The sequence below is a fragment of the Phoxinus phoxinus genome (genome assembly GCF_949152265.1).
Source record: "Phoxinus phoxinus genome assembly, chromosome: 22".
Taxonomy (NCBI): domain Eukaryota; kingdom Metazoa; phylum Chordata; class Actinopteri; order Cypriniformes; family Leuciscidae; genus Phoxinus; species Phoxinus phoxinus.
The window spans coordinates 20,330,097-20,589,079 of NC_136897.1; the positions used below are offsets into that span (position 1 = coordinate 20,330,097).

General features: G+C 37.7%; 6 protein-coding genes across 9 annotated transcripts; 3 read left to right on the plus strand and 3 right to left on the minus strand.

Annotated features, from left to right (window-relative positions):
• Positions 1-3,214: 3,214 nt before the first annotated feature.
• dhrs3b (dehydrogenase/reductase (SDR family) member 3b) lies at positions 3,215-11,294 on the minus strand. Its single transcript, XM_079598110.1, has 6 exons — positions 10,570-11,294; positions 5,272-5,415; positions 4,883-5,002; positions 4,424-4,662; positions 3,730-3,855; positions 3,215-3,612 (listed from the first exon to the last, which is right to left on the minus strand). The coding sequence occupies exons 1-6, from the start codon at positions 10,762-10,764 to the stop codon at positions 3,528-3,530; spliced, it is 909 nt and encodes a 302-aa protein (XP_079454236.1). The 5' UTR covers positions 10,765-11,294; the 3' UTR covers positions 3,215-3,527.
• Positions 11,295-12,307: 1,013 nt separating this feature from the next.
• On the plus strand, positions 12,308-15,893 carry aadacl4 (arylacetamide deacetylase-like 4). Its single transcript, XM_079598109.1, has 4 exons — positions 12,308-14,012; positions 14,455-14,680; positions 14,769-14,832; positions 14,928-15,893. The coding sequence occupies exons 1-4, from the start codon at positions 13,767-13,769 to the stop codon at positions 15,709-15,711; spliced, it is 1,320 nt and encodes a 439-aa protein (XP_079454235.1). The 5' UTR covers positions 12,308-13,766; the 3' UTR covers positions 15,712-15,893.
• Positions 15,894-16,482: 589 nt separating this feature from the next.
• cfap107 (cilia and flagella associated protein 107) lies at positions 16,483-20,537 on the plus strand. Its single transcript, XM_079598303.1, has 4 exons — positions 16,483-16,722; positions 18,419-18,529; positions 18,951-19,125; positions 19,877-20,537. Exons 1-4 carry the CDS (start codon positions 16,612-16,614, stop codon positions 20,131-20,133), a joined length of 654 nt encoding a protein of 217 aa, XP_079454429.1. The 5' UTR covers positions 16,483-16,611; the 3' UTR covers positions 20,134-20,537.
• Positions 20,538-21,604: 1,067 nt separating this feature from the next.
• Positions 21,605-24,975, minus strand: klhdc7a (kelch domain containing 7A). The gene has a single exon (XM_079598304.1). It carries the CDS (start codon positions 24,681-24,683, stop codon positions 22,410-22,412), a length of 2,274 nt encoding a protein of 757 aa, XP_079454430.1. The 5' UTR covers positions 24,684-24,975; the 3' UTR covers positions 21,605-22,409.
• A 2,247-nt stretch (positions 24,976-27,222) lies between these two features.
• igsf21a (immunoglobin superfamily, member 21a) lies at positions 27,223-235,735 on the minus strand. 3 transcript variants are annotated; one of them, XM_079596919.1, is made up of 10 exons: positions 235,183-235,735; positions 143,292-143,404; positions 100,496-100,617; positions 93,511-93,629; positions 59,935-60,050; positions 45,836-46,316; positions 39,102-39,202; positions 34,908-35,100; positions 32,618-32,656; positions 27,223-28,567 (listed from the first exon to the last, which is right to left on the minus strand). In XM_079596919.1, the coding sequence occupies exons 1-10, from the start codon at positions 235,319-235,321 to the stop codon at positions 28,491-28,493; spliced, it is 1,500 nt and encodes a 499-aa protein (XP_079453045.1). In that variant the 5' UTR covers positions 235,322-235,735; the 3' UTR covers positions 27,223-28,490. The 3 variants fall into 3 exon arrangements, with proteins under 3 accessions (XP_079453045.1, XP_079453046.1, XP_079453047.1); XM_079596920.1 differs by having other exon boundaries at positions 39,117-39,202; positions 235,183-235,705; XM_079596921.1 differs by lacking the exon at positions 235,183-235,735 and adding an exon at positions 224,279-224,636 and having other exon boundaries at positions 27,229-28,567.
• Positions 56,447-73,431, plus strand: LOC306990287 (uncharacterized protein). Of its 2 annotated transcripts, XM_079596924.1 has the most exons (5): positions 56,447-56,702; positions 67,653-67,764; positions 67,958-68,042; positions 68,424-68,465; positions 68,771-68,917. In XM_079596924.1, exons 1-5 carry the CDS (start codon positions 56,656-56,658, stop codon positions 68,887-68,889), a joined length of 405 nt encoding a protein of 134 aa, XP_079453050.1. In that variant the 5' UTR covers positions 56,447-56,655; the 3' UTR covers positions 68,890-68,917. The 2 variants fall into 2 exon arrangements, 1 of the variants encoding a protein (XP_079453050.1); XR_013795846.1 differs by lacking the exons at positions 67,653-67,764; positions 67,958-68,042; positions 68,424-68,465; positions 68,771-68,917 and adding exons at positions 72,773-72,862; positions 72,946-73,103; positions 73,218-73,431.
• Positions 235,736-258,983: the final 23,248 nt, after the last annotated feature.

Genomic DNA, 258,983 nt, shown 5'->3' on the forward strand with positions numbered 1-258,983 from the left:
GATCCGTGTGAACGGGGATCGTTGTCGTCTGAACGTGGAACTTTTTAAAAATGCACAGGAAAAACGTTTCTGTTTTTAGTACACCATTGTCGTGTAAACGTACCCTTAAACATAAACCATTATTAAAACCTTGACGTTCATCTCCTTGTTCATGAAATTTCATGAGTGTAATGTGTGAGCGAATCATCCTGTTGAGTCGGATCTTTTAAGTGAATCAGAGGATCCAGTTCTCAAAAGTGGTCTGAATGATTTGTTCACAACTGATTTGATTCCTGAATCAACTATTTATTTGCATTGTTTTGCCCATTAGAGAAGTTGTTTGTCATGTATAACTAACAAATTAAATGTTGTCACGCAAAGCTGTTATATGACTTACATGTTGATTGAAATGTAATTTACCCCAACACTATTCCTTTAAAATTATACGATATAAATGTTGGATTTGGTGAATTCAGTTGTATTGAGCAGCTTTATACCATTATATAAAAGCTTTTCTGTCTTGGCATAAGGCACATAACAGTGCCGGGCAAAGAACTTGCAGTTAGCACTCTCACTATGCATGACCTTTAACCTCATGCCTCAGTTGCCCATAATTCTCAGTAGACAGGGCAACTGAGGCATGGAGTTCAGCCCCTTGCTGGGGGTCAGCAAAGTCTCATTTTGTCAGATCAGCTGCTGAATGATGGATGAATGACATGCTGAACTAGCAACAGTGCTAATCAGGAGTGTAGAACCATTTACAGTGACTTCCGTCCAGTCCCAGGTGTCAGGAACCTCCTAAGGGGAGCTGATAGGATTAGCCATAATTTTCCAATACACTGAACACAATAATTACAACTAAATCATTTTTTTAAATCTTGGTTTAAGACTTGTTTTAAAATCTATAAATCGTGCATGTTTAATATATTTAAAGCTAGTTGAGATTCAAATATTTGCCTTGATGATTTGTTTTCTCTTATTCAATCAACCATGACATCGCTCTTTTAAAGTGCATATTTAGGATTTCTGTGGCTTTTTGAATTTCCTCATAAGCCGCCTTGATCCATGAGCCAGGAAATATGGATTGAAAAAATGGGATTACAGACTATTATGGAAACCAGATTCGGCAGAAAGTACCGCAGTTATAAATGCATAACCGCAGACCTGTAACATTAAGATTCCCACTCATGAATCTGCAGGGACTGAGTCTATCGGAGACATCGTGAAACATGTACAAGAGCCCTGAATTGAATTATCAGTACTCTTACTCTCTCTGCGATGGTTTATGAGGCTTCTCTCAGGGAGATTCACATTCGAGGAGTAATTAATAAGCAGTGTTTCGTGAAGAAATGTCTCGTCTGTGTTTGGGAATAATAAATCCTGCTGCGGGTGGGGAAAAAGTCATTGTCTTTTTTGTTGTTTTGTTTTTCTGTTCCACATGTGTCTTTTTACATCTCATAGGGATTCTGATCAAAGTCTGATCACTGAGGATGGATTGCAAACATGGTTTCAAGCAGGCTTTGCAAGCGATTATGAATACAGTGAGAACTGTATGAGACGTCTATGATTTATGTTGTGGTCTGATTTATCTTGTATTTAACTATCCCTGGTCTGAACCTTCCCGCTGGGGTCTGAACCCTTCTCTCTTCTAGCATACAGCTCCCCAATTTCATGACTCTTATCCAACTTCACGTTCTTCTTGCAGCATTTCTAACGGCCCACTCTGGGCCAATAAAAACCAGTCCCCACAAGAGAGTCCTATTTATCCTTTAACTGAGCATGTTCTAATTTATTTTCTACTCCAAATCAGGATGTGCAGCATCGCTGTAATTGATGGGGAAGGTGCTTGCGTGGTTCATTGTAATTCATGTGAATGCTTATGTGGTTTATCTGGCAGCCAGAGGTCAGAAAGATCCCACATTTCTATTTATTTTTCATTATTACTTGCACGGAGAGTTGAACTTAGTTTTTGCACTTCAGATGTGGGTGAATTCATATGCTATCTTGCTCAAACTTGATGTTTGCACAGTACTTAACACATTGAGGGAATGCCAATCGCAGTGTTATTTTATATGGAATATATTTAGAATGAGCTTTTATTTTTATATTTTCAGTTTTCGTTTTTATTTTTTTATTTTAAGGTTTAGTTATTTTGTACTTTGCCATTTCAATAGCTTTTTTTTATTTATCTTTCTAAATATTTCTGCTTTATTTCAGTTTAAGTAGCCTTAGTACTTAAAGTTATTTTTATTTCATCAGGCTAACAATATCTTATTTTTATTTAATTGTTTTAATTTTTCATCTAATATTTATATTTAATTTAATTTCAGCTTTATTAATGCAAATTATTTTTAATAGATTTAGTTTTAGTAAATAATATAACCATTGGTCAGTTAAATAAGTGTCTAGTTCATTTTCAATGGGAGACATGCGTAAAACGGTAAAATGTAGGCGGTTTTGCTGTCGGCGCACAAGCACTCACCCAAAGTCTTGCTTTTTAATTTTAATATTAAAATTTAATTAATTCATTGAATAGACATTGTATGGGAAGGTATGATTAAATTGCACTTTTGTAACAAATTTTTTTTAATAAGCATGTTGAATTGAAAAACATGTAATTTGAATATGTTTCTAAATCAACAGCCATTACTAAATAGCCTCTCAGATCACATCGTGAGTGCAGTGCTTTCACTGCAGGAGTCATTTTAGCAAGGCACATGTGTATTTTTACAACAGTGGGATGGATTTGTGGTTAAATATTTCCAGCTTGCCATAAAGCAAGCCCTGTGATTTTTCCCTGGTCTCCCTGTAACTTTGTGCTTTCAAAATGTTGTACTTTGTTCTGAGAACAATTACAATCGAGCCAAACCTTCAACACAAAGATAAAGTTTGAGGTAACTCAAGCCCTGCTTTGAAAATAAACCAAGCTCGCATCTTTGTTGTATCTTCTCAAAAGAGACAAGACTAAGAAAAATGAAGTAAAACACATCTGACTTATTTCACTTCTTTCCACCAGCAGCACGGTGAATGTTTCTGACAGGGGAACGAGTCGGCGCCCGTGCTGGAGCACCAGGTCAAGCCTGTTGTGTTGGTGAGTATGAAGTGCTGAAGAGGCATTCACCGCTTGTGGGACTTTCCAAGCGTATAACGCCCAGGGCTAGTCCAACTACAGCTTTACTTTGTGAGCCTGTTATTCGCTGATTTTTTAAATAAAACATCCGAATAGAAGACTTTTGTATTTAGAACTGCTTTTTATTCAGATGCTGTATTTACAGTGACAGTAGTTAAAAGGTGATTGATAAAAACTTTAAAGTACACATACAGTACAGCGTTCGATTGAGGCTTTTTCTGTCCATTCTGTGTTTATCCAACAATTCAACCCACAGGTCATTGATAACCTTAAAATGGTCCTGGAAATGAGGCACTATGTGCTCTGGCGTGCCCGCCTTTTTCTTCTAACTCATTTCTTCTGGAATACTCCGTAAGAACTCCATAGCTGTTTGACTATAAAAACATGTAACACTTGTAACGTGTCGTTTCCAGACCTCTCATGTCCGTCCCTTGAAAGTATTCATGCAGGTGTAGCTTCCTGAGAACTTGTGGATTTCTTCAAGGGCACTCTGCGGTAGCATACTGTTTGATGAGTAAACAAAGTGATTAAATGTAATGAATGAGGGTTTCCGACACATATTTGCTGAAATAATTTGCTTTTGAAATACAATTTTATTTGTAAAATGAATCAGACTGTACCTTTTGAGGATAACGAGTGCATGCATGGTCCAGGGTAAGTAAACAAAAGCTGTATTGGTCCTAACAGCATCCACTGTTCTCTGCGCTACCACCTCTGGCTTTAGAGGAGGGAAGAGTTGGGGAAACCTGCAGAGAAAAACCCCAGTTAAATACACTCGTGTTTGTTGGTCGTCACACTTACAAATATTGTATTTGTACCATTGTATTACATTTAAAGGTAGGTGGTCCAGGACTTTATCTATTGGGAATTGATTGGATCATGAAAAGTGGGCGTTACACACCAGAATGAAGCCAGACCAAATGTTAGTTTGCTAAAACAAAGGCTTAAAAGAGATTTGGCTTTTGGTCAATATTATGCAAAAAGTCTGACTATGTGAAAACTAAAGTTGCTTTGGAGGAAAAGAAAATTATTATTATTATTAAAGATTATGAAGAATTTTTTTTTGGAATAATGAGAAATCATTCAAAATAAGACTACAACCACGCATTAGCAAGGTAAATAGATGTCACATTGACGTAAAAATACTTGAAATTATGTTACTTACTGCCAACTGAAACGAGAAAATATGGGGCAGAATTTCATTTTAGCCATCAACCATTTACATGATTGTGGAAAAGCTGTCTATGTGTGTTTTTAATAGTTAATCCAGTTGTGCTGTAGCCATGTGCTCTGCAATTTAAAACTTCAGCTCACCTGACTCTCATGCCCTGAAACATTTCAGTGTTGGTGTGGAACGGGAGGACAGTGGTACAGCCCACGCCGGGGCAGTCCAGCAACCCCAGAGTGAGGCTTTCCATGAAGGCTAGTGACGATGCTTTAGAGGTGCAGTAGTCTATAGCACCAGGGATGGGTGACAGAGACAGGATGGAGTTGACACACACAACATGGCCGTTTTGCAGTTCCAGCATACGAGGCAGGAAGGCTTTTGTGGTCTGTGGATGAAAGGATCATTAAAAGGGGAATTAAATCCCTGGAAGTAGGCACTTGGAAAAAAATATGAAAATTGTTCATTATTGAACATAATATGTAAATATCTGCATGAAACCGAAGTTTGCAATCATATATTCTTCCCTATTGTAATGGATATCCAAGTAAAAAAGCTTCTTGAATGAGAAAAAAACAATTAGGGCGGGACTTGATTTTTGTACTTACCCAAAACTGTCCCATTGTATTGATGTGCTGTGACTTCAGAAGAGCATCATCATCACTGTCCAGCAAACTCTTCCCATGCACCACTGCAGCATTATTCACTAGAATGGTAACATCTCCCACCTACCATCAGAACAAAATACCCACTGTGAGACATTCTTTCCTAAGCAGATTATTCCTTTTTCTTTATGGCTAGTTAGCTCAGCCATTCTGCTGGGCCTTATCTAACCCAGACATTTCATGCGAGGTGTAATCTCTATCCAGGCTACGGGGGTGGAAGGCAGCAGAGCTGAGGCAAAGCCAGCACTGGGGTTATGAGAGGTTATTAGAGCCAACCAGTTTGAACTAATCTTATTAAGAAACTCCTCAAGGTATGATATTATGGGACATACCTTTTCTCTGACAACCTTGGCTTGCTTGTAAACTTCTTCTCTGTTGGCCACATCGCAAACAAAGTAATGGCACTCTGTCCCCATAAGGGCGATCTCCTCGCACGCCTCCTTCAGACATTTTTCTGTCCGGCCCCACAGGATTAGCTGTTTGGAGATAGGGACCAAAGGTCAAAGGTGAAACAGAACAGAAAACCGACCAGAAACATAAAGGTTTACAAAACATAATGTGATCTGCCACACTGGCAATAAATCATCTTTCTGGAAGCAAAACCATACTAGGTCACTGTTCAATAGCGCAGATAAGTGCTTAGTCATGAATTAGTGTCTCAAAGTAGATTTAATTTGCCTGAAAGTATTTCATATTGTTAGTTCTTGTGCTTGATCTTGTTCTTCAATTTGGGAGTATACTTGTAAACACAAGAGGCTATGTGGCCTACAATTCATGCCAAAACTTTTGACACAAAAAGCATGAGTCAGAATATAATCAGTTTTTTTTTATTTCATTATGTCCCTTTTAAATTAAAAACACATTTACTTATAACTCTATATGAGGAATAGCGGGAATATAGCACTCCACAGAACATTTTAAATTATATTTTAAATCAGAATTATGCAAGTTTCCCCCAAAAAACTTGATCTTTTTCTGAGGAATATATACCACACCAACATGTGAAACATAGTTATAGTAAGAACAGAAGAGGCCATTTCATTGGAGGAACAGTGGGGCTATTTTTCACAGGCCACTATTAGTTTGGGGAAGGATTAAGAGAGATGACTGCATGAATGGATTGGCTGGGACAGGGAACACGGGGGGCAGTGATTGGTCAATTAGATTTTTCAGTCTGAGAGGTCAAGGAAAGGTAATGAAATCAGTGATGCTGCCTCATCATCTCTCACAGACACATTCTCATAAAGATTACACAGCCTGCTGGGCATACAGACCCGGCCATTTTCTGCTCCAACAACCACAGAATAGTGTGTGCACAATAGTGTTGGTTAACTTGGCTATCCTTTCTGTACAAGTTTGGCTGCAGAAGCCAAACTTGTTTTTATAGTATATTTATATATTTTATATATTTGCCATTTTTATTTTAGTTTAAGTTTTAGTATTTTAATGTGCCTTTGCCATTTTTATTATTTTTATTTAAATATTTATTTAATTTTTCTATACGGCTTTAATTTTATTTTATTTAAGTTAGTTGCCAAGATAATATTTCTAAGACTTTTAAGAGTTATTGAATATTTATATTTCATGTTGTATAAAAACTAATATAAAAAAATATATTATATTTTTAGTTTGAACAAAAACATGTCCAAAGTAATTATAATTAACTTTATATAAGAACAATATAAGTCTATTGTGTTGTATATGTAAATACGATTTCACACATAAGTACAAATATGTGTGTGAAATCTGTGAATATATCACAGACTTGTGGAGAGCTATATAGAGAGTGCCATTATTGTGATATTTTATAACACCGGCCTGTGAAGGGGACTTAGCCTTGCCTTCCAATAACATTCAATTTGATTAGAGCCGAAATATTGTTGTCAGCTAAACCCAGGGTCTATTTTGAAGCTTTTACTCTTAAAAGGCCTTGTGTTTAATAGCAAAAACTGACGGCAAAATACTGAAGTGGAGAGTAACCTTGTACACACTGCTGGCTGATTGTGAAGAATGATACACGTTAATTTGCTACAAGTGCCTGTAAATGGTCCAATTCTGTTTTTCTCTTTTTAAAAAGGGTTTGTGGAAATTTCCAGTCTCTCTGAGCATGTGGTGTGTTTGTTTCATTAAGTATTTCATTTCAGCCAACTCCTATGTGGAAAAGTAGGGTCAATCTGAAATGTAAAGAGATATATTCTTTAAAAAAAACCCGGAAGACTACTTTACTCAGTGTTTTTCTAGCTAATTTCTACTCGGATAACAATGTAATGCTAGCCATCCTAATTATCCTAAAGCAATCTCTATCAGTGAGGTTTGCTGATGAATTAGGCCAACGATGGTCTGATCTGCAGGTGGTTTCACCTCTTTGCCTAATGGACGTTTATTTGATAAACCTGCCTGTGTGTTTGATTGGGTCTGCTTTATATGCATGGCCTTTGAGCTAATTACTGGGAAGGTCTTGATTAAGCTTATAATAGGATTTCACAACAATCTTGATATTTCTGTCAGAGAACAAGAGCTCACAAGGTGGTCTCCCATACAATCACACTATGAGCTTCATCTGCACACATCACATTTACAAGTCTTATCACTAAAGTCCTTAGAGTAGCAATGGTTGAGTGCACCGCATTAGCATATAATATGCGAAAATAAGGAGCAAACAAACCGTGCTTAATCCGGTCCTGTGAGGACACATATTGTGTTTCCTTCGAGATAAACACACTGTGTATATGAAGCGCTTATGAAGGAACATAAAATCTATTGTTTAGGTGAAATGCATGATAAAAGACCAGTAGTTTAACCGATTTGCAAGCTAAAGGCCTGTTCACACCAAGAATGATAACTATAATAGTGTCCACATCAGTCGGCCATTCTGTTTATTTAAGCACACTGCAGTTTTTGGTAAACTCGATGATAATGCTCGAGCTCTTTAAAGCGGGATGGATTCTGATTGGCTGTCAATGTTTTTATCATTCATCAGCTGGAAAAAATCATTCTGAAAGTGAGGTGTTATCGTTATAATTGTGGTATGGACTCTGCTGTTCTTTTATATTTAGAACGATTTTTAAACCTATATATTTATTGCCATATTAAGGCAACATCTACATTAATCCGAAATACATTTTGAAAATGGTGTTTTCATTTCAAAACGCTCTCTCCGTACACAATCATTTTCAAGCGTTTCCTAAAAGTTTGCATTCTAGTTTGTATTCCACACAGAAATGTTGAAAAATGCTCAAATTATCTTACTGTGCATGAATAAATACGTCTAGGTTTTGCTGCAGGACAGAAATTGCGAATACATTTTCTGTCAACTTTGCAAGAATGTATTATGAAGCAACGTTGTGAAAGTGAACAGCACATAGCAGACACACACTGGTATATACATATTTATCAATCGGTACAATATGTGTCACACGACTAAACGTCATTGTTTTCAAATATTTCTGTTTTCACGGTCCACACTACAACACAAAAGTTGGGAGAGCGTCTTAAAAACCTCAAAAACAGTCTCAGTGAGAACAGAAGGCCAAAAAATATAGAAAAAGATGCGTTTTCAAATGGATTAGTGTAGACGTAGCCTAAGTAATCCACTTTGCTCCCATCGGAAAGGGTCTGTATGTGCATGGGGGCACAAGGAGTTCAGGAGGCAGTCGCCTGCCGCTGTCTAATTAGTGTGGAGACAGAAGGGTCAGCCACAGGGCACTGCCCAGCTGGGAGCTGTATGGTCCCTGCCACCCTCCCCCGAACCTATACACATACAGAAAGTAATTTACATAGGGCTCACTTCCTTCACACTTCCTTAAGCCATCAGCCATGGGACCACATGGATGGTCACCGATGATGGTGCTTCTGTAACGTCCAGAATTCTCTTTCTTGGTTCTTCAAATCATCGTTTAGGGTTTGGTTAGCGGGCGATGATGTAACTTTTGCAGAATATTTCCATGTGTTGAATTACCATGCAGTAAGAACTTGCTGACCTCTTGGACGCCATAATAACGGCCTGCTTTCTGGAAAATTACAACCCCCACTTAGAGGCAAGGGTGGTCAAGTTAACTCCTAGCCTGTGCATTTATGATTCATGCCTTTTTAGCATTCCTTAAGAATGGGCTAACTGTGAAGATTGCCACTGCAGGTGTCTTTTCCAGAGTCTTCACACCTTGACAATGGCTAACAACGGGGTGTTGGCAAGCACGATGGCTTCCTTTAGCATACTGCTGCAAAGCTGCTTCTTTCAAAGACCTTTGCCCTGTGATGATGTAAAAGGTGACTTGTGTCAGCGAGCATTCAGGGATCTGAGGTCTCCGAGCTGTTTGCCGTGTGAGGTTTGCGCTGCAACTTTTACAATGGGTTTTTATTTAGCCCCATACACACAAGCTTGTCTGGGGGGAAAACGCGTTTAAATCAAAGCCTTGGGTGTAACGCCGCCAAGCATTGGGGCCTGTGTCACTGTGGTTACAGAAGTTATTAAGCTCTGTTTATTACAGTTGGGCCACTGGGTCTATTTATATTTATAATGCAATGTCTTGTGTGGGTGAGGCAGCTGAGACATTTCTTCCCAGCTCTTGACTTTCAGCACACGTCACTCTTATTTGCAATCTTACTGCTGAGGCACAAACAAATTAGCCTACACTACTGCCAATGTGAGATATTTAATAAAGCCATTGAATACTGCAGATAGAGCTCATAATACAGTAAAAATTCATAAGAAAGGTCAGACGTCTAATCTTTCAAGTGTTTAGCCAAGGTCAAAGTTGCTGGCACCATGAATTTCTTGGGTCACTGGCCTCTGTAGAGGGGTTTTCACCCAGACCAGTGTAATAATTTGAACATGAGAGCTGTCAAAGTTTGAAAGAAGGCTGTTTTTCCCCAAAATAGCTGTTTGTTAGTTGACCCAGTTTGTTGTACAAGTTGAACCAGACATTGGGATCCAGCTCTACATTTCGATTGGTCTGTTGACCGTAGGGGTCATGACCTATGCACTGTTAAGACAATGGGTTTATGAAGAGGACATTATAATGTCTCTAGGGAGGAGTAGCCCGAGTGCTACTTTGCGAAACAAAAAAACCCTCATCCATTACTAGACTAGTGATTTGTGTTAATAGCTTACCATGATAACCACAGTTACTTACTTAAACACAGCATACTTAAACATAGTTTCTTCAGCTATGATTATTAGCTGGGATGGATCTGGCTGGGATGGGATCTACACTGTACAATTGTTTTCATCGTTGTTGAAACAACTTTGTTTCCATTACTTATTTTTTAAATTGATATTCTTCATCAGAATAATTAAATTCAGGGAATTGCAATGTACTGGCATCATTTAGATTATTTATTTTATTTTATTTAACTTAATAGGTGCATATAAATGATGGTAACATTATTAAATATAATGTGTTTATATTGATAGTAGTTGTTTTAATCATTATTTTATGTTTTATATGCTAAATACTGCTATGTACAGTGAAACTTTAAAATGATCAGTCATACTGCCAAAAAGAGAAAGAAAGAGTCAGACCACCTGGTATTGAAACTATATAACATTGGCACTATTTATAAAAAGTGTTGAATAGAAATATTACGCAAATACAGCAACATGACCAAGAGTAATGATAGATCATGTTTACCTTTTTAGCTCCACGCACGGCGAACTCCTTAGCCAGGTGACGGCCAATGCCCCGTCCGCCACCCGTGATAAGCACCACATCTCCGGTCAGATCTCTCCGCCTGCTCGGTAAGACCCAGCACACGGTCGCCTTGACAATATAGTAGAGTATCTGAATAGGTAAGAGCACCACGCAGCCCAGCGCCTTCAGATCCATTTCACTCCGTCTCAGTATCCGCTTATCTCAGTTCTCGCATGGAACAATTGCTGAACTAATTGAATCCTTGCTCGGAGCGATTACCTTTACTCCTATTTATATGAGTGGTGGATAAGGCAATTTGCCTTATTTTGCAGCGCTGACGCACACTAAATAGATTGAAATGCATCTATCTACCACAATCCAACTCAGTTTATGTGTGCCTCGGCGGAATATCTGTAATTTTGCGCACCTTTATTCCACATAAACTCTTTATCCACGGAGCTGTTTTCTTGCTGCGACAAGTGTGCGCTGCTGCTTTGAACCGGAGACGGAGCCCTGTCGCGACTGACAGCGGCCAGAACCCAACTATGACGATACCTCAGGTCTGATAGGGGTTTTAAAGAGACCATTTATCTTGATTGACAGCTGGAGGACTGACAGAAGTATTATCAAATGTTGGCGACGTGAGGGTTCGTTTCTTTATGACGCTTAAGTCCCCTCCCCCAGAAGTGGTACCACAGGCAATTTCGTTGCCTCTCAACCTGTGTGGGGATTTTGAGTCATTCCAGTGATTCAGACCTTTTGAATCGGTTCACTTAAATTACATTTATCATTCACTTTATTTAATTACATCCATTCGACTCTTATTTAAAAAAAAAAAAAAAAAAAAAAAAAAACATACATAAATAAATAAATAAATAAAATAACGAAAAGTGTAATTTTGCATAGGCCTCTTCCCGGGAAAAGAAAGCCAGTAATTTTCCTCTATTTTTTATCAGTCACTGTGCATGACTTTAATAATTCGATACAGAATAAATAATAGCCTAAATAAATTATTAGTTTATCGAACTTAAGTCATTTTAATTGTGCATGGTCAGAATTCATATTCTTCATCTCTCTTCTTCTTCTTCTTTCGACGTAGCCGGACGAACGACTCGTTCAATCGGTCAGCGGATAGTAGGCTACAGGCTTCTACACGAACGAGTTCAACGAGATTAGCCTATCTAGTTCGGTTCGTTCACTAACACGTTTTTCAGTAATACGTTTCCTTGACATGAAAGATTCATTCAAAACATATCGAAACGATAATTAATGCTCTTTTTTTAATCGTTTTGTATTGTTATACTGGCACGTGGTTGCAAGAATTACTGGGTTGACTTTTTCAGTAGCCTAACAGCCTAGTTTTTAAAGTGCTTTATTCTCTTGTGGCCGAATTTGACACTGTTTCAATTCAAAACGCTGCCAGCTAACACAAGTGTCAACACGACAGAGGACTTGTTGAACTGTCTAGGATAAAATGAACCGGTTTGTCAAGACATGTTTGTATGAACAGAAAATATATATTAGTAGGATAGGCCTATTAGCCTGTCCTACATGAATTAAATGTTCCTATACCGTAATATATAAATTCCTACCTTAACCGCATGGTGGTAAACAATGGGCGTGCCTACGGATATTATACATAAGAAAGAAAAAGAAAGATTGATCCTTAAAACTAAATCTAGGCATTGTTTTTTTTTGGAAGCTTAATATTCCTGTCATTTATTTTTATTTTAGTTATTAGCCTATATTTAGTTGTTTTTTTATGCCATTGATAGTGTCAAGCTATTGTAATATTGATGACTGCAAGTATGGGTTATGAGAGCAATTCAACTGTTGGTAACGTTTGTAAAGGTTGGTTTGTAAAATAAATATTATTTGTTCGCAATTTTTTCTTTCTCAATTCAAACTCCTAGTTGCAAAGTCCACCACAACTTTTTCAGTGTGGTGTGTGTAAGTGAACAGGTGTTTAGTACTGTTTGCCCAATGTTGTTACACTTGGTCTCCTGTTGCTGGTTTCAGTCCACAGTGCTCAAACTGGAAGGATTCCTGCAGACCAGTGCACCTCCAGAACATCGAGACCTTTGTAAACGGCTCTTAAATTCACGCAGTAAACCCAGGAGCCGTTGTGGAGATTCCAGACTGTGATTTTTGGCCTGGCCTCTGCTTCTACTGCTTAAAAGCTGAATAGAGGGCTGCTCAGACCGGACTGGTTGAAATGCAGCCTCACAAAGACTGCTTTGTGCTGTGATGTGCCTCTTAGTAATGGCCCAGCAACTCTCAGAGAAGGCTTAATGGTTGTCTGATGGGGGGAAAAAGCATGTTCCACTTAAATTGGTCCATTTCTGGATCTGTTGATCAAACACAGGCCAAAATCACAGATGCTGATTTTATTTACTATTATCGCAGAATACTGTAAAACTATTATCCTCTGTTTTTATTTGATTATGAGGCTTTATTTCATCTTCCACATTTTGTTGTGGAAATATAACAGCAAGATGATGCTCAACACAATGGCTTTTTCTTTTCAGTTAGAGTGTCACTGCCATCTACAGATCAATAGTGAAAGTTCACTAAATAAATCAAATGTATTCTCAGTGGGAGCCATAGTGCTAACATGGCCTTTCATGGAAAATAGTTTTATCATTAATGTTCATTTGCATAGTAATAGGATTAAAGGAACTAAGTTATTTTCCAGTTGGAGAATATGCAGTGTTTTGTCTTCTCTAAATCCATGCCACCATCAATTATCTCTATGTAAACAATCAGCCAGGATATTTTCTTGTTCGTTGTTGATATTACTAATTAGCTAATGTGTTATCTGTTCAGTTTGAATTGTGGTGATAAGGCATTGTCAGGATCTCCAGAATAGATTTCCTTTTATTTGTAGACTGGTTAGGCCTAATATTTGCTAGGATAATATAAGTGCCATTGTGCTATCCTATAATTTAAATACACTTTTTTGAAGTAGCCATCCACTTAGGCCAGTCACCCATAGTTAACTTATTTCTGCTGACACTATTTTTTGCAATCTCACTGTATTATAATCACCTTTATCCTGCCACAAAAACTCCATACAAATCGAATTTGTGCAAAGCTGTCTCAAACTTCTGGAAAAAAAATCAACACTCGACCCATCCCAGTTCTGTGTGAAACCTGTAGACTTGGCAACCTTTGCTCTCCTTCACTTTATATCTGCAATGAAAGTGGGAGGGAACATGTATTTGAACATGTATTGCTGTGTGTGTGCAGCATATATTCAAACAGCCATGTACACTGCAACTGCAATTCTGGCCATTGTGTTTGCAGCTCTTTTTGCTGCTTTTTGTTTGTTGGTAGTTGTCCTAGTATACTTGGAGCTGAGAAATTCTAATATTCCTCCTGGAGTTGCTAATCCTGGGAAACTACATGCGATTCATTGTGCTTATGTTGGGATAAACGTTGTGGTGAGTGTTCATGCTGTTTGTGTTGCATCAAATCATATTAAACCCTGCATTTCTTGTCCTTAATTCCTTATTTCTAAAAAAGGACTAATGATACGTTATGTAGGATATACTCTAATTCTAGTTTTTATTCTGAATATTTTAGCACAAAGCCTTTTTGAGTCATATTAAAGTGCTCCATACAAAGTCCATCTCAGTTATTTAATAACTCTTCAGTAATGTTTGATGTATTAAAACTGGGCATAGCAAGTTCAATATAATGTTTTTTAGTAATCACTAACTTGATATTCTCTCAAGGGCAAAATAGAGCCATTCTGCTTATCACAGAACATGTTTACAGTACCTCATTCAAAAGGCCAAGTTGACTTTACTCCCTGAGTGGCTCATTTAATAAGATGTGAATAATATGAATTGGCCAATCATTTACAACGAATCTCTTTTGTAGGGCCAAATTCTGGAGCGATTGGGGCTGTGTCATCAGATGAATTTTACACGATGGTGCAGATTTTTTATCATGGCCAGAAAAGGTCCAGTGCCCCACGGGCTTCGTATTAAGGACTTGACCTTCAGTGGAGTTCCAGTGAGGGTGTATGAGCCTACAGCTGCCTCAGGAGAGAAAAGAAGGGGCCTGGTTTACTTTCATGGTGGCGGATGGATGTTTGGCTGTATTGGTAAAACTCTATATGCATGCATAGACAGTAAAATACTGTTGAGTTGATGTTTTAAGTACTGATGTTTTAATTGTTAGTCTTTCCACAGATGATTACGATGAAGTGTGTCAGTATATATCACTGGAGAGTGACACCACAGTTGTGTCTGTTGGGTTAGCTGACTTGGCATTCTCAGTTTTATTTATAAATTCTGTCTGGTTGAATTTCATAATCTTATTCTGTCGTTTTCCTTCTCTGTTTCCCATAGTTACCGTTTGGCCCCCGAGCACAGGTACCCTGCCCACTTGGACGACTGTGAGGTCGTGACTCGCCACTTCCTGTCAATAGCGGCAACCGATTTCGGGGTGGACCCGCGCAGGGTGGCAGTTGGTGGGGACAGTGCAGGGGGGAACCTGGCAGCCGCTCTCTGCCAGAGGCTGTCGAAGACACAGGATGGGCATCTGCCATCTCCCTGTGCCCAGGTTCTCATCTACCCAGCTCTACAGATGGCAGATTTCCACCTGCCCTCATACCAGCAGAACCACTCAGTGCCCATATTGTTCAGAGGCCGAACGGTGTTCTTTTTCCTGCAGTACCTCAACGGGAATACTTCTGTGAGCCAGCAGATTCTGGAAGGCAAGCATGTTCCTGCGGAGCTAAAACGTCACTATAAGAAATGGCTGGATCCAGATAATCTTCCACCACAGTTTAGAAAGGGAGCCATAAGTCCGCCAGTTATCGCAAACCACGATGCTGACGTCTATCACATCGTCAAACAGGGCCTAGATCCAGAGTTCTCCCCTTTACTAGCCGAGGACAAAGTTCTTCACCTCAATCCGCCAGCCTTCGTCTTGACCTGTGAGTTTGATGTGCTGAGAGACGATGGCATTCTGTTCCAGAAGCGACTGAAGGATGTAGGAGTGGATGTCACGTGGGAGCATCTATCTGATGGCTTCCATGGGATCATCAGCTTCTTCAACCAAGGCTGGATGACATTTGAATCCTCTCAAAGGGGTATGGACAGCATTGTAAGATATGTAAAGACTCTCTGAACGGGAAGTCAAAAGATTTGTCTGAATGATTCAGAATATGGCCTGTTAGAGGTTTTTCAGGACAAATGAATGAGCAAAAATACACTTTAACAAGAACAGTCGGGATCTGGAATTGAACAGTCTGGTTCATTTGATTGTAGTTCACTTCTTATCATCATTAAATCCATTAAGTACACAATCTTACCTTTGTCTTGTATACTTTTTTCTTCAAATCAAACTTTGTAATGTGATTACAAGTCACATCTCGTAGATCTCGTAGCTGGTTGGTTTGGTTTATTCTTTTTTTTTAAATCCCTATGGGAACAATGAATAGGAAAAATACTTCTGTAACAATGGCCGCTGATAAAGTGTTGCACTCTATACCAATTTTCTCCTTGAAAGATTCATTGTCATCCAGCAATATTCTGTGACTAAACCTAGTAAGAAAAAGCAGTCACATTAGATTTATCATAAAATTTTGTATTTGATTTGCAATGTTTTCGATTGATGTAAGTGTTAAACTGCTTTTGTTATGTACAAACAATGCTCAATTTGTCCATTGAATCATGAATGATATTTTAGTATGTGACACACTTAGCATTCCTCCCACATCGCATGTCCCTTGTACAGCCTCATTTGTATGAGACTGCAGTCTCCTTTGGTGCTACAAGTGAAGCTAATTATCATCATTCAGAGTGTTAGTCAGCATTTGCGTGGTGCGTTTAAAGGAATCTGATGAAACTTCTTTTGCAGCAGCTGCTCCCATAGCGGCAGCAGTAGTGTTTGGTGTGTCCATGGCAACGGAACTCTAGAATGTCTCCTGCTTTGACGATGTCATGAAGGAAGCCTGCATCATAACTGACCATATATGTTGGTGGTTTGCAGAGTGTGAGATAGTGTTGCATTTGAAGTAACTACAGCATGCAAAAAATGGAAAACTTTCATGACAAGTGGAGCCAGCCTGGTTGGAGAATAGAGCAGAAATATAGCAACAAAGTACTTATTGGTAATTGGGCAGAGGAGAAATTACAAGTAGGTATATTTTTTTTATAAGATTATTGTGTTGTGTGGGTATTCTTAACTGATGATAAATATCTTTATGCACTAGTATGCATTACTTTTACTATTTCTGCCATTATTTATATTATAACAATGAACTATAGTATGCTATTCTGAATTTAATTCTTTGAATTAAGTTTCATCTCGATACACCAAGACACATGCAAATTAAAATTCAAAATGCCTGACGGACATTAGCCTATATCTGATCCAGGAACATTGGTTCTTGACCAAAAGCCTAACTATTTTAAAGTCGACATTAAACGGAAGTTGCGATAAAAGTTTCTTCCATATTGTGACTTGTATCTGAGAAAAACAGCTTTGTGAATGAGCAATGGTGTATGGCAGTAGCCTTGATTTTGTCCATCGTGGATATTGTCTGGATCTTTTGTTAATTGCGGTGATCAAAAGCTGTAAAGTAACATTATTCAAGAACCACTCTAAAGCCAAAACAATCTGTTACCTTAAATTATACGTTTATCTCTGTAAAGCAGCTTTGAAACAATCTACACTGTTAAAAGCGCTATATAAATGAAGATGACTTGACTTGACTTGACTTGACGTGATCTAATGCTCCAAACACTGGTGACTTTAAAAGTCTGTAATGATATATATCTTACCAAGAGTCACTTAAAAAACCCAAAGAGCTGCAAATATCAAACCTAACTTCCTATTGAGCGACTACATCATCAAATACTCACGATAAGTGTAAATGATTTAGGGGCCGTTTACTCAACACCGTCTTCAACTAAAAACGGGAAACTTTTTTATGTGTTTTGTTTGGCCGTTCATTTACACGACAATGGCGTTTTGGGAGCCTGAAAACACAAACTTTTTAAAATAGGATCCAAGATTCAAGTTTTTGAAACGATACCATTATCATCTGTAAACTACAAAAACATGAATTTGTGAAAACGGTGACATCATGCTCATGCTTATTACATGTTCCGTCTACTGGCCGAAATGTACAAGGCCAAAACGTGTGAAACTAACGTGTTACAGGTAAGTGTAATCACGTGTTTCACACGTTTTGGTCCTATTGGCCATCCATATAATACAGCGTCTTTCGTCGTTTTCATGGATGTGAACGGGGATCGTTTTGAAAACTTCATCTGTACGTGAAAAGTACATCGTTTAGTACATCGTTGTCATGTAAACGTACACTTAGTGAGAATCTCAGGAAAACTGTTTGAGTTAAAAAAAAATCTAAATAACAGTTGGTTTGGAATTGAAACTAATTTTGTTTCTAGGCAATTCAAATCCAACATTTTTTAATTAAAAGTTGCCAATTTATTTTAATATTACATAAAAAAATATTTTTGATAACATATAATGGTGATTATTTAGAGACCTTTTCTAATCACTCTCGTTTCGAGTAGTTAACACACTACTTAAGCACTTGTCAGACTGCAATGTTTAAACCCTGAAAGGGATGCAGTTCCTCAGACAGTGCTCAGATCTATGCAAAAGAGATTAGCGCCGCTGATCAGCATGGTCAGCACCGACTGGAGGCAGACAAATGGGATTGATGCAAGTCGTGCTGCAGTCCCCTAGTCAGCAACAGACCTGAGAGAGTACATCTGCGATCAATAAGGGACCGTGAGCTCTGCTGAGCGTGGGATTTGTTTACTGAGTGTTTCAGTGTGTGTGTGTGTGTGTGGTGAGACAGTTCGCTCGAGAGTGCAAGACAGCAAACAGCACCAACAGGCAGGACTACACGCCCCACATGTTGCACAGGCCCGATGTTGCCATGCGGCGAAAGGCTCTTCACAGATCTGAGGTTTGGGACAAATCCATCAGTTCATGCATCATTTACCAAACATCACAAACACACCAGTGGGTAAATCATGTTCGGTTTTGAGGACAGACGGCAGGCATACATAGATGTGAAACTCCAAAATATCAGTCCACTGCATATTGGAGCTCTGAACTGTCACTGTAAAACTCTGAATAATAATTGTGATTCTTTAAAAGTCACTTGAAGAGATCACAAAACCATAAAGAATTATTTCACTTTTAAACCAAGTTAGTGTTGAGGGAGACACTTCTTTGCATGCTAATGCAAACTTCACTTTGAATTTGACTAAACATTAAACATGTTACCTGTTGTAAGCATTGTAGTTAGCTGTACGTTGTAAATGATTCGTCCTGTCCTTCACTGGTCTGATAAACCGTGTCCATGGGTTTAATCCATGCTTTAGGGTGTTCCCACAAGGCTGTTACTTTCTCATCATGACGTTCCCTCCTCCCACTACCTGGTGACACTCTATGATGAGTCGTACGGGCGGCAGGCCTCCTCCTCTCTGCCCACACTGCGCTCCTGGCATCCTGACAAACTGGCCTGGGTCCCGGAGAGGTCAGACCATCCAGTCCAAGGTATTAAGCATTCCTTTCACTCCAGATGGGGTTTAATGCAGTTCGGCCAGCGTTTTGAATTAATGTTGGAGACCATCTCTGTAAATCATTGTGGATATCAGTTATTTTAATACGTTGGCTTTTATTATTAGTCCAATGTCTTTATTTTTTTTTCTTTTATTTGAGCATACAGAAATTACAGTGCTTAGCATAAGTGAACACACCCATGCTAAAGTTGACTAAAAAGAGGAATAAAAAAATAATCTTTTGGAAATTTATATTAATGTCTTATTTTTAAAAAATTAGGAAAACTCCAACCATTAAGGATACCAATTTTCGTTGTGAATGAATAATGTATCGTACATAAATAAATGTTCTTTCTTAAAATACAGGGTGCATAAGTCAGGACACCCCTATGTTAAATTCCCATAGAGGCAGATATTTATTTTTAAAGGCCAGTTATTTCATGGATCCAGGATACTATGCATCCTGATAAAGTTCCCGTGGCCTTTGGAATTAAAATAGCCCCACATCATCACATACCCTTTACCATACCTAGAGATTGGCATGGGGTACTTTCCATAAGATCATCATCTTTCAACGCAAATCAAACCAGCTATTAGGCTAACTGAAATAAAACCATGCCAATCTCTAGGTATCATTTCTACTACAGTTTGGTGACGCTAGTGGCACCGAAACGACATACAGCCTGCATGTTTTTTTTTCATGCCTCTCTTTTTTCTTTCTGCCTCCCTCTGTTTCTTACACACAGGCCCTCCAACTAAGTTTGGCTTGGCGGAATCTTGGCGGGTTCACATGCAACAACAGCGGGCAGTTGTGCCCACACTAAGCGTGTATAAGGCTTCATACCCTCTGCACCCCATCAACACCTTCTGTCATTCCCGCCACGTCAGCATGCCCAAGCGGCTCTCCAGCAGTCAGCACCCTGCCAACCACAGCAACAGGGACCTGGCACTGAAACACAGACCCTGCAGGCAGGTCTCCAGTAATCCAGCCAGCCTGCTGTGACCCTTACCCTTTGTCTCTCACCATCTTCAGCCCTCCAGTAACACACAGACTGGATTCAACCAGGAGAGGGCTTATTTTATTGATCAGTGACTCTTAAAAACTGAATTAGGAGCATTTTGGTGTTTTTGAGCCAAGACAAATAAAAGAGATACAATACTGCAATGTGGTCCGAACGTTACAATTCAAATAGGTTTAGAATTTAAGTGAAAGTGAGATCTGAAGGACAAGTATGGCAACCCATACTAGGAATTTGTTCTTTGCATTTAACCAGTTTGCTGTGGCACCCGGGGAGCGATTGGGTGTTAGGTGCCTTGCCCAGGGGCACCTCAGTCATTTCCTGCCGCTATTGAGAATCGAACCCACAACCTTCGGGTTACCAGACTTTCTAACCATTAGGCCATGACTTCCCCATTTAACGCATTAGTTTTATATTACATTATATTTTCTGCATGTCAATTAAAGTGAAAAGCTGAACAGAAACATCAACATTAATTTCCAAGTGTCTTAGTATTTGGTTTGTCCCATTTTTATATTTGAATGACAGCAGCAAGTTAGTATAAGACCTGATGATCCTGTTTTCCAGCATGATTTGAGATTGATCTAAACATCATCTTGTGCTTCCGTGGAAGAAAGAACATCTGAGTTTACATGGTCTCAAACTTTTGTACCCCACTGAAATAATAATGGTCTATCAATATTTAAGACCTTCATAGATTTTCTTCATAGACTGTTCTTTCTCTGCTTACTACATGGTGGTGTGTATTTGCAGGTCTATTTTTATGCACACTAGCACAATTCACTGTGCATTTTTTTTTTTTACAGTACACGACATGCTCCAATATCATGCGCACACAGAATCAACAATTCATTTGGACCACAGCGCTAGTTTAGATAGCCGAGTCATTTATCGACACTCTAAGGGGACTTTCATAACTCCTATCTCATTAAGTGTTTAATTATGTTGAATCAAAGTGTTTAATTACACGGAATCGGATGCTATATTTGACGTCCAACCATCTGTGTTCACACTTCTCCTGCTGTGTAGGTTTTATCCCACTGTGTTCTTCTGCTAGCCTCTGGAACGTTCCAACTATGTGTCTTTTTGTGTTTGTCACTGAATTTTTTTGTGGCGTAGTAGTTCTGTTGAGACTCCATCGGACCTTGAAATCTCCCCCACATGATGGTGCTAGAGTTACACAGAGAGCAACGATACATCACAGGGAATTGCATCACAGCACACTCTCCTCTGCATGCCACCTTCTTTGATCACATATGCATATTCGATTGTCACGGTGATTGTATTGTATACTTTCATTAACATAAACTGAATATGTGATTGCTTTGTTTTTGACAGCATAATTGCATTTAAATTTAATTAAGATCCTGGTCACACAAACACCTCCTGCTGCACATTTTGTCAGAACTCATTACTTATTGAAGTCTAACACAAGAACCAAGACTTATTATAGATGAAATCATTTTATTCCTAGTTCTTCAGAAGATACAGAAATGTGCTTGAAGAGGCAAAGCATTAGGTTCTTCTTTCCTTACCCATTAATTCATTAGTTCTCCCCATTATGTTTAATGGTATTCGCACAAAAAAAGACAAGCTTTTCCTCTTGACTGTCCAAAGTGTTTCTGTGACTTGCAAAGAACCATAAATCCCATTCTCGTGACTACAAGATTTGTGGAAATGTCATGAATAAATACAGTAAAACTAAATATAATACAACAATAATTTACATTACATCTTATCTAAAAAATATGCTGGTATCATGTAAGATTAATCCCGTGTGATATGCAGAGAAAACAGCTGTGAATGTGTAAAGAAAAAGCTATGCATATAATTATCCAGCTTACATAAATTGAAGTAATGGCAGCCATTCATGTTGTTTATGATGCCATCTCCGCAATTGCAGTTCGGCTTTATTCTACACACAGTATTGATTGGTTAAAATTAGCCACAGTGTTTCAAAAGCGGTATATTTACTGAAACATTTTAAGCACTTGCACAAGACATTTCCAGGATTTAAAGGTTGATTTAGACATCAGGCCCAAACCAAACAAATAGCCTTTACTGCGACAGCAGATTTATTTATCAGTAAGTGCTGTGTAATTCTAGCTGAACAATAATTCAATGTAATAGCCTTGATATTCAATCATCTCAATTGCCACTAATTAAGGAAAAGTACATTCCACTAACATGTGCATAATATGATCCTGTTTGAGTGTTTGCTCTTACCAGACAACTTCCGACTCGAAAGGCCTGACCTTATTTAAACACGAGTTTGTTGAGTGGTCCTGTCGGGCAGCACAAGGATGATTGGAAACAAAATGCCTTTAGCCGGAGATAGCACTTTCAAATCCTGTGCAACAAAGCTAGGAGACACCTCATCTGCAAGAAACCTCAAGGTAAATTGACGGCTCACGCAATAGATAATGTTGTCCATAGTCACACATTGAAAGGCAGTGCAATGGGGGAGACGTATCGAGGAGCATTCATACCACAGTCGGGCCACCACGTGGAAACGATACACGCTGATGCCAAGAGGACTGATGTCAAAACGGTACAAGAAGTTTCTCACAGCCACAATTTCTGCAGTCTTGTCCTTACTACCCACAATCATGCTCTCTCGCCATGTGTTGGTTTTGGGATTGTAGCGCAAGAGGGTGTACCTCAATGTGCCCCCTGCAACAAACAGTTCATCATTGCAAGCTGTGGCCCGGTGAGCTACGGCAAACGTCTCATTAGGAAGGGGTGCAACAAAGGTCCATCGGTTTGTCCTGGGGTCGTAGCGCTCAACTGTTGAAAGGCATTCCCCTCCGATGGCATAAAGATGGCCCTGCAGAGCCACGAGTTTGCAGTGAGGCCTTGCCTCATTCATGGGGCTTATTTCACTCCAAATTGAAGTCATTGGATTGTAACAGTACACTTTCTTTGAAGGGGTCGCTTCACGGTCCAGGCCTTGGAAACCCACAGCGATAAACAGATAATTATCCATGGTGCACATGGCACAACCTTTAGATAACACCTCCTGGGGAATGTGGGAATGAAGATGCCATGTGTCCTTATAATCATCGTAGTAATACATACCGCTGGATGTCTTAACTGATTCAGACTCTAAATCTGTAGACTGTGACAGACATTTACTCCAGTCGGGGGACTCCATATCTGCAACCACTAACCACTTCCTTCCTCTCATGCGTTGTGTTTGGATGTGATCACGCTCCCCTGCTTTCAGCCTGCCAAAGAGGCCTGGGTCTCGGAGGACCTGGAGGTAATTATCAGACATGACACGGAGAGCAGCTTGCTGAAGGGCAATGTGACCGTGTTTTTTAGCAAGTGTTAAAGTCTCCAAGCAGTTGCCTAAATCGAGCTTTCCTGCTAGACTCTCGAGTTCTGCATTCCCCATGTTCTCTGGAAAGTGTAAGAATTTTGCTCCGGCGACAGTTTCGACTTGTGGTTCCTCTGGCGCATCCATGTTTGCTACATCAGAGTCTATCAGGCTTGAAGGGATATCACTGGGTTGTGCTGGAGAACAGCTGCGAGGTGTTGAAGCCCTCTTTGTGGGCAAGGGGATTGGAAGCTCTGAGTCAACGGCAGCAGTAAGATAGCTGTCTTGGCGGATGACTACTTGCCTGCGGTACCTCACAGTGTCCGGTTTGAAAGTTGAGGCAGGCTCGTTAGTAAAACGTGGAGCAATTTTAAGATCTCTCATTATGAATCTAGAAGGTTGTGGACTTGGTGATCGGGAACGGTCCTTGAAATTGGGGAAGTCCAATGATTGTGATTTAAACAAAGTGCTGCTTTCATTTTGACGATAGACTGGACTGACAGACCGGGTGCGGCTTAAATCTGAGATGAAATGAGAAGAGGACTCTATGTAGTACTCATAGATCTTTCCGTGGATGCCTGTTCTACAATTCCCTTGCCCATCCATGATAAGGTCAGCATTCTCTACTTTGATTTCTGCTTTTGACTGAAAACTCGAGAACATACCCTGGTGATCAAGGTGATCCTGCCTCAACTCCCTGCCAACACCTGGACCATCTTCCAGCTTCTTGACCAGGCACGGGGATCGCCGACCGCTTGGACTTTCAGGACCTTTTTCGGTTCGATCAGGAAGTTGTAAAGTTAACCTCGGTTTGACATTTTTTGCCTCAATTACAGCCTCAGTTGAGTTGCTTGTACCTGCAGGTTCCTCTTTTGCACAATTGTGCATGATTTCAGGGTGAGCCCTTTCCAATGCAAAATTTTTAAGGCTTTCTTGCAAGGTTTTCTCTGGAGATGGTTGAAAAAGATTTTCCCTGTCAGACACTTTTTCCGATTCACTCTGTGGTTCTTGCTCAGCATTGCAGGTGCTGTAGCTTCCTCGGGTAGCTTGCACTCCCTTTTGTTGAATTCTTTCACTTCCCTGCCGTCTGTTTCGTGCCCTGGAATTGTAGAATCTAAAAATCAAAGAAACAAATAGCATGGTGGCCACAGACAGAGTCAGTTTGCCCAGGAGCTGCATGTCAAAGTGCACTCCGAGCAATTCTGCAATTTGCATCTCTGTAGTGAAATCTATGGTGGTCCTCTGGACCTTGGATTTTATTTGAAGCCTCTTCTCTAGCGTATCCCAGCCAGTGTAGGTTGTAGTTTAGTATCTGCAAGCAGAAGCACACTGTCAGCTTTCTCTCCTCCCTCAGGGTGACTAAAAACCTGATATGTACAACAAGAGCATTTGCATCCAGTGTTCTCTAAGGGCGGGGACCAGTATCATTCCACCTGGTGCAGGTGATCACTATGAAAACACATCATCAGACCAAGGTTTTGGAGGTTTATCTAACTCCCTACTTTGCTCCAAGAACTATTATATTGATAATTGAATACAAACTTTCAAAATGTTATCATTTAAAAATTTTCCAGAGCAGGAAAATGTACAACCCACCAAAACAAAACATAAGACATGCAAATTACATTGCAAATGAAGTGATGACTGTGTTAATACCAGAATATCTTGTTTTAATTGGTGATATGTCTATATAACTATGAAAATAGATACCATACCCTGGCTATTGCAAACATAATCAGTGAGAATGGTCAATGTCATTTACTTAAGAGGTGGAGTTGGCTGATATACTACACACATTACAATCATAATGCGATATGACCAGGATGCTGCTGTTTGCACAGTAAATGCTGAGGATCAAAGTTCTTTTCCATGAACATATGACAACAGTGTTGCTGATTAGCAAGGCTTTGAGAGATGATGTGAGGTAGCTTTGCATTCGCCAAAGGCATTATTTGCATAGGCTACTCTTAAAAAACACACTATGTAAAATGTAAGATATCATAACCTTTAATGCCAACAACTGTAATATGGTTGACTTGCCATCAGAGAAAATGATCAGAATAGCCATAAACACTGAATGCTGTTCTTGTGAGACACAGACTTTGTTTTGCTATGTGATAGCTGTCTTGTAGCTGCACTAAGGAAACATGAACCAGCAAGCTTACTCCTGAATAATTGACAGAGAAGTCACAAAGGTCCACTACCCCTCTGCCCCTTCTATCATGTGTCAAGTGAAGAGTTTTGGATCTGCAGACGCAATAGATTTGGCAACATGCTGTGGAAAAGAATTGTGAAATAAATAATAGACTGAAACTCATAGTGAGTGTCAAGTTAATGTCAGACCAAACTAATCCAGATGTACTTTAGCCTTGTTGTTGATAGTCTGTGCCAAATTAATTTGTACTCGAGGGAGATACCTTCCTGGCTTGTTATAGCACAACTATTGCAACCTAAACATATGAATTACAGAAGATTTAATAGACTATGCCAAGACATCCGTCATGGACTCCTGGTGATTTAATTTTCTCAAGCAACCCAAACAAAGTAAATAATTACTATTGCCTTCCATTTTTTAACAGCATGAGAATGAGTATTCAGAAAAAAAAAAAAAAAAAAGTTTAAATCTAGTTTATAAACTTCCATTACTGTAACTGACATATTCATTATAAAAGAAAAGAAAATTAATCAAAGAAAGGTTCCAGGAAATCCTGAAGATCTGTCAGAAGCAGCTAAATATATAATATTCATTTTAAATTATCATGAGTAAAACATTTTAAAGTTGGTTTTACAGACAAAATCAATATAAATGTTATTATTATTTTAAAAGTAGTTGTGTTATAATAACTTTTCCAATAAACATGGGAAGTGAGACCTAAAATAGCAAGGGCCTATCTTCCTGATTTTATTAAGCCCATAAAACCACCTGTCCCACCTAGGCTGTAGACATAATCCTTTAATACATGGTGTGTCTAGAAAAGCTTGAATTGCAATTCATGTGAATGTAAAAAAGGAAAGAGATTACTTTGCATGAGGACATCCAGAGTAAGTCATGGTGGCAGAGGACAAACCTAAACAAGACCATCAAGGGCTGAGCCGCAATCATAGCTGAAATATTTTTCTCTAATGACTTCCATCTCATGAAGCATTGCTGTAGGTATTCCTACAAAAGAAGTTTGGGAAAAAAAGGTTTTGGTTTATAAAGGCAATCAAGACTATTTACCATTGCATGTTATACACAACATCTGAGAGAGAGAAAGAGAGAGGGAAAACAGTTTGCAAGTTGTCAGGTGTAAAAAGGGCAAATAAAAGAATATGAAGAATCAGTAGGCAAAAATATGCTAATCAAATGAAGGGTAAGACCATGCATATGTGTTACACCCTGTTCTTCCATCATCCATTGTGGAATCCCATACAGTGAGATCCAACAGTCTGAGACTACTAGAGGATGTACTTTTGAATTACATAAATTTAAAATGTGGGCAAACAAATTAATTACACACAGTATGTAGGTTAATATAAAAGTGTTGGGGTGTATCATTGTGCTTTTGTGATATAGGTCCTGTCTTCCACAATGCAGCTGCTGAAAGGCCCTTAGACAAACATGATTCTGGGAAACGTCCCTCCTCTGTCACTAAAGCTGAACCTGATATAACAGAGAAACACAGTCATTGAGATTGTCATATAAGCAGAGTCAAATTGGACACTTATAATGATTATTATTTCATTATATCATTGACTCAAAAAAAGACAAACGGACAATCACACTCCAGTCATTTTAATTGATCATCTCCATTTTTAATACAGGTGATATGAAACAAATGCAACAACCCTGTTTACACTTGGCTTCATTTGAGCTTCCTTTGGGGGATGGAGGGGCCATAATGGTGGCTAACATGATCCTAGCAGTAACTGTTAGATTAGAGAGAAGGACTGTACACGATGCAGGTCACTGAATATGCGACAAAAAACTTAAGGACAGGTAGGCGACAAACAGATGAGGAGGGGAAATCCTCTTTGAACGTCACATGCACCAACAACCCCAGAGAAAAGCTTTTCCTCTGCGGTTGAAAACAGTCACACGGATGTCATAGATACTGAACGCATGAAATCAGATCATAGAAAGGCCACTGATTTCACAGTTTTTCTAAAAGCCTGGGTTGGATTTCGGTTGGGGATGACCAGATGCACGCAATAAAGCCATTATCTGCTATACCCCCTTGCATCTTCCTCCCAAACCCGTATTAATTATTATTTTTTATTTTCTGCTCTGTAATATACTTTTCATTATTTACAGGGATGTACACAAAATACACTTAAAAAGAGGATCTTCCATTTCTTTGCAATAAAATGTCACAGGACGTTTAGTATTGTCTCTTTTTTTGTTACATTCCAGCCGCGAGCCATTCAAGAAAACAAAAGGGAAAAATATTGTGACCAAAAAACACAAATGGCGTAAAACATGGTCCTTAAAAAGGGGGTGTGATCGAGTCCTGTTTGTGTCAGTGTGCAGTAATTCTATGGAGGCAACTCAAGGACGGCTAGTTGGAGTTGAAATGACAGCATTGTCAGCAACCCACAATTCCTTAATGTCTTTTCTCCACACGCATGAGATTTTTGTTCACCTCGATATTTGTTCAAACCCCAAATGCCTTTTTGCTTTTCCAAACGACTGGTCTCTGTTGATTGACAGCCAAGTTTAAGGGGGAAAAAAACGTTCTGTGTGGAAAGGGGCAGACGGTAAGGTGGTGTTTTTTCTCATATTCAGCATGTTATTTTCATTTCATCTTATTTTTTAATCAACGATATTATCATCATCTCCATCTGGATCTTTTTTTGTGTTCACAAAAATAGGATGGTGTGCCCCCTGTTGGGGGGTTCAGGTTCTCCCACAGATGAAAGCAAGGTAGGTTTAGTCATGGTCTGGAGAAGGCTTGTGTGCCTGTGTGTGAAGTGTGTGCATGAGTGTGTGTGTGTGCCTGACTGGAGAGGAGGCGTGTTTGTGAGCGGCTGATTCATGGATATTCACGTCAATTCAACAGTCACTGTGAGAATAAGTGGTAGGCATATCAGTCCAAACTTGTGCAAACCAGGAGCTCCATCTGAAAGAAAAAAGAAATAAATACAATTAGTATTTGGCAGGAAGGCGATTATCTAACCTTGGTCTAAATACTTGGTTTGTTAGGTTTGAAACAAAGACAGCCCTGTCTTAATGGGATAGTTCACCCAACAAAATTGAACTGTCATTATTTACTAATGTCAACACACATGTAATTTTAAAACGTTATGACGTTTTGTGTGTGTGTGTGTGTGTGTGTGCGTGTGTGTTTAGCACAAGAGAGAGTTTTGAGAAGTCTTTATGCTCATTTAGTTCAAAAAGGAAGAAAGATAAAAAAAATAGTGTATATGATTTGTGTGCTATATAGATTAGTGTAAGAAAAAACAGACTAGCATTTATTCATCATTCAATCTCAAATTGAATAATTCATACAAATCATTATGCAGATCTCAAATAAAATATGCAAAACATTGGATGTCATAACATTTGATGTTATTGATTGATCAAGACCTGCATAGTCCAATGGACTACTTCTATAGTGATTTATTTTGGAGGTGAGCGTGAGTAAATAATGACAGACTTTTCATTTTTGGGGGATCTATCCCAAATGTAAAGGATCTGGCTTATAAAGGAGAAGCAGAGTTCCTCACTTTCTGCGTGAGAGACCCTTCTAGCAGAGGTACAGTGGGCTGTCTGAAAGCTGTATGAGCTAGCTAGTTTTCTCAGGTACTTCGCTGTAATTGTCTAATGCACTCTAAAAGGTTTGAACAAGCTGTAGAGTAGTGGTGGATCAGCGGGGCCAGAACTTCCATGCACACTACACAATGGTCAATAAGCACGAAACGATGATGCTGTCATAAGTATTATGAGCAATATTTCTTTAGAGCTAAAGTCATTTTATTACCATCGCTCTCATTTTCATTGACAAAACAAGTGGTAATATATAACATTACTTCTACATGTATGGCTTATATTGGTGTTACTGCTACAATTAATATAACATAAGTACCACTTCATATCCACAATATGAATATTTTTTCTTTTCTTTTATGGTTAAAACTCAGTGGTTATATTCAGAAAGGAATACTACCATACCACAGAACAGTATATACTGTAAACAGATTAACACTTTATTTTGATAGTCCTCTTTAGACATTCTACTAACTATAAGTAATGTTGCTGCAACCCTTTCTCAACTACATGTCACCGACAAATATGGGGGTAGAATCGTTCCTGTGGTTCAAATAAATTAAATTTACAGATAAATAAAATGAGATTTGTCAATAAAAAACATTTTCACAAATATGTTGTTATGTGACGAACACAACTCAGAATCAAATAGAACGCATTATAATCAGTGACGCTGTCTACACTGGACGTCACGCTGTGCGCTGCAAGAAACGAAAGACCCACTCTACTTCTAAATTACTCCACACTGGAGCTACTTACACAAATATAGATCATAATACCAAGTATAAAACCAAATATGAGCCCAAATAACCATCAGTGATGTAACAATACGAATGCTGTGTGTACAGTGGGTTTGTGAGTGGAAAATGCAAATAAAAACCTTGCTATGCTGAAAAAATACAACTTTGCATTTATTTTGGATGCAGTAACAATCAAAAACTATTGAGTCTGATTCATATGAAATATTATTTGTGTTATCGAGTGTTTTAACCAATAAATAAGTATTGCTTATCTGTCTGCTGGACAGTTTACTTTTAAATGCATCATCTATTTGAAATTCAACAACCTGTCACGTTTAAAAACAACCCACGTATATCTTCTCTACAAATGACGGGAATCATTTTGTAATGCATTTAATTCATGTTTAAGATATTACTTATAATGCTTAATAGATCATTAGATCCACGGTTTTGCGCTCCGTGCTCGACATGTAAAGTATAGGCTACTGCATGTTTTGGCAAATGCATTAGGCCATCTGCCAACTCCATGCATACATACAGAAATTAACATACTGTGCAAAGTATTAGAATATGTATGTATGGTAGTTTAGCATTCTGAACATACCCAGCATTTTATTTATTTATTTATTTAAACTAAGGATACAGCAGTAGAATTCCAGACTTCTGGCCATTTGTGAGCACTAGAGTCTTTAGGGTGTTTTTTTTGTGAGTCGAGAGGGTGTTTGAGATTCAGACACACGTCAGACATGGCGACCTCCAGAGGCCTTGTTCTACAAGCCATTTGACTTGCATACGAGGGGCATCTGAGGCTCGACTCAAGATCAGCGCTCACGTTGACCTGATTCTGTCCTTGCTCTCACACACCTGCCCTGCCGCATTTGCATATTCAAATGTACATCCGTAGATGCGGCGGAGCAGAGGAAAGAGGTGTGGTGAAGGGTTTCGGGTGAGGCGAAAGAGAGAATGAATAAAAGAAAAAGAGAAAAACATAAGTGGTAAAAAAAAGGGCAGAGGCCTCATTTCCACCCGTCTGCCTGACAGTTCTTCATCTTTACATATGAGTCTCTAAGAAACTGTAAATGAGCCAGCACTGAATGTATAAAACAACTGCAATCCATCACTGATTTATATTTGCTGTGGACGCGCTGGTGCATTGGTAAGTGATGGCTCACTTCTAGACTCTAAATGATGAAAGCAGCAAGCCTTCGCAAGACACATGGCCTCTTGAGAGGAGGAGAGGACGGAGAGAGACCAGAGACAATAAAAACACAGTATGCAGCTTTAGAAAATCTCAGACAGGGAAATAATTAAAAAGTAAATGAAACCGTACCATTACGGCATGTCTCTTTCCCTGGATAGTATCTGAATAGCAGTGTTCTACAGCACCCTTTCAATCTACAAAATAACTGGTTATTGGATCTCTTGTATTCTCCTATTCTCAGTATGATTATAGATAAAAGTCTATACTTTTACTTGCTGTATAACTGTAATTTATCAGACCACAGTTTAGCAATTTCGCAATTATACCATGCGTAGGAAGAAACGCTGTTTATGAAACATCTAGCACTTAGACAAAGTAGGCTATACTCTATATGATGTGCATTTCAGTCAATGGTGTCTAGTTAAATCATGTTTAAAAAAATAGTACGCAATACAGTCGTCACATGACCCATGTTGAACACAACAAGTGGTGTCTATTTATGTTACAAAATAAATTTGATTATTTGGCAGTTTAATCTAAATTTACTTCAAGTTTACCTTTTGGCAGTCCTATCAATTAATCAGTCAAGACAATCTCTGAGGTTGAAATAACTTTTCATTCCATTCACTGTTGAAATGGAAGATCATGTCGAGCACGACATAATGGGATGGTGTATATTGACCTTGCCTTCCTTCATTATTGTGTTTATTAACACTTTAGTTGAAGAAGTTGTGAAATTACACCACCCGTAGGAAAAATAACCTCTGGAACTTCTATACGTAAAAATAAATAAATAATAATAATACAAAATAGTACTGGTATACTACACTTGTCACATGACCAGTGTTGTTATTGCTAACTAAAACTAAAATGATTAAAGATAGTTCTTGTTAATTGAAATAAATGTGGAATAAAGTTGAAAAATAAAATCTAAATAGAAATATAAAAGTAATAAAATGACAAAAGCACATTAAAAAAATCCTAAACCTTAAACTAATATTAAAATTGAAAATATAAAATAAAAGTTAATTCAAAATATGAATAAATCCTTAATAGTATATAAATACTAAAATAACACTGCACATGACCGTACAATGTTGCTTATTTAATTCAACAATTGATGTCTAGTTATTATCTCAGAAATAGTTATTTGGAAAATGTTATCTAATTTTGTGTAAAAAAAAAAAAATGTTTTGGCAAATATTCAGTCAAGGCGATATTGCTTTTGGTTCAAAATGAAAGATCAAGTTGAGTGTAATGCATTGTAGGAAGCAGTATTCTGATCTTGTGGCATCCCGCTGCATATCTGCATATATCTTTTTTAATTTTAGTTTAGCACTCAGGAAGAAAACACTGCTGCTCTTTTGTCATTTTTAATTCATCAAAGAGTCTTCTCAAACTAGAGGCAGCAAAAGGCTCACACAACCAATGAACATAATCACAGAGGCGTTCAAATACTTACTGTTTGGATTCTGTGTGTTTTTCATCATACTTGGGTTTTCTGCAGAACAGAGGAAGAGGTGGAGAGGGAGAGAGAAAGAGTGTATTATTAGATAATACAAAAGATAACCATCATAGGTTTGTGGTCTAATGAAGGATAAAAACCTCAAATCTCACAGAGACAAGACTAGAATACCGCCAAAGAGCTATCAGCAGCCAAAGTTCATAAGTTCACCCTTATTCTTGGCTGACTTCAATGTAAAATCCACCAAAGACTGGAACCTTTTGAACTTTGAGTTCTCTGTGAATGCACAGAGAACAAACTTAAAAAAAAAAAAAAAAAAAAACACACCAAAATCTTTCCCAAGAATCCTCAACCGTCACATCGACTGATATAGCAGCAAAAATCTATTAACAAGCTTCCTTTCTCCTAAATGCTAATCTTTGTTCTTTAATACAGCTGATGGGCTTTAATGAATGGCTATTGAAACAGGTCAATAGTAGCCCAGTTCAAAGGCTCTAATCACCATTCTCCACTCTCTGCCACCCGTGTTCAGACTCAAAAGCACAAGGGTAATTTGAATGAGGTGGATGACGCAGGGCACACTTGGGTGTTACATAGACATTAATGCTCTTCCACGTGAACCATTCCCCAGGTGACGTCCTTTCCAAAGAACCACTTCCCACCAAATGGCCTGCTGTGCTCAGCCCAATGATTTGTAGATGTGTCTCAATGTAAAGAACGGCAGAGGAAATGTTTAAAAGGAATAGCTCATCTAAAATTGAACATTATGCCATCATTCAATCACCCTCATGTTCTTTCAAAGCCACATTCCTTCCGTGAAACAAAAAAGAAGAAATTATTTTCGTGCAATTACAGTGAATTAGGAATGAAGCTTAAATGGTCCAAAAAGCATACAAGTTTCATGCAACTTTAAGTCAACCACACATAACTGATCAATTAAATATTCACTGAAATTCTTGACATCCACCAGCACATTTAAATCATTGAGGGCTTCTTTTAATAATCGGTTGATTCAGTTCACAAAACCAGTCTAAACTCACTGATTCAATTATCTGGTATTAAATAAGTAAATTTTCATCTTTTTTCCTCACATGACCTATTTGTATGACTTCAAGTTGAAATACTGTATTTTGAGCTTGCCTCTGCATCTCTGTAATTTTTCAAAACTTTAGCTGTGCAATTTTGGGCAAAGCCCCATACAGCTATTGTATGACTGTATGTCATTTAAGGATGGACCGACCACTTAATCAATGGAACATTTTTATGATCTATTTATTATTCTTTTCCATCCTTTTTGAAGTTTCAAAGCTCCAGTCACCATTCGTTGTAATCATATGGCAAAGAGTGACCAATTCTTTGAAATTTGGAGTTTGGAATGACACAAGGGTGGGTGAATGAGAACATTTACATTCAGGACAGTGCCCTCTCCCTTTTAGTTTAGCAAAGGTTGTGCATGTGTCGTACATGATTGTGCATTATTTTAAGGAATGTGAAAAAAATAGTTTTCGCATGTGGTTGAATCTGCTATAAACAACTGATTCAATTGATCACAAGTGCAATAGTATGTTCACGGCTGATGATGAACCGTATATGCAGCTTGTTGTCCTCAGCCTTGGGTGTCATTTGGATTATCCAGAGGAGCACCAACTGTCCTTTCTCTTCCAAAACACATCTTTGATTAGATCTGCGCTCACACTATAGGCAGATCTCTCATAAACCCTGACAGCCTTGAAAACTCAGGGGGGAAATTAGTCCAGGGGCGACAAAGCGCGGGCACACGCACAGAGTCAGCAAACAATTTCTTTCTAACATCAATGAAAACAAAAGCCAAGACTTAGTGGGCACAGCATCTGTTTCAGCAGCAAAGGATGGCTAGACAAAACCACAGGGGAATGAAACTATCACATAAAAGAGGCAATTTTTCTTTTAACAAGATGTTGACAATTTGATATTAGTGCTAACAAAAGACAATATCCCTTAAGGAAAAACATTCGTGACCCAAAAAGGTTTGACGGTCATGTGTAAATGTAGTCATCTATCTTATGTTACACATTTTTTTCCAGCTTAGTTTCAATTACTCTTTATATTTAATATTCGGTTTCATTTTGCACTTTCTTGTGAACAAATATGTTATTTTCATTGACTAAAATTAGAGTGAATTTTACTCAAATTAATGCATAATACATATTGACTTTTTACTAGACACAATATAGACAAAAACAAAAACTAACAAATAACTTTTGGTGCATTTAGGATAGAAAAAGGAGTTACTGCTGGAGCGACTCACCAAAAACAATGAGGCGTGTGTGTGTGTCAGTGGAGCCCAATGGATTCTGGGCCGTGCAGCGGTACATGGAGCCATTGAGTTCTGCAGGCACTCGCTCCAACACCAGTTCCTTCCCATCTTTCTCGGCACTGCCGTCCAGCAGTCTGCCGCCCACCCGAGTCCAGGTGAACAGAGGCTCAGGAAACACCTCGTTCTGCAAGTAGTGTATGTGTGTTTAGTTAGTACACAATAATGTGTAAATTAAGGAAAAAATATGAAGATAAAAATAATCTGTTGAACCCCAAGATCCAGAAAGGGATGCACAATAAAATGATACTGAATCAGTTATCTGCCCAATATTAGAGGGGTTTTTTATATTTCGGATATTAAATTGTACATGCCTTCTCCTATTTTTACATTTGCTGTCATCTAACTACAGCTAGTTTTTCTTTTTTACAGACATTTATAAAAATTAATAACCATTTTTTATACTATAAATTATAATACTGTGAACCATAAATTCACTTGTAGCATTTTAAAAAGATTTTTTAAAATGTTTTATTTTTTAATTTATTTAGTTAAAATAATATAGATTTCAATATAAAAAATATATAATTTTACATAATTATCAGCTTATTGGTATCACCAGGATATTAATAGCAGTGCACCCCTTAGAAATACAGCGCATTTTAAAAAAGCATCTTAAGATAAACTTGTTTAATTATGAATAATTTAAACCCATTTCGAAAAACACTTGTTTAACTTGTTTAAAAAACAATCAATAATCAATACCTTTTTCAGTTTGAAGAAAGGACAAAAAATAAGAGATATAAATCTTGTACCAAGTTACCAACTCATCAACAATATAGGCATTTCTTGTTATAGGCTTATCCAGGAAGAGGAATGTTAGGGTTTTGATGGTTTTTAGCGGGGCAATGAAAAAAATACCACATCAAACAGGTAGTCCACAAGAGGCAAAAGAATATAAAATATTCTTATACACTCCTTTACAGAGGTCCATGGTGTATAGCATTGTCTGCAACTACAGTATGCCTGGAAGCCCACTCACACAATACTACATTCTTTCATGTCTATTTTGAACAAGTCCTTTAATTTTAATACTTGTGAAAGCTCACTATACGATTGTTTGATTCCACACAAAAGGACAGGTGTGATGAAACCCAGAAACAAGGTAGAACATCTCAGTGCCTGAGCCAGGGCTACATCCCGATTCGTTTTAGATCCATCTTTCCCCTGCTGATCAAACCAATCTACCCATGGTCTAGGTGTGATAAGTGACTGGCTGGCACAATCCATCTAACTTCACAAAATCATGTGGCTTCACTGGGTGACCTTTGATAATGGCTCATTGGAGAGTGTGGCTTGGCTGTGTGTCACTGGACTTCCACATTCACACCATGACTGCAGTGAAATGAGTTTGCACTTGCTGGTGGAATTAGGTCAGATCCAGATCAAAAATATCCCCCATGGCACTCACATGGTTTAGATCAGGATGTACTGTAATGGTAAGGCAAGCTCTTGGAGAGCATAAATGCCTTTGTACTCTATTCAAATACAAATTTCAAATTAGAAAGGAAGGAGACACCAATGTAAAGTCAAAGTAAACCAAAGGGGATATTGAATCTGTTTTTTTTTTTTGTAAAAAAAAAAAAGGGGCAGTATTTAGTTTTCTGTGTTAACATTTATCTATCTACATGTGAAACCCAGGGCTCTGGAGCAGCTAGGGATAAGGGAGACGTTCTTCCAAATAAACCTTCATTGGCTTTAAAATCCTCTGAAATCCTGTGTAAATATTAAGATCCAAACTGGATTTATGTGCCCGTCAAGCCTGTTTATGGTGACCATTCTTTCTATTATTTAAAGGTGTACTTCAAATATGTAAATTGTGGGTGACAAACACACAGATCTGCCAGACAAACTGCCCATGCACCAACCAACTCCCTCCACCTTCGCAGGTTAGTCCATCTAAGTGTTTTTCATATTCAAAACCCAAAAAGAGAGAGCATTCTTGTTTAAAAAAAAATCCAGTTTAAGATGATAGCTATGTTTTGGAACATGGATTCTAGCTGGTCTGAACTTGTTCAGGCTGGTCATTAGTTGGTCTCACTAGACATTGACAGCTTTATACTGGGATTGTTGCCCATCTAACTGGTTTTCCAGTCTGTACCTGCTAGTGACCAGTGTTCACCTGCAAATGGCCAGATTAGATCTGCTAAAACAGTTAAAATCTGGAAATTACCATCTAATCTGCTAATGACCAGTATAGACCTGCCAAAGACCAGTAAAACAACAGGATGGTTGTGAATGGTTTGTTAAAAAATGATTTCTAAAAAATGGTCTGTTTTAACCATCACCAAGCTACCTGGATTTTACAGGACGGATAAAACAGAACTACACTAACATTCCTTTAAATTCATGACACAAAACGATGAAATAGCGTAAGGTAGATTCAGTGATGATAGCATATCGGGTCTAATTTCTTTCTACCTGAATGCTGTTGGCTAGACACATCTCTTAGTCAGACCTGTCAAAAAGATTGGGTGGATCATCACCAAACTGTGCTGTGTTTATCTGCTGGGGGAAGATTTTTTTTACCTCTTGGCAGACGGTGATAGTTACACTGAGACAATCTCCCTGCTTCACTAGGTCTGTGGAAGCTGACGGACTATTGATGCAAGTATAAATTTGGCGCCGTTGACAGTAAAGCGCTCCTGGCTAGCTCTGTGCTCGCACCTGTTTTGCTAGCTAGTTTGACAAGAACAAACGAAAGCAACAAAATCCCTAAAAGCTGCAGTGAAATACATCAACAAACAGCTGATTTGTTTTTTAATCAGATGCTCTTATGCCTTCTGGTGAGAACACAAAACAGAACACAAACACAAGTGAGAGGAGTTTAGCATTAGCAAAGAGAAGCCAAATGTTAGCATAATAAATCACTCTGCCTTATTTCTGGGGCTATTCTTATCAAGCATAGGTTTTTCACTGCAAAACAAAAAACAAACAAAAAAAACATCTTGATCAGTTTTAAAGTCTTGTTTATACCATTTCATGGAAAACATTCTTTAAACAATATACATTTATATTAGACGCAAAAATGGCATAAGTTATTAAATCTTGTTTGTAGAAAATATACTACTTTATACTAAATTAAACTAACACACTGTAATACTAATTAAGTTTATTTTTGATAATGCTTCTTAACTCAGTTTTAATCAAGCACAAATATACTGTAACACAATTTAGTAAGATTTTATGCTTAAAAATAGGAAAACTCTATTTGACAATGGGCTAAGAAAATAAGCTTAACTTGCTAGTTGCTATTTATTCTCTGAAAGTCTCACAGCATTTAGAAGTAAAAGTAAATGTGTATTGTTTTAAGGATGTTTTTACATCCTAAATTTCTTCAGATATTCTTATTGGAAAGCAAAACCAAATTATTAAGATTTCTTTTCTTTTTGCAGTGCTCTGAAACCCCAATTATTTCCTTTAACGGCCAACAGCAGGCAAACCGGATAAACGTCTAAATGGAACAAAAGTGAATCATGTTATCATTTAGTAAATTTATGACTCATTTTAAGATATTTATTAAATGCAACAGCAAATTAGTTTTGTTCCTTTTGTTCTGTGTTTATGGAGATGACAATGAAATATAGAGCCCTACAGAAAAATCAATTAGAAAATAAAAAAGACAACCGCAACTTAAATGGCATTTCATCCATTTTTGTCTATAGACCATTTACTAAAGCATCCTTATTCTTTTATTATACTCTTATCTTATCTCACAGCCGATATGAACCCAGTCCTTCCCAATAACCTTGAGGGCTCAAGGTCTTTTTCTGAGTTGCAGCCCTAAGTGTTTATCAATAGATCACTTTCAAAGTTTTTTGTTCTCGTGACCTTTAAAGGACTTTGAAAACCCTCCATTTTGATTTCATTGCAACTTAAATGATTGAACGGTTTGAATTTGTCAGATGCAGTGCAACCCTCCTCGGTCAGGCTGAACCATTTGGATTGATAGCTCATGGATAGCAGCAGCGGGGTCAGGAGCTGACAGATACATGTGTTGTATTGCACACTCTTGTAAGAATGGTCACCATAGCTTTACATCACACAGGCTTAACTGCACATGTGGGACAAACCTCCTCGTATCCAAAACTGAACTCGGCCCTGGTTTCGTAACCCCCATGCACTTACCACCGGAGATCCTACCTGGAAACCTTGGACGGTGATGCGAACCGTATCCCCTACCTTTGCCCTGGTAGGGGATATCACAAGTCTGGGGCCTTTAGGAGCCGCTATGAAGGAAAACAAGAAAAAATAAATTGCATTTTGTTGGGTAACATTAAAACAATAGGACAGTATTAACAGACTAAAGACATGGTGTTTGACTAGGAGGTCAACGTGGAGACTCTTGGTTTCCTTCATTGAAATTGCTGAGGAGTATTTATTTCCCAAGAGGGACAAGGACCTAAATTGGGTAGACACTCATTACTGAAGAAGAAACAGAGCGTGCAAGGCAAACGGTGGAGGAAGTAAGATAAGAGACACTTAGAGAACTAATTCCCTTGTCTTGTGTGGACCGAATCTCCCAGATGGGTTTAATTTGGTCTCAGAGAATGGCTGGGATGTGATGAAGGAAAGGAAGGTTAAAACATCATATTTTGACCTTCTCAGGCACAGAGGATTTCTCTTGTGTACTCAGGGGAAAGATAAGAAAGTGATTTTGAACGTCTGGAAAGTGAGACCACAAGTTTCTCAAGCGAAACTTCCTCTATTTGGCAGTACGAGCAAGACGCTTTATAGCAGTGTGAAAAAGCCTCCGACTGGTCCCATGTTAAGTGGTTCTGCATCGTTTACTATGATTACCAGCATCCACTCTGCATAGCCCTGAGAACCATAAAACAAGTTTTGTGAGCCATATGTTTGAACACATAATTCCAGAGTGAAGCTTAGTAAAGGCAAATCAGACTTGAAATTGTTCAAAAATACATCCCACTGTGGCCTTTTTTCAACCCTCATTACGACTAATGCTACGCTTTGGCTCCTACAACACATACAGATAATCCAACTACTGAGAACTATGTGAAACAATGGCTAATCATGCTTTTAGCCATCAATCAAGCCACAGAGTGTCCAGCAAAAGCTAATGAGGCATCAGGCCAGTCTTAGTCAGTTTAATGATTACCCCCTGGTGCTGCTTAATGGATTATGATTTCCGCTCTTACATTTGTAATGGGTCCTGTGAATGTGCATTTCACACATAAATCAAGTTATGGCAGGACACTACACTGAATACACAGAAATCCTCTTTTGCCAGCTTTCTTATTATGGAAATGATTTGGGATATTAGCGGCCAGGCTCTGCGGAGTGGAAAAAGAGATGTGAAATGCAATACACAAGAGAGATTAAGAGTTTGTCAAGGCATGAATCATGACTCAATGACTCCATTGATTTCCCCTAAGAAAACAGTTGAAAAACAAAAGTAGACCATTGATAGGGCCTGTGTTCTGACAGAGCAATGGACACTTGAAGACTGACCCTGCCTTTTCCGTACCAAGTGGATGAATTAACGGATCAATACATTGGATTGCCTAACCTACGTCCTAACCACAGGAGTTGACAAATAAAAAAAATTCACTGAGCTGTGACATTTTCCTATCCATGATGCCAGGTAACCATTCAGCCATTTCAGTCTCTTTTTTAAAGAAAACAAAAAGGGTAAAATTGCACCAGTTAAATTGAATTTTTAATAGAATGAATTACCCTGAAAAAGCCTTTACTTCTGAAAAAGAAGTAAAGTGATGGCCAGATCTCTGGAACCAACTCCAGGATGTAACTGAGGGCCACAGAGCTGTCGACTTTTCAGGCATCACTATGTTAGAGAACTACAAAGTTTCAATATCTAGTTTAATATTATACGAGTATGAAATTGGGACCTTTAGGAGCTGCTATGGAGGGAAATAATAGAAAATACTGTAAGCTAAGATTGTGCTACCATGTCAAGTGTGGCCCATCATTTACCCAAGAATGTGGAACATTCTCATCAACCAATCAAATTCTTTAGTTAGGTTTGATTGTTTGCTAGAAATGTTGTTACAGGACCAACAAAGGATGTTTGTTATCCATGGCCAACATGTATAAATAATGTCATACTTGAGCCTGGCTTTCTTTTCAGACTTGTTTGACCAAACCTTCAAATGACAACGTCTCTCGTGCTTCAATGGTCCACCGAACCTTGAAGCCACTGAAACTCTAAATGGAGATATAAGGATGTTTGAATGTGCACAGATTAGTTCACACTCCCACAACCCACCCACAATAAACATCTGTGTACTTATTATCAGTCTATTGGGTAGAGGAACTTGGCGTGCAGCATAGATCATCTCTAGCCTCTGGATGTGAAAATATAACTCATTCCCCTTCTGTGTTTTGCTGAATCAGTAGCACCTTCACCCATGCAAATCCTCACTGCTGAGCCTGGCTCAGCTTTAATTATGGAGAGGCACTGACTGAATCACTGCATATTTGGACATGACTGACAGACAGCCAAGTCAGGGCAACAAGCCCAGCCGTGATGCTCTGAGGTGAGGACAGCGTTCTGAGAACACCGCCTCCATGGACCAACCGCATCCATTTAGGACACCGCGTGAGACTCGCCTCATGAATATTCAGTGAATGTAATACAAATTTGAGTCACTGTAAAGATGTTTCTGTCTCATGTGAAAATATTAAAAACTGTGAAAGATGTATGACTTGTGAAGGCTCTTATGACTTGCCTTTCATTTTCGGAGTACAGGTTAGTGGATCACCTGCACCAGAAGTGTCAGGATAGAAACTGGAATAAATAAAACAGCCTTGTTCCTTAAAGTCATAATGGAACATAAGTTGGGACTGACTTTACTTCCATATGTCAAATAATCACAGTTTTCACAGAAATATTAAGCAGCATAACTGTTTACAACATTAATATAATCTGAAATTGTTTCTTGAGCAGCAAATCAGCATATTAGAATGATTTCTGAAGGATCATGTGACACTGCAGACTAAAGTAATGGCTGCTGAAATTTCAGCTTTGCCATCACAGGAATACATTTTTTTTAAATATATATATATATAAAAAAAACTGTAATTTCAATTGTAATAACATTTCACAATATTACTTTTTTTACTTTTTTTTTTTTTTTACCAAAAACAAAACAAAACAATTAAAACCAATGAACTACATATTTTGGGTTTTGTATTCTTCGGGTGAAAACAAAGAGAAGCTGAAATACTTCATCTTTTTTTTCTTAAGAAACCGAGGTGCTGTTAAATTTATGGATCGAATTGTTGCACAGACAAGGCCTTGTTAAAATATAAAAATCGAAAGTTACCAAGGCTTTTCTAGGCCTGCACTCTAGCGAATTTACTTCTCTTGCTCTCACTACCATGCAAGCGGTGATTCAACACCCTCCTTTCCTTGCAGCTTCAGAAACAAACGTTCCTGCTCTCAAGACAGACATTAAAAAAATAATAATCGCTTTGATGCTGACACCGTGCACTTGTTAAATTTGCACATGCATTTTTGAAGGAAATTCAATGAAAACATGGTTTATATTCTAAATTGTAAGGCCTATGTAGTGAATTAAATACGTTACAAATAAAAGCAATTTTCTTCTTGTTTTATTTAGAACTCTGTGGATGCAAAACAAAATAAAAGCTTATTCATAACCAATGAACAAATCTGGCATCAGTGCAAAAACAGCTTCACATTAAATAAGACTAGAGTTAAAAAAATATATAAAAAAATGTAGATCTAAAAAATTATAGTTAAAAAAAAAGTTTAATTAATGTTGCATGTTATAATGTTGCCTGGCAACCATAAACAACTAATCACCACTTTGCATTATACCCCTTTGAAAAGTATGTTCTTGTTTGTCTTGACTGGCTTTGGGACATGTCCCGCACTACATGTTCACATTTCTCCATGTATCATTATTATGTGTAAATAACAAAGCAGTCTTGCCCACTGAGAGCTGTGAAATACAGTGGGGAGAACAAGTATTTGATACACTGCCGATTTTGCAGGTTTTCCCACTTACAAAGCATGTAGAAGTCTGTCATTTTTTATCATAGGTACACTTCAACTGTGAGTGACGGAATCTAAAACAAAAATCCAGGAAGTCACATTGTATGATTTTTAAGTAATTAATTTGCATTTTATTGCATGACATAAGTATTTGATACATCAGAAAAGCAGAACTTAATATTTGGTACAGATACCTTTGCTTGCAATTACAGAGATCATACGTTTCCTGTAGTTCTTGACCAGGTTTGCACACACTGCAGCAGGGATTTTGTCCCACTCCCCCATACAGACCTTCTCCAGATCCTTCAGGTTTCGGGGCTGTCGCTGGGCAATACAGACTTTCAGCTCCTGTGGCTAGGCCACTCCAGGACCTTGAGATGCTTCTTACGGAGGCACTCCTTAGTTGCCCTGGCTTTGTGTTTTGGGACGTTGTCATGCTGGAAGACCCAGCCACGACCCATCTTCAATGCTCTTACTGAGGGAAGGAGGTTGTTGGCCAAGATCTCGCGATACATGGCCCTATCCATCCTCCCCTCAATACAGTTCAGTCATCCTTTCCCCTTTGCAGAAAAGCATCCCCAAAGAATGATGTTTCCACCTCCATGCTTCACAGTTGGGATGGTGTTCTTGGGGTTGTACTCATCCTTCCTCCAAACACGGCGAGTGGAGTTTAGATCAAAAAGCTCTATTTTTGTCTCATCAGACCACATGACCTTCTCCTATTCCTCCTCCGGATCATCCAGATGGTCATTGGCAAACTTCAGACAGGCCTTGACATGCGCTGGCTTGAGCAGGGGGACCTTGCGTGCGCTGCAGGATTTTATTTCCATGACGGCGTAGTGTGTTACTAATGGTTTTCTTTGAGACTGTGGTCCCAGCTCTCTTCAGGTCATTGACCAGGTCCTGCCGTGTAGTTCTGGGCTGATCCCTCACCTTCCTCATGATCATTGATGCCCCATGAGGTGAGATCTTGCATGTTGCCCTAGACCGAGGGAGATTGACCGTCATCTTGAAATTCCTCCATTTTCTAATAATTGCGCCAACAGTTGTTGCCTTCTCACCAAGCTGCTTGCCTATTGTCCTGTAGCCCATCCCAGCCTTGTGCAGGTCTACAATTTTATCCCTGATGTCCTTACACAGCTCTCTGGTCTTGGACATTGCAGAGAGGTTGGAGTCTGTTTGATTGAGTGTGTGGACAGGTGTATTTTATACAGGTAACGAGTTCAAACAGGTGCAGTTAATACAGGTAATGAGTGGAGAACAGGAGGGCTTCTTAAAGAAAAACGAACAGGTCTGTGAGAGCCGGAATTCTTACTGGTTGGTAGGTGATCAAATACTTATGTCATGCAATAAAATGCAAATTAATTATTTAAAAATCATACAATGTGATTTTCTGGATTTTAGATTTTTTTTGATTCCGTCTCTCACAGTTGAAGTGTACCTATGATAAAAATGACAGACCTCTACATGCTTTGTAAGTGGGAAAACCTGCAAAATCTGCAGTGTATCAAATACTTCTTCTCCCCACTGTACATCTACAGCAGTATAAACAGTGAAGCAAAAACTCTCCCTGTTGATGCATTTCTATTGTTGCACAGTTTATGCCCAACTGCATATAGTAAAACAACGTATTGATGTGTTATTTGCCAAGCTAAGGGATTTGTCTTTGTCATTTAGCACAAACCAATTCCTCAAACATAGAGATCCCATGATTTGTTTTGGTATATCGTGGCTATATACGATAGAATTTCACTCTGCTGTTATTTTCCCCTGTGGTTAAAATGATTATTTCATAAACACAAGAAACTATGTTTGAGAGAAAATAAAATCACATCTCTTTATCTCTCATGGTAAGAGGCAAACATTTGTAAAAGAAGTAGATCCTCTTGCGATAGGATTGCAAACTTTTGTCTTAGCAGCCATGAAACGCACAGAGGGAGATCATGCTGGAATGAGACGTGAATGACAGAACAAGTGAGAATGAGAAAGAGAGAGGAATATTGAATGGAACTTCTAGACCATCCTTCCTTTCTCCGTCTTATCCCGCGTTTTTTGTCCTTTCCCCTCGTTCATCTCTTTCTGCACTGCTCCTCTACCATTAAGTGTGAGAAATGTCTCTGTTTATCTTGTCTTGCGTCTCATCACTCGCCTTTTTCTGAGGGCTGATAGCAGAGACTACAAGTGAGTGCTGCCTTTGAAGTGATAATGGGATCATCAGGCCATCTTTGTTGTAGCTTTAAAAGCAAAAAAATGCACAAAAAAAGCCTCTCATCCATGAAAATACAAAGGTATGCGAGCATCCTATTCTTTTTTTGGGGTATTGCTCTATGACTTTTATTACATGTAGACAAGTGAAAGCAAAAATGGAATTTCACTGACAAATATAAAGCGCAACATGCATTTTTACATATCCTCGCCTTAGTATATCAATTAGCGGATGTTAAAGCTTTTTTTACAATTGAGAATGGGTTGCAACAGTGAGATCCAACATCATTTTAGTGCACTGCGAGATTCCCTTTATCCTTGATTTCTTTAATTCAGGTTGACTTTTTCAATAACATGGTTAAGTTAACTCAATCTACTGCACGGACAGCTCAATGAATTGGCCTGTCACTCACTGTAAGATTTTGCATTCTGCATTAGCAACTGCAATCTACTTGCCTGTAACGCAATTAAGCAACAAATAGAAACCAGTGTTGGTCTCGCTGCATCTGTCAGATGGGGATGTAAAGGGATTTACCCGTGATCGGGCGAGGGGAGGTGAATGACTAGGATGAAGGTCAAAAACAATTCTTTCAAATCGATCTTAAGATCTATATCCTGACAAATCAATGGTAAAGCCAACAAAAGCAAGACTTACCCAGTATGACCTCAGTCTGCATAGGCATAGAGAGAGCCGGGTGCGTGACCTCGCAGCTAAACAGGGCGTCGTTGTCCAACTGTGGATTCAGCGTCCAGGTAAGCTTGGCCTGAACCAGCACAGACCCATCACTCTGGGGAATGTGTGTGTTGCTGAAGAAGTACAGGGGGTCTGTACTCTGAACCCAGCGAGGGAACTCCCGGCTGACCACTGTCTCTGGGATGGTCTCTGTGGCTGGGCTAGGCTCTTGGCCGGGCTGTCTGGCCATGTAGCTCCGCCCAGGGCTCTCCGTGAAGAGGCGTCCGGGCTTGCCGTCCGGACCCAGCAGAGATAGAGACTTCCTCAGCTTAGTGTCATCCAGATCCCTGCTGATCAGAGGTCTGGCTCCACGCACACCAGCGGAGCCGGCGCCCTCGTAACCCACAGTGGGCGAAACGTAGGATATCACCTCTATCAACTCTCCGTCCCGCTTGAAGTATACCTGGAAAGACACACAGAAAGTTAAAATGTGTGCGAGTTTTATCACCTTCAGTATGTTTATAAGCACTGAAAACGTGTCAGAAGGACTGAAAACGAACAAAGTCCAACCTGCTTCAAAAATATGCTGGTATAAAATAAACAAATAACTATATATATATTAGGAAAACAGTATAGTATGTGTCACATTATGATGAGGATGAAGATGCGAAGAAACATGCTTAGCATAGCAGAGCTAAATGTAGCTTTAAACTTTAAATTATAACAAAACAAAAGAGTGACATCCAACACAACAATAAAACAAAACAGTGTGCGCCATACACAGCCAACACAAGAAAATCAACTCAGAGAACAAAAGACTATATATTCACTCAAGATAATGAGCTAATACAAACTAATAAAGAAAACAATGAATCACCATAACAACAAATTAACACAAACTAGAAACAGTGACAAGAAAGTAATGCGACAAAGTCCACAAAAACGAAACCAAAACACCAACATAATGTGACAAAATAAACTGTGCAGTTTTAAATAATTAAATGAGTAAATAAAAATGGGTTGGAAAAAACAACAACTGCAAACGGCCCTTAAAATATGCATGGCATAAAAAAATAAAATAAATAAATAAATGGTATGAAACAGTTTTCATATCATTTTTATTTATCATTTATCTTTATACCAACATATATGTAGACGGGTTTCTTGTAATCAAACAATATTGGATGCGTGCACATTCAAGAGGCAAAACCGCTAACAGGTGTTCAGCATCATCAATCCAGTCTTCAGTGTCACATGATCCTTCAGAAATCATTCTAATATGGTAATTTGATAAAACATATATTTTTTAAGGATTCTTTGATGAATAGAAAGTTCAAAAGAACAGCATTTATTTGAAATAAAATCTTTTGTAACATTATAAATGTCTTTACTGTAACTTTTGATCAATTTAATTCAGCCTTGATGAATAAAAGTATTGATTTCTTACATTTTAAATCCATCTTTTTGGCGGTTAGTGTAGTTTACAGCACAACAGCTCCGTGTCATCTCTGTCTCTGCTAGAAATGCTGTAAAGAGTTCTGCTTTCAGCCGCCGAGTTGCACTGAAACCTGTCTATACTGTAGGTTATGGGCCAGCTGAAGCCAGATTTTGTCCCACTATTTTGTATTTATTTATTATTTTTACCAGCCCCTAAAGTATGCTATAAATAAATAAAATCATTTTCCTTTTCTGTCTAAAATAAAAATATTATATTTAAAAAATAATGTGAACTGTTTGCTAATTTTTTTTTTTTGACTGTTGCATCAACAGAAAATCATGACTTCATAAAGATGCCAGATCAAGTGACTTTAGATGTTTAAATATGTTCTTAACACTAAGACTCGCACTGATGTGCTACGATTAGTTGGCAGGTCATGTATTACTACTAGTACAACAGTCGGTACGTCTGCGCTTGACTGTCACCTGGATATGCAGGCTGGTTCTGAAAGTGCTTTGCTGTCTCCATTCTCCAGCATTAAAACCAGCATAATTTTGGTATAAAAAGGGTATGAGGAATAGAAAGTATCTGCTGCAATCAAAGTAAACTGTGAAATTACCTGGCTTGTGATTGGCAAGTCTAAGCAAACGTATCTGGGAAAATGCTAAGCGTCATTCAGCCCTCAGCGCTGGTGAATGGAAAATAAACGTGACACAGTTTCTGCTTTGTGTTTATGTTCCACCAGCACATTGCTGTAACAGCCTCTCTCCACTACAGTGCATTTGGGTATTAAGATTCCCGGCTGGTAAATCACTTGACAGGGAATTAAGTTCCCACTTCAACACACAACCTCCAGATATGTGTATTAAATTCAGTAGGCCTAATGCCTGTAGCATTAATGTTTGCACAGTGCTCTGCTTGTACCCCTTTTACTCTCAATCCCTCCCTTACCCTCCACTGCTCCACAAGAAGGAAAGAGAGGGATTCGGGATAAAGCACTGTGTGCTATATATATATATATATATTTTTTTTTTATATAATCTGCTTGTCCATTCAGGGACCTTTGGACTCTTTAAATTCCGTTTGCACAAGATCAAAGTGTCATTGCATTACACAAGACCTTTCCTTGCACTGTAGCCCTTTTTCTGCCCTTTCTTTATGCGTGTGGTTTTGTCTGGCTTTGATTTGATCCCACCATTTATGCCCCCGCACTCTGCAGGGTAAATAAACATAATGTAACAAGGGTGAATTAAGCTCACGTCCTTGAGAAGTCTTGTTTCCTGCAAGCAATGTCACAAGAATTTAGAGAGATAGGAAGTGAGAGAGTCTTGTAAGGGACAGCGCTCTTTTCCTCCACGCGAGGACTGTTTTTGCGGCTAATGTGCTCTAAAGTACACACTTTATCTCTGCTGCTGAGAGAGGTTAACAGCATATACCACACTGTGGCTTTTACTTGCATTATCGGACTATTTGCGCCTGCAGCCACAGGGAAGGGGAGACAAAAGCAGATGCATAGTGGAAACCACATGGTAATAGCTTAGGCTTCAGACAACAGCTAATGCCTAATATTAGCGGCTGTGTGAGATAACGAAACAATGGCTTGACTACGGAGGCTTTTTAGAAAGGACAATGCAATAATTCATGCTACGGCTGAACAGAGGCTAGTTCAATTGCAACGTATGGAGGATCTACAGGCAAGTCAAATGAGGGAGTTATCCGAGGAAGCGTATGAGCAAATGCCAGTTTGTCACGCCTGTTTGCCATGTAAACACACAATATGAAGGTTGCAAATTGTTTTTATTTTGCAGTATAAACAGTAATATTGTGACATGATTGCAATTTCAAATTACTGTTTTCTATTTAAATACATTCTAAAATGTAATTTATTCCTGTTTTACCACAGCTAAATTTTCAGCAGCCATTACATGGGTTAGTTGACCCATGAAGTAAAAAAAAAATTACTTCCCTTGCTGTTCCAAATCTGTAAGACTTCAGTTCATCTTCGAAACACATATGAAGATATTTTAAATGAAATCTGAGAGATTTCTGTCCATTCATTGATAGTCCACGCAACTACCACTTTGTCGTTTCAAAAAGTTCATAAAGAGATAGTAAAATGAATCTACATGGATTGATGCGGTTTATTAAGCGGTCAGTTGTGCTGTTTAATATTTCTGTAAAAACAGTGATCCTTTTTAACAGGATTTTTTTTGAAAAACAAACAATCATAAATGGTAGATAAATTAAATGTTTTAGAGTTATAAAGTGTGACAAGCTGAATTTACAACCAAGTGTCACTTTTTTAAGTCTGCAAAGCATAAAATTGCATACACATGATCAAAAATGTAAGATATAATGTTAGCCTTATTTTTGAACTTTGAACTGCGTCAGGTCAAGGGTTACTCTTTTTCCGTAAATCGATGCGTACGGCTGTCTATCTGAAGCTAGTTATATTACTTTGTAAAGTTTTAAATGGACATTTTTCTTACACAAACGCATTGCTTCGCTTCAGAAGGGCTTTATTAACCCCCAGGAGCCGTGTGGAGTACTGATGGATGGATGCACTTTTTTAGGCTTTAAAATATCATCCTCCATTCACTATACACCAGTCATATACACCAAGGATGGCTTGAGAGTGAGTAAATCATGGGGTAATTTTCATTTTTGGGTGAACTATCCCTTTAATGTGTCTGCATTACCTACATGTCGCCAGCATGTGGAGCTATAAATCCTCTTCCTCAATCTGAGTTAGATATGAGAGAGAGAGAGAGAGAGAGAGAGAGAGAGAGAGAGAGAGAGAGAGAAAGAGAGGGGTAGGCTGCCTCTGCAAATAGTGCACAGAACTCCTATTCATAGCCATGCTAATCACCAAGGTAACGGTCACACAACATGCTCAACTCATTCCAAGCCCCATTCTTTGCAAACAGTCTCTTCAATTATTCATACTGTAATACAGCTCCCTGCAGTTTGAACAGAACGTAGTTTGTGTACTTCAGTCTTCAACACAGTCTGAACGCTCTCACCAACATGTTTCTAAAGAAATGTGGTAACACTTTACAATAAGGCTTTATTTGTTAACATTTGTTAATGCCTTAGCTAACATGAACTAACAACAAGCAATAGATGTTTAAAGCATTTACTAATCTTTTTAACATCAGTAAAAATCGGTTATTTAAAAATCCTTATTTGTTCACGTTAGTATACACACTCTATTAATTAATGTTAACAAATACAACTTTTTGGTGTTGAAAAATGTATTTGAAAATGTATATGAAATACACACACGCGCACGCACACGCACACACACACACACACACACACTTATGTATAATATAACATATTATAATACTGTTAACAAATGAAGCCTTATTGTAGATCGTTACCAAAATGTGATTCCCACAGTCAACATGTGCAAGTTTTGTTTAAAACTGCTTAAACACGTTCCATGTTATAATAAAAAAGACGATATATATACATTTTTATCCATTTTTTATTACAGTTTTAGTTTTAGTTTGAAATGTTGCCTTGCCAACTAGCTGAAATAAAATAAGTATATTTTATTTTAAAGTTTATTTGTTTTAATTAACGAAAAAAATATTTTAATGGTTTTAGTTTTAGTTTCAGTTATAATAATAACCTTGGTTATAATAACTACTGTACATTACAGTAAGCTCCATTAATCATTCCAGCAGAGCATTGCTTATTACTGGTAATGTCTTATCGCACCACGAGCAGGAAAGAGCTCATTGTTTCTTTTCACAGGGGATAATCAATTGTCCTTATATTAATTTCTCTCTAATGTGCCTTCAATAATTGCCTTGTATCTACAGCCGTAGTCACAATGCTCATTTCCATCAATACAAATGAGATATCAGACATGTATGATGCACCGTTGATGGGCTGTCTTTGATTGGTTGTTGTCTGGGGAAAAGCAGAGTTTCTGAAGTCCCTTTTAGGGGGATGTCGGGATGTCACACGTCTTAACTCCCACACAACCATAAATAGTTCCGCATGAATGCGGCGCTCATGTCTCACGCCTTAGTAAGGAGAGTAATTACACAGCAGCCAATGTAGAGTCTATCCAAGCAGGATATATTGCACAATAATGCAGTAAGTGCTGAAATAAGCCAAAATAGCATGTAGTACAGTGCCCTTGAAGTGTTTTTGGCAGTTCTTAGATCCACCACATTACAAAAGAAAAAAAACCCCCCTTAGTTTCAGGTCTTGAATGCATCAGTGTTCCAACACGCTTTACACAATAGAAGCGCACAAAACATGAATGCGTGCGCCCCCACCTCTGCGGATCTGAATGAGCGCAGCAAACAAACAGCGATGTAATTCCGCGAGCTCGCCACAGCACAATGCTTCACGCCGACAGCGGAGCGATTTGCCCATGAATGGACGCTAATGAAAGCACCTGCATACAGCCTATTGCCAAGCACACTATTTTGAGTGGAAAACTCATTTAGAGACTTTACAATAGCGCCAGTTCCTTTGGCCTCCTTTTCTACTTCCTAACATTGTCATATTTAATCACTGGAGTGTCAAAGAAATGATGGCTTTACTTCTGTGGTTAAAATGCGGGAGTGAGAGCCGAGCGAACTTAATGACAGATAATATAGGGGATGATTATCTAGCCCTCTTTCAATCAGCATCAGATTGTGCAGAGGACACACCAGCCTGGCCTCAGCCCATGGACTGCTGTGTTTTTGAATGCTGCTCTTCCTGGTATTTAAAGATAAGAAAAAACCCTTGAAGTCCATTTGCCATGCGAGGAGACTAACAAACAAAATGCTTAAAATGTTACACTTTAAAAACAAAGAATGCTTTTGAAAAATACGTTTGTGTACATTCACATGAATCATATCATTGGCCTAGAGAAAGCTGATATATTTAAAGGCAACTTTGATTTAGTTCAAAATAAGAAAGTTTTAACAATGAGACAATATATCATCAATCCTTCTTTCAAAACATGTTTTTGTCTTGCCCTGATTTACTATGGTAAGCTTATTATAGGTGTATTTTAGGGCTTTATGGTGTGGGAGTGGCATAAGTTAGTTGTCACAACGAGTGAGAAAAGTTAAGCAAGCTAAATCTTGAACCTCCGGGGAATCGCCTGTTTTAAAAAGAGCAGAAAAGAGGAGAGTATACCGACAAAAAGAAAGTGCGACAGAGCTTGTATAAAACGAGAATCAACATTGGCTTGAGAACTGAGGGATTTGTTTACGCAAAATGGAGCAGTTTTTATTGAACAGATAAATTGGCATATATAGCTCTCAGAGTTAATTGTAAAGCACTATCTATTGTGAAGGGTCATATACATATGATACACATGCACATGAAGCACAACCAAAATAATGTTCTTCTGCAAAATGCATGCAGTTTTGTTTTTTTAACTTCTAGGGCCAAAAGTTGCATGATGTACCTTTAATGTAACTTCCCTAATGTTACCAAAAAACGTGTGATGCTACAGGTATAATAAAGTTCAGGACCATCTTGGCCAGTGAATGAGATACATTTTTTTTAATGTATAAAGTTAAATGTAAAATTAAGATTTTGTCATAACTTTTTGTTGCTCAAATAATGGACTGCCATTTTAACAAAGCAAAGCAAAACCAAACAAAACAAGTCACACAGCTTTGTGAGGAAAAGACTAAAATGTAAGTTATTCACTGAGCTGAGAACAATTTTTTTCTATCATTTGTGAAACTTAACAGCTTAGTGTCTCATTTCATTTTTGGATGTCTTTAAATTCAACATCCAAATCTGTCAAAAGAATTCTGTCTGCCTGATGAAAGACAAAATTGTTTGAAAAGAGCTGAACGGTGACAAAACGTAGACAGCCTTTTCTAAAAGCAGAGAGATGATGAACATGCCTGGTGCTCAGCTCACTGTGGGAATGATACAATGTTTTGAACCGCAAGCTATGCACGGTGGCTGTTAAATTGATTTCAAGAGGGTGTTAAACTGCAAAGCCATGGCATTGATTTGACTTAGTAAAGATTGTTAAAAAAGGAGAGTAAACGCATGAAAAAGAAAATAGAAAATGTTTTGGATGATTTAGAAGAAAGCCATGGGGCAATGACACCAGCAAAGCCCAAATGAGATGAATCATAAGACAGTAAAGGAGAAAAGCATTTGAAGTTGCAGAAGAGAAATGCAGTCCGATGCTGATGCCCTGGAGCACAGCTGTATCTGTTGAGAATAACATTATTTGATTTGTATACTTAGTAAAGCAAGAGGCAAACATGTGAAAAATCATCCTGCAATTCATTATTAATATTAGTTTGGTTTTAAAACTTGCTTAGTGACTATTGTTAGCTTTATGATTTTCTTAAAAGCATTAAGATTGCATTTTATATTTGATTATCTGATTAAAAAAAATATATTTTTTTTTTTTAACCCCATGCCATTTTCATCACTTGTCTTTGTCATTAGTTGCTATTGATACAGATTAGAATATTGCTTTTGTATCTAGAACTAAACAACCAACTACAAAAAAAAAAAAAAGAGTTGTATCTAGGTCTAGGTCAGTGGAGACTTCACAAATAAATAACTAAATAATGCCCCAAGTGTTGCAGTACATGTTTGTTTGTTTATTTATTTATTCATTTATTTAACAGTACAGTCGATTACAAGGGGACTTTGACATCATTGTTCTCCCTTAATGGGGCCGTTTCAGTTCCAGAGACACCAAATTATTTCTTGAATACAATTAATTTCAAAACATTGTTTTACAGAGCTTCTAAGGTTTGAACACAGAATAAGGGTATAAATCCACATGAGATGTAATATAATTTGGCAAAATATTTTTTCCCCATCCAGTTCTGGTCCCATTGAGCCTTATCAAAACCCATGAAACTGCTCCACCCTTTCCCTATTTTTCAACCACATAATTAATTACCACACGATACTAGAGTATATAGGCCTACTTAAGGAAGTTAATTACATTCTATCCTGTATGATACAACCTTAAAATGCTTTTGTTTTGATGAGGACAAAAACTTATTTAAAACTTAAAAAATAATCTTATTTTCAGAGCCCAAATAGCTATCAAGATGAACTCTTTCCCAGCCATTGAGGGAAAATTCTGTCATTTATGAGACAACGCTTCCCCGCCATTAACGGAAATTTCCGGCTTTCCGTGTTTTCACTGTTATAAGGTAGGGGGCACTATTACACATCTTCTGAAAGAGTACTGAATATCAAAATACACTGAATATCAAAACACAGGCGAAGAAGAGGCAGAAACAAGCGATAGCATGTAAGCAGATGCATATGTAAAATAATGCAATTATCAACATTAAACAGCATATAAATCAAAACTGCCTAATGTTATCGAATGAAATGTCGACCCAGGCCAAGCTTTAGGACTGTGAGGCTTTGGGGGTGTTGATGGACTCAATCTAAGTTTTTATCATCGTTCTGAAACTGATCCAGACAAAAATAATTTTTCTCTGTTTTTTGCCCAAAATGTTGCTTTTTATGAAACTTACCCACATTCAAGTGTTGATTAAAAAAAAAAGATTGCACAAAGCTAGAATAAATTGATGTTTTTTTTTTTTTTTTAAGCAAAGGCTCTGTTCTTTTTATATATATAAAGAGGCATGTTCAGATATTCATACAAATATTCTAGGGGCAAAGAACATTTTGTGAAAATGATCAAAAACACTGGCACTGGCTTTTAAACCGCTGGTGGGGAAAGAGTTAATAATAAAAGAAAAGAGTACCACACTAAAATAATCTCTGATACAATTTATAAATAATGTGACCTTTTTGTAAAGTTTTACCTTATTTATAACATTTTCTATATTTATGTGCCTTATTTTGACTGTGCACCTGCCATAATCTCCAACAGATTCAACATTACTGATGATAATGTGAGAATCAGGAAGATCGCGGTTAACAGACTGTTTACCTGAACAAACAAAAATCTCTACCACAATCTTTTTGACAGCAAGACGTTTTAGAAACACGTTTATTTCTAAATGTATTCACATGCTATTGAAAATGTGGAAAATACTGTCAAACATTGGAAGTGAGAATCAACCTTTATATCTCTGAATAAGTTGTCTTTCTCACATCCAAAAGAACTGGCTCATTCGCTATTGAGGACGACACAAATCAAGCCACATTCAACCACCAGCCCAGATTTGAAACTCCTTTGAAAAATATTATTGCAAGAGCCTCATCAGCCTCCAAGACATCCAGGAACCTTTGACAAAGATCTTTTCAGCTCTAATTTAACTGCTGTTTCTTGGCTCATGTCGCTTGTCTGCATTAGCGGGTCTACCTGGGTGTTTGATGAGGAAGCGCAGGCTGTCTTGTGTGAATGAATGACAGTGGATTGGCTGGTAATGAGAGGCGGAGCGGCGGTGAACCCTCCTTGGGACTTGCACTCATGGGTTTTGTGCTAATGAAGGCCAGAGCTGGTCAGCCCTAGTGCTCAGCAATGTGACTCTTCAGGTAGGGAGGTGGAAATCATTTTTACACCACATGCCTATCACGCTGGGCTCTTAATTGCTGGAGATGGGGGTAAGATAGATCCGGAATACATTACGGAGCGCCCACAGAGCGTGATTAATGGGCTCGTGGGATTTTCACAAACTACTGGTTGAACTCAAGCGGAGCTGGTGTGAATGACATTCATAAGGTTGAGGTGTGTGAGCCGTAAAAAACACCACTGACTTCAATGAAAAGACTCAAAGTTATAGGGCCTTTGCACTCTACCATTATTCACAATCACTGTACAAACAGTGAATAAGAGTCGTTTCAAACCTGTATGACTTTTTTCTGTGAAATACAAAAGCAGATATTAAAAAATAAATAAATCATACAATTCAAGTAGGGGGTAAAGTGTTGTTTAGCCTTCATTGTATGGACAAAACATTGTTCTCTTACACAGGACAAAGAAAGTCATTCAGATTTGGAACAACGTGATGGCGATTCAATTATGACAATTTTGGGTAAATTATCTCTTAGGTTTATGCACAAATGATCTTCTACTGTTTTGATAAAAGAGTCCATATAAAGTCAACAATGACATTGAGATCGAAATTGTCAATTGAACAACCAATTGACCCATCGCTAAGCCCCGCCCCCCTTAGTTACTGTTGCTACGCACCTGGCACGTCTATTACAGTATGTATGCACCGGTGTCAGACATTCCCAAGGAGAGTTAGTTATTTTTTGGTGAACAGGTGAAATATCTGAGAGAGCAAGACAAAAAGGACTGCAGTATGCATTCGAGGGATATATCCACGACATAATATGGAACCGATTAGAGAATAATTTCATCAAAATTGAAGCTAAAGCCTTTAGGTCCCAGCGCAAGCAGCAGCCGCCTCATACACTGACCATTCAAATGGGAAACACACAAACTGAGGAACAGCTATGTTCATGCACAGCAGGGTAAGTGAAATGTGAAAATAATCTAATAATTATAAATTAAACAGCTTATCCATGAATCTTGTGGAATAACACTAACACCGCGATCGGATTGGGGTAAAGTTACCCAGCGGTAATGTTAGGCCGTCGATTAACAAAATGCTGAAATATATTTTAAAGTATGTCAGTGAGCCTCCTTCTTGCCTTTAATCGTCTTATTTTACATTCAAATATATGCATTATGAACAAAGAACCGTCATTATTTCCAAGCAATAGGCGTTTTTGTTAATCCTGTCGACATTTAGTTGTGAATGGGGTCTCCCACACCGCTTGATCCACGCCCAGCATTTCTCCCCTTGGCATTTAGGTTTCGGGAAGGAAAAAAATTCCACCTCACCGTCCAAACTCTTAGGATCATGGGTATCAGATTTGCACAATCCATACGCACAACGCTTCGACATGTTTCCCTCGCTTGAAAGCTTGCAGGCCTCCCGTGCCTTGCTAAGTTACGGTTATTACGGTTGCTAAGCCACGATTGGCCAGTGGCGGGTCAATTCAATAGCACAAAGACTTCCTATTGGTAGGAACAGGTCAAAATGGTTTGAAGGAACAATAACCACTTTTCCACTGTCGGGCCAGTAGCCCTAGAGCCCTGCACGGGCCTCAAATCTAGGCCCTAGCCCGGCCCGTGTCTGACAGCTAATCAGAATTATCAGCCCGACCCGAGCCCGTATTTTCTTTTTTTTCATTACACAGCGGTAGCCTGCCCTAGGGCAAAATAGCTATTTGCAGCCATTAAAATAGGTCAGTTTTGTTAGTTATGTTTCTTTTCATTTCTTTATTAAGTTAATTTAGACAAATGTTCGAATTTGTTTACATTTTTTATGACGACCAAGCAGCCGACAGCGAGTTAAACATGTTTGATCCATTTAGCCTCTCAAATCAACACTTTACTTGGCTACAAGAAAATCCATAGATATAAAACACCTTAAGCTTATTACACGCATACAGTTAGTTTAAACATTTATTATCATTTTTTAAAAGCTGAGGGAAACTGCTCTGCTGCTCACAGTCGCAACAGCGCTCGCAAACGAAATGAGCTATAGCCTACAATCTAAACAAATCAAATAAATGACATTAAATTAAAAACAAACATGCAGCTTATCTTACCTCAAAAATCAAGTCTTCACTATAGAACATGGCCATTCTTATTTCCAATAGTTTCCAACAGACTAATGAAAATAAAGTCGTTTTCAAGCGAAAAACAACAAGACAGCGCCTAACATGGCTAAGAACAGTCTCTTACAGAGCATCGTGGAGAAAAATCACAGCATCCACAGTGGAAGGATTTAATCCAGTCGTACTTTTTTCTTGAACTATTCCAGCTGCGCTGAAGTCACGCTCGCTATACTTCTGCTGCTGGCGGGGACACTAAAAACAGAGCGCGCCGGTCGCGCGAATCTTGGGCCGTGCCGCCGGGAAACCTGTGTGTGTGCGTGAGCAGACTGTCATGTGTCAATCATATGTCAGTGTGATGGGTTATAAAACGTCTTTCTATGTTTGTTTTTCCATCGTCAACTTCTCATATTTAATTTTAATACATGTCTAAAATAGGCTATAAAAAGAAGGATAAGCCTAAAACAGGCCTGAGGCCCGGCCCGCGTGTGAACTATGACGTGAAAATTGGCCCGAAGCCTGGCCCTAGGGGCGTAAATAAGTCGGGGCCCGTTGGGCTCGGGTTGAAAAGCAGGGCTCTAAGTAGCCCCACAGCACGGCCCTAAAACCCGCCCTTAACACACCTCCATAAAACAACTTCACACAACTCCACTGTTTCACCAGCTGACTGAAAACTAGTTTCACAAACTAGTAGATCGCAAAATGAGCATGACAGAAGCGAACGCTTGGTCTTTACTTAAAGACTTAAGATTCCAGCATCGATATTTTACCAATATTTTTCAGTAAAAATGTTACAGTGACAGTAATTTATTCATTTGTGTCAGGAGTGCACATCAATCATGCTGAATCAAACTGGTATTTACCTTTTCACATAAAAAGAGAACACACTCTTTTTCACCTGCGCCTGCTTCCATTTATTTGCGATCACAAGAATGCACAGAACAACTCCATTAAGAATTTTTAAAGGCTTACACATTTAGAAAAATATGGCTAAATATTATGTTAACGTCACATTTCTTTAGAAAGAAAGACTGAACATTTCTATACATTTTCCACGAAATGATGCGATCTGATGAGGTTTTGAGTGATCTCTCCCGTCTCTAAACTGTTGCAGGAGTGTTTATGTATACGAGTTAACCAGAGTGCATGTTTTTTATGACATATGCAGATGCATTAGTCCAGTGTCAACAAAGCCACAGGGAAGAGACAAATAAAACATTAAACTAAAATACATGATTCATATATGATTTGCTATATGTTTCCATAAACATGTGTATTTATTATAGCAATGGTTTGCATAAGTAGCCTTTTGCATCGCATACAAATATATTTCTGCTTCATCCAGTGATCAGAATCCCCCTTGGATCGCATAATGGTTATTTTTAAACTCTCGCTCGTGTCTAAAAGTGAGTTTTGAGCTGATTTTTTTTTAAATGTCTTAAATGTGCAAGTTAGCTGGTAGCATGATATAAAAACATGGGAAATGAGCAGAGGTGTTTACCGACTCCTGTCTCAGTTGGCTCGCTTTGGACCAAGGTACTCGGCGGGCAAACCCCTGGCCAGTGGCCCCGAGGGAGACCCGATGAGGCGCGGTTAAGCCCCGATGAGTCCCGGTTAAGACCCGGAAGTGACAGTGCAAACGCGAATGGCCCTGGCACGCTCGCTTTTGGCCTGACAGTGGAAACACTTCTAATTAATCAAGCTAAACAATTCCAGGGTTTAAGAAACAATTGTGACCTATTGACATACTGTATTACAAGTGGGGACAAATTTGCAAGCATTTTGGTTTGTGGTTATGAATATTGTAACAAGCTGCGAAACAGTGACTGAAAATGTGAAAATCAGCAAAAATAAATAAATAACACATTTCAGTGCCAGAACACCCCTAATTAAAACATAGATGAAAGAAACTGCTCGACAACTGGATATGCCTACTCCGCATTATTGCCGTAAGCTACTTGATAAAGTGGTCGGGACAAAATCGACCATGGCAAAAAAAGTCTTGGGGACATCTCTCAACTGTAAATGATGCCTATTTATAAACAGCATGTGTTTGTGTATAACATTGCCAGGGACTCACCGACGGAGCAGGTTTGCCTCCTTTGGCAATGCAGACCAGAGTGAGGTTCTGGGCCTGGTAGCGGCTGAATGGTGCTGGCGTGTTCTCTGCCACCACTGAGATATTGTTGGGTGGAGCTGTGGGATAGAGAAAGACATCGATAAACATTCTGGAGGGCCCTATGAAATCTGTTCTTTAAAAAAAAAAAAAAAAAGTAACTAAATTCAGAATTCAGTTTTTCCTGTTTTAATTTTTCTGGATTCCGTTTTAGATTTAAATTTTAGTACTCCAAAATAATGTATAATCTATTGAAATCATGACACTTATACAATTTAACAAAAAATATTTGTTTACATTTTTTTATTTTAATACAACTTTATTCTAAACAGGTGGTAATTAAATAAATGCACAAGACAATTAAATTAAATTAAATTCATCTTTTCAAATGTAATTAAATTAACTGATACTGTATTGTATCTATTGTATATTCTGAGTACATTCTATAGTACATATCATTTCTGTAAATTATTGTAATCGATTTTTGACACAATTTATTCAAGTTAAACCAAACTTTTAATTGAAATTAAATGCTTGTGAAGTGAACTCTCAGAGCAGCTCTGGTGATCTCAGGAGAGTGAAGTTCATGGAGCGTCCTCATATAGTGAGTCGGCAGACACTGAAAACAACACAAGCATCACACGTGTTTAAGAATGTGCATTAGACGAAACTGCCACGTTCATTCACACAGACACACAGAACAAGCAGGCTTCAGATATAGAGCTTCAGATCAGCCTTATTGCGGTTTAATATTCAAAGACACTAGTCCATATTGCATTTTGATTAATTGTAGCCCTACTTTTGATTTCTTCATCTTAAATTGGCCAAATTTTTGTGACATACCACATTATATAGTAAATTCCATTTGTATAAATGATTCTGAACTGCATTTCAGAGCTGCATTTCCTTCATAATGACATGCATAGTTATTCCCTATTAAGTGTTTGAACGCTAAATCTCCATACCAGCTTTAACATTCTTTGGTCTTTGAAACAGATTCTGAAATCTTGTGTATATCCAATGCACTTTCAAGTGGAGATGTGGTTGTGCATGGTTGGGGGTTTCGGAGCATGTCAGCGTAGCTTTATTCTGTCAATGGGAGCCCGACTTCTCATATGGGCCAGTTCAGAGTAAAGAAGCAGTGTTGTACAGAAAACTCTTAAGGCAAAAGAGGAAGGAAGCGGAAGTCTGGAAAGATGAGAGGATCGTGGTAGGGCCACAGGGAGATTCAAAGCTGGGTTTCTTAGTCTGCGAAGACTCTGACCCATCGCATTGAAATGAGATACAACCACCTACGATGCAGAACCGCAAATGTACGGTCCTCGGGGTGCTGTTATAGTGCTCGGCATTCCAGCAGCTATCTGAAACATAAAAAGCACCGGTCGTAAAGGCTGTGTGTGTGAAACCGGAGTTGTTTAAGACGATGTGCGAAGCTTTATGCATATAATATCAACCAACTCCTGCCAAGCTCCACTGGGGAGCCACGCGAGCATGTCATGACATCGGAAAAGCAGAAGCGTATATCTTGACCGCATGTGGGGATCCATGGGGAAGACAAAGACGGACTTCCTGGTACTTAACGTAGAAAGGATATGACGCTGGAAGGCTTGAAAACAAACCCCTTCCCAGTTCTCCATTTGAATAGCCTTAATTTAGGCCAACCTGTCAGACGGACTGAGCTGACTTTATCAGCTGTTCAGGGATGAAAAGGGGTGTGGGGGTTTATCACAACTGCATTTTTTTTTACAAGCACCAAGCGATTTATGATCCCCTGTCAACGCGCCAGCGTAGGTGGGCATTGACTATTCAGGCAGCTGCATTATCACATAAAACACTTTCTGCAAATTCCCTCTCACACCCTGCTGAGACAATTGGCTGTTGCTTCTGCTCAGTTAGGACCTGTGTTGAGTGTTTTTTTTTATTATTTTTTTGCATGTTGAAAGGATGACAAAAGGCATGTGATATCAGCAGGGGATTAGAGTGTTAGTTCACACCCCAAAAAATTAAAATTGTATCAATTTATTCGCCAAACAGACCATAAAAGAAAGAAAGGTCGCTTTTTCCACGCAATTTGCTTTCAAGCTTCAAAAAGAAGGAAAAAGTGTTAGAAAACTAAACTAAACTGGTTTATATGACTGAAACCATGATAGTTTGAGGGACAAACAGACGGACAATTTTGTTCTTATTCACTGATCATTTTCCCTTCCTGTAAGCCCTGAACCACTGGCACCAGATTAGTGAGTCAGTGAACTGAACTCAAGAACCACATGCATTTGATTCGTTAATGAATCATTCAGATGTTTTTTTGTGACCTGGATCAACTGCTTCATCAAAATGATCAGACTCAAGTACTTTACAAATCAGACATAACTTTTCCCATGTATTTGTGAATGGGGAGACAGAGGTTTTCAGCAAATAATGAATCATTTTTGGTTTTTATGCAAAACTATTGTATGGAATATACTTGGAATACAGCATTTATGATTCTTTTATGGTGTTTTTTTGTTGTTGTCATTTTGGAGGTCGACAATGCCAGTTCTTGTTCACTTTCATCATATTGATCATACTAGCAAGGACATTCTTCAAAAAGTCATATTTTGTGCTCCACAAAAAGAAAAGTAAAAAAAGAAAGAAAGAAAAAAGGAAAAAGTAAAAGAAAAGAGAGAAAGCCATACATGTTTGACGGTAGTTTCATTTTGGGTGAACTATTCCTTTAAAGAAGAGCCCTTCAGGACATCTGCTATGAATCACTTGATCAATAACCCTTGCATACTAAGCAGGCAGAGGATGAAATAAAGATTGCATATCAGGAGGCCAAGGGTAATAAAGTTTTTTCAGAGTGTCACTTTAAGTCTAAATCCATGTGCCATTCTCCAATAAATGTGCAATTGAAATTAATTGATTAAAAGAAAAAGGATGGAAGAATGTGTGAAGGTTTAAGAGCTTTTGTTTCCTCACCACCTAATTGCTTATTGATGGCAGATGTATGGAAGGAAATTAACCTTAGCGAACACTATTAGCTCTCTGGGAAACTGAGACTTGTCCTAAATTGGAGAATGATATGCTGTCAATTGATATTGCGGAGGGGACTATAATACGCACCTGCACGCACAACCAGGACGCAGAACGCTGGCTCTGAATTGATGGCGTCCCAGAGCCATAAAAGAGAATGTTAAATGTTCTGTTTGTTAAATGCTCACAGTGGTCTTGATGGATGAGACCCCGTGGTGTCTGTTTATAGCAGTGGCTAGTCAAGGCTAATTAACCATGTGCTCTCACAACTGCTTCACGAAATGAGCCAAGCATACCGATACAAACCAATCCCAGTCAGAAAAAAAAACTATTGGCCTTATCATCAGAATTAGCCAGACTAGATTTCTGCTTAACCCTTTTACTTAATTCAACCTTATAATCAACACCCAATTAATTATAGATTTGATGTCAAAACGATAGTAAGGTTGATTGCAAAATGATTAGAGATATGCCTAGCCTACTGTGCAAGGTAATTCTGATAAATTCTCTCCTGCTGTGATGGCAGGTCTCCTTTCAGTCAATATTCACGTTTCAGTTCAAAAATTGTTGGTCATTTATAATGCTAACGTAACAGTAAAGACAAACACATTCAATAATCCATTGATGAAATGTTAGTACATGATTAAAGAAGTTTTAGGACTGCGATTGAGACACAGTATTGCCAATTACTTGTCTGTTTTTGCTCCAATGATGACGAATGTATTATGTATCTCTAAGCAACAAAGTGAGGTGGTGTTAAATTCCATGAATGAATCTCTTTTAGAAACAAATTGGTTGAACGAATGATTCAATGACTCACTTAAAGACAAGTCACTTGTTTAGGCTAGTTCCTGAACGAATCAGTGATTTAAATGAATCGGTTGAATAACTGATTCAATGACTCCCTCAAAGACAATGGCTAAATAGCATACTAGAATTATACTCTTACTATTTCTGCCATATACATATATAGCAGATATTGTAAGAGTAGTATACAATTTCAAATTCAACCAGTTTAATTCGTGAAACAATCAGCGTTTTTTAATGAATAGGTTACATGATTGATTCACTCACTCACTCATGAAGACAGTACCGTAACTTGCTTTGTTCTTATATAAATATGCGTTTTTGAACAAAAATGCTGCCTGAATGATTACTTGACTCACTGGCATCTATTGGTGTAATGTTGTAACTTGCTAAAAGAGTCACAGAAAAAACCCACCAATATATCAGTAGTTTTATGTGTACATACATATAGTTGTATCTGCACATTAAACTGGAAGAAGGTACGGTATTTTAACATCCATGTTATAATCACAGACACAATAGGCTTCTAATTGTACCCAAATAATGAGCTTTACACTTTTTAACATATGGGTGAAGGCACTGAAGAAATATGCAATATTATCAGTAAATAATACTATGGCAAATTCATAATAAACTACAAAGGCAGTCTGGGAGTTTATCATGAGACTCATCTCAACTCCACAGTTTGCGTTGGAGTTTATAAGAGAAATTAGAGCTGCTCTGGATGTTGTCAGTAGGGAAATCTATAAAGCCAAGACTTTAGAATAATCCTTGATGGAATGTTTGAAACGATTAAATTCTATGGCTGGTATGCTTGGCACACAACAATACCTTGTTTAATCCTTTAACAGATTAGGAATGTTGCACGATGCGATGGAATTACAGCTTTTTCACACTCAATTTGATTAAACTATCAAGGTTCTTGAGTGTTTTTTTAAGTACAATTTTTCATTTAATTTACATTAAATTGAGACTGAAAACGCATGGTATTTTCAAAGAGGAGGCCATTTTGTCAACTTCGTCACACTTGTCTCCCATCGTAGTAAGTTCTTAGTCTTATTTTATCACTCAGTCAAAAAAAGCTGATATATTTATAAAAAAATAAATAAAAAAAGATTGAATGTTTACTGAATGAGTCATTTTTATTCTCAGATGATCAAGTTGGAAAATAATCACTGCTGTTGTGACCACTTGCTATTTTATTCCTGCTGTAAACAAAGCTCCACAAAAGAGAAACACACTAGGAAGGTCACTATAAACCTATAGGTTTTGTTGTGATGTTGATGTATATAAAATAAGAATCACCAGAGTTGGTTCACTGGTCTCCTCACTGACCCTAAAGTAAATCTTTTTCATTTCATTGCACAAGTCTCCTAAATCTGCCACAGGCACTGAGATGAAGCCTTAAAAAATTCTCAATAAATCTGATTGATTGGTTGGTTGGTTGGTTGGCAGATATAGTTGTTCCTTGGTGGCTCTTAAGATGAATTATTATATGTGAATGGCACAATGTTACTGTTAACTCAAATCTGAACAGAACTCATAACCAAAGTCAGTCCGGGCAGCTGTTAAAAGTATGTAAAGTGTAATTTTGTGCCAATTTTAGTTTGAAGGAATATTTCACAAAAAAAATACATGATAGTGTTGAGTGAGAAACAAACCAAAATTTAAGCTGTTATCACAGACCACTAATGTTCACCTCTATAGTGAGTTTTAACTGCTGCAACTGGATCACTGACTCTGTGAGTTGATCTCGAGAAGCGAATCGGTCCAATTAATGAACAAACAAATTTAGCCGAAACATTAAGCCAATTCATTCAGCCGATTAAAATTAACAATTAATACGTGAACCAGACATCATACTTTTCTGGTGAACTCTCATGGATGTGCAATATTTTCAGTTTAGTCTGTTCTTCACACAAATCGGTCTTATAACTTTACATAAACTGAAACATAGCGCAAGGGCCATAATGGACAACTTTTCTAATTCACTTGTGTCCCTTCTGAAGCTTGAAAGCTTAGGTCCTCAGTTAATGTAATTGCATTAAAACATCAACCAACACAGTCTTACACAACAAAAGATAGACAGTCTTACAGGTTTGGAATGCCATGAAGGTACATGTTGATAACAATTTTAATTTCTGGGTAAAATATCCCTAATATAATATGCTCAGACAACAATAAGTAAACCCTTTGTAATTAATTCTCTGAAAAGCACAAACACTGTGCAATACCAACAAAACATTGCTCTATTTGTTTGAACATCCCAATCAGCCGCACATAGCAACAGTGGCTCAGCCAATGACGTGAGTTGAGGGCGGGGCTACCTGCTTGACTGACCAACAGCAAATGGGGAGATTGGTCCTTTGTAATATAACAGTAATTTTTGCGATTCCATTTGGTAATTGCACAGAAATGACAAAAACAAAATGCTCTTTATAAAAGAGCATACAATAAATGTTTCACCACTCCACTGTCATGTTTCCAACCCATTCCCCTCTTTGAAAACGTGTGTGAACATTCTATCCTCTCATAAGCCACACCGTCAAACCACTGATCCTAATAGGAGCAGCCATGTTCCTTTTGCAGTATGATAGCCTGAAGCACCATTACATTGCTCTCTTTAAAAAATAACTGCAAATACTTTTTTCCCCTTTATTTGAGGAACAGGGACATTTATCCGAGAGTTCCCAGTAGACACATCTCGTTGGCCTGGTAATTAAAGGATTTAGTGGCCCTATGAGACAGGGAAAGGAGGGGTCTACATCCCTTCTCACCCTCCTCTGACATCTGTTACTAAGATCTATTGGGTTCTCAGTCAAAACGCAGGGGACGCCGATCAAATTGGTCTCTTTTTCCGGGGAAGTCATATACTCATAACTTTCCTAATGGATTATTTTGGTGTCTCTTTAGTGGTGAGCCACATGTTACATCTTGAGACTAATCAGCCAGTGTTTGTAGAGGTATTCATACATTTGAGTCTGACTAGGGGTGTCAGACTAGGTTTCATCAAACAGTTTATCAACAGTTTTAATAGGCGTAGAATAAAGGTAATGACATAATCACACAAAACCATTGATGCATTTGATTAAAACCTTCCTGATTAATTCAATGAACTGCTTTAAAGAGCACTTATCAACAAGCAATCACATTATCTAACTTTGGTCGAAATTTATGCTTGCACAAATCAAACAACTCATTCAGAAATATGTGGGAAGGTCCAGCAGTCAAGAATTGGATAGGTATGATACAGTTTTGGGGTTCAGAGATCTGGGATTTGGACAGTTACAAATATAGTCCTTCTGTATCACCATTTCCATTCAACCCAAAGTTTCTCCAGAGGGACTCACCATGAAATTAATGTATTATGAGCCGCTTGGAATTAGAAGTGAATATTAAACTGCATGTAACCTCAGAAAATGACCTTTGTCTACAATGTCTTCAACAGCACGATCAGACTCTCACATGGTTTCTCTTCAAGAATACACTTTTTATCACTAAATAAGTACCTAACATTGTATATAATAAATACAATATTAATCATATTTTATATATAGTAGAATTTCTGAAATAAAATTTGATGAAAAACTCTTTAAAATAAAGTAAAATTAAAATAAAATAGATTAAAATAATAAAATGCCAATTTATACATCTCATCAACAACTGTTTTTTTAATGCTTAGTTTCGAAATGTCTCTTTCAATGGGTTTCAATGGTCATATGCTCTCGGGAGCCAATAATGCACTGTACAGAAAACATTGTGGTCAGTGCAAACCATGTTTATCCTCATTTCAGATGGTATTAAATGTAATCCGAGTCATATTTTCTTTTACCTTGCATCACATTTCTTTCATGGTTTTCCAGGACGATAGCTTCTACCAAGTGGCAGACGAATTTGCAGCTAAATACTGTTGAGTTTGATTGGGCACACGGCACAAAAGATATAGGAAGCGTTTTCATCTCCCTTCAAAAGCTGGTAAGCCTATTTAATTTGCTACCCATGTATGATTAAATGGTTAGTCACATTTTATTATTTGCATTTAGCATTGCTTCTCCCTGCTGTGTGCAATAGTGTGAATTGCAAATGAATGCTGTAATACTATTAGGTCGATTTAAAATAATGATCAAGTCTTTTTATGTCTGCTTCTTATTGTGATATGCTTAAACAGGACTTGTCTAGCTATGTTCTTCTTACGGATGCAGAACTTGTAGCGGCGGATTACGTATTCAAGGTCTTTTCTGCACTCTACTATGGTATGGCAAATAAAAAGGCTTCATTCTCAAGAGATCATTTGATGTATCCTCCCTGTGAAGTAAACACTAGCATAGGATCATCTGAACAGCAATGTATTATTCACAGTCTTGAATGACATAACCGTTCATACTTTGAAATGAGGCAGAACAGATACTTTCATTCAGTTTGAACCTAGACACACAGACTTGCTCTGAGAGACCGCAAGATTCTGCTCTGACTTTAAACTAGTCAAGCGACCAGGCATCAGAAACTCCATAACTGCATCTGAAGAAGCCAATAACACACAATGGGAAAGTAGCATTGCTCTCTTTCAGATGCGCTAAAAAGGTTTCATTGCCATGTACAGAAGTCAATGGTATCAATCATATCCTACTGTGTAGACAACCAGCCTGCTGATCTGTATCCATTGTGGATATCATCAGGTACTTTAAGACAAATAATCAATTTGATGGATCTGAAATTTGATAATGCACACAAAAAATGTCTATTTGGTGATACAGTGGTAATGACAGTGAATAGTTCAAAAATTGGCATTACTAGCCAAGTAAACTAATCAAATGTATCAAGCATTTCCAAATGCATTCTTAAAAGATTCTGGATTTCAATAGAGTCCTGATTGTAAGGATGATACAATATTTTTAATAAAACAAACTTTCAGCTGTACTGTAAGTCAGTGGATGTACATCAAGAGTGATGCACTTTATTTTGTGATATCATGGGAATGGAGAGCGGATTGCAGATGAGAGCTGTGCAGGAGAGAATATTGCCGCTCTAACAGGATCCACCAATGATGACAACCGCAGCGAGCATGCAACAAAACTCCAGCTCTACAACTTATCTTTATGAGATACATCCTTGCTGCGAGTAATCTCTTCAAAAAAGTGGTGGTACATACATAACTCCATTGCTGGAATGTTTACCAAATCTGTGGTAATGTACAATTCACCTGCAGTAGCCTAATAAAGTATCCAGTGTTAGTCATTACTGCAACAAGAAAGAGGACAGATATACAGTAGGTATGGATTGATAGATTTAAAAATAAGTAAAAAAACAAAAACAAAAAAAAACACAAACATTATCATAATGTCAGCTCAAACTTGACAAATTGAACTTTAATAAACATTGAATTTTAATTATTTATCAATATATATATATATATATATATATATATATATATATATATATATATATATACTTTTTTAATGTCTACTTTTTAATTTAAATTAATAATTTAATCTAAATCATGTTCAACAAACAAAGATATGAATATAACTTTCTGAATACAAACTACATGATGATGTGGATGACACAACATTAAGCAAACATTTTCATAATGTCAACACATTGCAAATGATCCCCAATAATTTATTACCACAATTAATTAATAAAGATGCTCATTAAATATTGAAATCTAAATTTGTTTTTGTTCATTTAAGTAACAAAGATTGACATGCAAAGTATACTGTAGATTTAAAAATAGCCCTTTTCAATGTCGGCAAACTACCTTTATGCAGCACTATGGTTCAATCTCAAATGACACACTTGATGTGTACTTGACTGTCCCTTTGCATTGTCTTGTTGAGCCTGTATTGATGCAGACTCCACTGCTACCTGTCATTATGTTAGCAAGAGGCCAGTCTTTGGGAAAGACAGAAAAGGCAGTAGAAAGAAGCTCGGAGACTGGAGTCAGCTCTTTGAAATACTGTTCCCAGGACGAGCAGTGCCACGAGATAAAAGGCTCTAGAGCGCATTTTAATCGCAAAGCCCATTGTGCTTTTAGCATTTGCATTTGCCCCACGCCCTTTTCATTTGCATTCGTCATTACTGTGCTGTCAGCTCTTATCGGGGTCGCTCTATACTTCCTCTTAGGGGAGGAAGGGAGCAGCTTGACGTTGAAAGTGGGCCTTTGCAGTGCCATGAGATTGCAGGGGCTTCAAAATGCACTTTGTCTGTTGGGCGGGAGATGGGACTGACAGACCGTGCCAAACGCTGGTGTCACTCTGTACAAGTTCACCAGTTACAGAGCTCATTAATCACACTGATGTCATTAAGCGATGTTGGTTTCCATGTGGGCTCGTGCATGCTCCCTTCTGGACCCATTCGTCCATTTGCAGCCGTATGGTTTCGTTCACACATCACCCTGTGGTGAAAGCTGTCATCTGTGTGGCTCTTTTGTTCGAGCTGCGCTTCTATAGATACTTAGGAATCATCAAAAGTCTCTGGCGCAAAACTGAACTTCAAGGCCCACGGCTATTGTTATTTAAATGTCATGTTAAACAGATACAATTCTTCCCAAACTTTCTTCCAACTTTATTTTACGAGTTGGGTCGATTTGTTTCTCGGCTTCCCTTAAACTTAAGCTTGGCCACACAATAGCGACTCGCGAATGATAGAAAATAAGATGCGTCATGGGTATAGGCGGCTTTAACTGTCATTTTCCCCGTCGTCTTTGAAGCCCCTGGCTGCTAAAAGCAGGCTTGGACTTGGAACGCACCAGCTTTAATGGAGACGAGTGGGACGCAAGAGAGGATTTAGAAGAAAACCGACGGAGCGAGGGGACAAAGAAGAGGGTTTTTGCTGAAAGAGTGCAGGAGAGCAGCAGATGGGCACCCAGTGCCCGTCACAGCTTCTGTAATGCAACGACTGGCACCCGTAGCCCTAAAGTCGGTGCATATCTGCCGGGAGCCCCCGTCACAATCTGCTTGGATTTGGCCTCTCATACCCTTCCTTAAAGGCAGCTGGGCAGTTTACAGAGCCTCTAAACTCCGGTCCTTTTATGGTTCCCCTGAGGTTCAAATTGGTTGATCAGTAGACATGATCCAGATATCTTTTTTATATCACCAAATTTACTGACCAAAGAAAAATGGGGCCATAAACTTATATGAGGTTAAAAAGAGTTGGACCCGCTGGTATCCATCATTCAATTCTCAGTGCTGTCCTATAGCTACACACACCATATGAGCGACGCTCTTCACGGCCCTACAGAGGAGTGACATCACATACCAGATGACAGACGCTTCCAAGCCCCCAACCTGTCAGCATGTAAGCAAAGCTTTAGTGGTACAGCTGAACTTCCATATTTTAGAGCACCATGCCAAGAGGCTTGGTGTGGCCCACACAGGATTTAGACAGATGGAGAATGATGCTTTTCTGAAAGCTTCCAACCACCAGAAAGCTCCATTTGCTTGCCCCAGAGCACAGACCCAGTTTTTCTAGTCGAGAGCAGGGGAGTACGGGTTAGACGTTTCAACTCCAGGGCCAGCATGACAAAACAAATACAAGCCTTGCTATTAAATACTTTTCCCAGAGCTGTTTTTCAAAAGCATGTTTAAGTGCGATCTTCTTGGAACAGTTTAATATTTGTGACCTATACTTTAGTAAAATAGTTTACAATAATTGTATAATGGTTTCATCATTTTATAATAAATAAAAAAATATTTGAAGTTAAAATGTAAAAAAATATGTGTGACAATTTTCTCAAATTTAAGCAAACATTGTGACATTTTCATCAAATTAATTTATGAAACAATGAATGCATGGATATATAAATAAACAAAAAATAAAATAATTATATATTATTTGATTTGTAAACGAGTTGTACTAGAACAAGTTGTACTAGCATTTATTTATAATGATTTTAAATAAAAAAGCTAGATACAAAACACTTAAAAATCCCATTTCAGAATCTATAATATTAGAATCAGTAATAAGAATCACTATTGACAATAATTGGAATTACATTTAAAAAAATCAGCAGTAGAACACCGACACACATTATTACAATTACACAAATAAAATGTGCTCAAGTCATCAACAAATCTAAAAGGCACTAAAAACGGTTCATTATCTCCATGGAAAATATGATTTTTTAAATTATTTCCACTTTAAATCCAAGAAAACTGTTTTCATTTAACAAACTCCAGTTAACTGCCTCCTCAGAAGAACACAGCTCCATCTTGATCTAAACTCTGTCTCTGTCATGCTGAGACTTAATAATTTATCATGAACTTTAGCATGACAAGATTTCTATACAGAGACGTTCCTTTTCCCAACTGATGAGTGCTGTGTCAGTTGGCATTCATGCTGGCCAAGTGTCTGTATTGTGTATAGGAAAACAATCTCTGCAAGGTCAATGTTGATGTAATAGAAAAACCATCCTGCATTTTATCAGCAGGGCAAAAAGACAACAGTTGACTTCAGGAACAACTGCAAAAGGAGGATTAGATAAGGTTGGCAGCTTTAGGTTCCATTCTTTGAATTCACTGACATTATGTACTCATCTTTATGTCTCTAAACCTGTATTACACAAAAGGAGAACTTTTAAAGAATGCACTGGTCATGTAATTACAAATAATGAGGCTTTCAAACTTAAAAAAAGATGCAAAGGTGGCCAATACAACTTCTGAAGCAATACAATAGCTTTGTGTGAGAAACACAATGAAATTTAAGTTATATATATGATAGTTCATGAGAGAGTTTGTGACAAGTCAATTGTTTAGAACAACATGATGGTGAACAAAACAATGCAGAATTTTCGTGATTTGGGTAAAAACGTGTGAAATTGGAAGCTCGGTCTTGGAAAATGGCATGTTTTATTAAACTCTGTATCTTGTTATATACAGACATTATGAGAGATTCAACCGAAAAAAGCAACAAAATTATTCTGAATCGGGTGCACATTCACATGGCACCTTCCCTCATTATTTTCTCATTGTTCCTCATTTCACAGAAAGGCTGACCCGAGCTCGTATACCGCGGAACAGCACGTAGCAGGGGACATAATTACTAGTGGCGCACCAAAGACACATGAGAAGTGAAGGTTTGTCCAGCACTGTGTGATAAACGTGGTTCTTGAGTTTTGAACAATGTGAGGGGAGGTGATCAGGACTCTATACTGTGCAGATCTGAGCCGCCGCAGGTGTTTTTGGCAGTGTGGACCTCAGTCTCTGCCAGAACCACACTTCTGTGAGACCGGCCACATGGTGCCCACTGTTGGCCTGCTTGAAACACTACTGCAGTGGAGTCAATGCTGTACTAACAAGCTGAGCTGTTGTTTAAATGTATGTTTTTAAATTTTTTTAAAATTCAAGACCTCTAATGCCAGTATACTACGCAGAAACTGATGTGAATACTAATTTATACCTACATTTGTGTTTTTCTCATTGATTATGCAGTTGTATGAGGATGTGTTTGCTCTGTTATGCTGCAAATAAGCTATCAACATGGGGACTGAAAGCAGCTTCATCTCCATTCCAACCTCTAATAAACACGCCGATGGGCAGGACCTCTTCCTCTTTTCTGCGGCTCTAAAATTTTAATGGATAAATATGGATATTTCAAACTTGATTCTTGGTTTCCAATTAAAACAATGTGTTCTGTGCCAGCTCCGAATTTTCTTTCGATTTTGATACAAGATATACCAACTGTGGCATATTATTATAATATATCTTATATATATATCTGTAAAGAATTTGTGAGGGGATATTGTTGTTTACAAAGTTTGTTAAAAAACAACACTGAAGCAATATAAAAAACAATTGTTTACATCCACTTGAACCACCACACTACGTATATATCAGCATAGAGCTTCACATGTTTCATTTCCCGATGGGTCCCAAGCTATTTGAAAACAGTCACAGGGATTGTATTAAAAATGACTTAGTCCAAAGCTCAGGAGTCTGTAAACATCATCTATTTGAGCGCTCCATAGAATGGAGGGGGCAAAAAAAGAAGCTATTTTCCACATGGGATATTCTGAATGCAGTGGATTGCCAAATAGGCTAAATTGAATCTGAGAGGTTGCCTCTGGACACTAGTCTTTTTTTCTTTCTAATACCGTCTATCATAACTCAGCAATGACACAGCCATCTATACATTTCAAAAGGAATGATGAGCCAATAATTACCATTATTAAAATAACTTCTGCTAAAGACACAACCCCAGCTCATTTTGGATTTGAACTTTATTCTATTCCTCGCGTAAAGCTGTTGTATGGTTTCTTGGAAGATACTTGTAATACTTAGAATATACACCACAAGTTATTTGGTCCACTATTTCTGTAAAGCCTAAAATTTAATACAAATCTCATTGGTTTGTAACGGAACAGTTTATTGAACCTTTAGACAATACATACATATACAGTGGGGAGAACAAGTATTTGATACACTGCCGATTTTGCAGGTTTTCCTACTTACAAAGCATGTAGAGGTCTGTCATTTTTATCATAGGTACACTTCAACTGTGAGAGACGGAATCTTTCAATTATTCAGAAATGTTCTGCACAGCCTTGAAAGAATGTGCTAATGTTAAATGAATACTTATTAAAGCAAGAGTGCAGATCATCACTACACTAATTGGAGAAATAAAAAAAATAGTTGCTTCAGTCCAGTATGACTAACAATATAAAAGTTATTCTTACAGTTACATCCACCAGCTGGAGTGCCCATGATATCCATCAGAGGGCACTCCTCTCGACTCCTTTGCTTTCCCATCATGAACTTCATTTCCCATAAACCATTGCCTGTACTCATTATGGTGTGATGCTTGTCTATATACCGACAAGCCCTGTGTTTTCACTCTCACTTGGCAAAGTCTTGTTTGTGTTTATACTGCATTTCTGAGTGTATTCTCTGGTTTCCCGTATTATGGTTCTGATCTTCTACCTAGTTTCATGGATTTCCCTGTTTGCCTGTGTTTCGGACTTTGGATATTTGTATTATTTGCCCTGGGTTTTAAACATTTTCCTGATATGTAGATTATGATTGTGGATTAACCCTAATAAAGCTGCATTTGGATCTCTGACACAGCAAAAAGACATGTGAACTAAAAGGCCTTTTTACTTGCTACTGTTTTCTGGTCATCATGTTGATAATTTAGAGGCCTTAGAAATGCGTGCATCAGATACTATAGTACGCTTTATAGGGTTAAGGGTTATTGTATAGTGCTTTTGTAACATTTTCTCTCATCAGGGGTGAGTAAATAATACCTGAATTTTATTATTGGGTGAACTGTCCCTTTAAGACAGTTCTGTGGCCATGATGACAGCTTCATTATGTGTGGATGATTCGAGGAGATTGAAAAAAACCCTCACATTTAGTCACTCAAAGTGAACAATGGAAGCAAATACACTTCACAGGCTGACCTGACATCCGCAAGTATCTCTCTCCAGATATTATAAAACATGAGCCTGCATCTCAAGGCCACTTTAGGCTCCGGAGAGACTGTGTAAATATCTGTAGCCCAGGTTTCTTTAGTGTCCAGCCAACACATGCTCACATGAGCCATAATTAGACTGTCCAGACTGCTACTCGGTGGGCAGACGCTGAAACACTGACATTTACTAAGTGTAGTTATTTGTAACTCATTAAATGGCAAGACGCTTTTCATCAGCAGGTCAACGTGCTTCCAGTGATGTCTCATTTGCATAGAACATTAAAAGAATAATTCATACTTATTTCCATATATTAAGAGACAACAAGGGAATCTCAAACAAACACAGAAGCTCAAGAGGCTCTGAAAGTTCAAAACAGACCTGCTTTTATAGGGTCCAGGTTTAAAACCAGATCAACCCTATAACAAGATCTACATACTGTTTTTATGATGTCTCAGCCAAATTAATTGCATACTAAATAAAGGTTTCTTCATATTTTGATTCAATCAATATTGAATCAAGGACCCATTTCATAATCCCAAACTATTTACAGGCCCCATACAAGTCACAGTTACCATGAAATTTGATTAAAAAAAATACAGTACAAAGATTAATATTGTGAAATATTATTACAATTTAAAATAACTCTTTTGTATTTTAATATACAGTAGTCAAGATTTGAAGTGGATCAAAAAAGTTAACTAAAGTTGTCCTAAGACAATAACGGGTATTGTTCAAAATTCATGTATAACTTTGACGAAAGGTTTTGATCCACTTCAAATGTTGACAACTGTTTTTTAAAATGTAATTTATTCCTGTGTTGGCAAAGCTGAATTTTCAGCATCATTGCCTCATGTCGTGTCACATGATCCTTCAGAAATCATTATACTAAGCTGATTTGGTGCTCATTCAGCATTTCTTATAATTATCAATGTTGAAAACAGTTGTGCTGCTTAATTTGTGAGGAAACAATACTATATTTTTTTTCATAATAGTTAAAAAGAACAGCATTTATTTAAATATAAATCCTGTGTAACAGTATACTGTAAATGTCTTCAGTGTCATTTTTGCTCAATGTAATGCACCCTTGGCGAGTTAAAGCCTTAATTTCTTGCAAATAAAAAAACAGTTTGAGCTACAGGGATGCTTTATGGAATACTAACGGACACAATTAATGGCCAAATCCTTCAAGCCCGGACTGTACATTATCTCACTGTGTGTGCACTATTCTGGAATGTTCTGCACACCCTGAAAATACTGTGCTAAATGACTACGTATTAAAGCAAGATTGCAAAATTACATCACCACTACAATTTTCATATTTGGTCTTTTTAATTATTATAGTGCATTCATCAGCAATCATATCCTCTAATATCATTTTAGCTGCAATAATCTTGATTCAAGCACAAAACGTACATTTTAAGGATGCATCTATATGGATCTTTTCCAGCAAATTATCCAGACATAGGCAACTTTCCTTTTTTTACAGCCGAAGGCTTTTGCCGACAGCTCTGCTAGCTGTAGGGCTTCACTTCAGGCTTATTTAATGCTGTCACTCAAGCTGTTTACTGCTATTAACATCTCATCCTGCAGGGTTTAAATGAGATCGCTCCGTACCTAGACTCCTGACAGCAGAACAGCGCTTCGTATTCAGCAGGATATAAGCTGACCAAGATACTTCCATTGTTGTCCTTGATAATGCAATCCGCATACATGGATAGCGCACACGCGTTTACAACTCTAAACACAAGCTTTGACAGAGACCGAAATGTCTCTACAAAACACGCTGACACCCTAATTGCACCATGCTATTTCTGACACGACTCGTTCGCATCTTGTCCTGCCACTAAAAGGACATACTCTGGCAGGTGCCAAGTATCATTTAGTTGATTTAAAAGGGTGATGATGTGCACATTATGCTGTTTGTTTATTTGTTTACAGCCAAACGTAGCCGAGGGCCGCTATCCAAGTTTGCCCTCAGGCTCAGCAGTGCAAAATAACAAATGGGAGTCAAGCACATGTTTAGAAGGTCATGCTAATGACAAAAAGCTTGATTTCAAACTAATCGTGCGAACTGAAGTGTGTTCTCATTGTCTATCCTCTTTGACCAAGCTATTAACGGTCTATCGATTAATGCGCCGTACATATGAAGTGAGCGATTCTGACAAAGTACAAATGGTGTTAAGCTAGCCATATTTCTGTTGAGTAATTACCTGTCATGAATAGATAACAGGTTTGGCAACAATAATTCATGAAGCACTTCCTGAGTCCTGCCAGAGAGAGAGAGAGAAAAAAAACTGGGGGCATAATGTATCACCATCTACCTTTTTACAACACCATCAGCCACTTCAGAGACTTAAAATAACACCAGGCTGTATACAGTAGATGCATATCCAAATCCCGCCATAAGGACACAGATTCCAGAGCATTAATCACAGACAGAGCTAAACAGACGTTGTGCTTTGTCTTTTCAGTTGAACAGACCACAGAAACTGTCCAGAGATAACCTCCCATGTTCCAACAGAAATAGTCCTGCTATAATTGTAACTCAGGTGGAGACCTCGTTTCCTTTTTACAATCGCTAAGTCACAATAGGTTAGATGAAGTGACTTAGAGCTTTCGGGCAAAGTCACATTCAACGGAACGAAACGATGGAGTCTTCGTTTTGGAGTACAAGGTGTCATTTATAGTGGATTGTCCCCTACACAACACATGGTTAGGTTTAGGTTACATGGATACCTAAAAATCATTTCATATTTACTCACTCTATTGTAGTTCCAAATCTGAATGAATTTCTTTTTTTTGCGGAACACAAAATAAGAACAGCTTTATCCATAAAAAAAGAAGGTCAAAGAATATCATACAGGTTTGGAATGACACAAAGGTGAGTAAAGACAGTCATTTATGGGAATGTAGAATTAATGTAGAAAACAAAATAGTTAGTTGCAAATAGTTGCCAGAACACTGTTTTTCTGTCACTCTATGTGGATCAAATATGACAAAAAAACATTATAGTTATTGTTATGAGTCCTTGATTCCATTGTGTTCTGATTCTAATTTTGCCCTAGCTCCGTGGGTGTATTTTTATTTATTTAAATATTATTTCTATTGTTTGTGAGCTGTGTTTTGTTAAACTTTCAGAAATAAAACCGTGGGAGTACAAGGTAATTTGTTTAGTAAATGAAAGGGAGAACTTTCCTCAAAAGTGGACCTGTTAAAAAAAATAAATTGTCTTCCTGTTAAAAAAGATCAGTGAAGTGAGCCACCTTCAGAAATTCCACCATGGAATTTTTTACTTTGTCTTTCCATCATGGTATGATAAAAAAGTATATACACACATTCACATTGTTTTTAAATATTAAAATGGTAATATTTTAACTGCCCCTTTAAATCAGGTCAGATTACATGAGTTAACTGCTTACTTATGCAGGATATACAGTATGATGCACCAAAGCATGTTGCACTGCTGAATGTCAAATGCTTCGTGCTGATTTTGATTACCGTAATTAATTCCAGACCATGTACAGTTCACACACAATTAGAATTGGAATGACACAATGTACAATGTGGCATGTTTTAATTTATTCCCCAGAAAGCCTGATATACAACGTATCACACTTTCTGACTGTTCAATAAATTGAGAGTCTGAGATGGAGTGACATGAAGGTAGGCTACTGTAAATTTCAACAGGAGAAGTAAAAAAAAAAAACAGGTTGGTATATAATGCATTCTAAAGGAGGCTCATTACAAATGTGCCTCCACAAACTGCCAGCCACTGCCTCAGCATCCAGACGGTATACATGGCTTTTCCATTTACTCAATTAAAAAACACCAGCCTGGTGGGGGAGAGTTGTTCAGGAGCAAACCTGACGGAGTTGTGGGAGGAGATATGTCAAATCCAGTGTGGATTCCAGCTCCTCTTCTCTAATTTGTATTCAAACTTCAGGAAAGCTGGCAGAGTGAAAACAAATCCATTAGCTACATGCCTATGGGCGGCATCCATGAGTCCTTGAACCCATATCGCCATGTGTTTGCGAATGTTTGTGTGTCACCGCCAGGCAACAGCTGCCCCTGTGAAAGATGCAATGGGACTGACTCCAAAAATACGTCTGCCTCACACATATTAATTTCAAGCGTCGGCCACGGAAGGTTGGCATATGACATGTGACATTCGCCAAAGTGACACGCTCCCTTTGAGAGACAAAATCTGGACTTTGTCGAGCTGTGATGTGATGCGGTGGGAACTTTTGGGGTCGAGACTTGGCAGAGATTAGGCAGGGTCTGATGTTTTTGCGTTTCGCATTATGGATCGAGTGCATGCATGCGAGCAGACTCGAGGGAAACAAAAAAACGAAGCTAAAGCGCTCATGCATATAATACATTCCCAATGCACATAGCTAAAATCAAGGACTGATGTACTCGCTATATGTTTTGCATTATATATGCCTGCATATGTCTTGGGGGTTGAAAAGTAACAAAGAGCTTTGAACAAGGTGTATTTTCAATAACTTGCGTCACCACAGTGGGAGAGGGGAATAGGATTTTTCCAGCTCATCATCTGTTTCAATCAGCAACTCTCTTGGGAGGGGATGTTCTTCCTCCATCAGGAGAGGCCAACATGAGGAGAGAAGCCCAGTCTGTGAAGATGGCCTGCTGGGAGATGGGGGTGTACAAAGGGAGCTGCTACAAGGTGAAAGCATCTAACCACAACAGGAGAGAGCTTAGAAGATGGTCTATATGGAGCAGAAGTGAGTTCACCCAAAAACAAAGTGAAAATAGCAATGCTGATCTTGTCAACAAAGTTACTGACCAAAAATGTTTGGTTACACTTTATTTTCATGCCCCCCCTTTAGACATTCTGTGTGTTGCCTATAAGTTACATTGCACATGTCAAATAACTTGTGTATTTGTTGAGTATTAGTAGACTGCTAGGTGTAGTAGAATAAGGGGGTATGGTGGTTAGTATAGAGTAAGTTGACATGCACTTACAAAGTTACTTATACTAAGTAGAAAGTATTTCGGGAGCATCTAAATAAACTTAGTACATATTAATTAGTCAATCTACTAATACTCTAATGAGAGTTAGTTGACATGTAGGTACAACGTTCCTAATAATCAACAGCATGTCTAAAGGGGACCATCAAAATACCAAGTGTTACCACGTGTTTAACTTTTATTTTTATTTTGTAAATGACAACATGGATGATGACCACGGTGATTGAATGTATGCCTTTCCTGTATGGAACACAAACGCAGACATTTTAAGAATGTTTTTGGTCTGTTTTGGTCACTATGGTCCAAATCAACATACATTGTATGGAGAATGTATGAACAAAAAACACAGACATTCTTCAAAATATCTTTGTTTGTTTTCCACAGAAGTAAGTAAGTCATACAGGTTTGAGGGCGAGTGATTGATGGCAAATTTATTTACAGTTGATGGTTGACTAAAACCTCAAACAAAATAAATAAATAAAATAATTTTCAGTAATTGAAATAAAGCTGAAATAAAATGAAATGTACATTTTATATAAAAACTATAAATGGTAAGAAAAAATAGAAATGAAAACAAAACAAAATTAAACTATGTTACCTACATTTATAGTATAAATTAAATACTAAAAATTTAACTAAAATAAAAATAATTTAAATATGTACAGAAATATTAAAAATACAAAACTAATAAAAATGACAAAAAAAAATTACTAAAACAAACTAAAAATATGATGAAAGTGGATAATAGCAATGTAAAAAAGCTTATCTAAAATATTAATAATTACTATAATAATATATAAATAATACTAAAATAACACTGTTTACTAAAAAAGTATTCAAAAAAGGACAAACTTTAAAATATAATCTATAATAAAATATAATGAACCCCCCCCCCCCCCCCCCCCCCAAAAAATAAAATAAAAATAACAACACTAAAAATAGTAACAATGTGTTAACAACATTAGCACTATGCTAGCTAGAGGATAAGATATAGCTTGCTTGATGGTTAACTGAAAAACAAAAACAAAGGGGTGATAATGAAGGGGTGAAATGAAAATATGACTAATGTTACATACATTATAATAATATTTTATTCACAAGACCACGATAAAATGTAAAATATCCAGGTGACCAAACATGTGCTCATTTTCAAGGTTATTTGTCAAGTCTTTTAAAGTTTTCTTAGTGTTTGAAGATGGAACTTCAGAGATTATTAAGCAGGTTTCATGAATATCTCTCAATTTGCTGAAGGTCACAGGTTTCAAACAATGTTTGCTCTGAACACTTCAACCCTTGTTCACCTCCTAATGTCACCATGCTGAGATTTCTCTTCTTCATACACACTCAGGGAATAACTGGAGTAATAAAAAATTGATTAGCCAATTTAAATGTGGGATTGCAACACAACATAGTTTTTAAAGCAGCTTATGAGATCCTGACTCACTTTACACAACTCAAAGAAACATGTATGGAAGTATGGAAGCCGCAACAGAATAAAACATTTTAAATGCTAATTGTGACACTTAATCTCATGGCAAGTTTACATCTCGCAATTGTGACTTTTTCTCAGAATTGCGTGATATAAACGAACAATTGCGAGATATAAAATACGAATTGATTGATATAAACTTGCAATTGCGTGTAATAAAGTCAGAATTGTGAGATAAAACCTCGCAATTGCGAGAAATAAAGTCAGACTTGCGAGATATAAACTTGCAATTGCATGTAATAAAGTCAGAATTGTGAGATATAAACTCGCAATTGGAAGTTATAACTTTCCAATTCTAGGGGGAAAAAGACTGAAGCAGAATAAAACTGCTACTTTAGATCATGCAATTCTGAGAAAAAACCCTGAATTGAAAGATGTAAAATTCGAAAGTAAAAATAAAAGTAATAATTGTGTGATAAAAAGTCGCAATTACCTTAATCTGTTGCCTATTTCAACTTGCTGTCATTGAATTTTGGTTTTGGTTTGGGTTAAGCCTAAACTATCACCAACTAGTTTCTTTAAAGGGCTTCAAACCGTTTAAGAAAATGTTAGGAGATCAAATATGCAAAATAATAACCAATGCTATTTTTAGGCCACTTATTCAAAATTTAATTACCATCATTATATATATATATATATATAACAGTTTGGTGAATACAACTATTTTTACAGCATTTATTAATTTAGGCTGACTGACTAACTAACTAAATCATATTTATGACAATTTCAGTCACAGTCTGGGGCCCTCAGTAAATCACATTCCCATTACTGAATTGGCTAATTATGCTTTTGAGTGGCAACAAAGATTCTTTGTCTATAAAAATAAAAGCCTAGTTTTAGCTTACATGCATGCAGTGATGGCCAAAAGTTCAAATTCAATGACGGCTACAATATGTGTGAAACAGTCCCCTCTAATATTTCGCAACAAACTCAAGTACCCTTCCAGCTGTGCATGGCAGCAGCTGTAATTTTCTAAAACATACATTATCCAGACAACTCAGGGTTACAAAATAATGAAACGATCCCATTCAAAAGCAATATCTGATGAAGTCCAAATGCACATTATTGGTCACATGCCTTTACCATGCAGGGCATCATTTGCTGAGCAACAACCAATCCTCTGCAGGAGTGCATTTGTCCAGACTCTAATAAACAGCTCTCGGTTCATGCAGGGAAAATAATAGCAGATTATTGCACACTCAATTCTAATGTAATCTACGCAATAGCGCAGCATGGGAGAGCAAACACAGTGTGTCATTCCTTTGGCTCCTCTATACTTAAAGTGAGAAGTCAAGTGAACACTTTGAATGCATGGCATAAAATGACACGGGGGCCACGACCAGAAAAGTGCTGCGTTGTTCCGACATCTGCGAGCACTTCGGGGCCTGCTGGCCCATTTATACATGCTTGTGTGAGAGCATAGTGTTTGCTCATTAAGCTGTTGTGCTTGTTGAGGGGATGATTTCCGTACTTTGTCATGAGAATCTGAACACTCTTAACTTGCTTGTATGTTAGATGGGCATTCAGGTTTAAACAAAACCCATAGAATAGAGCCCATATGGAGGCCATTACTTAACTTTGATCGCTTGTAAGTGTTGCTCTCTGCATAATGTCTGCTGTTTACTGCTGTTGAAATGCGGTCATGTCATAAAATGTACAGATACACCCTTATCCTGCACAATAATTATAACCTATGCGCACATTTGAGCTTTTTTCAATTACTAAATAGTTACAATGCGTGAAAAAACTGAAACACACATTTATTTGACTTGCGAACCTGGAATAAAAGAGTTAAAGTAGAGGAATCACGTGAGTTCAGGGTAATAAAAAATCCCCTTCAGGGTAATTATAAAGCTTGAGCCTCTTTGGGGTTATTTTACATCAATTGACTTTTGGCTTACATTATCCTTTACATAGAAACCCAGCATGTAATTCTCTATAGTGCTGTAATTGGGGGTTAATGAATCATTTTCTAATTAAAACAGAAAGATGGGTTGACATCACTTTATATACCCATACTGCCAGGTGGATAACGGCTACTGAACGTTCCCCAGGTTCATTCTGCCCTTGATGGTCTCAGATGATCAAAGGTCAATTAACACCTCTGGCCTCCAAATGCAAAGCAGGTTTACATAGTTTCCCAACCAGATGTGGTGGGTTTATATTTGTCTGTTTACAATGAAAGCAAAACTGTGACACAATGGCAGCCAATCCCAATACAATTTGTGCGCAAATTACAATTGTGTGGAGCTGGATTTTGGTCCAATGAAACAGCACTGTAGGCGGTGCTACAACATTTAGCTGTCAAATTTAGCTTGTCATGGTCATGCCTGGGTAGTTAAAAATCTGATTTATATGGCACAGATGGTAAGAAACGGTGTTAATACGGTTCTTACACTTTACATCCAAAAAACTGGCAAAGATTGATTTTTTATGATGCTAATTTCATAAAAATAAATTATAACTAAAATTTACATTTTAATCTTGAATTTAAACATCACACTATTATAATGTACAGTACACTGTAAAACAATATATTGTTGGTTTAACTTAAAGTAAACTGGTTGCATTAACATTTTAAGTTCATTGAAGAAAAAAAAAGTTAATACAATTAAGGAGATTGGTTTAATCAACAGAAACTCAACATATTATGTTATCTGAACCATACAAATTATATAAGTAAATTGTACAAAAGTAAAAAAATGCAGTGATAACAAATCATGAAATGATTGAAATCATGCAAAAATGCCCGTTAACACCTTTTGTTTTAATCTGTCTCTTTTGTCCACTTTCAACCACATCTGTCCTGATTTCTTGGAGGGGAGGGTCTATATGGCGGGTCATATCTTTCAATCTAATGGAGGAAATAAGCGTGAAAATTTACATATGAACGTGAAAGGAGATGATGGAAAAACAAACAGAGTGCAGGAGTTTCCACTCTGATAGCCACAAGACCACGCTGAACACTAAGTGCGTGTTAGAAATCAGGAATGGTGAGAGAACATTGTGCTTGCTATGTTTTTTGTCTTAACTAAACCAAATTTAGGTCTTTAGCTTTGCAAAGTTTAAATCCCATCTGGCTAGCATGCTTCCCATTTTGTGTATGCATTAGGTCAGCAGACGGAGAGTATGAGGTATTTTGTGGTTCAGGGCTCCAGACTAACTTTTTTCCCTAGGAGCACAGTGGCCCCTAACTGAAAATTTTAGGAGCACAACCAGGAAATTTAGGAGCACACACCGTAAATCAACTTACTAACCAAATATTCACATTTCTACTAATTTCCAGTGTATTACTAATAAATACTTTGATAATAGATGCAGAAATTACAATGCCTTTGCGCTCTGATTTAACGTTACAGCCTCTTGTCTTCTAAAAGCAACCGGCAATTGATTTATTAACACCGCATACTCTATGCTTTGTTATTAAATAGAGTATTGTGTTTAAACTGTGAAGTGCCTGCACTGTCGGCAAACTTCGTGTTCCCCGCAGTTATGGGGTAGCGACTGCAACATTCGCAGTTCATGGTATTCGTCTCCTTACAGTACTACCTCAACCAGCTGAATTCTCGCAGCCAGTCTTCCCGAAAATGGTGGGTTCGGCCTTTTTTGCCACTAAAACCTCTCACTCTGAATCATCATCCGACTGTGACACTGTACTAGGGCTGCAACATTTCAAATAGCTCACAGTTCAGTTTGTATCACGGTTTTAGGTTCACGGTTTCGGTACGATTTCGGTGTTATGTTCAGGGGAAAAAAAAGACTACTGTCAAAAAAATTAAGAAATAATCTAACCACAAGCAAAAGCACAAATAAATACAATAGAGCAAAGATAGCCTAGCCTACTAATAAAATAAACTATGCTTTTCAGGTAGGTCTAACATGAGTTTTTAGGTACAGAAATTGAATAAAATAATCAAATGTAAAATAACATTGCATATTTGACTGTATAAATTAAAGATGAATCCTTATTAAAGTTACAAAAGCTATTTAATTCAGAGCTGATTCAGTAGGCCTACACCGATACTGTGAGTGTCTTTCTTCATACATGTTCACTTAAGGCATAACAGATACTATGTCTGCTAGGATACTCATCAAGACGGACATGTTGACATACTTTTTGTGTGAATTTGTCCATTCAAGAGCAAAACTTGAAAGATAACTTGAAAGATAATATTTGCGCGCTGTCCGAGATGAGTAACGCATACACATAGACACGCGCGCGCGCACACACACACACACGCGCGCACAAATGTAGACGCGAGTTCTCTTTCGCGTCTTGCTCTTGAATGTTTGCATTGGCAAAATAAATGAGTTTAGTTTAAACACCGATGGTAACGTCTGCAGTTCAGGTCTCGCCTGCGCTTGTGCGCTATCAACTCCCGGGTGATGACGGCGTAAATGACAGGTCATATTCGAGCATTTGGCACTCACATTGAACAATGCACAAAGAGTAATCGTTTTCTTCGTTTTTTTTATTATTATCGCTGTTGTAATGTTTTATTTGAGAAGCCAGCAAGTGAATTTAACTGGCACACTAGCCGCAGAACGAGTCAATAGTTCGCTTGCTCGTGGCTCAGACGCACATAGCAGATTGTGATATTTGTCTCCGTCTCCTTCCTACAGACGTTTAAACGCGCACTCGATTATCTCTAGGACCCTCCCCCTCCACACATTAGTCACTTACAGTGGCCATTCCCTATTCTTCTTGCACTGCCACACATTCCGGATTCATTAATAAGCCCCTTCCACGTTTAACGTGTAAAAAAAAAAGAAAAAAAAAGGGACTAATTTACTGGTCGCACATGTGCGACTGGATGTAAAATTCAGTCGCACACTCTCAAATTTTGGTCGCAAAATGCGACCAATTGGTCGCAGTCTGGAGCCCTGTGGTTGTTTGAATGCATTCGAACACATGAGCATCTACACTATGAAATCAATCTGTTTACAATGTCAAAGTCATCCATTGTGATTGGACTGACAAATAAGCTTCTTAATACCAGGTGTAAACAGTGCCTATAAGACGGTATAGAAAAAAAAATGTGGAAATTAGCATATTTAAACAATAAAATATCCAATGTCGGCAGATACAAATAAAGTAAAAAAAAAAGAAAAAAAACCTAGCTTATCATTTAAAATAGGATAACAACATATTCAGTCACTTTACATTCTAGAATGCTTTCTTATTTTATTCCTTTTTTCATATAATCTTTGTTTCTGACAAACAACTACTGCAGAAACTAATCTACTAGACAATAATCAAGGGATAATACAATTATTGCTGAAATCTGCAACATGATCCGATCTCTACAAAAACATAAACTTGCAAGTGAAGATATATTGACTGTCTATTCAGAGGTGCGAGGACCCTCATGATGTGACCTCGGGGTCACAGCTGATGTTTATACCTCTCAGTTCTCCTCATGCTTTCTCTCTCAGCAACACAAAAGCCAAATGTTCTATGTGGACTCAGAGAGGTGACAGGGCAAAGTGTAGCAAAAACAAATTATTAAAGCTCACCTCTTCACTATTTCAGAGGCTTCGATCTGACAAGACACCAAGTATGGTTCTCTGAAGACCTCAAACTTGAAAGGAGACAAGAACAGACCACAACATATTTAGTTTGGAAATCCTTCGAGAAGTTGATGGTTGTTTATTTTACACTACGGTTATTACTCCTTTTTTTATGTTCTCCCTCAGACAGATTCAATAATTCATTCGTTTTACAAAAGCATCACTCCTGCTAAGCTGTTTGGCAAAGAACTAATGGCAGGAGGTCAGACATCAGGTCTAAAATGATACTTTTATGAATAGTATCATGCTTTTCATGTGCTTTTTTAAACCATTGATTTTATAATGAAAAATAAGTAAGATAACAACAAGGAGGATCCAGCCGGAAAGTGCGGATGCTGACCTGATGGCCTCACAAGGAAATGGGTATTGAAGCACATGGATTTAGAATAATGAGTTTTGCTTAGAAGACAGAAGACTCAAGCTCCACGTTAACCTTGCGTACATTCTGCTGTGTGGAGATGGATATGATGAATGCAATATCCTGGCCTTTTGGCACAAACATGCTTCCACGGTCTCAGGACAAGGCCTGGGACTCTTGGTCTGGGCCCAAACATATGAGGATCACTGTGCACACACACACACAACAACAACTCTCATAAACGCTCTACGGCTATCCATCAACCCTCCCCACCTGCACTGCATCTGCTCCCGCACCAAACGCAGTCTCCAAACTCCTTCATGTTTGTGCTGCAGCAAGGTGTCATTAATCCCTCCATTTATAAAAGCTGCACGGCTATATATACACTAACTGCTTGATTAAAGTTGGGCGCCGTAATTGAAGTGAATACCCGTTTATGGGATGAAGCAGTAACTGCTCCCCAAGCACCCCATAGCTCATCGTTGTCTTTGCCTCCAGCTCTCTCGTTTTCTCTTTTTTGAACGTGTATATACATATAGGGCCCTCTTGTCTTATGAAGGATGTCCTCTCAATTACCTCCTTGCACTTTTCAAAGGTTAAAACAAAGTATTCGCACGCTTGCGTGATGTGAACACAAAGTCGACATATAGAGATGTTTAGGGCAAGATGGTCTAAGCAGGTTTACTGCTGTGAATATTTTACTGTCTGCCCTAAACTGAACTGAAAAGCAAAATCAGTTGGTAATTGCAATTTCCTTCCTACAGACATGTTTGCTAACAGGAAGGGTAGTGCAGCCTAGTTCTGCTGGTTAAAGATCTTTATTGGTAACCAAAAGATTTGAATTAGCATAGATGATCCTCGAGTACTAATTACTTTTGTGCCCTAGGGGGGAATTCACTAAGAATGAGTTGCGCACTCACTGATAGTGTTGTTTGTTTTTGTGCTCTGTCCGTGATGTTTTAATGCCCGCTTCACTAAAGGAATTATGTAAATCAGATCACTGTGCAAACACACCCAGAAATTTTGCGTGAACACAATCTGTACTCCACAATCTCCATTTTGCAGACCAGAGTGCTAGATTACAAAAGAAGCCACCACAATTTAGCATACTATGCTAAACCTGTAAATCATTGTTCCCAAAATACAAGTGAGCTCAATCTTCTCCATCATTCATCATTCGATGAATTACTGCTCCGTGATTAAGAGAAAACATTAACTTTATTACATTAACTTTACATTACATTTACATTACATTTATTACATTAACTATTACATTTAAACATTATTCTTTATTAAATAAAACTAACTTTACGGATTGCTTCAGGGCACCTTAGTCATTTCCTGCATTTATTGAGAATTGAACCCGCAATCTTCGGGTTACCAGTCTGACTCTCTAACCATTGACAACATGTATACATTTCTATTTATATAATATTATATCTACATACAATCTATATTTTGGACTGTATGTAGCCAGTAATACATACATTTTGTAATATGTAACCTAAAGCGCACTTTAGTAACCCTTTTAGTTTACATTGTCTTCTCCTCAATTACTCTTGGTTCATTAAATTAACTTTATGTCAGTTAAAAGGTGGTAGTGGACAAAAGAAATTAATTAGGCTTGATTCAGATGAGCTTTTTTCAACTTTAAGCCTTTACAGCCAGAGGGACTGCTTTTACTGAATATAGCATTTAATTGAACTAATTACTTGCTCAGCGGACTTACTTCACAGGTTTGTCTTAGGTCATCTCCTCTGGTATTAAATGCAACTTTAAGTGCTGCAGTTTAGCGTAACGTTTAGCCTCAAGAAAGGATCTGTATGCATCAATTTCAAATAAATAAGTGGCTAGAAGTATAGACGAGTAAATGCTGACATTGGTGGCCTGTCAGCCTAAGATGCGTCGACAAATGCAGTTGGAGATATGTGGACCAGACTTATTATGAAATGAGCGAGTACAAACATCATCATTATAATGAGATGAGGAAATCTCTGTTTGTTGATGATAAGACAATTGATGGCCCCACAGCCGCGAATGACAGGACAAACATAAGCAGTGAGAGAACAGAGCACATTTTCAACACTGACTAAAAGGGAATCTGCTAATATTCCTTGTATTTCACTGAAAGGTCATGAAAACGGTTATATAAAAAGATACCATCAAACTAAGCTGCTATGTACAGCTGCATACATGTGTTGTGCCACTTTCCTGTGACCTTTGCCAATTAGTTCCTCTTCTTTTTTGAACGGATAACAAAAAAATATATAGTTTAGCACAAAATCAATATCTTATCCGCTCACCACCTGCAAAATCATTTAACCAGGTGTAAAATGCACCAAAATAGTGCTGTGGTAATTCAAATTTAAATAATTGTCATTCTTTTTAAATGCAAAAATGCCTCTTTTTCTATATGTAAATGAGACAATATCTGCAATTTTTACAAACATCAATGCTATCTGAATGGCAGAAATTCATGTAACACTACTTGAAAGCAAACATATTTGTTTACATTTCCTATTGATCATGGACTAATTCATCAAATTATGTTTAAATTAGGAATTATTATTGATTCTTAAGGCTAAAGTATATAGTTTTTTTTTCATAGTACAGGGTTTGCAAATGTAACCCATCCAGTTTTACTTTCACCGCTCCGAGTGGCCGTTTTCGGCATGGGAGGCGGGCTCACTAACATTGACGTTAAACACCGCAGCCTCTAGCATCAGTCTCTACGCGTCTCTTGAGGGCAGGGAAGTGAGGTTTACCAGCACAGCTCTTACTAGCTGGCCTCCGTTACACTCACCCTCCCATCCGGGTCACGGCACCAATGTAACCCCTCCGGTTGTACTCGCACTACTCCGAGCGGGATTCCAACTAACGTTTCCGGCATGGTAGCCGTTACACGTACAGTGCATGTGACGGAAATTTCATCATCAGCATATTAGTGTTCACTTTCACATGCTTTCAGTGTCATTTCGTACATTCAAATTCAGCCTTTAATTTGACTTAAATACTAGTCTGGCTAACGTCAGACCTCGTCTCGTTGAGACGTGGTCAGGGAGCCACATGTTAATTTTCTTGTATTTGAGGCGTGGTTTACAAATGCCCAGAGCCGTTTATTGCGCGCTACGAATGTCCATCAAATGCGCCTGTACGTAGCTCATAGCCAATCGTTTCAATTATACTAGATGACGTATATAGAGCGACAGAAATTCGACGAGGAAGAAGACGATGGGTCATAGATTTATGTGTACACGATGGCGTTCAGTGACTATTTCCGTTTGTGCAAGACAAACATGAGGGTAGAAGGTAAATCTGCAGTGCATATGTTGATATAAACAAACTGCTTCGGTGTGTCGCATAGACGTCGTCATCGTCTTGCTGCTCCCTCCCCGTTCTGTGATTGGTCCCCTCGCTGAGCCGAAAATCTAGTCCATGGAATCCAGGCTGCCCAGCAGCGTGAATAAAATCGTGCTGCGCGCAAGGCAGAATGGGGAAACCCAGGCTACTAAAATACTCACATAAACCATTTCTTAAGTTGAAGTTCATGGTAGAGTCAACCTAGACTTTTGAATTAGCATGAAGGTGAAATCACCCCCAATAATTTGAAGTCTAGGCTTAAAAAGCAAATTATTGAATTTCTAGGCAAAAATTCATTAAAATGGACATTCTTATTTATGACGTCCTTTAGCAAATTAAAATACCATCTGCACAAGGCTTCCTACTAATGAACTTTTTTTCACTCGTTTTATTCTCTTGCTCGTCATGTTTTTTTCTTCTTCTCTCCTTTACCCATTGAACTTGCCACACTAATAGGTTATGAATAATTCTGTTTCAGCTTAGATGGCAATTAGCCACAATGCTAGAGGCTATCCTTCTTCCCATGTAGAGGTGTAGGGATTTACGTGTGTCAGCTAGACAAGGCACACACACTTTCTTTTGGTTCCTAAGCAATTACAAGCTAAATTCTTCAAAACATCTCATATTGATAAAGAGCAGTCCATTAACATTAATGCTAACCATCAACATGGCTTCCGACTGGCAGTGTAATTCATACATACAGCTTTGTGTTCTCCAGCTGAAGGAACTGGAATTGACGTCCTTTATTCAGAGGCATGTTTATTCACGTCACCCCTTCTGGGGCTTTTCACCGACTTCCAGTCTGTCTTATCAGAGAGTTCAGCAGCTTTCCAGGATAGAACTATCAGCCTAAGGACCACACACTTTCTTATTTGTTCATTTTAACAATGGGCCGAATGATGAGGTTCCTTATTAACGCCAAGCAGCATCTCAGACCGGTGGATGAACGTTGACATACTCAGATAGGCTGGCTGTCATTAGGCTAGTGCCTGGATAATGGCTATAGGGAGAGTGTAGAGTGTACATAAATGTCTGGAGTCCTTGTTTTAGACGGACGCAGAGGTTAAAGCAAGAGATGAAAAGGAACATCTTCGAACAATCATAAACAATCTCTCTGTCGCGGCTGATTTGGAGACAGAGATAATTATTAATGAGCTCTATCTAACCAAGCTAGTAATCAATGGTAAAAAAAATGTAAATGGTAACACTTTAGAAGATTATCTTGAAATATGAATATGAAAGACATGGTTATTATAGTTACCTAATAATAAATTATAGTTAACTAAAAAGAAACATTAAAAGGTGTGTTGTGTAATATTTAGGAGGATCAGTTGACAGAAATGCAATATCATATACATAACCATGTTTTCAGAGGTGTATAAAGACCTTACTTTATGAACTGTTATGTTTTATTACCTTAGAATGAGCCATTTCTATCTACATACACCGCGGGTCCCCTTACACTGAAATGCACCGACATGTCTCTACAGTACCCCTAAACGGACAGACACGTTTCGTCACTATGTTGAACTTCGTGCAAAGAAGCAAGCGAATAAAACACTGACATAATGATGTACAAGTAACAATAACAGTCGTAATACCATATAATTTTACTGAATAATTAAGTACACATAATTTATTAATATATCTTTGTAAAGAAACCTCATTGCTTAACTGTCTACTCTCTGCTGTCTCAGACGACGACATCACAAATAAAATCTGATTCAAAATGTTTACAAAAACCCTAATAGTATATCAATGATACTAAGATAACATTGATAAAATTTTTTTTACATTTTAAACTACATTTATGATCCGCAAAACAGTAAATAATGTTCTAATAAGGTTTGTTTGTCTTATTGTTATTGTCTTATATAACATTAGGGAAGCTCTTATAAAGTATTACAAAAAATAAATAAGAGATAGAAACATGCGTATAATGATTAAAAGCAAATCAACTCTCTTTGTAATCTTTGCATTTTCATCGCCTCAGAGTTTTCCAAATGATGCTTTACAGCACAGCATGAATATAAGCAGCGAGTGGGGAAGTTCAAAGTGAAGTGCCATGAATACACACACACACACACACACACACACACACACACACACACACACACACACACACACACACACACACGCTACTCTACCTCCCATTCAAAGGTCCTTATCACATGGAGACAGTCAGCCGTAATGATCAGCCCATTCTGGCCCAAATTCTCAAGCTCTAACAGAGAAAATACAGCAGACATCCAAATAACAAACACAGGATAAAGTACTTCAAAGCCACGGGCGGCGAGTTAAAGGACAACGCAAAATATTGTAGGTCAGCTTCTGGGTGCCACACCACCCTTGGGTCAACATTTCTGCCAACTACATAATGCCAAAAGTTGATCTTTGCAAATTATGGTCTACTTAATCCTGAACATACGGTTCCATCCGTGTTTATCCCAATTGAAGATGGCTTCAAATCAGCACACACTGTTCCACACACCCAATGGAGAGAAAATACAGAACAGAACATTTCTGCAGTGCATTTATACTCACACATGACCGTGAGCAAAACGTTCCCTGATGCCAGGACGACCTTCTCCCGTGTTGCCCGGTCATAGATTCCTACATGGCATTCATAAGGTCCGTTGTCTGAGATCCGGACCTCTGGGAGCCTATGAGAAAAGATAAAAATGTATTTACTGTAAGACATTTTCAGTGACTCAAAGACTGAATATGATTTGTGTGTGTGTGTGTGTGTGTGTGTGCCAAGCTCCCATAATAGAACTACTATTGAATATTCCACTAATAATTATAAAGAATCAGCAAGTAACACACTGAATAAACGTAAAACAAATTAAGTACAATGACAAAATAGCATTTTCTAGTAAAACATACTCCAATAAACTTTTTTTTACAGTGTACAGACATTGAAGCTAGATTTTAACATGTTTATAGCGAATCAGAGCAGTGTTTGCCCATGTAAAATTCCATATCATTATGCTAGGGTGTTCATCACATTGTTAGATGGTTGCCAGGCAGTTATTTAGTTTTTCAAGGCCTGCCCTCAAGACTCTGTGATATTATGGGCTACTGTATATGGTTTTGATTCTACCCTCAAATTATACTATACTCCTTTTTTATCTGCAAAGTGAAAATATTTTTTTGGAAATCCATTTGTTTAGAAAAGTAATACCACATCTCTTCACGACTCCAAAGGAAATGATAAAGTATACAAAAGGAAATGATAAAGTATACACAAAAGGAAATGATGAAGTATACAAAATAAGTGTTTATTATAATACAGACTTCTCCAAAGAGTCGAAGGCTTTATTTTTTATTCTGAACACGGACTACAATGCAAATCAAAGTGAGATTTTTAGCTGCAGGTAGCAGATCAAAATTAAGGACAATTGTCCTTCCTGGCCCCCCGTAGAAGACGAGAGACTGCAGTGAAGCTGTAGAAACTGGGTGTGCTGTCATACTAATGTGCCAGACGAAGGAAAAGAGAGACCACTGCCTAAGAAAACCTTTGCCTGTCTGCTGGCTCAACAAATTCATATAATGCCTCACTCCATCCATCCATTTCTGTTATCCCTGGAGCCCACAGAGAGGGGTAGACTGCTGACAATGGCTGATAGAGATACACAGATGCTCGACCCTGTGGTCCATTTTTGTAGCTTTTACTTATTTCATTCTGTTACTCTCTTTATCTTTGTATCTTTCTCTCTCACGGCCCCAAATAAAACAAATAGGAGACTAACTGTACTGGCTGGGTAAAAATGGCTGTTGCTGAAAACCATAAAAATAGATTAGAAAATGTAAGTTTCATCTTAAAAACAATAATGATGCCTAATTTTGAGCCCTAGACTACAAAAGTATTTTTTTGTCTTGGTTTCCAATTTATATATATATATTTTTGTGTAAGTTAATAAGTAATACTGCATCAGACCTTTTATTTATTTCAAATTATGTGATTTTTTTATGGTAATTTTATTTATTATCTTTATCTATTATCTACAGATGCAGACCATTCAAAACTTTGGGGTCAGTAAATTTTTTTTTCATGTTTGTGAAAGAGGTTTCTTATGCTCACCAAGTCCATTTTATTTGAAAAAATAATAAAATAAAAAATATTGTGAAATATTATTACAATTTAAATAATTGAGTTCCATTTTAATGCATTTTCAAATGTAATTTATTATTTGATGGCAAAGCTGAATTACTCCAGTCTTCAGTGTCACAGGATCCCTCAGAAATCATTCTGATTTAGTGCTCAAGAAACGGTGGTACATTATTGATAAATTTAATGTATACACGCTGAATATATTTTTTTTTTTTAACTTTTGAACAGGAGTATCATTTATTTTAAATACAAACTTCCGTTTCGAAAGGGAACGAGACACTGCGTCGATGACGCTATTGGGGAACGCCCTCCACGTGAACCGGTGTCTGAAAAACTATCCAATCACGGCAATCGAAATCGGGTGATGAGGGTGAAGAGGATTTACAATCCGAACCCTCACAGCCACCCTGCCCCGCGTATGATGAGTTGTGAGTGTTATGAAACACGCTCAGCGAGGCTTTGCTGCCGTAGGAGTGTGTAGGCCACTCATCTTTACGAGTGACGGGTTTCTTTCCAGCCATAACGCTCCAGCTCCCGTGAGACTTACATTCCTGCCCGATCTACACAATGAGATCGAAAAGGCATGGAAGAACCCGTGTTCAGCGCGCATCAATCGGCATCAGCGAGCAAACTACGCTGATGTTGACGGGATGCGCGAACACGGGTATGTGTCGATGCCTCAATTATCGAGAAGTTTGCGAACTCTCGCGGTTGTTGAGACATCGACACGAAGTGCTCTGGCCCTGCATTTTAAACAAACATCGTGCTTAAATGGCAGGGCATACACGATGGCGGGTCTGGCTGGTAATGCCTTGCACACAATGGCTGTGGAGCAAGCACACCACGCTGATCTGCTGAAAGATTTGGACCTGATTAGATCTTCTAAACTAACAGCCGCCGTGATCGGATGAACTCGATGGCGGCGATGGTGGCCGGTGAATTTCGATTGCCGTGATCGGATAGTTGTCAGAGCGTCCTCGACGCAGTGTCTCGTTCCCTGTTCTCATGGAACAGAGGTTACAGTCGTATCCTAGGCGTTTTCAAAGCTCTGAAAAGAAAGCTTTTATATTGCCCTGTTTCTGGCTTATATTGGTCTATATTTGTTTGCAAATCTTCTTTCAGCTCATGTTCCACATTCTGGATATCATAATTTTCTAAAAGTCTCATAAAAAAAAAATCTCAGCCTCTATCTTTTCGCTTCAGTCAAGCGATTCTTTAACAATCCCAACATCGTCTGCATGTGCTCGGCGCCGGTCGACAAAGTCCTGCTGCTCAGCCCCTTTAAAACAAGCAGAAAACAGCTAGATTGACTGAAACCAAGCTCATTTATATTGAATGAGGGCAGCGGGTGAGTTCTCAGCACAGGCGAATAAGCATTCCTTTCATGTACGCCTCCCCACCGTGGCTTTCTTTCCCCCTGCACCTCAGATAGCTCACTTTGGCTTGATGAGTAGAAACACAGGCAGTTAATTGCAGTGCGTTCACCATCATGGCGATAGCAATGGCAACAATACAGTGGATGTAAATAAAACCACTCTGCCATTTCTCCTCACAGATGTCTATAATTTTAACCTAATCTATTGGCAGTTTTTTGAGTTTTTATTGTTGTTGTTGTTAGTTTACTCCCCTACTTCCAGGGCTGCTTGACATGCACAGACCGTGATGATTGGATGAGAGGTTTGGCTCCGGCTTTGTACATTGGCATTGGTCTCACGTTCTACCCTGCAAGTGTCCTCTCTCTGGATGAGCTTTACTGCCCGGGTCTCTGAATCCCTGCCAGCATATTTCTCAATTCCTGTCTATCTTACCCTCTTAGCTCTCCACCTCTCCTTCTCTCTGCTTTTCAACACTCTCTGTCTCTTATTCGCTCATTCTCTCCCCTCTGTTGCATACTTCCTCTTTGGATTGCTGAAATGCGGGCGATGTTGCACAATAGTCTGGCTCGCTCTGGCATTCAGTTCTTCAAAATAACCTAAATGGGACAGAAACTCCAGCTCCTTCACAGTCTTTCTCAGTTTCACCCCCTCTGTATTCTCTCCCTCTCTCACTGTGCTCTAAAAATGTAGATGGATTGCTAATCAGAGAGTAATAAAAAGCCGATTAGCACTAAATCACACCGAGGCAAGGAGGGATTTGCCTAGCCAGGTCCTGCCACTCTGCAGTGTGTGTAAGTGTGTGTGTATGCTGAGAGGGACAGAGCGCTCGCTGCCAGGAATATAACATTCTGTAATTACAGAAATGTGCCGTGAATTTCTCAGCTGAGGCCTGTTCTTATTGGCGTTGTGGGCGTATGATGTTAGAATATGTCCAAGGCTGAATTTATGGTGTTGGAATATTCACAATAGCTCATGATTTCATGAGTCATCAAACACAGAGGTCAGCTGAGGTGATCTCTTACTTGTATATTCACTCATAGGGCCTTGAACATCAGTTTAAAAAAACAAAACAAAACAAAAAAACAATTACATTCAATGTTGCCATTTATGCATGAAATGATTTGTGAATGATTTACACACACCACAATTTAAAAAAAAAAATCCATTGTGTGTTGCTTGAATGAGATTCATTGTGAGTGCACTCATAGTGGTCAACCAATACGGGCTTTTCAGTGGCAGATGTCGATATATAAAGTGCCATGTGCATGGCAGCTGAAATTACATCTCTGAAACCCCTTTAAAAAAACGGAATTATAATGCGACTAAGGGGCCTCTGAAAAATTTCAAAGGATCAGCAAGATGGATAAACAAAGAAAAGGAAAGCAAAACAAAACAATAATTAAAATCCCACTCGGGGGGTCTCTGCAAATGTACTCACTGACAAGGCCGATGATAACCAAATGGCCAAATTGTAACTAATTAATTGCCCTGACTGATACATTAGTCTTTACTGTAGATTTATACTAAATATATGTTTATATAATAATAAAATAAAAAAGAATAAATAAAAATAACTAAATTGTGTAAAATACATAGTGTTATATACAAATCCCACTACAGAGTATCCTTACTTCAAGACTAAAAAGAGAAATCACATGCCTCAAAGACACACAGCATATTTCATGTCTCTCTTTTAACACTGTTGTCACGTTTCAGTGAAGAGGCATGATAAAAAAAATCTGATAGATGTGCATGATAATCAGGGGCTTTTATTGAAGAACGGGCTTCTCCTGAAGGGCCCCGGAGGGCCCGGTGGGCGTAAGTGCTTTTGTTTCGGAGTATAAAGTTGAATGTTTTGCCAAGAGCATTTGGGTCTCATAGGAACAGGTGGAGAATTGAGGTGTCCATGATAATGAGAGAAGAGGGCCAGGTCGGAGTGCAAGGGGAGGGTCCTGTGAACCTGTTCGAGATTTGATTGGCAGCTCAAACCCACCATCTTAATAAATTGACAGCTTAGTGACAAGGAGAAGCTAGTGAAGAACAAGAAGAAAGACCTAACATTATGACTTATATTAAATATTAAAGAGAAACCGAATGAATTTTTCAAACACCTTCAACAAAATATCATCCTTAAGGGTGGTTGTGAGGGGAAAGTTAAGAAAAGACACAGAATTTCAATTTGGCCTGTAATAATTTGACACCTTGTGTTGTGTTGAGTTTTCCAGGGAATTTAAACCGTCATGGAAAATGATTCGAAGTAAGCAGTTCAAAATGATGTTATTATTTTCCATAACTCTAAAAGATGTGCATACTTCTGAGCAGCATGCAGACAATAATCACTGCTTTCTCAGTTTAATGTGAAAACAAGTCGACTTCTATGGCCCAGCTAGAGGCAGACATGTCTATCTCTCTGCTTTCGGTTTCAGAAAGATCCTCACTTGTGCCTTTATTTACAGGCGGAAGGGTGAGATCTGAATTAGAGTGGCAAGGCCTGCTGGTGTGGTGTTTTGCCACTCTGGAATGAAAATGAGAGATAATACCTGTGAAATATCCTGTTTGGGTGCTCTAGATCTCCCACTGAATGCTGTGTCGGAGGCTACAGGAAAAAGGATTTGAGAAGTGTATGCTCGTGTGTCATTGTGTGTGTCATTCAAGTGTATGTGCTTCATAAAAGTCCCATCTATGCTTAAAACTACATTTCAGCATTTCAGAGAATAAATCTTGACTTAAGTAGATTTTCTTTTTCCACTGTAAAACAAAATACTGTAAGAAAAAGATTTTCGTAACAATGTGTGTGCGTTTATACTTGGGTGACTGCACACGAAGCTTGATGGTCTCTGCAGTTGCCATCTTACTTTCCGAGCATTATGTGAGACTGTGAGGTCAATACATGTGATCCCTACTGCTGTTTATAGTGTGACAGTCAATTTACTTCCAGCTGGGTAGGAGTGTTTGTCTCTGTGCGTGTGCACACAGCATACAGTACACTGTCCCACTATCCAGGCAAAGCGAGGAGGCAGGGTAGCCTGTAACCTGAAAAACTCTGATGGAGTTATTACACACGTGCAGATACAGTATCTGCGCACAGATAAGTGCAGCTAGTCTTGCAGCAGACAAAACCTTACTTTTTTCTCCTCGCCATCTAATAGTTTGTACCAGCTTTTGGTCTGACAAGAAACTTGTATGTTTTGGTGAGGAGCAGAGTAGATATGACAAAGTATTTCTGGGTCTTGCTTTTGCTTTTCTGCCTGAAGCTGAGCCTCAGGTATCAGGGGTGACTTGGGGAACACGTCTGTTCCTCAGCGGGTCTATGAAACACTAAAGCAGATGTTCAGAAAGGGGAGGCTAAAGACGATGCTATCTGAATGGGGAGCAGGGAAATTGCAACTGAGGGCCCAAAGCTTGAAAAGCTTTGCTAGGGGCTCAGTGAGAGAAAATACCAGAACGTACTGGATAGTGAGGACAAGTCTTCTAATCAGGTCAAAGATTCAGATTTACTTACAGTGTAACTTTTTTAGGCCTTTATGGGACAAGTTTACAGGACACAGAACCACTAGATGGAGCGCAACAGAATTAAACAAAAGGTCATTAGCATATACAGTATGCCAATTAATACTCAACACACCTGAGATGGTAATCCCACTCACACACTTGCCCAATTGGTCTTTTACAAAAAAAATCTGATCTGAGTGTCAAATGTTGATATAAATTTAACATGACAAGACATCTTAAAAATGTAACACTTATGATGCAAGATACTGAAAATACTGTGAAATGCATCGACAAAGACGCTCTTCTGATGCACTTCATAATTTAGAAGGAACAAGGAATTGCTCTTTATATTAATGTTGAAAGCCAATAGGAAATAAATGAGAAGTCATATTGGCCACATTAGCACCAGAGCCCAATGCGCTATGGCTCCGACAATATGCATCAATATTTTAAACAACGATTAATCTGTCACTGACCAAATTGGGCACCTCCTGTGATCAGATCACATAACTAATACATTTTTTGAAAATCAATTAATGACTCTTACCGGACCGTCGATTGATACACCAGATCTTCCCGTCTGCGGTAATCCTCCATATGGGAGTAATTGGTATTGAACATAGCATCGTACGTAAAAATCTTCTGCTTAATAGTACCTCCGTCAGTAACCTGTAAAGAAAAAAGAATTAAACATTAATAAAAAGATGTGTCTTATAATGAAGTGGATATTCCATAGACCCCAATACATAAATAATGAGATGAGACAAGAGCAAGTACAAGAGCTCGATGCCCACAGGCAAAGTTAGTTCTCACACTTTAAAACGATCCCATTGATCCATTTAGAGTTATTATTGGTATATTATTTAAGAGCTTGTGAAGAGATGAATTTAAATGAGCGCTCAGAAACCTGCCGAGCATGATGAACTCAGCGAGACACTTACATATATGGCATTAGGAATTAAGTGCACTATAAGAGAGCGATTTAATGATGACTGACGTTTTTGCTGCATTTTGTTGGTCTGCGGCACAGGAAAGGTAATGAAATGTGAAGAGATATTGCAGAGGTGAGGGATATTCGCAGCACCATTGGCTCATTTTGCGTCTTTTTCCCCTCCCTGACGTTCTTGGCAAATGATGGAGCGCTGCTCTTTTTGCGCTAATATCCACAGGGGAGAGAAAGTCGCTTAGCATTTGAATGACTGCGATTTCTCTTCAGAGCACAGAGAGAAGAAGGAGAAAGAGGGGTGACAGATTTTAATGGAAGTGTTAATGCCTGCTTTTGAAGCGGTGGAATTGTTGGCGGGACAGGTGTCTTTCTTTCGGCGAACACTTGAGATGCTATCTATGGCCTCTTAATCTGGTCCCCAGGCGCCGTAAATCAGGCCTAGGTGGATTTGCGATTGGTTTTCCTCAGTGTGGAGAACAACAGCGCCACGGGGACAATGTTAAATTGGTTTGATTTGAACAAACAATTCACGCTGCCCTCACAAATGAGTGTAGGACAGCCACAATAACCTCCAGTCCTCTAGAGATTCACACTAAATGCCTGCAGCCACTACAACACACAATGATTCATAATTGCTTGAATTCTCTTTTAGAAAGGAATTATGGGCACAATGAATACAGGGGATAAACAATTCAAGCGTATAGGATAATGTTTACATAATGCATATCTAAAACTCACAATAACAGCAAGCTATTCCAGAGCAATTTTAACATGATTTGATTTAAAACACCTGAAACAAGAGTCTTTAAAAGTGTCAAATTGTGTGGGTTAAGAATATTTTCTAGCCCTTCCATCTCTTCCTCATAATGCAGATACAACATGAATGTTGATACAGTACATGTTGATGTAACAGAAAATATTCTTTGCTGCAATGTATATATATATATATATTTTGAAAATAACACCAAAAAGAACACACACACACACACACAAAAAAGTTGTTAATTTACGCAAACTTCCAAAAATGTTTCCACATTTTATATATTATTTTGGGAACAAATATAATGATGACTATGATGAAACAAACTGTACTAAACAAAAAACTGCTTTACACTTAGCAACTAATGAATGGTGAATATATGTTTTCAGAAAGAAACGCGTATTGCCAATCAAGAGTCTCAGAAACAGGTCAGCGAAATGCTCATTTTGTCAACCACTTGTGACAGCACTTAAAACGCATCCAAGAAACGTTTCAGCATTGCACTCTGAGCACGAGGATCACTCTGACCATCTTGCAAGCATCCGACGATGCAACTGCTACAGGTCCCACTACATTTTGCTACAGGTTCGCAGGAAAGTGGTGACATTGAAAGGTCAGCCGCTAAAAGCAAACCTGTGTTTGATAGTTGTGTTTTCCCCTCAGGTTGATCCTGGTTGCTTTTGTAGTTGACTCCAATAATGCTTTCAAATTCCTTTAAAAGGTGAGATGCAAGAATGTTTCTGTCTGACATGTCTTAGAAAACGTAAAGTGCTCCCAGTAGCTGAATACAGATTCCTTTGGTGGTTTCGGCTCTTGACTCAAATTGTTGCTGCATTGTTATGGACAGCTTGAGATGCTTCTACCAGTATTTCTTCAAGTGCAACCCAGCCACCATTCAAAATGTTTATGAAAAACTCATTTATGCCCTGTAATGTACAACCATAATGCAAAATCACCATCTTGTTTCATAAATCACAGTGAACTGCATTAGAGAACCACAGGGGAAAGGAGAATGAGAACATATGAGGACTTTTATTTTTTTTACTGAAACTGCTTTTTACCCCCTAATGGAGTATGGAGCAAAAATCTATAATTGTGGAGAAACACAATGTGAAGGGTTTGCTCTGTTTACATGTATTATGAAATGAGAGGGTGCTTGTGTTTATTCAAGCACATATGAAAATATTCGATAAGCAGCGAGTGTATGCTAAAAACGCAGAGTACATGATTAGTGGGAGAGGCAGAGTAAAGGTTCTGACATTCTCTCCGATAAATAGAAACGCGAAATGGGCCTTTCGAAAAAAAAAAAAAAAAATAGACACTGTCACCCACTTTGTCATCATGACAAGAGAAGAGGACAGTAATGAGAACATCAAGCGCATAGTGGGAAACACAAGGTGCCACTGTACAATGGAATCTAATAAAAGGAGAAAATGAAGTGAACAAATGAATGAGTATGATGGGAATTCTCTTCTCATACAGATGTTTGATAGAACATCTCATAACCCTTTCAGATCAAGGTTTAATGTGGCCTTTCTCTGTTCACTCAATACTTCATAATATATATAGAAAAAGAAAATGTAAACATTTCGTACAATTTTTTCCAAGAGTTTTTCTATATTTTGTGTGGGTGTTTCCACAATTAAAAGTGTCAAAGCAGCTATAATTAGCTTTATTTTAGAAAACAACAACATCATCTTCTTTTTTTTATTTATGTCTGAAATATTTCCTTTTAATTGTTTTCTACAATATCATGATTTGGCAAAATATGGCCATAATGTATTTAAAGATATTTTTTTATTTAAACATGAATACATTTATTTAAATATATTAGCAAAATATTGATATATTTAAATATATAGTATATTATATAAAAAAAGAAAATCAGGAAAAATATGAAAACAAAAAAATTAAAAATGCATTTTCCTAATACATGGTATTGTACATAATACATTTGGTATTGTCATTTATTCTTGTAGGCCATTCATTTAAAATGCACTATTGAAGAAGGCCATGCATATCGCTGTGGTGACGAAGGAAATGAGACGTTCAGTTGGCATGGCACACACGTGTGGGCCTATAATGATTTTACCTCCTAATCAAAATGGACCTGTACTCCCATGTGAAAGAATATCCATCATGGATGACTGTCCGCCCTGTTGTCTTGACGACTACCTCGGCTATGAGAGTGTGGAAAGAGACAGGAAACCAGATAAATGTGCTTTTATTAAGGAAAAAGGCCACATGGGGGAAACGCACATCCAGCTCAGGGTAGTTTATTGAATCTGTTCCACATATTACCGCCAAGACACTGGAGTACAACAGAGTCTACCATCTGGAGAGGAGGAAGAGGATCTGGGTGGGCGAGAACCATCTCCTCCTTCTAAGTCTGTCTATGTACCCACAACAAACCTCGCTGCCCGTAACAGTAGGATACCTTGTTCTGAAATGAAGAGGCAAAGTCCTCACTGATTATTATTATTATTATTTTAAAACACAAATGTAAATTTATGTTCCAATACCACTTAAATTTGACATCTACATTACTTACTGTAAAAAAATACAATTGTTTGATTTTTCATTTTGACATTAACAATATAATTCATGTTTAATTTATTTAAAAAACAACAAGAAGTATATTTCTCATCAAGGTAGTGCCTTTTACCATTTATTCAAAAGTAATAACTAGAAGAAAGCAGTAACAAATTTAAGATTATATCTATATTTTATTTGGGTAACACTTCAGTTTACTGTCTTATTCTTACGATTAACTAGTTGCCTATTAGCATACATATTACCAGGATATTGGCTGTTTATTATTACATATTAATGCCTTATTCTGCAATACGTAAACTTAACAACTAACTTAACTATTAAAAAGCAGTAATTATAAGTTTATTAAGGCAAAAGTCGTAGTTAATAGCTAGTTAATAGAGAGAAATGGACCCTAAACTAAAGTGTGACCTTTAGATGTTCAGCTGTTCTTTTAACACTGAACTTATTTTCAGATCATCAGTCATCAAAACTGGGTAAACACTGCACTGATAGTCACAGACAAAAAATACCTTTAATTTCACAAAGCTGATTGCTCACTTAAAAACTTAAATGATTGTGCTTTCAAATCATTTCAGGTTTGATTTTGACATGACAATGCAGTGATATCTAAGTGATATCTAAGTGCGTGAGTTGTTACTCACTTATTTGTAATTTGTCTTCCCATTGACACCATCATTTGTTCATTCTGACTCATTCGTGGACATGGAACGCACACAAAACTATATAGATCAGACAAAAAGATCAGACTGTACTCCAACAAACAAACAAACAAACACATACAACTATTATTTAAAACTATGATCATATAATCAGAGTGAATAAATTCCAATATTTAAATAAGATTTATAAAATACTTAAAAAAACATTAAAGGCATAAAAAAAAATCCTACAGACCCCAATATTTTGAATGGAAGTATACAGTATATGTACAGTACATACATAAATTGCATGTTTATATTGCATGTTTGTATATATAGTCGGAATTCCTATGTATTCCTGTCGCACTACATCTCACTTTTTACATTCCAACTACCCTCAGATGTCAGAAATCTACTCAAATTCATTATATGACAAGCATGCCTGAGCTTTAATCAGTCAAATTTGATCAGTGGCACATTATAGAGGAGTGCATCCAAGCAGGCAAACAGGATCAAGAGGGGTTGGAGAGGGGTGCAATCTACAAGTGTATGAGCGAGTAAGGTGGAGGATCCCTACAGAGTGTAAACAATGCACGCCGTCTGCTGCGGTTCCACATGGAGGCCCTGGCCTTCTCCCTACCTTCACTCAGCTCACTTCAGCAGAGTGGCACCCCATCCCTCGGGGCTAACTGAGCTGTGGTTATTTATAGAGCACTCCTGAATCACTTCCTGCAGCCTGAGGATGCACACAGGCACACACATACACACTCACATAGACACTCAATGGCTTAATCCCATCGTGACCTTAGATCACTGCCACAGTCGTGCTGAAAATGAGGCTTCAGGTAGAAGCAACCCTTGTCAACATACTGTATGGACACCAATTAACTTGATGTTTAGTTGAACAGAGACAAAAAGATCAGACTGAAAAAAACAACAAAAAAAATAAATAATAATACTTAAAACTATGACGATATAATCAGAGGGAATAAATTCCAATATTAAAAAAAAAAAACATTAAAGACATCAAAAATATACCCTCCCCCCAAATTTTTTTTTGGAATGGTAGTGTATATGTACATAGAAATAAATTGCATATTCCCAGGAGACACCCACTGCTGTCATCCTTTCAGATATGTGGTCAAAAACTCTAACGCTTCGTTATTTTTTTTCTTCTATTCCCTCCTCCGCCCATCACTTAACAGGAGTTTTGTCTCGCTCTACGACCACCCCTATTCTAAGCCATTATTCCATAACCTGAGAAAGGTTGACAGGCCTAATATTAGCGATTTGACAGCAAAATAACAACCTGCATAGCACATACTTATGTCATACGTATGCCAATGATGTGACAGACAACTATTTATCGGCTCATACAGCAGCACGTATCAATAAACTTGCTCTCACCTTGTGTCTTCTGAAGATTTAAGGTATAGTCACTCTGGATATACACCGTGGATGTCACTCTCTTGAAAATGCATGAAGCGTATTCAGCACTCTAAACAAACATAGCCATATGGGGTGCACAGTCCCTATAGTAATATTTACAGCCACACTCTTGGGTCTTCCTTTGTATGTTCTCAAATATTGCGCGTCCAGCAGTCAATCCAGTTCTGTGTGCAAAGTATACAAACCCGGCAAAATATGGTGTCTCACCCTGGGTAGGAAAGCTTTTGTAAATAACTTTTATTTGCCATCGACCTGCTTTCATCTAGTGAATGGTGACCAGACTACATAGAAACTAGCGAACAGGCGTTGTGTAAACTGAAGGAGCACTTGAGCCCAACGTGTGGAACATGGCGCTAACACCAGCAATGTCATGTGTGTGATTCCCAGTGAACACATACAGTATACTGAAAAATACAAATATTAACAAAAGGATGACAAGAAAAAGCTTTTTGTGGGGTCAGTATGTTTACAAAATCAATACTTTTATTCACCAAGGATGCATTAAAGTAATCCAATGTGACAGTAAACACATTTACTGGTCAACTGAGCTTTCTATTCATCAAATAATCCAGATTTTTTTATCATGATTTCCACAAAAAATATTCACCAGCACGACTGTTTACAGCATTGATAATAAAAAAAATAAAAAAAATTCTTGAGACCCAAATCAGCATGTAAGAATGATTTCTGAAGGATCATGTGATACTGAAGACAGGAATAATATATATTTCAACTATATTTTTGTTGATCAAATAAATGCAGATATAAGTTAAATAAGAGACTTAAAAAAAAAAATCGTACAGTCCCTAAACTTTTGTAAAAATAAAACCAGAGTGTAGGCTAAGTTAAATATATCAGTCACTTTGTATATTTTAAAATCATCAAAGCATTTTCTTTTTCATCTGTGTTATTTTAAAGGTACTGGCATATTGCACCACGTTTTGCTGTAAACAGCGAGCAAGGAGTTAATTTATTTATTAATTGCAGTAAATTAACACGTAAAATCAACTCTTATGTAAATGTAAATCCACAGAGACTGACTCATTAAAGCGTGATGTTTTACCAGAGTCCCATTGTTCAACTTTGCAGACTGGAAGATGGTGGAACTCGGATTTAATAAGATTTATTGCAGTTCTTAGTATGAGCTGACGTGTTGATGAAATTCGAACAAAAAAGACGTGATCGGCGCATTGTACTGATCTGAGTGTTATAGAACAGCTCATCTGCATGGCAATTGGTTTAATATTGTGCTCCCACAATGGGAACAATGGGCGCTCTGAAAGGAACACGAAACAGGACCGCTGTACCACTGGAAGTGTGGCCGTTTCCTCAACACCAGGGGCTCTTCATTCTAAACAACACCAAAAAATCTAATTCAAAGCTGCGCTGTAATAACTGTAACTAAATCACAGCCTCCAGTGTTTCTCCAGTAGGTCCCTGTGATATTTCCGCTATGTCTCCACAGGACGCAGCTGTGAGCTTAAACTGCTCTACCTGCTCACCTGGGAACCCACGGTGAGCCGAGGTCCCCGCTGTGCCGAGTACAGTGAGAGGCGTGCTGAATGAATTTCACGCTGCACATGTCAGATGTCTCCTCCCTTCCGGCTATGACACTGAAAGGGATCTGCCTCTCTGCAGGGCTTTCGCAGATGCCATGGGACGGGTTATCCAGTTAAACAGAGACACACAACCACCCCACCTCATGCGGATGATAGGTGCCATTACATAAATCACGTCTTCAAGGTGCAGCGCTGTCATGTGCATGTCTTGCATTAGAATATTTGTGACAGGCTCTGTTTATTTTGTGTGTCATAACAAATCAAACTACAGTAATGAGGCACATAAGCAGTCAAAAGTACACATTTCATATATGTACATCTATTCAGGGTGCCCACCCTGTTAACATTTTCCAAAAAGGTCTCTGGATAGCTTGATATCTGCCTGAAAAGGTAAAACCCAAAACCGTAATGAGGAAGTGATGTGCATGCATGGAAAAAAAAGGAAACAAAAAACCCAAGATGGCCATTGGGGTGATAAATATTCCTCTGCCCCGATGTGAGTGTCACATGCTCTAGGCATGCTGTCACTCATTTCCATTCCAAGACCACTAGGGAGGACAGAGCAGTGATTGGATAAGGCATTCTCTGGCAGATTGCTCTGGGATTAAAACTCATGCTGCCAGACATGTTCCAGCTCCAGTTGAACCCAATTCAGGGCAGAGGAGGACATCTGAACGGCTCTGGATTCACAAGGTCAAGTCAAAGGCCAGATAGTGGTCCCAAAAAATATTTGGATGCCTAAGCCACACTTGAAAATGTATGAATGTCCGTGTATTAAATATCAACCCAAGTAACAATTATTTGAAATAAAGACAGCTTACAGCCACTTAAAATGACTTCGGGACCAGCTGGTGAAAAGTAATGGCAAAAAAGTGTCAAGCGAGTTTATTCGCAATGTTTTAGAGATGCGACTTGGAGTGATACAGTGTGTATATGTGTATATATATATATATATATCTATATATATATATATATCTATATATATATATATATATATATATATATGGCAGCGAAATATAAATAGTTATTTCTAGTGGCTACAACACAAAACTGCTTTAGATAAAGCAATGGTGTGAGGCTTATTGTCTTCTAAAGAGCTGATAAATAAACAGGAAGGTTGAATTTAATACGGAAAAACATCCATGCTTATAATGCTGGGGATTTGCTGTCTGGGGCATACATTAACCTACTGCTTAAGGACAATAAATACCAAGGGGAGGACTATGAGAGGTTGTCTTGCTCTGCCAGAAGGACATTACACATGAGGTCCAATTTCCCACAAAACAAAGGAGTCAGGAAGCATTCCCTGGCCCCATGTTAACAGTAATTGGGGACTTCCTTACAGAGACTTTCACTCATTTCCTGTCAACTGAAAGGCCATAGGGCTTGACGACACGAGAACATCTCTAGGAAAACTCAACTATACACAGCAAACAACAAACCTACTCATCCATTTCCCCACCCATATCCACTTAAACAAAAAAAACATGTTATGTAAGTTTTAGTCAATGAGGAGACAACAACACATGTTATGTAAAGCCTCACTCGGCAGTCGAAAGCAATTCTTTAACTGAAGGACAATGTGACAATGGGATAAATGGGAACAAAGAGGACACAAAGACCTCTGGGAGAGTTCACCCTTAATCATTTGGGTCAGAGAGAGATAAGCATAGGTTATTTGAGTACATGTAATCTAGATTTCCAGAAATTAAATTCATATTTGAGTGTATTGTACTATGCATACTTTGCACCAAGGTAGGAAGTAATGGATTGGAAACAAGGGATTTCCTACCATGATATTATTTTACAATATAAGCAAGTAATCTAAAAAAAAAAGAAAAAAAAAGGAAACACACACACACAAACACACACACACAAACACACACACACAATTATATATTTTTTTCTTCTCCGCAATCGTGCCATGTGGGAAAGCAAACAAAAAAATTGTTGCACCGCTACACCATGGCATCAAGACAATAATTATACAGTTGATCTGTCATTTGAATATTTCATTTTATCCATCTACAGATGCGAACAGGCAGGGGTGGGTGCGAGTGCCGGCAGACAGATGGTCCAGAAGACATTACGGGCCACAGCAGATCCTGTGTGTCTGCATATGTTCAGAGCGTTCCAGAAAAGACTGTCTCTTTGCACTACACCTGCCCCTTTGGACAGAGACTCTCACCATCTGGATCTGGTGGTGGCATTGCTAAATAAGGAGAGACTGTGTGAATTATGCAAAGCTAGCGCAAGTACGATAATATTAACTTTAAAATTGTCGGTCTCAGCTGAAAATACTGCACTTCTTTTAGCAATGATAGTGCTAAATAGGTAATAGATATACTATATATAATATAGCAACTGAAATATTTGTGATTATAGAAATAATGATGTTTACATGTTCTTTGAGTATTTATTTTTGTTTATTGTTTCCAAATACATTATTTGCTATATATCATGCCATCAAAACTGACAGTCTTTACAAGTTCCTGGTCTTACTGTAAACAATTTATGCATGTTAATCCAAAGAAAAAGAACATTTGGGTAAACGTACACTATTGTTTAAAGGTTTGGCAGCAATGACATTAAATTGATCAAAAGTGACATTTATAATGTCATTTCTGTAAACCCTAACACTCAAAATATATAATTGGTTTGAGTAGAGCAAACTTAAATTAAACAAAATAGTTCAAACAAGTTAACATTTATGAGTATTTAGAACTTTCTTTTATATTTGAGTTCACGAAACCTACACATTTGAAGTAATCTGAATTGTTTAATTGTTTTGAGTTTAATGAACTCATTTCTTTTAATTTAGACTAACTTAAATCGAACTGAAACTGGGCTGGGATTTATATTTCCCAGCATGCTTTGCAATGGCACTCAAAAGGGAGAGTAAATGCTAAAATTTACATTTAATTTTATTACATTTAAATTTACAAATTGACACAATAAACATTACATATTCTATTTATCAAAAACATCCTGGAAAAAAGTATCATGGTTTTCACAAAAATACTAAGCAGCACAACTGTTTTCAACATTGATAATAATAAGAAATGTTTCTACCAAACCAGCATATTAGAAGGATTCCTGAAGGATCATGTGACACTGAAGACTGAAGTAATGGTTGCTAAAAATTCAGCTTTGCCATGACAGAAATAAATTACATTTTAAAATATAATAACATTTCAAAATATTACAGTTATTACTGTAGTTTTGATTAAATAAATTCATGCAGCCTTGGAGCATAAGAGACTTCTTTTAAAAAGTAATTTTATTTACAAAATTTTGCTGACTCCAAAGTTCTGAATAGTAGTCTGAATAGTGCAACTTGTGCCACCTCTGAAACGACTTTCCTATTCCGCTGACGTCACAAATCCACCATTTCCATTCACCTAATTTCATCCGAGCATTTAAAACCCGCTTTTCCTGATCCAATCAATTGCTGATGGATAAAATCAAGTCCAGACTAGCATTCTTTTTCTCACTGAATCCTATTGGACTAAGACAGTAAAAAAGCAATGCAAGTGGCATTTCATGTTGACTTTAAGACAAAAAGTTCAAGTTCCGTTTATTTCTAAAGCATATTTACTACCGGCCACCGGCCGACCAAAGTGCTGTACAGTAATCACAATATAGATACACAACAAAAAAACAATCACAATCACTTAATAAAAACAGGATAAATTACATGTTAAAAGCTGAGACAAACAGGTGAGTTTTAAGAGCAACTTTAAACTCAGACAAAGTGGAAGCCATTTTAATTTGGGTCTGGAGATTATCCCACAGAGTGGGGCCAGCCACTTCAAAGGCTCTATTTCCCCTTTTTTCAAGCGGGTTCTGGGAATGTGAAGGAAATTTATTTCCCGATCTAAGTCCTCTCTTAGGAGTGTACAGATGAAGTAAGTCCGTCAAATAAGATGGTGCAAGATTATTTAAGGATTTGTAGACAAGTAATATAATTTTATATTCAATTCTATACTGAACAGGTAACCAATGTAGAGATCTCAGAAGGGGTGTAAAATGATCACTTTTCAAAAAGCTCTGCATATTTCTCTATCTAGTGTACATTTCCAGTTTATTTGTATATATATACATCTTTTGTCAACTACAATTCAAATGACATCTTTAAGTGTGTAACATCTCTCTAACGTGCTAAAACAGCCCCGTAATGCCATGTTAAACAAGAGACAGAAGCCATTTCCAGCTCCACCATGAACTTGATGTGTACCATCCCAGTTTTATGTTCCACCTATTACTGAGACGACAGAGGCATCATTCAGAGATGGGCTTATCAATAATCCAGAGGAGGGATTTGGCCTTTATTTTCTGATGACGAGGTGTCAGGCAGGTTACCAAGGATTAACATACAGATTTGAAGTAATCAGTCCTCTTGTTTGCAGGATAACGGCGAAAAAATAAATGAATAATAAAAAAAAAGTCCTTATCCTGCGACGCAGCCTTCAAAAATTCATCAATCTCATACTGAGCAATGAGGCTTATTTTATACTTCTCTTAATACCAAGTGTGGTGTGATATTACTTATTTATTTACTTATTTTAACAAACCTCACAGAGGGAACAGATGGTGGCCCATTACTTACAAATCATTTAGGTTTGCAGTGTGACTTAGTCTCTGCCAACCGAACTGCGCTTGACACAGTTAATTACAGAACAAAAACCTTCATTCAATATTAAACCTCTCCTTGTCTTTTGATGCAAGTTTTCCGCCATGTGTCAAATCTGGTTTTCCAGCGTTTCTCTGTTTGTCATGTGGTACCGACGCCGATGCACTAGCTGGATCGTAATGTGTAATGGCAGCTGAAGGGAGGCTTCAAAGGGAACTTCTAAAAGGGAGTGTAAGAGGGCAGCTTTCAAAGATAAACCAAAAACGTCACCCATATTCAAAGAGCGTGTGGAAAAAAGCTTCTGTCATGAACGGCTTCCTTAAGACTTCTCTTTACAAAGAGGCCATGAGGTGTCATGTTGAATTTGATCAAAACATTTTTTAAGCAAACGGTCATGACCAGAAGACAAGTTTTCAAATGTGATTCTCTAATAACCGCTAATTTTACCAATTCAATTTCATTTTGATTCATACAACTGTAAGCTACTTAACATATTCCTTTCGTTAAAAAGTTCAAATTAAATTAAAACAAAGGCATTTGGCCTTCAAGCATTGCTCAGTCTTTACCTCATGATTTTAGATATAATAGATTAATAGCCTCCTGATTCAATGAAGAGAGGCAGGCTCTTTATAATTAAAATTAGCTGTACCAATTTCCTTTAATTTTTCTAGGCCTAATTTTGTGTTCATGTTTGATTCTAAATAGCTTATTACATTTATCCAGCCAAGAGCCATGAGTGGTTTCCTCTTTTTTTCTTGTCAATATTGTAGTTTGAATAATATTAGCAACATAATAGACAGCAGTGGGCCTATTAGGCTGCTTTTACATTGCATGCTGTAAAGATTTAATATTTTAAATATTTCAGTATTGCGCACTATTCAGTATGAGAGGCGGCTCTCTGTGCGCACGCTTTGGATGTGGGTACAGCACAGAAAACAGTGTGTTAGTCTTCTTGTGCTTGAATGGTTTAAAATCACATTAAAATCACTTTTTCTGTGCGCACACTTTGGATGTGTGTGCAGCACAGATAACAGCGCACGGGTCTTCTTGCGCTTGAATGGTTTAAAGTCATATTCAAATGCACACAAAGGAATCGATAAGAGGAATAATATATATTTTTGACAAGTATCCGATTCATGACCTTAAGCAATTAATTCCAGAATTGGAATAAATTTTCGATTTCCAACCCTACTTGAAAAATACTGAAGCTGACTGTTTACATTAAAACAATCACTAAAATATACCTCTGCTCTTTAAGGGATTCAATAAAAAAAGAAATACAGCTAAATTAATTGACATTTACTAATATATTTAATTTACATTATAATTATTTTTACAAATGAAATGTATTTATACATATGTATTTATACACAGCATGCAGTCCTTGTTAGCACACCTGCCTCCCATACCTTCCATGCTGGTTTGAATACCGCTTGTGTGGTATTGGAGCAAATAGAACCGGAGTTGTTAATAAGGCCGTGTGTCCACCAAAGTGTTTTTTTTCCCGAGGCTAGCGTATTTTTCCAATTGTTTTCAATGGAAGCGCTGCGTGTTTAAAACCCCGGCTGCATAGCGAGGAACTGAGCGTCTATTTCACGCTGAGTGCTTCAATGTTTTTTTACCAGTCGCCGAGAGTTGAAGAAGGATCAACTTTGGGTAAAAGAAAAAGAAAAAAAATGTTCAATCGCCGACAGCTAGGCGGTATCGGCAGAGCGCCTAGCATTTTCAGCTGACAAAAATAACCCCGCTTTAGTGGACACACGGCCTTATTGACCTTTGACCTTCGAACTTCAATACAAACATTGCATTAACCCTTTGTGACTTCTTATACAAAGATTGTTGTGCTGGAATTCTCACTAGTACAAAATCAAACCTCTTTAAGGCGCCATGTTTTTCAGCTCTTTTTCTCAGAAGGCATTACAGCAGCGTACAGACATTTTTGACAATGTTAAAATTGAATACGTAACCCGACAGTTGTTAAAACATCACAGCTTCCTGCCACATGCCAGGTAAATTCTGTAAATGGCACCCAAATTTGAGCACTTAGTTGGACACTTTAGCAGCTAATAAAATGGCTGTTTCGCAGGTAGGATTGAGTAAATGTGTTCTCTGACAACTAACACAGCACCTAGAGCACTACCGCTCCTCCCAATTTACCTCTATTATAGACTTTGCCTTGATTAAAATAATAGTTCTCTGGTGGCAAGACGCTAATTAACAATATTGGACTTGAGTGTGGTGACTTCTCAGCGCACACAAGCTTGACAGGTTTAACAGAATATTAATTGTTTGTGGGAATTTACATGAGTACAGATTGAGCAATCTAACATGTTAACCAATGCAACTCGGACGTTTACCCAGGCGCTGTTAATTAGCACTGTCAGGCTAACACTATTGAGATTATTTCAGGTGCACCATTCAATGTGCCAGTCACATTTGTTGTCCCTTCACGTTTGAGACATGTGGTGTATTTGCATTCTGTGATATGGGTTTGTAGCCTCACACAGTAATTTCCCTACGGGGCTTGACTTAATGTCCTATAGCCACACTACGGAAAAAAAAAGAAGGAAATGCCATAGCCTGCAGATAGAGCTTCAGCCATGCTGCTGTCAGAAACGCATAATGAGTCCTTAGTCACAGCCGAAGAAGTGCTGTGTTGATGTCCTTCACAAGAAGAGCGTCTCTTTTGACTCAGACTGTTTTTATGTGCCTTATTTATTTCACCTTGAATTCTATTTGATTACTTTGTATCTTTGACAATAAAACATTGTATTATATTTCTATTTTCTTTGCTTTCGCTTTCTGCCAGCACATTTCCCATATTTATGTAAATTTACTTGTGTGTCTGTAGCGTCTTTGCACGTACATATAATATCTTGGATTTTCTGAGGCATACTTTATATTAAAGTCTCCGAGGAGACATGTGGCATGCTTGGCATTTTCCTCGGCACGCATAATTTATGTTCCTCCTTTTCTCATGAAAATATAAGTAAATGAAAAAGAGAGAGAAAAGAGCCATACATAATGAGGAAAAAACATAACACCCTTTGGACTAAGGAGTCTAGAGAGTAAAAGTGCATGACCATTAAACGGAAGAAGAAAAAAACACAACAGGAACTCCCAGAATTTGAAACACACAGGATATCTTGGGCCAGAATGGTCTATGTCTATTGGATTTCTGACCCAGGATGATTTAGAAGGCTGGCAGTCACATTCACACCAAACAATGCAACAAAAGCTGGTACAAGGATCTCGTTTTCATCGGCAGCCATCTTGACAAAAAGACACTTGTTATATCTCATCAAACCCCACAATCTTAAATATTTTGTGTCGTTCTGCTTCCAAACCCCCCACTGTCTCTTTGCGGCAGCTAATTTGTTGTCCAGACACGAACATTTTTGGGAACCCTTGTTTAAGCAGTTGTGGTGTGGAAAGCTGCTGAGAAAAATGTGGGTTAATGGATTCTGGTTGGAGTGGGGAACACTAGGGAGCATGTCGAGGCATAAATGTTTACGTTCTCGTGGCATTGGAGACAGAGGACATGGCCTTGATGGTTGCAACTTGTGAAGTGCTTAAAAACCAGACTAGCTCACCACAAACCTCTCATTATCGTTCTGACGACGGAGTGAAACATGAGGCACATTTAAACGAAGCTTCTGGGCTGAGGGGATTTCAAGGCCCTGTGATCAGGTGCCGTGGCTTAATAAACCAAGCGACGACGGCATTGCATGGTATCGTAGAAGCGGGACGGAGGCACAGGGTACACGGATACCCCCTTCTAAATCTCCCTACTTCCACATCTTTTCTCGTTATTCTGCCTCTTCATGTAGAGTGCCTCTCTTGGAGTCTGCAGCGGGCGAGGCGAGGGGGCTGTCAAAAGGAAAGCATGAAGAAAGCTATTGTTTCCTCGCTGTGCACATGCCCAGGGAATAGATACTTGTATATGCAAGAATCACAGTCTGAAAGAGTGAAAACCCACATAAAAAAAGAAAGGAAGGATAGGAAGGAAAAATAAAGAGCATGCCATCAAAAAATGGGTGTTATTTAAGTGTTACGTGCTGTTGGGCTTCTACTGGCCTACATCTTCAACCCCACACACCAGGGCTCTGTTCCAAAACTTGCCTACATTGGCTGTGTTTAAAGGAATAATTATGCTGTCTTCTGAGATACCTTTTTTATTGCCCAAGGCAATCATCAAAAGGCAACATTGCATGAAGTACAACTCATCGATAATCCCAGAATACATTGCAGCTAGACTGTTACACAAACCGCTGTATTTTAATTTGAATACCGCTGTGAGCAAGATAGACATGCTGCTAATATAGCGTACGTGAATTACTCGTGGCAGATCTATACAGGTGGAGCTGGGGAGGGTGAGGGGTTTCCGAAAGCGCTGCACTGCTAAGGAGAAGGCTAACCGAGCATTTGAAAGTTGAGCATGAAAGCTCATTGGCTACTCTCATCAGCTGTACCCTATAGGTAACGATGTGATTGCAAGCATGTTCAGTTAAGAGTGTATTATTAGCCTGCGTCATCTAGAGTTTCATGATATAACTTTGTATTTATGTTAACACATAATAGAACATATATACAAACATAAACACAAATCACATTTGTCAAGGCAGAAGAAGATGATGGAGGAGCAGGGAGAGGTGGATGTTAATATCATCCGATTAAACTTAACTAATAAACAAAACAAAGAAGATAAACCAAAATACATGCATCATAGAAGTACAAAAACATAAAAGCTTTGGCTTAAAGTCAAAAACATTTCAGGACAATGGACCAAACTACATCAGGGCTTAAATATACAAGACAATGGCAAACTTAACCAGAACCCGGAGTGCAACATAATTACAACTAACCATGAAAACAAATGCAGAACAGGGATGTGGGGAACAAAAGAAACCGGAGCAGAACACGGGAAAACCAGGTGATACAAACGTAAGTCCATAAAACAGAACATGAAACTGACAACTTTATTTTTTATGCTTATTAGAATATTAAAAATAATACTAATTACTGTCAGATGTTGATAATTTAATTTAACTGGATTAAAAATTTTGAATGTTCATATCCAATCTGAACCAAACTTCTGACCGTGTTGCCTGAATCATAATCATGCACCGTTCGTTTGTTGGCTAGAGGAGAACTTTTCCCCTGACTGAGCCTGGTTTCTCCAAAGTTGTTTACTCCATTCTGTCACCTGATTAAGTTTGGGTTCTTTGTCACTGTTGCCTCTGGCTTGCTTAGTTGGGCAAACTTAATATTCAACAATATTATTGATCTGACTGCATTGACACCATTGTATAAGAACTGAACAGAGCTGAACGATGACATCACGGTTTTCTCCAGAGCTGCTTTATAGATAAATTAACTAGGCCTAAATCAAAAACTAATGATTTTTACCATGGACATGAATCAGCCCTGAACTTACTTAAGCTGGACAATGAAACTATTTTCTTCTTGATCTACTGCACAGCCAAAGCAAACTCTGTTGCATTATTTTCCTGTTATCACCGTAAAGGTGCTTTGAAACAATATGTATTGTAAAAAGCGTTATATAAATAAAGATAACTTGACTTAATAGTGCAATATTGTTATATTAATACAGTACAAAATGACCACTATAGATATGGGACATTTTTTTCTCCCCCCAAAGAGACATGTTATGCTTCTGACATAGAACAAGCTATAATAGCTTCAATTTCACCATTAAAAGAACAAAAACACAACAGGAACATGATGCTCACAGCATTTGAAGCACACAGGATATCTTTGGTCAGAATGGTCTATGTCTATTGAATTTCTGACCAAGGATGATTTAGAAGGCTGGCAGTCACATTCACACCAAACAATGCAACAAGCTGGTACAAGGATCTCTTTCTCATCGGCGGCCATTTTGACAACAAAACACACGCTTGTTTTATCTCATCAAACCCCACAATCTTAAATATTTCGTGTCGTTCTGCTTCCAACTCCCCACTGTCTCTTCTGAAGAAAGACATAGCTAAATAGCGATGAAAGCCAAAATATGAAATGTAATGGATGCATATTTAATGAGTAATCCACTTTTTGTAGAGGGGGGTCAAAAAGATAATTTTCACCTGAGATTCGGAGCCAAATTACCATAATATTATCATTAAAAATTACTTTAGAAAGATGGCAGCATCATTATTAGTCTATTAGTTGAAACTGGTTACTTTAGCAATCTTTGTTGTTGTGGAAAATGGGTAAAATTCAACAATTCAAACAGAGTTGCATTGGGATCCCCATATCTATGCGATTGAACCATTTAGGACCTTAAAAATAAAGATTACAAAGAATCTGTTAAGATCCAGAATCTAAAATCATATTGAGATATCTTTAATACTTTTAGAGTTTCAGGCATGCAAACTTGAAAAAATTATATTTATGACACGGTATGTTTCTATGCAATTGTGTTGCAGATATTCCTCTATAAAATAAAACAAATATCAACTCAACTGTATGCAAAGTGACGTACATTTGGTTTTTGACCACTACATTTTTTTTTACTAACTACCCAATTTACTCATGAAGCTGCATTCAAATCTCCATATCTCTGGGAACGAACCAAATAGGGCCTTTAAAATGAAGATACCAAAATAAATGTTTGTTAAGAAATGTTTGTTACAGGCATTTTCTTTTTACTTTCACTGTTGGCATATAATGCAACAAAGATAGCTGAAGTCAAAAGATTTAACAAATAGACCTACCAATCTATGTGTAAAAATACAATAAGGATGCTGCCATCTAGTAATTTCTACCCCCAGTAAATTGGCTCCAAATCTCAGGTGAAAATTGTCATTTTGACCTACAAAATAGTGGATTTTTAAGTAAATATAGATCCATGACATTTAACATTTTGGCTGTCTTCTTCATTTATGTATTTCTTTCACCAGACAAAATATTATTAAAATCAAAATCCTTTCGATTTAAATCTTGAAATATATATATATATATATATATATATATATATATATATATATATATATATATATATATATATATATATATATATATTTTTTTTTTTTTTTTTTTTCTTCTTTTTTTTTTTTTTCTGCAGTTTGTTTGGCAGTTTTACATTGTGACTTCATGCTGAGGACAGGTTCATATTTATTAGTCATAAGTATAAGTATAGAGCATGTATTTAAAATAATACTAAATAAATTATTTAAAATTAAAAGCAATACATGCTATGAGTATCCCGATTTCCTTTAGATGTACCGGTACTTATTAAGTATTTTTATTTTGATACATTTCTTTATTTTTAACATAAAGAGGGCTTTTGTGTGTTATGTCCCTTATTCTATATACCATTCTAAATCAATCACTTTTGAGGTTCCAATGCAGTTAGCATGATGCCGTAAAAAGGCAACGGAGTGATAAGATTTAATAACATGTCGCTTGTCATTGACACATCACTCATAACAGTTCAAGCTTTGTTGTTTTCTCAAAGGTTAATGGCTCTATGAAGAATCGATACGCAAAGCATCTGGGTGATATGTGATAAAGTGCACAATCCGGAAGATACAGAAACAAAAGAAACATGACCCTCGAGGAATGGGACTAACTAACTGTCCCTTGCAAGGCTTGCAGCAATAATGAAAAGCTATCCTGAGTGCCCCTCTAAGACACTAAATAAATCACTCTCACTACTACGACGAGGCACCACGCCGGCCCAGAGGGAGAGAGAGAGGGGGAGACGTGCATTATTTACCAACAGAAACTGCAATATCAACTGCTTTTCCCTGCCCTGGATCGGTTTCAGCTGCATTGTGCTATGCCAAATGTAGAACACCGAGGAAGATGTGGGAGAGCGGGAAACGGGAGAGGAATAGAGATATGTGGCTAAATGTGCTCTGCTCTTGAGAATTCGGATGTTACTGTCTTTGTTTATCTTCCAGAACAAGTCCAGGGAGGATGACCGCTACTCTATTACGCCATGTCAGATGTCTTAAGTGGCACAGCCGCAGATTCACAGCAAAATCAAATCAGACATTTTAGACATCTTATTTTGTAAGATAATTTTTTTCTTTTTTTTAGTTTGTCACCATTTCTGTACAAGCTTACATTAGGCAATATAACAAGCTTACTATTTATCTTAAGATTTTCTTTTAGTTGAAAACATTTAACAATATGTGTCAACAAAAAATGTATAAAAGCATTTAAGCTCAAGCAGCGCGCACAAAAAAAAAAAGCGTTAATAAAGCAGACTGCGCAGTTATTGTACTGAACGTACCTGCACTCGAGTCAGCATTATCGTGTTTATATTGTTTCACGTTCTTGTTGAGAAAAACAATAATATCCACATGCTCTGCGCTGACAGACGTTGCAGAGACAGTGTGCAAAGCGAAGTTACTAACATGTCTCCTCGACATGATGCTGTCCAGTATCCACATGAATCCCATGCTAATGTTTGTCTTGACGTCAAAAACGAAACAGCTTATGACGCTTTAATGAAAAACGATTCATTTCATTGACTCAGAGTCGACTCTTACTTTTGAAAGACAATAAATGTATATACGGTGCACTTTCAGATTTAAAACTTTGCAGGATGTTTTCATTCACTCAGAGCTATGTTACACACTACATGAAAGGTCATTTTCAAAAATCCATAATAGGGGCCATTTAAACAAGTGATATTTATATCTAAACTGAAAAAAGTGATCACTTTCAAGACTACATACAGAAAAGTATTTATTTTTATTTAGCCAACAAACAGTTGATGGTTAGCCTATAATAAAAATGTACTGAGTTCAAGGCCATAGGAGCTGTCCACTCCAGGTTGGAGTGGCTAATGCTATTTATACTTGCACTTTATAGTTCTTATCCTCCCAGTGTTGAAGCAATTAATTTCACTGAACCAGTGAAAAGAAAAAAACAATGACAAAGCCAGCCCAGATAGGACAAACTGCCATCCCGCAAAGCATGTTTTACATCACACACTTACATGCTTGAGTGAATCAAGAAATAATGTCTTCTAGAGAGAGTCAGTGCCGGTGAGTCAGATTTCATGCCGAGTGCCAAGGCTGATAGGAAGAAATAGATGCTAAGATGTACTTTGTTTGCAGAGTAAGACATCACTGACCTTAGCCGCTTTCAGAGAATGTGTGTCTGTTCGTGGGGGAAACTGGGGAGACTGAATCAATCTCTTGTGACACACACATTCGGTTTCTGAGTCTTCACTTTTCTTTTCGTTTCTTTCATCTGCAACTATGCTCAATGTTTCGCACAAGTACGTACTGTATACTAAAAGAACGGCAGCAATGATCACGCTCTGCTTTTTGTTCCCAGACTAGTACAGACTTAAAACATCAAAGAATGTGTATCCTCAGTCTTGTAGCATGGACTGAGCGAATACAACTCTGCCTGGCTCCTTTGCACCTTACTGTGGCCTCTAACAAAGGTCAATTGCAACTAATTCTCTTTAGAGAAATCTCTCAAACAGGATCAAAACCCACACTCAGACAGACATGAAAGTCAAAAAATAGCCTAGAAATCCCCCTATTGCATGTATTATTTAACTGTGCAATGCAAAACAACAACAACAACAACAATGTTCCTGTGAGTTGGATTTGTGTTATATACAACTCACCTTTATAAATATGTGTGTTTCTGTGTTATACAGAGTATATCAATACTTCAAGTGTGTCTGGTCAACACGTGGGGGAAAACATGAAATGAGCATCTGCCACACACACACACACACACACACACACACACACACACACACACACACACACACACAACAGATGGCACAATAGATATTCCTGAATGTTCAAATGAGCACCTCACCATGTTACTTTTTTCAAGGACTATTGGAATGGGAAAAAAAATGGTTAGGAAGCAGAAAAGCCACACAAGCAAAGACTCTTCTCCTCCATCTGTGCAGCACTTTGAAGTTTTTTTCAGACATCTAAAGAATCCTTGATCGCACCTTACTCTCATATCAATTCTCATATTTCTTTGCTAAAACACAGGTGCGCCAATAATAAGGAGCACATTAACTGTTTGAGTCTCTACTGAGAGCTTTTTCTATCTTTAGAACTTGTGCGCCATCTGAACAATGTATGGAGAAGCTCAAGGGTTTTCAAATAGCCTCCACCACAATGCCCTGAACACACATTAAGCACTCTCATCTAATCAATTCTATCCGAGAGTGTCTTTGATGGTGGCGGCATTGTGTTCCAACAGGTACCTTTGGGGATACGGGGGCCTTGGAACACACAGGCCTCAACAACAAATCAATCGAGCTTTTCTTCACCAGGAGAGGCTGATGTCACGGCCCTATCTTCATAACCCAGCTGCTCTTCATCTCAGCTCATCTTCCTGTCACTTCTCTGAATTTGATTCATCAGTTTTTTTTTTGGGATGTTACCATTCATTTATCGCTCCAGCCTGATAGCGAGGGAAAATGGCTTGCGTCTAAGATACTTTAACAGCCTGTAAAAACGGCTTAAAGGAGGCCTTTGACAGATTTATCCGATACTATGAATTTTCTCTGATGTTTATGTATCTCTGGCTTTTATGTGAATGAGGTAATTGAATCGGTAAACGGCACGCTACAGTGAATGCTTGTATTCTCATTCCACAGCAGCCCTTTCATGAGGACAGGAGCATTATAAATCAAAATGATGTGTTTACCATACCTGATTGAAACAATAAATCAGGCCATGCAAGTAAAAAGCAGAATAAAGGGGCTTTTATGCTTTTATGCTTTTGGTGTCAGAGTTCGGTTTGTTTGGTTGTTGTGAAAGCGAATCAAACTGAGACCATTTGGAAAAGCTCTGTATACTCTAACATTGTTCACTATTGGATTTAACTTTCAACAGCTACTGATGACACTTTTTTTCCTGCACTGAAAATAAAGCGCCATAAAAATAAAATCATATTTTAGCTGTGAATGTAATTGTGCCATCTGTACTAGATGTCATGTAATAAAAAAAATATAATGCCATATGTACCGCAAAATAATAGCCAGACATTTTTAATGAGTTTTATTCTTGGACGCCACGCTTATATGAACCGGTTATTTACAGAATCAAAAACCTACAGCACAACCAGTGTTGTCTCTGGTTACCAAACTAATTACGATACGGGTCGTCTTAACTAACCAAAAACATACTGCCTGACTTACTGAGTCTAGACTGACACCAGAACTGACACCCGAAAAATTTAATACACAGCTCGACCAGTGTGGACGATTCCCGAAAGAATGGCTCATGTTCCAATTCTTTTTTTTTGTGAATCAAAAACACTCAACCAGTGCAGCACGATTTTAAAACAAGTGTTTCTTCTGACGAGTTAAAGGGATAAATCATACAAAAATGTAAATTCTGTCATCATTTACTCACCCTCATGTTGTTCCAAACCTGTATGAATTTCTTTCTTCTGCTTAAAACAAAAGAAGATATTTTTACCAAACAGTCGATGGGGCCCATTGACTTCCATAGTATGGAAAAAAAGTTAAACTGTCAAGCAAACTGCATATCTCTGACATCCAAAATATGATTTTAAGCACTGCTGGATTCGACCACCCCACAACCCCCCCCATCAAATGGTATACGTGCTTTACTCGGAAGCAGCGCTCGGCTGTGATGTGAGACATCCAGTTGACAGTATTAGCTGGAGTAGCTTGATTTGATCAGACCTATTACAGAGATAACAATGTGATCTGGGAGCTGGGACCAGCACAGATAGTCTCCTCACCCACATCTGCAGCTGACTGATTTAGCGCATCAGTGTACATGTCAAGACTGTTGTGTCAAGGAGGTCTGGAATGAGATTAGGACATGCAACTTTTTTAATTGAGAAAACTCTGGTGATGAGGCTGGCAGTTGGCTGCTGTTATAAATCTCATTCATGCTTGGCAAGAGCATTTGCAGATCAATGTGATCAAACACAACTCGGGCAGCCGATTTAATGCAAAAGGGTCTGTTTCAGCTAACAGGCTGATTTTGTCACAGATTACAAGACCATCAAAAATGCATTAAACGCTGCAACTGGGGGCCTGTCGCTGAAAAGACCAAAACGTCTCGTTTATGGATGAGCCCCTTGGTTAGCGATGCCCTCACTGCCTGGCAATAACATCAAAGCCTCTTGGGAATCTTTCTGGAATCAATGAATAATTGCATTAGTGTCATAGGTTGCATGTCAGTCTGCTCCAATCCTTTCATATCAAGAGAATGGCAGATCATTAAAGACAGCGCTTTAGTGTCTAGAAAGGGACAAAATGCATTCAAATGTGAAACGGATTTTATGAGAAAGGCTTGAAAGACAGAAAATCACCATTTCCTCTGAATTTAATTATGTTGAATCTTAATCTTCCTGCCTCTCCACAGTTGCAGCTTTTCTGAAAATCTGAACAAAGCCGTTATGAAGTCATCAAGGCCATCTATACATCTAAAATCAGTTATTTTCTATGCACGCTAAGAAAGTGTGCAAAATATATTATGTGTGTTTGGGGGTCATTTGCATTGCCAACCATATATAGTGAAGAGAGATATGGGACAGCCCTCAGAGGACACCCGAGCACTTATTCCCAATAATATGGCATGTGTACAACACAGTATGAATTATTGTCAACAATTAAAGCTGTGAAGAAACACAGGGTGCTCGTAATTTGGATATGTTTGGCAGAAAAGAGGAAAATGAGGGAAATTTCCATTTTCTCTGATGCCACTTGGCTTATGGTGGTTCAGTCATTAGTCCAATGAGAAAATGGTTTAACTAGACCACAGATAATCCAGACCAGGAGAAGCCAGCCTGGTTTCCATCCTGCAGTGCAATTATGGCAAAATATGTGGATTTCTCAGAGAGAAAGAGGCTATATCTTTGAAAAATAAAAGCAGAAAGAGATGAAAACATCTGGCTTATTCTTATTATAGTTCAATGGAAGCATAATTATAGCCTTGAAATAGATTGGAAAGATTTTGGGAGGTGTTGTTTGACTTTTTAGTGTACCCCTGTGACTTAAGCATATCTTGAAACAAACAGGCACACACTTTGTAGCTAAAGACAGGAGATAATTATAATTATGTTAAGCAAACATTGTAGGATATATTCAATATTGCAAAAAAAAATTATTTCATCCATGTTCTATTTTAGATTAAAACTTAAATTACATAATAATTGAGATATAGCACCTTCAAATAGTATCTCACTGTCTTTCTTGAATGGAAATGGCTTATTTTTAACCGATAACCTCTAGATAAGTTCACATCTACTGCCAAAAGGATTCCTCCTCCTTACTACACTGTAAAAAAAATGTTGGTTTAACTTTAAAAAAAAAGAAGCAAGTTACCTTGTTGCCTTAACATTTTGAGTTTGTTGTAATTAAACATTTGAGTTAATGCAATGAGGAAGAATGGTTTAATAAACAGAAACTCAAAATAGTATGTTATCTTCACACATTAGTTATCGAAGTTGATTTGACAAAAGATAAAAAGTTGTGATAACAAATCATGAAAATATTTTTTTACAGTGTAGGACGTGAGAAAAAAAAAAACTTTCATTGTCTATTTATTTTTGTTCATGTCTAACTGTAATGTAAAATAAGCTCCAAGTAGGTCTAAAGGACCTGGAGATTGCCCAAGCATACATAGAAATAAAATAAATCATTTTGAAAGGTTTTCAATGAGAGGTTTTTGTTTTGTTATGTTTTTGCAGTCAAATGGTGTAGTTACGCCATCAACCAGCAGGGGCTAACAAGGCCATCTAACCAGCCAACACTTGAGCGCTTTGTACACAGTCAAACATACTTGAAGACAAACAAAATCATACAAATCCAAGGCTAACAGCAGTCTTTCATCTTAACTGGGACACATTTTAATTGTTGCATTTTTATTTATTAAGTTCCTGGCTTGGTCCTAATTAGCTAAATGCTAGCAGCAGGAAACTTGAAATTCATCTTTAGTTTGTTAACGTCTTTATCAGTTCATTATCCCCCCTCCTCCTCAGTGGGTGATGGGGTTTTTTTTACCCTCAAAAACAAACAACATAAATCATTAAAATATGCTTTCATTAAAAGAGCACCGAGACACCTTATTATTTTTAGAAGAATGCTGAGAGAATCCTGATGACACCGTTTTAAAACTGACAGATGCTAGACCTCTCTGGCTTTTCATTCCACTCGGGCCAAGCATTTTGCAGTAAAAAATAAAACTAAATAAATAAACATTAATATACAGGACGGGGTGGGGGGTGGGGGGGACACCAGTGAGAAGAACACTTTCTGACGATATTACATAATTTCCCTGGAACACAGGTGACTTAGCTCAATAAACGGTTGGTCTTAGCAAGGGAGCCATGTGTGATGAGAAGATATATTGGTAAAACTCACAGTGACACACTGACAGCAACACTGCATTACATCACCACCCTGCAGCACTGCCCCCAGGGCCAAGCTGTTCTGCCTGAATAAAACACCAGCCTAAAGTCCATACTCTGTGTTATCTCAGCATACAATATGACAAGACAAAACACAAACACAAATACACTGTATGGTCACCATCGAGCATGAACTTCGTGTACCACTGTGTCTAAAAGACTATATATTATATTAGAAGTGAAAATGCTATTTTTCAATTTTCTAATGTAAGAAAATGATGTGTAATAATATAATATAAAAGAATATAATAATATCTGAATAAACCTTAATAAATTGAAATGAATTTCAGTTTTTGAGAGGGTTTTATTTTATATTATCTAATAAAAATGTACAATTTTCAGAATGTTCACGTTTAATGTCACGTAATTTAATAGTGACCTAAACATACTGCATAACCTTATAAAACATTATCTTATTGATTTTGTCACCACTGACCACACTTCTTGTTTTATTTTATATTTCTAAAATGTTCCGTTTATTTTTAAGGTTTAAGTTTAAAATCGATTTTAAATGCCTGATTTTGTGGTCTCAGACGTTTGGAGCTCACTCTATGTATGTGTTGTACATGTTGGGTGTGATTTGTCTTGTCTACCCTTTGATTATCTGCCTATCTGTGCAATGCAATGCTATAGGGACAAAATTGTTTTCCAAAGCAATTTGCAATTTAGACAAAATGTCATCAGCGCTATTGGATCAAATTACAGGCATTAGTCAGCCGCCATTTCAATTCACACCTCTCATTTGGATCTCATGTCTATAATTCTCAGCATTCAAGTCAAGTCTTGACGTAATTCATTTTCTTGCCAGCGGTCTGCGAGGTCCAACACTTCCCTTGAGCAAGTCACTGATACTGACAGAGAAAGCAAAGCACAGAAGTGCTGAGCAGACTGTCGATATCCTCAGACCGTGACAATCTGCATGCAAACCTAATGCTTTGTCTTTTCAGACAATCGATTATTAGCATGTAAACATGGGCAGCATTAGCAGAGGACAACGGCCTGGAAAGACTAAAACTCTGTTCCTTCCAATAACTAAGATGCCACACTGCCTTCAAAGAAAGCATCCTAACCATCATGGAACTTCAAGTGACTGATTTGGAAATTATTTTGAGGAAAAAAATAGTAAAAATAGTAATAATAATGAATATGAATATTAATTAATTGAAATACAAACCTATTAAAACAAATACAAATATGATTTAAATACATAATACAACAGTAATGTATTATAGTGAGTAGAACGCCATAGTGAAACACAAAAACTTTTTCCAAATAATATTTTACACATATTTATGTTATACATTTATAAAACACCTGCTATAATAAGCATTAAAAATACATTGCATACACAAATATTGGGTAAAATAACGTTATAAATCTTGAGCTTTTAGCAGGGATTTGAGCTTCAGATAGACAGGCTAGTAGAGCTGAAGATCAGCTTGGCCAAACTAGGAGACCAGCTAAGACCAGCAACCCAACTTAGAAATTTCAGTAAGGTATTTACTATTACTTTTCACTTCAATGCTTCCTTAGAATTGAGTCATAATTCTAAAGGAATGTGTCTTTGAAGGTGGTATAATATTATATTGTAGATCAAGACTGCAGCACTCTAACTTCTAAAAAGTTGAAATCCTCCTCTTGGTTGCCCTAGTATGCCATCAGTATCTCCCATTTCACAACGAAGGTAAGAAAGACGAGAATTGTCATCAGCATTAGTTGTTGAAATGATGTAATTTTATCTGGGAGTTGAACAGCACTGCGCCATTGGCGTTATGCGAGCAGTGACTTATGGGAAATAGCATGGCTATGTGTTATTAGCACTTGTTGAGTTATTGCTTTAGATACAATCTCATAACTGTCATAGCCACCATAACAGTGTACTCAATGAAATTGCTCAAAATCTCATATCTTTTCTGCTCTTTGTTCCTCTTAACGTGTTTCCTTTCTGTTCTTCTTTTTAGCTGCCACTCTTTGGCTTCAATGTACTGTGAATCCATATCTGTTGTTGTTGTTAAAATACAACGCTATCCAGTGTACCTTTGTTCTCAAAAATCACACCTGATTAAGTGGTGTTGGTCGAAATCCGACAACCCTCGGATTATACGTTTTGTTTGTTCTGGCCAACAAAAGAAAGGAAGATACTTATCTTTCCCTATTTGCCTCACTATAGACAGGCTTCAAGAAAACTGGCAGATTTTTCTTTACCCTGAAGATGTTTTATCTGCTTTTTAGTAAATTTGACTTTGTATTTTTGTTTTAAACCTATGTAACAAAAGTAAATGATCTCTAATGACTTGGAGTGAGTGTTTATTGATATTTCAGGTACTTCATGTTTGAGCAAAGAAGTGTGTTTGCTGCATTTCTTAATTTTACCGTCTTGATGAACATAGACTTCTTTCAGAAACATAAACAAATGTTTTACCAATCCAAAACTTTTTAATGGTAGTGTAGCTAAATATATACACTCACCGACCACTTTATTAGACACATTTCTAGTACTGGGTTGGAACCACTTTTGTTTTCAGAACGGTTTAAATCGTTCATGGCATAGATTCAACAAAGCGCTGGAAACATTCCTTAGAGATTTTGGCCCTTATTGACATGATAGCAATACGCAGATGCGGCAGATTTGTCCACTGCACTTCAATGATGCGAAACTCCCGTTCCCTCACATCCCAAAGGTGCTCTATTGGATTGAGATCTGGTGACTGTGGAAGCCATTTGAGTATAGTGAACTCACTATCATGATAAAAAAAAAAAAAACAGTTTAAGACGATTTGAGCTTTAGGGGCCTTCACACCGCGTACTTCTAGGAACTTAGTTCTAGGAACTAGTCACAGAGAGCTAATAGTTCCCCTAGGAAAATTTTCCTGGTTGCATTCTCACTGCCAGTAGGAACTGTGATGTACTGTAAGTGATGTAACCCACGCTTGTTGTCGTCTGCCGGACCTTTATTTTTACGCCGCTGAGAACGCCAGAGGCTGAGCATATAGTGCTCACATTCTCAGTGTTCATTATTTTACAATCTGACTAACAGTCCTGTCTAATATGTTATTAGATATAACTCTTATACATGAAAAGTAGACAGTATATGAAAAGGTATTAGTGCATGCCGTGTGGTTGATGTCCAGTGTTGCTGAGCAGAAACACATGATCATGTTTGGTTTGCTCCCCTCAAAGTTGCGTTGGATTTTCTCCTTAGCGTAAAGGTTAAGAGGCCCATCTATCACTGGTTTCCATGTTCGTAGAGTTAGTTTGTGGAGTGAATATTTAGGCTATAATCTGTGTTTACACAGCTTTTTTTATTTTGTTTAATGTGGGAGCTGGTGTTTCGTGTGCATTCGGCCAATCAGCATACACTAACATCACTGGTCATATAATGGTTTAGACCCTACTCTGAAGTAGAAGCTAAATTAGTTCCTCCAAAAGGAGTTCCTAGAACTAAAATCCTTCCTAGTTCCTGCGGTGCAAACATGCCAAAATCTGGGTACTTTGTAAAGGTTCCTCCGGTGCGAAAGCCCCTTTTGTGACATGTGCGTCATCCTGCTGGCAGTAGTCATCAAAAGATGGGTACACTGAGGTCGTAAGTTCAAAGTCACTTAAATCACCTTTCTTCCTCATTCTGACGCTCAGTTTGAACATCAGCAGATTTTATTGACCATGTCTACATGCCTAAATGCTTGATTGGCTGATTAGATACATTATTTGTGCTGTATATACATATAAAAATATAATAAAATAAATGCTGTATTTATGAACCCATAGATCACCTGCTGAACCTTGGATCCCCTAAGCTAAAAACCCTGAGGAAAGGCTTAGTTTTGATTTAACTGTCCAGTGGAAAATAAATAAATAAAAGATCAAATTTATGTATTTTTTCTTTGAAACAGACTAACGTATATTCTCTAAGCTTCGGGGATTAGCCATAACTATCCTTTATACATCAGATGAATCATAAGATGGAGATGTGAGTGAACATCAAAGATGAGGAACATAAAAAATATAAATGCTCCAGATGGGAACAGCACCAGGAGTGCAACCTCTGCACAATGCTCTCTCTGCAACATTCCAGCCCTATCCATCAACTCCACCAATGTGAATCACAAGCTCTTTCTTGCATAGTGTATTTAGCAAACATACTGGCAAACAGTCAAGTCTGTAGACTTAAAACATGCTCAAGGGCACAACATTCATGGAGCGGGACTGTGATCCTAGTAATTCTTCAGTTCCTACTTAACCAGCATTATTTATGTAAGCAGCCCAGAGTGGGTCATGTGATCTCACGTGTGAAAGTTGGCAGAAAAACAGTGATAAAATATTTGCAACCCTGTTACCTCATGACTATTATTATTATTAGTAGTAGTATTAGTAGTAGTAGTAGTATTAGTAGTAGTAGTAGTAGTAGTCGGACTAGTAGTATATATTACAGTAGTGGCCAAAAGTGACGTTGATATTCGTTTTTAATGACCCTACAGTTTCGATTAAATCGGAAAAATATATTTTCCATATGAGGGAAGAACGAAACAAGGCCCAAAAATGGCAAACTACATCTACAGGTTTAATTTTACTATGCAAAAAAAAAAAAAAAAAAGTGTGCTGGAAAAAAAGTAACCTACAGTATAATCAGTAAATTATATTTCATTGGTTCTCTCTTGTTTTTGCATGGGTTCCTATTTTCTTTTTAATGACAGCCTGGCCAAAAATGTCATTGCAGTATCACAAATAAAACAATTGACTACAAGCACAACTACACAAAACCTTTAACAAATTATTTATAATATTTGGATAAAGGGTTAAGATGTTCCCTAGGCCGGACATAACTTTTGGCCATGACTGTATATAAATAAAATTAGACATGTTTTAACTTAAGGTAACTGGATTGCAAAATTTTAAAGCCACATATAAAATGAATACAAACTAAAAAGCTCATCTAATATTTAGTTCAAGCTCCTAAAGCGCCTTCTTTCAGTGACCATTTAATAACACACACACACACACACACACACACACACAAATCTACCCTTACATCAACATTAAGTGGCACACTATGCTATACCAAGGATAACATAGTGCATCAACACATCTGCCAGGAAGCCAAAATTGAATGATAACACAACGTGACTTAAACCACGACTGGTCACAAGAGACGAACAGATTGGAGAAGGGCGAGGCAAGGTTGGGTACAGATTAGAAGTGAAATGAACAGCCCTTGGAAGGATGAATTATAACAAAGATAGAGGGTTTGAGTGGTTAGGGAGGAAGAGGGGGTGAGATGTGTCACTTTATGGAAAGATAAGTGGAGAAGGGTTTTATCCCACTGCTGTACGGCTGAAAGTCAGCCTTTTAAGTGCAGAGTGAGGCTGAGAGTGACCCATCCATATCAAATGCCACTGCTTAAAGTGGCACTCAGTCATATTTTCCTCATTAACAAGGATTTACACAAAATTAATAGCACTTTCAACAAATATGATTAAAAAGATGTAAACTCACACAAGATCACTCTGTACATATATAGTGGTTCACCCCGTCATGTTGAGATCACATGACCAGCCTTGTTTCTATAACCACCATAAGCTTACTTTATATAGTGCTACCCCAGTACTCAGGGTGCTTTACAAAATGCACCTAATAAAATATATAAATCATAATAATGTATAACACAAATTATGTAAAAAAATATGCACAACATTTTACCTTATGCATTTTGTATGTTTTTTTTTTATATATTCCATATATCTTATGAACAGTACATTTTGTGCATTGTGTTTGTTTTGTTGATATTTTTATGAACAAAATATCTCAATATACAATCAAAATTCATAAAATATGAACAATATGCATGAATACTTGGATGTTTAAGCATTTTAGGTTACATATTAGTTGTTGTTTTTTGTAATGGAATACAAAAATACATTAAAATGCATAAAAACAAATAAATAAACGGTTTAGTATAAAATGTATAAATAACTAAATATATTACAATGAATTTTGTGGATTAAATATTTTTTGGTGAATTTTGTAAAAATGACCAAATACATAAACAAAATATGTATACACGTAACACAATGCAATAAAAAATGCATACATATAAAAGTACATTAAACAAAACAAGCATGCCAAACAACTTAACAACAAACACACACATATGTAATACCCAACATAACAGTCGAGCCTGAGTCAACAGCATAGTCCTGAGAAATTGTATAGATCAGCATGTCTGCAATTCACTACACTATACAGAATATGAGTGGAAGAACAACATGTCTGCAAGCATGTAGGAACAAACTGCAACAAGGGGAAAAAGCCCCAGACAAAATTAACAAAACATTCTACTTCATGAATCCAATTTCGATAGGAGTCAGTCCAAGATAAGTGGATGCAAAAAATATATACAAACTTTTATATGAATCCAGACACATTTAAAAACATTGCTGAAGATATATAAAAGCCAAAACAAACAGACAAAGCCATTTCTACATAACATAATTGTTTGGATCTAATCGTGCTTTTAAAAGTGCTTTTTTAGTGATGGCATGAATGTGTTTTTTCAAAATCAGGAGCATGACTAACATCATCACTGAGTGATGGGTAGAATTAAAATTGCTCCGAACCCACAGGGACAACGCTGCCCTCGCCTCTCCAGATGCCTTTGAGCTTGGCGGACTCAGAGGTCAGCGTCTCATTTTACACCGACAAAAATCTATTACAAAACCCATCTTTCCGCACAAAGAGTTATACCCAGAGGAGGAGAGGGAGGTTTCTTTAATTGTTTCTCCTCTGCCACACAGCTGACCCAAATAGCTGGGGTCCGCAGCGCAAAGATAAGCGCAGGACGAGAAGTAGTGGCCATTGATCTAGCTCAAAACTTCAGCCACTGGAGGATTGAGAGTCAGAAAGGGCAAGAGAGACGCTTCATTTCGACAGTAATGACCATGTTCCACGATTGATTTACAGTTGTCAAAACCACTTAGAGTTACCACAATATGTGCCAACTGTGGAAAAATCTGCTATCCCCGCATGACCACAAAGTTGCTAAAGTGATTTTAAACTTCTTTTTTGTGCTGATATTTAAATGTGCTACATTTCCTCATATATATTTTATAACTATATTTTGCCTTGTTGCAATGTTCCTTTGGCTGGATGGAGAACTTCCCTCGTGTTGTATTTTCCCTACCATTTCAACACACTGTTTGACACCTGCTGGCATCTGTTGGAAAAATGTGTTTCAGAGTGCAGCGTGGTGCCCACGTAAACCCCTTTCTAAAATCAACTCAAGGGTGCACTTTTCTGGCACAATCAGCCTCTCCAAGCTTTTGCCTCTTTCAAATGGCAAAGGCCACATCGCTGAACCTTTCAGACGTACATCAAGTCCAGCCAGTTTGTTCTGGGTGCTTCAAAAAAGAGGAATAGAAAATATCTGGATGGCAGCAATGGGGGAACATTTGATTCTTCTGAACAAAGACAGGCGCTGTCTCTCCTGGACGTGCGTTCGGTTGAGAAAACTTTCTCCCTAAACTGCAGTGTGACGAAGCAACAAAAACACACAAAAACACTCAAGGTGAATTGGCCTTTCTTTTTTTTAATCTCCACATTATTTTCATATTCCTAAAGAAAACACACTTTTGGCAGGGGGCTATGACAATGTCGGCCCGAATGAAAATCTCTTTCCTATTCTAATGCAAATGTCACAATCAGCCTTTGATCCACTCCTAATCGCTCAATAAACACAGCCTTGTTTGATCATCCTGTGATAGCAAGATAGAAAATCTGTTTTGAGACCAACCATGTCCTCAATGTCATGAGAAAAACCTTATAACTTAGTTTTTACAAGTGTCCTAAAGAGGTTTCGCTTTCTTTATACAGAGTTTTGCTGCTACTCTAAGATTGGTGACTGATTTCTAGTGACAATAGAAATGAACACTCAGAAATCCATGAAGATTTTAAGAGTGCATATTTTCAAAAGTTGTCTAGAAGTGGGAGTTTATTTCACTAATTTTGGCTTTAGTACATTTTGAATAAACAATATAAAATATTTAACATTTCATTTAGCAAAGAACAGTCTGTCTTTATATTTTAACAAATAATGTTTTTTGATGTACACTATAGGTCTTTACATGAAAATGTATACACTACCGTTCAAAACTTTGAGTTTGGTTTCCACAACAATATTAAGCAGTACAACAGTTTTCAAGCTGTGATAGTAAGAAATGTTTCCTGAAAGAATCTTATATTTAAAAAGGGGGGCCCACTGTAATCATCGAATTTGGGGGTCGTTGTAATCAACTGGGTTGAAAACCACTGCCTTGAATAATTAGGCAACAAATTGGTCTTAAAGAAGCACAAAATCATTAGGCTGAATTCCAGATTGATCAGACACATTTTTTGGAGTGCGTTCACATAACACACGTTCTTACATTCAAAAAATGGAATGGGTCTTGAGAAGGGTTTTAAAAAGCGCCACTAGTTTTAATTTGAAATGCTGTCAAAAAAAAAAGGGTGCAAGATGCTCTAAAACCTGTCCAAATATGCCTGTCTGCACATGTATGGTGGTAAGTGCAGCATGCTGTCAGCCTGCAAAATAAAGAACCACCAAAATGTCACGACACGCACACACAGGGGATTAGAGATCCAAATGCAATGATATTTATTGGGTAATCCGTACTCACGATCAGTCCAGGCAGGGGTCAAATACCATGTAAGCAATCCAAACATAAAAATAAACAAACGACAGGGAAACAGGCTCAAAGCACAACGGAAGTGTGGGGACAATATACAAGGACTCCGTGACAAACACTGAAACAGACAGGGTATACACAAGTGCAAACAAGGTGACGAGAGACAGCTGAAGGAAATGAACAATCAGTGACAGACAGGATTATGGGAAGTGTAGTGAAAATGCCTAGACACCGTGAAAACTGAGACCTCTAATGTTAAACCCAGGGAACCACCAGACACTGTGACACCAAAATACATAAAGAAGATGACAAAACTCAAAGCTCACTAATCGACCCCACTACTCAACTAGTCATTTATCATGACCTTTCACTAATAACAGCAACACTTCAACTATTTAACAAACTATAGCTTTTCTTAATGTGTACACAGTATTTTAATAGCATACTGTATTATACACACTCAACATAATGAAAACAGTCAATGCATAATGGCAGTCAGCGTCTCTCAATAAATGTATGTTGCATTTGGCATGTTGTTCCACTTTTTAAGACATTCAAGATGGGGACAATCAGATGCCACATTTTGAAAAAAACAACTCTGAAATGGATAGGATGATCATCATTTTCCTTTAAAAACCCATGTAATTTAATGGGACACAGCTTCTGTGAGGAATATTAAACAGTCCTAGAATGGAGTGCAGCTTGAAAAATACTAACAAGTCTGGTTTGTTTGATTTTCGTAATTAATTTCTTTATTTTCACACCATTTCATCTGCCAAAACCACAGTACGTTTAATGAACGAAGGTAGATGCCTTTAAAAACTAATTGAGAAGAAATTTTTGTATTTCATTTTTTTTTTTTTCATTTCAGAGATAACACAATCTCAATGGCAGTAATTCTCTAAGCAAAATCGGTCTTTTAGGGGCTCATTAAACAGCAACATTACATTTAGAGCATCATTTGCTCTGGAGAGTTTGCTTGTGTGGATATAAAGAAGTTATAATCTTTGCTTTTTATTTTTACATCTGAATATTGTTTCAAAGCTTTCCAGAGCCACATTCAGCGTAAATATCAGAGGACATCAAACAATTACGTGGACCATTTGTTTGATTATTACGATATGCTGTATTACCCTTATAAGCCAGAGTTACTTGGCAATAATTTGCTCCTTGTGCAACATCCAGCGTATTTAAACCCTTGTTAAATTATTAAAACCGCATGTTTCTCATCATTTCGTAGGTCATCTCACCTCAGTGCCTTAATCTGAAGCTTTAACGAAAACCCTAATAATCACATTGTTTTCACAGTCTTTACCTCAGACAGCCTACACAGCATAAAACACCGCCTTCAGAAAGCAATCTAGATTCTTTAGAGTCGTGGGAGGGTAAAAATATCCAGAAAACAATATTTTTAGCTACGCTGTGCAACTCTCAGCGAAGACTAAAGAGCCTTTTTTTTTCCCGCCCGGGAAGCAAATTTGCATGACACAATTACACAAGGGCTTCTAAAATAGCAGAAAGAGTGGCATGTGGGAGCCCCACAGGAGTGCAGCAACTACACAAAGTGAGAATGCACAGACTCCATCCAACACTTCTGTTACTATAGCAACCAAGTGTAGGAATTTCTCAGACCAGGAATCGGAATGCGGTGCCTCGCAGGTTTAATGTTAAGAAACCGTTTTGTTATTCAGTCTGAGATCACCACCTCTGGGTCCAGAGGTCTTCTGGAGTTGACAGTACACATAGCACTAACAAACAAAAAGAAAGTGGTTGAGGTAGCATTCCGTTAAGGTGGTCCGAAAGACAGGCGTGTTAATCTGCACACTCCTCCACTCCTTAAAGCTGCATTATCTTGCCAAGAGCAAAGTCATTTGCATACTGTAATGGTGTGCTTCAGTGTCAATACTGGTAATGAGATTTGCGAAGACGTGGGCTACAAACTAAGCCGGGGAAACAACCAAAGTGTCCGGAATATTAGAGCTGAGTGGGAGCCAGAATGCCGAAGTTGTGCACATGAGAGTTAAAGGTTGACCTTCCTTTGAAAAACATAAAATGAGCTTTCTGAGATGTTGCTGGGTGATATTCACATCTTTCCAATGATGGCTCACTTTGAAATAGCATTATGTTGATGACTCGGCAATATCAGCCATTTTTCAACCACTATTTCAGTGAAGCCTTGTTCCTTATTAAAAATAGGCCTACACTGAAACAATTTGGTGTAGAAAAATGTTTTTACTCAGACAATTTTATATTGAATTAAAAAGAAATGGCAAGTAACACTTGATTAAACGTAAAAAAAAACGTTGAAAAATAATTTGATTACAGTGTATATTAAAGGCACACTGCAGAACTTTTGGCCACTAGGGGTGCTAGACCTGTAACTTTCGCGTCTAGCGCCCCTAGAGGCCACAAGCGCCGCATCACTGTCTCAAAAGTCAAGAAGACATCCACTTAAAAAATGAATTGCACAAAAGTGCACAGAAAATAATGTCTGGTCAGGTAAGTCGCATAGACTAGGGGTGCCCAACCCTGCTCCTGTCTGTCCTGCACAGTTCATCTTCAACCCTAATCAAACACACCTGTCTTTCCAAGATCGACACTTGTTTTTCCTCGAGCACGATCCCTCTCGCGTTTTCTCTTTTTTGCCTCCTCAGAAGCAGTTTTAAACTTTTTCCTTGCCTCAGCCATGGCCAGGAGTCAAGCAGGCGGAAAAATAGTAGCAAAAGCGTTAGCTCCTTGAGTATATCAGAACTTGTGGTCACGTGACGGTCGTAAAGTGATTAGTTCTCCAGGCATTCTCCAGGTCACATGACCTGGCCAAAGACGGTGCGTCTTCTCCAAACTTACATAGGCGGTATTTCAAGCGGGCAGCCCCGCTAGGAGCATTGATAGTGTCAAGCGCTGTATATTGGCCTGAGGAATCATTTAAATAACTCATATCCTTCAACTCTTTAGGTCACAAAGTCCGCGGAGTGCCTTTAGGAACTTTCTTAAACAAAAAAGGGGAAAAAATAAGCTTTATCTAATGCTAGTCTGTCTAATCTGCATGGCCTATACCGAAGCAAACCTTTCAGTGAAAAATAATGTTACAAGCCGCATCCGCATGAGTCCTGAGGGCAAATCGGTGTTAAACTCCCTCTATTGGGTGCAAACCGCTGCCCAGCATGTGTAAACCTGCACTCTGTGAAGAGTAATGAGCAGCAGAGGGTTAATCTGGTGAGATCATAGGTAATTCAGAGTGGCACTCAACAGGCAGTCAGGCGGAAACTCAGCGTTAGCAGCCGTCACCGTGGAGCTGCCCGGTGGGACGGGGCCGAGGCTATCTCTTCATTAGAATGACATAATCAGTACAAGCACAACGTGAGATGAACTGCCAGGCGTTTCATTGAGGAAAATTCTCCATGGGCCTTCCCAGGATTCTAAGCTTGCGCCCAGCTCCATGGGCGTAATATAAAATAGCTTCAAAGTGATTTCTAAGTCTATTTTTAGCAACACCCATGGTGCATTATCAAGGCATCAATGGTTTGTCTGTAGTTTAATATAAGAGCATTCTAATGGTCTCACTGGGAAACAGGGACATGTATGTGATAATTAAAGCTTTTTTTGCAACATTGCACTTACTCAGGATGCTTTAATGCATTTGCACAACTATTTGCATTAATACTTTAACTAAAGATATGGCTGATAGGTGGGCTCCTCCACGACTTTAAAATCTGTGCTCAAGAACATTATAAAACTCAGGACAGGGAAACCACTTACATGAATAAAAGAAAAACCTTTTCAGCTATGCAGCACTTGAACTGTTCACATTATCCATCCTCAGGTTCCATTAGTAGTGTAGCGATATGTGTATTTATCCCGGACCGTACATTACGGACGTCACGGTTCGGTCCATACAGTCACAGGCGATCCACACTCCAACCCAGAAGGGGGAGCGCGCGGCAATGCAACACTGTTTTACACCAGTAAAAAGCGCAGAAGAAGAGACGATCACTCGATATGTTTACATCTCTTAACCAGTGATTCAACTGCGGAAAGATATCAATAAAACAGCTTGAGAAAAATATCTCATGTCTATCAGGCATTTAGTGTCGACATCAGGTTAGTTCGCTGGAGAAATTAACTCTAGAGAGAAGCGTTTGGTATGAACTACATCAGTCTATTCATTATTTTTACTTAACCTGTTAGTAATGTCTTGATTATGTTAAAAAAATCATCATCATAAAAATTATGACAGGCAGCCACAGTGTAAATTATTATATTTCAAAAATTAATTGAAAATTGATTAATTAATTGAAATAGAGTAGAAAATGTACTTTATAATTAGATTCAGAAGTTAATGCAAAACCTGCCGATTTATATAATATGTGTATATATATATATATATATATATACACAGTAGTCAACATTTGAAGTGGATCAAAACCTTTCATCAAAGATATACATGAATATTGAACAATACCCATTCTTGTCTTAGGGACAACGTTGATAACTTTTTTGATCCACTTCAAATGTTGACTACTGTGTATACAGTATATATACAGTATATCTGTTCTAAAACAGTCTGTGACATCATTTTTTGCATTGCCTCAACAAATGCCATAATCCAACAATTGTTGTTTTGTTGGAGAGGTATGAACTAGCTTTCATTCATCACATATTATGCATGTAAAACACCAGTGGATATTGAAATGCACACTCCACTCAAAACTTGATTTGCTGTTGTCATGGACCTGAAGTAGAGGCAGCTATTGAGAAGAAAACGAATCCTCCAATCAGGGAACAAGCCTCAATTTGGCATGAGTGCTTTTTGGCAGCGCTGGTTAAAGAGCCTCTCCATAGCAATATCCTTTATCTGAGCAGCAGAGGAAGCGCCTCAGCCCGACAGAGAATCTTAAAGGAGAAGTCGGGCTGTGGTGTGCATTACAAAACCCTCAAACTGGGCCCGTCAAGATAACAGCATCCCCGTAATGAACAACCCACAGCTGCGATCTTTTATTCAAACAGCCTCTGTGTCATCTGCCAGAGCTGTTGATTAGATATTGTAAATCCCAAAGGTGGATATCAACCAGGGTTACATTTCGAACACAAGCAAAAATTGAGAAGTCGACAGTTCAGTCAAATAAAAACCTGAGATTTAAGAAACTTTATAAGCCAAGTGCAGATAATTGATTTATAATGTATTAAGCCCTGTGCTGATCAGCAGTCATAGGAGAGCGAGTTGGTTCATTTTACCAGCTTGTGGGTTTGATCATACGCCAATAGGTGATTTTGACAGCTCTGCCCGCAGAGGCATTTCCCTTAAATTGCGGTTGTCAATGTGCAAATAGACATTTCTTCTCAGCTGTTAAGGCAATCAGAAGTGCGTGCTTTGCATCCGTTCATTATCACACGAACGTGTTCTGTTGCAAAAAAAAAAAAAGGCTGTGCTTTTTGCTATTTCCACAGGCACATAACTCTGAGGATATGAATTAGGATTTGAATATTATCTTCATAAAAAATGTATGTATTCTCAATCGTTCATAACTTTTCTGTCAAAACCCCCCTCCCCCCACCAAAGTTCACTTTCATCTGAGCAATAAACAGCCAATCATGCAGGGAAGAGACCTTGTGCAAACAAACAAGCTTCCTGGAACCTGTACTGATTCAGTGGGACTGTCCAACCGTTCAGTATGATGTATGAGACTATAGCTAATATGTAAAGTGCTATTAATCTCTTTTTGTTCTGTCTGGAAAGGTCAGCATTTGCAAAGACAAGTATGGAGACAGTAGATGTGTCGCATTTGTGAACAGAAGGTTGAATCAAAGACTGTTTTGCTCTTAAACAGATATGTCCTCAACCATCTGTCTGAACATGATCAGATCACAGATTTTGACTGTGTATTGATATACGGTACATCCACAGCCGAGCTATGAGATGTGTCCATATTGGTTTTACTACATTATACAGATTTTACTTTAGGGCAGTCAGTTCATATATATTACATGTGTGATTTATGCAGCTACTGTATATACTGTATAATTTATTCAGAAATGTCTCTTGCAAAAAATGCTTAAATAATCCATTCGCTTATTGCTAGGCAAAGCGCTAATAGTGGGTGGTAAAATGTGAAGCATCCAGCTGGGATCCATTAAGACAGGGCCATCATGACCAGATGAATATTAAAGATGAAGTATTTCTGTGCCACTATCATCAACAAAACAGAATTGTAAAAATGATTCCTAAACACTCCCCGGTCTGCCATTGGTCAAACAAACAGACAGTCCCTCCCCAAACGCACATCATTGGTTGAACCAATGTTGCTGGTCGGAATAGACTAGGACTGTAGAGTTCTGGAAGTAACACTCTCATTCATTTTCTCCATATAGGAATAGATTTTTAATGATAACTTATTAGCTGTTAAAGACAGACCTACTGAGAGCTACAAGGTTGTTAAGCAGTGGTATATGCTTTTGTCGAAGCAATCAGCCTTTATTTTTTCAACTTATTTTAAAGAAATCATGTTTAACAATTATCCTGGGGAAAAACTACATTGCCCATGATTTTGCAGATAAATCTTTACCAATCAGAGAATCACAACAAGCTAATCTTGTTAAAACAACACTTTAGCGCCCACCACACTCCCATGAAGCACTTTGCAATGCAGATATTTCCTTTATTAAAGGGATAGTTTAATATCTAACTAACATCCCCCCCTCCCCCCCAACAAAAAAATATTGTCATCATTTACGCACCCTCAAGTCATCCCAAACCTGTATGAGTTGCTTTCTTCTGTTGAACACAAAATACAATATTTTAAAGACTGTTGGTAACTAGACAGTTGACGGTAGCCATTGACTTCCCTAGCAGAAAAAAAAATACTATTAAAGTCAAGGGCTAAAGTCAATTGTCTGGTTAACATTCATCATAATATCTTCTTTTGTGTCCAACAGAAGAAAGAAACTCATACATGTCTGAGGGTGAGTAAATTATTACAGAATTAACATTTTTGTGTGAACTATCCTTTTAAAGTCATTAAGTACACAATCTTGTATCTTTGTATTCTTGTCTGATTATCAAATACTTATTTCCTTCAAATTAAAGTTTGTAATGTTGTGATTCACCTTGTAACTGGTTGGTTTGGCTCATGGCTTAGAACTCTTTAAAGAGACCTAATCATAATCCCTATGAGGAAAACCACTCTATGGTCAAAACATACAAAGCACTGTTTTAACCAAATAAATAAATATATTGATATGAAATAACATTTTGAAATATAATTTTACCTTAAAGTTTGTGCTAAAATAAAAACAGTCAACAAAAACAATCAGCCTCTAAGGCCGTTTTCACTCCATAAATGAGACGCTAGATTGGTGGCAGTTGAATTTGTATGAAACAACAGCGATCGATCGAGCTAGTCAACAGTGCGATGCCCAAAACATGAAAGTAGCGGTGGGTTGTGTTGATCAGTCAGTGTCTCCATGGACAACAGTGAATATTAATGCATGAGCCTATCTGCATGCAATGCTGCAGCTGACAAATAAGAAGCAAGTATTTCACAGAGAAGTTTAATAATTAACATCTCTATGGCCTCAAGATCACAGTTTAAAAGACATAACTTTGACAAGATATATTGCAATAATAGGTCCAATCAGAGAATAAAATAACAGGTTATGAACTTAAACAGTACATTAATGATGAAATATTAGCACATATGCAGAAAACAGCAACTTACCCTGTACCAAACGATCTCTCTCAATCTTCCATCTGTCTTGAAGTTGCACTTTAGAGTCACCGTTTCTCCCACAACAACTGGCAGCAAGGGCTCTATCGTTACAGTCAGATATCCTGCAGAGGCAAAGTGAGACATCACTGGAACCATGTTCATTTTCACACATTTAAAAAAGAGCCAAATGATGACCAGATGGTGATACACGGGGTGCAGGTTGAAGAGCTTAACATAAACCATACCACTCCATGGCATCATTTATATTATTCAGAATTATTACAGAATGAATTGAAACTAATTAAAACACTTTTGTTTCTAAGGAAACTAAGACTTTCACTTCAAAATAACCAAAGCGTGTCTGTCATGCTGAATCTGAAGTCTATAATGATCATGAATATAACAAGGCCACAAACACATTTGCACAAGTAAACAATAAACAAAGAATAAAATAAAAAAAACCACAAAATAATATTAATTCATTCAAGATAAAATATTAAGATCGAAGAATCAACCTAAACATACTGTATTCATGTATACCAACAAAATATATTTTTATGGGTGAAATCAGATAGAAATAGGCCTAGCTCTTTAAAGTAACAATTGCAGGTTACCACATTTTATAGTGTAACAGGTTTTCTTGCAGTGCTTTGCTGTAAAAGTGTTTAACATCACATCCACTTCTGAGATGAACCTTCAGTTTGATATTAAATTGCATATGAACTATGGTATGCATTTGTTGATAAAAAAATAAGTAAATGTTATGTAATGTTTTTGTCAAATTAGTTATGTAAATGACATGTAAATGTTTAAGTGTGCTCAGTTCTAAAGAACTCAAGTTATGCTAATTTTGTGTAATAATTTTTTTTATAAGAAATCATATTATTTATTCTGTTCTAATATTCAAAGATGTGACAAAAATATATGAACACGAAACAAAAAAGGCTCCACAACTCTGATCGGCTCTTCAAGTTTTAAAATTTAATTAAAAAAAGTACAATGTGACAAAGTTTTTATTTTTTCATTAGAGCCACATTCTCGAACTCAGATCTTCTCACCAGCACATCACACACACTCAGAAGTGTGAAGGAGAGCTTCCTTTGCTTCATTAATTACACTTAAGCCATGGACACTTTGCCATCTGTTTAATTTAGTCTCCAAATCAGCTTGGCTATGGCAGTCCCACCCCACAAATAAACTCCTGCTAGCCACAACTATAACAAACAATTAGCCTGCGTCTTTACAGCCTTTTGAGAACCTGCGCTTCATCATGGCTTATGGCCGACCTTTTTATGCATGCTATATAAACGCTTTTTTTCTTGTCCTAAAATGCTTTGTAACAAGTTTTGCATCATTTCATAAGAATTATATGGGAAACAAATGCTTCCACATTAGACCGTGCATCTAATTCACATATGCGGATCTCTGGATAATTTCTGATTAACCAAATACGTGCTCTCGGTTTAGGGAGTTAATGAGCACAATTACAAAGTTGATCACATTTCCGACACACTGGAAACACATTTATCAAAATGCTTGGGTGCAGACATGAATGACAAATGGAAGAGCTCTCGCCTCTTAAGGATAAAGATGGGAATGTCCTGCTCTAGTGAGCGCTCTCTCTAGCTGCCTAGCAGGTGGCCTGGATCCTACTGACTGCACAGTCTATCCATCTAACCAGTCAATACTCCTCTTACCACAGACAGAGAAGAGGAGGGACAGCCACAACATCAATGTGAGGAAACTTCTGTTTATTAAAAACAAATATACGGTATATACTAAACTCATATGTGTGTGCGTGTGTGTTTTTTTCTGTGTATAGACAGACAGACAGACAGACAGACAGACAGACAGACAGACAATATATAGATGTACTGTATGTTTTTTTTAAATTAAACAAATCTTAGTATGCCCCTAAAGCATTCATTTCCTATTACAGGAGGGAATAATAACTGCAGATGTTTCATATTCATCTGGAACATCACTTCATAAGGAGATATCCAATCTTACATGCCAATGCATGCTGGGAAATTAAGTCCCTCATCGTGGGGGACAAATTAAAATAAAACTCCTTAGCGCTCCCTGCCAATCTGCTCATTTACCTTAAGAGATAAGACATTTAATTGAAGACTATAGACTACAGCAGATTTATTGAATATTGATGTAAAATGAAAAACATGGCGTTTTGAAAGCTCCCTAGGGGAGTGATTATTACCTGGAGAATTAAATATAATAGCCAAATCTATATCCATTGCATTCATTACATTCCACCTAATAGTTATGCGTCACATTAGATATTAGTCTTAATTTCAACAATTCTGTAAATAAACACAATTTCAGGACCATAGACAGCAACACACAATAATTTCCCAAGGATTCCACAGCGTTTTTAGACCAACATTGCTTTTAAAACCCATTTAATGTTTTTAAGTCTCTGAATGAATTATGCATTGCACCCAAAACAACAATTGTTGTCAAGTGCTCAAACAAGTATGTGAGCATGAATCATTATGCCTCAGCGCAATCTAGGAACGTAAAATGAAATGATTCGCCGGACCAATTCCGTGCTTTTCAATAATCTGTCCATCTTGAGGTCTCAATTAGCTCTTGTCAGACAAAACAGCTCAATTGCTCACCGCATCGGCCAAGGCCTTATCACTGTGTCAGACTGACAGAATTGACTTGGCAATTCTGTACATTTATCTCGGTGGAAGACTGAGGAGCTCACTCTAAGCCTCAAGGGAAATAAGGGAGCAAGGATAGGAACAAATTCCAGCCGATCTGCGACCCTCACTTCGTTTCAAAATTCCCAAACTGTGATGGAGCCTGAACCCCAAGAAATCACTTTCTTCCAAACTTTGCCTTCTAGAAATTGAGTCGGTTCTTGGGTCCTAAAGCAAGACGTATTGAGAAAACATATACACATGAAGACATTGACAATTATAAATTATGACGACTGATTTATATCAGTCCTCTGTCGGAAAGAGTCGTTCTGAAATGTTACGTTCCTATTGTAAGGTGGCCTGCCAATGCAACACATGAATCATTCTCTCTGAGATCTAGCTGCACCTTGATGTGCTTGTTAAAGAATCTTAATTTAATCATCACGCTCGAGGGATCTTTACGCCAGAGGAGATTTGAATGGATAAGCCTCGAGAGCTACAGGTCATTAAAAGGAGCTGAAGCTCTCAAATAAAATCCCTTCCACTTAGCACCCATACGTCCATAAAGAGCTTTGAAAGTCTCGAGAAATTGGTGCAAGGGAAGCATATGTTCATATGTGGTATTTTTATTTAAATGTCAAATCATTAAGTAGGGTAAAAAAAACAAGATACTTAAAGAGCGAGAAAACCGTCACTTAAAGAAACAGAAATTTGTTCTAGCTGAAATAGATTTACTTTGTGTGGGTAAAAACAGTGTATGGTATGTGTGAACAGTTGTGTATATAGCCTATACACGAATGTATGTATGGACAGATGTATGGATGGACGGATGGACAGATGGATGGATGAGCAGTGTATATTTACAGACACAGAGAGAGAGAGAGAGAGAGAGATGAGAGAGAGAGAGAGAGAGAGAGAGAGAGAGAGAGAGAGAGAGAGAGAGAGAGAGAGAGAGAGAGAGAGAGGAGGAGAGAGAGAGAGAGAGAGGAGAGAGAGAGAGAGAGAGAGAGAGAGAGAGACTTCTGTTTGAACACTGATGTGTGTCCACAAAGTATGTAATCAACCAGCCTATACTGGTAAAAATCCATCCACTATTTTTTTTTATAATCTACATAAATCAGAAAAAAAATGTAACTGATAATACACTGAAATTATTTTTAAACATCTAGAAAGTCTACTTTCTGGAATAACTAACGTACCTTCTGCCTGCATTTTAATAGCATCCTTACAGGGTCACTGCTTAAACAATAGCGACTAAAGAAAAATTACAAGTTGTAAATTGGAACCAGCGTTGTACAAAGCACGTTGATGTAACATACTTCTTTTGTCCGATCTTTTCTTCCTGCATTGTTAATCGTTCCGCTTTTGAAATTCAAATGAGACACAGTTTCCCACCCGATCACGGCTACGGTAGCTGCCTCCTTAGCGTGCGGCTGTATATGCCTTTGTGTTTGCATGCTAATTTAGGGGCGAAAAATGGCTATGAGCAGAACTGTGTGATATTGCGTGACTTACTGATACGGAAAGAGCCCTGAGCAGGGACTTTAAAATAGCTCATTACATGGACTTGTGCACTTGGGTCTGAGCAGTACATATTTCAAACACTCCCCCCACCCCCCCAAACTGATGTCCAACTGAGAAAGGTCCAGGTTTCATAAGCCTTCAAAAGAAATGACAGCCGACAAACAAAATCTTTTAATGGGGCAAACGGCCACAGCGAGAAGGGGAGTTTGTGGAGGGACTCACTGATTCTTCAATAACTGCGCCTATGGGCAAGCGGTCAGGCTTGGCTAAGCCATGAAGTCTCTGCTAGAGCTAGCTTAAGGAAAGACCACGGCCGGATTACCCAATTACACGGAGCAATGATGAGAGAGTTGGCCTAGAAGTTCACTTCGGTATCGGCGTAGCTGTTAACCACACAGGCAGTTCAATTTCTACTTCGCTGCTACACGTTACATCATACGAGTCAGCCTACGACTCAACTGTAATTGAATAACCTCATAACACCTTCTAGCAGAAATGCCATCCGTCACTTTTTTTGTGCTGGGGACTAATAGCCCGGAATTCCCTCCGATATGATTTGTCTTCATATTTGTTGAATACTTAATGAAAATAATAATGAGGTTGATAGGAAGGACGACTAAACAAGGGCGTTCACGATAACTCTGGGTAGCACATTGTCTAAAGGACACATTGAGCGCTTAGCCCAAAGGCAGCATTGGAATTCTGTGAGGTAAAGCTAAATGATTTAAACCCAAACTATTCTTGGCACATACCTCCATCTAAATCCCTTTCACGCCGTCTCCATATCACTAAGGAGGGCATACGTTCACACCTGCTCTGGACTGTTGGGAAATCAGCCCAATCCGGTGAACCTCTGACAGATGACACATCCTGTATCCCGTCACACCTGGGTCTCCCCAATGCTCAATCCTTTTGATGTCAACAAACTGTAAGCATCATGCCCTAACCAGCATAAACTCACGTCACATAAATGTCTGCTGCCAATCCGGGTATGCGCTCCCATGGGCGGAAGGAATCCGCCTGTCAAAGTTAAGTTGAGGGACGGATACAACAATCAGAATGTAAATAGACATTAGCTCTAAAAGCAGGTAAAATGGAATCAACTAATGAGATTTACACAAACTTCATCATCATGGCAGATTTCTAAGCATTAACAATTGCAATCAGTTTCAAAAAGAAAAAAAGGTTGTATTTAAGCTTTTATTTTTTCCCCCAAATAACCAATAGCCTTGAGTCAACCTAGTAAACTAGGTTTACTAGTCTGTGAACTAGGTTTTACTTGTTGCTATTGCTAGTCAAAGGCAGATGCTATTAGGGAGAGTGAGGGAGAGAGCTATTAGATCTATCTATCGACACACACAAAATATATATGAGTATAATAAATACAGTATATGTTTTTTAGTATATAATGCAACAGACATGGACTAAAAAGCCACAAAACTCTAATTTTAATTCATGGATCTTTTATTTCAAGAACACTAAATATCCAAGCTCATAAAAGGATGGACAAGAGTGGGAATGACAATGTACCGCTGCTGGCAACTTATTATCACCTGATGCTAATTATGCCTGTCACCACTACCATAAATTCAGCATTATGTCACTCCTTTGCAAAGGTCCAGTCGTCCCTGCATGCACAAGGTGTCCTTGAGGTCTAAGTATAAGACGATGACGACGTTCCTGTGCCTCTGGATGCACATCCCTTCTTTACAGCCCGACCTTCACTTCCCATGGCACAATAAGGACACCACGCCCCCTATTTTATAACGCTTCTGCCACAACATTTTCTGCCTATTAATTTGCTCTTTTTTTTAAAGAGCCTGTCAACATCAATCTAAAAGTGTCCACCTCCTCAACACACATTATAAACTTTCAGAAGTTTCTGATGCCAGACCCAGTAGTCTCACATACTGTAGTCAGAGTTTGATTGGTAGTGAGTCACTTCACAGCTTATTCTGCCCAAGAACCGCCCACTTAGACAGGAAGAGAACATCTGAACAACATTAAAAGAGTTTATTAATGTATTACAAATACATTTGAATATATCTATGACAAGGATTTTTAATTTCTGTATTAATATATATTTTTTGTGGGGGGGGGGGGGGGGGCATGCAGAGAAAAAAAGAAGTAGGGGAAATGATATAATGGAGAAGAGAGGGGTGTGCGATATTACGATTTTTGATCGTGGACGATTAAAATGTCTCCACGATCTGCTTTTGAAGAAATATCGTAGGATCGTCCATTTTATCAGTTTGCATTTCTGGCGCCTCCATCTCAACATACTGTACAGCGCGACGTATATCCACATGAAATGCAGAGGAACGGGAGACTGTATTTCATAAAAATTTATTATTTGCATGTGCTTTAAAGCCTTGCCGGTTAAACATGTCATTCGCTGCTGATGCGCTGTTCTAACGGGCGCTTTTCTGAGTGCAAACACCTGACGCGCGCATGCACTAAAAGCATGTCTAACAGCGCCCGTTACTGAACTAAGTTATCTTTCGAGTCTTATTGCGCTAATACTGTCAAATACACACAAGGTTTACATAAACAAAGTTGGTTATGTCTAAAGTGAAAGAACAATAGAAAAAATGAAGAAAAAATCTGCTTGTCAAATGCGTGTAGACTCGTTGCGCGCAGATCTTAAAGTGACAGTAGCCCTAATAGTAAACATGCTGCCGCTTGTCCTTAAAGGGACAGTTACCCAAAAATAAAAATTGTGTCATTATTTACTCACTCTCTAATGTTGTTCCAAACCTGTATTAATTTGTTTCTTGTGCTGAAGACAAAAGAAGATATTTTTGGCTAACCGGGCGTTTGCTGGTCCCCATTGACTTCCATAGTAGGAAAAAAATATTATGGAAGTACATCAACTGTGGGGTACATCAACTGTTTGTTTACCCACATTCCTCCAAATAACTTTTATTTTCAACAGAAGAGGGAGACTTATTCGGGTTTAAAGCGGCTTGAGAGAATTAAAATTTTTGGGAGAACTGTTCCTGTTAATAAAACAACAAAATACAAAGAGCATCTCACTCACTCTTGACTGAGAACTTTAATAGTCGCTGAATAAGAATCATAAGAATATAAGAATCAACATAAGAATCAATGTAAAATTTATACAGTGAAGTCGATGTTGTGTTTTATTTTCATATTTGTTCATTTAATTACTTTCTTCAATGCTGTTAAATACACCTGTAGCTGAAAAAAGCACTGTTTATTTAATTTGTATATTAAGTTGTGTATGTGTATCTTTGTTCTTAATTTTTAATAACAAAGACAATGACAAATATGTTTTATCTTCGCCACTTTGGCCTAAATGTCTGCCATTCTTTTTTATTTTATATTTTGTTACCTAAGGCTTTGTTTTTAAAATAGGGACATTAGTTTGGCTGTGATGCTCAGTCACTTGCAAAATAGTAAAACCAACATGAAAAGGAATCGTGATAAAATCGTGAATCGTGATTTTCCTGAAAAAAATCGTGATATGATATTTTTGCCATATCGCCCACCCCTAGGAGAAGACCCCTCATGAATGTGTGAAAGTCAATGAGTATGTAGGGAACAGCAGGAGAAAATAATTGCAACACCTTTCCACCCCTCGCGTGGAACGAGTTTCACTTTAATCTGATCGGATTTCTGTGGACAACAAAAACAGATCCCTTTTGCCTTCAGATAACAACTTGTGGAGAACAGGAGGAGGGGATTTATCAACTCAGAGTGACAACCTCAATCACGGGAACTCCTTTGTTCTCCCTCATTCTTATCCACAAATGTGAATGATCACAAACTCATTAAGACTCCCAGGAAAAAAAAAAGAAAGAGTGTTGCCACGTGGGTGAAGCCACAAAGGATGGACAGATCTTCACAGACTCCAGCACTCCACACATACTTCTATTACACGAAATGGACACAAAATGGAGCAGATCATCTCCATATCCATATACACTTAAAAAAATGCTGTTTTGTAAAATAATGTGTACAAACCTACCTATTAAGTATACATGGATGCATAGGTGAAAATTCAAGATTTTTGGACTATGTATTCGGCACAATCCATATGTTAATCTGGAATTCGTCTAAAAAGTCAAGTATACATAGGAAAAACCTTCACTGTCACAGAAAAGTAAATGGTAAAATATGCAAATAACCCGAGGAGTCATACTGTGGCCACCTCTGACAACAACAGCCAATCAACGCTGGATTGGAAAGGCTCCAATTTGCAAATACCTCCTTCTCAGAAATGATAAAAAGGTTATCTTTGTGAAAAAGAGGTAGTAACTCTTTTTAAGTTTGTAACTCTGAAGCTCTTACAGAGAATCAAGAGTTCTGCAAGAAAGGAATTTTTGGGAGTTTGGAAACTGTGAAAGCAACAACGGCCAGGTGTGTGCCCTCCAAAGTTCAGGACCTTCTGCACCAACTTCAGAGCCTTCTCTTCAGAGATTGTGATCAGAATAACTGAAGCTTTGAAGGATGAACATATCTAATACAGCTGGACTACTATGCCTGCTCAAGTGTTGAGCTGAGCTTTAACCAAGCTTAAATCCACTAAACAGCCTTCCAGTACATTCCGTTACTCTGGCTCGTTGCAGTGTTGTATTGATCCGCCCTATGGCATAAGCCTTCACCCAGAGGAAGTCAGACAGACCTGTTTATAGCCTCCATACTCTCCATCTGCTCCTCACCTTCAACCACCACATGTATCGGAGACTCTGCCAGGCTGGATATTACTGTTAAATGTCAGTGAGACATCTCCACTGTGCTCCTAACATTTATCAATGCAGTTCCTGTGCCGCCTGGTATGTCAATGTTAAAACGGTGCTTTAAATGTCTGGAGAGATAGAGTACGGGGCTGACATGAAGCTGCTGCAATGTCTCATAAAAAAACACATCACCAACTACTGAGTAACAAATGAATTGAAAAAACCCCAGCACTGCTCATGGATCGCCTCAGGAAGCAGTTGGGATCTGAAGGGACGGCTAAGTATAACACGGACTATACGCAAAATGCTGAGTGCACTAGTGCTAAAATCATTCTGAAATTAACTGGAACCAAGTTGACTCATTGAAAAAATAAAGAAATGTTGAGGCTACGAACGTACCGCAGTAATTGGTTCATATTAACTGGTTGTAGAAGCAAGCCTGGTCTCTTCCACATCTTAATCCATCAGTCTCACCATTAAAATAACATCTAATGAGAGATTGCAAAGCGCCCTTTCTGCCATTAATAACAGTAATCTGCCAAAGGCACAATAAGAAATATAAACAACTCCGAGATGGACCGGGCTGGACTGCGCACTGTGTAATTCTTTGGTGTGATTAATGGTAATGGCTTTCCTAGGCATCAATGGCGAAGCAAATGTCTCCAGGAAGAGAGGAATTGCCGACTTTGTTGTCTACAAGCATTACTCTATACTTTATCATAAGTGGGATAAACAGTCCACTGATTTGTGATGTCACAGACATTTTTAAGCACTTTCATGGTACCTCGCAGGAGAAAATAGGGTGGAACAAAGCAGCCCCTGTTGTTCCTCAGGGGAAAAAAAAAGAAGTAGATGAAATGTGTGTTTATGCTGAGAAAGCATCTCTGGAACAAAGCCTTGAGACACATTAAGCAGCAAGGCCACATGGCGCTTAAAGCTCAGACATGTTGTTCTAGAGAAGATTTAGAGATGCTCCTTGTTCCTCAATGTATTTTAGAAGCAGGTGCTCTGGCGACCGTGCATTTTAAATCTAATTCAGGAAACTGTCCTGTTGAGCCAAGAAACTGCTGTGAGAGAGAAGATAAGGAAGAGAGACGGTATTTTACAATAGTACTGTTTGTACTGTATTTTTTATCAAATAAATACATGCAGCCTTGGTGAGCATACAAAAACACACACACACACTCACACATATACAGGTGAAACTCGAAAAATGTAAATATTGTGCAAAAGTTCATTTATTTCAGTAATTCAACTTAAAAGGTGAAGCTAATATATTATATAGACTCATTACATGCAAAATTAGATATTTCAAGCCATTATTTGTTATAACTTACAGCTTATGAAACCCTTTTTACTTAATGGTTCCAAACTTTTGATGTGTAACTAATTTATTAATTATATAACAAGATATTATAAAATGCTTTTTTCTTCTTCTTCATATTATAGGCCTATTTGGTTTCACGGAAGGAAAAATAAAACATTACTGTTGGCAACAATAATGGACCAATCATGGAAAACACTTTTAAAAGCAAACTCTATCAAAACGTAGATTGAGCCATTTTAACACTAAGTGTCCCTCTTCAGATTTCATACTTAATTCAAGAATAGGAGATAATTTGTCTCACTGGGCAATTAAAACCCTTCAAAAGAGCAGAAGCGGATACTGTAAATATTTCTTGATTGCCTCTTGTTCGGTTGCCGTTTGGCAGAAAACTCCAACTTCATAAACACACACCTTTCAGCAGTATGAGGAAACAACAGGCAAACGAGATCCTAATTATCCCAAGAGTTACTTTGCAAAGTTTACAGAGACAATTGGTATTTTTCCCTTATTAGGTAACAATGGATATTTTTCTACAATGATTCAAGAGACCAGCAATTATGCACAATGCATTCCAACGTAATGAAGTGATTATAGTCGCCTCATAAATATAAAGCCCTTAAATCAAGATTGGTAATGAAGATAGCAACAGCCCCTGTCATTTCTAGCACTTAAATTTAAATTTAGCCATTACATTTCAAGATTATTAACCAATGTGCACCTGGGAAACTGTTATTTATCTAAGGTTATTATTATTTAAAACCAATTAATCATATCAGTGATTGGCATTAATTAGTTCCTAGAAGGCTAACCATGTTTGTTACATGTTTCAGCTTTTCTGTTCTTGTAATGTTGATTGTATTCAGTGCATTATCATAGGTTGCTTGTAGTGATGTTCTATATGTAACACCACAAGTCAAACAAACTAAAACAAAATCAAAGATTTATTTTTGAAATGCATCAGATTTCAGATGCCCACACAATCTACATATTACTGCACTTCAGATTGAGCAGCAGCCAATTAGAGATCCAGAACAAAACTGTGCAATCAATGTAATCATGCCAAGCATCATTCAGGCCTAGAGAATAGCTGTTTCTTTGCCACAATTAACAAACATTTGAGAAAAATCTTGTTTTTTTATAAATATTGTGATGCAGACTCTAAGACAATTTCACTTCTTAAATGTATGCTCTTTTGTGGCACAATGTTGATTACCACAGAGCATAATTTATGAGTTTTTATTGAATTTATTTTGAATTTCCAGGCTTTATGAATTTATCATTAAAGGGCACCTATTATGACATTTAAAATGTTCCTAATGTTGTTTAGGGAGTCCCCAACAACAGTTTTACATGCATGCAATGACAAAAAACACTTTTGTTGTCGTATAATATGCATTTATTTTTACCTGATTTGCTCACCGACTCCCAAATGAATCGTTCAACGACTCGTTTTTCCAAACCCCTCCTCTGCGCGACGCTAATCTGCGTTGATTGGTCAGGTGACCCAGCAGTGTTTACATAGATAATACTTATTGTTTAACTTGGAGTACAATGATGCTTTTATCAATTAAATTGTGTTATAATAATTATTATAGTCCACTGCTTTGTAGTTTGTAGTAAAAAAATAAAAATAAGATAAAGAATTTAATGTTATGTTAGCGAGCATAGCCCAGAGTTCATATTGTAAAAGCACAATCAGTCTTTGTTTGCGTTAGCCCGATGCATAAACATAACGTTTTTAAAAAAATAAAAAAAATAAAATGTAGTTACGTTACTACGAGGTATTACTCTATTCTTTAAGACAACTCCGAAAACAACGACAAACACTTCACATCTCAATACAATTGCCATTGAAGACCTAGAAGCTAAACGGTGCTTACTCAACAAACAAAATAATTATTAAGCACGCTACATAAAACATAAAAGCAACAATTATTAATAACACTTACAGGTTGTGATACGGAGGAGGAAGCTGATGCAAATACACTTGGAACTGAACCTTCCTTCAATATCAGCCGGCTCGCGAATCCAAGTTTGATTGCATTTAAGTTGCTAAAGCAATCGTCTTCAAAATGCCGCGAACAAAGCACAAGGCTCGGACTGTACTTCTGTGGTATAGTTGTATATATGAATTGTAGCCACTTAGTCTTCAAATGCTCCTCCTTGGGCAGATGAAAAAAGTTTGCTTTTGAGCCGCACTTCAGAACACAGCGTCTCGTCGCCCTGATGTTTCCCTGCTGGCCTTGGAGCGCAATAAGTGGGCGTATCGTATTCAAATAACTTGACAAGTTGACGTCATCTAGTCAGAGAAAAAGCTTCGGTCTTCTAACGATTCATAAAAATGACTCGGAGTCGACTCTTACTTTTGAAAGACAATAACTTTATATACGGTGCACTTTCATATTTCAAACTTTGCAGGGTGTTTTTGTTCACTTAGATCTATGTTACACACTACATGAAAGGTAAATTTCAAAATTCCATAATAGGTGCCCTTTAAGAAAAATGGTTACAGAAACAGACTTACATTGCAAAGGAAAAGGCAGTAAACATTAAAATAAACTGTCTTAAGTACAGAAACAAAACACAAACATTATATCTGATTTGAATATAAATTAAATTATAATATAATGTAATATATAAAGCATACATTAAACTATTTATAAATAATAAATCTCACCTCATAAAGTAATACAAAAAAAATCAGAGAGATGGTTTTGAAATTATTTTCTGAAATAAATCAATAGAGCCTTTAGAGTCAATAGAGCTTTTATCGAACCCGAAACATTCCTTTAAGATAATTTTAGGCAAAGCAGCAAACCGGATGTTAACAGCACCTTAATGGTTGATGAAGCCAGGAGCCCGGGCCCCATGTGTTGAATAGGCTTTAATATTCAAAGGTTTAAGAAAAAGTGAGTGGGAACTGTGAGCATTAAGAGCGGATTTGTGAATGATGAACGTGGATGGCAGCTGATTTATGCCGCTTAAAAAGATGATCTGCCTTCTGGAGCTGGGACTGGGTTTGTCATGAAGTTGCTACGAGATGATGCATGTTCAATGAGAATGATTTACTGTTTAATGACAAGCTCGAGCCCAGAGAGTGTTAGGCTTAGGGATGCATGACACATATCTAATCTACCTCCTCCCCATGCACGACAGAATAGACAGCAATCAGGAGCCCATATCAGCTGCTTCTAGACTCAAGGGTTTTAATTGCTGTGGGCTGCCGACATTATCTCACTACTCTGGCGATTGGAGTGCTAAGTCTGATGGAAGGGGGGGAACCCATCTAAGTGTGACCAGATGCCCGGTACCGAAACACCTGATCCAGCTGGATCAAATATGGTAACCACCTCTAATGATACACTTTCCAAAGTGAAACAATCTTGGTCTTCTATACTAGGGATGGCGAAAACTAAAAAATTTCTTGACCGACCACCGAGCCTCATTAGCCGGTTGAAACCGGTTAACCGATTAGTTTAAAATATGCTACGCTATTTGAAATAGCAGCCATTTCGAGCCGCGCCTGCAATTTCGCAACTCTGTTGCATCTCTCTGTCGCTCTGCCTCCCGCTCTCTCACACACACACACACACACACGGTGCCGCCCTTCCACTCACGTCACTTTTTTAAAATCCCCTACAGCGCGACACACGTGTCCCGCAAACGCGGCGCCGAGGAGCTTGTATGTAATCGGAGGACAAATGGCTCCTTAGTTTCTAAATGGTTTGGGCACAAGGTGATCTCGTTGAAAAAAAAAAAGTCGTTTGTCTAGCGTTAGTAGCTCATTTGAAACATTGCCGCGGCTCATAAATGACAGCTCCAGGCTTGCGGGTGTCGCGTTTTCAAGTGATACATCATAGATGATGTGCTACTACTGTATTTAAGCACTGTATCACACAAGTTGCAACTTACATCTGTCATTCTTTTTGGTGAAATTGTCCCACACACTACTTTTCTTTGCACGCTTCCTCCTGTCGTCTGCCCTGGCTCTAACCTCGAGTGTTAGCCTGTAGCCTTTACTTTTCGCAAACCTTGTGAGCGTGCGAACCCAAATGCTGTGACCTCGCGCCAAATGATTTTATTGGTTTATTAAGTACAAACAGGCGAGTTATGAAAAATTGAGTGAGGGATTTGTTCACTTCACACAAAAAGATCTTGGAATGAGACGGCTAACTGTAGTAGCGTTTAGTCCACTGTCTATTAGCCTAATTTAGAGATCACTTTTTTTTTTTTTTTTACCGACTGCCGAAAACTTTGATCGGTTAACGTTGATACGGTCAACCATCGGTCAAACGGTCATCGGTTAACATCCCTATTCTATACTCTTTGTGGCCTGATATTTGTGGTCTTTGTCTTTTCCCTCCTCATTTCCACGTCCCTTACTTATCCCCTAAATCAATCAGTCTTCCTGTTTTTGGCATAAGTCACAGACGGGGAGGTTTCGGAGTCTGTATTCCCAGTCAGATAAACAACCTATTGCAAACATCCAGTAAGACCGAGACAGCAGTTGTTCTTCTGTGTTCCAGATTCTGTCTTTTTTTATTCTTCACAAAATGCAAGTTGGACATAAATATGCTGAGCTCTGCCAAGGTCCTAAAAAGGGGAAGTCAGCATGTTTGTACGCTGTTAATTTAAAGTTAGAGCGCTCAAGTGACATGCAAACAAGTAATGCCCTCGCATTTATTATGGTTTAAGAGCAGTTCACATACCGTACGGCTCAAGGCCAGTTTCTTGTTCGATTGGTTCAAAATCCAGCCTACAATATCTTTAAATTATGGCGAAAATTCTTTGAATTTGAAAGCCTTCAGGCAAAACAATCACTGGCAAGAGAAGTTAACAAGATAAAATTTAACCTAACTTGAATGTGGCCTTGAGCTCTCATCACTGGTCATGAGTCATACAGCTTAGTTAAAATCAGGACTTTAGGGAATTAAACAGCTGTTTCAGGCTATATTTGAACAGGATTTATCTTGTGTATGGATTTCTGCGTGACCTATAAAATTTCAGTTCAGATAACAAACATGTACTGCCCCTACATACATAAATATATGCATCAAAGACAAATAAAATCCATGATTTCAGTAAAAAAAAAAACTGCATAAATGCAAATCAAATAAAACAAAAATGCATAAAATGTTAACAAGTACTGTATCTATATAAGTGTACTTGATTTCCAGGCGTTTTTTATGACTTATACAAGTCAAGTCAAATTCAACAACTCCAGATCTGCAAATTCTTACAATAACTGCACTGCTATTATATTAAAAACCTCAAATCTCAGGTCAATAGTTTCAGAAATACTCGTTTACCATGAATGTGATGGTAGGTAGGCAATTGTGAAATGCGTTTGACATTTCTGCATTCCGTCATAAACAGACAAAGACATTTTTAGAGAACCCATCTGTGAGAGGAGATGGCATTTGCATGTGCATCATGCATGCAGCCTACACAGTGCAAATTGATTTATAGGTTATGCAATTATGATCACATAATCGATGGAAATGAAGCAAAATCCACTCTCGTTTCCCTGTGGATTGTGATGATACAGGCTCCTCAACATCAACGGATGGATCATCTGTATTCATTAACACGCATTCATGCCTTGTTTTTGAAAGCCAGTGCACAGTAAAAATAAACTGTGCAAAGAAAAAGAAACGCATAGAAACAAACACAAATAATCTTGGAGTAAACTGCTACAGTATCACTGATTTTGGCTATTTCAACTAAAATAGCACATATTCATCTTTTAGTCTTATTTTAGTTTTAAAGGGGTCATGACATGGGTTTTTTTATTTTATTATTATGTTCCCTTAGGTGCAAATATAGTATTACTATAGTTTTTTTTACAAAAAAACTTTTAAAATGTAGTGATTTATGACCTTTTCCCACCCTGTTTCTCATCCTCTGATTCAGTCTGTTTTGGGGGTGTTTCCCCTTTAAGAGTTCAGTGTTAACGCCCACTGTTATGATTGGCTAACGTCAGTGCCTATGCATCAATTATTAACGCCCCCAGCCAGAACCTGTGCGGATTCAGCGTATTTAAAAAGTAGTTTAAAGTTTTAAACTAGGGCTGTCAAAAGATTCATCGCGATTAATCACATCCAAAATAAAAGTTTGTGTTTGTATAATATATGTATGTGTACTGTGTATAATTATTATGTATAAATATACACAAATTCATGTATATATTTAAGAAATATTTGCATTTATATACTGTATATACATTTATATAATTTATATTATATATACATATTTTATATATAAATATAACCAATTTTTCTTAAATATATACATGATTGTGTGTGTTTTTATATATATATATATATATATAAATAATTATACACAGTACACACACATATATTATGTAAACACAAACTTTTATTTTGGATGCGATTAATCGCGATTAATCTTTTGACAGCCCTATTTTAAACACATTACTTACAGTTTGCGTCGTCGTTGTTGAGCCCAGAATAGTCGGCAAGGACTTATCTTTGAGCAACAGTTTTCTGGCAAAGCCAGCATAATTTTGGGATTTGTTCTCAAAACAGGCATCCTTCAAATGTATAGAACAAACGCTTAAACTAACACTGCCGTGACTGAGACGTCCGCAAAAAATAAAGTGCATCCATTTTTCCCTGACGACTGGATCTTTCGCAGCGTATTCAAAGATGTTGTTTGTCCACAGCCAGGAACAGCACATCTGCGTGGCATCGTAATTTCCCAGTACACAGACCCACTCGCTGTCCGTCGACTGAACACTTGTGAGGCACGCAGCGCGCGGGCGCGACAATGATACGAAATGAGCGTAGTTGTCTTGCGCTTAAAGCGTAGTTGCCTTGTGCCTGGAGGCGGTCATATGCAAACGCTGGTACGTCACTTCGTACCGTGACGTCACTTCTTACCATGAATCCAGAACGAGCTGTATTTAGAGCTTGATTAAATAAATGATTTGTTTATAATGGGGAGGAAGTCTTAAGCTATGAAACTTGCAGGACGTTTTAATGGTACAAAGACCTCTTATATACTAAAAATCAAGGCAAATTTGGTTTCTCATGTCATGACCCCTTTAAATGTTAAGTCTGTGATGTACTTTGGTAAAAAGCAGCAAAAACTTAAAATGGCGAGCGAACAACTTGAATTAGAGAATTTGAATGAATCTGAGAGTTCAAGAATTAATCTGAGAATGAATCTGAGAGTTCAAGTTCAAGAAAAATGGCTGATAATTGGTTCACTCAGTTGTAATGTGCAGTGTCCAATCTAAAGTTATGTAATGCTAAATAGCAAAGTGTTGTAAAAGGTATCTCAGTACTGGGAAACCAGGGAACTACTTACAAATGTATTGTAATAGTAGTGACTCAATTGTTACAGAATAGTTCCTCGTTTATTTGTTTTAGTCAAACCAAGGACATCCAAAAGCTCTCAAAAGAAACCCAAATAAAGATTAAATAGCATGGTGGCTAGCAAATAGATATTTCAATCTGTTTTAATAAGGTAAACACAACCTTTGCTGCCAGCTAAATCGGACTACCGGCCGGGTGGAAGGTCCTTGTAGCAGAGCGAGGCAGTTGTTTGACTAACCCCTATGATCAATCATGGTTTGTATGTTTAATCAGGAAACCCCAGCATCGCTGCAGGTCACATGAGCAACGCCGGCCGATACTGAACGAGACAAGGATGGAATGAAGAAGTGGCTGCTTCATGTCAATCAAGAGTGAGTTCCCAGTGAATCCGAGAGTATAAATAGTAGAGTTCATTTATCAAAGTCAAACAAGCGCTTCTCTGATCTTGGTGGAGTGAGCCTCTCCAGTGAGTGGTCCTTTGCATTGTCCTCTCTCTATCCACAGCCTCTTGTCTCTGTCAAGCGTCCCTCAAAATAAAATGTCCCCTTCATCAAAATACAAAGACAGAAAGACAGACGACTGACTGACACTCCAGGCATGAAACCTCGCTCACATGATCAGTATCTGTGTCACAGTTAATGCCCAAAAGATATCAAAAAGCATTATGATTGACAAGAGTCCAATGTTGTCTGAAGACAAGTGACATTGGCTGGAGAATCATCCGCGGGACACACACACGCCGTGGACCTGTTAGTGTCGCCTGAAGAGAGAGCAGGGTATCTGCAAATTTTTTAAAGTCAAATTTAAGGCTTTTTAAGACCTTTTTAAGACCTGAAGAAATCAAAATTAATACCGTACATTAGGGGTGTGCAATATTAACAAAAATATATCTCGATATTTTCAAAGTTTTGTTGATAATAATTAGATGATATTTTACTGATTTTGTACTGGTACCATTAGGTTTGTTGTTGACAGCAGACTCACAAAGATATTCATGTTTAACATATTCTATCTGTGCAGTGGTCAGTTTACAGTAGTGACTGAAATAAAAAAATTTATTAAGGGGCAATATTTGCCACCTTAAATTGATTTCCAGGGGCATTTTCACCTAAATATGGAAATTATTTCTAAACGTATTTAGAGGTATGCATCACCTTTTATGTCAAATTCTAACATTCAAATTAAATTCTATTAGAATAAGACCGTACCACTGTCAAATTAAATAATTAAATTAAAATCCATCCTTGCAGTGCAGAGATGACACAGAAGCGGCATCCGAACTGGCATTACTATATTTACACTTCATTTGCAATTGCATAAATAAAGCTATTCAAGATTTAAATATGAAATTATTTATAATTTTAACATTTTAATTAAAGGGTACTTTAAATATGAAACTAAACCCGCCAGTAGGTGGCAGTAAGTCACTGTCTTAAGCGAGTTGTTGGAGTTTTATTCAACCGATTTGTTCAAACGGCCGATTCATTCATTGAATCAAATAATTCGTTCAAAACGCGGATTTCAGTTTTTAAAAAAGAATCGCTGTCTGTTGGACTACGGTTTCATTATGAAATTCTCGTCGGCGAAATAAAGGGGGAAACAAACAATATTGACAATATAAAAAGTAACACACAATGTTAACTTTATTGTTAATTTAACTGTTGAATAAATTGTGCACAGGAAAACGGCACTCTTGCTCGTGATATTCTAATATAACATAATATGATATAAATATAATAAGACAAAAACTCATTTGGGGACATACCTATAACTGCACTGACACATCACGCAATGAAAGCAAGCATGAGAGACAAACGCGATGTCAGCTCGAACTCGCGGTGCCTCGTACGTAGTTAAAACGATGATTACAATATCATCATAGTTCATAGACAATCCTAAACACAAATAATGAACTTACTATTGAACTGACATTTACTCGTTCTCTTATCCTCTCCTCTCGCGTGCAGGAGACAGACGTAGGCTAATACGCTGCCGTAAATGACGCGAATTGTCACGTGAACATGCAAGCAAATCCACAAAGATAGAATAATAAAAATAATACGTACGCTAATTAGATCGTTTTCATTTGGAAAGCATTTAGATATGTCGTCAAAGTGTCATCTAAAATTTAAGACCTTTCATAGGTAAAAATAAGACTTTTCATAAGTAAAAATAAGAATTTAAGACTTTTTAAGGCCTTAAATTTTAAATATCGAATTGAAGACCTTTTAATACTTTTCAAGGATCCGCGGGGACCCTGGAGAGGGGCTTTGTTGCGGCCTCCTTTACCAGCGTCGCCTTTGAACCAAGACGACAGCATATTTACAACTTATAATCAGTGTAAGAATAGAACCAGGGTTTAGGGAGCTAGTTTTAAGCCATGCAACAACAAAAAAGTGATTGTGCTGTTCAATATATGAGTTAATCTGCTAACTTTTCCGGGAGCGATCGGAAACATTCTCTTACATTCTCAACGCACCACAGTGCCCTCAAGCATTATGATTGGTTGATGGAGCTCATTTCGTTCTTAAGGGAATTCGTTATTTAGAGAAGACAAACTCTTTCAGCAGTCTAAACTACTTTCCACATACAGTATTGTAACTGTGGTTTAACAGTTAGCATAATTGCCACATGTGGACCAAACCCTGATCCTATTCTGCAGGGAAGGGTTTCAGAATGTCTTTTAGTACAGAAGCTTAAACAAGCTTTTTTATTTTATTTAAAAAAGCACAAGTTGAATTTTCTCAGTGAGTTACTCTGGTGTCGAGTAATGATGGTCATTAAATATGCCCTTGCATCTAATCTGCACCAATCAAATCGGGTTATCTGATATAGGCGGGCCAGAGGCGAGATGACGACAGCGCTACGACGTTGAAGTCATTAGTAAACATTGCAAGATGGCTATGGATGAACAACAGTTGTTTGAAACAGCTTTGGGCGCTACAATGAAAGATTTAGACTTGCCCTTTTCTCTAAAAGAGGAACAGAAGACGGCGCTCGAATCGTTCCTTTGCAAGAAGGATGTTTTTGCCGTTTTCCCGACCGGATACGGCAAGAGTCTAATCTACCAGTTAGCTCCGCTGGTAGCTAAGCGTATGCGGCTTAGACTGTGTATTGTTGTGATTGGTCGTAGTTTCATCCAATTGCGTGCAGTGAGATTTTCAAATGCATGCTTGGTGCCGCCCCTCGAGCTGGCCGATTTTCATTAGTCGACGCCAGACCATTAATCTTTCAGATTTAGGTCTGGATTTCCAGGCTACCCTCTACCTACATTTTTGTAAAACTCCATAAACATACTTAAACATCCAATTCACTGCAATTTTCAGCTGAAATGAACGCTAGTGGCGGTAAAATGCCATTAACTGATTTATTTTAACATAAATTATGGTTACAGGGGCAGATAATAGATAAAAAGACTTAAAAAATGCTTTTACCATAATGCATGATTCTAAAAGAATACATTTTAATGTTTGCATCACATGACCAGCTCCATATGGCTTTTCTGATGTACTGTAGTCAGTTTGCTCATAGCTCACCTTGTACAGCATTGCAATTGCGATGTGAGTCCCGTGACATACAACCACATGTATAATCAAGCAAAATGTCATGGTTGCTTCAGCAAATTTTTAACTCACATTTGCTTTTGTTAACACTATTGGTAGGGGTTTAGTGGAGGTAGTACATTAATTTCAAATGCTCTCACGCCACTTACCGTACATTTTATTTCTGAACTGCCGTGATGCATACAACCACCAACATAATAAAACAATGCCAGATTCACGTTCATCTGTTTTGTGTAAAACTAAGCATGCCATGAAACGTTAAAGAAGCAATGTAATATGACCTGTGCTGGCAAAATGAGTACGGACTAATTACAAGCTACAGGCAAAACAAGTAAAAAGTGTTGGACAAGTTTGTCCAAAAGTGAGTTTATTAAGCCCTTGTCTAGCACTCCAAATAGCAATTAAACGTCTAAAATTATCTTTATTTGTACATTTTCTGAGAGTTGTACCTTCCTGAATCTTTCCTTTGTTTTAATAATCCAGGAAAAAATGACATTTTTCTCTGCTCGCTTCTCAATGCTTTCTCGAGTTTGGTATCACTGTAATTCCAACTTTGTGTGCGAATTCTCGATGGCACGAGTCTGAACCAATGAAATGTGATTTTCAGCGTGTTCCTTACAAGTTGCAATAACACCTCCGGTGATTAATCCCCAACAAACTAATGCATTGTGTAATTCTTTTACAGAATTTTGTCTCTTTTTTTTTTTTACTTTTTAACATGAGATGTGTTATTTATTGTTATTATTAATATTTTGTTGCATAATTTTGCTAAACCAATGACACACGTCTCAAACTGACAGCTAAGCAGAAACTTCAGTTAGGTAACAGTTGGGCTAAATATTCTTTATATAAATATTTTCAATAAAGTTTATCATATGTATTCCCTATAGATATGGGTTTTGACTTGGTGTGTGCCAAATAAGAACTCATTTTTGAAAATTTACTCATTCTGATTTTGCCAGCACTGGTCACATATATTTTGTGCCAAAATGTTGCCACAGACACATTTATCCAATGAGCCTATGTTTATCAGTTAGTACAGGTTATAGATATTTTGAGATCTGTACTGAGCTCATTCATTTCCGTTACATTTGATTCATACTGCTACACACGTAGTGCTTATGTGGGAAGTGCATGTTCAAACTAATGTGGTTTTTCAATACCATTCAGCAATGAAGGCTTTCACAAAGTCTGTCAGTACAGTTGTTTTCCTAATATAAGAGCTGTGGTCTACTACTACTACTGCACATGTAACAACAGAAATGTTGAGCTTTGGTGCTCGTCCAGGAGAACAGGTTTGAATCCAACTTGCGCTGTCTTGATCTCATTCACAACCTCAATACCCATAATATGTCTCTACCAAAAGCTCAAAAATACAATAAAAAAAGCTTCTAGCTAAAAGAGAACAGTCTGTTAAGGTACTGTACTCTCAGTACACTCATTGTTTAAATCAGAACCATTATACATTTAAAAAAGAAAACAACAGTACTCTTTCACTGCTGTTGCTGGCTTGTTCAGTGACTTCATAGGGGGGAGGCAGGACACTGACGTAACACACTGGAGCATATAATCTGCTGTCTACACCCACACACACAGGAAAAGATTACTGACAGCGCTGCTTCCATCGATCTGTTAAATGACAGGAAATATGGACAGGCTGAAGCAGAAGTCCTTCTGTGCTCTAGTTTACAATGGCTGCGTTTAAAGGGTTTTCTTTACAAGGAATCTTAATATCTAAAAGCTAACCTATATTTGTCCTACAGATTGGAACAGACAGATTATGAATTTTATCCGATCATGGGGAAAAAAAACTGGCAACAATGTCCGAAGACAAAACAGAGAACCTATTACCAATTTTAACAGATATATGTTGTGCATTTATAGTGTTGTACTCTCCAAAAGGCTATATCAAAATTATGTGGCAGTAAAATCATTATTTATCTAATACATTATGTCAAATAAATGCTGTTCTTTTGGATTCATAAAATTCAAAAAATCATAACCACATTTTTGAATTCCAATCTATAGCACTCTCTGATAATCTAAATATTGTTTTAGTTTTATCAGACAAATATTAACTAAATTCAATAACAGTAAGTATTGTCGTAATGCATGGCAAGACATTTTCACCATCTCCACAGAGAGACTTTTCTAAACAACAAAGTAAACAACATCAGAATTAAATTATCTGCACCACTGACCCGTTTTAACTTTTGAAGGCTTTTCATCGGCAAGTAAAAAGATGTGCTTGTGCCAGCAACTGAGCTGGGTCAGGTTAAGTTCAGCTGCCTAACAGCAGCTAATCTGTCTCCCATTGTTTAGGAGGTTGGAAGTCCATATAAAATGCACAGGATTTCAGGGCTCAGTGTAACCCCACACTTACCAAAGGACACAGCGTCCTTGTGTGCCGAAGCATTCTGGCCCATGGGCCGAGCCTCCATGTCTTCGCCCCAGCTCACAATAGTACTCTACTTTCCCCCCATCGCTTTGTAGCCGTGCCTGGGATCTGTGGGAGAGCGGCCTCCTAAACATTCACCTGGCACCTCGAGCAGCACTTTCCCACTCAATTCACAGCACACGCGAGTCACTAATCCCACTGTTTGGACATTATATCTAAGGGTCTGAGAGAAGACCCAGGGCTGCTCATTACTCAGGGGCCAGACAACTGGTGAGAAGGATAAAAATGAAACACGCGTGGCGATTTATCAGTGCAGCGCCACGGATTAAAAGACTGCCAGCCGCCCTGCCTGCGTTGCCAACCTTCTGCCTGCATGCTTTGTTTCAGTGCATTTGAAAACCCCCTCTGTCTCTCAAGATGTGCTTCATCATTTCAATAGAATTATGCCTTCGTTCGAACATTCGGGGGAACAAAAGCAATATTAAAATAACGTTGTATGGAGAGCCAGCGTTCATGGATACAAATCACCTGCATCTAGCACAACACTGTCAGAAGCAAACCGGAAGGGGGCTTTTTTAATCTTTTCTGTCTTTTTATAGCTCAACCTTAACTATCACATGAAGGACAGACAAGCAAGCCTCAAACTCAATTGCTGCTTTTTATGTTATTTATTTATTTTTTTTACGTGAAAGGCAGCTTGCACGCATACTAATACGGGTGGCCGCAAACCCCTCTCTTAAGATTGCAAATAACAAGCCCGAGTGGACCACTGAACGCTGTGTGATTGCACAGTAGCCCTCTCAAAATGACTGGTAAGGAATACTCTTTCCACCCCAGCAAGAATTATTCATCAGAGCGGAGGCCTGAGGTGGCAGAGCAGGGAGAAAACCTGTATTAAACAGCGCCGGAAGAGAAGACAGCTGTCCCTGCCCACATTCTTCAGAGAGCGTGGTACTGAGAGCGGGCTGCTGTTTCCAAAGCCTGATCTGAAAACAAATTAAAGAGGATTACAGCTTGGCACTGAAGCTAGTGCTTTATTCTGTTCTAGGAATGGCACAGATCCGCCTGGTGTCCACCATAGTGACCTTTTGCATGTTTATTTTGACATCCATAACTAGAAACTGGGTTGTTACAGAAATGCCACTTAGTAATGTTAACTATCATCATGTCATTTTTTTATATATGAGACGCAAATAATATGTCACTGGATTTCCTGCTGTAAAGTTTGCTGTCATGTCATTTCTTGTCTTAAAATTGGATATATGAGTTTGCACTGTAGCGACTGAGACGGATCAGACAAAATGTCACCCAACAAGCAAACCATGGACTAGAGCAGGGGTCGGCAACTGGCGGCCCGCGGGCCAAAACTGGCCCGCCAGCAATATTTTCTGGCCCGCCGGATTATTTTGGAAGTTATTGGATTATTTTTTTTTTTTTTTTTTTTTACTATAACGGTTTACAAATAGGCCCCGTGAATCAGTGATGCGCGGGATGATCCAAAATGAGCGACGAGTGCCTGCGGTCACCCGCGGTTACGAGTCATCCAAAAATATTTTTAATGATATTCGGGTCGCGGTCGGTCGGGTCGTTTGAAATAAAGATGCCAATTAAACCATTGTAATTTATATAGTACTAGACATAATGTTCTATGAAATACATAGGTCTACACTTTATTGGCTGAATAACTGCGCGAGGATGACGCACGAGCTCAGTCTGCAGATGACAGTGGGAAATCCTTATTTACCTGAATGTAGAGCGCGTTATTAACTTTTGAATAAGAGCTGAAGCGGGACAAAATGTCCGATTTCCCAAAACGTTGAACTGAGCAATGCCATTGTGCCATTTTAATAGGCTACTTTTAAACGCATATAGCTCAGTAATGTCAGTTTTATGTATTTTCTGAGAGGGGGCGGGGTTTTTGTTGGGAAATTCGGAGGAGAGACGCACTTCGATTAGACTGGATAAACACATGCAGCATCTTAATTGTTAAGAAAATGAAACGAAATAAAATAATAAATCAAGCCTTTATTACAAAACACAGCATTCAGAAAAATGCGCACCCCTAGTTCCTACGTCTATGGCCCAATATGCGGGCCAGGAAGCGGGTCGGGTACAATATTTTCTTTCTTTTGTTTGCGGTCCGAGTTGCGGGCGGGTTGAAAACGTCGGTCGGGTGCGGGTTGTTCATACATTGACCCGCGCATCACTGCCGCCGTGTATGATATCATTCGTTCAATCGTTTTCCCCCCCCAAATTAAAACCAAAAATAAAAAAATGAAAAACGACTTGTTTGAGATTCTGAAAACGAGATCTAAATTTTTTAAGCAGGTGAACACTTTTAAGCTTTTACTTTGAAGTATTTTAAGCGGTTGCTGAATTGAACCTTGTGGGAGCGGGACGGAAAAAAACAGTCCCGCGCAGACCTCTTGTGTCCCGAATAAATAATAATTTGAAAAAAGGAATAAAGTTCAAAAGTTGTACAGTCCATTGGTAATACAATAACATGTCCAACAATCGATTTAAATAGTACATGGGGTTTAATTTATCGTTAATAAGATGTATCCGCGGCATCTTCTCGTGTGTTTAAATGGTCCAGTGGTAGAACTTTCGTCAAGTGTGTAAAAGGTTCTGGGTTCCAATCTGCATTTGTATAGTTTTTTTTTTTTTCGTTTTTTTTCTTCATCAAAACCGATTATGCTCATCAGTGGTTGTATATAAGTAGTAGGGACACGTTTGTGTGCATTATATTTTGTGATATCACCGTAACGAATAGGCCTATTCCATGTAGCTGGCCCGCCATCTACTGGATAAAAAAAATATTGGCCCGCGGCCAAAGTTACTTGCCGACCCCTGGACTAGAGTGTCCAGATCACGGACACACGAAGATTTATAAGACTTTGATAAGACCCAAAGGAATTTTCAACTTAATTCTTGTTAAAAAAAGGATAAATAAACCCTTCTAAACCTATATTATAAACACTTGAGAAATGTACAAACATGTATCCAATTTTCCCATCTCATGACTTTTCTTTTATAGGCCTATGTATTAATTCAAACTCTTTTGGATTAAGGTTTCAGAATTGCATACTATGGTTAACTAAAATTACATGTCTAGCATGTTTGGTATCTATGAACTCTAATCTTCATTCCTTATTAGTTCATTTACATTACATTTTGCTAACTCTGTGACACATTAGTATTATAAGAAACTTGAAGGTTCTTCTCTTAAACACCCAATCAAATTAGAACACCGAGAGTCTTAAAGTTTCCCTCCAAAGGAACAACTTCTTATTGGCTCACACACCTTCAGAGGGTGTGACATCCTCAAACTTTAAAGGTGACATATTATGCCCCTTTTCACAAGATGTAATATAAATATATGGTGTCCACAGAATGTGTCTGTGAAATCTCAGCTCAAAAATATCCCCCAGATCATTTATTATAGCTTGTCAAATGTGCCTCTTTTTTGTGAGCAAAAACACAATTTTCTTGTGTGTGTCCTTTTAAATGCAAATGAGCTGCTGCTCCCCGCCCCGGTTCAGAAGAGGGGCGATCGTTTACACGAGCTTCAGATACAATAACAAAACACATGAAAATCTCACTGATCCAAAATCTCAGAAATAACCAGTAGCGGAGTGCAGCCTTACAGAGAGACTCAGGATAAGGTTGCAACTTCTAGACGCACCTGGATGTTTCTGAATGGTTAGTGGATACACTGATGTAGTTGTTGTAGAGTTACATTGATTCATCTCATCGACTTGCATGTATCGTCATGTTTAACTTTTACACAAGTTGACACAGTTCCCTGAGGTCTTTATAAGACAGCTGTGACCTTTTGTGGTCAAAATACCACAAGGATGAAGCCTGAGCGAGAGATGGCATGCTTTGCTCTTAGAACTGCTTACACTGTTGTAACTCGTTTGCGAAAACCAAATGGTTCCGCCGTTGGTGGAAACGTGCAAATTCAGGGGCGGAAATATTATAATAAGATCCCCTTCCTACGTCAGAAGGGGAGCGAAATCTAATCGGCTTATTTTTTGACATGCTTGCAGAAAAAGACCCCTAAGTTTGTGTCAGGCTGTGGCCTTGTCTTTCCATTCACCAAAGATCCTCTGACTCCAACTGATTCTCTCTCATCAAGACAACATCAGCAAAGATCAACTGGAGTCTCAACAAATTGCATCAGGACAGTTTTATTCAAACGGGCGAGACATGCAAGTATCAAACTTAGTCTCATTATTTGATACATTAAGTATCCCTACTCCTTTTAAATAAGGGTGTGTTAGAACTAAGAAGCTGATGGTTTGCTCAAGGCTGTTGATCTGCTGAATTTTAAACAATGCTATAACTTCTTGCTTTCCTGCATTCTGCTTCAGCTCTCTTTCCATTGCTAAACTGTATGCACGTACGTGTTTGTTAACAAAGTCTTGTTCGTGTTAAGTAAAGTCATTTGTGGTTTATGCTCATAGACTGGAGTCCCTAATCATGCAGATTTTGGCTACATGCTCGGAGTAGTACAGTACAGTAAGTTATTTCCCTTACCGGGAAATGAGCATTTCTTAGAATTAATAAATAACTAATACTGAGTGTTCGCTGGACGAACAGGTTAGTTCATTGTGGTATGAATTATTTTACATCAAGTTAATTCTATTAACTGATCCAAATATGTATAATTAATTATAATGAGTGATAATTAATTATTAATATTTCCCTTGAGCTAATTTGCTACAGCACCTCACATTTTTTAAAGAATGTGGAAAACATAAAAAAACAAAGCATGAGACGTTTTGTATATGCTTACATCAAAAATGTTTTCATCACATCAATCTAGTTAGAACTTTTCTGTTTGACTGAAATAACTTGGCAGTTATGCTGAGAATAAACAAACGTACGTCTCCAGCATAGGAAAATTCGATTACCAACCGCATTGCACATTTGTCTTAGACGTGCCGTGACAAAGTGAGCAAGCCGAACAATACTTTTCACCAGCAGTTTTTCCACCGAATGCATTCATTGCCATTTTGATTGTATATTCTTTTGGTGAGAGGTAAGCACTCCGCCATTTATCCATTACTGCCGGAGCCACGATGATGCAATTGCCTCTTTCAAGGAGCCAATTTTAGGGACAACATTTTTCCAGCAATTAATTACAGCATGTCGAATAGGGACAGGCTGCATCAAGAGCGGAATGACAATTTCCTTCGACCTCCATCTCCACGTGTGACGTCGGTTCAGAGTACAAATTTGACTCCTCTCGCTCCAGAAGAAGTCATTACCAGCGGAGACCCACAGACGGAGATGCGCGCACTCAGAAAGGGTAAACATCGGTATAAATCTTGCCATTAACTTGAGCTAATGGTTACTGGCGTTGTGAGGTGATTACAGCACTCTTTTGACTTTCACTTTCCCCTTTCTGCCTTTCTGCCGTCGGACGTCAATGCTGCCACCTCCTTCTTTCCCTTACAGCTGTCACTGTGCGCGTGCACACACACTCGCACGCAAACACATTTGCGTGTGATGAGTCAAGGGCGTCCGGCGCGATTAGCCACAATGCTGGAGCAATCAACTCCCCGCAAATTTCACTGTATCGCCACGATGCCGGCCCAGTATTAATCAGCCTTTATTATCCTCGCCGTCTCAGCTGTGTCTATGCGCTGTCACACGCCCGATTCATCCTTGCGTTCCGGCCTGTCATTGAGCAGGTGTGAGAGCAGCTAAGCTGAGCTCCCCTCGTGTCATCTTCCAGCCGCTATTATACCTTTCACAGGATGGAGAACATGCGTCAGCCCACATCTGCAGGAACAGGACGGAGAATGGAATGGGGGGGATCAAAGTGCACCGTTCTCAGTTGAGTGGAGCCCAATCTGACAATAGCCTTGGGAGATCTCTATCGCCACCATCATATTACCCTCAGTGTATTTCATTAAGATAGAGAGGAGAATCTTAGCGGCTGACAGTTCTATTTGTTGTCCCCTCTGATAGCGCGAGTGAAACGGTAAGCATTATTCCCTACGCAAACTTCTCTCTCTCACTTTTCCATCCCTCTCACCCTTTGCTCTTTGAATTCTGTTTTTTTTTTGTCTTCCTCTATTGCAGAAAATGGTTGCTTCTATTTTTGCAGTCCTTTATTGCCGACCTCCATTATGCCCTTTTCCTGCTTCCACAACTCTTTGTTCCCGGTCACCTTTTTTTGGTCCATCGGCTTTGCAGTCTTTTTCTAGTTCAAGCAGTAAGGGAATGAGAAAATTGGCATTCATTTAGGCCCGTCTGGAGCTCCTTCAGCATTCGGACACTATGGACAACTACGGGTTCCTGTTTTGATGGCGAGGAGGCAGGAGTGTTAATTGGACTAAAGTGTATTAGTCGGATAGAGTTAGAATTACTGCACAGCTCTAAGTGGTAGATGAATTGCATCTGTCAGGTTTATGAGATCAAAGACGGCACACAGGGCAATGTGTCTTCAGTATTTTATTCCTCCGCGTGCATATTGAAGAAATTATCTAAACTGCCAAGCAAAGCTGGCAGTTCTTCGTTTTCATCCAAAAAAGCCAAAAGGCTCTAAAATGAGATACAGAACAGAGGATATAATGTTAGGTTTTTTCTCATTAATTTACCAAATGTCTCATACATTATCCATATCAATTATATTTAACCTGACATAAAAATTTCCACCAATATTAACATTCTGGCAGATGCAGATAAGGCAATATGCACATATTGCCAATAACTGATAAATGGCCAATATTAAGAAATAATTAAAACAAATAAGTATTAATTATTATTATGAATAATTATTAAATGCCACAAGGAATTAATATATATATTATATATATAGCCGAAAACCAATGTGGTAGCAATAATTTGTGCATCACCCAATGATACTTTTTTTGATTAATGCAAACAGGATACATCATAAATGTTTTGTAAAACTGCTATTAAATCAGGGTTAAAAACAACACAAAAACATCTTTAAATAACTAGGACTTTTTTGTAAAGCAGTTTATATTTCTACCACTTAAAACGGTTTCCCATCATTACTGATAATATCCATTATTTCGAGAAAAAAAAAGGTAGAAGATTAAATTGTACATGCACATACCGGATATGGCCAAAGTGAGTGCATTGTGCATTAAGTTATTACTGATACATTTATTACATTTTCTGAGCGATACAATTATTTCTGCTCTACAATTATCTCTGCTCTACTCACAGTCTTGCCTAGAAATGTTCTTACTGCAAGTCAGAACTCAGCCTTGAGATTTAGTAAATTTAATGTACAAATACAGGTGAAATATTTATGACAGTACATGTTCACATTTCAACTAAAGTATGGCGATTACCTCATCTCAGATCTAAATCTGTCAACTCTGGCTAATGGTAAAATCGAAACAATATATTGACTTGAAGAATGTATTTGAGAGTTCGGTTTACATATTATGTTGTCATGATATAGCGGCAGTATAGCACAAATGATTACGATCTCCCTGGAGCATGGCGTACTTCTCTGGTTGTAATTCACCAGGTGGTAATTCAGCGCAAACGCATAGATCACTCTCGCAGCAAATAAATGACTCAAGTGGACTTGAGCTAGGACAGAATCATCAGCGTTCTGACAGGCACTGAATTCACCCATGCGCGACTGCCTTTAAATAGCGCGACCCATCTCTGACTGTAAGTTAATCATATCGCTTTTCGCTTCACAACATTCACTGATAGTTTCACAAAGCCAATCAGTGTAATTATCAGTGCAATTATGATTATAATTAAAGTAACCCATGGACACCTGGGGAGAAATGATCTGCATGAGTACAGGTTGTGTTAATAGAATTAATTACTCCAGATATAGTAGATTTAAATAGATTAACACGTTAAATTAATGTTGAAGTCTTGGGCGGGAGGTACAGTAACTCTGAAGCTGACACTTTAGGATGTGCGTGTACCGAATCAAACAAGTCAAGCCAAATGGCAGAAGGTCAAATAAACAATAATGCAACACAAATGATAAAATGTTTTAGCTGGTCCCCAACTCATGTACTCTGACCAAGCAAAAAGTACCCTGGTTTTTAAAGACCCCATGTGGTGAAAAAGTTAAGCTTTTAATGTTGTTGATATGTCTATGTGATTTTAATATCCTTTAAGACAAACCATGTGCAAATTCATGTCAACACCATTGCGGAGTATTTTCTCCTTAAAACTCTAATGGTTTCAAGCTGCTTTTTTTTCACTGGTGTTCCTTACGTCACAAACTATCTTGTAACCAATCACATCAACTTTAGCGTATCATTAACTATGACCACTCTGAAGCAGTGGAGCCTCGAGAGAAGCCAGGTTATCCCAGTATATGTTTCTGTTGATGTGAAAAATCGGGTACTTTTAGCAATATAGTGGGTGAATGAAGTATGATGTATATTACGATGTTAAGTTCAATGATGTTCAAAGCGTTTCTATGCTGATTCTTAGAAGGCAGCTGTCTGACTCTGAGATGAAGACCATGGTTTGTGCAATATCACCAACACATTATTAGCTGTTTAATAACGTAGTCAAGCAAAATCTACTCATATTAAATGACAGTTATGTGTCCGGCATTGTAAAGAGTGATGCCATCGTGCAGCGTCTACTAGAGTAAAGTTTAGTGAGTGGATCTCTGAGCTGGTGTGAGTGAGTGGAGACGGGGCTAATTTCATGGATCCGTGTATACCAACTGAACGTTACATTCAAGCTGTTTTAAGGTATTTAAATATGTTAGTTTGGTGATCATCAAAGATGAGTTTTAAGGGATCAAATAATTGACTACAGGGGGACTTTAAGATACAAAGGACCTGATTTACTAAACATGACAAATTAGCGCGAGAGCGAAATTCCATAAAAGCGCAGACAGGAGTGGAAAGTTCTGCGCGTGATCAACTGAAGAGGAACCAATTAAAAAACACAGACGCATCATTTCCATAATGACCAACACAATCTACTAAGAGCAGCGCAAATTAGCGTCTGTTTTAAGACATGCTTATTTTGGGAGGTAGCCTAAATAATTGTTTTAAGACATGCTTATTTTGGGAGGTAAATAATGGCGCAAATACCAGTAAATTGACGAGCGCAAACCTAAATCACATTGCATGATTTATTTAAATATTCTCCACCCATTAATGTTGTGTCTGAAAGGGAAACTTCTATAAATGCATAAATAAGATCAGCCGCAAAAATAACTGTGCCAGCGCCTTTTCTACGCTAGTTTTTCACTGCGTGTCTTTAATAAATCCTGACAGTAGTTTTTAACGGCAAAAGAGCGTTTGCGCTGGCACAAACTGTTAGTTAATCTGGCCCAGAGATTACATAAACCCCAATATTCAGTCCCATAATATATTTACCATGGTATTACCATCTGATATCATTTATGGTACCATCACACTCTTTGAAATGGAAATGGACTAAATATAAAACGCACGCACACGCGCACACACACACACGGCCTGAAATGAATGGTCATGTTGAGAATAATCATGTTTCTAATGATTAGTAAAAGACTACAAACTTAGATGTTACTGAGAAATGAATATGCCACTTAAGGATTCTAAGCACTTTTTCTTGCATTTGGGGAAATTCTAGAAAGCAAAGAGAGAGCGCATATTTGAAATGTAATTAATTCTCACTTTTAAGAATATCTTGAGTTTCACTTCCAGCCTGGGATCAAAGTGTGATCAATATCTCTGCCAGGACACAGCAAACATTATCCAATCATCTTCTTTTTTTTTCACAGAGACACTTACTGGAAGAACTAAAGCACATTGCACTGGATTAAATGCTCTCTAGTGCCATATGGTGGACAAAAGCTTGGTTAGGCTGCTTAAAATGTAATGGTATTTGCTTAATATTCATTAATATTCCACATGTATACATTCACAATCAGCTCAAGACAACATTGCCACTCATAATAACTAACTTTAAACAATATGGGAAGCAAAATGCAAACAGAAAGGATTTTTATTTTATTTATTTTTATCAAAATTATAACCAGGTGGTAGAACATGATTCTCAATATGATTTGACTTTGTGCCATCAACATCATACCGTTATAAGCAAATAACAAGTCTGGGCCAAACAGCTGAGCTGATCAATAAAAACAGCTTAAAAGTTTTTACAGCGACATGAAAAACAATATGACGTTTTGACAGCTCGTTTCACGCCTTAGAGAAGGCAATAATTGTGGGTGGCGAGTATAGAGAATGGATTTCAGCCGAGGACAGCTACAGTACATGTTTCAAAGAGATACAAGTGGCTCAACGCTTCACTAGGTATTGTTGCCGCTGTACTCTGGCACGGTTTTCTGGTTTGTTTTGTTGATATGCTGCATAACAAAGCCTTTGTGAGAATGGGTGCGTCTGTGTCTAGAACTAATTGAATTTGCATATGCAACAAAACACGCTTTCATTAAACAAGTCTTTAAAGGGTTAGTTCACAGAAAAATGACAATTATGTTATACTCACGTTCATGTCTTTCCCTTAAAACATTCGTTCATTTTAGGAACACAAATGAAGATCTTTTTGATGAAATCTGAGAGCTTTCTGTCCCTCCATTGACAGCCTACGCAACTACCATTTTCAAGCCTCAGAAAGGCATCTTTAAAGTAATCCAGGTGACTACAGCGGTTTAACCTCAATTTTATGAAGGGACACGAGTGCTTTCTTTGCGCAAAAAGTATAATTTAGGCTACTACTTTATTTACAAATATTAATCTTCCACATGCATTCACACAGCCACACATTCCACATGCACATGTTCTGAAGATGAATGAATGTCTCACAGGTTTGGAAATCAGGAAAAAGAACCTGAAAAATTGTGAAAAAGAACCGGGAAAAATTATTCATTCCACAACTTTCTGACATCAGACCATGAATAACTGATGCATCAACACACTAATCAACTTACGGTGAGATAATAAGGAGAACCTTGTGTTTCTGAAGCATCTGCTGCATAAGGATCACAATATTAGATACAAGAAGTTATTTTTAACAATATCCCAGATAATTTCAGTAATTCTGTGTGCTTTTGAAAAAGGGCATTTCTTAAAGGTGCAGTAGCATATTCTAAGGGACAGAGAGACGGTGGAAAAAGGTCATGAAAAATAAATAAATAATGCAATAAAATAAATTAATGAAAAACTATAATTAAAATAATATATTACAAAATATAAAAAAAGTATTAAAACCGTAAATAGAAAAAAAATTGTAATAAAATATAAACAAAATACACATGTAAATAGTAAAATAATCAAATATAAACAACTCAAATAACATATTTTAAATTAAAATAAATAAAATAGTAAATAGTAAAATGAAATGACATAAAACAGAAGTGAAAGACTAAAACAAAATGGAATATTTAAACGAAATAAAAAAGATGTCAAGAGGAATGTGAAAGTCTGAATAACATGATGTTTGAAGTAAGCGAGTAGATCCCCCCCCCCCCTCTCCGCCCCCCTCCCAAAAGACCACCAGATCAATGAGGCATTGCAGCGGGGAATCCGTGGAGTGCTCCGTAGGTCACGATGTGCCCCAGCCACAGAGACACAGAGGATGCTCGTTTGTCTCTGGCGAGCTGTGTCAAAAGCTTCCTAAATAAGGTAACACAGGAGGCAGTCGTGGTTTGCCTGCGTGTCTCTACAAGGTCACCCATCTCAGCGGGGCTCTGGGCTACTGTCAGGGGAGTCTGAAGCAATCAGGTGTGTACATCTGCTCAGGAAGAGCAAATTCTCCCGCCATTCAACACGCACGTACACCCAACCACTGCTGCCCAGGGGAATTCATTTTATAGTGGGGGGTTCTGAGGTTCACATGACTAGTTGAGGAATCTCAGCGATGCAGCAGTTATCTAATCATGGGGAACTGCTGCAGGGTTGATGGAGTCCTACTTGTCTAACTAGCGGCTACGGCAAAATGAAAAATGTCCAGTCGGAATTGCTAAGAACAGCAGCAAGGAAATTCTTGGTATTCTACATATCCTAAATCTGCGTTGCAGACAATCTTGACACTACAATGGGAGATTATCTCCATCATTCAATAAGCAATTTCACCCTCTTTCTCTCTCTCACGCTCACAATCAAACACAGACCCAGACGTGCCTGCGAACACACGCACAACGGTTCTAAAGAGAATGGATAAATCAATACATCATTTTGTCTCTCCATTTCAAGTCCACGGCTGGCTGGGGCCGATGGAGACACATTCCTGTATGGTAGCGTGGAAAGACCATTATTTGGCACACCAATTGACTGTCATTCTCAGTTGTCATTTGGCAAACCACAGTTAGTCAAGTTCTTGAGGAGGAATACACTGGGACTACATCAAACCCACCCCAGGCATTTCACACAGCCTTCCATCTACTGTACAGTTATTTGTCTCGCAGACTGTTTTGTTTTTATTTCAAGCCTCCCATTCGCTCACATTATCCTGAAGAGAACTGGGAAAGCTACGGCTAGCTTCCCAAGCTACAAGCTAATGTTTATGTCGAGTCAAGCTGAAGTATTTTGATTTGTTCATGTGAACTGATTTAATAGGACTTCCCAATACTAAAGTGCTACCGAACATTAGGACAGAAGGTGTTTATCAGCTCGTTCAACTGTAAAGCTTCTAGTGATGGGTCAATCATGAATGTTGATTTTGAACAAATCTTTACAAGTGCATAGTTTTTCTTTTACGTGATGCGTTTCTGGTCTCACATTTCTTACAATTTATAAACATGATGGCTATTTTCCATGACATTGAATGTGGTAATAAAGAGTTGGCCTTCACGTGATGAATGAACGATTCAGACTCGGGAGGTAAACAAATAATTTATTTTTCCGGTACATAGCTTCAGTATATGGGGATGTGACGTAACAAAAGACTTGAATCAGGAGGTGAGGTGAACTAACAGACTGCATAGCAGCAGCTAAGCAATGAATTAATCATTTCAGTTTCTCATAATTTTAAACGGACTGTATTTTTTTTCTTATTCAAAATCTGATTAACGTTTGTGTACGCAGATGTGTTGGGGAATTTGGCTATTTAAACAACATTTTAATTATTTTCTGCTGAAATTAACTAAATGGTGTGAAAAATGTCCATTCTTTTTGCTGAACGAAATTCAAAGATCTGAGTCAGGTAAAATGATCCGAACTTCCCATCACGAAAAGCTTCGGCTGCGAAAACAATGTGGTACAAATACAACAAAATAGGTTTTTGTCATCTTATAAATGTCAAGATCAGTGTCTAGTTTCATTTTCATGGACTTTTAGTTCGTATTCCTCAATTACATATTTCCTGTGTTTCCTTTGTTCCTAGTTTCTCGCCAGTCAATAGTTGTCATGGAAACTCATTCAATCATCACAACGGTTTGTTATTTTGTCATCATCACTGCGTATTTAAGTTCCTTTTTGTCCTCCATTCAGTGATCTGATATTGTTGTGTTCTACATACTGTCACGTTGCCTTTCTTCATGTGGATTACCAGAGTTTGTTTTCATTTTAATAAATCTGTTGTTTTATTGAACCCTTTGAACTATTCATCTTCATTATCTGAACCTAGACGTTACAATACCACTTCTCGATTGTTAGAAATGCTACTTTATTTTGAAAACAGCTTAAAGGGTTAGTTCACCCAAAAATCTAAATTCTTTCATCATTTACTCACCCTCAAGTTGTTCCAAACCGGTATGAGTTTCTTTCTTCTGCTGAACACAAAATAATATAATATAATATTTTAAAATAAGAGTAATCCCTAATCACTCTCACACACATGCTTGCCAGTTAGGGCATCTGCTGTTTTTTAATCTTCTCTGTTATTTTGTTGACTGGAACAATGCCCCGGGCCAGTTTTACCACCTTTTTGTTAGCGCCAAAAATAAATAAAATAAATATATATATAATCAACGTTGAGCATACAGATATGAATGGCCCAAAAAATGGCACTTGTATGCTTACCCTCGCTTATGAGTAAAAAAAGTGGACTTCTAGTATACTTTAGGCTTGACTCCTCAACACTGATGTAGCATAGTGCACTATGGCTTCTGATCTCACTATGTTAAAACCCCCTTTTAAGGTTTACTCTAATTTTGTTCCTCAAATATTAGATTGTGACTTGATGCATGTTAAATTATTCTTTGAGCTGCCTAACAGCAGCCTGAAACATCTGAGCAATGCCTCACTGACTTTTAATAGGGTGCCATTTGAGCCTCAACTGTGTTGTGTATGTGATGCTATTAAACACTGAAGGGGCAACGGTTCGCTCTGACTGCTGATGCATCTGAGAATACAGCATAACATGCATAGGAAGCTAGATAAAAACCTTGGAAAAAGGAAAACAAAATCAGCCAGATCAACTGGTGGTTTGAATAACCGGTTGCACCTGTTTGATATTGAGTTAAACAAACTAAAAGGTTTAACATACATCATAAACACAGGGGGGAAGAAGTCAATGTCAGTCAATGTCATAGAGACAGATACAATAAACATCATCATTGAAGCGATATGCATCCCTGAATGTTGACACTTTAAGGCCACATTTAGCTGTCATTCATTGCATTTCCAAAAGGTAAACGCTGCATATAGATGTATGACCTACAGACGAACCCCGGTAGCTTTCTGCCTGGCTGAAGGGGAAAATGACACCGGGATTGTTGACCGGTGTACGCACAGAGTGAAAGGCAAAGAGATGGTTTTGACATTGCGTTTCTCAACATTCATGTGTGGTTATAGGACGCAGCAAGGTTTTAAAGCAGTCACTTTATTTGACAAGCAAGGTGACTGCGAAATCTGTCTGTACCCGAGCACTGTCAGTTGAGTCGTAATCGCCAAGTCCATTTCACTCGACCTTTACTGCTGACGTCCCTTATACACAAGAGAGTGTGCATCCTAAAACTACACAACAAGAACATTTACACTGAGAGCTTAATGATTCTAAGCTGCTGTGTACAATTTATACGTATCTAGCGGCAACAAACGCAACAGCAAAAACAGCTCAAATTTTCTGAAGAGCAATGCCAGGTGTTTTGGATGGTTTCCATTGAAATTCTATGCAGTTGTTAGGGTATTCTGATTGCTAGGGTGTTGCTATGCACTAGTGCTGTCGCGATAACCGCAATATTGTAGTACCGCGCTACTGACAAGCCAACCGCAGAGGAATGCAAGTAACCGCAGCAACCGCGATATTCACGTTTTCTTTTTTCATAATGCTATACCCTTCTTGTTTTGAAATTTGTGCATGTGTATTGAATGTTGAAAAAGTTAATAATGATAACAAGACTGTTTATCATGGTGATTTGTACAGAGGCTTCTTGGATTTGCACTTAAGCCAAAACAGACAGTGAATGAGAGAGATCGACTGAGCACGTGCGATTACCTGCGTCTGAGGTCAAGTCATATATATTCGTGAAAAGGTTGCCATGTCCAAGGAAAGCAAAATATTTGCTGTATCACCCTATTAACGTTTAAGGTATTTACCATGAATGGCGACAGCGCTGGTCAGCATACCTCAGCGCGAGGAAAAAAAAAAATCAGCGAGTCACGCATTGAATCAATGCCATCAGCTTCAGCGTTACCCATCATGCGATGCATTGCTGGTCAGCTGAGCCTTGAAAAGTGGAGCTCAAAGTTAAAAATAATTAACACCTTGTTTCATTACATCTATCTTTTAATAAATCAGCGTTTTTGAATGTGTTCGTTGAATGAGCGGTTTAAATACTCACTCAAAGACAGTCCGTTGCCGAAACAATGTTACTGCACGCTGAGTGACAGCCTTTCAATGCGCAGAGACGCTGTTTAGTTTCGGTTACATTGGTTACTGAAAATGTCCTCGTTTTTGTGCATGCTGACGAGTGACCACATCGTAACACTTATTTAAATAGCAACAAATAATTTTAAATAAATCCAAATAAATAAATGCCGATAATACCGCATATCGTGCTATTGAGCCACTCAAAATTACCACAAGGGAAATGCCTTCACCGCGACAGCCCTACTATGCAGTTTCTATGATGGTTTTCTTAAAGGGTTAGTTCACCTAAAAATTTTTAATTCTGTCATAATTTACTCACTTTCATATCATTCCAAAGCCCTCAGATTTTCTTCATTTCTTAATTTGTGTTCTGAAGATGAACGAAAGACTTATGGGTTTGGAATGGCATGAGGGTGAGTCAATTATGATAGAAGTTTCTATCAAAAAAAAGTATATATTCTGGTTCCACATAATTATTGCTTGAGTCCCTTCTTCAATGGACGACTATGTGATTTTCCTTCATCCATCTGCCATTGTTCATAGAGATAATCCCACCCTCATGCTATTGGTTACATTAATGTTGCTACAAAATGTTGCTGCACTAACAAACTAGCAATGATTTGACAGAACCACAGAGCCACAGTGTTTACACTTTTCACGGAAAGCAACCTACGAATAGCTTACTCGCGTCTCTGCATAATAAACTGGGACAGGGGAAAAAGAAAGAAACCACACAAACACACACACAAGCTTTAACTAACCCCCTGTAGAAGAGGATCTACAGTGTGCAGCCGAATACAAACACACAAAACAAGCTCTTCTTCAAGTTTAAATGGGGTGACCGCTGTGCATCTCCATGCCAAGGCCGCCATCCCTCCTCTTCCCTCATTAGCTCGTAAGTGCACCTCTAATGAGTAGGACAAAAAGCCTGCGTTAGCCTCTGTTTTGTGCAAGATGAATGGATCTAGCTACATAAAAGCAGCTCTGTAGACTTCTGTCGAGTGCTGAAGCTTCTGTGTTTCACTGCACTTGAGTGGAATCCTTGATGCGAGTCCCCAAGGGCTGACAAAGCCCCATGAGCCCGTAATTCTGTGATTAAACTAATTATTCACATAACCATTACCACGGAAGCCCATTCAGTGTCTATCTCCGCCAGGTCAAGAGCAGGTAATGATTCACATGATGATGGGTAATCCAAGTGGGACTCGCAGGAAAAGACACGGGGGGTGAGGATGCAGATCTGTTTTCTGGCTCTCTCGTGAGAATGTTTTTGACAACCTTCCTTCAGTGTTCCTAGCTTCCTCTGTTCTGCTGCGACAGCCGAGCCTTCTGCCAAAGACCCCGAGCTACTCTGCAACTGGCGATAACTCAAAGTGACACTATACCTGTGGTTTGAAATGTTCCTATTTGAAGCATGCAGGTGGTCTCATGGAATGACAAGACTAATTTGCAGAGGTTGACCTTTTAGCCAGAGGTGCTAAACCGCAGAACCAGAGGGAGTCTGGAGCGGAAAAGGACATTAATTATGGATAGTTACGTATATTGCATAAGGTATGTTGGATTGTCCCGCGCTTGACACCAGTACATACTTCAATTCATCCTAATAGTCCATTTTAAACTAGGCTAAAGAATACCAATCATTCTATAAAGACTGAGTAAGCAAATCATACTGCTTTATAGATACTTTTCATTAGATGTCTAGCACATATAAATAAAAATAACTCTGGATAGATAAAGAATAAAAAGATAAATGGGGGAAAAGAAATTCTTGAAGTCATTTAGAGAATTGAGCAAACCTATGCTTGCTACTGAAGAAAACGTCCATGCTAATATACAGCTGGGAATGCAAAAACCTTTGATAAACATACATAATAACCAGGTGGCATCCTGGCTTTTGCTGAGTTATGTTTGTGGCTCCACAGACAGAATTATTGCTAATCACAAACCTCCATATGGGAATCGAGGTCTCTGCTCTACATTTTAAATGCTATTTTGTATTTTTGGCATATTTTACATTACTGCACCTGTTACTCAGAGTTAATAAAACTGCAGTGATTTTTTTTAAAATGAGAATTAACAGAAAAATATATTAATTAACCTGTGAAATATATTTTAAATGTTTTGTGCAAGTAAAAATTATTTTATAATTTGTGGTAAAATACAACCCCAAATCAAGAAAATTTGGGACAGTTTGTAAAATGCAATAAAATGAAGAATATGTGATTTGTTAATTCTATTTCAACTTTATTTAACTGCCAGTGAATCTCTTAATTGTATTTTGTAATATTTAAAGAGATTTTGATGACTACAACACACTCCAAAAGAGTTGGGACCGACGCAAAATAAAAGAGAAAGGCTTATAGAATATTCATGTTTAACAATAAGTAGGTGAATTGGTAATATTGTGATTGAGTGTAAAAAAGGAGCATCTCAGACTTTGCAAGAAATGATGGCTCATGGATCAACACTTTGTGCCAAATAGCATGCGATCAATTAAAAAAATATCAATCAAGTATTGTCAAACAATTAATAACAAATCAACGCAAATTTCTCAACGCAAGATTGTAAAGTATTTAGGTCCTTCACCATCTACCATACATAATATTGTGAAAAGATTCAGGGAATCCAGAGAAATCTCAGTCTGTGCAGGGCAAGCAGGAAACCTCTGTTGAATGTGTGTGACCTTCGAGCCCTCAAGACGGCATTACAAGAGAAACCTTCATGCTGCTGTGTTTAAATACAGCCACGTGTGCTCGGGAATACTTTGGGAGACCAGTCTGCTGCTGCATTAAGGAATCCCACTTGAATCTCTGCTATGAAAGGAGTACATCAGTTCTATGCAGAGGTGTCACAGAGTTCTCTGGGATGTTTCAGCTTGTTTTTTGGGGAAAAACGGACTGAGTTCTCAGTACCAAAGACAAAAGGGACCATGCAGACTCATCAGCTGCAGGTGGAAAAGCAAACATCTGTCATGGTATGAGGGTGCATGAGTGCAAACAGAACGGGTGCGCTCGAGTCTTTTGAAGCGTCTCATGCATGACAACGTTCTAAAAACGCGGCACTCAAATTAAGTTCACTCAAGTTCAACTTTTAAAAAACGCATCTCGAGACCTTGAGCTTTTTCCCCATTCCATTGCCCGCGTCTTCAAAAGTTTCAAAGCAAAACCGCTGTCTGTGTGAACCAGCCCTAAGAAGCAGAAATGGCCAAATAAGTATTTCCATCATGTCTAGACCTTATGCAAATACAGCTGTACCTTAATTCCAAGTAAGATAACCATCTCATGTGAAATGAAACAAGATATCACACATATTAGAAAAGGGATACTACACAGCACAGCAGAAAACGGAAAAAAGCAAATAGCATTATATACAAATAGACGTACATTTGTCAGAGTAGAAGTAAACTAAATGTCTGGTCTGAAGAACACATGAATATGAGTATAAATATAAGTGTAAGATATTAAAAGATGCAATAGACAAAAAGCATGAATGGATCAATACAAGATCCATTTTTCTTATACACCACATGAATGAGCGTGAATTAATAAAAGTCGCATTTGTTAGTTTTTTTGTTCAATCTCAAACAATTATTTTATTTTTATTATTAAGAGGTTTGCACAAGAGTTAACTGTAAACATTAAATAAATTGTTGAAATTAAATATATATACCCGGAAGTGCTCGGTTAACTAAACTATAATTACTAAGACTTAAACTAAAATTGAAACTAAATATTCAAAAACGAAAAATAAAATGTGTTCACAAAATAAAAACTAAACTAAAACGAGAAGAAGAAAAAAACCTAACTAAAACTAAACTGAAATGTATAAGGAATTTGAAAATGATATTAAAATTAAAAACTAATTTAAAAATGCAAAACTATAATAACCTTGGATTGTACAGAGACATTTAATGGCATCAAGATGACATCTTTCCTGGGAGGAAAGACAATGCCAGGCCTCATTCAGCATGTGCTCAACAGAGTTGTGTTGTAGACTGCACCTGTAGCTCAAACTTCACACACACTGTTGTAAATGAGAGTGGTTGTGACCCCTCAGCTTTTCTTTCTGTGAGTCTTGCATCTCAGATGCAAAAGTGCAGTGTTTGAATCCGGTGAAGTAATCAGTAAGACATTCAGGAGACAAAAAACAGCTCCGTATGTTCAATAATTAAAGAGGCACAATGAAAAATATATTAATAACCTTTTGTATAAAAAGTATGTATAATGTAATGCCATGTTCTTTTTCATAATTCTCCCTCCATTTTGTATTCATTCATGTCACAATGAATACCATTCTAAAGGTTAGCACACACTTATTGTTACTTTGAATATATATATATCTTTTTTATTCTGCACTTGCACACATGCTATGAGCTAATTCATGGCTTGAAATCGGCATAATTACACATTTCATTCATTTTAAATAAAATAATTGAGCTACAGCGTCCTAAATGCTTATTTAAAAGTGGACAGATGAATACAATCATGATATAATAGATGAGAGTCTAAATACAATGAGGTGAAAGAGATTTAAGTAAGAAAAAACCCTTTTAAAATCAAAGTAAATGACAAATCTCAGAATGCGTTATGTTAATTTCGAACATGTACATCCTTTACTCACCGTTATAGAGCTGCATGATTAATCGTTAAAAGATTGCGATCTTGATTCAAACACGCACCTGGTCTTATTTCTAAATTCAAGTCTATTAAACTTTTGACAAGTACGACCACAGTGATTCAGATCTGTGTTGGCCCTGCCACTGACAAAGATGTATAGATATGAAAGAGCTTCGTCTTTTGAACCACGCAGGATCATTATTTATGTCTTACAATAACTCAAATTATTACAGAAGGATAAGGATAAAACCTTATAGTTTGGATAAAAACACTGGCGTCTGCAGTAGCTTTTGAAAGTAAATTGCTTCTTCAAATAAAGATTGTATCAATTACATCGTTACACCATTAAGTGGTGTCAAGAGACTGTTAAAAATGTATTCGTCATTGAATCATTCATTCAGATTTGTTCAAAAACACTGATTCATCCAGTAATGAAACAAGTGAAGTCTTTAGGAGTGTTCGACATGAAGCGGCACTGCGCAGACCAATCGGTGTATGACATCAAACTTCCACAAGAGCGTTCCGAAAGCATATGGAGCCGTCCGCTCTCTAATGGCAGACGCGGTACATTGATGTCATACACCAATCCATCTGCGCAGCGCAGCGAACGCTTCAAGTTGAACACACCTTTGGATCATTGAAACATTATTTCAAAAAACCTCTAGTAAATGAAATGTTATTTTATTTAGTTGTCTATTCAAAATCATGGGAGAATCATGATTTCTATTTTAAATCAAAATATCATGATTCTCAATTTACCCAGAATCGGCAGCTTTACTTCGTAATATATTCACCTTTGTGTTCCACAGAAGCAAGGTCATATGTGTTTGGAATGACATGACATCATTTTTATTTTTAGGTGACCTATCCCTTTAAAATAGAGGGAAAAAAACAATGACAATCAGTCATTCGGGTCATGATGCAGTTCAGACTCCCACATCATAGCATCTCTACTGGCTAGACGCAGCGTGGTAATGCAGAACAATGATGAAAAACAGACAGACAGAGTTTAGCAAGAACTGCGCATAAATGCATTTGGAAAATAAAGCCACATCTAATCATCAACATTCAGTTTATATAACTCAGTGCCGAAAGGGATATGTAATGAAAAACAGCAGGAAAGCCACAACGACACAACATCTCTTAAACGGCTTCAATTTGGCACGGGAATTGATTAACGATCTGATTTTATGGGTATGTTCACTTGCCAAATCAGAGGAATGAAGAACCCCCTTCCACCATTTCCCTAGGAAATAACTTTGCACTTGCACCATTAGATTCATGTTGTTTAGATGTCAGGGGTTTGAAAGCACACATAAATATCAGTCTGCCAATCACTCTGTCATGCTAAGCACGGTCTGGCATTGGAGGAGAAAAAGTAAAGGTGAGCCGTCCAGGCTGGTACACAGCTGTTGACACCTCCGAACAGGACTGACAAGCGTTAGCAGAGGTGCTAGCATTCCGAGAGGCCGACCTGGCACTCAGAAAACTGTTTTTTATTTCTTTGCACCTCAAAATGGGTGCCTTGGTGAGTCCGTACTGGGTGCCAATGGTAGCACATATTTCCCCTCAACAGCCAAAAGAACATGAGGCCTGACAGATATGCCATTCATATCATTTAATGAGGAGCCTGCAGAGGCCAGCCAATGTAAGGCCACAGAAAACTATAGCCCATTATTGTTCAGCATGGAATAGGCTGCAAGCCATATGGACACAGGCCGACTGACAGAGAGAGGAAGACAGCAGTGTTGGTGAGTAACTAAAAGCAGCGGTATTAACTGCTAAACTAACTGTCTTCACTAGATAGTAGTTCAATGGTTTTCAAAATAGCTGCAGTATCAAGCTACTTCCTGAGAAATAGAGTGGAGAGACAGAGCTACATCCAGGGTCATTAACAAATAAATGTACTTGTCGGAGTCATAGTTTTGTGGACAGCACTCCGACAAATGTTAGTAAATCAAAATGTTAATATTTAAGCAAGTAGCTGTATGGTAACTTACAGTGAACCTATATATTATGAGCTACATGTGCCTAAAGTCTGCAATATCACTCGAATTAAGCTATCAAAATGCAACACAATCATATGAATCAAGTGTTCCAGCAATAAAGAAAACAGCTAAATAAATCAGTCATATTTTTTTTATAAAAATATATTTATAGAATATTTATCTCAATTCGTTATTTATCTCAATTCAAAAAGTTATTTTGAAATAATAAATATATGCTTGCTTAGAATGTGCAGAAAGTTCATTTAAATTCATCCGTTTTCCCCCCCGTTTAAATCGATCTGTTCATTTGGGCGATTGATTTAAATTAATCAGTTTGTTCAGACAGTTCCAGGCCGTGATGGACAGAGGCCAAAAGGCAAATTTGGCCAGGATGCCGGGATTAAACCCCTACCCTTTTTCGAAGGACATCCTGGGATTTTTAATGACCACAGAGAGTCAGGACCTCGTGGTTTAAAATTAACAAAAAAATGATTCAGTCACTGTATTTTTATGTCATCTGTTTATTAGACAAAATATTTAGCAAATGCTGCTGTTCATTACTGTTTAAGACCCTTATTGTTTAGAAAAAGTACACTTTAAAATAGAATAGAAAATTATATTTCAAATTGGATCCAACATTTATAGGCAGACACAGTGAAGAAATTTCCTGCCCTCACAAGGTGCAAAAGGCCACATTTTATGCACTTTCTTTTCATATGGATGTAAATGATGGTTTTTCTATGGTAAGAAAAGCAAGCGCCTCATGCTACGCTGACCACAGTATACCTTAGAGGCTCTGCTTGGTATGCGTCTCCGTACTTTCACGGGCCTGGAGTTCACATTGCACTGTGTGAAAATTATTGATCAGGTGCGCTTCAGTCGGAAATTTGGCTTTTGCAAGGGGAACATTTGCCATGCACAATATTAATATGTTGGATGCAATGAGAAGCAAAAATCAATTTCCATATCGTTTTCTCTCCACGCAGGAAAAGAGCGTGTGAAGAAAAGCAGAGGCGACGGTCTTTTTGACAAAATGCATCACTAATAAGATTCCTCTGCTCCTGACGAGGACGACAGGAGGAAGTGCCCATCTCAAAGGAGCACGCTGTAACTGTTCTTTTGAAAAGGACACGGTGGGAGGGCAAGTCCAATATCTTCAGCCGTGCCGCATACGAGCGCACATCAGTGCTAAACTCATCTAGACGTTTTATTAAACGGCTAATCAGCTCAGCCTGGAACCATATTGGATGCTGTGAAGATGAATCTTTCTCCTCCCTGCGAGAACAGTGAGGTTGCAACTCAAATGCCCTTGACTGAGCAAGATTTGGCTGCAAGAATAAAGCATTATCACAAGATTCAATGAGATTTCATTTTAAAGTAGAAATTCGGTGGAGTTCAAGGCAGCCCGGTCAGTGCATATGAGGAGAACATTTACAAGAGGCTTTTTCGGGCCTGATTGAAGTAGCACTCTGATGATAATAAGTATGGGTTTTTATTGTAGTATTCCTCCTCTGACCAAAATGTATCTCTCTCTTGCTAAGCATCTATTCAAAATGGTCCACATACCGTAAACAGTGAGCAAAGCACATACACCGTTATTCAAAATGTGGCTATGATAACATGCTTTCCAATAAATGTACTCACTATCAATTTACAAGAGAACAGCAGAGTCAGAGACTATTAATTACAGTAAGTAAATTAAATCAATTAACTAAATGCATGACACATTAGTTCATTGGCTTATTGCAATTAGTGACTAGGAAATTAATTAATGTGTCTCTTCTCGTAGCAAACATAGAATCAAATCTGTCATTCTTTGGGTTCAGGTAATGAAATCTGTAACTGCTCTAGAATATAATATCAAGATATCCCTAGTGAAAAAACCTATACCAAAATGTATTAAAGCACATTTATTTCATACCAAGTATACTACTATACGACATATCGCTTGAGACTTGAGAATAATGAAATTTTATTTGGAGTACTTCTTTATTGCACAATGCATATATCTAAATAGTAAGCCTAAAATGTGTTCACTATTATTAAGGACAGTGTGATCTGTAATATCTTTATATGCAAGATATTTAAAGTGCCCCTAAAGTATAGGCTACTTGCAATAGTTCCACTTTAGCAAAATCAAATATACTTTAGTTATCCAAAAACAGTGCTGAGGTCAAACCAAAGATATGCTTAAGTACACTCTCAGAAAAAAAGGTACGCAAGCTGTCACTGGGGCTTTACCCTTTGTAAAAGGTACACTTTTACATTAAGTACAAAATTAGTTGTTCCAATTTAGCAGACTTTAAGTATATAGTAGGCCTATACCAAAGGTACAATTGTAGGGCATTTATATTAAAGTGCCCCTATTATGCTATTTTAAAGTTTTCCTAATGTTGTTTTGGAGTCTCCTACAACTGGGTTGCATCAAAAGTAAAGAAACGGTTTGATTTCCTCATAATACACATTTGCACATCACCACATTTTCAATGATTCTCAAACGCCTCGTCAGATGAATCAATCTCTCTAAATCCCTCCTTTCTGCAAGCTACTCTGCTCCGATTGGCCAGACGGCTCAGTCTGTTGTGAATGGTCTACTGTGTACAGTGTGCATAGAAAACAAAACAAAAAAGCCCAATCTTCACATTGTAGAGCACAGCGTCTTCTCGACATGAGGTTGAAGTTTTCCCTGGTGTCTGCGCGCAATAAGTGGGCGGGCAATATGTTAATGTTTCGTCTTGACGTCACAATGAAACGGCTTATGACTCATTTGAAAAACATTTCACTCGACTCTTACTTTTGAAAGACTATAAATGTATACACAGTGCACTTTCAGATTTAAAACTTTTGCAGGATGTTTACATTCACTTAGAGCTATGTTACACACTACATGAAAGGTCATTTTAAGAAGAGTGTTTTAAGTGAGCTTATTCTTCAAACTCTGTGTGTGCATTGTAAATGTATAGGATATTTAATTCAGCATTTCCACTGCACTGTCACGTCTCAGATTTCGTATTGTGTTTAATAGCAGTCTATAGCTTTTTTTATTTTTTTTTATAAAAATAAAATATAAAACCACACACATAATTTCAAATATTTTCAGACTTATTTGTTATCTTCACACATATTCTCATATCTGACACTGTTATCTACTTGGTGACCACTTACACTAACTTACAATACTCAGCCATTTTTGCTGTGGCGCCCCGGGGAGCGTTTGGGGGTTAGGTGCCTTGCTCAAGGGCACCTCACTCATTTCTTGCCAGTATTGAGAATCAAATCAGCAACCTTCGGGTTACCCGTCTGACTCTCTAACAATTAGGCCACGACTGCCCCCATACCAAGAAAGGATGGTAAAAAGTTTCCAAGACAGTTTTATGTGACCTTCATATAATATAAAGTTATAAAAATAAAATAATAAAAACATGTAAAACCAACCCCTGAGAGATAAAAGTGCCCAAGGTTGAAGAAATATCCTATTACTCCTATTAAAAACGTACTTTGTTATGTTAATTTCTAAAAACAGAATGAAAATTGAGATATCTTCAATCAAACTCATTTACAAAAATGACCTTTATGAGTCTTACAAAGAGCTTTGAAATGCTGATAAGTAGGAATCTTGTTTCAATACTGGCCAATAACTGGTAGAAATGTAGAAATGACAAATCACACTGTATTTCATCATGCTTTATATAGCCTGTTCTTAATGGGTGGTCACATTGGACTTATTATTATTATTCACAAATTCTGCTACCCAGTTTAAGCTGCAATGGGGACCAGATTTTGTCACAAGCGAGACCACTGGATAACGGACTTTAAGTCAAATATCTCAGCAGCATGACCAGAAAATCAAGGTTATTGTTTCTTTTGCAACACTTTGTTTCTTCATTGTAACCTCCACTTGTATTTGTATTAGCCATAAACTTTATACAGTAATTGGAAGTAGCTTTGGTCAAGCAGTCTGCCAAAATGAATAAAGATGATGTAAATGGAAAGTGACAGGAAGTGGCACAGCACTTTGACAAGCTCCTATAAGCGTTCTCTGCAATCCTGGAAATGCTCATAATGGGCAACTCAAAGCAATGACTCTCAGTCCAATTGTGACTGTAACACTGACACATCAAGTCTGCTTTTAAATCCGTTTTAGACATCCATAACAAACTCCAAAAGCCTTGTATTACCAGCAAACACGGCAGCCATTTGAGAGTCTCCAACTATGGAAGTTCAGCATAAAAATATGTCAGCCAACAAGACAGAACAGCATATACTGTACCAACATGCAATTTACATAAAATAGGCTCTTTCTGGCATTCAACATTTGTGGTGGTGCATAATATATCATATGCCTACAGAGAAACTTCAACATCTCATTCACACTTTGTTTTGATTGGGGTCTGAAAGACCATTTTTATATTGAGTCATTTCAACATGATTTCTACTAAATGTCAACAAAATGTCAATTTGATAACACCCAACAACCACTGTCCATTAAACATTTTACAGTATTTCTGCTTGGAATCGCATAGACCCCAGACATAAAATATGAATTAAATTCAATGATTTTTAACAGGATAACATTTTCAGATTGGTTTCACACACTGCACATGTCTTTAATTTGATTTATTGTATTTTTGCTGAGATTGTCCCCAAACAGATGTCATACTACCAAAATAGATGCCAGTCACATTTCTGACATGTCCATGTCTATTTTGTGATGCAACAAAAAGGTAAACCTTCAATAATATCTTTCTACTGAGTTTTGATGAGGCCAGATGAGCAAATAAAAATAATTTGACCTGGAAAATAAGAGATTAATGATCTCTGGGACCCCAGGCAAAAGCAGTAAAGTCAATCTCAATAGAACATGAGGGTAAAAACACTTTCTGGAAGGTAGAATCACCATTGATTCGGCATTGTGGTGATGCTTAGCGTGTCAGGGCAGCTTGCCTTGTTCAGCCTCAGACAATTAGCCTCCACGAAAAGCAGCCACCAGGAGCGCCCCATATCAAATATCCACTTTCCTTATTATTTTAATGATCGCTGTCAATCTTGATGGATTACTAAACGCATTATTGATCTAAAAATAAGAGGCCCTGGGAATGTGCATGCATCATTAAAAGGACAGTTTGGTTTTACAGGCATGCCCATTAACGGAGCTAATCGGGATAAAATGTCTATCTCATCAATTTTCAATGGCTGACCGCATTAATGAGTCATTAAGCATTGTGTTTAAGTGAAATCTGTCTCCATCACTCCCTGAAAAGAAACCGACAGTCTTTATACAACACCCTCACTCAGCAGAACGAACATAAATTCCAATAAAAATGTTTGAGGGAGATTGACCCAGAAAAGATTCAAAGTTCAAATAAATGTGTTATGAAACCCATCAGAGGACGAGGCCATTAAGGCCTATTTTCCTGTCATAATATCCCTTTTAGAGACCTTTTTTTATGAATCTAAAAAGGGCAAACGAACTTTACTTCTGTGGTATTTCTTCTCCCAGGAATATCAGGATATTAGATATTTCATACTAGGGCTGCACAATTAATCAGAATCTAACCGAAATTGCAATTTGGCATAGTGTGTTTACACTCTAAAAAATGCTGGGTTGTTTTATGTCAAATATGGACAAACCTAGCCATTGGGTTACATTTTTAAATTGCATTTTTTATCCAACGTTTGGGTTTGTCCATATTTGACCCAAAATTGGGTTAAAACAACCCAGCATTTTTTAGAGTGTATGAAATAGCAACATAATTTTTAATTGAATAAATATATGCACAGCGTGTTAGAAAAGAGTAATTAAAGATTAATAAATAAGTAAATATAGTAAAGATTAGTCAATAAAGATTTTGAGAACTTTCCCTTTAAGAGGCTAATATCTTGTGTTTTCATTTAGCCTACATTACATTTATTCATTTAGAAGACGCTTTTATCCAAACCGACTAACACATGAGAACAATAGAAGCAGTTAGCCTAAACTATAGGACAACAATATGTAGGCTAAGTGATCCCTCTCAGTTCAATCTAACGCATTACATGTAGTTTTTTTTTATATATAGAATAGAAGATAAAGAGTTAGTATTACTGGAGAAAGTGCTGCCGAAAAAGATGTGTCTTCAGCCGCTTCTTGAAAATATATATTTTCTTTAGGCCATTTCTATACAATCTTGTGTGAATGCATTTTTAGATAATAACTTGGATTAAGACTTAGTATGCCATAGTGTGTTGTGAATATTCATGCTATCATTCTGGGTGACATGGGGTAAAAGGGAAAATGAAAAATGAGAAGGAACGGACGAGAGGATTTTCAAGATCTCTTTCTGCCGAAGGCTGCGGTGAGTGCTGTGAGTGACTTCCACAAGAGCTCAACTTAATTGCTCACATTGCAGAAAAAGAGAGACTTTCAAATTGAAAAATGGTCCATTTATACTTCCACTTTACCCCAGGAAGGAATGATTCCCCTTTGTTAGACAGAAAGGCTCTTTAGCACATTTTAAAGCTTATCGTTCTGTCGATATTGAGTATTAGTGCAGCATTAATGGTTCTTAATTGGTTCATCTCAGGGAGTGATGTCAACACAATAAGAGAATTCATAATAAATGGGGTGATTTTGTCAATAGTCACAGAAAAATAGAACAAAGAATTCACTAAATTATGAGGTAGAGCATATAGTTTGGAAATTTGTTAGATCAGAGTGGTGTTACAGTACAGTTGTGGTATGAATTGAAAAATATGAATCAATGAGCTCTCAATGAGTTACCATTGAGTATTTTTATAAAACGGATAGTCCTGACTCACATTCAAACACATTAAATGAGCATAAATTAGAGCTGCACAATTAATCGTTAAAAGATTGTGATCTCGGTTCAAACACCCATGCGATTTTATTCCTAAATGACAACGATTCCATAATGTCTATCATGCCTTATTCACATCGCAAGCGTCAGCGTGTGTTTTGTTGCTGCCTATACTACTACTACTTAGAGGGTCGGCCGTCACGCTTCCGATGTGAACGCTCTCATTCATTGAAATGGGCAGCGACAAAACACATGCTGCTTACGCTCCCGCTGACGCTTGCTATGAAACTGTTTAAACCAAAGACTTTGAAAGTACGATCATCACACTGCAACATTTAAATCTGTGTTCGCGCTGCTGCTGTTCCAGAGAGAGCAGCTGCCATGTAAATGTACAGTATGAAGCAGCTTCGCATACAGTAGCCTATTTCAAACCACTCATTATCGTTATTGATGCGTCACAAACATTTAAATAACAAGGGATTAAAGTTCATAGTTTGGGTCTAAATTATCTTTTAAAAGTATTTTGACACTTGTATGTATTGTATTGTATTGTATGGCAACGAGTGAGTGTTTAAAAACAGTGTTTGTCATTGAAGATTTATTCACAAACGCTGATTCAACCAATAACGAAACAAGTCTTTATGAATGAGGCATTGAATCCATTCAAATGATTTTTTAATAATTTCGTTCAAATTAATATATTTTTTAAATAGACTAAACAATAAACATTTTGTCTAAACCTCTAGTATGCATGTTATTTTGTTTAGGTGTCTAATGTTTTTTTCTCTTCAGAATTTTACACCAAAACAAATGAAATTCTCAATTTACCCAGCTCTAGTATAAATGAACACCTGTGACTGCACATATTTTCTAAGTGCTAATGACAACATTGCTACTGGCTAATTTGCTAGCGTATTCCTTTTATATTATGTCTGAGGATAAAATTTTTTTGTAGATGCTACTTTCTTTCATTCGACCCATATTTTGCTTGTTCAAAGCTTAACAGAAAGAACATTTCACAAAATAATCCTGCAGCCTACAGAAAACTAGCTTTATGTTTAGCCTCTATATGACTACAAGAGACAAAGCCAAAGACCTATGTTTTATGCAAATGCCTGATTTTAATGTTCAATACTAAATGTTCAATACTAATTAAAGGGGGTTCAATTTTGTGATATCTCCTCTGCCAGTCCTCCCACCCACAATATCTGAAAATGGCAACAACATTCCAGGCATAAAACCACTCTACACTGTAAGTCATTTTATTATTCATCTGGATTTCCATGTGATTTCACAGTCACCATGGCAGAGCTCATCCCAGATGGAACTGAGATAAACGTAGACACGAATCATGCAATAGCAGAGAGTGCAAGTACATTTTCATCTTAAAGTACATATGCACATAATATATCTATAGAAAAATAAGCATCTGCTCATCATTATGCAAATACATAATGATGTGCACTATATTTTCATAAATAAGGAAAAATTGGACTCCAAAACATCCCTGGAAAAGGCTCAACACAGGCTCACATATACACAGATGGTCCTAATATCATGTATATGATCAAACTATAGTTGTGTTTCTTTCCTTTGTCATCACGCAGCTATTATTAAGAATTCCTATAGTATAGTAAATATGAAAAAAACTGATGGAACTTCAAAATTACAATTGTCATTATGACATTACGCATGAGCAGCTGCCAAATACTTTTTTAATCTTACAGTGGACAGCGAGTTGTCTGTCACAATCGCTACTTTACAATGCACACATGCCTGTCTCAAGAGTGTTTTTTCATGTGGGGTTCTGGTAATTCACAGAGATGGAGATATGAGCTGTATGTCATCCGAAGGTTTTAAATCACTGTCTTCCATCGGGGATGCCCTCATTTGTTTTGTGGTCCCAATGGCTACACTCTCCATTCACTAGAAGCTGCTGATGGTTAACTGAGAGTTGACTGGTGAACTCACACTTCAATTGGACTCGATTGTTAAATCGGGAGTTTTCAAACTTTTTGACCCCAAGGACCACCAAATATGATGATCCCCTCGCAAGGGTCACACTTCCTAAAATATAAAGGTAGTTATATATTTTCATGTAAAAGACCCATATAGAATGTTTGTAAAACTATTACAAGTCACATTATAAAGACAACACATTGTTTGCTAAATTAAATACCGGTAATTGGCTTTAACATTGTCACAATGTCAAAGCAAAATTATTTAACTAGCTTACTGAAGCAAATTATTAAAATATAATCTGGAAAATATTTACTTTGTATTAATTACACTAAGATTTTTTTTCTGCCCACTATTATAATAAATGTCAGAATCTGTAGAATAACTGCATATTTAGCTTAAAATAATAATTACTGTCAATAGAAAAAAAATGTTAAAAAAAGTAAATTTTAATAAAGAATTCTAAATACATTTAAAAAATATATATAAATCAACAAAAATAAATCAACCAGTCTTAAGTAAATTAAACTGTAAAATTAAATAAATTAAACTGTATAAATAAAAAATACATTATTCATATCTTAATTTAGCATTTTAACAACCATAAAAAAAATACATTGTTAACATTTTCTGAGATCCCCCAAACACTATCCAGTTTGATTTAATGATATTAAATAACGTCATGTCTGTGATGAGACTTTTCAGAGGTCACCATCTTTTATAGGCATTTTAAACACTGTCACTATGGTTACTTACAGAGGTTATTCGTGCCGTTATTCATCAGAATTCATGCTGCTACTAAGCCGTGAAGAGGACAATTCGAGTGTCACAGGTCTGTAAATAAACACAGATTTCTCAATCCCAAACACCAAGCCAGAAAGTCCCATCTCGGATTAGACAAGCTCACGCCTGCTAACTCTCAGGGACAAGCAAGGACATAAAAAAGTAGAGGGAAATCATGCAAGAACAAAAGCTTGTAATTATAGTGCAAAAATGCAGGTTTGAAATTGCATTTCAGTGCTTTAAATGATTAGTGCGCTCACTGAATGTCTTGGCGGGGACCAAAAAGTGCTCTGAAACTCGGCTCGCAATTTGATAAACGAGAGAATTAAATGGCCTTTGGCAGGATGTTACCTGCTTGCATTTATTCAAAAAGAGCGTGTAGAAATGTTATGCTCCTGCCGGAACTAATGAGTATCCCTTAAGACTCACTGGAAATAATTTTCAGAACTGTCCTGGCTCGACTCCAAGAATGAAACAGGATTGCCTGATTTCATTTGTTTCGGTACGGGCTCTTCATATGAACGTGTATGAATCTGGCCAAATTACCATTATTTTACGGGCTGATATCCCAGACACATGATTAGAAAACATCTTTTGGAAACATGTTTCTACCAGACAAAAAAAAATAATATCATGAACTGTGAGATGAAGTCAACGATGACCTTCGAACGAGTCCAGATTTCCACTGTTGCGGCTTTAAATTTCATCCATGCAATCAAACGTAATCAAATTCAGAACAATAGTTAATAATCATGGTAATATTTTCATCTTCACGATCCATGAGGCCCTAATGAAAATACCCTCTCACCTCAGCTGCCCTGGACCCAAAGGGCCTAATCACAGTTTGAGATTAATCATATGCCTGCCAATCAAGAGTGCTGATGGGGCAGATCGTTATTTTCTGCAGACTTCCTCATTGAGGCGTATTAACAACGGGCCATATTGTGCTTCATTTATTCCCGTCTGCATACTGAATATAGAGAGTTTCATGTGCCGGATGCATTAGGAACGCACATTATCATCAAACACACACACACAAATAAACACCTGATGTTGTACAAAAGAGGTAATATAATCAGTGATGTGAGATCTGAAAGGTTGCACTGGGGCTGCAGGCCAGCACTGTTGATTTTATCTAGAGGATTGAGCTGGACTAGGTATGTCAGTTTACACAAATTCCCATGATCGAGCATCATTTAAATTAATGATCAATTCATCGCTAGCATTAATACGGCATATTCGTCTACTGCAGTGGCATATAGCCGACAGCATGGCAGGCTGTGCAAATGCTGCTCAAAACACCACGTTCCTCACCAACTGAATGAAAAGGGTTTTTAGTCTAAATAAAGGGCTAGTATGATTGTAAAATGAGTCGATGTGATGAATATTTAATTAAATTACTTATTTAATTATCAAATATAATGCGTCACCAATGTCCCCTACTTTTACATTTAGATTGCCTTTGCAGTATCTCAATATTCATGCCACACACACAATATTAACCTGTTCATGTCGGATCATTACTGATATGTTATCAATTTATCATGTGTTCCTAAATAATATTATTAGTATACTTAATTTTTAATGAAACGTTTGTACAGCTCAAGTTATAAATCTCATTAGAGGTATACTGTATAAGGTTGAAGATTCAAGTCTGGAGGTGCATGATCCAATTTCGATTTGATCGAGCAAATGTTATGTTCTCCTCACTTTCAGAAAGTTTATTTGTGGGTTTGCTTGGTTTTCTGTTATAAGAAATACAATAAAAATAGAGTCTGACCCTTTAGCAGTTTCTAGCCTTTCTTCACCTGTTTACCGAGACCGCAAAAAAGTGCAGAGTTTTATCGGCTCAATGTAAATTAAGAGCATGGATTTTTTTTAAACAAGGGAATTTTCTATTGGTTTAAGCAGTTCCACTGAGAGCTGAGCTCTTCAGTTTCGTATGTCTTTAAATACAATGGCTAAAGACGGCAAAAAATAAGGGCTAATGATTCTCTTGGGGTTCACTACACAAAACAGTTCCAACGCCGCCTAACTACCTTCATTACTGCCAACAACCCGAAGCAGCAATGAATGTATACAACTATGTACCACTTTTATGGATTTGGAAATAATAGGACCATTTAAATAAACAAAGCTTCTCTATTACTCTTTCAAGATTTCTTGATTATATTCTGAGTATAATAGCCTGTAGATCACCATACGCAGCAGTGGGTGATTGTTTTAAAAAGACTGGCTTTTCCTTAATCTATCCATCCTCTTCGATTTTCAGAATCCATTAGTTGAAGCAATTACTGCACATGCCGTATTCTGGCTGCTTCATTGCTGTGTAAGGTAACGTAACCAAGTTAGTCCAGGAGATTCAAAATATTTGTATCCGGTCTGCAAAATCTGACATTTAACCGTACAAATCAATATAAGTTCTTCATAATAATTCATCTAAAAACTGAGATCTTGGAGACAGAAAATAAGTTCAAGTTCAAGCCAAAGTTGCCTCTAGTTTTAGAAGCATGACGCAATCCTGCCCACAAAGTGTCTTCAAATTTGTTTTTGGAGAGAACTTATGGAGAAATGCAATAATTACAGCTGTCTGACTTGAGTATTGTACCAATCTGAAGCTCAAAAGCATCTTTATACTGTGTCCATCACAGTCATGCCTAACAGGATGTACAATATAGAATTACACATTTAATTAGAGCTATACATGCAATACAGACATTATATCTCAGAGAGGTGGTGTAAATCTGCTAAGCTAATGTGAAATTTACATCGACACTACAGTAAACGTAAATCCACCCCTCCAAATATCGATTTAAATATTGAACTGTTGCTGTATCTAACAGGTCCCTAAAGACTCATCTATGCGCTCTAGATAATAGCGATTTCCTGGAAAACAGCACTCAGGTAGCATATGATGTATGCGGCGGACTGCACATATTGGCTGTTCTGTCATGGTCCTGGGCATGTTTGCTGAACCTGACAAGATGCAGCTGAGGTCCAGATGCTGCGCAGCCGCAGGGCACTGGCACGCATGGATCGCAAGAGCTGAAGCGAGTTACAGCCTCATTACCGAGTCCACAACTAACTGGGTCAGTGTGGAGCCCGACACCACGCCGCTATGAGTTTCCATATCACCTGCTGGCACAGCTAGTGACAGGTGGGCTTGTGGGTTTTGTCAAGTGTGAAATGTTGGTGGATATACAGGCATGTCAGAACATGCATGGGGCACATTGTGATTTTTAGTGCAGAGCGAGAAAGATGTGGTGATAAACGTGGAAGTAATACAAGGAAGATCACCCGTGCTCATTTGCTGTGATAATGCTGCAGGTGTGCGGAATATATTTGTTTTTTTAGGACGCTTTCAAAGGGTTCTTTCAGGGACATGTCATTTAGACCAGTGGTCCTCAGGTCTGGCAGGTCTGTTCAGATAAGGCCGCAAACAGCAGGGAGAGAATTGTGCTGAAGGCAAAAATGCAGCTAAAAATGTAATGGTATAATCATGAATATTTATATTAGAGAAATCAAAATCTAATTTTAGATGGAAGAGAAATGCATCAAATGTTGTTGACATCAAATGCCATGCAACCATTAACACTCGATATTCTGCCACATATGCATCCGTCACATGGAAAATCCAGATAAATTTGACAGATGCAGAAAGCAAAGCCAGATAGCCAGACTATGGTAGAAACCAGTTGCAAAGACGATACACACAAAAACAAATTAATTTAAAAGAACATAACATTTTCAGTAACAGAGAAATGAATACTCTTTATACTCTCCAATACAAGGAAGTTTTAGATGATTGTCACAATTAAGTATAGGCTACTCTATTTAAACACTTGACGACCAATGTAGAATCCGCATTCAGAAGCAAAACCCCCTGAGAACCACTGCCACGTCCAAGCACAAGCAACAACAGTCAGTGTTGGAAGGATTTGCCAGCTTAATCATGGATGTAACACCCGAAATTTCTCTAGTGCGAAAAATCTGACGCAAACGAAGCAATGTTGTTGTTCGAGATCAGAAAGAAACTTGCCAACATGCAAACAGGTTATGAGTCCGCTGAGCCATTTATACTACAAATGCATATCTCTAAGGCTGCATATAGGAAACGGTGTCTGTGAGAGTTGTAATCCTCTTTAGTACGCTCTCCCGGGCTCCTGTTCATATTATCCTGAAGTGAGAGTGTGTGCGAGTGTGTATTTGTGTGTGTAGTAGGCTAACAATCTACCCAGCAAGATTATTTGCATATGCCTTTGAATTAAACAGCCATCCTGCTCGGTCTAGCGTTTAATCGTCCATTTAATCAATTCATATCATACAGCTGTGGAGGCTGTGTTTCACAATTCAGTCCTACACGTGGATGAAAAATGTGGGATTTTAAACTAGAACAGAACAGCCATAGCACTTCTCACTCCTTTTAACACAGATTGTCTACTTGTGTAGAGTGGTGTCTGTCATATATGGGGGGAAAAACATTTAAGGGTTGAGCGGAAGATGCATATAAAATCCATTTGCATCTGTTTGTTTAAGCGCAGAAGATCCGATCAATGGCTTGGTCACATGCCGATTGCTGAAAAGCCTACAGAAGAATAGTAGGAAATGGAGGAGGGAGTGAAATTAGCCTGTTGTTCACTTGGGGATTTAGATGTGTAGAATCTAGACATGTTGTTCTGCACTCTTGATGTTGTTAAAGGAATAGTTCACCCAAAAATATAAATTCTGTTATTCTACCTGGTCTCTAGGAGTAGAAAGAATTCTCAGAGAATCTTCAGATTTTAGATTACATGGACAGGATTTGAAAAATATGAAGTTTTGTGTTGTAGTGTCTTATGCCAGGTTCAGACTACACTATTTTTGTCTGTTACGATAATGACGGTGTCGGTGTGGCGAGCAGGACGAGGTCGAGGGCCGTGGGAGGCCGGCGCCGGGATTACTGATGAGCGACATCTGCACGACGCACCGGTCTCGTATCTTTCACGGAGGAGCGGAAGCATAAAAGGAGGAGCGACGATCGTGAGGATGGAGAGAGGAACAGGCCTGGGTTGTGTTTTGTTTTATTATATGTGACAGCAGTCGTTCGTGAAGGGCTGTCTTTTACTTTCGACATACTATACTAAAGCTGCACGATTAATCGTTAAAAGAACGCGATCTCGATTCAAACACGCACGCGATCTCATTCCTAAAAGACAACAATTCGCCTGTCTATTATACCTTTGACAAAATCACACCGGAACATCATAGCAAAACTGGGATAAAATTGTATAGTTTGGATAAACACTGATGTTTATGGACGCTATCAAAATAGAGTAAATTAAAAAAAAAGATTTGTCATTGAATCATTCATTCAAGAAATTTGTAAAAAAAAAATATATATATATATAATAATGAATCGCGGATTCATCCAGTAACGGAACAATTAAATTGACTGCAGCAAACAACATTTGTCAGAATCTCCTGTAAATTGTCTGTTCAGAATTGAGGAAGAATCGTGATCTCTGTTTGAACCCAAAAAATCTTGATTATAATTTATCCAGAATCGTGCAGCTTTACACTATACTAGATAAAATGATCAATCATTGCGTCCCGATGCCCATTGTCCTTGACAGATCACCACGACACCCTACATCAAACAGATCGTTCCAAAATCGACAACATTGCGGAGTCAGAACCTGCCATTTTATGCACTACAACTGCTTCGGTCAGAATGATTGACCTCCTGACTTTTATAGCCAAGACTGGCAGGAGGCTGATTTTGTCCAAATCACTTGACTGAAAAGAACGGCGGTTATAGAAGAGCCTAGTGTAACTTCTCAAGTCAGGCTGACATTTCAAACGGATGAGGACCATAAACACCCAGTGGGAGGCTTGGCAGTCTCCCATTGCTTCTGCGTTGCTCTCTCGTCTCTCCACACGTCCCCAAAACAAGCAGCCAAGCCTGGAGGACACGTCCACAAAGAGCTGCCCATCTTTTGGTCATTCCACCCAAGCTGGCACTGCAGGGAGTTACGAAAGAGAAATAAAAACTGTCCCTCTTTGGGCAATATTTCAGCAAGAACAGCCAGCCAAATCATCCCACACAAAAAAAATTCAGAAGTTTAAATCCTTAGCTGAGAAATCTCAAGACGAATGCAGCGAAGAGCGTAGAAATTAAATCAGAAGGGATTGTGTTGGATGAGGTCGTTTACCTCTGTTAATATTTCAAAGTATATTAAAAATATTCTGTTTATACTCTAAATTGCACACATTTCCATTAAACTAGGTTTAAATAGCCAAAGTCCAAATCCAAAACTCACCCGCTACAACCTCCCGTGAACTGCACGCACCCCATCCCTCTTCTGAGACAGCAAACTAAAAATTAGCATACAAGACAGTATAATGAAGAGAAAAAACACTTGTAGAAAACTGAATGAGAGAAATGGTAATGCCCAGTGTGACGGCAATAGCAAGCAATTAAATTCTACTTTACAGTAACAGTCTATCTGATAGTATTTGTTTTCTCTAGAAAAGCGCAATAGCATTAGCTAGAGCCTGGAAAATACAAGGCGATGCGAAAGATTTCATTGGCCATGCCAATCACTGTACTGATTGCCTAGACCAAACACTGATCCCTAAACCAAAACCTACCTGTCACTGTAACCTTAACCAATGAAATTAGAGGGATTTCCGCTGAACTGGTTTGGTTCACACCCTTAAAATATACTTCTAGCAGGAGCATGATTACACTGCAAAACGTAGCATGATGAAGTGCAATACAAGTATATAATTTGTGTATATGAAGTGCACCATATCATGCTGCGTTTTGCAATTCACATACTCCTGCTACTTTTTAAACTGAAAAAGATAACAGGGAAGAAGCTAAACGTGCTAAAGTTAGCAGCAACACATTGTGTGTGTGATTGAAACAACATTTCTCTCAACTTGAAAACTTTGAACATTGAATGAATGACCTCCCTTAATATAGGAACTTTACAGTAGAGTCCTATAGTAATTTTTGTTATAATAATAGCTACAGTTAAGTTGACTTTCTGAAGTAGCAAAATTAGTATATGACTACATGTACAGTATTTTAACACACCTAAATATATTATAGCCTACTAGATTTAAGCAATTTTTAAAGATATTATCATGGTAATATCATAGATTTTACCCAGTTCCCAAAGCGAACTATGCTGTAGGCTACATGTTCAAAGTGCAAATAGCATCAGCAATAAAAAAAAAAAGTCTCAACACCCAGTGATTATTAGCCTGGCAAGCCAGACTTACATCAAGATGTTTAGTCTGGCAACTCTCCATAGACACGGCTTAATCCGAGGGGCGGGATAAACGGTTGTCTCTCAAAATCCCTCTGCACGCAATAGGATAGCGCTACAACCAACCAGAGCAACGAAGAAGGTGACGTAGTCAGAGAGGCAAAGATCCGGTCCAGCAAAACTTCGAACACTTCTTCCTTTTTTAATAATGACTTAAGTGCCGTTCTTTGCTCTTTTCTTAAAGAAAAACTTAACTCCAAGTCCTCCAGAGTCGCGGCCAAAGCCGATTCGAAAGACCGCTGTTCTCCATCCGCAGCCGCCATTCTTTGTTTTCAAGTAGAGTGCAGCCGTCGCAACTCTGTCGTCATATGTTAAGCCCGCCCCCGCCTACTCTATACACGACGTGATTGGCCTGACCCAATTTAGGTTTTTGCAGCTAGAAGGTCTATGGAGAGATGCAAGACTGCCCTGGCTGCAAAATACATTTTGCTGCCGCTAGGGTGCGTCTAGATTTCTAGGCTAAGTGATTATACTAAATCATATAAAAAAAAATTTAAGCTTGCATGGCTTTTATTACAATCCTTTTTAGTTATCTTATGCACATGGGCATACTTTATGACTTACCCACATGCTATTTGAAATGCATTGATATGTCCTCCTTCTATAACGAAGCCTGATAAAAAAATTAAAAAAAAGGATCAATATCAATAAAATTTCATTATGCTTTAGGAGCTTTCAGTTTTTGCTAACACCAATTGCAGACATGTTTATAATGGCAAATCTTACTCATTTAGCTCCTTAAAAATTTCAACAAAATGTCTCCTACACTTTCATAAGTGCACTACACTGAATACCAAACATGAGTTGAGCTGCTTCATTTGATATTGTCGAAGCAGCTGTGTTCCAAAAACATGATGTTTCACTCTGGCACTCTATTAAAACCTGAATACACTCTCAAAAAGATCTAGTAAATAGTTCAGGCTAATTCTGTCTTGTGTTCTGGCAAAGAACTGGAACTCGATATAAATACTGTGGCCAAATGTGGGACTTTAAAAGCATACTCATCACATTGATGAAGAGCTTCCTTAAGAACTCGGTGACTCAGAGAAGTGTTTGAACACTTCTCATTTCAAACCTCTGGCTTCAAACTCTCCGAGCAATTGAAAACCAACTGCAAGTTTTGAAATATGTAACATCAATTACGAAAATTACATCTTTACATTACAGTGGTTTAGGTCCAAAATTATTAAAAATTGGAATGAGAAAGTACTCTATGGCCATTGCTCATGAAAACACAATAACAATGTTCATCAACCGTAACAAATATGTTGGGATAGTCGATAAAGAAAGGTTTTGTTTTAAACCATGTACCTGGGCAGTCAAGCAGTTGCCATTGAGATGAATGGGAATGATAATGGCTCTCAGTATCTGTAAACCTTTTTGCATGCAATGCGGAGCTAAATATGTCCATCTCACACTGTACAACTGACCAAAATACCCATATCTAATAACCCATCTCTTTAATTTCTAAAAAATTCTCAGGTACATAAACAGTGAAACATTCAGAAGTGCCAGAGTAATGATAAGCATTACGCATCTCAAAGCTAACAGTCCCTGATGTGATTTTTAATTATTGACAGCCGTTGAAAAGAAGAGAACGAACGCGTTTGGAATGTCGATCTTAATTGTTCGGTATCATTAGTGGATTGTTCTGTTGTCTTTGCCTCCTTCTTTTATGAGGCTTGGATCCGGGCTTAGACAAGTGTCAGATACTAATTATAAAGAATGTGCATCCTGCGAGTTAATGAGCATGCGCCAGACATTCTGCCAGAAGCTCGGTCTCATCTATAGGGTGTATTCAACACTGACAATACCAGAGACACACAGAATATTCTAATGTGTTCCTCTCCTTTCATCAGACAGAGTCCTCTGGGTTTTGTGTGTTTGTTTTTACCTGTGAACTATAGCGGCAGGCGATATAGCCTCAAAATTATATCACAATATTTCAAGAATATTTGCGATAATGATAATTATGATGATATAGAACTTTTTTTCTAGAACATTTTCTTATTACGTTTATCTCACCTAAATGTTTGCTCACTCATTGCGTTTCTACAATGGGGTAATTTTGTTGATAAGAGTTTTCAATAAAGAGGTCTAACACTTTTCAGAAATACTACAGAAACTAAATAAAGTAATCAAATGTAAAATAACACAGTCTTTTAGTTCTGATTACTGACTAAATTAAATACATAGGCTATTCATTCTCATTCCTTATTTGACGACAACATGACAGACACATACTGTATGGCTGCTGTCACTTTAAGAGTTTAGTGCAAGGATCCATTCATGTTTTCATTATACTGTGTCACACTGTCACATGCATTTTATAGCTACATAACCGACTGTGTTTATGAGTATAACCAAGACCGGAATTTTGACAATTTTGCATTGTTTTTTCCCCCATTAAAAAGCGATATAATCTGCAAATAACTTGCGTTACTCGCGAGCTGTTTGTGAGGCGGCTTTCCTGTATGTATGCATGCAGAGAAACTCTCTCAGAGAGCGTGCAAGTACTGGATAGTTTAAAATCGATTGAATGTTTAAACTGATAAGACTTAAGAGTAAGACGTGAAAATGATAAACTTTAGTTATGATGCAATGCTGGCCCGATTGTGCAAGTGACAATTCAGTCATGTCCCAACTCCTAAACGCGAGAGTGTAGTATCGCCGCTTGCCTTGTGCAACACATTTTGAGAGACGAGAGAGAAGACGCGACAGCACCATTGAACACTCACACTGTTTGTGAAATTGCATCTCTGAGAAAGTTTGGTTGTACTCGACTGTCTTTTTGCTTGTTGCGTTTCCACCTTTAGCGGTAACCGTTTTTGGGTGTGCATATTTTGCTAAATATTGTGCTTTGTTGGAGGTCTGACCTCTTGTAACCAAATCACTTCCATTCTATTGAAGTAGCTCCCTTTTTATGTACTAGATCGGCATCGGAGGCTGACCGGCTGCTCTTACTCATAGACAGTATATAAGATGGACACAGCGACCCCATAGGTTTCAACGGAGAAAAGTGAAGCCAAGTAGAAGCGCACACGTACTGCCCCAGGCTCAAACTGAGCTTGACGAAGTAGATGTGACGTGAGAAACCTGTCTGACAGTTGTAAGTCTTCTAGTAGCTGTGCCAAGAGACATCTGAATCATTCCCTTCCGAATCTCGCAGAGACGGAGAACGTGAGTATTAGCGGTCCATGAGCTAGCAGCATGAGCAACTTTATCACTCTATATGGGCTTCTCCCTTGACTTTATGGCTCCACGTCCCCCCGATTGCTTGCGAGCTTCCCCGCCTTTCTATACAGTAATTTCTCAACTGTGTGACAGAGAGTCGAGTGGTTGTGACGCAATTGTTAGCCTATTTTTATAAAAACTGCTTCTACGGGGCCATAACGCAAGATACAAGGTAAAATCGGTTCCAGATTTCGATACCTAAGGAGTTAACTCGTCAACGTCAGCGCTCAAACAAATATGAAATGCACAACGACACACATAAGTCGCTCACGCACTTACACGCAAACTCTACACACACGAGACGCGCACATACTCATACGAGACGGGGCCATACACAAACTCGCGCACATACTCAATGAGACGCGAGCACACACACATAATACCTTGAAGATGTGGAAAAGTCAATCAAAAGTGTGGCTACATTTCTCCAGGCTCGATTCCAACAGCGCGCGATGCAGTATTTCCGGTAAAATAATTGCTGCAAAGACCGGGACCACGACAAATATGATGAAGAGTGAAGACCTTGACAGTGCTCGGAGTAAACATAAGAGCAGAAAGTTGCTGGCAAATGAAGTCGACTGGCAAATGAAGAGATACCTTGTTGATCACTCCAGTGTTTATATTGCAATATATAATAATCTACTGAATGTACAGAATTTTTTTTCAGTAAGGATGCATTAAATTTATCAAAGGAAGGTGACATCACAACATGTGTAATGTTACAAAATATTTCGTTTTTAAATAAATGCTGTTCTTTTGAAATTTTTATTCATCAAAGAATCATGCTAAAATGTGTCATAGTTTCCAAAATATTAAGCAGCAAACTGTTTTCATATTTCTGAAGGGCCATGTGACACTGAAGTAATGATGATGGCTTTGACATCACAGGAATAAATTACATTTTGAAATATATTCAAATAAGATTTTAAATTGTAATACTATTTCACAACATTAATTAAGTTTTACTGTATGTTTTATATTTAAAAAAAATCAGCTTTGGTGAGCATGAGCTCTTTATAAAAAAGATTTTGTTCCTTTGTGCTTTTTTTCTTTTTCTTTTGTGCACTGGCTAAAAAATAAAACCAAAGTTTAATAAAACTGAAAACAAAGTTTTTCTGAGGTAATGTGTTATGTAATCTTGTTAAAATGGATTTCATAAAATTGGTATCGGAAAAAGTATCGCTAGGAACCGGTATCGAAACTGAGGTATCGAAATTGGGAGATTTTGAACAATACCCAGCCCAGGGAAGCTTCAGTTTCCGATGGATTACCCCCTTGGTCTTACTCTCAGACAGGTTGTTGTGCGCTCTAGGGAACGTAAATGCGCCATACGTCATCGCGTCGGTATATCATTGATATCGCGATATGACACTTTTTTTATCACGTAAAAATGTATACAAGTATTATCGTGGACGGTATAATATGGCACACCCCTAGCAATGCGTTTTCTATTTGGCCAATCAGGCCATGACATTAGACCAATTGTGGAGTATATATAGGTTAGTTGATACCTATTATGCAAAATTTTCTTTGAACAAAAATGCGTGTCGACAGTGTGTGTAACACAACCACCCTATAATGGTAAAAATCCACACACCTCTTTTTTTAATCCACATAAATCATAAGCAGTGTCTCAGAACGAGTCGTCTGCAGATTGTAGCTTTTGTGACATCACGAAATATGGCCCACGACTGCTGATGGACTCTAACATATTAGCACCCGCCCTAATTGAGCTGTACACACAGTCAGCCATGTTTATCTCCTCGCCAGAGCATTTAACAGCAGTACTCAAGTAAGAAATGTATTCTCATTAAAGCTACTAAATTATTCAATCAAGAGCAGTGAGTGGTTTCCTGTTTTTCGTTTGTTGTTTGATTCATATTAACAACATATATACCAGCAGGTACTGTATATTATACTGCTTTCACTTTAATCATTCCTGCACATTTAGAAAAGGTGAAAAAGGTGACGTGTGTGAACGTAATCCTGGGGGCATCGTCCCCCAAAATATATGTTTTTTGACCATACACATAATACGGGGATCGGCTGGAAACTAGCGACCTCTCCTGGTTGGAGTAAGTATCAACATCATAATCTGAAAGCTATCTTTAGTGACTGACTTTTCAAAATGTTTTAAAATTGATAATCCGAGTATAATATGAGGGCATATGAGGCCCACGGGCTGCCAGTTGCCCATCCCTGTGCTAACAAGCTTAACAGGTTGGTAAAAGTTCTTTGATTAATAGAAAGTTCAAAACAACAGCAAAGAAGTGTAAAACAACAGCAAAGAAGTGTAAAGAAACACTGCAAACTATATTGCCATCTGCAGGTGGAATGTCTTCTCCCAAACCACTACAATAACACTTCGAAAAGAGAACTTGATGGCTGCAAAAAAAAAATATTTGAGTTCACAAAAAATGTTTTTAAATCAATAATTTTCATACTCACACAATAATAACCCTGGGCGTATGTATTACATTGTACACATGCACCTCTGTGTTCAAACATTTCAAAAGAGCAGCACCAAAGAACAGGCACAGCTGAGGGATGTATCGAGACAGGTGATGAATTACAATTAAAATGCTGAATGCACACAGTATAAAAACAATCAATGCTCAATTTCAGATCTGTCACCTGCTTACATGTTTGATATAAATGCGAAGAGAGCAAATATGTCTGTGATATTGCCGCTCACATCCCTGTCTTTCAGTTTCTCAGAGAATTATTGCTCAGTAATTTCAGAACTTTAGTGAGAGAACATTCACTGACCTATTTTCATATTATGCCAGTCGGGAGACATGCTCCATTTTTGCATAACGATGAACAAGACTTATACTGTACCACCAATGAAAATACAAACACTCATAAAGCAGCCATAATTGCACTCAGAAGAAAATCTGCATTCAGGCTATATATAGAGACAAGTATGTTGGTTTTATGATATTGTACAGTGATAATATTGCTGTATCAAGTACAGCTGGGTCGTATTCATGGACGTATAAGAGGTACATAAAAAGACACTTAAGCCATTAAAAAAACATTATATAATAAAATATCAAACCAAGCAGCAATTATTTTAATAACATACACTACTGTTGAAAAAATGTGGGATCAGTACGTTTTGTGTGTGTGTGTGTGTGTGTGTGTGTGTGTGTGTGTGTGTCTGTGTGTGTGTACAATTATATAGCTAATAATTGTATATATATATATATATATATATATATATATATATATATATATATATATATATATATATATATATATATACTAGGGGTGTAACGGTACGTGTATTCGTACCGAACCGTTTCGGTACAGGGCTTTCGGTTCGGTGCACGTGTGTACCGAATGACTGAATGCAATATTTTGTGTGGGGAACATAGGTACATTTTCGTGTTTCCACACGAACATATTAAGTGGCGGAAGTCTCCGCGTTCAGCGCAAATCCCGCCCTGCTGCTGATTCTAAAGTTTTACCAGTGTTTTACCCGTCGTCACTGTAACCTAAACCAATGAAATAGACTGCAGGGCGAAAAAAAGCTTTTCCGCTCTGCGTGCGCCGCCGCACTCTCCGTTCCGTGTGTGCGTGTGGGCGTGTGGGCGTGTCGGCGTGTCGGCCCGCTGCGCTCTCTGCTCAATGTTCGAGTCCGTGTTTGCGCTGCGCGTTCTGCTCTGTCGTTAACGGCCCAAACACTCCAATCATGTACCGATCACGCACTGGAAAAGCAAAGTCCGCTCAAATAAGGTGAAATTTCTCAGTAGTACACTTCTATTTGCTGAGCTGGTATAGTTATATATATTTGAGGAATTGCAATTTATAACAGCAAATTGTGCAATTAATTAGTTAATTTTTTTTATCGATTCCCAGCCTTAATTTTTAAATATGAGCAGGCCTACAAGCTGGGATTGGTAATGCTGCACTGTAATCATAGTTATTTATTTATATTTTTCATTATATTTTATTATGTGATATTGGTTTGAGACTGAGAGTATTTTATTTAGTGGAGAACTTTGCAGCAGTATTTTATTTCTTATTCTTTTTTTATTTTATATATATGTTATTTTATTTTATTAAAAAGTGTTTAAAAAAGTGTAAACAAACTGTTAAAAAAAGTTTATAGTAATAAACAACCTGCAGTTTAATGTTTGCATTTCTTTCCCTTACTGTACCGAAAATAAACCGAACCGTGACTTTAAAACCGAGGTACGTACCGAACCGTGATTTTTGTGTACCGTTACACCCCTAATATATATATATATATATAAGCAGCACAACTGTTTTCAACATTAATACAAAATGTTTCTTGACCACCAAGTCAGCATTACAATAATTTCTGAAGGAAATGTATTCACACAAACACAAAATAAAACAGTAATATTGTGAAATGCTACTATGCTTAAAAATAATTACAGAAGAGACTTATTTCAAAAATAAATAATAGAAAAATCTTATCAACCCCAAAACTTTTGAATGGTAGTGTATTGTGCTTGTATCTCAGAGAAAGTCATTTGAATAGGTTTGCATAATTTGTTTTGTTGATACACAATATCAATGACATTTAACATGTGATATACATGTGAAAATCATTTTTAGGGCCACTGTACCAATCACACTGATTTTCTGACATAAAATGAGTTTAAACATCTTAAACATTCACATGCAATGTGAACACATGCACCTCTGGTAAGACGTTTTACATAAAGTCGAACCACAGAATCATTCTCAGCCTCATTGCTGCTGCATCCCGAAATAACTCATTATCTACAAGGTCTTTCCCTGCAAAGACACAGAATGGGGAGTCATTTTAAAAAGACATTTCCAGTCAAGGTGTCCACACAGAGGAAACGTGTCAGCTTTTATAAGCTTGCCTGAATAGCATAAAATAAAATAAAAATCCTGATGCCATGCTGGGGTCTGTTCAGCACTCTCCTTAATTAGTCCAAGACATTGTTTTATCCCGTCCTTTCTCTGTCTAAGAAGCCACTAGTTTCTAATCAGCATTTTTGCAGTCTATTCAGAATCTTTGCATCACTTCTTCCTTCAAGTTCATCGGAGGCGCCATTTTCTTTCCTAAATGAATTCTCTTTTCAGTTTTCTGTTTTTCTTACCGAGTCTGCCAATAAGAACAGAACTGCATTCATTTCAAGTTCAAAAAATATCTATTTATAAATTGCATGAATCAGTTTTAAAACGGTTTAACAAAAGATAACCTTGAAATGCAAGTTTGAATGTAGTAACCTCCAAACCTGTATACATGTCTCTCTTCAGCTGAACAAAAAGGAAGATATTTTGAAGAATGTTTGTAACCAAACAGTTTTGGGGTATCATTGACTTCCATAGATCCCAAACCTTATGTTCCAAACCTACATGACTGCAGAACGCAAAACATATTTAGATTTTTTTTTCATACAATGAAACTCAATGGGGTCCAAAAAAAAAAAACTTCCCTTGTGTTCTACAGAAGTCATTTTGAGGTTTTGAGTGACAGGAAGGTGAGTAAACAAAAGCAACATTTCCATTTTAAGGTAAACTCTATAAATGCCATTTTCTTCTATATGAGAAGTTGGTTGAAAATGCATTTGACAACTTTGACAACTTAGATGATGTGCTGATGCTCTACTGCTCCATCTAGGATTATTATAGTTGCAACAGTACAATGGAGTAAATGTCTGAAGAGTGTGTCTAATTTAACAAACAGTATCTTTAACACAAGGTAACTGGAAATTGTTTAACACAATAAAACAATGATACGTGTGCAACAAAGAATGAATGGAGGAATTTAACATTCTTAACAGAGACAGAAATGTTAGAAATCCAAGCCTAAAACTAAATATCCTGCCCGTTTGACCTTGAGGGGAAATGCATTGGCACTGTGAGTGCGTAAGAGGAGTCTCATTTCAATCTGAAGTCTTGCTACTCTATTTTCTTTCCACAACAGAGTCTGTTCAATTCTTTCAAACCAGCATAAGGTGTGAGGGCAAAATTAAGAATTGTCATGAAGCAATCTTCTCACAGAGATGCTCTTTCCTCTTATCAGGCGCGCTTGAAAGTGTCAAATATGTCATATTCTGCGGTGCCATCCGGCACAGTAAGGACGAGAAGCCATTCTGCCTTGTGCCTCAGATACTCCTGTGTGATTTCAAACTGACATCTTGAAAGAAAGAGTGAAAAAAAGATGCAAAGTGTCTGTCTCTCAATCAAAACCCCCTTTGTACCAGCATGAAAGGTAAAGAAAAGTTGAAGTCAAGTCAGTCAGCAATTGTATTTTTCCTGTACGTAGCTTACTTTTTAAAAAGCGAGGTGAACTGAAGCGTCCAGCTGTGAACAGAGATCATTAATAGAGAACGGTTCAAAAGTTTGTATTAGAGTTGCTTCTAAAACTAATGCGTAGAGGCTGCAAAATCTTGATTACTTCTTTGTTTCAAAGGTTTTAAATGTTTTTAGACAGTTCCTTTTGTAGCTTAGATGTAAGCTCTGTTTTTACTTTACGCAGGACAGAATTCAAGTGAAGATCTCAGTGGGGCTGCATAATTCGACAATAATGACTTTTACCATTTCTATGAAATAGCAACCATCTTTTCAATCACAAAACTTAAAACACAAGCTAGCTGCGCGAGTTACTTAAGATGATCTTACCCTGATCAGTTCAAACAATCCGTCAGGTCCTCCATGTAGGGTGTTTCTTCAACTACAGGCACTTTCATGTGCAATTGTTTTAGAATCGAACACTATTCTTTTTATTAAGACACTGTTTATCATTTATTTTTGCGGTTTTAGCCCTGTTCCAGATAAGACTTCTCATTAATCTCATTAATTAGTATAAATTATTGGACTTTCAAAAACCCCATAACTTTTTACCAGAAATTTACATTTTTACACAAATTACAAACAAATGTATATAGCTAATTTTTTTAACTGTAGGCCTAGTTATTTACCTGTAACAGGGATAACTGAGATAAAATTAAAACCAATTATAATTAAGGTAAAAAGTAATGGTGAGTAGAATATTTCATGTGTATCATGTTCATCATGTCCAATATAATTGTGTGCAAGAAACAAAGGAGAGTGACATTTTGTTTCAAATATGTCCAAATCCGAGAAACACCCATGTTTTCACTTGTAACAGCATGGCTTACTTAATTTCCTAACTTAACAGAGTGTGTGTGTGTGTGTGTGTGTGTGTGTGTGTGTGTGTGTGTGTGTGTGTGTGTGTGTGTGTGTGTGTGTGTGTGTGTGTGTGTGTGTGTGTGTGTGTGTGTGTGTGTGTGTGTGTGTGTGTGTGTGTGTGTGTGTGTGTGTGTGTGTGTGTGTGTGTGTGTGTGTGTGTGTGTGAAGAGAGAATCTGCTTTTGGATCAGATGACAGATGTCTACCACATCTATCAACCAGATGTTCGATAACTTAAAAAAATAATAATAAATACAACAACAATTGTTGTAGCTCTACTTAAACCACAAACTAATAAATGTCAGCTGGCTGGAGTCCAAATTCAGATTTGCTCTGTATGGGTTTATTAGTTTATCATTGGCACATGTTTTTAATCCTTGTCAATTTAAGCATTCAAGTGCAAAAAGACTCACTTTGGGACTTGCGCGCTGTGTGAGAAGTTTTCTGTGCATCCATAGCACACACCGAGAGAGTTCTCTTTCACGTTTTGTCCTTGAGCGGACAAATATGTTAACATGCCCATCTTGGCAAATATCCTCATAAACACAGCCAGTTATTTCTTAAGTGAACAAAGTTGAGATTTTTATTTATTTGTATCAGTATATTGGATCTGTGCATTTTGGTCTTAAAGTGACAGTAGCCTAATATACCTGCTGCTGTCTGTGTCATTCTGTTAATCAAACAACAAAAGGCAAAGTCTTATTCTTGACTGAATAACTTTTGTGACTTAAATGAGGATTAATCTACATTTCATTTACATAGTGAAGACTATGCAGTGTCATTTTACATTTGACTACTCTATTCAATCTTCTGTATGAAAGACCTATCTGAAAAAACTGAAAACCACCATTTAATTTGTGTCTGTTCTATTGTATTTAGTTGTGCTATTGCTTGTAATTTGGTTATCTGTAGAAAATATTCTTAACATCATGTCTGCATGTGCCCCAGATTACAATGTATAGTAGCAAAAAAATAGTCTCAAATAAAAATACATTTGAGCTTTGTTTTTTTTTATACATTTTTCTAAAAAAAAAAAAAATTTAATTATACAACTGGAATAGCTAATTTTTGTTTCTTAATGGGGATTTGCACTAAATTTTACACATTTTAGCACAGAAGCCTGACAGACTTGACTGTTATCATAACACAAGCTGTCATCAGATTATTGATCTCATGTGTAACTTACATTTTTTTCCCCAATTATTTAAAAAAACAAAAGTGTTCTTTTCTTTTTCTTTTTTATGTCCCAATAGGGGTAAAGGATGTGCCATTTTCAGAGAAATGTTAGTTAGGCTATACATTTTGATTGCATTTGTGAGATAGTAAAAATGTAACTGTGTAAAATAGGCACATAATATCATACAATAAATGTATTGATATAGGCTTGAATCAGATCGAATCGTAATCGTTTTGCCGGGTATCGGCATCATATCGCTGGCTATGACAATCGATATTAAATTGTATTGTGATTCCGATTAACACCCCTTAAAATCAATCTGCATTTAAGATCAACGGTTGTGAGAGTATCCTCTTTAATGTCAGATCTACAAAGTAACGGTACAGTAAACACTGTAAAAAGGGTGTCTAGGTTTTACAGGGTGAGCTAGATTATAAATGTAATCCTCTATCTGCCACAAAGCGATTTGTTGTACTAAATTGTTAATGATCTGTTCCTCCAATATCATCCATTATTGATAACAACTGAATAAAACCTTAAAAACTTTTTTTAACACCCAAAAAAGGAAAAAAATTGAAGGAGAATGATATTTTCCACTTAAAATAATAATAATAATAACATACAGTTTTGGAATGACTAATATGTGATTAAAACTTGCTGTGTCTTTACATCATGTTTAATCATCTGGTTATTTCTTCCGGCAACTGACTTTTAAACGGTACACTGGTTAATTTGCTTGTTAATTTTAGGACATTTGGTTAATCAAACTCTTTATACCATATGTCCTGTTTCTAGGTTGGTGACCTATGATACGCCTCCTTCAGCCAAAATTATGCCATGTCCCACACCGAACAGATAAGCCTCAAGCATCTGACTCACGCTGTTTCTAACCCAAATCCAGAGTGCCTGCTCTGCATTAGAATAGCATTGGGGAAACACTCAAGTGTGGTGTTGATTGCTCATTGCATTTGTTGTTATTTTCTTTCTCAAAGAAAGGATTACGGCTAGAAGCGCTGAAGTTGTACTGGATTTTACCAAAGCTGTGCAAACACGTACTATTCCATACATTATTTACAACTATCAGAGGAGTACGTGACCATGCATATTTATTGAAAAGTGTGAGGCTGGCAAGCTTTTCTATGGTAAACATCAACCCAGACTTCTACTCTATTGTCCAAATTAACTGCTGCCCTGCCAAAGACCACCAGCAGACACCCAGCAGCTTCCTTCTCAAATCTCACCAACTCCTTCAAGAGGATAGACCAATACAAATCTGGATTGTCCATGCTTGTACAAAATATACTTCACTATTCTAAATACTTTAATATTTTGGAGTTTCAGTGTTCAGTAAACAGCAAAAATGGGTTAAAGACAACAACATGCATCCTAAAATACAACTGCCACTTAACATCTCAACCTTTAGCCATGTAGCTTTGTTTCACATGGAATTAGGTTAGCTATAATAGCGAGTCTCTTAAATATTGAGGTCTTCCTGTCCCTAACTAAATTTTAATCCTTCATTAACATCATACAAATAATTCAGGAAGCATATAAATATGGCCATTTGACAAGCAAATGACCATTTGAAAATCTGTTACATTGTGACCAAAAATCTGTATTGTATTTTTTAAAGATTCTGGTGGTTTCACAGTAGGCTACATCAATATTTTTGTCTTTTTGTAACCTTTATAAAAGTGTATAGTGGCTTATTTTACTGTCAGGAGTACATAAACACATTGTACTGTAAAATACAAATTTACTCAAATTCAATGTATATATTAAAAAAAACTTGTGTGTCAAAATGTTATCAAATGAAAATGAAGTATCCTTAACAATAATTTTAATAAATTATATTATGATTATAATTATTTTAGGAAGTATGTTCTACTGTGCAATAGTAAAATATTTCATAATTTCTTCAAGCTAGACCAAAAAAATTTTTTTTCACATTATAATGAAGACCTTTGATTTTTTGTCTGTTTAAATAAACTGTATTATTATTACTACTAATACTTGAATACTACAGTGCACTATTAATATATTCCTGTTATAATTTCTTCATCTTAAATCAAACGTTTATTTTGACGTTGTCCGGAAGACTGAGTTTCTGTGTAACCTGACAATAGTTTTACTTGAAACGCTCTCTCCCTCTCCTCCGCCTTGGTCCATCCAGACTGACGTCAATATGTGGATTAGAATGTTTTCATCTTTCACTCCCTCCTCCCTTATTAATAATCTAAAAGCTGCTTTCCCAGGAAGCAGAACAGCAACATGTGTAACAAAGATCGAAAATCCCTGAGCCAGGGAGAGAATGATTTTTTTTTTTTTATCTGCATCTTTGTAACAATGTAACTATTATTCCCACATTTATTTACAGAAAAAAAGGTGTTACAGGAAGAGGAGTGGGATGCATCTCTGCTCCTAATGCCTCCTTTCAAGTATTCAATATATTTCCAATGTGTTCATCACCTATTCATTGTTTATTATTATTATTATTAGGGGTGGGCGAAATACCGGCAGACACGATTAATCAACCGGTAGAGATTTTGGACTATTGTCTTTATCGCGGTTACGCTCACGTAACATTGCCGTTCTGTGCAGTCTCGAAAGCTTTTCGTTTGAATGAGTTTTTAAACTTTGCAGTTAAAAAAACAAGTGATTTTAAACCATTGAAGTGCAGCAAGCAGCGAAAGAAGACTCATTTTGTTATATGCGTGCTGTCTGAGAGACTTTCTGAACGCTGTGAGCACATAAATCCGCTGCTCATACAGCATATGAGTACTGAACTTAGCACCTAGATTTATTTTTAGTGCCTTACTGGGCTTGAAAAGTCAAATACACTCACTTATGTCAAAATGTCCTTCTTTGCGAGTAACCTCATAATCACAGTAGTTTGTGTCTAACGTGAACGTAAATGCTTGAGAAAGAAAGCGCATGTGTATCAGTATATTAGATCAGTGCATTCGGTCTTGATGTGACAACAGCCTAATAAACATGCTTTATTCTATTGTTTCTTTTTCTAATGTTATAACATAGCTTTCAACACATTCAAATGCATTTTTAGCTATATTGTTTTGACCAAGTCACAGTGGTGCGTCACCCCACAATTTGAATCTGTCTAATAAAGTGACCTGTATGAGTAATAATTTAGCAGCACTTGCAGCGGTTTCATTAGAATTAAAAAATACAATAAAATGTAGGTTATCAACAGTAACTGTAATAAAGTTCAGGGAAGAAGGAGGCGGAGGACATTAAACATATTTAATTGTAAAATAAGCACAATAAGGACCGGCAGCGAATCAGTGACAGTAAGAATAATAAAAACTAGGGGTGTTAAAATTATCGTTTCTACAATGCACCGCGGTGCAAAAGTGGACGATTCTGCATTGATGCAGTAATAGGCCATAATCGATTATATCCGTTACAGCCAACTGACATTACTCTGACGTCTTTCATCGCATACATGCTCGTCTCGCTAGCGTAAAATGGCAGAGGGAGGCAAAACAAAAGCGAGTAATAAAAAAATGTGTGAGCGTGTGTGAGTGTGTGTGCGTGCAAGCGAGCATGTGTTTGAGTGCATGTGAGCATGTGCGTGCGTGTGGTGTGACCTTGCATTATTGAAACTTAAGTACACTACGTGTTTAGTATTTGCTGTGATCAGACTTAAGTTTAGTTTGACTAAGCCTACATAGTACATTCAGAAAATGTACTTTCTTGGAACAGATAAAATAAAAAGGAGTTCATATATCCCAGGCTTTCGGCCCCGCCCTGCTTCATACCACAGTAAATAAATAAAAAAACTTTACATTTGCTCACAACATGATATTGCATCCTGTCGGATTGCTTTCCATCGGCTGTGAAGTAGAGGATGGATACCCGACCCGAGCCCGACGGGACCCGCCGGTACCCGACGGGCCGGGCCGGGTTCGGACAGATATTTAGAAATGATGTTCGGGTTCGGGTCGGGCTCGGTCACATCAGCGCGATAAGGCATTGAACATTTTAAATTTAAAACAGCTTATTATGTAGGTAGCCGATGTGCCTGATGCTTTCACTTGATGCAAACGTTTGTTTTTGTGATTAAAATACATGTAAAATATTACCATCGGTCTTCCTGTGTGCGGACATTTGTTTATGTAGCCGTGACAACGAAACGCGTGCATAATGTGCGCGCACCACCGCCAGGTGTTAAGAGCGATTGTTGCTCCGCGCGCTGATGCGCTTGTCCTGTTGACATTTCCGATTGCCTTCCTACAGTTGCTTAATAAAAGCGGGCTTTCCACACAAACAAACGTACAATTGTCATTAGTATGAGAAAAAAATGGGATTTTAACTGTCGGGCTCGGGTCGGGCTCGAACATAAATATCTTGATGCCTGTCGGGCTCGGGTCGGGTTCGGTTACTGCTCTGTCGGACGCGGGCCGGGCTCGGACTGAAAAAGTTGGCCCGATCCGCACTCTACTGTGAAGGTGAACGCACACTCATTCACGGCATCATCAAGCTACACCTTTGTTATTGTTTTTACTAATATTTTTTACTAATATTGGCCAATAACCGATATGGTACCTACCATATTGTGCATCGCTAGCAAGAAGATAAGGACCAAAACGAGCATCATGCACTTCAGTTATCAAAGATACAATTCATTTTGTTTTTTAAGTTGCTTTAAAAACCCTCTTGATTCAAATCTTATATGCTTGAAAGCTTTTGAGGGCCAACAGTGCCAAAAATCCCAAATCGTGATGGAGTGAATCATGAGATGTTCTACTCTTAACATCTCATGATTGCGTAAGCAAGGCTGCTGAAAGTCTGTCCAACAGTAAAATACATTGATAGCGACAGAATGCATTTTATATGTCTAGTACCGTTTAACGATGATAAACAAGTCACACAATCCATATTTACAGCATAACACGAGGAAATGCTGCGGAGAAATTTCTTATGATGCCTGTCTAAGCAAAAACTGGTCGTCTACTGCTGATCCTTCCAAAAAAGTAAAGCTAGGGACTAAAGTGTCATCAATACTTGTCTGTCACCGCAAGAGACACCGGTCCACAGGGCATCTAAGAAGAAGAAACACATGATCCTTCTCATTACTCATACCCGAACAGAGAAAATAATACTTTGTAGAATTTTGAATCTCAGAAATTATAAATGGAAATAAAGGCATTATATGCTAATGCTACAAATAATGTAACTCCCTTAAGTGTAATTTGATCCTACTGTAGATATATAATAATTCCTAAAATGACCTGACCTAAATTACACTCTTAATACAGTAAAGCCTCTTTAAAGCAGGTTACTATTTATATAATGGTGAATCAAAAAAAGCCGCTTCTCTCAGGACCATATAAAACCCTGCCGCTGCATGCCTGCCACAAACATTAGAGTGCTCAGGGTCTAAAAAAAGCAGCCTTCTTGGACAACTCTTACTCTTTTTTTTTTCTTCTCTTTTTTTTACCCATTTCATTTGTCTTGCCTTTAAAAATTACCCACTCTAGAGATATGACTATGCAGCATGTGATAACACACCGCCAAAATCGTAAAGGCCAAAGTAAGTTCAGTTGCTATTATGCACACCCTCTGGATTCCCTCTCATCTGCATCACTCTCAAGAGGACACATAAAGAACAGGGCATTTGGGATAATGGGCTGAGACCCACTCTATTATTTGTACTGAGGGAGCCTTAAATCCTCTGAGCTTCTCTCTCAGGAATCCGAACCAGCCAAGCAGGAAGAAGTCAAGACATTTTCTTGTGTTAATAAAATATGGTAATAGCCTCTCACCATTTTTCATTTCCTTTACTTAGCACCACAACAACTCTCCAAAGACAATAAACAAATAGTATAATTTGAGGTATTTTTGTTACCTGTGAGGCTAATCTTACATTTGCCTATGGAGACAACAATTAAAAAAAGAAAGAAAACAAAACAAAAAAAGAAGGGAATTCCCTTACTAAGGTGATTGTTTCCTGAATGGACAATATGATAAACAAAGATAGGATAATGAGGTTGAGATGGAAAAGCACATAGATTTGTATTATTGTAAGCACGTAACTGGATAGCACACATCACACCTTCAGAGCAAACCTCTCAAATTGTTAAATGCCTAACTTTACAATATTAGGCTATATCATGAAGTATTTTGCAAAAAAAAAAAAAAAAATAGATAACTTTTCCACACAATTAATGCAAGTTGGTATCACATGACTAGAACTGCATTCACACAAAGAATGCTTTGCTGAACAAACTTAATTGAAGTTCTTGTGTAACTTAATGGAAACCAAAACATACACTAGTAATCACGAAGCCTAACCACTAACAACCTAATAACCACAAAAACTTTTTTAATGACATTATCTTCCTCTTCCGTTTGTGAAATAGAAACTACACAATGGCTGTCATAAACACTTGTTTTCATAATTGATGTATTCAAACAATCACTACCTAAGGCTACATATTGAAGAACAGATAATGAATAGGCTATGTAATAGTGCATATATTTATCAAAATGTTCGTGTCTAGAGTTCCGTTTTTAGCTAAATAACGATTTGTGGACATTAGGCTTGTCTGAGGTAAGTGTAACGCGTCGCGTGAGATTGTTTACAAGCTGTTGTATTGACGACGTCCGTGGTTAAAACACTGATTGAGCGATGACATGATACATTTCGGTAAGGCCTACAGTATCTTTCAACATACCTTCTGATGTTCCTTCATGTTTATTCCTTGTTAAAGTAAGTTAGTAGGCTAAAGATGAAGAGAGAAGCCCTCGACCCCTCCGCGCTGCCGCTTCGCGTGGACTGAAGCCTCGTTCAGCGACTTTGTCGACGAGCTACTGCGAGTGCGATCTGTCACGGCACACTTAAAGGTGCAGTAAGCGATTTTGAAAAGTGGATCTGACCGAGCACCAAAACAAAACACACTTGTAGCTAATCAGCAGTAATACACTCATGATGGGGGAGGAGAGCAGAAACACCAGCCCAGCCACTATAGAAAGAGGGAGATGAGAAAATACAAAAGAGGAAAAGGCCTGGGGTATAGGCCTATATGACTTTCCTGCAATCATTTCAGGGAACCCTTCCTGCACTGGAGAGACCTTAGGAGTGGGAAGGCCTAAAAACAGGACACCGAGGTTGGTTTAGTTTTCTCTGTCCATTAATGTTGGTTTTGCTGTTTTTCACAGAACTAATATATGCTGTATTTTGCTTAAATACACTAGTGTGTCATCTTTGCTTGTTTGTTCATTTGCATTATTATTATCAGCCTGGAATGTCTCAACCTCCTCCAACGCTTTTAAGCATAAAGATAACATACTCCTAATATATGTTTTTTTCTCTCTTTTGGTTCACCTATTAGTGATCACTATAAACATATATAGATTCCTCATTAGCGGCTGTTTCAATGGACCTCTATAGCCATCCACCATATTGGAGCGCAAAGCACAAAGCTGTGATTATATGGTAGGCGCGTATGCTACGTCACACATGTTTCCGGTCCCACGGCCACGGTCATGGCACGAAAATACTATTAAAACTTAATTTTGAAAAAATGCTTTATTAAAAACCTTTATAGGCTAATAACTGCCTTTCTATTAATGCAATACAGTAAATGACAACCGTCTGTGTTCTCCCAGTGGCGTACATTATGAGAAGTTTAGTGTTAAGTGATTAATTTACACCAAAACAAAATATATGTTTTTATCTCTGAAAATATTGTTTTTGTCTTACATTTCATAATGAACTCAGATGAGCTCAGTGCCGACTTGTTTTCCATCAGTTCTTTTTCGTGAATTGGAATGTGTGCAAAGGATTGTGGGTGAGTGAAAGGTGCAAAGAATACACTTGATGCATCCTTCAAAAGCAGATGAATAAAGGATGCGAAACAAAGTCTGCCTTCCCAGTTCTTTAAATTTACATGGCCTTTGGCGGCGCTTGATGACGTGGCAGCCGAGATATGCAGCATTACTAGGACAATGTGTAATGTGCCTGCAGATGTCCTCTCTTTGTTATTACTTCCTGATTATGTCAAATGACAAAAAAATGTCTACCTTTATGTTGGTCTTCTGTGATGAGTACACTGACCTTGATTTGGTGAACAAATATGAAATAACAAAATATGATAAAAATTTAATTTGTAATAGTTAAAACATGTTTTTTTATAGAAATAATATATAAGAAATGTGTAAATAAAAGAAAAAAGGTTGAGCCAAATAATAGACTTTTCAAATAATTTCAGGATTAAAAAATCCTGACAAAAATGAGCATCACATCATGGCAGAGTTGAAAATGAAAAATTCATGCAAAAACAATTCAGAAAACCTTTCATTTTGTTTGTTAATTGCAACAAACTGGTGTTTGATTATTACACAGGCTTGGAAAAGGGAATGATCACTCTTCAAGCAAAAATAGAAATGGAAGAGCAATAACTGCCCTGTCAACAGAACAAAAGCAAATGTAATGATAAAAGCCAGCATACTGTGAACACAACATGTACAAAATCTAAAGCCAGAAAGATTTTATTCTTCTAAAATTGGTCAATCACTTGCAGTCCATTGCTTTTACTGTAAAGGGAGGGAATGGTTGAAAATCTTCAATAGAAACCGCAATTTGCAAGATCGTTTTATGTTTGTGCTGTTGTCACTCTTGTATTAATACAAGGGTTTCGGGGCATTCAGAGTCACTGTAGAGGGTGTGGATGTGTCTCCAGTGCTCTCCACTAACCTGAATTCAGAGAGAAAAACCCACATGGTATCTAGCAAATTATATAGCCTAAATAAACTGCAAATTTAAAGATATAAACCATAAATCATGCATACCCTAATGATTTTTTTCTTGTCTAATCATTAAATGCAAGTAGCGATTGAGGCACTGTGCCAATGGCCAATGATTGGTAGACAGAAAAGTTGGCACATTCTTCTTCCCTGCCAATATCTATTCTCACTTCCTCTGAGTCGAGCCCAGCTGTCACAGGCAGACCGAAACAGAGAGAGAAAAGCCTCAGATCAGCTCACGGATCACAATCCTTAAATTCTCACCACCTTACCTTGGCGAGATGGGAGTCAAGAAAAAGAGCTGTTTCTTACGCTTTCTAATGTAGCAACCAAGAGCTTTAAAGTGCCTCTATTATGCTTTTTCAGGAATTAAGTTTTAAGTAGTGTGTAATATACTGTAGTTGTGAATGTCAAAGGTCTGCAAAGTTTCAAAGATCAAAATGCACGATAAATGGGAGTTATTGTCTCCCAAAGGAAAGAAATTATTCTGGGCTGCCTGAAACGAGTCCTCAGAAATTCCGGCCTTACTTAATGCTCGAACCTACTATTGTAAAGAATTTCCATAATGCCCGCCTATGGTCTTCATTGGCTGCCAGTAATCAATCTACTTTAACCCGCCCTCAAACACTGGTTTGGCGGCCCGGAGGACTTTGGTTTGTGTTGTCGAAATGTCGAAAATATATTTTTATTATTATTTTGCACTGCGAAAGCAAATCCACTTTGCATGCATTTTCAAAGGATGAGAACTCAGGCCATCTTTACCGTTCTTAACACTGTGGGTACAAGTGCCGAGAAACCCTCCTGAAGTGAAATGTAAGTTTAGTTTTCGACACATTCTGTAAGCAGTTGACCAATCACAACAGACTGGGCCATCTGACCAATCAGAGCGGAGTTTAGAGAGACTGAATCCTTGATGAACCGTTTCAGACACTGTGAGGAAAGAGGTGATGCTGCAATGTATACACTATTGTGAAAAAAATAAAGTGTTTTTTGACCTTGGATATCTTAACATATTAGATCGAATTGTTCTTGTGCTCTTAAAAAAAGAAGACGTTTACATATTTTAAAGGTCACTAACAAAGTGCTCGAAAGATAAAGTGGTGAACACAAGCCAAAAGAATTATCATTAATCTTAACAGTTGGAAGCAGGTTCGGGGGTCAATACAAAGAGAACAAGTTTCGATGAGAATGGTGATAAAAGAAGAGGCCATGATTAAATGCAGCATCATTTTTCCTTTATTTTATGGTTAATGTGCCCTATAATTACGGCTCCACTTCCCGTTCTGTGAATTCAGGGTCATAGATCAAGTGGTCAAAGAAAACTCTTCAGATGCTGTGACATCCTATACATGTCCATCAAATGTAGGACTTTTTATGATGTGTCTGGGTTCAAAACAATCCGCTTGAGATTAAAGTGCCCCAATTGTAGTATTTTAAAAGATCCTAATTTTGTTTTGAAGGTCTCCTAAAATTTTGTTTATATTTGTTACAAGTTCCAGAAACTACAGTATGCGTTCTTGAAGTTCTCATTCACTGGGCAGCACAGCTTGAATGATCTTCACAAGTACGGAGATAAAAGGAAAAGTAATCTTGAAAACGCTCTGAAGAACATCAGTCAGTAAATGTCTATGTGTTTGTGCCAGCGCTGCGTCCACTCCTACAACAGAGGGACTTCCAAGCAAGATTAGAATCAAGATTATTAGAGGTTCATTACTGAGAAGCTCAAGTCTGAACTTTGACCTCCTGGGGATTTAAATCAATATACAGCACAATAACCTTGAGAAATCGATGCATAAACTGCTTTTACACCTTATTAAGTGCGAGGGGGAGACTAAGACGCAAGTCATTTGGACAGATGTTTAAATAATTATATCATAGTGTGAAAACCACAATCACCAATGGCACAAAAAAGTGAACTTAGTGATATAAATGATTAAGTACATGGACAAGAAACATATATATATATATATATATATATATATATATGGCATGCAGCATCCAGAATCCACCAGGAGTGTGTGAATCTTTGCAGGGGAAAGCCAGTGTTACTGCTGGAACACAATGCATATTACTGCAAAATGTCACAGTTATTCTGTGTGTGATCTCAGCAGACATGTTACTATATAGTCTATGTGGATTATCCAGAATATCCAACCATTTTCTAAACCGATCCCAGCATCTCAGGCCAGTCCATCACAGCACTTACACATCGCCACTCACACTAACAGACAATTTAGTGTCTAATATTCACCTATCCTGCATGTCTTTGGCCTGGGGAAACTAAATCTCCATCATAAATGAACATTTAAACAGCCATTTCATTTGCTCACAAAAACATAAAATTACATTTAATTCCAACATTTACTGCTAAAATGTAGGAGATGTAGAGTTTGCTTGTTACTGAGTTTGAAACTACGGATGCAAAACGGGCCCAGCCGAGACTCGAACCAGCAACTAACAACTAACAACTGAGCCACCATGTTGCACGGGACACAATATTGCATCCTCAAAAGTTTAATTTAGTCACAATACAGAACGATTAATCCCACTGTGGTTTCATTCAAAATCCAAAGTGGGATCATAGAGTGTGTCTTTTAACAATCCCAAGGTCATGGGTTAAATTTCCAAGAAATGCACAAGACGACTGTGTTGTTACCTCGCTTTGGCTGCATCTTGGATATTCAAATTCAACAAACTGCCGCTGACTTGTGGAACACACCGCAAAATCTAGCCCGACAGACGTTCACCAACAGCCCAACGGTGCTATTGCCTTATTAGATCCCTGCAGTGATGCTGTGCTGTAGGTGTATATATTATTATGGAAAATATTAACTCAATCAGCTAATCGGATGTCCCAGCCATATCATGTACAGCCATAAAACACATCTTAACATTATTTTTTTGTCTGTCTGTCTGTCTGTATGTATGTCATGATGAGAGCCCTTCATAACATGATTCAGCTGAAGAGATGCGCATCCTTTGCATTAGAGACTTGATGATGAGCTCAGAGGAGATGGGTGAAGAGCTTTAGATTGCTTCTACTCTCTGCAATTGAAAGCATTTATTTACACAACCACTTATCTAAAGAGGAGACAGGAAACACTGCTGCCGCTGAACCGACCCATGAAGCATTGAGCCTCTCGCCAAAACAAAACAAAAGTACCCCGAGAAATTAACTTCATTAAATGGTTAACTAATGTTAATAAATGAAATATTACTCTAAAGTGTTACCTATGATTTTATTAAATACATGTATACATGTATTATACACAAAGTAAACTCTACAATAGAGATATACCAAATGTTAAATGACATATAAAAAATTCTTGGGACTGTAGTCATAGTTATTAGTCCTAAATGTGATTGAAGGTCAGTGAAACTTTTTCTAAAAGAAATGCAAAAATTTTATAATTTAAAATTCCTTCCAATTCATAGTATTGAATTTAAATGTATGTTTCAAATAAAGCTGGTTTGAAATTTAAGTGTCAGGGTTCATCTGGTCCGCCACTCACCTTGACTTTTTGAGAAACGGAGGCAGCTAGACGAATTAAATCTCAATTCATTTGACTGTAGTTTCAAAACATCTATCCCAGAGTTGACAATAGCTTTGCCAGCAAACTAAAAATTGTCAAAGGTAATCAATTTTCAGCACAGGGCTGCCAAATCCACAGCTCAGCGCATAACCGTGCAATCATTTAATTTATGCTTGCAAAAACAAAAGACAAAGCTGCCCAACTTGAGCAAATTTCCATGTCAAAGGACAGGAATGCCAGTAAAGATCACCCCAGCCTGCTCATTAATCAGAATCATTTTCGCAGGTGCACGGATACGAGCATCCAAACACAAACAAACATTGCAATGCTATTCGTTAACAGCTCGGAAGTCTGCACCTAGTATCTTCAATTCTATGAATGGTTCTGTGGAGAATATATCTGAAATGAATCCCTTTAACTCTGTCCTCTGATCATGAAATGACAGTGTAATGAATTTATAGTGTTTCTGTGGTTGCACCGAACATGCCAATCCAACTTTTTCCATGGGTTATCAGAAAGGAGAGTTGTTCCCTTTACCCGGCCTCCCTTCATCCATTATAAACATACACACAAAAGTGCAGTACTGTAAGTACAGTATTGATGAACTATGCCACCCTTCTGTAAACCAGTCTTTTTACAAGCACTGCCACAACATTGCAGTTTATTCTAGATGTGCTCTTCTATTCTTCCCCTTCTGACTGAAGCCCTTAAAGCTTTTCACACAATACAGCGACCTGCTTACACCAGTAAGTTGGAAAACACAGTTTGCAGAAAGCATTATGTTCTTTGTATGACATGGAGTGTGGGAAGGGAACACAGCCGGTATGGTACAACCGTCAATATTCATATGGATTATGTTAGTTTTCATTTGCTGTTAAGAAATGGCAGCATTGGCTTGGAAAGCCCTGAGCTCTGTTACGTTTTCAATGCAGAAGCAGGAACAATAGAACATTCATTAATATTACCATGAACTGCACAGATGCGAAAACAATATGCAAAATTGTTAACGTGAAATTGGCTGAAAAGGAAAATTGTCAATTTTGGTTCTAAATATCAGCAGCCAAATGCACTACACAAATCATATCTTTGCTGCAAAGTGAACCTGTATTTACATAATTTAAGTCAAGATATCTACTCAAATACACTTTTTTAAAACAGTGACAGATAAATTGGAGACAATTTTCCCCGAAAATGTTAGTTGAATAAATTAGACACACTTGGACATCAACAGCAGCAAAATGAAATGGGAATTTGGTTCCTGTTTTTAGTCTGTAATGATTTTGCTATGCAAAAGGGTTAGTTCACCCAAAATTTTTTATTTTGTCATCAATTACTCACCCTCACATCGTTCCATCGATCATGTCTCTTCAGAAGACTTGGATTGAACCACTTGATTCACATGGATTTATTTTACAATCTCTTTATGGATGTTTTGAACAATCAGAGTTTTGGGTGAACAGATTTCCAATGTGGGGACACTGGGACAGAAATCTCTCAGATTTCATAAAAAAAATATCTTTATCTGTGATCTGAAGATGAATACAAGTCATAGGTTTGGAACGACGAGAGTGAGTAATTGATGACCGGATTTTCATTTTTGGGTGAATTAATATTTTTTTATTATTTTTTTATTATATGGTTAGTTGTTTTTGTTATTTGATTGATTTATACATGCCATTTATAACAGCATTCCTGTTGCTCAAACAGTAGATCATAACACTAGCAACGGCAAGCTCTTGGGTTCAATTCCCTTGGAAAGCATGAGCTGATAAAATGTATACAGTGAGTGCATTAAGATGCCTCTTCTAAATGCATAAAAGAAACTAAAACAGACCTGTGACCAACTTTTACTGCTCCACGAACCACCAGTTGAGAGCAGCTGCTCTATGAACCTCTAACATGTGGATGATGAAACTGTTGAAAGAGAAGACTGACTACACTCAGTTCTAGCTAAAAGAGATCAGCATTTGAATGTACTTGCTTTGATGTTTCATCATCAAAAGACATTATCAGATCAAAATGAAATTGATGTATCATATTTTTGTAATGTAACTGCATGATCAGATGAAATGTTCCTTTGTAACATCTAAAAATTCAAAGCAGTTGATTCAGATTCATCTCAATTCACCCCAATGCAACTGAACTGAGCCAAGAAGGAAGTGTGCATTTAGACTGTTAGCATAAAGAGAACTCATTTGTCTTCCTTTGAATTCTTCATTTGGAAGATTCAAGTTTGTATTGGGTGACAAAGAAGCTCCTGAAGGTCACATGTATGTCTTCTAAAGGAGGCAGGAAATCAAAGAGTGAATATAGAAGACTAAAGCAGGAATTGCCAACACCTGTCTCTGACTGCAGCTAGTGCACTTGATCAAGATGGATCTGTTAGGGAAGAAGTCTCTTAAGAAGGGGAAATGGAGGAATCCACAGGGGGGTTGAATGGCTCAGTTGTGGAGAGCCGGCACTGCCCTGAGCTCTGAGGGGTGTTGAGGGTGATGTTGTGGGTCACTCCTGGAGTTAAAGGTCATTAGGAGTAACAGCACCTCCAGACAAGCTATATTTCTAGAAGATTTTTCCAAAGTCTGAGGTAGTCGTAATGTCTATAGGGCAAAACAGCTCCTCGATGAAAGATGGGTTCATTTTTTAAAGGATGAAATGTTGTCTTTAACTATTAAAAGAAGCAGAAAGGGAGTTGTTTATTTGGATTGATCAACTGATTGTATCAGTCGTCCTCATCTACTGAAAGAGACCATAGTTAAGGATTTGCATAAAGATAATATTTTGGTAGTTTTTCCAAGATTTAAAAAGGATAGTTAGCCAAAAATGCATAATCGAGATAAAAGAATGGATACAGGTTTTGAACAGTGTTAATTTGGTGCCATTGGTACTATTACAGTTTTTATTCATATTTTTATTTAATTTTTATTTTCCTATTTTCATTTTAGTTTGGTTTGGTTAAGTAATAACCCTGGTTTTGAACGACATAACAGTAAATTAATTATATGAATCATCTGTATCAGCTAATTGAATGACAGCATAAGATTGCAAAGCCATGCATTTCTCAACCCTTATATTATTGCTCTCATCGAAAACGCTGATCACAAAATGATGTGCAAAATTGTACACCAGCCAGGCAGCAGGACGCTGAAATGGTGATGAAATGAAACAGGAGGATGACAATGGCACTCGACCCATAAAAACCATCTCTTGTCCATTAATTGTGGCTGTAGACTGTCCATACCGCAGTTTGTGACCACAACCTCAGCTGAACTTTGAGACCTGATGGTTTATGTAACAATAAATGATTCTCTCTGTCTCTCGCTCACTCACCAGACTGCATCATGCTCAGGTGGCCTGTATTAAAATATGGGACACGCCAACCACCAGTGCAGTCAGAAATTATGAATGATCGCTTCACTCTGTGAGGCATTATTTGCGGGACACCGCTGGAGTTATATCACTGACTTTGTCTTGATTTACATTTCTTTGTAGGGTTTTTGCATGAGGACATAATCTTCCAGGACAGAGAGAATGAAAACAGCTGGGCGGGAGTGAAGATGAGTATTGTAAACGTGCCAGATGTCGCCCAGAGATTAGAACCTGCACACATCAATCATCAAGTACAAGTGGGGATTTCAACCTTTACAGAGCCAGGGACACCCCATACAGACTTTCAGTCAACGCAGGGACCCCAAGTAGGCTATAGACAAATTCACAGAATACCACAATGGTTCAAACAGTGCCTATAATTTTTTACATGTTTAAAATGTGTATTACATTTATTTTTTCACTGTTTGCAAGAGATCACTGCCAGCATTGAAAAATGTCATCAACACAGCAAGTAAAACTTTTCTCAGTAAATATCAATTTTTCCTCCAGGTATCAGGCTGTTACGACATACAGTGGCCTACATGGTCTGCTCATTTTGTAAATCAAATCATATAAAGATTGAGGGGTGGAAGAACATCTTGGTTAAGAGTCACACAAGGGGAAAGCTATTCAGTGTGAATTTACAATATGTTCCTATAGAAACTTTCACAGTAGGTTTTTTCTTCTTTTTTATTTTTGCTGTAAAATGACAATCAAGTTTGCAGTTTTACATTAGATTAAACTACAGAAAGTAAGAATACAGTGCAACCAACTGCATTCAGTACTAGTACATAGTGTGATCATAGTACATAGTCTGGTGTGTGAATTATTCAATGACTTTCATGGGTGTTACTTTTTTTAAAAGAAAATATTTTAGTAATTTCCGGGACATGTACAGCTGTATAATGGCGTCCCAGTACGCTATGTACAGTAAACCAAATGTCAAATGTAATTTTTTCCAAATGCATATAAAAAATACAAATAATCTGTACGCAGTTTTCGGCGATGTACCGCATTGTAAAGGAAAGAGAACATTACTGTTGTCATGGTTACATTCTCACAATGATTTCAGTTCATGAGTATCAATAGCCCACTCTGACTAACTTGTAATCTAACTTTTTTGGTTACTAGAAATGCTGATGAAACATAGGCTACTTGTAAAAGGAATATACTTTGGAACTCTACCCACTTAATTTAGTAACGTCCAAACCTTATTTATGAGGGTCTAATTGGCTACAAAAAAAGAGAAAATAATTAACAAAAAGAATAAGAAAATGGTAAATGACTCCATTATACCATAATACAACACCGTTATTATTTAGGAGAGAGAGAGAGAGAGAGAGAGAGATAGAGAGAGAGAGAGAGAGAGAGAGAGAGAGAGAGAGAGAGAGGGGGAGAGAGATTATCCCATGGTTAAGGTAGGCTGTGTCTCGGTTCATCTAATAAAACAAAAAGCCAAATGTGTGCCTCTTTTCACATTTACAATAAAAGTCATCGAATTATGCATAGGCTGTGTAATCATGAGATTTGACTATGAAATAATAAATATGGTCAGGGTGAAAGTCAATAGCTCTTGGCACTAATGCTTTCAGCCTCATTGATTCCTGGGCGTCAGAATGTTCAAACGTCCTGCTGTTTCACAATGTACCGTATGAAAAATGACATTCACCCAGTGTCTGTGCTCTTACCCAGCAAACACTAGCCCAAAGTACCGCGGCTGAAGCCTTGCTATTCTCGGAGAATCCAAACTAAGCGGGGTCTCGCACAAAACGGACAAACTTGATCTAAGTAAATATGAAAGATGTCTCAATATGTGCGTGCCGCGGTTTCTGATGAGAATATGTGTGTGCGGGATTCGAAGCGCTGTGCAGAATGAGTGTTTTCTATAAAGAGCACACGAGTAGGCTATGATAAAACACAACACAATTACTTACCAACAGCTACTTGCAGTAGATCAGCGCACAAGAGAAAACACAAAGACAGGACGGTCATCTTTCCCATATTTTGCAATAAATCCCAAACTCCATTTGCGTTTACATGCTCTCCGGCAGCTCGCTGCGTAATTCCCACCATTCCAAAGGGATGCGATTCCACAAACTGGTCATAATGCTGTCCAAGTGTCGGAGGGAAGATTGAAGTTTAAAACAAATGCGCACTTCAAAAGATATAAGGTTGTTGAATATTACGTGAAGATTATTAAAAGCGTTGCATTGTGAAATAGTCTCCTCGGGAAGGCAGCAACCAACGTTTACGCACAGACGAGGATTAAAAAATAGATATGGATTTGGATGAAAATCTCTCTCTCTCTGTTTCTCTCTCTCTCTCTCCCTCCCTCCCGAAACAGACACGAACAGAGTCACTCGTGATCACTCGCTTTTTATTTCACACAATTTTCCTTAATCCTACTCTGGCTCCAAACCCTTCCCCTCTAATTCTGTCCACTAAGCCGATTTATTCGTGCTGGATTTTTTTCCCCACACTGAAAAGGTTTTGAAAGATCATTATAGGCATACGTGGTGAGATGCCTTACTCTGCATTAACTGCATAGAACCTGGAAAGATCAAGCGCTGGAAATGTTTCTACGAACAGCGTCACCTAGGGTATCTGCAAATGAACCCCACTCAGCATCAGTGAGTTGTCGTGTTTCAGTAAGTTTTCGTGCATGAAAATAAAAAAACGACAAATTATTTAAAAAAAAAATACATATAGGCTAGTTTACAATACACGCGTCAGGTTATTAGAAATTTAGTCTTTGCCTTCTTGTGGGTTTCAAATATTTTTTTAAAGGACTGTCCTATACAAATATTTGGATTGAATGACTCTGAAATTGGTAGATCCATCATTTAAAAGTACTAAAATTATTATTTCAGACATATTTTTCAAGGTATCATCACTACAGTAAAAAAAAAGACATTTGTTTTTTTTGTGATTCTGGTCACATGACAACAAAATGAATTAAGGGTTTAAAAATGTCACAGCGATTCATTCATTCATTCATTTTAATGCACTGACATATAATAATATAAATTAGCCCAGAACAAATTGATGGTTAATGAATTGATTCACAAGGTAAAATTTGCACTTTATATAAACCAAAAAGGTTATATTTGGCGTAATGTTCCCTCCATTGATGTAGAAATTGGCCAATCCATTTGGAGTGGCATCTCAGTAGCCAATCAAATTGTAGGGCTGCCTATAGGGCCACCATCTCGCCCCTGGATGATAATGCTATTATCATAAAAATAGTGCGAAATATTTTATTGGCCTCATAAAATTATACAACATTGCATGCTGACAAAGGATAATGTACCACAATTTAACAGGCATTGCTATGCATGCTGGTAGACAAATAGATTAGTGTGGCAAGAGTGTTGTTTAATCATTGTAAAGGTTAATGTGACCATATGGGTCTTTACCATGAATGAGGCAGTTTTGGTGAGCTCCCACACGATGTATACAGTCTAGCACTTTACCTGCACCCGAGAGTACATTAATGAAATGCTAATCTTGCCTCCGACAACACCCACAAGCAAGGAGGGAAGCAAGGATGAGAATATTATGCAATACTCTGGGGTCAAGACCTCGTTGCAGGCGCTCTGAAATTCAATCAAAGGCACAAATTAGAAATATATTTCTGAACTCTCCAACAGAACCTGCCACAAGTGCTAATTAAAGAAATGTGGGTGTACTCGCACATACCTGAGGCAGTTTAAGGTCTTCCTGATGTTGAACTCCATTGTGCCGAACACTTTGTATTCACCTACGCACACACCACAGATGACAAGTTCTTGCGTAATCTTGTTGGGAGTCAGGGAGCTTGGAAAAATATATATTGTATAGCCTGCATTTGGCTCATTTGAATGTGTATTTGTTTTTATGTGCTGAATAAACTTGAAAAGAGAATGACAAGGCCATCCAGCGATACCTGACTGACACTCATGCTTGCAAATGCTCCTATACTGCATATTTATGATATGAGCTGTGCCAGACAGAGCTTGGTGTCAGTTGGATATACTCTCTGCCCTGCTTAGTCTTTCCTCCAAGCACACGTGCTTTCGGAGTCATGACAAGACCCTTGGTAAGTCTCTCTGATGATTTATGTGATGGCGGTGCTGTGACGTAAGGGAATGAACACACGGGAGGAAAGGAAAAACAAAATGTGAGGCCCCATAAATGGACAAAGACAGCACCTCTCTAGAGCATGTAAGCACTCTGCTCAAGATGAAGAGGCTGCGGAGCTTCTGGTCTGGGTAGTGCTGACGCCTGGGCAGGGACCTACAATACTAATGCGATATCGTGCATCTCTAGAGGGCAGTGTCAACAACAATTTATTGAAGCAACACAGCTCAACATGTTCCTGTCCATATGGCACCTGCCCCTTGGACACTGACAGACCTCTTCAGAAGCAACTGCGTTTTCCAGTTGTCTTGGGTGGTCTGACTTTAGTCTCTTTAGTCCTGTTGATGTTAAAGTGATAGTTCATCTAAAAATGAAAATGATGTAATCATTTGCTCACCCTCATTTCGTTCCAAACCCGTAAGAACAAATTTAGGGGCCGGTTACACAACACCGTTTTCAACTACAATCTGAAAACGTTTTATGCGCTTTGGTCTTTTAGACGACAGCAGAGTTTTGGGGGCCTGAAAAAGCAAACTTTTAAAAACGGGTTTCAAAGTGCAAGAAAAAAACGGTGAATTTGTGATATCACTCGTATTACGCGTTCAGTCCATAGGCGTGCATAAACTGTTTCTTTACAAAGTGACATCACCAACTACTGGCCTGGCACTCATCACATCATTATCTATTCGCTTTATCTATACGCTTTCAGAAACCCTCCAACTTCCCCAGCTCCACCTGTATAGATCTTCTAATTCATGTATGCTATATTGTAAAGCAGCATGTCTTACTTGCTCACAGCAGCGTGTCATGTATGCATTGGCAGTAGCATGTCCCTTACTTGCAGTAGCAATAAAAGAAGCAGCAGTGTAGCAGATTTATTCCGCCAAGACCAAACATATCAACATTGAAATATCCATTACCACGCCAAACACTCAGAGAGTTGTCATGACAGAAATAAACATAAATACGGAAGCTTGTGTGCGCATCACGCACTAGAACAAATTCTTTGGTTTTCTTGCTTCACACACTCACGAGAACCAATGTGATTTGTTCTTCCGCAAGACACACACACAAGCTTCCGTATTTTTATATGTGGATAAAAGCTTAAATCAAACCTCTGTGCATCGTATCAAGCAAATGTATGTCTTGACTGGGATTAAACCCTTGTTTACGATGCCTTTATAAACTTTGGGATCTTTTCAGTTTTGTTTACCTGGAGGGACAGAAACTCATTAAAAATATCTTAATTTGTGTGTCGAAGATTAATCAAAGTCTTACGGGTGGGTTTGGAACAACATGGGGTTGAGTAAACGATGACAATATCTTTAAGTATTCTTAATTATTTTAAGACCAGGCTCTTGGTTCGGTAAATCCTAAATGGTATTTGCATTCTGATTGTTGGTCTGACTGACAGCTGAGGAGAGTTCCTCGGACAAAAAGAGACAGACATGCAGGCGGAAGAACAAATCCCATTTTCTTCCACTTACATTTTTCTTGTCCTTTTTTTGAACACTTGACACTCGCTGTCCTCTCTACTGCCTGGAGTTAACTCAGCAGGCAGGGAAAAGAGGGCTGGACAGATGAAATTTCCGATTCTCATTGACATCAGTAAACATTCTCTTTGCGTACCAGATACATTTCCATCAGCTGTCGTTCTTGGTGCCTGCAGTCTTTTATCACACTTAGCTAGACTTGCAGTTTAAGCTGCAAAATTTAGTGAAGGAAAGCTTGTGTGGTAGTCCTATACAAAATTGCTGTCAAAACAAAACGTATTCGAATTCTTCTTGGTAACTTTATTTGCATTTTAGGATGACTCATTTTTGATCATCACTCATGCATATTATGTGTAGAGACATGGAAGCAGAAATGCTCTGAAACAAACCAATACCGCAACAGAATAGAATAGAATAGAATATAATAGAATAGAATATAATAGAATAGAATAGAATAGAATAGAATAGAATAGAATAGAATAGAATAGAATAGAATAGAATAGAATAGAATAGAATAGAATAGAATAGAATAGAATAAATGACAACAGACAGTAATGAGACCAAATCATGAATCAGCAATACATTTTCAACGATTCAACTATCTGGAGTATATTATTCTTATAAAAATATTCCTTACACACAATTCAAGCCACAATATAGAAACTCTGACGTGAAACACATTTTACTCCCAATCAGAAATTATTTAATATGTTACATCATGAATATTAAGCCTATTTTAAGACAATAGAAATGTATTTTCATACGTTGACATTTACATGATAAATAAGCACGTTTCCCCCCACATTTTTCAATTTCTCTTTTTTTTTCTCCATTCACATTATCATAAATGGTGATTCAAATTAAATGCTCATTATTGTAGTAGAGTAAAAAAAAGTAGCTAATTCAATAATTAATACCTAATTAATTATACCAGGTATAAGTGCCATAACAATATATTTGGTTTAATTAGTCACAGGCAATGAGAAATGTTGGATGGATGGATGGATGGATGGATGGATGGATGGATGGATGGATGGATGGATGGATGGATGGATGGATGGATGGATGGGCGTACATACATGGTCAGATAGTGTGACAGATGCACCTAACAGTCAAATATGTGAATTAATTTGCAATGGAAGAGAATGTACACGCAAATGCTTTTAACAATCCTGGAACTACATCATAGCCATGCAAAACAAAACAAAAAATCAATGAATTAGAATAAAAAATATATACTCTTTAGTTTTAAATTTAATAACTGTGTCTCCAGTGCAAACACATAACAAAAATAACAAAAAAACATATTTCCTGCTGTTAACAAAACTAAAAAAAGTCTCTCTCGGTGTCTCGAACTCCAGCTCTGTTAATTGAAATGTGATGTATGGTGGAGCACAACCTCAATCCCAACAAGCTGCTGTAGATCTAAGCTGTGGTTTTTACAGAGCCTTACGTATCTAGAGAGCTAAAGCCCAGACCTCATACAGGAGAAGCAGGATCATCCAAGTGTGGACGGACCTGCTTAGGGATTCCCTCATGCTTCTCACAGGACGCCTATTGAACTTCCTTAGCTTGCAAACAAGGGCTGTCACAGCATCAGTCAACCAGAACATGTCTCGCAAAAAACAAGCCTAACAAACAAACACATAATCTAATATGCAAATGAGGCCTTTCCAACAGCCCTGGTGCTCCTGCATCATTCAGCACGGATATTCTCGTGAGAAAACTATAAATCTGAACATGGCATCACAAATGACATATTGTCTGTTAAAGATCATGTAGAGTGGGGGAAATTTGGCACTTTAAACACATTATGATATGTAATGTATGTGTGCAACCTAATAAAATAAGTGAAAAATAATCAGTTCGTTCAGTCTACTAACCACAACAAAGCGTATACACTTGTCCAGGTGTTCTTCTACATAGCCATCTAGAAAATGAAGCCCCTCTCTCTCCGTGTTAGTCAAAGCCACAGCTCAAGACTATTGTTAAACTGAACTGAATCAACACTGAGCTGACTTAAGCTCAATAATACACTATTGTCTTCTGAAGAGCTGCATTAGAGTTCAATGCTTCATTACTAATGAACTTTGCATCATTGTTGGCACTGTTATTGAACTAAACCGAATAAACATTCAACTAAATTGAGGTGAATATGACAGTATTGCTTTTAATGCTTCTTTACAGCTGAACTTGTATTTGTTTCATTACTGAAGAACTTGCAACATTAATACTGTTTTCCTGTTTATAAGCTGCTTTGAATCTATCTGTATTATATAAAGCGCTATATAAATAAACGAGACTTCCGCATTATAGTAATGTAGATGTTTAGACATCAAATATGCAATTTATATATTCGCGCCTGTTTGAAATTTTTTTTAGACATTTTCGGAGATGTGAGATATACACGTAGGCTATATAAAGTTTTACAACCTAATAAAATAAGTGGAAATATACAAGTGACCTATCCAGGTGTCCCTCAACATATACATCCAGGAAGTTAAGCCCCTCTCCATTTCTCCATGTTAGTCAAAGCAGCAGCTCCAAGACTTTCCCATTGTGCAAATGCTGGTTTTCAAAGAGATTATAGTATCTGTCAGGGGCAGAATTGTATGGATATTATGCATGTGGAAGGCAGGCTTGCAACAGCGCCAGCAGGAAAAATGTTGCAGCAAGGCCGCACCATCACTCCAGATTAGGAGCAACTTTGGAAAATGGGACGTTTCCCAGCTCCAGGGTGTGACCAGGTTGAGCCGGCAACAGCAGTGGTGAGGTTGCAACAATTTACATCATGCAGACATCCATCTACCGCGCAGAAAACCGTTCCGATTGATGACACGGCTTTTAAACACGAATAAACTGAATGTATAATGGATGGATCGTGTGTACTCCACACATAGTTCTGCAGTGCATTTCAAATTAATAATTAGCAGGTTACACGAATAACACACATACTACTTATGCAATGATATTCAAACCTCATATCAAACTCTGAATTAATTAAAATGACTTTGTCGTAATTAACTGATATTTTGGCAGACCACCCAAGATCAAACAAGACTACTGAACTGACCAATTGGTGGAAATACAACAAAATTAAAAATGCCATTGAGCTTTGAATCACTGAATGAAAAGAACTGCATTTTTGCCTGAGTCACAAAGAACTGCATTTTTGCCTGAGTCACAATAGTGCTTGCTACTATGAGCATAACATCCATTATGGTAATATCTATGAATAATATTTCTAAGATAACAAGGCAAATTAAACAAAACAGTCATAAACTGAGGATTTAAAGTGAGCTAAATTCTAAACCACAATATATTTGTGCAACAAATTCTATCGTCCATAACTCTAAACCATTGCCATTTTATAAACTCTAACAACAGGATGTCTGGATAGCTTACTTGCTAGACCACATACACAAACAGTAAAGTAATGAAAGTAATATTTTGTCATGACGTTACCTTACAAGCTTCATTGGAACAGTATATTTACTGGATGTTTACTGTTATTACTCCTCGTAGAAGCTTCGGTCAGACAGAAAGGCACTAACTGGCCCTTTACCAAGTGATTCAAGTTGCTTTTAACATCATTTACTAGCTGCCACAGTCGATTAGTCCAGCTCTACTGCCGAAAGTTGTGTGAGGGATGCTATGAAGATTATCCAGGATAATAGCAGGGTAGAGTGAAAATGTTGGCATGTAGAAGTGAGAAAAAGAAAGATCACATAAGGCCATATTTTCTTTTTACTCCAATTTTTAAATGTCACACTGATAATCCTATTGAGGACACACAGTTTTCACATCGAGTAAATTATAAAACAGTGAAATGTATATAGTTTACTGTATATTTTGAGATATAAAGTCACATTGTTAGGATATAAAGTCACTTTACGATATGAATTATGAGAGTCAAAATTATTTTTACTCTCCTCTTATTTTGAGAGCTTTTTTTTACTGAGTCAGAGACAGCGTTCAGTTTGATTCAGTTTCAATACTGTTCAGTCTTTTTATTTTCTGAAAAAATCGTATTTTCTAAATTTGTAAAAAATGTTGAAGGGCACGTTTGATGAGAGAGAAGATCCTTTGAGAAATGATACTGTACAATACTTACAAAAGCACAGCTTGAACCAAACCCGAGGGGTCCTTTTTTAATATGTGATATCTCCCTCTGCACCGGGCAACGTCTATTTTTTTTTAAATCTTTTTTTTTATCTTTGTTCCAGGTATCTTGGCAGGAATACAGCATGGTGGCCACATTCCATTAAGAAATATTATTTAAATACATTAAAAGTTGAGCTTTTATTCTTTTTCTCAATCCCCACCCTCCACCCCCTCCCGAACCTGTTTCCCTCAACCTCCCTGGAATAAGAAGATGCGCACTAGGAACGCCATTGGACACTCGTAAATCTTTTCAATGGTTTAAAATAATGGCAAAAACGAAAGTATAGTGCAATGCTATGCAGATTGCTGAGCTGTGGGGACGCCTCAAGATCAGATGGCCCTTTCCCCCTTTCTATAAGTGGTTTGCCTGCGTCAGATCTAGCTGACTTTGATCTCTCTCTCTTTCTTGCTCTCACTCTCTGTCATCATAACTATATTAGTGGGCTTGCCATTTTCTCCCCTGTATTCTATCAGGCTCCATTCACTGCAGAGAACAGACCTTGTCACCTAGTTTCTCTCCATTTTATGTTGATAGTAAGCAATAACAGCATATGAATGTGTGCAGTGGCCTGCAACACCATTAATTCCCCCCCAAAAAGTGTTCTGCAAATTCAGCATGCTCTTTAATTTTCCACTACTGACAAATTGAGATAATGGAAAGTCATACAGAATGGGTCTAAAGCTTATTCTCACATTAAATTGAGTTCTTCTTATGCAATGTTATTTGAACAGAAATGAAATATCGATGAGAAGAAAAACAACAGTTGCATTGCATATTGAACAAGAAAGAAAAGTCAGTCAGGATGCACCAAGGTTTTACGATACTGTATGTGAATTATTTCAGGGTTTTCGAAATAAAGCATACATCTAACTCGCTTTGTATGTCATATCTCTCCCTGGATAAGATGGATTTAAAGTACTATATATGTAAATCCCCTATACTATATCACTGTGCTGAGTCAGGAAAAGCATGTCCTTTTGTACTGGTTTAGGAATACGATCCCAAACTGAGCCTGACAGCAATTAAGCAAAACTGCAAAACTCTTTCAGATCAGCATCCTACAGAGATACAACACAGATATTTATAAGGATGTTTGCTGTTCTCCTCCTTTCAACAGCTTTCTATCTTAATGTCAAGCTGTTGGAAGCCTAGTTTCACTGCTTGCCTCATAACCATTTCAGCTCTTTGAAGCCAAGACAGAAAATAGCTCAAAATGGCTCCATATCATAAAGCATTAATTTGATAATCCAACACTGCTTCCTCTTCTCAAGGGTAATCCAGGTAAGAGATTTTCATGTTTTCTTGTTTGCTAGCCACTACCAATTTTCCCGAGGACCTTTGGAACGGTCAACTATGGAACACGTCTCCAATCTCAGAGGATTGTTTTCTGGTGATTCATAACAGAGAAACAATTCTGTGAAATGTTCAGGTTTTGTGCCTAAGGAGGAATCAAAGGCGGATTAAGTGACTTTCAAAATTAATTCCCAAATATCTTGGTGCAAATACACCTGAAGCATTTTAGATAAACGCAACTGTCAGTCTTCTTCTCTGAGCCACATATGATTCTACCAAGGAGAAGATACAGTTACAGTCTTGTTACAGCTTGAGAGCTAAAGTGACAGATGATTTGCTTATACCAAACGGTTAGTTCTGAGAGGTTTCATGTCAGCACTGCACCAAATAAAGAGTCAGATTAGACTTAAACAAGAAAAAAATATAATCACATACCTGTATGTGGTGCAGTATCCCATCTGTTCTGTAATGACTAGATCAATCTGGGGTCTGTTTCCCATACAACAATGTAACTCACTGCTTAACTACCATTGTATCGTTAAATAAATCAACTAGCTAGTTATAACTGTTTCCAGAAACGCCATTGTCGCAAATGTGTCTTTCAACCACGTTGGTTAATTACATGACGCAGTTGGTGGAGAATTAACTTCTTTTAATTAATCCATTTGAGATCGAATTAATGGCATATTTTTTGTTATAAATTACGGACATGTCATCTGAAGACTGATTCTTATTTTCTCCTTTTTTCCTATACTCAATCATACATAGGCTCCTTCGTACTATATGCACTCTTCAAAACTCTTTTAATCTCTTGACAAACTAAAAGACGAATTACATTTGTATATACTCAAAATGAAAGATATAGATTTTACTGAATGTCAGCTTGTTTGTTTGCTCAATATAAGGGTTAATTATGTCCACATGTCATGCAAACAAGAAAATATGCTTCTAACCACAGCTGTCATTCCTCCCACACAACTTTGTGATGCTGTTTGCGCATGTTTATTGGAACTAAGGTTTCGAGAAACATCGACTTGTTGAACTATGCTGATAACGACAGAACTTGCGAACATAGTTGGCTAAGGAAACGCAGCCCTAAGTTTAGATGAAGTTTAAATGAAGTTTAAAAGTAACCAGAGGCTGATCTAATCTCCAACAACTCTGCTCACACTACGCCAGAATCAGGCCAGCACATAACAGTATGTTGAAGAGGATAGCAGAAGTCACATAAAGCCTTTATGAATTCAGCACTTGAAGACAGACACTCTCAAAATATTTGAGCACGAACATCCATGGAATTCTTATCTTTGATCTTTAAGTCAAGTGCCTTCCAGGAATACAAAATGTCTCTAGCTACCACAGACTATAATAACAAAGGACATACATTATATTATGACCTCTGTCAATGGAGGGATATGAATGGATATTTAAGTAGCTTAACCTTTACAAAAGTGAAACGCTACAGAGATATTTTCAGGGGAACATCAACCAGCCCAAAATGTCCACCAATGGACCAGTAGCTGGTTGCAAGGAGTTCAGTTTGTCCGTTTTTAAAGGAATAGTACACAAAAAAATTTTACTCACCCTCATATTGCTTAAATCTCATCCTTCATTCTTCTGTGGAACACAGAAGAAGTTTTGAAGAATGGACCAGGGGCTGTCAAGCTCCAAAAACAACAACAAAAATGCACAATAACAACACTATAAAACTTGTGCACTATTTTTCAAGAAGGTTTTTTCCCCCGATATTTACTCAAGAGTTGGCATGAAATGGAAGTTGCGATAGTCTTTTCTTCCCTGTTGTGATGTACAGTATATGCAAGTGAATCCGCTTCTCGAAAAACAACAAATAAAATGAGGGTGGGACTTGATTTTGTCCTCTGGGAATTGATTGGATCAATGTGGTTTGCTAATGCCAATACGAGCGACAGGTTAACTCCTTTTCTGTTGCAAAGACAAAAGAAAGACACACATTACAGGCTTTCAAAAAGAAGAGGGTGAGTAAATTATGTCATATTTAAATTTTTAATATGAATCCTTAATAGTCCTTTTATTTGACCAATCAATATATTTCTCCCCCATCTTTGAGACAGAGCAGGGAGATGCATAAATACCTCGAAAGCTACATCAGATGGCCTATGGGCTGATCAACCGGGATAAAATTGCAGCTGGCATGCTGCACAGTTTTATTACCAATCAAATTGAATTTGCTTGTTATCACATAAAAAAAAACATTCAGCAAATAATCATAAATCCAAATAGATTTTCCAAAAAATTGTATACACACAAACAAACACCTGCAGGGAAAGTCACCAGGATTTTAATATATTATACCACAAATCAGGTGGTAAATGGTTCCTTGGTTTTCTCTGGAAGTCCGCTGGAAAGAGCGGGACCCCATACACACCCACTAAGAAAGATTAATTGTGCTTTTCTTAAGAACTAATTAGGCAAAGTCCTTTAGGGGTCAAGTTGAAAAATCTAGGTTCAAGCTAACCGTGTTAACAGCAGTTATGGAAAATTTGGACATGGATGAAAAGCAAAGAGCTGGAAGGAGTAGCCGGAGGCATGTGAAGCTTGAGTTGTATAATCAATTACGCACTTATACAAATGTATGGCAGAGGCACTTCACAGAGAAATGTTGTTGATCGATCTCTCGTACAGCTGCTGCCACGTAGACTTTAATAGTGAGAGCTTGCAGTCAATGTTCACACAAAAATGAAAGTCATCATTTACTCACATTCATGTAGTTCTGAAGCCCACATGACTTTCTTTCTTCTTTGGAACACAGAAGTTATTGATATTTCGTTTTCCGCACTTCTATTTTCCATTCAATGAAAGCAAATGGTTGGTGACCATGACAAGATTGTTAGTGATCAAAGACTTGCATGTCCACAGCTAAACCAGACTTCACTGGGACTTGGAGAAAAATGCACACATTTTATGGACCGTTTTTTTTTATGATGCTTAAAAACGCTTAGTCACTATTCACTTTCATTGTATGGGGAAGAGCAGTGTAAACATTTTTCAAAACATCTAATTTTGTCTTTGTGTTTTTTTTTATGCAAAAAAAGAAAGTCATATAATTCGGGTTTGGGTTATGGGTTTGGAACAACATGAGGGAGTGTAAATGATGACAGAAGTATCTCTTAAAAGACCTGGAAAACTCAAAATGCTCTACTTTATACAACAGCAATGCCAAATGTGCTATATTTGTCATATAATAAACATATAATAAACTTGTATACTCTTTTGTTCTCTGATAGAAGACGGTTGAGACAGTTAATTACTGCAAAAACAATGTAAAGACACAGCTTTAGCTCTTACCTGGAGTGCCGGCAAGTTAGAAAGCCGGAAGCACATTGGTATTTCACAAGGGTGTTTGATTTAATTAGTTCTGAAATGCATTATCCTGACCAAGCAATATTATTGTACGCCAAGCAAATGTATCAGAATTGCTTTTGTGTGATGACTTCATCTCTCTTTGGAAAATAACTATTTTCTAATTCAAAACTCACTTCTAATCAAAGGGGGAAGTATAATACATTTGACTGGAAGGAACATGCCAGTGTAAGACTGGCACGATTTAGTAACCCATTAAAAAAGTTAAATTAATTATTTTCTTGCTTTCATAAAATTCAATTTAAGAACTCATCCACTTAACGATTCTTTAGATATAGCATCTATTCAGAGTATGTTTGTGAAAAGGCACATTATGAACACTCTGCACTTAATAACTTAAAGGAATTTGTGTTCTGATAACTGCTATTTAAGTATAAGAGTTTCAATATGAAAGTCAGAAATACTTAATTAATGCAATGACCATAGTTCAGATTCAGCAGCGTAAGTGACTAAAAGAGAGATCTTAACGAAAAGTTAAGGCTCTAAATTTGAATTGCTGTTCAAAGTAACATTGCACAATGGCTGTATGACAATGGAATCTGTTTTGTTCATTTTAATGTTGTTGTTTCCATGAAGTACAAAACAGTCATGAGTAATATATGGGTAATAGAGGCCATATAACTGATCTGAATAAAAAGAAGACCTTGGGTGTCTTCAAATAAAATATATGTATGAAGCTTCTCGACACTCTGTCTCTATTGGGGTTACATGCGTCACAAATAGCCAATTTAATAGCACACCTGACTCTAAAGCAATGGCCTGTGTCATTTCAGTGATACATCAATGTGAATTTAAAACAATTTGTTTACTGTAGTGCCTAGACATTTTATTCTTCTGTACCATTTCTGCCTGTTTATCTATTTATCTACCTGTCTTGAGCTTCGAAATTTTGTAAATCACTTATGATGGCAAAAATATAAGCCATTTAATTCATGTTTCATCAAAAATAAAAATAATTAACTAATAAAACTAATTCCATAAAATAATCCCATGATTGGAGCCCCTAAAATGTTTTATATATGAAATGCTTGACAGAACCCTTTAATGTTTTATATGCAGTGGTGTAGTCTACGTGATACGCAGGTATACGCCGTATACCCACTAGGAAATGCCAAGTATTTCCGTATACCCACTAAAAAAAGCTTGAGGATACGTAACTTCATTTTGTGACAGAACTTTCACACTTTCATTCATAAATTCACCGCGTCTGTGTTTGCAGTGGACACAGATCAAATCGCGGAATCCACTCACAACTGTATAAAGCAGAACGTCACGGAATTTGGTCATTTTTTTGAATGAATAAATCAAAAGTAGGGCTGTACAATGAATCAAATCGCGACTAGTGTCTGTGAATATTAAAAACTCAAAGAGACTGCAGTTGTTCAACGCGTCTCTGGGAATGAGCGCTCAATGTGTGCTCACTGCTCTACCACACACACACAGACAGACACGTACACTGAAGCGCGCGTGACTTCGCGCTCGTGGTGTTTTCAGCGCTTCACTGTAGCTATGAGGACATGATGTAGGCTACACATGTGAACTTCATCACAGAGCTGCTATGAGAGTCACTTCATGACAATTTCACCATTTAATTTGATAAAACTATCGTCATTCATTCGTAGCCTATCATACACACACAGAAACTGTAATGTCTTTACGACAACCTGTCAAAATAAAAGTTCGGTATAAACTCAAAGAAATTATGAAAGAAATTGCACAGTAAAATGTTCTGTAAAATAATAATAATAATTAAATCTATTACAACTTATTTTAAAAAGGAATATCACACAAATTTTCATACATGTTTTAATTTAAACAGTAAACTTGCCAAAACAATAACACCATTTTCTTTCAAAAGCACCATTTCTAAAAGTAAATTTGTATTTGTGCCTATAATGTTTTTTATTATTATTATTATTGTCAGCTGATAAAACCTGTGCTTCAGGGACCATATTCATATAACATCTAAGGCTAAATGTAGCTCTTAACTGGCTGAGATAAATGGTGATTAACAATAAACAGTAGAAAATCAGTCCAGTCTCCTCAGCTGTAAATTTCATTGGCTGTTAAAGTCTAGTGTTGCTTATAATAAATTGACATGTTGATAACACTTAGTCTCATAATGCTCTCAATTACATGTCGTTGCATACTGTATGCATTAGTGAGTGTGGTGGTGCTTATGGGGTGATGAGACAGGTTAGGCGGGAGGCGGGGGGGGGGGGGGGGGGGGGTTTACAGTATACTCACTACAAAAAACTAGACTACACCACTGTTTATATGTGTAGGGTGCAGAAAAATAAACAAATAAATAAATACATAATTCAATTAACTCAAAATAAAACCAACTTATAGCATGTTATCAAAACCACTCAGCTAAATAACAGACTTCAAATAGACTTCAGACCGATACCACATGACCCTCCCAACTGCATAAAACTCCACCTGAAGTTTTTCTTTTCAATTGTGAATATGTGAGATATGATCCTATCTTTGTATAAACTGTACGACAACCTCTTAAACGGCACTCTGCATTAATGGTCTTTGTATAACAGCTGCAACCGCAATGCTTTGTAAATGAAACAATCTTGTTTATGGTCACCAAACCAGATGTTGGCCATATCCATTGTAAATGATGAATCTGAAATCCAGCCACTGCTCCACATCTCCCCTCTCACTTAAAAAGCGGTTATGTCTTATTGCTCTCTGTACTCAGGGGAATTACACTATGCATTATTAATGACTCTCTCTTTGAAAGATTAATTGTCAAGTGCTCAGAATTTTACTATCAATCAGAATGCCGCGTGGCTTAGAAAAGCTTCTTGAGCCTGTCAAATGGTTTCTAGCTTTGGAGAGGTGAGAAATTAAATCACGATTCACTATTAGGTCAGTGTGCACGTTTCTTAAGGTTGTATTTTTCATTAACAACTTCACAAGGTTTTCAGTGAGACATTATCAAAGCATTTGAGGCTTCCCCTAGCTGATTATGCAAAGTTATCTCATTAGTATTAGTAAGTATTCATTCATAAAGTGGTGTTTGTTTGGATAGACACTGATACATCCAACATCAATGTTCTGAAAAGAAAAATGCTTTTATGTTTAAGAATTCACTTAATATTGAATTAATGGATATTATTGCGTTTGATAGCATATATATTTTTAATTACTCTCATTTACAATAAAATCAACCATTTAATTTAACATTGTGTGAATTTGTGAATATTTTTACTTCTCCAAAGTTTTGCATTTAAATTATGTCTCAGTATTTTGTATTTCATAAAGAAATCTGCCAGTAATAAGGTCTTTCTTGGATACATTTTCCACCATATTTGACTGATAATTAGTGTGGCTTTCAAAAGTTCTGTCAATTGTAGTACACATAACTTAAATAATTAATTCATATTTGTACATCTCTAAAGCTGTAACATTGTTTACATTGTAGTTGCTGTCAATACACTGATATTGTAAATTGTATTCAATATGCAAATGTTTATGTGATTACCTATCATTGAAAATGCCCTCAATTATGACACATATTTCATATATGGAACACAACAGAAAAATATTTATTAGCATTAGCTAAACTACTAACTTTGCTGGTATTTAAACAATAGAGGTGTGTACCGCGTAAAAAACGACATTACGAATGATGCTGTATGGATTACATCAATCAGAAAGTTGAAAAAAGCAACACGTGCCAAAATAGCTTTTAGCTCCGCCCACTCCCTGAAGCACTGTGGATAACGTAATTGAGTCAATCTCTCTATGCTCTAAAAATACTTGATGAATGGGAATTTCCACAGTTTTCTCTAGGACTCCTTGTGCTTTGCACGTTCTGATGTCCATCTGCATTTTTGTGCTGCCAGAGGTGACACAGCTAATGTTCTATGAAGCAATGACCTACAAAAGGAATAAGAATAAGGTCTGAGACACATCAGATTAAATTCAGTTATTAATCTGTGGCAAATAAAGAGGGCCAAAGCTATCTATTAACAGAGCACAGCTTCAGTTCAGTTAATTACAAGCCTCATTAATTTAGGCAACAAAGTCAATTGGAAGTCTGCTTCTTTTAATAACAGTGATGAGGAGAGATTTCTTTTACTTTTCTTCGTTTACAAAAAAATGTGAGGAAAAAATTAGGATAATTGCCAGCTTCTACTAAGATGTTCTTCAGCTTTTCTCTGTATTGCGACAACAGAAAGGATAAAAATTAAAAAAACAAGCAATTCGATGATCAACAACACAGCCCACAATTAACGTCAGTAATGGAAAGAATACACTCTGCCTGATCCTCCATTAACTGCATATCTAGCAATGACCCACAGAATAGCCATGACAAAGATATAACCTGCACGGAATGCAAGCATATTATCACCATTTAGGATATGAATCATTCAGTATTGATCCCTGTCACCTCTCTAAACAATAACGGTCATTTCTTTCATTGCTGCAAACCCCTGTCTTTTACTGTTCATGTTAAAGGATGGTTCTTTTGATTCGGATCTTTTCGAAGAATCAGTTGATGGGTTCACAATACTTTTCTGAAGGTGTTTGCTTCTCTAATGAATTTGCTAAGATTTGAAGCTAAAAGCTCTGGCATACTTTCATTATAATTACATGGAAAAGCTCATTCAGTACAATTTTCATAAGATTCCCCGTTTTTTACTCTTCGAAAAAACGAATTCATACAGGGTTTGACCGACATGAGGGTGAGACAGCAGATTTACATTTTTGGGTCAACCATCCCTTTAATTAGATCACAAAGTATCAATGTAAAGTATCTGTCTGTCTCATACAGCAAAGTGCGGATATCTTATGCATATTTCCTATCATTGTATGAAATCCAATACGTAGTGGTAGGATCCAGACGGAAATGTATCTAATGGCCACTTTGTGCAATTCAATTTGTAGGTGCAATACGCATAGTCTATCATGTCTAACTATTATTGACTACTGGTGAGATGTTTTCCACAGCCTGAGAGATTGCAGATGCAAAGTCCAGATAAACTGTACAGTCCACGGACCATGAAGAGGATGAGCAAACGCTGTTTTAGATCATCAGATTAATGAACTCCACCATTCCTTTTAATTTAGTGAAGCCATACGTCAGGATCAGTATAACGTCAGGGCACCGCGAGGGGATCGGCCTCCTCAATCCATTAAAATATCCTCCGGGGTCACTGTTGATTGAGACTGCATATGTGTGTGTGTTTTTGTGGGACATCAGTATTCATAGGATGTGGCCAGAACCCGGGTGAGCTCATCATAGAAGAGAGTGCATCAGTGGCATGAATCATGCTGTATCTATGCAGGCATGTGGATGGAATTTGGATTAGCTCAAGTCAATTCGATATAAGCCTTTAAATTGGATTAATCTAAAGTGGGCACAGGGAGATGCCAAATTAACACTGGGATGAGAATACTCCCACCTAGTCCCGGGCTTTGTTTTTTTTAGTTTTTTCTCTGGCCCCTAGTGAACACTTCAGCAAGTAGATAAACATGTGCAGCAGAAATGTTTGCAAAAGCATTCCTGAGTCATCCCTTTTCTCTCCAAAACAATTATTTGCTTGTAGGCAGTGCTTTTGTAGCCTTTAGTTAAGGGCCATTTAAAAAGTCATTACCTCTGTTCCAACCATTTTTGAGACTACAATGCCAGACACCACAAGAAGTTGTTTTGTTATCTACACATTTAGAGAGCTATTTATCTTCAATACAGATACAGATACACTCTATTGCATAGCTCGCCAATAGTTTGTTTCCGCATTTAACATAGACAACTGTTTGGATATAGTAGCTTACAGGCCTAGGTGCCATTTTTAGCCTAGCATTTTTATGTCTAATAATACATTTTTGTCCTATCCTATTTTAATGTGCGAAGACAATTGCAGTAAACATAGGTTGACTTGATGCAGGCCAACTAGAGCTGCAATTTACCAAGCCAATTTTAGCACAAGCGTACATGTGATATAAACACAGTAGCGAATATATACGGAGCTCCTCTAGATTCACTGAGCAACCAAGTCGTGGATCTCTGACGACTGTTCAGAACGTTTCCCAATTCGCCAATGAATACTTCTTTGAGTCGGTTCTTTCCAATGAATCATTCAAACGGCAATCATAACTGTCTGCAACCAAACCGGCCTGAGATAAATATTTTCAGCAAGTAAGTCCAGTAGGCCTACGTGATTTCTGTCAGCTGTTTATAGCAGATAGGTTTCGCGACTCACGACTGTTCTCTCTTTGAATATGTTCCATAACCCATTTAATCGATCTAACAGGTATAACGTCGGTTTTACACTCGTTATCCATTGGTTTCGGACACCACAACAAATGGCTGTCCCCTCGAGAATTGTAGTGTATAGAGCGATTTGGAAACAGTTTTGAATAGGTTATTTTAAATGAATTGGTCAAAAGGTTATGAAAACTGAATTGGTTCGCTATTCAGTCTGAATCATCCATACTTTTCATCGTTTGTAGCGGTTTCTCACTCAGTCAACATTTAAAGAAAGCAGAATACAAAGAGCATAATGACAAACATCCATTGAAACCAACCTGCAAATGCATCCTTCGTCTGTCAGCAATGAAGAAGGTATTTATTATTTCCAACATCTACATGTGGGCTTGTGTAGAACATTGTGCTTAAGATAAATGCATGTGCAAAACAAATAGCAATTACACTGTCAGTACATGAATGCACTTGAAGTACGGAAACAAAGTATCATGTTTGGACTGATCTGTGATCTGTACTGGTATATGAATGCGGAACTCATTCAATACTGGGTCCAAACCATGGACACTGCGAGGCTTGCTTGAGATAGATGTCACATACAGAGACTGACCTTCCCTGCTAGCAGCTGAAATATTTAACGGAGGAAAGCTGGGTCATTTAAGCAATGGGGGTTTGGGCCTTCAGAGTGATTTTGAGCCTGTCACAGTGGGTTCCCTGAGTGGCAGGGTCACAACTTGTCAAAATTGTTCAACTCCGATTTCTTCAAGCTGTTCCCTAAGCATCACTGTCAGTAAAACCAATCAGATTTTTTGTACACTTCATCTAGTTTACTTCTACATTGGAGAGAACGAGCAGCTGTACAAAATTTTCTATTTTATGTAACACAATTTTAAATGGTGATATGGTAATGTTAATATTATTTTTAATATATCTACTTTTTGTATTAGGTAGGCTATACAGGGACTCGGACATGTATGCTCACATGTAGTCATTTTTAAAGCTTCATCTACTGATTCCCAATCTTATTTATATTACCTACATAATATCTGTGTATATTTATATTCATTTAAACTAAATGCTTAATAATAATTGTTAAACTAAAACTGTTAATTTGTAATGGATTAGGGGTATAATATTTCTACAAATGAAATATAAATCATATAAAATAATTGTAATAACAATAATCGCTATAGCCAGACAATTTTGTCTTTAAAAATAGGTTACTATGTATTGACCTTTAAAGGGCACCTATTATGACATTTAAAATGTTCCTAATGTTGTTTTGTGAGTCCCCAACAACAGTTTTACATGCATGCAATGACAAAAAAACACTTTTGTTGTCGTATAATATGCATTTATTTTTACCTGATTTGCTCACCGACTCCCAAATGATTCGTTCAACGACTCATTTTTCCAAACCCCTCCTTTGCGCGACGCTAGTCTGCGTTGATTGGTCAGATGACCCAGCAGTGTTTACATAGATAATACTTATTGTTTAACACGGAGTACAATGCTGCTTTTATCAATTAAATTGTGTTATAATAATGATTATAGTCCACTGCTTTGTAGTTTGTAGTTAAAAACTAAAAATAAGATAAAGAATGTAATGTTATGTTAGCGAGCATAGCCCAGAGTTCATATTGTAAAAGCACAATCAGTCTTTGTTTGCATTAGCCCGATTAAGCATAACGTTTTTACAAAAAAAAAAAAAATGCAGTTACGTTATGAGTATTACTCTATTCTTTAAGACAACTCCGAAAACAACGACAAACACTTCACATATCTCAATACAATTGTCATTGAAGACCTAGAAGATAAACGATGCTTACACAACTAACAAAATAATTATTAATCATGCTACATAAAACATAAAAGCAACAATTATTAATAACACTTACAGGTTGTGATACGGAGGAGGAAGCTGATGCAAATACACTTGGAACTGAACCTTCCTTCAATATCAGCCGGCTCGCGAATCCAAGTTTGATTGCATTTAAGTTGGTAAAGCAATCGTCTTCAAAATGGCGCGAACAAAGCACAAGGCTCGGACTATACTTCTGTGGTATAGTGAATTGTAGCCACTTAGTCTTCAAATGCTCCTCCTTGGGCAGATGAAAAAAGTTGGCTTTTGAGTCGCACTTCAGAACACAGCGTCTCGTCGCCATGATGTTTTAAAGTTTTCCCTGGCCTTGGAGCGCAATAAGTGGGCGTATCGTATTCAAATAACTTGACAAGTTGACTCTGAGTCGACTCTTACTTTTGAAAGACAATAACTTTATATACGGTGCACTTTCATATTTCAAACTTTGCAGGATGTTTTTGTTCACTTAGATCTATGTTACACACTACATGAAAGGTAAATTTCAAAATTCCATAATAGGTGCCCTTTAATTTGGAGCAAGAGCAACTGGGGGAGTGGCTTTATTGCATCAGGCATGTGTCACTTTACTCACAGCTGATTGGTCCAATTTCGAAGCAGGTTTGCTGTGGAGCGTAAATTAATACTACAGCGATGAATCCTGCTAAAAGTCAGCTCAGGTTTGATCCAAAGTTTGCTCAAACTAATTTCAAATTTACCTGGGTTGCAACTGAAACCAGCTTTGTGTAAAGCCACTGGCCACCTAAACCGGCTTCTTTGTATTGGCTTTAAACAATGTTTTGTTTGACGAGCAGAGCTGTTACATTTCATATGTTGAGGGAAAGGCTCATTTCGGAGGAAAATGGACTCAAGTCACGACGAGCAAGGATTCTACGGTGAGCAATGTGTGTCAGTTACTAATATTTTATTAATTAAATATGTTAACACAATATTGTTACTGTTCACTAATTTACAATTCAGCACGGCCACATTAGGCTATTGCTTACATAGTGCAGGTATTGATATGCTTTGGAAAGCTGATGTGACATGTTATAGTCTGTTTTAAACTATTTTACTGTATTTGACTAATTATTTCATAATTTGTTATACAAAATTATACCTCATTGTTTAAGAGACTATAGCCTACTGTAAATTGTCACACACAGCTCTGAATCAATGATTTTCTCCACACCTTTGCCTGATGTGATATCTCATTAGAAAGTTAGAGGTGGCCCAGCTTCTTGTCACATCTTTCATATATTTTGCATTGGTGAGAATAAAATAATTTCAGAATGTAGACAAGCCATAAATCTTAGCTTGTGTGGTAAATTGCAAGCAGTCGAGGAAATGCCAAGCTGCATTATTCTGCTCAGTTTGTCTTTTTTTGTCATTTCATTTTTGTTTTCCAATAAGCCTAAATACCTCAATGTCTTCCCGGCCATTTTTACAAATAAGCATAGATTTGATTCTTTTCTTTTCTTTATTATTTTTTCAAAGGCTGTCTTTCCATTTTATTTCTTTGCTTTTATGATGCTACATATCTTTTAGATAGTGATATAAATCTCTCTTTATTTTGGCTTAAAAATATCGCAATAGTATCATGTTGTGAGTTCAGTATTGCGATTTGTATTGAATTGTGACATGAGTGTTTCGTTACACCCCTACTTCTAAGTTTTAAAAAAATCATTGAGAAACACAAGGTCCATAAGATTTTTTTTTTTACTTAAAGATTGCGAGACTATTGTTGCAATACAAAGAAACGGAGTAAATGTCATAAAATGCAGTTTACATAATATGATGAGGGAGGGCATACTCTTGCTATACTTCATACTTGCAATAAATAAAATTGCTACAATTTGTTACAATATTCATTTGATTATAAATCAAAAGCAAAACACGTGAAAATAAATATGAAATATGCAAATGAGCTAATGATGGTCCTCTGCAGCCACCTACTGGTTATATTGGTCATTTCTTTATGTAATTTTCATGTTAAAAGGTTTTTTTTTCCCCACCTGGTGCCTTCTGTAGGTTTCATCCTAAAAGTGTGCACACTTAATCCGCACAAATGCTAGATTTTGCGTACGCACAACAGTTTTCTGATTTATAAAACCAGGCATGTGTACGCCAGAACCTGCGCAAAATTCCCTTTATAAATTGCTCCACAATGGTGTTGACTTGTGAATTTTCACATGGTTTGTCTTAAAGCATATTAAAAACACACACATACATAATAAACCACAATAAAAACTTGATTTTCACCACGCCTTTAAAATGTTTTAATAATAATGAACAAACATGGAAGCTCAAATGTGACTTCCCATATGTGATGCTAAATTTAAACTTTAAACTTTCACTTTGTGTGAACTATACACACAATATGTATTTTCTCTAGCCACGATACATATTGTTGCATTTTTGCATTTCAATATACTGTATATTGTTACACCACTACTAATCAGTAAATTGAATAACTGAACAAGTCAAAGGCATTAAAAAATATTAGACTAATAACAAGACTAATATTACAATGCATTGAAGAAAAGGCCCAAATTAGTCTCAGAAGTATAATTTTTTTAATAACTTTTGTTTGTGAGAAAGTGTGTATATTCTGTGACCGGTCAAGCGCCAGGATGTTACATTTAAATAATACATTTCCCGTCTAGAGTCTGAGCTCATCCCCGGTGGCCCAATTGTTTAACAGCTGTAAAGAGCCGAGTAAAGTGACACATGTCAGGACCCAGAGATCCATGCAGCTTGACGTCGGTAACCTGGGTTTAATGTGATAAGAGCAGTGATCGATGGGTGCAGAAGCCTGCTGTTTTTGTGTCCTGAGAAAATGATTAAGTGCCAACTTTAACCCAGGATGTTGTAATGTAAAGTTGAAAGAAAGGGACCAGCTGGAGTTACTGTGTCCTAAAACTTGCGGAATGAGGCTGCGGAAGTGTCAGCGGCCCTGCTTTGTCCCAGTGTGGGTTAAAAGGCTGTAAGGTCTCCATCTACAGTCACTGCGGACTCGGAGGTAGGGTTTATTTGCAGACTTCAGTAGCTCATACTAGCCTTAGCATGTGGACTTTGACATTCACATAAAAGAGAGGTCTTAGTGAGCCGGTTTATCTCCGAGACCAGTGACAGCTCTTGACCAGTTTGGTCCAGGGGGTATAAAGGAGAGAGAGCAG

What these genes read in the sequence shown, in the direction of transcription:
- aadacl4 (XM_079598109.1), top strand. Translation starts at nt 13,767, where the DNA reads ATGAAAGTGGGAGGGAACATGTATTTGAACATGTATTGCTGTGTGTGT. An exon ending in ATGGATGTTTGGCTGTATTG is followed by an intron (nt 14,681 to 14,768) that starts GTAAAACTCTAT and finishes GTCTTTCCACAG; the next exon opens with ATGATTACGATGAAGTGTGT. An exon ending in ACCACAGTTGTGTCTGTTGG is followed by an intron (nt 14,833 to 14,927) that starts GTTAGCTGACTT and finishes TGTTTCCCATAG; the next exon opens with TTACCGTTTGGCCCCCGAGC.
- LOC306990287 (XM_079596924.1), top strand. Translation starts at nt 56,656, where the DNA reads ATGGGAAACACACAAACTGAGGAACAGCTATGTTCATGCACAGCAGG. An exon ending in TCATCTCCCTTCAAAAGCTG is followed by an intron (nt 67,765 to 67,957) that starts GTAAGCCTATTT and finishes ATGCTTAAACAG; the next exon opens with GACTTGTCTAGCTATGTTCT. An exon ending in TCCATTGTGGATATCATCAG is followed by an intron (nt 68,466 to 68,770) that starts GTACTTTAAGAC and finishes ATGGGAATGGAG; the next exon opens with AGCGGATTGCAGATGAGAGC.
- dhrs3b (XM_079598110.1), bottom strand. Translation starts at nt 10,764, where the DNA reads ATGGATCTGAAGGCGCTGGGCTGCGTGGTGCTCTTACCTATTCAGATA. An exon ending in CCAAGGTTGTCAGAGAAAAG is followed by an intron (nt 5,003 to 5,271) that starts GTATGTCCCATA and finishes TTCTGATGGTAG; the next exon opens with GTGGGAGATGTTACCATTCT. An exon ending in TTTCAGGGCATGAGAGTCAG is followed by an intron (nt 3,856 to 4,423) that starts GTGAGCTGAAGT and finishes TTTTCTCTGCAG; the next exon opens with GTTTCCCCAACTCTTCCCTC.
- klhdc7a (XM_079598304.1), bottom strand. Translation starts at nt 24,683, where the DNA reads ATGCAAATTGCAGAATTGCTCGGAGTGCACTTTGACATGCAGCTCCTG.
- cfap107 (XM_079598303.1), top strand. Translation starts at nt 16,612, where the DNA reads ATGCAAAAAATGGAAAACTTTCATGACAAGTGGAGCCAGCCTGGTTGG. An exon ending in GGGCAGAGGAGAAATTACAA is followed by an intron (nt 16,723 to 18,418) that starts GTAGGTATATTT and finishes GTGGTGAGACAG; the next exon opens with TTCGCTCGAGAGTGCAAGAC. An exon ending in GTCAGACCATCCAGTCCAAG is followed by an intron (nt 19,126 to 19,876) that starts GTATTAAGCATT and finishes TCTTACACACAG; the next exon opens with GCCCTCCAACTAAGTTTGGC.
- igsf21a (XM_079596919.1), bottom strand. Translation starts at nt 235,321, where the DNA reads ATGGTGGGAATTACGCAGCGAGCTGCCGGAGAGCATGTAAACGCAAAT. An exon ending in TCTACTGCAAGTAGCTGTTG is followed by an intron (nt 143,405 to 235,182) that starts GTAAGTAATTGT and finishes TTGCCTCTGCAG; the next exon opens with GATATCTGACTGTAACGATA. An exon ending in GTGTATCAATCGACGGTCCG is followed by an intron (nt 93,630 to 100,495) that starts GTAAGAGTCATT and finishes CTTTTCTCATAG; the next exon opens with GCTCCCAGAGGTCCGGATCT.